This window comes from Lepisosteus oculatus, chromosome 25, assembly GCF_040954835.1.
Source record: "Lepisosteus oculatus isolate fLepOcu1 chromosome 25, fLepOcu1.hap2, whole genome shotgun sequence".
NCBI classification, from domain to species: domain Eukaryota; kingdom Metazoa; phylum Chordata; class Actinopteri; order Semionotiformes; family Lepisosteidae; genus Lepisosteus; species Lepisosteus oculatus.
The window spans coordinates 8,049,761-8,338,118 of NC_090720.1; the positions used below are offsets into that span (position 1 = coordinate 8,049,761).

General features: G+C 37.1%; 1 protein-coding gene and 1 long non-coding RNA gene across 2 annotated transcripts; both read right to left on the reverse strand.

The window, feature by feature from the left end:
- Positions 1 to 10,258: 10,258 nt before the first annotated feature.
- On the reverse strand, positions 10,259 to 230,419 carry igsf21a (immunoglobin superfamily, member 21a). The gene is made up of 10 exons (XM_006641924.3): positions 229,882 to 230,419; positions 137,514 to 137,626; positions 83,187 to 83,308; positions 76,731 to 76,849; positions 36,558 to 36,673; positions 28,072 to 28,558; positions 17,560 to 17,645; positions 14,134 to 14,326; positions 12,487 to 12,525; positions 10,259 to 10,645 (listed from the first exon to the last, which is right to left on the reverse strand). The coding sequence occupies exons 1-10, from the start codon at positions 230,018 to 230,020 to the stop codon at positions 10,569 to 10,571; spliced, it is 1,491 nt and encodes a 496-aa protein (XP_006641987.1). The 5' UTR covers positions 230,021 to 230,419; the 3' UTR covers positions 10,259 to 10,568.
- LOC107075515 (uncharacterized) lies at positions 132,892 to 135,272 on the reverse strand. Its single transcript, XR_001477031.1, has 3 exons — positions 135,182 to 135,272; positions 133,853 to 133,901; positions 132,892 to 132,979 (listed from the first exon to the last, which is right to left on the reverse strand). It is a non-coding gene; the product is annotated as an uncharacterized lncRNA (long non-coding RNA).
- Positions 230,420 to 288,358: the final 57,939 nt, after the last annotated feature.

A 288,358-nucleotide genomic window follows, 5' to 3' on the forward strand; every position in this document is an offset into this window, starting at 1 on the left:
CATTTTGCTGTCTTATTTCCACCACTGGAGTCTCTTTTCATGAAGTGACATTAACATTTTAGATTCTATCCTTTTTTTTAATCTCTGACCTGATCTTCATGTGTCAGACTGTATCTGGATGGAGAGGCCGATACCAAGCCGAGAAAAGATCAGGAAGGAAGAGGTATGGTTTTCTATTTCAATTTCTTTGTGGTGATGTTGCTGAGCTGTCCCACTTCTGTGCATCCTTTTTTTAAATAAAATTTCTTGAATTTCCATACAGTCATATAAATTTGAATCCCTTAGGGAATATCACAACTTCTCTTATATAAATGTGGAGAAAGAGGATGTTTCCATGCTAGGCAACTCTACAAGTGAACAATTACAGCTCTTTAGTTTGAGTTTGCCAGCCCAATAATGTGGTTTGTCATTAACCAGCTGGGACCAGAATTCCTTAAATGACCGCACACAATATTCTGAATCCTGCCAACGCTGTGTGGGCTTGAATTGGCTGAAGTATCCACAGCTCACCACACAAGACTGAACCCTTGACGTATTGACCACCTACAGCGTTTCAGGTTTGTAGGGAAGAGCTGTGACACTTTTGTACTTGGTGCTAAAATAAGTTCATGTTTTCAGAAAACCATGCCCCTGCCTCCATTCCTCAAGTGCTGGTCCAAAGGTTGTAGCAGGAAAGCTGATGATTCCTAATTGATAAAACTGTATAAAAAGAAACAAGTGGTTTTAAAAAAGAGGCTTTCGGCTATGGGGTGAGGGGGCTGTAATCCAACTGTGACTGTGATTCCCCAAGTAGTAGTTTTCAAGCAAATACACCCCTGTGACTTGCAGGGTAGTAGGGTGTCATGGAGAGACTCTTACTGTCCTGTAAGGCTCTGTGGAGCTTGGAGCTTGCAGTGCATCAAAAGACAAATAGTGTTGATAGTTGTGTATGTTGGGTCATGTCTGCTTGTACTCATTCTTCCAAGGGTATCAGGAGTTATAGCTAAAAGCCTAGTCTTTAACTCAGTAGTGAATTCCAAATTGTATTAATTTACAATTATTTTTACCCAGTGACCTCAATCATGAAGCAGACTTACAGTATATCTTGGTTATATCTTGAGTTGGTTCCTGCTGTAATAGTTAGAGAGACACATTTACAGTAGCCTAGGGTTTGTGTGCATGTGTTTTCTTGCAGTTTAATATCCAATTAATTGCGTACTCTTTGCCTTTGGTCAGTGTCGACACACACAGCTGGTATATGAGCAGAAACAGAATCCTCAGAAAACAAGACAGAGATAAATATTTGAGGGGTGTCATTTCTAAAGCAGTCACTGTTTCGTCACTTGATACCAGTCTTTTAATTTAGTAACAGGAGCCCAGGTCAGTAGGTGCAATGGGTTTTGAATAATTGAAGCACTGGGCACAAAGGAGCTTCTGTGTTTCTTCTGCTCCTTATTTTGGAAATGTAGTTTGGATGACAATAGAATACTTCAATTCCTCTGGATGCTTCTCGCTTCTTAATTGTAATGTTCAGGTCTAGTTATCAAAAACATTTAATAGTAGGTGGTGGGACAATAGTCAAATACATTTAATATTTTTTTTAATGGAAATGATTGTGAAAAAAGAAAAACAGAAAGCTATCATTTTCACTGTTTCCATTATTTTGACAAAGTAATCAAAAGTAAATTGCCTTTATATTGTATCATGTGAACAGGTGTTTCCTTTTAGATGCTGGTTACTAAATAATATTAACACTATGACCCATTGTATTTTGTTTTATCTGCGACTGCACAGTCGTTACATTTTAAATTTTTGTCTGTCAGACAAAGCATTTTGTCTTGCCCCAGTACTATTGATTTTGTTGTGACTGTTATACTTAGTGGCAGCTGTGTTTTTGAAATACGGTATGCATTTACTGATTCATAAACTGTGCAACACCGTCAGTGGATCATTAAATCTACAAAGAAGGATGATGTACAAATCAAAAATGGTCTGTCTTGAAACCCATATGTAAGAAAGACCAGACACCCCTCTGTGGTCTTGTGGAGTTACAAAGTCTTGTGGTTTCTCTTGGGAAAAAGCTGTCAGGAAATTAATGTATCAATTCCTAGAGAGATCACCAGATAAAGCTGTTGTGTTGCCAATTGTCTTAAGGAATAAGTATGGACAATAATGATAAATGCTTGATACTAACTAGAGGTAATTTCACACTGTGGTAGATATCTTAGATTTGTTTGAGTTCTGTTTCATGCCGAAAATCAGACATGGAACAGACAAGTGCTTTTTCTGTAGCTACTTACATTTTCTGTAGCTGCTTAACTGCTTTTGTACAACATATGCATAATGCTTGTGCACTTATGCAAATATACGTGTGCAAGTGTATAGGAATAATTAGTTTAATTAGACAATTCTGCCTTATACCTTTGTGAAAATCTGAGCTAATATTTCTTCCCATAACCCTTTGCAACAACTTGCTCTTGAAAACACCATAACCCTGAAACGTGTTTTTTGTAAGATGTATAAATACATATGCATAAATAGCTGCAACTCTGCAAGATCCTGAGCTATGGTAGATAACTTATGTATTCCCAGTATGAAACTCAATTACTTTTACATCAACGCAGGTTGAATGTATTCTAAAAGGTTCATAAACTAAAATTTTTAACTTGTAAATGCATATAGCATTGAACTGATGAAATGTAGCTGATTGTTTGTAGAGCTGCCATCGTTTTTGTTTTTGCTGGATCATCCAGGTTTTGAGTTACTGTTCCAAGATCTAATTATGTCTAGGGAATTGTACACGATTCAATAGATCGATTCAAAAGCAAACTTTTTGCAGCTGACATGAAATTTCTTTGAGCCATGTATGCAAGTCCTGTTAAATGTCACTTTACTAGATGAGCTGAGGCATGATAAATGTTATATTTTACATTTTCATTTGTATCACAATGATTCTACTTAATTAGTATAATACAGTATTACACTTTGCTCTGGCAGTCCATAGTTTTGGGGATGGTACTTACTACTGTAAACAGAATATCCATGCATTATTCTCAAATAATATTACAGGCATAATATTACAAGCATTACAAGCATAAATAAGAACACAAGAAAGCTGATAAACTTTCATTCAGCCATGAGGATTCAGCTCAACTAGCTTGTTTGGGTGACCGTAGTTAAAAGATATGAGAATCTTATCCAAACATTTCTAGAATGAAGCCACGTCAACACCTTCAGCAACATGCATTTGAACCGTGACAGGTTTGCAAATTTAAAAATATATTATCAAAACGCAAGCCTCTCTTTGAAATGCTATTAGACGGGGAAATTGGTCATGCTAATTTTTTCTTTAGATAAGTCTATGCTTCTTTAATTTGTGATACTGTAGTAACGCTGCTAAAAAACTCCCAGCTCATCAGTGTGACGTCATCTGTTAAAATAAGACAGTGAGCCTTAATAAGCAATCAGCATGTTTCTTTACACAGTAAATAGCATAGAATGTGACATTTGAAAGTTGACATTTTAATTAGCAGGCATTTGTGCGTGCAATTTTGTCAACAGGAGTTCACAGCGTAAGAGGCATACCTTTGCTCATCAGCCAGTTTTCCATAGGATGAACACAGAAAACTTTTCCTGGGTTGTTCAGTTGTCATGCTACAAGGCTGGGCCCAAGCAGGTTGAGCTATGCACTGTCAACGTCCACATTGAAATATATATTTTAATGTTAATGGTAATTTATTTTTTCTGAAGCATATTTAAATTGTACTATTTATTATTTCTGCACCTGTCTGTAACCTGTGTAAGTGAACTTGGATAAAATAATCTGCTAGACAAAGCAGTACTAAGAAAAAACAAAAATACAAGAGAAATAGTAATTTAATGAAGATTTTTATTTGCCTGTGAATAAGCTCTTTAGGATGGCACAGACTATAGGCATAGGTGGCATTCATCATTGGAGCAAAAAGGATAATTGGACAAAATTTCAAAGACATTTTTAGATATTTGAAAGTTTAATCAGTTAAATCTAGTGGCTGGAAATATTCAGCTAAATTCACGGCCTTTGCCTTAATGCATCTGCAATTTCATCTATAAGATGAAAGGCCATTAGCTTATGTGATGTGTTTTGTAAGGACAAGCTTAATACAAAAAAGTTATCTTTTGCTTTCTCTGTCTTGCTAATATTTACTAACTTTGTAGCTTTTTTAAGATAAGATGATATCATGACCAATAATGTAGGTTATTGTATTGAGCACTGGCTGTGTTTTCTATTTTTAGTGTCTGAAGCAACATCTGAAATTACCACGCTCATTTGTTCTATGAACATTTACCCTGTCACTGTTATCCTACTTTCTTAAATAAGTTAACTTGATTTCTTGAAGGTTTAGTGAAAATTGTTTCCCCACAGTTTACATTGCACATCTCTTTGGTTTAAGGAATAAAATGATTTTCAAATTTGAGCTCCTGAAAGATTTGTGCACATCCATGGCACAAAAACGTACTGATCTGAATTCATAGCAGCTAACGGAAGTACTGCAGGGTTTTCTTGATTAGCAGTGTGTAATGTTACATTTCTGAAAATGTATTTATGTCATTAATATTACAAAGCTGCCACAGAATCAGCCTGGGAGGATGATTAGCAAAGTGAACCACTAATTTAAGAATGTAACAGGTTGCAAATGAGAAGAGGCCATTTGACCCATCTTGTTAATTTAATAATTGTTGTGACTTATGTCCTCTATAGGATGGTTACAAAATTGGGTTTCTGAATTAAACCATAGCTTTATGGCTCTGAAACACCCAAAACTTTAGGATGTTGCATTTGGTAGTTGAGTCACAAACTAAATTTATCTAAGGATCCCAGATTTCGGGTCTCAGCTACTTGGTTTGGAAACCTGTTCCAAGGTTTGCAAGGTGTGATGAAGTTTCATTTTCTCTGTAGTAGTTTCCTATTGTGGTTCAATGCATCATTGCTGAGTAGCCTCCCAGACTGATCTTATTTAAATCCTTTAAGACATAGATGTATTTTATATATTTGGGTCAAATCTCATTCTCATTCCCTCAATCTCAGACCTAGACAAATGAAAACAGCCTGCATCTAACAATCCCTTGTGGAATTATTGTTGTTGCTCTTCTTTGAACTCTGAAATTCTTCTTTGAAGATGTAATACCCTTCTGTTGTATGGTGAGCCCCTGTACAGTATGAACACAATAATCTGTGTGGAATCTCCCCATGTATGTGCGGGTTTCCTCCCACAGTTCAAAGACATGCTAGTAGGTTATTGACTTCTGTAAGAGACTTGTCCTGGTGTGTGAGTGTGTGTGAGTGTAGGACTGACATCCATGTCTACAGTGAGTCCGTCTTTGTGTCTGTTACCTACTGGATCAGTTTCAGGCATCCCCTGCAATTTTGTATTGGATAAAGCAGTTTCTAAATTGGTGAGTTGAAGTAGTGTGTAAAGGTTCATATATCTTCCCTTGATTTAAATTCAGTACCTTTTCTGTTGTATACCCACGTATTCTATATGCTACTTGTGTTTTCCACATTGTCTTGATGAGAACATGGAAGAAAGTACAGAAACACTGAGATCCCTTTTATGTGTAGTTTCCTTCTGCTTAGAATCAAGCATGGGGATACAAAAGTGATAGCCACACAACCCTGGTGATTGATAGAGTGTGCTATAGCAGCAGAAATAAAATAAAAAATGAAGCAGGTGGGCTTTAGTAATTAATGCTTTTGAAAATACAGGTTAAAAGTCAAATAAAACTGACAGAAAATAATAGATTACATCACACAACAGCAGTGCAGGGCAGGAATGATTTCAGGCCATATAAAATGTCTCACTCCTTGGGCATGTTTTTATTTGTGGCAGAAGGGGAATGAAGGGCCATGCAATTTCTAATCTGATGATTACAGAGACCGAAGCTGGAAAAAGCTCAAGGTGGGGTCATATTTTGCGACACACATGCTCCCAGATGCACAAAAGGTTGTAAAGTAGATTACCTTAGGCTGTCCATTGCTGTTACATCATTCCAGGTCCATTTATGGAGGATTATTACAGTCAGGTTTGATTGCTCTTCTGTCTACGTGCTGTAGCCAAAGTGTGGGGATTCCGTTTAACCACTTGTTCAGAAAAAAGGTTCATCTTTATTTTCCAATTGTGTGCCTTGCATTCTAGCATTAATCTCTCAGATTAATCTTTCTGCAGATGAAACAAAGCAATTTGGTCAGATTTCAGATTGCTGTAAATGATGCTGCCTGTTTTTTCTTTTTTTGTGAAAAATAAACTGGAACATTGAATGTTGTTCAAACCTTACATTTGAACAGTTCCCTAAAGTTCCATTCCCTTATACCTAATCATCCTATTTAAGTGAATCCTGGTGGCTAGCAGTTTTCAAGAATTAGAACTTTATAGTAAAATATCCAAAGAACATTTATATTAATGCCTTATGACGTTAAAACATTCTTTTGAGCAGTGCAGTGTGCTTTTAATTAACACCCCTTTAATCAGTCTCAATGTGTTATATTTTAATTGTCACTGTAAAGCAACTGTCTTCAAACACAGCTAAAGGCTTTTGTAAAGAAAAAGCAGAGGTCAATTCCATGCTGAAAAGTAAAAAAGGACAAAATATGTTTTGGCTGTGGATTGTTCACAGTTCACTTTTTTCATTGTGTCCTCAATCTGTTCTTTTTGCAGCTCTCATCAGCTATAGTTCCCACATTAACCTCTAAGAGTTTGTTTTTTTCTTTTTGCATTTGCATTTTTATAAATGTATGTTAAGGCAAATTCCCCTATGCTTTTATCAACACTCTAGGAAGCTGCAAAAACATCTGCTGAAGCAAAAATGCATTGACCTAGTGAAAAATGATTTTTCCCCCCATGCAGTGGTTCATAACTTGGTTACACATGTTTCTCTGCTTTTCCCAGTGAATGAACAACAAAGCAGGGAGTCGGACAACTTAATGTGCTTGTACTTCAATGTTTTGGGGCTGTGGAATATTTTTCCATACACCATACATCAACAAAAAATGCTTTATGAATTTAAGGAAGGCAAAAGGTAATGTTTGATGTAAAAATAACGGCATGAATGAACACATGGGTTTAGAATCATACAGTATAATGCATTTCTCTAGTGATCCACTGCTTTTCTTGTTTCAGATTTGCAATAACTTGTCATGTTGTAGTCTTCTTTCAGCAAGTACTCCTGAATTACTTTTCACTTTGGAATGTTCTTTTAGCACCCTTTCCACTGAGGCTGTAGTCTTAAAACTGAAGTTCTCTGAGTGACCTCTGAGTCCTTAAGGACGAAATCCTAACAGTATTTGTCTTCAAGGATGTAGTCAGGGGTACTTTTCTGCTTCCTGGGCCGAGGGCTCTTCATCTTTTCAATTTATGGTGAGGCTGTAGCCTTCTGCTTCTTATCTTCCTGGGATGAGGTGAAAATGTTTACTGAGGTATGTTCAGCTATCATGATGTTTACCTTGGACAGGGCAATGTGGGTTTTTTGCAGTGTTATTTCAGGCTCTGTAAAGAACCATTACTGTACCTCATGAAAAAGAGAAGGACACTCATAGGTGGAATTCTTGGCATGAGGGAAAAACTGGATTCAACACCAAAGAATGCAATGTGTTACATAAAAGAGTTCTACTGTTCATTAGTGCTTCGAGGCCCCAGCCAGACAGACCTCCAGCACATTCACCAAAATCAGAGGGATTTAGGGGGAGGTAAGGCAATTTTTAATGCCTGGGTCCCTCTTTGAGATTTTTGTTAAGCTTGGAGATCTCTCTTGCTACCTGTGGTTTTAGCAGTAATCCTTTAATACGCGGTGTGTCTAGAAAGGCTTAAATCACAATTCTTCTAAATAAATAAGAGAGGATTATTCTGCTTTAAGCCATTGGGCAGGAGCAGGGACATAGTCTTTAGGACAAGCTTGTTTTATAGTGGAACAGGATTATAGGAAGGAATGAATGACTGGAGTTAGTAGAAAGCATTGTTTGGAACCCTACCTTGTAATAATGTTGCACTCATCTCAATAACTCGAGAACTAAGACCAAGTTTTCTTTATAGGAATGGCATAAGTAAGCAGCCAATCCTTCAAAAGGAGAAAAGCCTCAATATAGAATTCTTTCTTTTGGAGATCACCTTAAAAACATAATTTACACCATCCTGTGCATCCATTCAATCTAGATACTGTATTTCAAATTCACACACACAAAGAAATAACTTCACTAGTTCCTTTCTATCACAGGAGAAATATACCCCTTTGCAGAACCATTTTCTTCATCACTTGTAAGTACATTATTTTGTCAACAATCTGGATCACTTCTTAAGTGTCCTTATACAGTAATTGGTAGGAATTGGCTTTATAAACGTATTCAAGCATTAATTTAACGTGAATGAATTCATGTGTTTTGTTTTAGGTGAGTCAGATGCCATTTCCTTGTATTCTATAAAATGTTAAAATTATTTTATTTTCTTTTATTAACAAAAACTCAACAGGGCTTGGTTGATCAAGTGTGGTATCTGATGGCTAACAAAACAGAAAAAAATATTTTGACAGTATATTGAAATTTGATAGGCACAGACTCAAATTACATGATAAATTATAAGGACAGTTTGTATCTTAATTATTAATCCCATGTTCAATTTTCTCATTATACTCCAGTAATGTTTTGAATATTTTTCCTCAACTCTCTCTTACAAATATTGCAATGCATTACTCTGATAGAAGCAAGGTTCAGCAGGGATACAAACCTCAGTAACAAAAGCAAATAGCACAGGAAACACTCCCTTAACCACATGCTGAAACACAATAGTTGTTTATACTAGAGTTCTATTTTAATAGTAGCAGACTCTGAACACAACAGGTCTTTTTCTTATCAAACTTCCTTAAATAATTTTTAAAAATAATGCATTGGAGATATTTCAGATGAAACTGCTATTATTATGGAAATGAGAAAAAAAAGCAGGTACATGTATCATTGAATGTGATAAAAGGAAAAGCAGCTTTGTTGTGATCAAATACTCAAACCATCCACTTCTTCATTTTGTGAAATAAAAGGAATTTATTTTAGGGAGAGTCATAGAAAAGGAATAAATGGATCTTGGGATCTTTTGTATTTCTCTGTCTGTATTTATGGCCTACTACATATTCTATTTATTATGGCTCTGTATCTTAAGATCTTCTTATTTACAAGTACATTAATACTCCAGTATACCTGAAAGTGCTCTTCCAAGGTTGGAAGCATATAAAGGAAACAGTTAAGTGTTGGAAAGCAAGTGAGATGTGTCAGAAAGGCTAGGTTCCCCAAATGTTGTACCAAACTACCACGGGTGAATGAAAAACCTCCGACAGTTTTCCCTCCCCACCTCACATGATGTATTGGTTGCCATGAACCTAGCACCCAGGCTCTCTTAAACAGCTGAAATATCCATTTTACCACATGTCTAGGATTGGAGTTAATTACTTCAAATGTTAATCCCAATGCATCTCCCCACCAAATTGCTCCCTGCTTCGAGAAGGCTTTCTTTAATAGCATAGCTCTTTGTCATGGGAAGGGACAGTCACTCACAGATTCATTATCCTCCAAAAACAAACCAAACAAAACATAAAAAATGACAGACCAATGCAGTGCCAGTGACATATGCTATTACTTAAACATTTAAACATTGAAAATTAAGACAAACTTCCTTGGGCATAAAAACCAGTATCGATAGACATATATGTCAACCTCTGGAGGTGGATAAGCTTTCAGTTTTATGATTTCTTTCCTTCTATAAACCTGCTCTACAGGTAGGAGTGCAAAACACATGGTATTAGAATAATAGTGTATTGTCTGGTGTGTTTTGAACTGCATACCTTTCTTCAAAACTTCCCTGGAAAAGCTGCGAGATGAGATGATTCAGATTAATCCATCCTCCCCAATTTCAAAACTTGAATTATACACCTATCCTACCCCACTGACGCGAATGTTCACACAACATCTAACTGTAGTACTGACACTGTTAATCTAAAACAGTGTTTGCTATCGTTTTGGAACATGAGCTTGGAAAGTTCCAAGAAACTCATAGCAAGGATCTTATTTTGATTTTCAGAAACAGTCTTGAAAATATGTTCAACCACAGACATTGCATAATGACTCCTGAAGACTGTACAATAAGTATACAATTGTCAAGAAATACACTGTCCACTCCTCATAATGAGATGCAATGCATCAATTATGGAACCAACAGTTTTGCAGATTTCAGAATTATAAAAAACATAACCCCAAGTCAAGTAGTTGTTTTTTTGTCCATGTTTTTTTTTTTAAACAGATTTGATGTTTATTGATTGACAGATAGAGGCGAAACAAGTCGACAGATAAACAAGGAAAGACCTGACGGAAGGTGGCCTGTTCGTTTCTCATTCTTTTTAAAAGTTTTTACAAAAAAAAGAAGTCGGGAGGGAGGGGTAGGAGGGGGGTCCGGCTTCATGGTGGTGCTGCGGCCTGGCAGATGGACGGACGGACAGACTTGAGGACAAATGGACAGGTGGGCATCTGGGAAAGACTTGGGGGGGGGGGGGGGGAGGTGTGCCACAGGGTCTTAGGCTCACGTCAGTTCGAGAGTCACTGTAAGGATGAGCACTGCCGTCGTCAGTCCCAGTGTTTCCATACAGGGGGCTGCATCTGGAAGGAGAATAGCACCATGACTAAGTCTGAAACTGTGCTCTTCTGCCATCCTGTTCAATAACACTATGCCCGACATGGCAAAACTTCCTTAGAACAACAGAGTTAATAATTCTCAATACAAACTGCTACTTTAACCTTGACATGGAAGTGAAGATTAGATGACTCAAATGGGAATATAATTCTTGCGCAATCAGGATTGTGGGAGCTTTTAAACAGAGGTGGATCTGAATGCACAAAACTGTGAACCTGTATTGTGGAAGCCAGTTTAGTAATGTCCTTTAAGAAAGGCCACTGGGATGGAGCAATCACACTAGAAATAGCTCTCATTTGTCTCTACAGCATATTAACCACACACATATAAACTGTACTAGACTGAATTCCATGCTGGAGTGTATTTTTAGAGACCTGCAAGCTAGTAAAGTACTGTCATTTATTTTTAATTGGACTCCATTAAAGGGTCTGCCCTAGTTTCCTGGCATTTTCTGTTCATTAATGTGTGCATTTATCTGTGTGGTACATGGCATGTAGTGGGATGCAGTTTTGCGAGCCCTTTTGTGTGTGGCACAGTACAAAACTGGTCAGTCAGACACAAAACTGAAAAAACAAAATGTTAATCGGCACACTTTGTTCCAAACTGCAAAAGCATGTCCCAAATGTTTGAAAAGAGGGACATCATAAAGGAAACAATGGAACGCTTTACTATCTAATGGAAAAAAGACAATAACGAGGAGAGCATTTTCATGTTCTGCATCCTGAGGGATTAGGACAACGAAGGCTGGATACAAGTAAACAAGCTACAATGCAGAAACTCCTCATTAGATATTACAATTTCTATAAGCACATACATAAGCCGCCTGACTATATCCTTCTAAACAGCCTAAAGTGATTGAAAGGGAAGATGCATTCAGGAAAATACAGGGCCTGTCTCTCTCTTGAGAGGATGTGGGCAAGGGGAACTCAGTAGAGTTGTTTTACAAGTGTTTTGACTTGCAAAAAAACAGTCCGCTTGAGATCTTAGACTTATGCTGACCTAATTCTGTCCTTACAGCTTTCCACCTGTTTTGAAGCACGACTGCGTTTTTGCATATTCAAATACTCAAACAGACAGACAAAAAGAGAGAGAGAGAGAGACGCACGGTTCTTGCACTATTATTTTCAAAATAATAGTAAATAAATTCTGTGGCCATCAAAAGAAATCAAGGGAATAATAATGTGTTTTTGTCTCATATTTCATGATGTGATTTATAAGGATATGTGATCTGCAAAACTCTGTTGGGCTTCTGAGCGTTGTGCCAATCTTAAAGGTAGATGCAGGAAGTGTCCTAAAGTACAGTTCCTCTATGTGACCTGTAGATAGTTATCATTCTGACACCCCAAAGAATCTTTCTATTCACAAGTTATATCAAATACATTCACTTCCTTAACTTTATACTGGAGGCAGGAATCTCAGGAATAAAACTAAAGAGACGGATACTGTGGATTCCATCCCACTGTTATACCACAATGTTGTAGTCTGATGCACAATCACATCAGACTGTCTTTACCTTGTGATGTTTTACATTCAGTGTGCAGGCACATTTTAAATGGGACAGGTTAAAATGCTACAGTATGTGCATTTAATTAATCCCTCATTATCATCCTACATCTACAGTAGTTGCTTTCACTGTAATTGTAAGCATGATGTTCATAGCAGCAGAGTACACTGATTTTGTACACATAACTTACTGTACTATTTTGTTTTGCTAACTGAATGTCGATACATCTGTAATGCTCTGGATTTACCTATAACACTCAAGAAATATCTTGGAATAGGTGAAGGAGAAATAATGAAAACTCACTGTTTAATTTCTGTGTGCCTTTCATCATGCTTGGGTTTTCTGTAAAGACAAACAGAGAAAAGGCTGAGCTTTGGAATTTGCAGGATTCAAGAGGTTAGAGTGTTGCATACACAGTTGTTAAGTATTCATTGTTGGGCTGAGCCAAAGATTCTGAGTAGCTTAGGCCTGGTCTTCCCTGTCAATGTCCTCAGAAATCTTCTGAAACCCACCTGTTTCAAAGCAAAACAATTTTGAATTTCTTATTAAGTAAATTAAAAAATTAAACTCACAATGATGACTACAAGACTAAAGGTCCCCAGGATCAGAATGTTAAGATGTTGGAGTACAGAGTTTAGGTAGATAACAATTGCTTACAAAGTAAGGGGAACAGTATTATTCTGGAGTGCTAGTTTCCAGAGTTAGAAACTGTTCTTTTCACAAATAAACCCAATTAGATGAAAATAGATTTATGTTCAGATACTTATTTTACAAATAGGGGCACAATAAAAAGATTAATTGCACTACAGTACTTGGAAAAGGAACTCCACAATTAGAGGAAAAACATTTGATTTATTATTTTTTAGCATGTAATGAATGACCCAGGATTAACAATGAATGCAGCACAAATCTGAGGGGAATAATTACTTGACAGAGGTACTATGCTGAGGTTTTTTTAATCATAGATGTTTGCCTCATACTAAATAGAAACATTTGTAAAGCAGTTTCAATCAAATGACCTACATTCCATCACACACAAAAGGTAGAGAACATTGAGGTGACATTTATATTGTAGGCAACTCTAATTGGCTGTGTAAACAGAAGCTGCATTATTTTTCCCCAAAGCTCCACCATTTCAGTAGCTATTTTTACTGAATTCACTGAACAGACAACAGATCCAACCATTTTACTGGGCCTCTTCCTGGGTAGAGAGAATTAAGGCTTTAAAGCTTTGTTCCATGGTCTTGGGTACACTTTTGTAACATTTACAGCTCAATAGCTGCCTGAACTCAATTTGCTTTTCTTAAAAAAAAATGTTGCAATGGAAAAGGTCACATTTGTAGAATGAACTATGTCAGCACTTTTCTGAGGGTGTCTCTGGACCACAGCGTTGGCCCACATAGCTGGATACTTCTGTGATAAAATGTAAGGAAATTGGTAAGAGGGACTGCTCTAAATTTGTTTTAAGAACAAAGAGCACCTTGTTTTGCCTTTTATCAGACTGTGTACTTTGTAACCTCTTCACTTCTCTAGAGAATATTTTCTTTAAGTTTGAAGTTTTTGTGACAGGGTAGGTTTCTTGTAAACCTATCATGCAAGCAACATATCAAGTGCAAAAGTACAAAGCGTGAAAGCAGTAGATGGGATTTTATCCAGCTCAGCCAATTAGAAGAGAATAGCATGCAAGCAGTAGAATAACACACAACTTACAAAACAGAAATTAGTATAAATGTCTCAGTTTAGCAGGCACAGTCCCATTGTCCTTATGACACCTCTGTAGGTTCTTTCTGAGACTACTCTTAAAACTGAGCTTCTTTTTCTGAAAAGACATTTTCAGAACAGGTGGCCAGTGATGTAAATGCCAAGGACCAACCAATACTATCTTTCACGGTGTGTTGTCTCTAAAGGGAGGTTGTAGTATGTTATTCGCTGCCAGTCCCACCTACTCACCAAAGACAATGAGCCGAGTGTGGGTGTCCGTGGATCCCAGGGGATTCTGGGCTGTGCAGCGATACATGGAGCCGTTCAGCTCTGCCGGCACTCGTTCCAACACCAGCTCCTTCCCATCATGCTCCAAGCTGCCGTCCAATAGACGACCTCCGACTCGTGTCCAGGTGAAAAGAGGCTCAGGGAAAACCTCATTCTGTGAGAAATGGTGGGGTGTCACACTAGTGAAAGACTAGCCTACAACACCATAGTTGTGAGGAACAAATACTGTAAGAATAATCAAGTTTAAGAAGACTTTTGGCTGAATAGGTTCAACTTGAATATCTTGTAATATCAAGTAATATCAAGTGTGACAGCACAAAGTTCAGCTGGTCCTTGAAACATCACAGTAAATTGGATTCACCAGTTTGCCACACTCCTTTGTTGAAAAACACAAGAGTTTCCTCTCCTCTACTCCAAATCTGATGATGTCAAAGATATTTTCAGATAACTTTAGTTTGCATAGACAATATGACCCTTAACAAAGGTAAAGAATGTTAAATTGTTCTTCTGGACCATTCAAATTATAGCCTTATAATGTCCTCTTTAAACATACTGATTAAGAGCCTGATCCAATTTTATCTCTGCCATTTTAAGAATAGCAGAGTGCCATAAACTGAGGAGTTTTCAAGATGGATGGTTCAGAAAATCTCAGCATAGGTTAAATATTATTGCACAATTGAGGATCCATTTTCTTTAACAAAACACCTGTAATGATGTCTGTGAGCTGATTGAGATTGGAGTGATCCCCATGCATTTTTTTCCAAAATAAAAGATTGCTTCTTTCCCTCCTGTTTTTACAGTCATGGATTTGAATGGCGGAACATGAAAATTACTCAATTTTATCAAATCACACTTTCTGTCTTAATTCCAATCCCAATTTTGCACAGTAAATTCACCCACACACCCTGTAAGCATGAATTAGTCTATTGTGTCTTACAAGAAAATATATAAAACAAATAAACAACACAACACCAAAAAAAATACACATTTAAAACAAACAATAGTCCTAGACATGCAACAATACATAGACACACATCTTACTCTGCCCATATAACACTACCATTACGTATAATCTTATAGTTACATGCAGGAAACAGTCACTTAGCTGCTTTGAATATACTGATTGCACAGGGAACAAAAGATTTTTTTAATACATTTTTCAGGCATCGTAAAAAAAGGGCTACCATACCATACCCTGATAGCAAAAGTAGGGATGCTTTCTACTAACATTCTATAAACCTTCTCTAAAATGTTGTGACTCACCGCAAAACCTTTCAGCTTTCTGATCAAAAATATATGCTGATATGTCAAAACATGTTTTTAGAATCACCAGGTTGTAGTGCTCTCATGTTGCTAGTTTTTTTGGATTCAGTATTAATAATAAACCTACAGTATTGATTTGATTTTTTTTGTATAAATACAGCATTAATAATTTAACATGAAAATAACAATGAAATGTATACATTCTATATTTAAATCTTGACTTTACTGTTTAATTGTCACATCTGAAAAAAGTATTTAAACAGAACAAATGACACACTCCTTCAAATTATACTTCACTCAGCAAAAGTTGTCAAAATAAGGAATTCATATTTTCTCAGACAAAATAGTGACACCCTGTGTCAAACATCTCAACTACATGCTTGAGAAGACAAATGGTGAAGCGAATGATGACTTTAAAGCACTATTTTCACCTACATTTTAGTTTTTCAAGGTAGACTTAAGTACTTAAAAAGTATCCCCCTCAGTCTAACATTTTTAAATTTCTTTTCAATGAAAGGTCATCCTAAAATTCACTCTGTTGCTATTTTTGTGAAGGTATGAGAGTATCCCAGTGATCGAAGCAGCAGTCACAGTGTTTCCAAGCACTCAGTATTGACACTTGATACCTGTCCTATACTGCACAACAAGATACTCAGCCATCAGTGTGGCATAAACGCCATTTAACTACTTGAGACTAATTTTTTGTCACTTTGTTAAATTTTGACACACAGTTGTACAGTGCACTTAATGTGATGGTATTTCACCCGTAGTCCTACAGGGCCTATGGAAAGTGTGTTTTGTGTCATTAGATATAAAAATGGTCTTGAGTCTTGTCAGTCATTAGTCTCACTCCACTGTGACATCCTACAGAATAAACTCTTCTTTGTCTGTCTGACATAGAGAACTTTCCCCCTCTTGGATGGATATTAAGTTATATCTTATGTATCAAAAGAGGACTTCAAATTCAGATTATGCAGGAATATTCACCCAAAGATTTGTCAGGTTGTTGGGAATACAGCCATTTGGTGGAGGACAAGGGCTTTTAGCATACACAAGGATATGCCTCCCTCACAAGGATACTAGCAACTCAGTCAACCCCTGAGGCACAGGATGCAACTCAGGACAAGGTACCTGGACTTGGTAAGCCAGTCCATTGAAGGGCATACTAACACAAATTCATGCAGACACCAATTATCCTGGAGCAAACATAGGGAGAACAAAAACTTCATATACTGTAGATGGCACCCCAGTATAGAATCAAACCCAGCACCCAAGAGCAGTGAGACAGCAACACTAACTGCAATAAAATATAACAGGATATAGTATATACATGTATAAAAGGACAACAATTTCACCATCCCTCAGGTCATCTTCCCACCTGAATGGCATTATTGTGAAAATTGTCAAGCTGTTTCACCTAGGATTCACGGCGCTCATTTTAATGTCGCCTTTCTATGTAGTATGTTTGTTTAGAAGTGGTAGTGATAACTAAAAACACTGTTACTCTTGTATCACTTTAGGATAACAGAAAACATGTTCCTGCATGTGTGACTCCAGCCTAGATGACAGAAAATAACCTAGGGCTAACGACACAGCATATAAATATACTGCGTGTATGCCTGCAAACAAAAGATAAAGGGGTCAGCACAATATCTGCTATGAGAAGGTGTGAACTAAATATAAATATGTATAGCTTTTTTAAATAAAAGAAGAATTAAGGGATTTAAAAACAATACATGGTCATTAACTTAGAATCACAATACATACTGCAAAATAGCAATGGAAGACAGAAAAATTAAATTTGGGCTTTAGGGATTTGGTAAGCAGCCCTAGGCACCTTGGGAAAACTGCTATAATTAAGGCTGATGGTTTTGTATGGTATATTCCCATGTCCATCGAAATGTGGTTCATCGGTCATCACTTTTGACTAAGATCAAGGTCATAGGAATATACCATAAGAATGGACACTAAAGTCTTATGGTTACCCTTACAGGCGTAATTTCACTCCTCCTTCTGAGTTTATGGTTACCCTTACAGGCCTAACTTTACTCCTCCTTCTGAGTTTATCTCTAAGTGAGCACAGCCCTACGCTACGGGACATTCCCAATTCCCAGCTGATCCTACCTGGAATCCTTGGACAGTGATACGGACTGTGTCCCCCACCTTTGCACGGGTGGGGCTCATTAGGAGTTTTGGACCCTTGGGCGCAGCTGAAGAAAGCATGGAGAAGAGAGAAGAGGACAGAAGAGTTACCGAGAATGCAGAGTGAGACATGAATAGTAATCTTGTTCTTTTTTGTACTAGACAATAACAGGCAGCTTGATTAAACTGAAATCTTTAATGCTGAGACCGTATTAGCCAACTAAAGGCATAATAACATCCACAGACAAAGTATCGCTAGAGGAAGAGCTTTCATGGTGCTAAGTTCTGAATAGCGAGCACTGGATAATGAAGCTTTAAATTTCCTGCCTGTAAAAATTTATACGGTACACTGAAACTGCACTGTAGCCTTATGGTTTTCCTATGTTCAAAAGGATTGAGCTCCTTCAATTTAGCATACCTCACAATCCCAACATGAAGTTATTATACAAAGCTATGTCTAAGCTTTTGCACATTAATTGGCTATATACATTTGTATTAGGAAGACATTTATAACATTGTTATATCTTGCTACTGGGCAGAAGAAAGAATTCCAACATTTCGAGGATTTATTTCTGTGCCTGTGTAAACCTACAGTGTTTGGGGCACTTTAACAGAGTAAAACAACAACAACCAAATAACATTGAACAGAAATAAAGATGTAAATATTAAATGTGGACAAAGGAGAAAAGGCATACACTGATGAAGATCTTGACTTAAACAGGTAAGCCTTTAGGCTAGACTTAAACTGTGAATGAGTTTAAATTTCTCAGATTGACAGGCTGTGAATTGAAGAGTTGTTTAGCAAGGTGGTTGAAAGCATGCAGTCTGAGATGTTCGTACTGTACCTTATAAAAGGTACAACTGCCAGATGTGCCTCAGCAGAGTTTAAAGTACTGCCTGGTGCATACTGTAGGTAGTAGTGAGGGTTGGTAAGTATTGTCAGGATTTATTGTGTAGGGCCTTAAAAGTTAATAGTAAAATTTTGAAATGGATATACTGGAGGTTAGTGTTACTCCCAACATTTTTTCTGTAATTAATGGGCTGTAAAATATAGCCAAGCCTCCTGACGGTCTGAATTCAGGATTAATAGTTAAACTAGGATTATGGGAGAAGTGCTGCAGATAGAAGAATGAGATCAGGAGAATTCATGCTATGATCTTGCCAACTATAGATAGCAGTGTGATCCCCATCTAATTTCCACAGTGAGATTTTTTAAAATCATTACATCTATGGAATCAGCATGACAACCATTCATAAGCAAAAGATTTGGAGGTAAAAGTGAGAAACCACATCATTTGAAGTAAGGGAGAAATTCAAATTCAGGTAGGCCAGATGTGGAATTTAGCCAGGATAATGTGGTTAACACCCATACTCTTTCAAAAAGTATCATGGAGATCTTTAATGACAAAATAGTCAGGACCTGAATATCTCATCCAAAGGAAAGCTCCTACTACAGTGCAGTTTCAATGCAGTCACTGTACAGGGACATCAGTCTGAGAATTCTGGTCAACAGGGAAGAGTGCTACCTAGTGGTCGATCAACATAACATACAAATAACAAACTGATCTTTTTGTACGTTTTTCCTAAACAGTACTGACCAGTATTAACAACAACAAATTGTCCCTGGTTTCACACATAAGACTCAAAACTATTTCAAAGCTGTTTCAGTCACATGTGGAAAAGATTCAAGACGCTCTAGCAGGATGCGAATAAACAGGGTGGCAACATCGTTGTCTTGTGCCAAAAAATGCAGAAGTTAATAAATTAACTGTCAGCTAAAGGTGAAAGGCTCTCACCCGTAAATGCCATTTATCTCAAAGGGCAGCATTAACTATATCACACCAGAGAGATGAGAAGCTAAATTGGTTAGATACTAATTATAGGAGAAGATACATAGCACCATCTGAAAAGAGTGGGAACTCTGTGATAAGAAAAGAATATTAATTTCTTATCTTTTGTGAAATGAAGCTTGGCAATGAAATTGTTTGGCAGGGTTAAATGATCATCTCCTGACGTACCAAAAATGTCAGGGTTTCTTTTGCTGCATGCTGTGCAATATACAGTAGTACTTATTGCTCTTCCTCTTCTGTCTGAAAAGTTGAACATCCCCAGCCACTACCCTCACTTGCATTTTGTTAGTAAAATCACTTCATACAAAACAAGCTACTGGAACAGTTCACTTCACTGACTTTCTGGTACCACACTGTTTGTGACAATGAGCATTTTTCCCTTTTAATGGCCTTGAGAATTACAGGACACGGTAAACAAATCCTCTTACAAAACATGCCTGACTATGCAAATGTTTTATTATGTACCTCCTTCCATTTTACTGGAAGGAAAAGCAGGAGTGGGACAGTGGGGCAGTTCTGCCTCAGAAAGAAAGGCCCCAACATGAATAAAACATATCAAATGTTTATTTAAGCTTGGCTGGACAAAGAGAGGCTTGTGCCAATCGGAGTGTGCCTGCATGGTAAAATATAGGTCAGTGCATGGTATTGTTTTATAATTATATTATCGGTGTATTTTCGATGAACCAAGGCTGACAGCATCTACACAAAGGGATAGCGAGTAAAAGGTGGGAGGGAGATTGCAGAATTGGCACCAAGGAGAAGAAAAAGCAGCTAAAATGAAAAACAAAAAACAGGCATGGATGCTCCAAAGAGTTGTGCCCCTGTTTTCCAGATGGCATTTTCTATATTTTAGAAAGTTCCAAGTAAAAAAAAACAGCTTTCTGGACAAGCTTACGTTAAAGAAAAATATTACTTATAACAGAAAGGATAGATTGGCAGAACAATGGATATATGGATGAACAGATAGACACCAAACTCTAGTTTAAATGTCAGGGTCTGTAAATTATGTAAAGCATCCAACTTGTGGAAATGTGCTAAGGCAAATTTATGTACAGACCACATCTGAGAAATTCACTGATTTTATAAAGTACAATACATTTTTAACTTAGTTAATTAATTGTCAATGATACATATGCAATATTTGTTGAATGCTAATTTATCCTAGCAAGAGGTAGTTAAGATGTTCTGGCAAATTAATTTGAATTAGAGAGAGTCAATTCTTATGAGGATAATTGTGGATACAGAAAGTGAGGTAACAGACCAGAGGAAAGATGGGCATTTAATTACTTAACACACACAAAATGCATGCATGTAGTTTTCAAAGTGTCTGTGTATCAAGATGAAATTTTCCCCATTCCCTAAATGAATAAAATATAACCCTGGAGTATAAAAATGAGAACTGTGAAGGTGAAGTTTAATTATTCAAAAATTCACTGTTTATAAATTCCGAAAAGTACAGAAGATATACATAGTTTAAATGAAGTGCATTCCATCTTGAGTGGAGAACACATTTAAATTCCCGAATATTAAACGCTTGAGGTATTGTCAAAGTATAACTGTTTGTCATATCAAGAAATATAAAATCAATTAAAGATTGATTTCATAATCCAGTGCTGAGATCTATTTAATTGCTTAATAAGATGTATATTTATGTACCACTGTATATAAAATTCTTAGGTTTAAAACAGACTCCAGGCACAAATAAGCATGGAAAATCCTACACTGGATTGATCTGGAATAAAAGAATGACTGCTGATGATTTTTAGTGGATCAGAAATGACCCAACTGTAATGTGATATAATTAATTAATCTTTATAAAAATGTCATTATAAAAACCCAATCAAAGAAAAAAAAAAGGATATGTGTTAAAAGGATATGTTATAAGATTTAATTTTACACTGAAGTACTTGAATTTGTACAGCTCTTACCTCAAGTATTTGAAAGAGTGAAAGAAAGAAATAATATTACGGAGAACATTTTATTCATCCTAATTATACCTCCTGAGAAAACTAGTGAAATTTTGCACAAAAACATTTTTTTGACAAATTCTTCTTAAAATTTAAAACATGCTTTCAGAGAACAATAATAGTCTATAGCAAAGTTGAGCAGATCGATCTCCCTTAAACCTTTTTGTCTTTTTAAAATTTGAATTTATTAGCCCATCAAACCAATATAGTAATATTCACAGAAACTTTATCATTTCCTTTTGCAAAATGTTTTTCAAAATATTTGGAATAAGACATTACCACCTGATTGACCTATTTCATATAGTTTCCATTGTATTTTCTTCATATTTGCATATTTTCAGCTTTCAACTAGATATCCTGATATAATGTGAAGCTAGGAAGCTTTACAGGAGAGTGTAATTTTAAACATGGGTGTGTAGAAACTGCATGTTGTCCTTTGTGTTTTAGGTAATTCTAAATGTCCTCCATCCTTTACCCACTGCCCAGAAACATGCAGGTGTGGTTGGGTACTTCAAACTGAATGAGATTTTGAAACGATTTCCATGAAGATGAGACTTAGGAACCGCTGTTCATTAACCTTTCCTCTCTGCCTTTGAATGCATTGATTGCTCAGAAATGGACAAATACATCAAGATAATGCTCTTATAAATCTATGACAGTTTATCTAGATATACAGTGATTGATAAAGGTTGTGAGATAGATGTAAGAACTGTCTCTCATGAAAGTTTGAAGTGGTAAATATATCTTAATTTGATTATAGTGTGATAATTTCCCTTTCACACTGATTCAACTACATTTTATCCTTATTTAACATGTTATGCTACATTAAAATATAATGATTTACTCATGTCTCTTAGTAAATCATGGTATAATCTAAGTCTAGTCAATAGAATCCAATTAGATATGCTATGAACAGCTATGTTGTTGTTATGGCAACATACAGTATACACACACCAAAAAAAACAATATAGTATTATTTTTGCCTCTTGAAATTAAGACTCATTGAAGCACTACTCTTTGCAAACGAAATGACTTTTAAGCGAGTTCCAGTTAAAAAGAGGATATGCATATTTTCCAAATTCAACAACTAATTACACTGTATTATAGTAACAAGGTAGAAAACAATAAAGCTGAATTCTGCAGTATTTATATGAGCACGGTAAGAAGAAATTAGTGCTTTGGGTCATTTGAAAAAAAAAACTTTTAAAACAGAAGAGCTCTCAGCATACTATTAGGCAGCTTCATTTAAAGTTATGCTTATCAGCCTTCATTTCAGTAGCATATTACCAACAGGTGGTGTTATAAAAGTAAAGGGGTAATTTAAAACGTGATAACTACAAATACACATTTTCCACCAATATAAGCACATAACAATTTTATTCCTTCCGCAGAATATTCAATGAAACCCCCATTAAAGAAAGCAATTCTGTAGTCATACCACCCTGTGTAAGTTTAATCTATTCAACTTTCCAAAGCTATGTGAATGGTTTCTTAAAATGTTAATGTTTAAGGGAAACATGGCAGCTAAGCTCTTGGGTGTTTTGTTTTATTAATACCTACTTTGTGAAAATAAGAGCCAGTGCATACAAATGAAAGCTATGGATCTTCAATCATCACAGTTCTGTGCTCCCATGAAAACAAAAACAAGAACCAGCTGGGTTTTCCTACCCAGCTGTTTCTAGGCCAACCAATCAGATCCAAGTTTAAGATCTAATTTTAATCTCCCATCACTTGGAACCAGCAAACCCATGGATGTGTTGTTCAGTGGCATCTTTCTACTTATTATGATTTTCAATCCTTCAAGAAATAAAGCCAAACAGTAAATGAGATCAAACTGAGCCAGTCTGTGTTCTTTCTCTTTTTTTCTGTTGTGCACTGGCTGTGAGAGGTGTGAAGAATGCCACTTAACAAGTGAGAAGTAGTGTTTCTTAACTATAAAGCCTTTGTCTGACAAAGAGCTCTGCTTGGTGTGACACTGGTATGAATATAGTGGTAACACTTTACCTGAATGAGGCTAAACACTCCATTCTGATACATTCATAATACTGTATAATAATGATAAAAGACACATAGCAAAATACAAATTTCAAATACATGTACTAAGTCCACTATTACTGCACTGCATCTGCGTAAATTCCTTGTCAGCTCTCAGATCCCAAATGGCATCTTCTATCATACATCTATTTTCTAACCTCTTCTCCAATTTAGGGCTGTGAGGGAGCCAGAGCCTAATCCAGCCAACAATAAGAGTGTACCACACAGACACATTCACACCAGGGACAGGTTTTCCAGAAGCCAATTAATCTACCATTATATCCGTGGGACTGTAGGGGGAAACCCATGCAAACAGGGGGAGAACTCCAGATCCAGAATTGGATCCAGGGCCCCAATGTTGTGAAGCCACAATCCTAACCACTGTGCCATCGTGCTGCCTATCTTCCATCATTTTCACCTTAATTCTCGCTATCTGGAGGTCTGCTCTTAGCTTTCAGTAGAAATGGTCTCATTATGAACCATTACAATTAATTGTATGGCTGTGAATGTTATTTGCACATTTCATAATGTTATTTGGTGTTTTAGTTGTATTCAAGGGAATCATAACTAATAAAACATCTTCTAAATCATCTCATTTTTTGCAAAACATTTTACCTTTTGATTTACCTTGCTGCTTTTGCTTTTAACTTCTTTGGACAATAAAAGTGTTCAGTTTGAGCACTAGTGTTTTGATTAAAAATATTTACTTAAACACGTGTGTGCATCATGAGTAATTGAACAAAACAGCACATCACTGGAAGGGGGTGTATGCTGTTGTAATGCAATGTAAGTACACATGTGGTTAAACATTTTCAAAAGGCCAACACTTACTGTAAGAGTATATGAACCTGCTCACATGTCTGTGTTTATTTTCATAGCAAACTATAATTTTGTAGAAAACCACGTTTATTTTTGTGTAGCAAAATCAGAATATGCTGCCTTGTTATTCCTCAGGCATCTCCTGTATCAGTGACAGCTGAATGGATAAATAGTCCATCACTGTTCAAAACCTGGGCCTCGAGGAAAGAAAGGGCTGTCCGAAAGAGTCTCTTTCCTCCAGTGTGGGCCAAATGCCCAGAAAGAGGTCCCCTGGCTGGCACAGTGTATAAAGCAGCCATTCCTGGAGGCTAACAGACCAACAAGAGGCCAGGCTACAGGCAGCTAATCCCTGTTTTTGGGTTGTTCTGTAAACTAGTTTCTTTTTTTTAAGTCTCCTGCCTTGAAGCAGATTACCCTAAGAAGGTGTTGTTCAGGAATCAAAGGATGATGTCATTGTTTGGCAGACACATATCAAATCTTTGTAATTGAAGATACTCTGATGCTGAATTCAGAAGCACACAGCTTGTCACTCCAAAACTCTGAAGGGTACAGCACAGAGATGCTAAAGTACTTGTTAAATGTGTGAAGAACTGAATGGATGACTGATTATATGTTTTGCGGCAGCACTTTTGTTTATACTGTGATCAAGATTTCATTTTGATTCTCATCATACGAAACCACTGATGGTCTCCACTAACTGGAATATATACAGATATCGAAACGGAGAGGACAGTTTTTTACTCATCAGTGCTTTTCTCCATGCGACTACTGTACAACTCCGTGCCTATAAAAGATTTGTGATATACGTATCGTTAAACGTATATTTTATAATTAAAAAGTGATAAGATCTTAATGCAAGTCTTAATAAAAGATTAAAATAACCTGATTAACACATCTAATCCAGAGTGAAAGGGAACCCAGTATGTCTTGTTCCTGAGAGAGGAAACTGGAGCACCCATTTGAGGGCTGCCTTTCATGAACAGCTTACTCTTGGTCCTAGCATAACATTTCAATGGGGTTTAGGTCAGGACTTTGACTTTGTCCCGAGTGGTCAATCCAAAATGCTAATTTCTTCATCTTCAGCCACTGTGTTGTAGAGATGTTTGTGTGTTTAGGTTCACTGACGTGCTTCTATCAATAGTGACAAGCCATCTAGATCCATAGACAGCAAAACTGCCCCAACATAATACCCCCATAATGATGGTTGAGATGAGGTTCTCCTGTTGGAAGGTAGTGTTTAGTTTTCACCAATCAAAATGTTTTGTGTCTCATCTTGACTTGTCTGTGCAGAGAGCATTCTTCATTTAGTCATGTACTGGAAGTTATTCTACAGCCTGTGCTCATTGGTACACATGAGATTGGTGGCAATGTTCTTTTGAAAGAGAAATGATTTATTCCTGGCTATCTTCCCATGAAAACCACTCCAATTTAGTCCTTTCCTGGAGGATGAGGCATGAACACTGCAGTGAGAGAGGCCTGCAGAGAGGCCTTAGATGTCACTCTGGGGCTCTTTGTGAATTCCCGGGTGATTTTCGAGTTGCTCTTAGGAACATTTTGCCAGAATGACCAGTTCTGCATAGATTCACCTTAGCCTTGAATATTAGACTATCTGTCTAATGGTGGATGGGTGGAATTTAAATGTTTAGAAATGGATTTGTAACCTCTCATGTGCTTTCTGAGCATTATACTGTACATGGCAAAACTGCCCACACTCTATTCTTGTTAACTTGTTACCTAATTATCTCGATAACTGATTACTCTCCTAATTGTGGCAAGTACACTAGTTGGTTCCCTTATTTCACATTCTATGATTCTTATTATTTTGTTTCTACTTCATACACGATTGCATCATTGTATGGGTAAATATAAACCCTTATATGTATATAAAACACTGATTTTGATTAAAATGGTTTGATTTTGATATAAAAAAAGTTTCAGAACAATTATAATGGAGGTTCCAAAACCATTTCTTTGCAGAGCTAGTATTCTATTCTCCATCTTCATACACAACATTCTTGAACCATAAGAATCCTAGACAAAACTTACTTAATATGTGCTCCATGAATGACAAAAGTGGCTCTTTAATCAATCTCTGGCAATTCCCAGTCACACACCTTTATTGGCTGGTGTACGTTTCAAGTTGAGGTGATAATGAAATGTCCCCGGAGGGTTTCCTTGTTTCAAGATTAAATTGATTCCATTCTTTTGACACGTCTTCTTATCCCTCAGCTTGGGAGTTTGTCGGCTTATTTTGCTGCACTGTCTGTTTTGCAGAGGGGAATCTTAGAGACTAGTTACAATGAACCTTGTGCAGCCTCAGCAAAATTTCCCCAGATATTAACAATAAAACGGGCTTTGTAACAACAGGTTAAGAAAGATTTGCAATCAAACGGTCATTCGCTTGGATTCTTTGAAATGTGTGAAAGACAAAAAAGACTAATCATTTAATTCCGAGACATGTTATAAGCATGTTACCATTGCAAAGTGCAAATTGTGCCAAAGTGATCAAGTGTGTGTCTTGACCTACCAAAGAGCATTTTGATTTTTGCAATAGAACTTTCTCATCCTCTCTGCTCTGGAAGGAGTTTTATAGACATGCTGAACTAGCAACCCAGAGACTATAATACGTTTTATTTAGAAATTCTGAAACATGGCTACCATGTTTCCATTAATCCAATTCATGCAAATTCCTCCTAAGTGCTGAAAATTGACAAGTACATTTTCCCCACCTTTATGGGAAAAAGGCTGCCGTGCACTTCTTATGGACAGGTCCTAATTGTTCAGCAGTGTGACAGCTCGCTGAAATGAAGGATTATGTTGTGTTAAGCCCCAATCTGAATTTTTATTTTATTTAAATTCAAAAGAGATTTGCTGGTTATTAAATTAAAAAGGTATTTTATTTTCTATTCTTAGCAATCCATCTATCTACCTATTTATACTGCATACAGTACATACACGCATACAGTACTTACTCTGTTAATTGTACGCTTGGCCTGCCATTAGATTTCAACTGAAAACTGTGGTTATTAGATGGGAATTTTAAAACAATTTCTGCTGATCAAGAAAGCAACTTCTGCATGTCTAGGAGTCTGAACAAATACAAGCCAGAAGATGGAGACAGTAGGATATATTCTCTACTACCGTTTTCTATCCCTGGTGAAATTCAAGACCTTTTTTTGCCTTGAGACAAAGTAATCAAGTAGCTGTTTTTGGAATATACATTTCTTTTCGTATTAAGTTTAATTTTATGAATGTTTTAGAACTGCCAGAAATTTAATTTTGTATGAATCAATCTTATTCTTTGCTATTAAATGTAAATCTCCCACCTCAAGACAAAGAAAATCTGTCGTGATTTTTAACGTTTGGAGGAGAAGGAGAAAGGGATACAGGAAAAATGAAGAAAGGAAGAAAATGAAAAATGAACAAATTAAAGAGGTTTGCTGCACTTGTTCCTATTATCTATCCTATCTGGCATGTATTTACTGGTCCACACTGCCACAACATCACTTTGCAGTGCATACCGAGCTCGATTTCTATTATTCTTCCCTCACTTGTTCCTCCGATCGTATTATGCAAAATCCACAACTTTGCTGTTTATCGCATTCATCTCCGTTTACTTACTTTGGATAAAAGCACCAGCCACATAAATTAAATCAATCAATCAAATCAGTCAAAAAGATAAGTTCAGTGAATCACATTGACCAAATGTGAATTCAATAAATACATCAATAAAATCCTTGCCTATGCACAGATATAAATGGAGGATGTAGAAAGGAACAGATGAGTGAAGGTCACAGGGAGGAAGAGGATCAGAGCAGACTCACCTAGTGTGATCTCAGCCTGCATGGGCATGGAGAGGGCAGGGTGCTTGACCTCACAGCTGAACAGGGCGTCGTTGTCCAGCTGGGGGTTGAGAGTCCACGTGATCATTGCCCGCACCTCCACAGTCCCATCGTTGAGAGGGATGTGCACGTGACGGAAGTAGTAGAGCGGATCTGAGCTCTGAACCCAGCGCGGGAACTCGCGGCTCACCACGGTCTCCGGTATGATCTCGGTGGCGGGGCTGGGCTCGAATCCGGGGGCGCCCTGGGTATGCCCCCGCAGAGGGTTCTCTGTGAAGAGCCGGGCTGACCTGCCGTCCAGATCCAGGAGGGAGAGGGACTTCTGCATTTTGGTGTCGTCCAGCTCCCGGCTGATCAGGGGCCTGGGGGGTCGGGAGTCCTTCAGCCCTGCTGCGCCCCCCTCTCCCCCAGCTGTAGGCTGGATGTAGGGAATCACTTCGATCAGCTCCCCATCCCTCTTGAAGTACACCTGGAGAGGGAGAGAGCAGAGGGGCAGGAATCCATTTCAGAAACTGAGCTTAGGAGATAATATGATTACATTGTTTCATCCACGTCTCTAACTTCCAGCCTAAAATGACAGATTTTGTTAAATGAGTGAGTCCCAAGCTAACATTGAGATATTTGGTAATATTTCTCAGAAATTAAGCAATTAAAGGTGAGAATTTGAATTTAGCCATATCAGAATTTCTTATAATCACCCCACACACACACCTTTCACAATTAATAGTACCATTTATAATATTAATAATAAACTTTATTTTATATAGCACCTTTAAAGGTGGTTTCTCAAAGCGCTTTACAGAACGAGAACAACAATAAAAAGAAAAACACAAGATAAAACAATATATAGAGGAGACCGTGGATGGTGGTACTAGGAAAAGCAGAGGGGTGAAGAATGGAACAAGTTAAGTAAAGGCTCTTCTAAAGAAGAAGGTTTTGAGTCTGGATTTGAAGGACTTTAGAGAAGGTGACTCTCTGATATCCTTGGGCGGAGAGTTCCAGAGCTTTGGGGCATAACAGGAGAAGGCCCTGTCACCCATACAATGTAGATGGGCTTGGGGGACAGTAAGGAGTCCAGACTTAAAAGAGCGAAGGTTGCGAGGTGGGGAGTAAGGCAATAATAGTTCAGACAGGTATTGAGGTGCTAAGCCATGCAGAGCCTTATAGGTGAACATGAGAATTTTAAAGCCCACACAGAATTTGACAGGAAGCCAGTGCAAGGACTCCAGGATAGGAGTAATGTGATCACTTGCACTAGACCTGGTCAGGATCCATTAGATGACCCTCTCAGTTGAAGCATTTAAGTTTTTATTGAAGGTACAATATGAACTTGAAAATAATTTAACTACAATACATTACTTTGAACCTATCACATTAAAAAAAAACATGTCCTTAGACCATAATCATGACAATCATTGAATTGACACTGGCTTTGCGACGTGTTTGCTAAATAAAATTGTTGTAGTTTGCTTGGAAATAAGACTCCTAAAAATGACTACAGTTGAGATTGCAACTTTGAGCCAGTTGGGAGCCCAGGGTTTGCAATAATAAGTTAAAGCAAAAAGACACTCTGATTCTATGTCTAAAACCAGAGAACTAAAAATAAATGGTTAAGTTATTCTAAGCAGGTTTTTCAATTATTTACTTAAAGCTGAATCTGTAAATATATAAAAATATGTATTCAGCTCTGTGAGTTGTTTAGAGTCTTCATACAAAAGCAGCGGTCTGGTTTCCATCAATAGTGAATTTGCTGTGTTATTATTCTAACCACACGTATTCTATAAAGCATATCAGCTATGTCTGACTGCACAGAGAAGTGAAAAAAATGATGTTCTTATCGTGTACATTGTGTCATTTAATTCTTCCAGTTTTAGAGGCAGCCAAATTCACATAAACTATTTTTGTGGGAATGACAATTTTTAAAGGGCATTTGAACTTTTCAGTCAGATTTTCAAGAACACAGGGATGTGATTGAAAAAGAACAAGTTTCAAACCCATCCTGTATAAGCAGTACAGCAGACACAGAGGTAAGCAGAACAAAAAAAATACATTCTTTCTTTTTCTTCATTCCCCTAACCAAAGATTTCAAACGACACACTTCTTGGTAGGTCCCAAAGCTGTTCAGTTTTTATGTAAGAACACTGGTGTTAATGTCTGCCTCAACCAAATGAGACTTCTGCTACATTCTTGTGTTTTTATCTATTCTGCTTTAAACAGTACCGCCAATTAATGTGCATGTCTTAGCTGTGGAGGCATGCTGTGAACACTTCTCTCTCACTGAAGGGATGAAAACCACTATACAAATGGAACCATTTATTATTAACCTAGAGGTGTTTGACGGAGATGAGCTCTGCCCAGAGTAGAGTCAGCACAAGGTCAGGGATGTTATCTTCCAATATTCACTGATAGTGATCCTTTCCAATCTCATATCCCAATTTATCTCTGACCTGCAAGTAACATTTCCTAAGCAGCAAACAGTCCCTCCTGGCATCTTTAAAACAAATCGTGTCATTTCCCCAGTTTTCCCCAGTGAGATATCGAAAGATCTTCAGTTTGGAAAATCAAAACACCACCTCTTTTAAGAACACGTCTGCTCATCATTAATACATGCACGCTAAAGGTTTAATGTGAGGATGGAGGCAACATGCCAGAAACTGACATTTCTTTGACATTTATTCCAAAAGAATACAACATGAACCCCTAGATTCATTTATATTTTCTTTCTTGTCTGTCATGAGAAATGACTTCCAAGTGGCTATAGGCTACTTTTTTAAAGAAAACAAGGAAGAACAGAAAAATGAATAAATTCTGGGATGAATCTAAAAGCTTAGGGGAATTCTGGTTTTAGCTTTATTACAGAAATATTTCCACTGAGGCAGAAATAACATCGTTGTTCCTGTTTTCAAACTGCAGCCTGACTGGATTAATTTGCAGATTCAATGTCCTGTATTAATGACTACAGACCAGCAGGTGGAGCGGTATTTCCTTTATTACCTCTTCTCTGCCACAGCCTTCAACATTTTCAAGGCCAGAGGCACTTGATGCTGTTCATTCTAGAAAGCAACTTTAAACAAAGGAAACATTCAAACAGAAAAGGGTTGTTTTTTTACACGCAGTCTACCACAGAAAACCTATAGAAAGGGTTAACAAGGTTTTGTTTGTGGTCTGGGGACATCGATTTGAAGAAATCACTATGTGTTACTACCATTTATTTATAGGGCTGACACTTTTATCCAAATAAACTTACATAAGTCCACACTTATACAGCAAGTGATTTTATTCCAACAGTTTGGGTGAATTACCTTGCTCAAGAATATAACAGCCTTTTACTTAGGATTTTAACCCACAACCTTCTAGTTATGAGTTCAGAAGCATATTAACAATTACATTAAAGCAGAATTGCAGATTAACTGATCCTCTATAAATGGTGTCGATGAGAGAATCACTGTGTGAGAGTATCGATCTTACATACTGTTTAAAATAGGAACCAAAAATATTAGACCCTCAAGGGTCTAAATTACCTGGCTGAGAACCACTGTACTGCAGTTCCATATTTATTTGCTGTTTTAACATTGAAAGGTCTCCTCTAAATCTGCCAAATAATAACTTAATAAAAACGATATATACAATATCGTTAAACAACAAAAGGATACTATGATACATAGAATACTGTACTACAGTAATCAGGAATTATATTTTTTGTCAAAAATAATGTAATTTTGAGCAACAAAAATTGCTGAAAATGATAGTTGCTGGCTAATATTTTAGGTTAGCTGGGGAAAATATTATTTATAAATACTTTACAAATCAAATATATTCATGAACTATTAACAAAATGACTTGAAACCGCTGATATCCAACCTCTACGGTACATGAGCAGGATATCAGTAACAATCCCTATTCTTGATTATAGTCTGAGCATCACATCATATGTTTATAATATCATTAATAAAATGTTAATATATCTTTTCAATGTTATAGAATGATGGCATAAAGTTAATAGTTTATAGATCATTATAAATACGACCCAAACAAAAGTATGACTGAGTAATTAATTTAATGCAACTACTACAGGTGAACAGAAGTTAAATGAAAAGGCACTGTAGCATTTTTGTGCAATTTTATAAGCTACCCAAACGTCATGTTTATTGCACCCTAGATATGGGATTAAACCCACATTCTCAGTGCTGCAAGGCAGCAATCCCAACCTCTGTACCGCTGTGATGCTCTATTAAATATTAACATATCCCAGCTTTTGTTCATGGAAATAAAAGAAGAGTGTTAGAAAAAGAAGGATTTCATTGGGTCTGTTATAAACATTAAAGTCTGATCATTTATCAGTCTTGATGATACTTGTCTGCCTACAATTTTGTTTTAATGAAACGTAGAGCATGAAACCAGCCATATTGTATGGATATTCATAATAAAGCAAAAATTCCTATTGCATGGATATTCAGTCAAATTCTTAAACAGCATAATGTAAGAAAGTGCACAGCCTTTCTCTATTCTTTTTAATGTCCCCTCTGCTTACTATTGCAGCAAATACAAAAATAACTTCATTTTTTCACAAATGCTTTAAAATTCAAATAACATACCTACATAACCCTCTGCCAGAATACTGCAGTATAACTGGCAGATTCAACCTCTCTACCCAAAGTATCCTTTCCTAGTCACAAGGGATTTAATCAAAAAGTGATTCAGAACTTCTTGGTGCTGCTCTTCAGAAATGTTCCTTGCTTGTTTGGTTTTCTTTGGTAAAGAAAACGTCTAATTATGTGTAAGTTAGCCTTCACTGTGGAGTGTGACAGGCTGAAATTACTAAACTCAGGTCTGGTTGGAGGGAAACCTTCGTTTGCATTCAAAGAGCATTGCCTTATGTATCCCCTGCTCTTAGTTTATCCTGGGCTTGAATATTTCGTTTCTCATTTATAGAAAGACACTGCTTTTGCCTTAACCACTGTGCACTTGCTACAGGAAGCATTGCTACAGAATGTCAAAAATGGAAATTTTCTTAGTGCTTTTTTTAACTTACTCCCTTTTGCAGTACTTAATTTCTAACCAGCTGCACATTAAAATCACGCACACTTTAAACTGGAGTAAACTGCTCCATTTTAAAGGGACAGCGAGGCATTTTAAGCTTGTGTTTTCCCTGCTTTTTCTTTGGGAAGGTAACCTAAAATACCCCCAAGAAAAATAAAAAAGAAAACATGAAAAAAGGTTAATGAATAGGCATGCATGCAAGTGGACTTATCCTGACTGCTTGTTTGCTATTAGCTTTCATATCTGAAAGCCTCCACATGTGGTCTTTAGAAGGAATTAAAAACTGGATCTGTTTTCATAGTATTGCTGTGTAGTTTCTGTGACAAAACCAAATCTCTTTGTGCCAGTAAGCTTCTGCAAGTGTTCAGACAGAAAGTTTTTGCACTTTCATTTCCATTTCCGTCATCTGATCTGCCCTCTTTTCCATGTCGATGTTCAAAACCTTGCTTCATGTTTACTTTGCCAATATATTTTCCAAGCTAAATGTAAGAATCATATTAAATTCAGGAATCTGTACCAATTGAGCATGGGGAGAATATATAAACTCCATGTGGATGGCATCCTGATCTGGGGCTGAACTCAGGTCCCAGAGCTGTAAGGCAGCAATCCTTACCATTGTAAGCATAAATATTTTGTCCTTGCAAATGCCTTCTTAATTACTCTCCAGAAAAGAGATACTTTTATTCTTTCATCTGTGTTCAATGTACTGCATCCCAATTAGTCAGTGTTAAAGCTCTAAAAATCAGAATAAATCATTAGCTTCTCTCAGTGAGGGGCAATAGTGCTGTATCTTGAGTGAGATGGCATGCATTAACATTAGCACTGAAACTTGGGCTAATTAAATCAGACTAGCTGCTCTGTGTTACGGGCTTCAAGCTGCACAAATCACTCACACTTTCACATTTACTTTTTACACCCAACCATTCACTTGAAATTACACCTGAGAAAAAAAAAACACTAACAGGATTAGAAAATGAATTGACGTTGGTATTGAAGCAGACAATAGAGACTGTCAGGCATTTGTTTTGCTTATTTGTATTTCTGCCCTAGTTCTGCATTCTGCAGGATAATTCTAGCAGTGTGATGAATTCTCAGAGGAAGAGTCATTAGTTGTGAGAAACACAAATGGGTGACAAATTTGTTTATTGGAGCACTGGTGGGCATTTTCAGAGGGCCTTTTCACAAAATGCAGTACAGCTGTATGATATTTCCCATCCTTTCCATAATATTTAGTATTTCTTCATGGGAATTTCTTCATGCTTGGCCTTAAAATGTTATGTGTTGTATCCTTGAATGTTTTGTTAGCTATAAATGTCAAACGGTTTGTAAGCCTGGTGAGAACTTGGCTTTGCTTTCTATATAAATCATAGCTTCCATCTGCCCTTACTGTACCCTATTGTTATGTTGTTGTAAAGGTGCTACAGAGACGGCACTCACTATGAAAAGGTTTTCTATAACATAAAAATTGAGTTCCTGATATCTGTTTGAGCGAGAAAGAGGTGTGCTTAGTTTCTGGACTGAATTCCAAAGAGACAAATTTCATGCGTTCTGTCAAATGTAACAATGTGTCAAACTATATGCAGGTCTTTGGACATGAACTAATAGGATATTTGATGTGAGTTTTATTGAACAATTGTAACACTGGATACATAAATACATGCACTGTGTGGGATAGAGAACAAGGTGAGACATTTGCAAGGATAGAGACAAGTGATGTCGGAAGACAGATTTAATTAAAAAGCTTTCAGATACAAAAACTAATCAGAATGCATGACAGTAAATCATGGCTCAGTAAAGCCCAGCCAAAGCAAGGTGAAGCTCATTTAGCTCCGATAAAATATGGTAAGATGAGGAAATCCTCCTGATGTTTATTGAACTGGTTTGTAAAAGTAAAAGTGGTAAATCTGAAAATGTACCATGTGTTTAGAGTTTTCACAAGGATGGAACTCAAAAAGAGGTGTCTGTAGTCTCATAGACACCTCTGTATCAAATCACAACCCAGTTCCTATACAGCAATCACCTAATGCTTAAATTAAGCCCTGCATTCTCAGGGTGATGACAGTGCCTGGATGCTTTTTCTTCCATTAAAGCTAATAATAATAATAATAATAATAATAATAATAATAATAATAATAATAATAATAATTTCTAACACTTATGTAGTGCTTTTCTGGATACTCAACTCAAAGCACTTTACACGTAATGGGGATCCCCTCCACCCCCACCAATGTGCAGCCCCACCTGGATGTTGCGACGGCAGCCATAGTGCGCCAGAACGCTCCCCACACATCAGCTATCAGTGGGGAGGAGAGCAGAGTAATGAAGCCAGTTCATAGATGGAGATTATTAGGAGGCCATGATTTGTAAGGGCCAATGGGAAATTTTGGCCAGGACACGGGGGCTACACCCATACTCTTTTCTAGAAACGCCCTGGGATTTTTAATGACCACAGAGAGTCAGGACCTTGGTTTTACGTCTCATCCGAAGCACAGCACCTGTTTACAGTATAGGGTCCCCGTCACTATACTGGGGCAGTAGGACCCACATGGACTGCAGGGTGAGCACCCCCTGCTGGCCCCACTGACACCTCTTCCAGCAGCAAGTTTAGTTTTTCACAGTAGGTCTCTCATGCAGGTACTGACCAGGCTCACACCTGCTGAGCTTCAGTGGGTTGCCAGTTGTGAGTTGCAGAGTTGATATGGCTGCTGGCCACAAAGTACTAAATTAAGCACTCAAGTACTCAAAAGAAAGGCAGCGATAGAAATGTCATCTCTGTGACCATTTTTAGGACTGCGATTGTGACTGCACTGCCAATCATGATATGGGTCCTCCTTGAGGGTCGATGGACTCTGCCACAGGCAGGAAGGTCACAGTTGGCTTCACTTTCCAGTGGGCTCCACCTGAGCTCTCAATTGCTTGAGTAATGCAGGAGAGATTGATTCTAAACACACTGCATTACTTCAGCAGCTAATAAATAGTGACTTTGAGCTGGTGAGAAACAGCAATGAAATTTTACAATGAAGGCCATCGAGTGTCATCCTCCCCTCTCCCGCTGCCCTAAAAAATTACTGATAAATTCAGAGGTTAAAATATTGGCACTCTCTTGGTTATTATACAGTTATCATTATATGCTAGGGTGAACTGGGTTCAAAAAGCATGAAAAAAAGCTGACAAATGAATATGCATTTATAGCTATTGCTCATTAAATAAAATGGACAAAATTAAGGAGAGTGCCAAACAATAATCTGTTCATTAAGAAATAATTAAGATTCTAGCTGCAACTTTCTCTGAAAATGGACTACATGTGCAATAGTTAGAAGACTGAAGTCTCTTTGGTGCCAGTGAATAGATCACAATCAATAAAATCCTACATAAAACTGCTTAGGAATAATAAGTGATGCTGTTCTCTTGTTGAGAAGAGCACTTACAGTAGGTGCAGGCTTTCCTCCAGACACGATGCAGACCAGAGTGAAGTTCTGGGCCTGATATCGACTGAAAGGTGCCGGAGTGTCTGCTGCCACCACCGAGATTGAGAGAGGGGGTGCTGCAGGGGGAGACAGAAGCATTAGTACAACACACAGATAACTTCAGTGCATCTCAACAAGAAAAAACAGCACTTTACCTTCATGCACTCGGTCACTGAACTAGTTTTCTGTTTAACTTTGCATTACATTGCCGAGAAATCATGGTGTGTGTTCACATGACATGCTTGTAAAATTATCTGGCCTGCTCAAATAACTGTGCATTGGGTTGCAATACAACTTACAGCAAACATAAATGGTATCATTTCACGCACATGTGGGCAAAGATAGTATATGCCTCAGGGAACGTCCATCTCTTGTATCTGCACAAGCCATTATAGATCAAAGTGGTTGGTCACCACTCTGACCCAGTGTGTCCTGTCATTGTCTATGGTCCAATTTAGAAGTGCAGATCTCATTGCTGCAGAGTGCACTTTTCAAAATACTTTTGTTTTAGTAGAGCAATCAACTTTATATGAACCTTACATACTGTATGCATTTGTATTTTTAAAGAAGAAAACCAGATGACACAAACCAAAATCAAGTCATTCTATTTGCTGTTTTTTATTTCCAAAGCATAGATTCCAAAACATTGTATTTTTGTTCTAAAGCAATATAAATGATTATAAATTATCTCTACATTCATTAGCACAAATACCTACAAAGCACACATGAAAAATGTATAAAGTAGTAATCTAATGCCCTTCCTGCACTACTGATGTAAAGCCTGACCTGCAGTGTGTGAGGGTGCGGTAGTGAATTTAGAGGAAAGCTGTACTTCTAAAGTGTGACAACCAAGGATTATTTCGTCAGTGTGAAGCAGGCTTTAGCAGAGGCCTGTTTGCGGGCAGGATACTATGTGTGGAGCTCATGCGAAAACAGAATGAGGTTAAGAGAAAGTGGATATTCAGCCACCTGCCAGTGCATTGTGAATGACTGTCAATGTCTGAAGCAGCTGACATCAAAACAGAGGCCTACCTTTTGAAACACATATGTATTGATAGTATTACTCTATTCCCTTGTGATGGCTTCTATGTTCTTTAGTATTTTAAGTTTCACATGGCTTTTTTTATTGGAAAGCAAGACTTGTTGACAGTGTGCTGTATTTATAATACTCAGGGAAAGGTTTTACATAAAGCCTGCCCTCCCTTTCCCTCTTCCTTTCCCACCACTAAATGTACTGCCCACTGCCATACTCTGAGAAACAAACAAGAACGCTTCTGTTCCTACTCACAACAGGAACCCATGAGAGTGCTCTAGGCTTTAGGCAGCACTGTCAAGCAGAGTTGGAACTATGAAGGAGGGAAAAAAAAAAGAGGGGAACAGCCTCTTTCTCAGCGTAAGCAGCTGCTTTCACATCAGCCTAGTGCAACACATCAAAAAAGACATTCATCTGCATAATCCCGCTGTTTCATTTTTTAATAATAATTAGTCATTTAGGAGAGCCTTTTATCCAAAGTGACTTGCAGAGATGAGGATGTGAATTGAGCATTGACAGCTACAGCTGCAGAGTCTTATAACAGGCCTGTCTCATCCAAAGGAAGGGGCACAGGGAGGTTAAGTAACTTGTTCAGGATTAACACACAATGAAGTGGAAGATCTTGTGTTATTGTATATGTCAGCTTCTGGCCTTTTACCCAAGCCACCGGACCAGCGGGCTTTTACGATTTAACCAATTGTGCTTCTTCTTGTGTATCGCCATTGCTGTGTCTCCTTAGTTTGTTGTTTAGCATACTAACATTACAACGAAAAAGAAAACAGCTTAGTAACTGGGGAAAGTTATTTCAAGTTTTACAGTGGCACAATGCTCAGAAGCCAGGCAGTCTTAAACCTCTTAAATACTTCCCCCACTGATTTGGATTCAACCTTTCCTCAAATGTTGAAGTAACAGTAAAGCAGAACAGATTCTGTATATGGTGTTAGGGATAAATTCAGTTAAATATATATAATAAAACAGAAAAAATAAGGAAAACTGGACCACGATTTTCCTTTTGCAGCTAAACCTATTAGATATCTACAAAAACATGCATGGACATCCCAAAATAATGAAATAACTGCAGTGTTTTGTTTGCCAACTTGTTAATTGCTTATTGATGCTGCGTGTACAGTTGAAATGAATGGCGAGTAATGTCAAAATAAACTTCACGGCAGTTGATTATCTGTCATTGTGGTTGGCATTAATATGAGCATGAATGCTGAATCTTTTTAAGCAAGGTTTGAATAAATATTATTTTTATAACGGATCAGCTTTTTCACAAGCCCATTGACTGAAACATTACTTATCGTTTGCTGTGATGAATGGGAGTATTGATGGATTTTTACAGCGGTAGTAGTTGGTGTGGCCTCATTAATTGCCTGCTTGAATTGCACAGCTATAATGTGCTGTTTCAACATTCCATTATGTTTTTAATCCACAGTAATATGACTCAAAAAGCCACGTTACAAATTAACAGGAAGCGTTTCATAATGCTACTACTCATAACCCTGCGAACTACCTTACGTCTGGTTAGAGTTAAAGTATTAGAAAAATACTTATTATTCTTCGTAATGAGAATGACATAATTTTTGTACATCAAGCACAGGTAGTTTTCCAGCGCCCATTCATACTTCTACATCTTTTAGTGACAGAACTACAGCAAAAAAGCTTTAGTGTAATGGGGGGTATGGCCTATTGTTATGTCCATATTCTGCACACCGAAAAGTAAACTGCTGGATTTTATAAGTAGTTTTACAAATCATGCACTTAATTTGAAATAAAATCATCTATGTCAATTAAATGTCAGAAACACAATGACTTCATGATGAATTAACACTTCACTGTCCTCAACTGGTTGCTTCAAGTGGTTGTTGAATTGCCTATAGTTTAAGTGCTTTGAGAAGCCTCCTTTAAAGGCACTATATAAAATACAGTTTATTATTATTAAATTTTAAAGAAAAGGAGTAAACATCAGACAAAGAATCTGAAATGTACTTCCATTGTATTGGTACATTTTGTTGTAAAAGTGAAGAATTTGCTGTTTCAGAAACATGGCAGTCCTTGGACTTCAGTCCCATGTTTTTCTGTCTGTAGGTTGAAATTATCATGAAAAAAGTATTGCTTAAATTGGTTCACATATTTTCGGTCATCAGGCCTTGATAAAAACAAGAACTGCAGTTTCCAATTACATTCTGTCTTCCTGTTTAAACTACCATTTTGAAACCACTGTGGATGAAGAAGTTAAATTCATCTATGTTTCAGAGGTCCAGAAGCTATGTGTTTTTAATCTGTTTAATTCTCACACCCCTATTGATTTAAGATTCTTTCTTAGCTTAGATGTGTTTGAGGCTGTCACGTTGAGAATTAGAAAGAATCAGAAATATAGAAATGATGATTAAATATTTAAAATGGTTAAAACCTACATTTAACCATGGAAAACAGAGATATATTTTGCTTTCATTATGGATTAAATTGTTTCTATTTTTTGCATTTTTAACCTGCACATTTTGGATTTAGATTTTTGACATTTCTGACCATCTGTCAGAAGAAATAAATTCTCCTTCCAAATAGTGTTTAGTCCATAGTGTTTAGCTCACCACTAATGATCTAACTCAGTTAACTGTTTAATTTAGGTGACCATTAATATTTACACTGTCTGAAAAGCACCTTATAATGTTTAATTAATCAAAACATATGTCTCTGAAGTTCATTAAAATGTTTGCAGCCCCTCACCAATATACGCAATCTTAAACATTTACTTGACATTTTTAAGCAATTTAGGGTTTTTGTGGGTGATTATTCAGTCAGTTGGAGAAAAAATAAGTACCTGAAGACGGTTTTATGTTATAGTTTTTAAAACTGTGTTTCAGCATAAATGCCTCAAGGCCAGTACTTATTAAAATTTTAAATCTAGAAGTAAAAAAAAATATCAGCCAATGTTCTTCTTTGGAGGGTGTGCCTAACATGGAGTTTCCAATATTACAATATTATGATTAGCTGGTTCCAAATTATGAACTGACTCATTCAGCATAAAGACAAGTTTGGAGAATCCCCCTGTTATTCTTTGAGAAATCCAAGTCCCACATGGTTTCTGCTGATTAGGTCTGGCCCTTTAAGTATTACCTAAGGATTACCTGCTTAAGACTTAAGAATTATCAATTCATCATGCATTATCCATTTGCTTTCCATGTCTTTCTCCTCATTTTCAACCACATTCTCCACTTTCATGTATGAAAAGAATCACAAAATATAACCACATACAGTATTAGTACTGTCAAGTAAAATGAAACCCCAAATCCATGAGATTCTCTTCCCTATTCATGCAGCAAAAACTCAGAGTTAAAGTGCCCAGCAGCAAAAAGTGACTGAAAACAGATTAATTATGTAGACTATGAAGCTTTGTTTTTGTTTAACTTCCTCCAGTACTGCCCCCACACACAATTCACACATACTCAGAAGATCAATTGACACTGTAGATATCAATGGAAGTATATCATGATAGTGTGAAAGTTCAATTTTATTCTTATTTGCAAATGTCAATTAACATGGATGTGATTTGTTCCATTATGATTATCGCTATCTCTGAGCTCTCGCAGTTGCAAAATCAAAGCTCCAATAATGGCTTCCAGAGGGAGACCAGCAGATCTGCTTCCGAAGATTTGATGGGAGCGAGCCTCTTGTTTCATGTTTCTAAATTAAGTATTAAAGGAAGGTGAGAAGATGGAGAAAAATAGATTAGGTTGTCTGGTGGTTTATTACCATCTGTATAGTGTCTTCTATTTATTTAAAGTAAATACACACCTTGTTTGCTTTCTGTTCCTTTTTTTCTTTTTAACCATAAAACAGCTTCATGCCCTAGTCACACTTAGAACTATGTAGTAATTCCTCCAAAAACAAAGAAAAATATTTTAGTGAACTCAGCATTTTCTGTCTTTGAATTTGGATAGTTAGTCAAACTGTGGAGGCTGAAAAACAAATTACAGTACAAAAAGAAAAATAAGTCCCAGAACCCTAGCTTTTGTTTTTTGTGTTTGCATCGTTAATGTTGAATCTTGAAAGACATATTTGAATTTGTGGAAATGATTTCAGAAGGTATTTGTTTAGCTTCTTCAGTAGCATTATTAACTTTCACTAATTACATGATGAATGTGCGAGCAAAAGCAGAAACACTTGGCCTTATATGATGCTGCACATCCCTCAGTTGCAGTGTGAAGTACATACTGTATATGGCTAACATAGCTGTTTGTGTCCCCTATTTCAAAGTCTAACCCTCTCAAAGCTAATTCACAGTCTGTCTGAGCCTGTCTGCTGTAGAGTAGCAGCAAGTGACTCATCTTGTTAAAAAGCCGAGATGCTGCTCACTGGACACCCTGATAATGGACACTCAGGTGGGGTGGAGAAACTGGGAAAGGATGTCTTGTTTGATCTCTGAACCCCTGTCAGTCTGAGATCAGGGGTTGGCTGAAAGGTGGATGATTGTCTGTCTTGAAAAATGCCTGCATCATTGGGTCTGTCCATTTAAACATAGCAAGTTAAATGAATGCTTTCTGCCTACACTATACTTTTCATCAATGTACTGAAGCACTTCACACCTATAACTACCTCAAAATCACCAGTGCTACAACCTCATGCATCAATGAGCTGCCCTATTTAAAAATAAACCACAAATGGGGTTTTCAGAGTCTGAAGAGCAGTGGACATTTAACATGTCACCCAAAAAACAGGTCTCCTAAATATGGTAATAAAAAAGGGTAGGATGATATTTTTTTCTGAAATGAGTGGCTGATAAAACCAGATAAACTCCAAAAAAGCCTCAATTTATTTTCCTTCTTGCTGTCCTGAGACCGGCTAAAGTGTTATTGGGATCTCCAGGGATAGAAGACAGATAAGGTTATGGTGGTTGGTCCTAAATTCTCTATTCTAGGAAGTATTTTACTGATAATTTTCTTATTATTATTTTTCCTTTAAATTCTGACAGTTTTTTTCCCTTTATACTGTGTGCCTAGTTAAATACAAATTAAATTGAATTTATGTTGGTCCTTCCGAATGTCTCCACATCTTAAAAGACATTTCTAAAACAATGTGGGGTAAAAGGTCCATGCATTTTCCGAAAGTACATAGGACATGAAAGGCTCAATGGATGAAAAAAGCTACTTCATAGATCACAAATGTTACACTGTTAACTAGTACTAATTAAACTGGTATACAGTAGGTTTACAGTATGCCATAATAAGTCCAGGCAGCATTTGTCCTATTACATTCTTCTGTTCTGCATTTCTACTCCAAATCAGGTAGTAACATCAGTGCTTAAAGGGAGCAAATCTCAGGGACCCCATGCATGGTGTGTCACCAGCAGGAATTAAGCACACAAAAGGGAAAACAACTATAGAACCAGCTGTGTGACCCATTGGTTTTGCAAGAGGTAACAGTAACAGTGTCTGACCTCAGGGACCCTTTCAGTTTACAAATAATTGAAGCTTATTGTCTTGTTTCTCATTAACAAAACTGCAAGCTCATTGGTGTCTAAAACGTTTCAAGGGATAAGTGAACATACTTCAGACAGCTTTAGCCCACTCCATACTGCAATGCATTTCAAAGCATTTAGCCAGATATGCACCTACACTGGGGGAATTCTGGTCACAAGTGGTTTTAATGACGAAACAATAACAATAACTGTCTTCACTGGCTGTGCCGCAAGCAGTTTTGTGGAAGATTACTGCAAAATTTATAAGCATATAAACTTGCCAATGTAAATGACGCCTTACTTAAAACTGTAGGAGCACATGTTGATTTATATCCTTTATTGTAAGGACTAATAATAGAGTGTCAGAGTTTTTAGTATACATAATATTACTTGATTCTATATTAAAAAGTGAAGTTAAAAAGGCAGATGAAAAATTCTCTTTCCTACATCTACAACTTAATTTACAAACCTAGACAGCTCCCACTGTGTACAGTAGGTATGGGGACAGATTGGTTCCTAGCAGGCTTTCTCAAACATTCTTAGAAACATCAACCTTGAATATCAATGCAGAAGCATGTAAACAAAGTCCTCGGAACCATGATTTGCAAAACAAAATCAAATCTTCATGCAAGAACCAAACAAAAAAATTGAAATCTAATCCAAGTACATAATCTAGAACACCAAAAGACAACTTTTAATACAACAGAACACACTTTTTTTTTTGTTTAAAACACTAATCTCAAATAGAGAACTCAGAACAAATTCTCCCCAGGGTGATGTAGGTTTTGTTTTGCTATTGTTCTGTACAAACAGGGTTAAGAACACTAACCAGAAGTTTCCTGAAAGTATAAAAGCCAGTTGGTTGGCCCTGTTTACTGCTGTTTCAAAGGAATGCATTCATATGAGGAATGAAAAAGGTCCCTGAGGATTATTTCAATAGATTCTCATAGTTAGGAAGCTATGGCAGACCTTCATTTCTAACCTTCACTGCGGCGTTGACATTGCATGTCAATACCACACACATACTAACATGCTTTAATCAGAAGGGTTCATATGAAAAATAAATCAAATTCAGATCACAGCCCCCCCCTTTCCTTTCATCTAAACAAGTGAGGAATACAAATCCTTGAATGTTCTGGTTACAAACTTATCGCCCCCTCCAACGTCAGTGAAATGTGTTACTGTAAGGGAAACATTTTTAGCATTAGTTTTTCCTTTTTCTTTGGAGTGAGCAAATTTGGAAAACAGACGACAGATCTCAACTAGGCTGTAAAAGCAAGAAAGCAGGGATGGGACTGTAAAGCCTAGCTCTCTATGCCGAGGGGCCAAGGATCAGGTCGTGAAGGAAACGCAGGCAGTAGGAAAAGCCAATCAACAGGAACGAGTCTCTCCTCCCACTGCTGGCAAAATGCTTGCAGCCCTAATTCGCCCTTTGAAATCCCGTTTCCAGTATGAGCCAGGCTGAGAGATAAAACAGACTGAAGTGCGTTTAATCACTTCGCCATTGTGCTTTAACATTTGCATCCCACCCCACCCTCACCCCACTCCTCATTTGCATACGTTATTACTGAGCTGTCAGCTCTTATCTGGCTCCCCAGGGAGTCCTGCCTGCAAAAAGAGGAGGGAATTTGAGAGCCAGCCAGGTCCCTGGTTGTCAGGAAGAGAAAGGGCAGACACAGGAATACAAAAATTAGTGTCACGTTTTACAGCTTCCCCAGTTACGGAACCCATTAATCATGTGGGGCCTTTATGGTCTAAGTGTGAGGCCTTTATATGTGTGTTTAGAGGAGGGAAGAGTTTACTGTGACACAACTTTGAGGAAAAATATCCAGCAACCGTCAGCTAAATTCCTACCTTGGCAGTGCTGTATTATCCTGTATAATCCAAAGGCACGCCAGTTAGCCGAGTCCCTGGCAAGACTGCAAGACTGCATTGACAACACTCCTGAAAGCTTTCTCAGTACCATTCAGGGTTGTCTCACATAGCCTTTTAAATGTATCAAATCCAGCTAGGGGTTCAGCCCTTTCACAGTTGGGCTTTTATTCTACCATTAACCTCTGCGGTCTGATCCCTTCTTTATTCTGTCAATGTCTTATCTCAAAAGACATTAAAAAGCCAAATATTTAATAGCTGACAGGAGAATGAAGAGTTCCATTTATTACAAAAAACAGCTTTCATTCTAAACCTAGGCCTGCTCAGACAGCTAACCGGTTCAGTCTTTTCACGCTAGATTCTAGAAATACATCACATCTAGAAGTTAAAAAAATAAATGATAACAGTCACAGACAGAACCAGATTTTCAGAATAGTTATGACATCCAAAGGAAAACCCATTTAGTGATATGTAGACACTGAAAAAAGGGTTGAGATTACAGATATCTAGCTTTACACTAGGCTACTCCAATAGATCACACATCCCATCATGCACTTAATTTAAACAAAATGACAATAGCAATATATATATATAACATACTGTATATGTATAAAATACATACTGTACAACTACTTTCTTCTGTAACGTAAAGAACCTGGCTGTGGACTCTGCTATGTTGGAGTAAAATAAGATAAGATAAGACAAGACAAACATACATTTTGAATGCTGTGGCTTTAAGGTGACAAACAAAAAGAAATTTCATTCTGTAAAAGTGACAGATGGATGCCCAGTGCGGTCTGAGTATCAGTATCTCTGTGACTGCTACCCTCACCCTGAAAGCAGCTCTTATTTGACACGGGGGGCTAGGCACAATCTGCCATAACTTGGCCTCTTCCCTATTCATAGTCCACCTGGTAATTTACAGGAGGTCTCTTAAGGTCTCCCTGCATACAGACTCTCAAAGGCAAATCGGTTGATCAATGCAGGCGTAGGGCCTGTAACATATGTATGCTTTACGGCACTTAATTTATTGACCAAGAGGAAATGGGGCCATAAAATTATATTAGGCCAAAGAGATACTGGTGGTGCCACATAAGATCCATCTTTGGAGTCTCAGATCTGCCTTGGAATAGACGAGTAATCCCCACTGTGCTCTTAAACTGAACTCATTTCATTTGACTGGAGACAGGTGGTCATTAGTGCTCTACTGGCAGTAAACTCCCCTTCCCTAGCTACACCAGAGGTGGCTTCAAGGTACAGCATGCCATTTTAGAAACAGCAGGCTTGCAACACAAAATTCCAAGTTATTGCGCAACTGTAAAGTGTTTGACTAATGTGCCATAATCAGGCAGCATTCAGCACTTCACTTTCAAGCTCCACTTCACTTCCTGCTTTGGGTTGTTTTGTGGTCTTAAATTAGAGCTCATGCAAATATCTCAAATCTTGTAATGTTTAATCTCAAGGTTGTTTGTAAAACACATTTTCAGAGAATTTGGATGGTTGGACCCTTTTTGATTAGGAGGTTTCTTGGGGCGGAGTGTTTTGACATGGATTTTTATTCATTGGCAGTTTAAGAGATAATTATCATGGTGAGGGGCTAAACATTTAACCTTCGACACTATATGACAAGAGTTCAGGGATCTTGCTTCGTTTATGAATTACAATCTATTATACACATATATTCATCCACTCGTCATTCTTCTGTATTTTTAATTTTTCATGTTTACAACAAACATTTGGGAGGGATAACAGCTGCCAACTTCAACTGCTCTGAGCTGGCCTAAATCATAATCACTTTTGATGGGATTTTCTCAATTAAAAAAAAAAGATCAAATCAATATATAAGCCACTTCTCCATCACATTTGTCTTTTGTATAACTCCCCCCCCCCCTATCTCCACCTTTGCAGGTACCCCTTGGTCACTCCTCACCCTGCAAGTGTATTCAAGTTCCAAGCCTCCTCATACTATGACCAGCAGGGAGCCAAACAGGTAAAGCCAAGTTTACTGACAAAAAACAATTCAAACATATGCACTTAATTCTGGGGTGATATTTTTCCTTGTGAATAAGTGTTTTTAATCAGTGGACAATATATGCTGAGCATCAAAAGAAACGTATTACTCTTTGCATGTAAGTGTGTAGAAAATAGGGTGTTCATATTCTGGATAATGATCAAATGCTTTTGTGGGCTTATCCATATTTTTTACACCATTCCGGCATGACAATCCACATCTTTGTCCTACTTCTTGTGAGTAGAGAATGTGAGAGTAATATTGTGGATGCAGTACTTACCAGACCTAAGTCCCACTGGACATTTTTAGAATAGAACGGGACCAGGCTGTGACATCTGGGGCTTAAAGATCAGTGAAGAAACATGTGCTTTTGCAGTCTCTACAAGAAGAATGGGATAGTATCCCACAAGACAGCATCTGCAACCTGGTGCAAGACATGCGTCACAGATGAACAGCTTGTATTGCTGCCAGGGATTGCTACACACTCACTAGCCTGTGGTTTTCTTACTGTAGAACATCTTGTGGACCAACCACATTGATGACAAATGTTACTCAACATAATGAATTTATCTACAGGTATGTCATGAGTTTTCAATAAAATATTATTGCATCTGGTCCAGAATTTCTTTTTGTCATATATGCGTTTCCTTTGAAGCTCAGAATATTACGTTATGCCTCTGTATCTTTTCACAGTACATCTATTATTTAGGAGAATCACGTGATGACATACAGTATGAAAAACATATACTTGACTTTCTATTTAATTTGTAATTGTTTATTATACTGTAGAATTTTACCACAGAACAGATTAAAAGATTTAGCTTGCCAAAAGCTAACTTTATAACATGAAAAACTGATTTAAAATATAAATTTGTTCAGTTTTAGGAAGAAGTCAGTATGAATTTAGTGTTGCTTTTGCAAGAAATAACTTAGTAATATACCGTACCTGAAAATTTCCAATGTGTAAATAAATTAAAAAAAACCTGAAGAATCCATTGAAGATGAAAATTGTAATATAAATCATTACATTATGTTCTACCGCCCACTAGGACTTGAGAGAAATGTATTGCAGCGACATTAATATATTGTTCAGTTGGTCCTAATAAAAATGCAAAAACATTTGTCACCCAAGTATAAATGTTTGTTCCACTGCCTTTATGTTTTGCGGAAAGAAAAGTTATGAAAAACAAAATAAAAGTTTATTTTCATCTTTAGTGCATTTGAACCTTCTTGTAATGAAGGAGATTTTGCTACGTCACTATTTTTCTACCCTTTGTACAAAATCTTTGCGGTTTAGTCTGGAAAGACAATTCTGAGAGAAAGTGTGGCTGGATATTCTTGGTACCTACAGTATATTCTGAAGTTCTGCCAATAAGCCTGCTCTGTTGCTACTTGCAGTACTGGCAAGACTTTACAAACTGATAGAGCAGTAAAAAAAACAACAACATATTTTGACACACTTTCAAACATCAACAAATTGGATATAACAATCCACTGATGGATTTCTTTCTCTGGACATCTGATATACTTTGCTAGGGGGTCTGAGATCTGTGACGACAGCTCTCCTGTTTTACATGGGACTTTCTGTGTAATATTTTGACTAACAAATAAGAACACAAATGAAATGGAACAAATGAATATGAATAATAAATGCACATAGATATCCTGCTAAATAAATGAAGGAAAGGTTTTGTATTCCCTTGCATTTCTGTTACTCCTACAAGCTGCAAATTCCAAACTGGTATGTTAGAAATTTGTCCTCAAGTGAGCCTAACTGTATTCACAATGGGAGCTCTAAGCTGTTTTCCTTGTTCCTTTTTACACATAAACTCTCATAGAGCAGGACAAGCTACTGTAGCAAAGTTCTTAATAATGCATTCTAGAAGACTGCAGTGTTAATTGACACAACCCATCCACATCAATTATTTCTGAGATATATGCATAATATATACACTATTTTCCAGACAAAGGCCTCTTTTTATTTCTTATACATAAGTGTGTGTGTATAAGCATTTATTTCAATGATGTACTGTACTTCACTATCCTGTTTCTCAGGTGTAGAAACTACCCTGTTTCTACTCCTGTTCACAAAATCTTTAACTCCTGAAGAACCAAATACTAAAATATTCTTAAGCCTCAGGTCATAAAACCCTGACAAAGATATTTTTTTTAATGTTATATACAAATATAAAAATGAATATTTATAACATCATTGTATTTATGTTAATATTTCTTTTTTTACAATGTTAATTTTATTAAGCAGTCTGGGGTAATAGTTACTCTTAAACCACAATTACCTTGTGAAATAACAAACTATTACTCAGAAGCCCAACCATAAAATATTCAGTTACATTTGCACTTGAAACAGCATAGCTTGACAAAAACACCCTAAATGGCTGCATATTGTAACTGTAGTTTGACCATGGAGAAAGGATATACAAAAGTTAAAACATTTTCACAAGAAGTAAAAGTCCCATACACAGTTCACAGGACCTGAATCACAAGGCAAATATTTCATTGTGAAGTGTATGAACTGTTTATCATTGTTTTAACTCTTAACTTTATCTGTCTCTTATACGTTAAATGTTCACCATCTACTAAAATCAAGGTTGAAGTCAGATTTGAGGAGGTTACTCTGCTGATGCATGCCAAAGTCAGTCAGGCACTGAATTTGATACCACTATGTGAAGGATAGATGAGGCAAAAACCTATTTCCTCTGATGTCACAGTCATCATCTGTCCATCTGTTTTTACGATCACTGTGAAAACATAACTACTGCACACCTACATCACATGACCTCTTACAGACTTGTAGGTTTGTTGTTTACTTACAAGTTATTTCTGTCATCATGAGACAAAAATAACCTTGGTATTATCTACTGCATACTTCTGTATTTCTATTGTAGTTTTTGTAAGTATGCATTGTTAATATAATTCATGCCTTACCTGTGGTGGATTCACACTGCTGCCTTAATTTGTTTGTTCCACCATTTTGTGTCAAGATACAGATCTCATCTCGAGTTTAAATGGAGGCTCACCTGTCAATCAAGAGGATTTGGGGGTGGAGTTTAGTGTATTTAACCTGGCACTTATGGTGTGTAGACTCTAGTTTTGTTTTAGTCTCTGTGGATTATCCTTGTGTGTGTTGTTACACAGTTTGGGTAATGGAAATTAGGAAAACTGTATTTTAGTTAACACTTTTTGCACTATTCTTTTGGTTGGCCTATATTTTCTATGAGTTAAGTGATCCCATCAGGACTTGCTGTCGGGCATCTTAGTGACAAACATAAAAATGACAGATCATTTGAGCCACCATATCCATTTGATTGCTTTTTGCCTGTTGGTCTGGGGATCTCATTCAGCTGTACCGTGATGTTTCCAAGAGTAAACATTTTCAGTTCTTTGGCTTGTTGCAGACACCTACCACTGTATGTGTAAAAACATGTCTCCTTTACTAACCAAGCAGCGAGGTGGAATACAAGCCTGTAGGTTCACTGCTGGGGCACTGCTCATATACCCTTGAGCAATTAAATCCTTTTAGTTTGCTTCAGTAAAATGCCCAGCAGCTGTGTAACTGGGTTACAAATGTAAATTGCATTGGTAAGCATCAGCCAAATAATAAATGAACTACACAACATTCATTCATGTCCTTGTGTTCTTGTTTCTTTGTTGAACTTCACTCTTTTGATAGGTGAGGTCTAGCCTTATTATAAATGCATGTTTACTTAATGTAATACATTGATCGATGCCTTGCACAGTTTGAAAAGCTGTAAAATGGTGATATTACCAGTCTTGATATTTATTCCAAACCTATATATTGGATCCAATTCAGATTTTGATTTGACTTTATTAGCATTATATCAAAAACAAAGTCTCATACATTCCAGATTATGAATACAGATACACATTTACTGAATGTGTTTTGCTGAAAATGTGCTACCAAGTTGTGCTGTAGAAAGGCAACCAGGGAAATTACTCACTAGGTGCTACTTTACTGTGTGAAATCCCGGTTGATTGCAAGAAATTACAAATGCTTATTGACCTCTTACTGTTTCACTACAGAATATGTTTACTATAATAATAATCTGAACACAAAAAATACAGAGAAAGTAACATTTATATTACTTACTTATTTTACTTAAGTTTTCTTAACATTGCACTTCATATTTTGCATTTCTACGGTATGCTGTATTTAAACAATCGATAAATTACAAATTACAATTTGATACACTTGCAAGCATCCAATTCGACACTTAAGTTTCAGAAACAATTATACTGAGTTAAAGCCTCCCTCCAATGAGCTAATATTTCAAAGCTATTTTAACGTAAAAAAAAAATGTGGTCTCCAAACACCTGCATGAACTTTATTTGCTTACAATGTACGATTGACACGATCGATCAATTATTACAAAGAAACATAATCTCGGTAAGGGTGGCAATAACCTAGAAGTTATCCTTTAAGTATAGCGCACAAGCTGAGAGGGCAGCTTGGAAGTTATATTTATATTACATTATATATTCATATGTGGAAAAACAAGCAAGTATTTTGCACAATTCTGCCTATGCGTATATAATTTTTGCAAATGGTTTTCAGAGCTGATAATGTGGTACTTATGCTCATCATTGTCATCAGTGCATCCTTAATGAGACTTCAGTACTATGTGAGGCTAATTGTATCCCCCCCACACTTCCTGATTGTCACTGTTCATTTTCTGAAGCTGCTTTTGCCAGGACAGTCAGGTCGCATGGCAGAAAAAAACAACACACTTGCTCCAAAACAACAGCAGAGAAATCACTTTTAAGACGCATTAGAAAATATGCAAGGAGCTGACAGAGAGGAAAAGAGCAGATGGTATAAACTTCTCCCTTTTTGTGCCTAAGATAAAGAAGTGTTTTTTTTTTCATTCTACGGCAGTGTGGCTGGTGATAATTTTCCTCCTGTTTTCTGCTGGCTCTCCAGGCCTTGATGACTCTAGGCTGGAGCTCTCTGTGGAGTGTAGAGATAGAGAAGCCGGCTGGGACTGATAACCCTCCTGAAGGAAGGCCCCCAGCTGTGCCTTGTGGAATATTGACTTATTTATGCATTCATTTATGCGATTTAGAAATTAAATGTATGTAGCGATATATGATTTTGTTTTTTGAAAATAGAGGGAAAAACATCCACTGCCTAAAATACTATTTCAGAAGCTTTCTCTGTTGGTTAGCTGTAAATAATTCTGAAACTTTGTTAAACAGAAAAGAGCCCACAAACACATACCTATTACTGTGCACCACTACCAATGCAGTACACAATGACAACATTCCTTTGTTACAGTACATTCTCAAAGGGTTAGAATGACAGCTGAAATGTGCTAGTATGTGAACCATGTGCAGGTACTATTTTTTATCAAAAGAGAGACTTTGTTAATCTTTCTAAACGAGACCTTTATCTCCAAATAGAGAGCTGCCAACTGAACTCAATCAATGGATGTTGCCAATTATTAATTGTGGTTTTCATTACAGGATGAACAACCGAGAGTTTAATGATTTTCCTATGGCTTTTCCAACCCCATCTAACATGATGCATATGACAAAGAATGTGCTGATTCTGCATGTATGCATGAATCCACAAACTGATTTTTAATTACAGTAAAGAACAAAAAAGAGTATCAAGAAGCTGTGTAAAGAGAATGATTGTGAAGTGGAATTCAAGTGATCTTCTATGGGCATTAACAGTTTGTCTGTACTTTTCTAATAGTTTTTACTGTACCCACTGGACAGAAATCTATGTAGCCAGCTTGGAATGTTAAATGTAAAATATTTTTTTATGATGAGTAAATTGTTTTCTGAAACTTAAAGAGAATCATGCTGGGAGAGGTGGGATAATATACATAAACAAATTAAGTCTAATAGTCTAGAGTAGCACCAGAAAAGCAATACTGAGTCTGGCAAGAGTATTAAATACTGTAACATACCATAATGTTATGTACTGTCTCATAAGGTGCAAAGAGTTTATTCACAGCAGGGTCTTGCTTCATCATTGTGGCAGGATTGAAGCCTCTCAACTCTAGAGCCTTTAAATCACATCCAAATCAGGCTGTCTAATCCTTACCTCCAGTTGAAATTAGTCCTCATCATTAAATGCCATCCTCTTTCAAGAGCACTGCTGCCTGAATTGGAGTTAGAATGTGTTGTCATAATGTACCCAAAACTGAGAACTATACTCTGTGTTTAAAATGGCTGAGAGCAATTCATGACATTTCATCAGCTGGCATCCTAACATCTGGCATAGGACTCAGTGCCAAGTGTTGTGCCAGCATCTGTTTTAATTGCTAAGGTGTAAACATTCAATTTGGCATGGGTTTCATTATCACAGACGGCTCAGGTCAGGGCCTAATTAAAAAAGCCAAAAACGATGGGAATTTGAAGGGATACAATAAAAAGAACTCAATCTATTAAGGAACTAGAGGCTGGATTTTCCTTTTGTCAGTACTGTTACATAAAGTCTGCTTCATTTATGCATGTTTATGAGTTTATGGAATGTAGCATTTGACAAAAAGTAAGTGGCAATATGGCCATAAGCATACATTTAACAGCTGGGTCAAGTTTTGACCTCAGTAAGTGAATTACATCATATCTCATCCTTCCAGCAGAGCACAAAAGTGGAGCCAGTGTTTCTGAAAGGATCAAAGCAGAAGACAAGCAATGGAGAAATAAGTGAATCAGAAATAGATCATGTTTCATTTTCTATGTTCATGCAGTTCCAGTAATTGTATCACACTGGAGATTTTCCAAAGATTGCAAATCTATACTACAGCAATTAAGAGCGAGAACTTGTGTGGAAGACCTAATAATTCTTTCCCTTGGGTGTTCCCCTGACATATCAAGGCATCCTGTAGTGCATGGATGTTTTTAGAAAAATGTGAGAATTGCGTTGCTTTTACAACTCAAGGACAACTATGCATTGAGTAATTACTAATGTTACAAAACACACTTCATTGAAGTTGCTTTAACCCCTCAGATCCTACATATCTTCACCTTATTCAGTTCAAATAACAGTGGTAGTTGGGGCCGTGCACATTCATGCAGGAGTCACAACTATATCAATGATGTTTTCTCACCCTACAGCCCCCTAAATTTCAGGTCTGTTTGGCTTATCTTTACAGTTCAATCATTCTGATTAAGGATGGGAGCTTTAGCGCTAACACTGAGGTATCTCTGTTAAGACTGTGCTTCTTTCGTCTGTGTGATATTTTAGTTTGCAGGTCCAACACCTCTTTTTCGTTCTCCAGTCCATTTTCCACTTCAGATGTTTTGCTCTGAGCAGTACACTAGCTTTCCATGCAACCCCCTAAATTGAATCTGAAAAGGTCGTCTCCAGACTCAATGAATCAACTTATCAAGGACTTGTTTCATTACTGCACTTCTGTGAAAGATTTAACAATCTTTCGGAGTGGTCAACAGTTGGCTTCATAAGGCAGTAATCAGAGTCAGGTGTTCTTAATTTCATTTTTGCTAATGTTGAGATGATGACTATCCATGATGAACAGTAAGCACCCTTAGTGGCGAAGAATTCAGTTGATATTATCAGTTTTGTTCCATATATTTTTATTTATCAGTTGCAAAGCTCAGTGTTTGCGTGTTGTGTAGCTTTTCTGTGATAAAATCCTGTTTGCCATGCTGACAAACTATTCTGGCAGAAATAAAACAGCTTCTGAAATGTCATTTCAAGACTCAGACGGAGGAACTGTGATGGGTTGGTATATCAGTCTGTCACAGAATACTTTCTCAATGGGGTTTGAAGCATGGTGCGGCATTAATTTGTTTCCCCTTCACACTTCCTTCTGAGAATTCCCACAGCACCTATTTTTGGCAAGAATGGGCAGCTAGTGTGGCAAATGGAAATTAAAGAAGAAACCACAACTGAGATTTACTACCATCTCTTATCACAGTATCCACAAACAAAATAAGAATCCTATGGCTAACACATTGAGTAAGGAGGTAGGACTATACTTGTGTACATACAGAGAGTGAATTTCTTTTTACAATAAATAAGTCAATTAATAAGTTATAAATAAGAAAGGAAAGCAAGTCAGGAGATAATTGTATAAGCCTACAGATTCATATAAATCTGGCACTGTGATTTACACGAACATGAAAAGAAGAAAGGAACCTCAGCTATGACCATTTAAAAAAGATTTCTTTGAGCACATGCAGAACAAGACACAGTATTAGTACAACTGGATGACAGTGACTAAGTATCACACTGCCTTAAGTGTTTACGTATGCAGTAGACTGATGTCCCTGCAGATTTTGTGGTGTGCTCACCTTCCCTTTCATAATGTATTGTACCCCCCACACCCTGACTATGTCCTCTTTTTAGGTTTTATTTTGTTATAATTGATAATTGTTTGTTTAAAGTCTCATCTCACAGTGATGATCTATGTAATGCATGTGAAGAATGAAGATGGGCTGACAAGATCCTCCTACTAACCAACCTATCATGCCATTTATCTTTAACATACTGTAAGCTCTACTGTGCTGAATGCAGGAGTGGTCTGACTTTCACTTAAGCCACTAGAGTTTAAAGGGACCTGGGAAGCTGCAGAAGTTACTGTTTTATTAAGGATGTCCTGAGTAATACCAGCCCTACTCCCAGATGTGTTCTGCCAATTGTTTATTGAGGAATCCCATTCCACTTGCAACAGTTGTATTGTTGCAAATGGAAGTTTCAAACCTGAGACATCTTGGACATACAGCTTGAATTGGGCTTGAAGTGAGTATCATTTAATTTCTGAGCCCTTCAGGAGCCTTATGAGAACATTTACTTTTAAATCTACTGTGCCCATTTAATGCATTTTGAAATGAGGAAGATATTAGGATATTATACACATGATAGCATGAATACAATCCATGCATTATACAAGGAAATGAATGTTGATTAGATTGAAATATTGATTAACAGTCTGTGCCATATGGATACGGAATGGCAAATTCGTTAGCTACCCCAACGGTTTTGGTGATTGCTTACTGAAGCACAGTTCTTTTTATTTCCTGCAGTTCTTTTGATTTTTTATGGATGGTTAAAATGAAGCGAGGAGAAATCAAACATTAAATACTAGGCTATAAGGTTTTCTAAGGCCCATTTCTACTGAAGCTTGTTCCGCATCAGTACTAAATTTAATCGCTGTGTTTCAGCTGGATAAATCAGAAGCAGGGTATATGCAGAGGAACTTAATCTCCATCAAACCCAACTACTGCAAAGGTCTTGCAGACAATTCATTACAGTTTTAAGTTTCTTTTCCTACCTAGATATATCAAAAACAGATGGTAGCAATAAAGGTATTAATAAAACGTTTGCCATCATGCTTAGTTAATCCATGATTTTCCTTATGGTAACACAACACAAGAAAGTTGGTATTTGGCACAAATCCTTCAGGCCAATGATTAAAGCAATACTGAAAGACGTTTACTGTGCTGTATATGTTCTTTACTTTTACTTTGTAACTTTCATAGTTTAAAGTCATGTTGTTATTTTGACATTTGCTCCAAAGTTAGTATTAATATTTAAGAAGACCAGAAGCTTAATGGATAAAGACGTTGTTACTTCAAAATGTATTTTTTTGTCTTTAAATCAGATTGGCAGGAAACAAATGGTGGGAAAAAGCCTCCAGCAATATTCTTCTTGAAGGATGAGTCACAGATACTTCAGGGGATAGAAGCAAGAAGACAGTTAAGGTGTTGATTAATTCTTTGCTTCCTGCAGAATTTCCATGTTAATGTTCACAGTGAGATACAACCTACAGCCTTTTTTTTTGCAAGCACGTTTACATCATTGAAAAAAAAAACAACTAAATTCTGAGATAAGTAGATGTTAGGTAACACCTTCTGCTATTGTAAATTCTGTGATGGCCCGAAGAAAAAAGGATCACACAATATTTTGATTTATTTATGATAAAACTCATTTGCGGTAAAAGAAGACATTTCTGCTGTGACTGTACTGCCACAGAAATTCCACATTAAAAGGTGAGACAGAAGATATAAAATATCAAAAGTAGCACATTACATTTTAAAATTAACAAGGGCATGTAAGCTTTAACAATGATGCAGCTGTTGGGAGTGCAGGGCCAATGGACCTATTAGCTTTATTTTTTAAGTCTAGACCTCACAATGGCTCAGTTCAAATTTACTTCCATAGTCCCTAGTCAGCTTTACATCTCAGCCCAGAAAAAGACACGAAAAACTTCAGGGGAGAAGTCTCAGAACGTTCTTATCGGCACCATTTTTGTAAATACATTTTCTGTAAAATTAGATGCCTGAGAGGAAATGAGAGTGCATGAATGGAATACTTTATTTCTTTTTTTTCAGCCTTTTCTCCCTCTTTTAGAATATGGACTAAAAATAAAAAATCTGAAAAAAAAAAGATCTTAGGAGTCTTTGGCTCTTTCTGTTGTCTCAAGGCCACAGGCAGAAATGTGTTCAAACTTACAGAAACCAAGCATAAAATAATCCTCCTATACACAAACATCTTGAGAAAGGATAGAACCTTTCAAAGGTCTTTACACATTATCAGCTTAAAATGTGCAATTCAAAACTTAAATCCAATTGTAAAAAAAAGCAATTTTGCACTATTGAAATACTGAAACAAACCTGTATCATTTCCATTAGAATAAATATATGCACTGGAGTAGGGCAACCAAGCTCAGTACACGGGAAATCTCTAACCAAAATCCAGCAGTACACAAACTTACAGTATTTGAGCATGTTTACATACAGGTTCAGTGCCAACACATTAACTCCACCCAACCTGCTATAAATAGCATTTAGAAGTTGTACAGTAAGTTGTTATGCTTACTCATTATTGAGTCTGTTGTTCTGTGGTGATTCACTCACAACAGATTGGAAAATGTGTGAATAAGCTCTCGAGCAAAGCAAACTCTGCCATGCACAACAAAACACGAGAAGTTTAATAGTGCGAGACAAGGCATCATTTACAGAACCTAATTGTCTTATGCTCTGGCTCAAATGTTGCCGTTGAGACAATAAAGACTGCAGAGGCACTAGTTATTATTGATGCAAACACATGAACTGTCTTCCACTGATAAGCATATAAGATGCCAAATAATCTAACAAATTAAAGGTACTTAAAATCAGACCTTAAATTGGCATTCTCATATTCAAACCTCTCTCATATTCAAAAACTGTCCTATGTAAAATTATACTAAAACACTAATTCTTCCGAGCAGAAAGGGAATACTTAGTTATTAAACTACAAATAAGAGCCTCAAAGGAAACATTGGATAATAATACATTTTGTTTTTAATGCTTTTCAAGCAACATCTCAAGGTACCATAAAACAACAGCAATTCAAGAGCTTTAGACTAACCCTGGTGTTGATTGAGTGGTTTCATGTGTTTGCAGTTGGAGATAGAGATTTGGCTGGAAGGTAGCCTGGCCATAAGGACAAGGACATCTGGGATCCTCCCAGGTGCAGTCTGTCAAGATGCTGCATGGAATGGGGTGTAGGATGGAATGCAAATTCTTTATACTAGGAGGAGGCCTGTTACTCATATTTTACTTACTTGGGTTTGTTGGGCTAGCACTTGACAGAAAAATACCTTTATAAACCCCAATATTAGTTCACTGGAAGTAAATATATGCAAATCCTAAAATGTAATATTTCCGAATCACATATATATATATAGATTGGGCAAGGTTGTAGAGCGATTTCTTTCTTATACCATTGCAGCTAAAGTCCATTATAAATGAAAGAGCACAGACCTGAAGATGCACACACCTGAAGAAGACTTCACAGTAGAAACGTTGTGTTTTCTATCTTCACTTTTCAGCAGGGAATAAACCCATTACCTGTTCCTATATTTAATTATATATATATTACACTTCACTAAAAGTCCATTTACTATTAGAATCATGTTAAACTGTTTTCTCTTATAGTTGATCAGAAACATGCACACAGACAGACACTGACAAGCATTTTTGCGTTTGCAACTTTGTTCCTGCCTGCCAGTGGTGGTTTGAGGTGAGGAGTGATCTGCAAAATAACTACATGGTTATCAGAGTGATTTAAACAGAATTTATGAGGGAGTTGCCTGCTTATTTGTATTTATGCCAAAAGCTAATCGTTGACAGCATAGCTCATCCCAGAGATAATAAGATGACTTTATTGGCCATATACAATTTCTTGTATTAGGAATTTGTCTTTTTGCATACCTCATCTTGCTCTCCATGAGACACACAGAGAGATAGAGATAGAGAAGTTGGGGGTCAGAGCACAGGGTCAGCCATCTATACAGCACCCCTAGAGCAGTTGGTGTTAAGGGCCTTGCTTAGGGCCCAACAGAGTAGCATTCCTCTGGTGGCCGCAGGATACGAACCAGCAACCTTCCAGCCACAGGCACATATCCTTAGCCACAGAGCCATCACACCGCTCCTAATTGCAACCATAATTGCCATAATTGGTTTTGTGTTTTCAGTGAACCATGATCATTGCCATGTTTTCTGTGGTTCTTTCATTTGTAATGGACTTTAGCTGCAATAGTATAAGAAAGAAATCACTCTACAACCTTGCCCATGCTTCTCATGAAAACTAAGGGACAGACTAACAGGGACTGACAGATGCATGTTAGGACAGGGTTTAATCAATTTGAATTATATATTATTTCAAATCCCAAATATTTGCAAGGTATTGATCAGAACAGAAAACAGATGACCACCTTAAAGTCTGAGAAAGTATCCTATGATATTAATTTTCTGAACTTTGTATATAGTTACTTTTTTCTCACCACTATCTAATTATTTCAACCTCATAAATGATTTATTATGAAGTGATTGTCCTTCCCGGTTGTTTTATTAAGGCTCCAATGCTGTAGGCCAAGTGTGGGCTGCTGTCTGTAAACAGACTGCTTTTGTATAGATTAATAAATAAGTGCACAGGAATATACATGAGAGATTGTCTCAGAATGTTTAAAGATGTTGCCAGCATTTCTCCAAATGTATGGCTCAGGCTGTATTGGAAAAACACCTGAAGCAATTCATTTCTGCATCAATTCTTAATCTTTGGTAGTAAATGTGAAGAGACATTGATAGCAAAGGTCTTAATACAGTCTTCCTCTTTGGTTCTACTGATTTGAACTGTGGTGCCACACTGACATTGATGCTTCATCTAGAACCAGTCCATTCGTAAAGTACCAAATCTAAAAAAAAGCAAATATTAGGTGTAACACACAGAAGCATGAATGAAAAAGAAGTCTTTATTCATAGTGATAGCTACAGTATGTTGAAGGTATTCTGTGTTCTGTGCTGGTTTTGATAAAATATTGTAACGGCCAAGAGACACTATGTAACAGCCGGCTTACCTGAGCAGTGACGTCACCGCCCTTTCCCTGTAATAGCAGGACCACAGCCGCTAGGCTGGGGAGAGATCTCTCTTTAGCTCACCAAGCTGGGTCCCTGTTGAGTGACGCCAGAGGCCTGGTTTTGCATCCCCAATGGTGCAGGGCCGACCTGTGTAGGCGGCAGGCGAGGGCGCCCGCCAGAACCCCGAAGCGTTACAATATACTCCACAATTAGAAGTATGCAAGACCAAATTAGATTGCTGACTTAAAGACTTATGAAGTTAAAATATGAATGTTGTGCTTTGGAAGAATAATATTGCAGAAATATATGCAGGAGGTGTGCAGATTGGCCATACTGTAGCTGTGACTTATGGAAACAGTAACTAGTTTTTCAATTACCATTCTCAAGTACCCGAGGTCTACTGGTGTTCAATCCCAACTTTCAACTACATCATTCAAATAATAAATTTTCTGACTATACATTCAAATTATTTTCTAATTGGATGATACCTGATAAAAATGTATACACTGCTTGAAATCAGCACCTTTAAGAGTAGAAATAGATGAAGGTCTAATTTATCATTTTATTAGATTAATTTAGGTTTCATGTCAGTAAGCAAGAGATCAAATGGAACAAAAACTAACAGGCATAGGAGCATTTCAACATCCAAACTGAAAGATAACTTTTTACTGAATAATTATTAAGTTAGAGACGTGAAATAACTCAACAGAAAGGAACATATTTCTGAAGGCTGGAGCTGTGCAGCTGAGCAACCCATATAAATAATTATTCTACCTTTCTTGGGGAGACTTTCCACAACAGAAAATCTCAAGGATGAGAAAAGGCAATACCAATAAGATTCTTCAAACACCCAGGGAACACACCGACTGGAAGAAGAAGCCAAAAAAGAAGAGAAAATCCACATCCACTCATGAATTTTAAACACTGAAAAAACTTTTGTTTGTGTAGAGGGCGGGATATTGAACCAGTTACCTTTAAAAAGAGATAACTTCAGTTTTCTCCACTGGTGTCATTTATTTTCCCATGAAAGGAAGAGCCTAAGCCATCACTCTAACTTGGAGGGTCAGAGGAAGACAGACAGACAGGACCGAGTGTTCTGCAAAATTATCACTACTGCACCCCTTTTCATAGGCTCACGGTACCTCATTGAGATGTAAAGCAAAGTGTACACCTGCTCACAGAAAGGCTGAGAGTCTCAAAATGCTTTAACACTGTGCCACACGAGACTCGCTAAAAAAACAACAGCGACTGCCTGAGTGTTATTCACAAAAAGCAGAAATATAGTCATTATTGTGAGGCAATGACCTTTTGGGTTCATTAAGCAGAAAATGAGTAAATGTCATTAACAGAAGACAGTTTATTTTAACTCTGATTGCCAGAAGGCATATCGAGGCCTTTCTCTGCCTACGAGCCTGAAGCTAGTGTGATGGGTTTTTGGATGGTTTTGTGGAGAGATTCTAGGACATAAAAATGTGGAGAAAATCCCAAAGAAAAATACAAAAAAGGATAAAATCAGATAAACAAAACATGATTAGCAAAAGAGAGGGAAAGCATTTTATTTCAACAATTCTGTTGTTAGGTTTTGGGAAAGTATATGTACAACTGGTTAAATGAAATGAACAAATTCTTTTTTTGCTCCTAGACAGCTGCCATTTTCCCATATTTAAATGATGATGACTGAAAAAAACACTGACGTGAAACAAATTATTGGTGGGATATAAGTATAATAAGTAAAATAATGTTTACCTTAAACACAATTAGAGCGAATATGAATTAAAGGTAATTAACGGACACTTAATTGTTTAGAATCAGTAATTCTTGGAAAGCAATCAAGGAGATTAAAGCAATTTGAAACGGTGCAGTTGACTATGATTTAGTCTTTTCTGCTTAAAATAAGTAAGCTGTGCATATCTAATGTAATTCCCAGTGATTTCATGTAATTTAGAAAATAATTAGTTATCAATAATTGCCAGCACTGAAATCGTACTTTAGTTTTGGATACAACTTCATTATTTGAGAAGCTTATGTAACGTGTCTTCATATATCACAGAGCTAAAAGTGATAAGGTAATAATTCCATTACTTCCTCTATTTATATGCACAGAGCATAGTATTTAGATATATAGCTAGTCAGAATCTAAGCCCTAATGATAGATAATTTGGCCTGACAGACAGAAATAAAATAAATACATTAAAAATTACTTGGTAATTCCTAAAGGAGGAGAATAGATTATCCGCAATTTTCTGATTTTTCACTTCTTACTTATTTAGGCCCTTGCACAAATTTCATTTCACTCTGCAGATGAGAAGCCTGCTATCAAGAACTGGGTGTATACATTTTACAGCATGGGTCTGTGCTTTGTCTGTAGAAAACCTCAAAGCCATATTATAATACACCTACCTTGCAGTTATCCCCACAAATGTCTGGACCACCTGTTGCAAAGCATTTTTATTTGCATCATTTGGTATACAAATATAGAATCCACGGCCTGCCCTAACTGTGTATTGAGACAGGACGGAACTCCATTCTCCAGTGAGCTCAACTCAGCTCAACCCAAGTTAGTCCTAGCTAGGGATAGCTAATCCCCTTTGTTCAAATCCACTTACAGCTTCCAGACAGAACTGACAGACAGACCACCACTTTATCAATTTCCTACCGAGGCACAATGTGTGATAATGCCTCCCGATCCAGCCTTTGGCACAGATATCCAAACATTTGTGGGCATCAGACTCAAACCAACGAGGGAATGGGATTCCCAGAATTGTTCCTCCTATTATACCCCAGGGTCTGGCCAAACACCATTTACTTATTTCCTTGAAAAACAATTTCCTCAAAGCGAGCTCACAGGCCAAAAGGAGGTTTACATTTTAGTGTCATACAGGCCCATAGGTGCTGACAAGGTCTTTATGTAATGTCAATTATAATTGTAATTGGTAATTCAAGCTGTATGCAGCCATGTGAATACAGAATACTAAGGGCTTAGTCCTAGTAACAGTGTCACATTTTAGATCTAGGGAGAGTATTTATCATTTATTTTCACAGTAATACTGTAGATGATCCATGCATAGTTTGCTTACAATAAAATGCAGCAGTAAATTTAATGCTGTTGCCATAGTTCTTAATACAATGTCTTTTTCTTGGACATTTTGAGAGCCAGGAAACAAGAGCATATTATCTGCAACACTCAGAATACTGAAAGATACAGACCTCCCTCTTTGTGCTCTGTTTCTGGTATTCCTGATGTCACTGAAACAATACCATGAAAGAACTGTAGCAACAATATGGCATCTGGATACTTTACATAATAGGAGCAGTGCAAACAGGTGGCCTGGAAGAGGTCAGTGCTTTCATCCTTAATCTGTGCTGGGATTTAGTCTAATTGAGTGGGCAATAGTATTTTTGTCGCTTCAATAAGCTTTAACTTCTCTGAAACTTGAAAATAGTACCCCTTATGTAAAAGCAGGATCTCCAACCAAACAGCTGTTTCCCGAGGATTCACTGAAATTACATTACTGAAGCCTCCAATATTCCCTTAAGACCCCTTGACATGCTGTAATAGCCAGAAGGTTCCCTTGCTTAGTACCTCAAATCCTTGTTATTGCTGAAAATTATACTCTGAGACTTTGAAAGTGAATAAGTAAATAAATAACCATAAAAAGGCACTATGCCTTATATTTCCATAAGGCGCCGATGTAAAACATTTCTTCTTTTTTAAATTACAGGTTATCTGTCTTGCTATGTGGGCACATGGTTATGATTTTAATACAGAAAGCCATACATTGGTTTTCCATTTAGACAATTAAAGCCGTGGCCTGCCACGTTCCCCTTGATGGATCTGCTGACACAGTCCATAAGAAGTGTCTCAAATCGACCGCAAATTCTTCTTTTGGATTTCCTCCGCTTGCCTCAGCTAATTTGTATTCAGCTTTACAAAACCGGTGAACGGAGGACGAATCCATTTGTTACATGCCTATGGGCTGCATTCAGTGGGTTTAGAGCCTATATGTTTTCATCCCTGCAATTTATTGCTTGCCTGCATCTCTCTGGGTCTATCAGAGAGCCTGTTGTAGCAGTCAGGGACGACAGAACTCTTATGCTACAGCGCAGTGGCCATGCAAAACAGCAGATAGCTAATTCAGCTATTAATATGTTAACACATTCAACATATGTACCTCAGGTTTCCCAGGTTTATGGAAGATGGATGACACTGGATGACAGTCCAGTTTTCGAATTTGGAAAGGACACTCATCTGGTTTAAGATGACCATAAGTGATATGTAAGTCCTCTGCTGGCTCATGTAGCACACCACTTGTATTTAAAAAGAGACTTTGGAGAACCCAGAGAATTTTGTAGCTCATGATTACCAAGAATTCACTCGCTGATATTTTGTTGGCTTTTCCACTACAAGCCCCGAGACTACATGCAGTCAGGTGTCTTCACTTCCTAGCAGTGGAATTGACAGTAGCAGATCACAGCTCATGCTAACATTCAAATGCTACGTGGACCGTTTCCCACAAGGGATGCCCTGCTAATTAACATCTTTTTCAGCAGGTTCAAAGAATCTCCTCTCTCTGCTAGGGCCTTTCTTTTTATCAACTGCACCCACCCAGCGGAGAAACCAATTCTATGCCCAAAAGAGGTAAAGACAGAGAGAAAAGGGAAGGTAGAGAGGGAGAGGAGAAAAGAACTCAAAGAGAATAAAGCAAATAGCTACATGCAACAGAGAGAGTGAGTGGAAATGAGACATCAGTGGGATACAACCTGATGTATTAAAACTGAAGTTGAAGATTAATGGCAGTGAGGGTGGTTGAAAGTTAGAGAGTTCTGAAACATTCAGGGAGTGAGGAACGGAAAATCAAGGGCATACCACCTTGTAAGACAGACCAAGGTCACCCTCTCAGGCAGCAGCTCTGAGGAAGATGGTATTTTTTAAGAATAACTTGAGATGCACATTTTAAAAAAGAGAAGAACCTTTAGTGAAGGTCACTCACAGGTGGTGTTTTTCACTATACTGGCACAGAAGCACAAAAAGTAAGAGAAGCAGCATATATCCTTTAGATGATATCTTCAATGCCCCAATTTGAACCGAAGGTGTTGAGATGATGACTATCTGGGCTTCTGTCTCCCATTAAGAATAAGCAAGGTTATGACAGGTATAAAGAGATAGCACAGTGAGTAAAAGGGCACTGGACCCCTTATTGGCTATGGATGTAAATCTGGGAATTCACACTTCTGCTTACCCCTTAATTAAGATATCTTACCCAGATTACTCCCACAGCAAACACAACTATATAAGGGAAGTTCTGTATTTTTCTAGGTAATTTTTAATATATTAGTTTATTAATATATTAGTGATTTAATGTGCCTCGATATTATTGCTTTTTCCTATGAGAACTGCAAAAGCAAAGGAAAATAGACAATTCTTCAGTCAACCAATTTTGATGCTGAATGTGTGTCAACACTTGTTTTTTTGCATTTTTTTTAAACTGAGTTTTTTAAATGCCCTTTTTTCTGCTTGGACAACATAAGGAAGATTAGAAGTCAAATTCATCCAGGATTTCATTTTAGACATATACAACAAATATATGTATTTGCCTGTAAATTGGTTAGCCAATGGACTGGAATAGTAAATAAGAACCTTAGTGTACATGTTAAAATGGGACATTGAAAAAGACAATGAATGCATAACTTAAATAAATTTGCTAAGAAACAACCGGCAATAGGTAACAGGCACATCTTTGCCTTAATAATACAATTTCTAGCATGCAAGATATGGATGCAAGACATTGAGTAACTAATAGAAATATGTCAGGTCTGAAAACTAATTATTGCATCCTCCGCTGAGAGAAAACTATGCCAAAAAGGCTGTGCTTGAGATCAACACTCAGACCACATGGACACTTTTAGATAAACAATAGCCAGTTTAAGGATGCAGTGTCCTACAGATCTTAATAAACAAGCCTAGTATCCTGCAGAGAAAATAATATCAGACGTACAGGCCTGGTGTGTCTAAAAAAAAATCACGTTAGCAATAGTTTAGATTATAAAGAGAAAACAAAGACCTTTCATTTAACTGGGCTCACCTTTGCTAACTCTGGGTTTTTATTGTAACCTTAATTCCAAAGCACAAACTGTTTAAAGTAATAGCATCAAGAAATGTTTGGATTAAAATCAAGTCAAGTTCAAGTTCATGTTTATTTGTCATTCGAGCCAAAAGTATACAGTGGAACGAAATATCGTTCCTCCTGGTCCATGGTGCAAATACAGACAGGACAGACAGGACGCTGCATAGACATTGCAGACAGGATACACATAGTGCAATGTGCCAATAGTGCAAATTACAAAATACATAATACAATATACACACCACACTGGGGGGATTTAAAGCCTGTTTCTGCAATTGGGGTGGGTGCAAGTAGATTCCAGGGTGTTGAGGAGCCTGTGGGAAGAAGCTGTAACAGAGTCTGGTGGAGCTGGCCTGTACACGGCGATATCTTTTTCCAGATGGTAGGAGGACAAAGAGGTTATGGGAGGGGTGGGGGGGGTCATCTACTATACTGGAGGCCCTGTGTAAGCAGCGTTTGTGATAGGTGACAGAAATGGAAGGGAGGGAGGTTCCAATTATCTTTTCAGCTGTTTCCACAATTCGTCACAGGGTCTTGCGGTCTGAAGCATTGCAATTCCCAAAGGAAACAGTGATACAGCTGGTCAAGGTGCTCTCAATGGCGCTTCTGTAGAAAGAAGTAAGAATGGGCAGGGGTAAGGTTTGCCCTCCTCAGTGGCCGCAGGAAATAGACGCTGCTGTGCCTTTTTGGCTAGGGAGGTGGTATTGAGGGACCAAGTGAAGTTTATTTAAAATATTCTTTTTTGTTTTGTTTACATTGAGCGATAGGTTGTTGTTTGTGCACCAGTCCACTAGTTGCTCCCCCTCCTCTCTGTATGGTAATTCACTATTGTTGCTAATGATGACCACCACTGTTGTATCGTCAGGCAGCAATTTTGCCATTGTCATTCAAGCTGAGTATATAGTTTTGTTCAATAATTTCTTACATCTGCAACAGACCACATCTAGACAGTTATAAAGTAACATAATCCCCCAAGAACTGGACAGCCCTGAATCTTGCCATGGTGGAGATCCAGCCTTTTGGCATAGCTAAAAGCTTCCGCTGTCTGAGGAGGCGATGTGAAAATCCGAGGTGGGTGGTTCCTGAGAAACTGTGACTGAATCTTGGCCAGGGTAGAGCTCAACACATCATACATGCAAAGACACTAGTGATTCTAGATTCCGTGTATTATAATGATTCTATATGAGTCTTGAGTGATTGATGGACCTAGCCGCTTTTTAAAAATGTTTATGGCTATGAATCCCAGTTATATATTGATGAAATAACTCCACTCCTTGATCAGGGGAGTGACAATGGTGGGGTACAAGCAACAAGCACATCTAGAGGCTGGCTTTCTTCGTCAATAGACAAACTCAGCCAAAAGCTCATTTAAAGGTTTTAGACTAATCCTCTGAATTTTTATATGAACTGCTGCATATAAAAATTGACAAGAAATCACCTAAATGAGAGCCTTGCTTTAGTGCTGCTTAGATGGCAGATGCAATATTTAAGAACAGTAAAATGTTCTTAAATAAAAGGGAAAAAGATCCAAAGGTAAACTACTTTAATGACTTTATTTAAATACTTTAGTGACTCTCATCATTTTAAACAGAATAAAGATACAGGTGCTCACTATTTCTCCAATTGCAAACATACATCATTTAACAGCAAGCAGAAACTAACTTACAATGTAGCTGCCAGAAACATTCTCACAGAAACAGGGTGAAGAAAATAATTCTTTGGCAGGAAGTAGGTTTTAAAAACTTAAGGTCATATGCAAGACACCGGAGAATTATGTTTCATGCAGAATGAGAAGTGAACAATGCAGATTAGTGATGCAACTGGTATTTTCGAATTGCAACATGTAAAAATGCCTTCGCACACGCTGTGGCCTCACAAGGAACTTTACAAAGCAAAGTGAATGACAGCCATTATACGCTCAACAGCATTGCACATGGTGAACAACGAAAAAAAGAGTGCAATTTCCATGGCACATTAAAATCTGTAGTCACGGTGGTAGCAGATTCTACAAGGCAAATCCCTGTCCACTTCTATTCAAAGAGAATGGTGATTTAAACTGAGCTGACTGGTAATGGGAAAATGGAAGGCTACTGAGTTAGCCTGATAGAGACCCTAGATGCCAAAGTCAATATAGATCACTAGTTTTAAGAATGATTTGTTACTTTTGTTTCATAGGAAAAGTGATATTGATCTCCTTCCCTGCCTTTAAAAGCATGGCAAACAGAGTAATGGGTGCTTGTTCAGCAGTAAAAAAACTTACTGTTCTATACAGTACTTGCAGGGCTGCTGCTGACATACTGGCTGTGCGGATGGATGTTAAGAAAAGTATGGACTGATGTTTAAACTGGCGTTGTAGTATTTGTCTAAAAAAAATAACGAGTTCGCACAAACTTTCAGCTGTACAGTATGAAAAACAGAAATTATTCAAGATTGAAATCAGCTTGAGTGCACATTTTACAGTGGTCTTTATTTCAGAACAAATTGAAGGTGATGTGTGTATGGTTCTGCTCTCTCCGTTGCCTTGGCTGCTAGCTGCTGTTTACGTAAATGAAATGAATATAATTTTCACTCTACAGACAAAAACGAACAGAGGCTGGACTTCAAAACTGAGGAGAAAGAAAAGGGAATCTAAACTTGGTGCCTCAGAGAGCGATCCCCCATTGTTGTTTCCTAATGCAGCAGGATTCTGAAACTTTTTCCAAGGAGTACCACTGCCTTAAAACTCCTGGTAATCTGCAATTTCCTCAGAAGAAGAATGGCCACAGGAAGAGTGCAGATGTACAGTACGTGGAACAATTTGTGAAAGTAGGTGATACACAAGTGGGAATTCCAATCTTTTAACCCATTTCAATAAACATGGGGCCTAGCGTCCTTACAATAACAGTTTAGTCAGACACGTGGGTAAGGATAGGAGGGTGAAGGTGAAGTAGACAGTGATGGTTGGGGCAGTTTACAGTAACAGCAGACATTAATAAAGGAATGGCTAAATATATAACACTTAATTAAATTTGGGCTAATTAAAACGATTCCTTGTTTTATGGGATATAAGAATAATTACTCCCCAATCACCTTACAGCTCATTTCCCTGTCTGTGTACATAAATACTAATCTGGCTGTCTTGCGAATGGTATGCTCTCAATTACCTCACTGTTCTCCATAAAGGTTAAGAGAATGGATTTAGGGCAAAAGATCTGGAGAGTGTGCTGCAGCTTTTAATGTGCTGCAAAGTCAAACTTTGAAAGAAGTGCAGAGTGTCTAACAACTAGCTGCGGTTTTGAAATGTCAGAAAGCAAACCTACTGAATTGACTGTTCTTAATATCAGTGTTTCTGAAGAAAGAATGTCGATTTTTATGTAAGAGACGGACAGTCCGGGACTTAAACAAGCTAAGCATGAGAATGCTCTAGGACTTTATGTTGGCACTTCTCTTTCCTCATTAGGCTGAGTGGGGAATAAAATGATTGGATTTCATTAAATGTATCATTTAAATTAGGGAAAAAATGTTTACTGCGATATATTAAAAGTTTTTAAATTTAAAACTTGAAAAAAGAAAATGGTAGGTGTACACAAACTCCATTTGGAATATTATGCAAGAGAGATCTTTCTGTTTCAGTTTCAGAACAAAAGAGGGCAACAAGAGTTATTTGTGGTCATCAAGAAATGTCACACTCAGATTAAGAGATCTGGATGCTTTTTGCTTGAAATAGAGATTGTGTGTGGACTTGACTGAAGTATTAAAAAGTCCTGAAAGATAATGACATCTTCACGGTACAAGGAACAGGGAACAAAAACAGAATTAATCTTAGGGGCATTCAGACATTCAGAGGAGATAACAGAAGTCACATCTTTACAGAGCAAGGGGTATGAAAATATCTCCTGAGAAAATAATTTCACGGAGTAAGCTAAATGAATGTATTTAGCTTACTCCTTGGGATGCTTTCATGGGGCTCTTGGGTCATTACACCGCCAGCAAACAACTGTGCAAAGTGGGATGATTTGGTCTGCTCTCATCTGTAGCTTTCATTATGGTCTTCTTACAATCCCTCAACACTGCAACACTGCAAACTGTAATTTGCAATTATAGTTGGTTTCTCCCTTCCATCAAAAATCTAACCTTCCTAATTTTTCTATTTTCTATTTTTGTGTGTGTGTTCAATTTACTAAGATAAAAAACAGTCTCTGGGAATCTCATTTATACGTCAAGCCCTACCTACAGTATGTCTAAAACTGGACAATACTCCATCAGTAATTGGATCAACAGCAGGCAGATAGGTCCCATTTTCAAGCCATAAAGGCCAATGGTGAATGGGGGGCAAGGGCCACCATTTATCTCAACCATCCGACACTGGAAGTTGAGGTGACATGGTCGGCATCACAATCTGGCCAGCCTATTACCCCCGGAAGGATTAACCCCCAGTACTCATTTGGAAAGCAGGCTGAATGGATCTGGGAGCTGACTAGAAGGAATTAGAGCAAGCTACATTGATTGTAGCCAGGATTGAACCCAGGACCTTCCAGTCACGAGCTAGACACCCTTGCTGACTAAGCTACAATGGCTCCAGTAGTTGGGTTGCATTAGAGATATTCTTGTGTATGTTTTTAAATTCTGCGATGTATATTGTAATATTGAGTGTATTTCAACACACTGCACATAATTAAACTTAATTTAAATAGCAAGGCAAAGCCTAATGTAAAACAGATAAATGAAAATGGATATAGCTGTAAAGCACTGGGATATGTATGTGTTAATATATTTCAAGAAAAGTTTCCACGTAACTGTAATGTTTTATATATAGTAGTTATATATATGTCACCTTTGAGGCAAGAGAGGAAATTGTTGTGGACAATACATTTTGAAAGTATTATAATTCTTCTGCAAGATCAGCACAGAATACACATTTTAGACTGATGACCAGTTAAGTTCCAGACCTGCTTTGAAAATCTTACATGAAAAGTCCCTAAGGATCTCAGTTCCACGTTATCTCTGCATTAGTCACAGAATGTGTACCCACATGTCAGGTGAAATGCTCATATGTCAGCTTCAAAGCTAGTTTCTTATTGTATCATCCTTTGCTTCAGGCATTCTATCACAATGCTAGTGGTAAACTAAAAGAAAATGATACCCAGGTTGAAAGCCAACATTTTGACATTCTCCTTTTGTGCTTGACTGCTGTCAGCAACTGAATTTCTAAGGTCTCAAGTCCTAGGAGTTGTTATAATCATTTTCAACAGCCTTATGATGCCTTACAATGGTGAAAACAGCATGAAAGATTTCTTAAAAAGTTAATGAGTACCATGAGATAAACAGCCATCAACATTATCCTTTGCATTTCTTGATTTGCATTATTATCCTGCTCCATTTATTTGTTTCATTGCTTTAAAGAGCACAGTTCTTATCTCTCATGAAATAAAGATATCCCAAGCCTTTTAAAACCTCTTTCAAATTGCATAAGCAGCAAAGAAACAGGAGAAGACGGAGAAATTATTATTCATTATTGTTCTTATTATTAATATGTGTAATTATTACTACTATTATAATAATTAATTAATTTTGGGTTTCTCACTGCTTTCTAAAATGACATAGTATCATGAATGGTAAGGAATTTCTTTAAGACTCTGAGACCAGGCTCTTAGTTGGGGGTGTTCCCGATGATAACTTCAGTATTCATTTTGCGATCTGACCTCTACTGTCATCCTTCACAGTCAGAGACTTAACAATTCACTTGAACAGTGGCTTCACGTTCAACATGAGCATTTAATCTATTCTGAAATCACCCTTTCTTTTCTGAAGCATTGTAAACATACACCCACAGACCCATATTTGTCTTGTAGATGCCTAGATTCTCCATCAGGCAAGTAAGGCAGATTCTCTAATCCTCCAAGCAGAGAAGTAGATAACAGTTCTTATGAACTGCACATAGCAAGAGAGAGATGTTTCTAGGGGGTGATGACAAAGCAGTAACCTGAGGATGGGGCCAAGTTCCTGCCAAGCAAATAAACTGGTATCATGTGTATTTCTTTATTGCTTAAAACTGAGCTCCAAAACAACAAATACAAGGGAATAATGGAGTGGTGAGACTTAACATTTAAAGCTTCATGATACAGCAGACAGAACAAATTTTAAGTCTGGACAGCCTGTTCTGAATTATAACCATTAAACCCAGAGAGATATGCTGGGCTCATCCAAATTAATCAAATAATTAGAGGTATTGAGTTACTGAAAGAATCGTTTGGAAGTCAAAGGTGCACTGCTGCCTTCTAGGAAGAAAGTCTGACAACATCAGCTGAAGTAGGAAAACTGCAGGCTGTGCATACTGGCAATCTCAGTGTGCCCAGTACTGCTCCAGATAATTATTATTAATGAACTCACATGTGCTCAATATGTAGTTCTGGGCTATAAATGAAAGCTTATGTTTTAAATCCTCGTTTTTATATAGGTGGTTTCTGCTGACAGCAATTCAGAAATCACAGGGTTATTCCTTGAAATTCACTTGAATAAAACAAAAAAGCACAGTGCCTTTGCAAACTGTTATGAGTGTATATTACAGTAGCTGACATTGTAGCTGATATTGCTACAAATTCTAAATTTTTTTTTCATTATTTCCAATCATTCTGTGAAACTGCTCATAACTGTATAAAATATATATTTGAAATAACTGGAAAAGTGGCCAGCAGATGCTAATATCCAAAATCCACAGGAAAGCTGCCAATGCAGAAAACAAAATCCCTTTGGACTGAAAAACGTAAATTTAACACACTTCTAGATTTAGATGTGCATCTAAAAGAACTGTTTTACCAGCCTTTGATTTTATAGCCTGGTTTCAAGCCTTAAAAATACATGAATCCTCCTCGACTTCAGGAAAATAATTATTATTTTAATGGGCAAGGAAAAAAAGTCCAACTTTAAGAAAGAGAGATGGACAGAGTGAGAGAGTTCAAGCCTTTGGAAACAGAATGATAGAATTCCTTGGCAGGGGAATTACAACAGCCCATTAAAATGATAATTCCTATTTATGAGGTCCTTTAAAAAATTAAAATTGTCTTCTCTTACAGCTTCTCATTAATTAACTTTTCTTTCATTCTTTTTCTTTCTCGAAGAACTCAGCATACTAATAGGTTATGAATAATTCTGTTTCAGCTTAGCCGGCAATTAGCCACAATGCTATGGGCCATTATTCTGTGCCTTTGAAAGTGGAGATGTCCAAACTGAATAAAGAGACAAATCGTGCACGCTCTCCTCCCTCCATCATTCAGTAATGTCCTGTAAGTCCTCACCAATTAGGGGTTAACTCATTTAAATCCTGGCTATTAGATTGAGTGATGCAATTTTGCTTTATCTCAGAAAGTCTTTTCCCTTGTACAGTCCTTGGAGCTGCATTTCAGACATGATAGTTAAAGCCCCAGAAAACATAGACCTACCCTGATGCTGTTACAGTCCGTTACAAGAATCAATATCACAAAATAAACTGAATCTCTTTAGTCTTGAACAGGGTGGTTTGCTGGTGCTGGTTAGTTTTGCTGATTTGCACCACTGCGGCCTGTCACAGTCATCATCTCTTTTCCCTATTTAAGCTCAGCGTCTCCGTAGTTCTGGGCTCAGCTCTGGAAGACAGACGTCCGGGGCTCGGAGCTATTTGTCCCGTCAAGGTTTGAACTATTCATATTCCTAGTTCCCTGTTCCCTGTGTTCGTTTCGGATGGATCTCCCGGCACCTGGACCTTGGACTGTTCCTGATTTCCCCCATTGGACTTCCTTTCGGACTTGTGCGCCTGAACTTCCCCCCTGCACCAGATCACCGCTGTCATCACCCCCTGTGTTTCTACCCGACCTGATCCTGCTTTGTCTTCCCTGATGTCCTACTCCACTCACTTCCGGATTATACTCTCTTGCATAGGGTCTTTAACAGCGCATTTCACGGAAGTCTGAACCGGCTCCCATGACGGGGCCCTGTGTCCAATTCTATTTGTGATCTTGCCCATGCTACCATTATTTGTGTGGGTTTCCTCCCACTGTCCAAAGACATGCTGGCATGTTAATTGGCTTCCAGATTCCACTTCCTGGTGCTGTTGTAAGGGTGTACATGTTTGTGTCTGTGTGTGCCCTGTGATGGACTGCTGTTCCATCCAGGGTGTAACCTTCCTTGTGCCCATTGTGTAATGTAATGTGTAATGTGTGTAATGTTTCTTTATTAGCCCTATACAATTTCTTGCATTAGGAATTCGTCTTTTCGCATACCCTAGCTTTTCTCCAAGGAGACACACACACAGACAGGGAGAGAAGCTTGGGGTCAGAGCGCAGGGTCTGCCATTGTACGGCGCCCCTGGAGCAGTTAGGGTTAAGGGCCTTGCTCAGGGTAGGATTCCTCTGCCGGCCGCGGGATTTGAACCGGCAACCTTCCAGTCTCAGACGCAGATCCTTAGCCACAGAGCCACCACTCCGCCCCATTGCCACCATGAACCTGAATTGCTTAAGTGGTTATTGAAAGTAGTACGATGTGATGATGACAATTCCAAGATTAAAAAAGGAAACCAATGGACTACTCCAGGACCAATAGTGAAACAATAACCCAGGCTGCTCATGGAAATTAAGATAATATGCATCCAACATTAAAAACAAGACAATGAATACTGTAGCAATGGAACAAACCACACAATCACAATGTTGAAGATGATTTAGTAGCCAACTTCAAGAAAACACTGAATGAGACCTTAAGATTAATATGCTGCTACCGACCAAATGAGAAAGATGACTGCAGTGTCTTCCCTCTAATATATAAAGTTACATATGTCCTCATGAAAACAAATCAGTGTTTTTCCACATTAGCTAAAATGGGTTTCCGTGCCACAGTTGGACAACTTTGCTTGAAACAACAAGCGTAAACAAAGTAAAGGAACACTAAAGGGAATTCAATGTGCTATTGGATTTCTGGAAATCCAATTTAATGCATTGTTTTTGTTTTGGGTGTGGACTGCAGAAATCAATGATTGTTTAAAGGATGCAGGAGACAATCAGTAAGGTGTACATTCACACTCTCTAGGCAGAGAAGTTCAGAAATATAGGAAAACACAAACTCCAAGAGGTTTGAGAGAGGAAAAAATGTCAGGACAGCTACTTAATTTAGAAAATGTTTCTATGGTTGGCAACAAACCAATCCCGTTTTTCATTATCTTAAAACTCAGTGTGGATTATCCATGCCAAAATGAAAAACTGGAGACTTAACCTTTAAAAAAACAAAATTATTTTTTAAACATTTGGCAGATGCATTCTCATAAGAGTATCCTGATGAGCCCTCTGTGTTTTCATGGCACTGCTAGTAGGTGTTCTTATTATAATGCTACCGTCAAAAGTAAAGGAGACAAAACTTTAATATTTGCTCGACGATAAGAATACATGTCAAATATTATAATTTCTTGTTGAGACTAAAAAGCTCAAATTACAGTGAAGCCCTGCAGCATTTGAAAGTAAACTCTTTGTGTGAGAATTATAGAGATATGGTGATCCTACACAAGAGGAACAAAGTCACATCCGTATCTGTCACAGTATGGATTCTCAAAAGCCTCTGATCTTTGGCTTCATTTCAATGTGTGTTTTACTCTCATATTAGCACAGGCTAAACAAAGATTTACCCTCTTCTTTTTAGCATTTCCAAGCAAAGTCTTTGATTCCTTCAACAATGCCCCCTTTCCCCATAACTTCCTGAAAGGTGAGGGCTCATATTTAAATTAGCCACACATACGGCCAGGATTATTTTTTTGTATACAGAATATACACAGTAAAACTCCAAAGTGTGCTTTCTACACACAGCAAACACAAATATGAGAGAATTCCACAAGGAAACCAATTGCATGGCTGTCGGGTGACATTTTGTTTGATGTGTATTGATAAAAAAGGATAAAAACGAGGCTGATCAATTATAGAGAAGATGTACAGTCACTATGCTACACTTTTAGGGTTGTTGCTCAAATGTTTTAAATTACAAAGGGAACACAGAATAATATTATTTTGTCCTTATTCCAATTACAAGAAATGTTTTGTGAATTTTAGTCTTTATGCATGGTATGTGGAAATCAACCCCCCATTCCCACCACCCCTAAAAAGTATTTTTTTTAAATGTAAATATGACTCAGCAAAGACGAATACAGTTCAATGCCATAATAGCAAACGCACTCCAAAAAGAGTAAATCGGATTGTGAAAAATATGTATTTTGGTATAGCTCCCCTGTCTGGAATGAAGTTTCTAATCTGAAAACTGGTGAAAGCTGAATTACTGTACTTACACATAACCGTGAGAAAGACATTCCCTGAAGCCAACACCACTTTCTCTCTTGTTGCCCGATCATAAATCCCCACATGGCATTCATATGGGCCGTTATCTGAGATCCGAACTTCAGGGAGCCTGGAGAGAGAAGATCAAAGACCCACTGAAATCATGACATATTTACATATACAGTATAAGCAATTATTTTTTCTCATAAACATTTTTTTTACTTTCTTAGGTCTATTTAGGTACTTTCAGCCCCCAAGTGATGACAAAACGTTAGGACTACACTCAAAAACAACAATGTAAATGAACTACCAGAATATGCTTTGGCATCACTTCTGAACATTTAACATCATACATTTGTATGTTTTTTTTTTTACCATGCTTGTAGGTTAAAAGAAATATGTGGTAAAAACCGTTAGCATTCTCATACATACTCCACAGCTAGCATGAAAAAAAATGTTTAAGCAGTCGTTATGGCTTGCTGAGCTTCGTTTAGTCTTATTTTAGTATATTTTAGAAAATAGGCAGTGTATCGCAGCACATTACACACAATGTAATACCACAGTCTAAGGAAAATTGTGCATCTGTAATGATGTTAGTACTTGAATAGTCAGTTTTTATAATGCGTTACTCTATTGCTGATTTTTTTTCAAAATGTATTGAAATGTGGTCGAGCTTTTTCTGTTGCTAGCTTGATTACAGATGAAAAGCAGATAGGTCTGGCAAATTTGTGGTAATTTAGTGTTCTTAAAGCCTGATTGTATTATTTTAACTTAGCATGCACAGTGCTAGGAAAAAAAAAGATAGCACAGTCAGGAATCATTTATTTTTTGATTAAAAAAAGAAATCTTACTATTTTTTTGGCTATGATGTATTGAAGTCAAGTCCATCAATAGTCTGATTTGCTTGTGTTGTACAAATCCGCTTAATTTAAAAGAAACAATTACTTTTGAGTTAAAAATACAAACATATGTGCATGGAGCCTGTAGCTCACTGAGTATTCTCTGAGAGGCTAATGTGTCAGAAACCATAATCTACCACAGTCACAACCAGACGTGGTTTTGCGTGCTATGATTTATTCTAAATGAGAACAATTGTCCTTGCTATCTGAATATTTCAACAGTCCCCCTCTGAATCCCAGTTGGGCATTAAAAGCATTTGTACTTATGAATCCAGCAACAAGGAAAGACAAAAGCAGTGGAAATTCAGGATAAAAAGAAAATCCAACTTCTCTTTGAAGACCTGTGAACTGTAGTAAGGTAAGAGGTATGGCAATGATGAAGAGAGACAGCACTATGGGTGAAATGCAAAAATACTTCACAAACTGAATCCTGTAATCTTTCTGTTTGCATTTAACACACTTTCCTTCTGTTTTTCTGAGTAATTTACAATGATCTGGAGGACTGTCTGGTTCTCTGATTTTAGGTTACGCTAATAGCCGATCTAGATCATGAGACATATTCTCATTGTGTCAAACTTAGTGTAAAACTAAGTTCTAAGCTTGAAGGCTCTCCCAAGGTGTCACGATTTTAATCCCTCCCCCTTAAGGGCGCTCTGGCTGGTTCACATTTTAGTTGATTTAGTGCACCTGCTCCCTGTTTCAGCCTCCCTACAAAAGCCAGACGCTCACTCTGTTCCGGGCTCTGCACTGGAACACGGAGGCCTGGAGGCCCGCCTACCACCTTGTTGCCCTATGTCCGTGGCTCGAGGGCATTAGCCTCCTATCGGCGTCCAGAACCAGCCGAGTCTGGGACTTGGAGCGCCTGGTCCCGTTCCCCCTTTTTCTCCCCGACCCTTTGCCGGATCCCACTCCTGCTTTTAACGCTGTCTTGTTCGTCTTGGATTGATCACCCGGCTCTGGATTTTTGCCTGTACTGGATTTCCCTCTGGATTCCCTTTAGACTGTTTGCCTTGGACCACGCCCCCCGAGCACCTTTATCACGCCCCCCTGTTCGTCTAGCCCAGCCCAGTTCCTCGTTTCCTCCCCATGTCAGCTCACTCCCTTCGGGATTGTGCTGTCTGCATAGGGCCCTGGAAGATGCTTTGTAACAAGGTCCTCTGAGAACTTTGAAAGTAAGTGAAGATCAGAGTCATTTTCTAGGTTAATACAGCTCTCCTTCCTTTTGCCTCATACCTATACAACAATAGATTTCAAATGCCCATTCATCAATACATAAAATAATATACGATAAAAAAAATAAGACTAGCAATAAATCATACAGATGAAAGCTGATAGTTGACCTGTAGGGAACAAAGTGTCCTGTTATTCACTCTGTCCCAAAGGACTGAAATGTCTACCACTTCTTCTTAAAAAATGACCTGACTCATATGACCATAAAGTAAAAAAAAAATATGGATAGGACTTGAAACAGATTGGTCCAACCTGGCCCTTACTAGTTAGTTACAAAGATGTACAGGCTACAATTTCTGGTCTTCAGAACTAGAAAAGTCTGGACAGGTCCATCCAAGCCATTCTTCCTCCTGTCTACATAGATCTGGCAAGATCGATTTGCTTAGCTCTGGAGGAGCTCAAAACAGGCAATAGCAGCCAGCAATCAATAAACCATTTACACCTCCCTTCAAGAGTTTAACTCCTGCTTTTCCCAGCATCTGTGGATCTAGGAAACACATTGCTTGCGTCTTCAAGCATTGCCTGGCCTAGCTGTTGTGATGCATGTGGAATACACACCCCCCCGACAGTTTAGTGCAGAGAGCAAGCTCTATTAGCTCAGTCAGACAACATCTGCATCCAAATAAGATAAAATACAGTATTTCTGGAATGTGGCTCTGCAGTAGGTACTAGGCAATCACACTATTTATCTTGGCACAATGAACCTGGGTGCTCATATTATTGTGATATTTGCAGAGCACTGCAAGGAGCTAAATAAGAAGGATGTGTTCTTTGGATACTGGTAGATCCTTTGCAAAACTCGTGCTTGTGGTTGAACTTGTGCAGACATTTGTAGAATGCCTTAATACTAATAGGTCTCTGAAGGCATGACACAGGACACCAGCATGGGCTCCAGTGGACTTTAGTTACCTAGTGGGCATGACAGAAGCCAAAGCCTTCAGCACATTGCATTAAGTGTTCCATTATCATGCTCACTCATTCTTCTTCTTTCATTTTACTATAAAAGCTACTGTTTGGTCATTCTAATAAAAACACAAATACCACTTAAAAGTCAATTCCAACTCCTCATTCTTCTGAGCCAACAGGGGCATTTTTGGGTACTTCAGAATGCATATAATATATTTAGGGCCAGACTAACAAAATGTTTCAGTCACTATGTGCATTACACATTTTTTGGGAAAAAAATCTATGGAAAGGTAATAATCTTCTGTACAGGAAATAAAATCCTAATGTGACATTTCAACAAACATTGTGTTGTTTTGGACTATAAAAGTAAATGCTAAATATATTAAAATATTTTTATGCGTTAGGTTTGTTGTAATGGAAGATTTATATAATTTATAACTTTTAATGGCTCAATTTTTCATGAATTGCTAACATTTTACATTTTAATAATAATAATAATTGCTTACACATATATAGCGCTTTTCTCGACACTCCACTCAAAGCGCTTTACAGGTAATGGGAACTCCCTTCCACCGCCACCAATGTGCAGCCCCACCTGGATGATGCGACGGCAGCCATAGTGCGCCAGAACGCTCACCCCACATCAGCGAGCAGTGGGGAGGAGAGCAGAGTAATGAAACCAATTTATAGAAACCAATTTAACACATTTGTTCTGTGTTTAATCTTCTCATAGAATTAATTTTTATGTTTGTGTTTTCTAAATCAAAACATATACTTGTTTTTCCATTTTGTAGATATACAGCATGTTCTTTGTACAATTGATTGGCAGCACATTCTCAGGGGAAGCAGAATTAATTCTTTGTTTCCCCTTGGAGGATTTATAACTGTTAATTTGTTCTTAGTTTTTTTTTACCTGTTGATGATTCATAACTGAAATTTTTTCCTAGGCAAATGTGGACAAGTTTAAAAACAAAAGTAAATCGTTTAATGTTAAAAAAGGTTAAAAATGAAATATTTAATATGAATGTGTGTTTTGAGAGTAATTAATACTAATTATGATGAATCTAGCAATCTTAAAAAAATACTTTTATCTGGTGTTCCTCAGGGTTTGGTATTGTGGCTGATTTTGTTTAATATGTTATCAATAGCTCAGTTTAGCAGGTAGCTTTCATTGTTATGGGGATGATACACGATTACACAATACATTTATCTGTGCACACCACCAGACAATACCTTCTTTATCACTCTGGCTGGTGATAAGAATTGGAGGCACAAGAGTTTTCCATACCTCAATCCTGATAAGACTGAAGTAACGCTGATTAGTTCTTTATATAATTTTGATAATACATAAAAACTTATGTTATCCATTGATGTAAATAGGATCCAGCCTGCTCAGATACAAAAAAATATTTGTGCTATTTTAAAATAAAAAATTGTTGGTTCCGGTGTCTTTTTGTCACCTGTGTAACATTGCTCATACTGTTTCCAGTTACCTGTACTGTATACCTTTTTTCCACACAAATGCAGAAATTACATGCTTTTATATTCCCACAAATAGACAACTGCAATGCTTTTCTTGCAGATATTTTTAAAATGTGTTCATGTGTGTATGTTAATGTTATAATAAGAGAATTCTGTGGCACAATTTATACCCTAAAAGTATATCCTATAAACACATCACTCCAGGCCTAGTACCTCTGTATTAGTTTCCATTACATTCCATTGGCTTTCAAAGTCAAATTCCAAGTCTACTTCTGACTCTTAAAGCTCAGAGTGGCTCAGGTCTAAATTTATTATTGACTTTCTGTTACCATACACACCATCATGCAATCTTTGTTTTTTAAACAATGCTCTCTATCTTTTAAAAGACAAAAAAGAGGTGTTTGACATTGTTTGCTCCTATAAAACTAAAAACTTTTCACCCTTGTATATGTTACACCCTGTGTATTGTGTTTTTCTGTATATTCCCTGATTTACCTTCTTATTATTACAGTATGTCATCAGTACACTAGGTCCTGAGTGCCAGATCATTTGTGTCAAAATGAAGTGTCCCTCTTCTACATTTCTACATAATAAAAATAATAAATACAGCTTACATTTCAGAACCTAATGAACCCCAAGAAATCTGATGCATGTCCAAAGAGCCTATCTCATAGCCATTACTATAAGAGGAATGGATGTGATCAAAAGCAATGTTAAGGCTTCATATAGCCATTCATGCTTATGAGACAAAGAAGGCAAATAAGAGCATCAGATAGGACTGCAAACTTTAGAAGGTCACCTTGGAACACTTTGAAATTACAGATGTTTCTTTTTCCCCTTTAAAGTTTGAACATCAATCACTATGTGTTTTTTCCCCGGAGTTAACTAAAACACGATACCTAAACGGAAATTTAAATTCTTCAGCACGTATGCACGGTGGCAGATGACACGCTCGGTGTAAAAAAAAAAATCCAAGCCGAGACAGAGAACACAGAAGAGTAGAAAGCAGAGAGACCTGTATAAGTAAAGAGAGAAATTAGAAAGGAGGGAATCTGAAGAGAGAAGCTTTTCCCAGGTGACAGGGGAGTGCTGAAGATCCTCATTGAGTATTATTACAAGCACATAGATGGAGCAGAACTCCACCGCTGGAGACAGCTTTGCCTTTGGACACAAAAGGTTTGTATTCATAACAACCTGGCCGGTATTAAAAATTTAAACTGATCAAATTAATTTTTCAAACACTTTCCCTTAGCTACCTCTCACATAGCGAGATGGAACGTCAGACACCAGAGTTCTCTTGATCAGGGTTCAGGGAGGGTAGCGCTGAGGCATCACCCTGTGACCGGGGTTCAAGCTTGGGGGAAGCGTGGAAGACAAACAGGCACGCCTGCTTGCTCTCTTTATTGTTTCTTCTTACTGCTCCCTGGGTGCCTGTGTGCCTTCCAGCTCTTCCAGCTCTTCTTACTGTCAGAACCGCGGGGGCTGTGAAGCAATCTTTTTCAATGAAGGTTACTTATCTTTAAGCGAGTGTCGATTTGTCTAAATGGATCAGACTCACTCAAACAAGCTAAAATGCACGGGGAAAAGATGGAGATGTAGAAGAGGAACATGTGGCAAGAGCCCTCTAGTGCAGAAGCTGTTGTGATGAGAGCTAATTCCATACCCCCTCCCCCGTGGCTTGCAATCTATTCTCCCTGGAACAGATGACATCCTTTCTCAATTAACCAACTGCCATGTGTACACAAAACAGTTGCGCATTTCCCGCCTGTGCAGGAGGAAGAACTGAGGAGGTCTGCTCACCTCCGGTATGCCCTAAGCAATTTTTATGGAGTGCCATTGAGCTGGCAAGCAGCCCAGGTTAAACAGTGACACTTTAGCAACACTGAAGCAAGCTGTCAGGATTTCGGAATTGGCTGGAAGCGCTTAGAGGGTGGGCCTAGCAAAGCTTACCGGACTGTTGATTGGTACACAAGGTCTTCACGTCGGCGGTAGTCCTCCATGTGAGAGTAATTGGTATTGAACATGGCATCATAAGTGAAGATCTTCTGTTTGATGGTGCCCCCATCTGTAACCTGTAAAACAGAAGAAGAATGCAAAATGGGCAGTTTTATTAAAGACATAGTGAAGGACTAAGCTCAGTGGTGTCAAGAGTCAAAGCTCCAGAATTCAAGGATGAAAGAGTTTTGTGGTTTTCATGACATCTTAAGTAATAATAATAATAATAATAATAATAATAATAATAATAATAATAATAATAATAATAATAATAATAATAATAATAATAATGCTTACACTTATATAGTGCTTTCTGGACACTACACTCAAAGAGCTTTACAGGTAATGGGGACTCCCCTCCACCTGGATGATGCGACTGCAGCCATAGTGCACCAGAACGCTCACCACACATCAGTGGGGAGGAAAGCAGAGTAATGAAGCCAATTCATAGATGGGGATTAATTTGTAAGGGACAATGGGAAATGTGGCCAGGATGCCGGGGTTACACCCCTACTCTTTTCGAGAAACACCCTGGGATTTTTAATGACCGAAGAGAGTCAGGATCTCGGTTTTACGTCTCATCTGAAGGACGGCGCCTGTTTACAGTATAAGTACTACTTATTTAATTGATCTAAATGTTGAACTGTAAAATTACAATCTAAAAAGAATCACATGACGTACAGTACAATACCTACAAATGAATTTTGCAATAATTGTCCCTCAATCAAATATTTAATCTAAAACACTTCTGAGATCTGGGAACAGAAAGCTGTGACGTATTGTAGTGATGTTGATCTATTTTAGATGATATAACGTTTTTTTTCCTAGTATAGAGAAGCCTTTTGCTGCATACTTTAAGCTGTTTTGCTTCGGATGAGGAATAATAATCCAATTTTTACTCGTGAGTCCTGTTCAAGAAACACATAGAGCTCACACAAAGAAAAAGAGAAAACAATAGTGCTTAAAATATAAAACAGAAGCAAAAGGAAAGTGAAAAATACATAGCAAAATGAAGCTAAACCTAAAAGTAAATTGTGCATTAGGAGTTTTAGTGAAAAGGTTGGTCTATAAGCAAAGTTTTGAAAGGGTCAACAGTCACAGAGTCTCTAATGGATTCTGGCAGTGACTTCCAAGTTGCAGTGCTACATACAGTAGGAAAGGACTTTATCTCCTACTGTGTGGTTTCTGGTCTTCAGCAGAGAAAGAAGGCCTGAACCAGCAGATCTTAGATTAAGTGCTAGACTATACTCTTACAATAAATCCATAAGGTAATTTTTAGTTACGCCATTCAGAGCCTTCTACGTGAGTAAGAAAACCTTAAAAGTCTCCTCTAAATTTCATTGGAAGACAATGCAATTTACAGAGGATGGGAATTAACTGCTGACAGAGAGAACTTTAGAAACTTTAGATAGCAAAATTCTGGACTTGCTAAAGCTTGATTTCAGCATCAGATAGGCAGAGCAAGTCTTAGCCAATAAACTTTGTACAGGTGGAAGAAAGATACCCTTATGACATTCCTAACATGAGCTTTAAATGAACAGGATCAAATGGAATAAGATCTCACTAACTTCCATGAAAAGGTTGAATTCAATACCGTCATCAACAACACTGATATTATCAACTTTGCAAAGCTGGTGTTAGGAAGGTATGCAAGTAACCTCAGTCCTATCATAATTGCTTAAGAATCCAAGAGTGCTTCCATATATGAATGTCAGACTGACACCTGCAAACAGCACAAACTGCAGCGATTTGGTCTGCAAACACATCTAAGTGGTCATCACCCAGAGTAAGAAGGACAAACATGAGATTCAACAAAGCTTAGATGTACTGCATTAGTTGGCTCCTGGTACCCAAAAAAGAGCCCCCAATGATCCCTCAATAGTTTTCTATGCAATCAAGTAGAATTGCTGTGAATAACAGTATCTGAATCAAGCCTTAGTCTTGTACTTGATTCAGACAACCATTTGAGCCGTCACTTTTCCATTGACATTCCCCTGTACAGGATTTTTCAATGATTAACAAGAGGTAATTCAGATCAACTTACAAAAATGATTAACAGCTGCAGAACAACTTATTGTTGCCTAAATCCCAAATCTACCTCTTTACTGCACGTTTGTCTGCCAGACATCTGCCCAGTAATTGTCAACATCATCAGCAGTTCCCTATCCATAGGTATGGTCCCTACTGCTTTAAAAAGTGCATCACTCTTATTCTAAAAAAAAAAAAAACTGTCTTGAATTCTGATAAAATGATGAACTACAGACAAAATTCTAATTAACCATTCATATCTGGTAGGTCCTGGAGTGTGTTTGTGTCTGAGTGCCCTGCACTCTGTGTCCTGTCTAGGGTGTCCCTGCCTTGTGACTGTTGCTTGCCAGGATAGGCTTGGGCTACCCCATGACGCTGTATTGGATGAAGTGGTTAGAAAATAAATGGATTATTATTGCCACAGTAAGTGATGAACTCTGATGTATGGCTATGCTTGTGATGGTATGATGACATGCTGAGTAAAGCTGAAACAATCTGTAATATCTAGGAAATTTCTTACCGTTAAATATTACTCAGTTACTCACACTTAATTCATTCAGTAAAGTAGCTGAGGAGTGAGAATGAAACATACCTAAGAACCTAAAGTCTATCATGTTTTTGATTTGGACGCCTGTTTTGAGCTATTGCTTAATATGCACATGCGTTTTTCAGGATGTAGGAGAGCATGTACTTAATGAAATATTGTAATGTAACAAAGCAAATGAATCATTGCCTCTAACACCAAAAAATAAAGGCGGAACATATAAGCTTCTGTTCCTGTTAGTAAGTAGACATGGCTTTTGTTGAAGCCTAATACTTAAAGGAGTGCCAGGACTTCAGACTATGAACTGAAAACGATGGCAAGGTTTTCTGGGTCTAAAGACTTTTTAAAACATTGCTCCTTCCAGAAGCAGGGGAGCTCTATTTGGAAAACAGCTTACACAGCTTGTAATTTGCCTACTGCAAACTGACACATGGCTTCCGGCTAACTCAAATCGGTATATTTCCCCACTGCATAAAAGTCAGTTATTCTTTAAAACGATATCATCGGTGTTATTATTTGAAAGTACTCTGGGGATGATCTAAGTGATTTATTACAAATATTTTCATTACCTAGTAAATGCCTCACATTACACAAATCATGGAATAAGCAGTGAAGCTGGCGGCAATTGGGAGTGTCTCTATAAAGGAAAGGAGGACTGTAGAAGGCAGGTAAAATATTCTATATGATAATACTATAAAATAATATTATAAAGGCTTGAGTGTGAAAATGTGTCACACTTTACAGTTTTTTGTTAATGGGGTCACAGTTATTTTTGTCTCACTGAAACATTGAGATATATTGGGTTTTGTCTTTGTCATGTTCTGCTAACAATTCCACACTCAAGATACTGTGTGTCTCCACAAAAAAGCATTTCAGAGAAGTTTACGGGAAGAAAGATTCACTGGAAATTAAATAAAAACTCACCCAGAATCCTCAACCCATATAGGTCACACTTGTAGAACTTTTTGTTAACAGCGTCACAATTGCAGTATTTTTATCTCACTAAAACGCAGCCTATAGATTGAGCCCTTTCTTTGTCATGCTCTACTAAGATTTCCACACTCCAGATACTGTGTAGGAAAGGAAAGGATCAGAGAAAGGTTTGTAGGAGCAAACTTCTCAATTGAGTTCACTGGACATTAAATAAAAACGATACCAAAATCAAATATTATCTTTTTTTTTCTGGACAAAAAATCTAAGCATTTCAGGTTCTGTCTCAAAAGGATTACTAGCCAAGGATAGAAGCATGGATGTAGAGGAGCTGCTCTGATCCTTAACAGCTGATTAGCTGGGGGTTTCCATTTCTTCATTCGTCCTGGGCACGGGAAGGTGATTGAAGCTTGAACTTGGTAGCGTTTGTACCACACTCAAGCCATCATCTAGTCCCATTACTGAAAAAAAAATGGAAATTCCCCAAATATTCACACGACCAGAAAAAAAAAAAAACACACTTTCAGTGTAGGTTATTCAATAAAAAAAAACAACATTTGTTTTTGAATAGAAAAAGATAGTCATCAAGGTTAACTGATTCGAAATTTGGTACTCATACAAACCGGACCATGTGGACAAAATTCCCTTGGACAATGACAGTGGACACTTATCAGCTACATGCAGCTGTGATCCTAGTCTTCCCATGCATGCAAGTAATCATGGCAACATTTGGAGGTATTACTGAGCCAATGTATCATTCTTTGATGTGTTCAGCCCCATGGAATCTTTTGCATATATACTAGATTCAACCTACTGCATATTTATATTAAAAGGCAACTCATACCACAGTTTATGTTTTGAAACAAAAAAAATGGCATTTATTTTTAACATACTATGGTGTGTTTTGATTACAGGAGAAAGCAAATCAAAGTAGTTTTCATTACCATAACCGAATCATAGACTGATTTTCTAGTGTAAGTGAAGCTTATGGTAAGACATACTGTTCTGCTGTATCACGCTGTATTTATAAGGCTTGTCCATTAAAAGAATAGCTCAGGACACTTCAGTAGCTGATGTAAAAGCCAGCACAGTGGAAGTGCCATTTTAAAATAATTGTATATTATTCTTTACAAAATGACATTTGTGAAGCAAAAATGGCCCATCACCAGCTAACAGACTTTTACAGCAAAAAGTCATCAGGTGAATGGCAGTAAAAAAAATAGAACAATTGAAAACAGTATAGAGTACTGTACACTTCATATCACAATAAAATAAAAACAGATAAAGCTTTCAAAAGACTGACAGTAATATAAATCTATAACAAACAACTTATAATTGTGAAAAAGTGGCTAATTTACAAACAGCCTCCAGCCATTAAAAGTGACAAAATGGATCGAAATTCAGCAACAGAATTCAGTACCAAGGAATTCAGGCAAACTTACATCACTTTTAAAATTGTGTATACATAGCTTACAAGAGAAGAACCACAAACTTAAAATGTGACCAGACTTCACATCCAATATAAATACTTTTAGTGGCTAGGCTTTATTTTTTGTAAACTTGCTGATTTCTCGATTCATCATATTTCTGTCATAGATCTTAAAATATATTACTTCACATGAAAATTAGCATGAAAAGTAATCAGATCTCATATCATTACACTGACGTCCTTTACAGATGACATAAGGAGGGGTTTTTATAATTCTGTCCACAGGTTAGACTCAGTGGTGTATGAAACCTGAAAAGAAATGATGGATTGTGGCCATTTAGTTTCTGTTTTTGTTACATCATAAGTATTTATATTTTTGGGGAAACGAGGGACTCTGCGGCTTGTGCATTTCGTAGCACAGTTCAGGGACTCAATAAATTGGAAACCTAAATATTTATTACAGTGGGTGGGCTCCAAGGCCATTCCACCCAAGGTAATAATGCAGGGAGTTTCATTTACAGGGAGCTTTCAGTCTGCCTATGTTTCCATATAGAGGCTCATAAATCAGACACCATCATCCTCCTACCATTTTTAAGGAGAAGTTTTTATAACTTAATCAGATAGATTCTGCTTTTACTCTTACTATGGTGGATAACAAAAAAAATGAAAGAAGGGAAAACATTAGCTTGAATCTTATCAAGTAGATATATATCCAACACTCTGATTTCCTTAAAGCATCCACAATGTGCTTCTTCCATGGGTTCCTGGATGCTGCAAAATCACAATTCCACAAAGGAAAGTTCCAAAATGATACACTGGCTAATTTATTCTGAACCCCCACCAAATAATGTGGTGGGCTTCTGCAACTAGCAACAACATCTTCAACCTGGCGCGGCAAGTATTTCACAAGGTTTATTATATTGCAGATTCATGATCATAAAACCAATCACTCATTTCCCACCACTAAATACCTTGACTGAGAGTACCTAAGGTTATAGCCAGTGAGAACACAAACCTGCTAGGTATAAGGGGAAATTAAGTACAACAACGGTCAAGGTTAAAAGCAGGAAGAATATCAGCTCATAATTTGTTTGTGTGTTAGTTTAAAAGAGTCAACAGCAGAAATCTTGAAGGAGGGCCTGAAAGATGGAGATATGAAGACGTAAATAATCCTATTAGGCCAAATGACTTTCTTCTTATAAGTTTTTTTTTTAATTCTGTGTTTAATGTTCTTTTTAAATGCAATTCTAAAACATCCCCTTCTTAAAGCCAATACAACAAAATTGCTTCTGAGAATGGGAATAGTATCTAAAAACTTAATAAAGATGTTTAAATCTACTGTGGGCACAAAGTCAGGAATTCATTTCCTGCCTATCTGCCCTGCTACTTCAGTATATTGCCTTTCTTAATTAATTCACCTCTTATTAAAAACATTCACCACCCTGAGAGTAGTGATATCCATTCTCGAAGATATACCTTTGGGGCATCAAGGGACAACACAACATAGTAGTGAGCAACAGACATGTACAGTAGTGGGATAGTGAGGACATTACAGGACAAAGAACAATCAGTCTTAAAGAAATTATTTGCTATTTGAAGTCGGGGTATACATTACAGAAAAGGAAGAAAAAAATAAGACTCCTAGTACAAGCCATTAAAAAAAGTTAGAACAAAGCAAATTCTGGAGAGGTAACCCTAAGCACTAGCACAGGTGATCTCTGTACACAGGATATAGGATTTGTCCATTGTAATAATTCTGGGAGCCAAGGAAGCTTTATGGTACAATGCATTACCAACAAGTTACAAAAAGGCCGCATGGCACTAATTTGCATCCTGATAGGAAGTTTAAGAAATGACTTCAAAAGCTGGATTAGTTCATTATTGGCCTTGGAAATGGTGAACATTTTACAAGCAAACAACAAAGAACTAGGACGTGCAGGCCAGTTTAAAAAGTTCTATGACTCATATTAAAGAAAGAATCAAATCAAGTTGTTACAACAAGCTGTGATAAATGTACCCTTCTGCAAGCAGGCCACAATGGATCCTGAGAACTGAATCTAACCTTCCTTGGGTTTAGAATTCTCCAAGTTCCAATATTTTATGAAGTGTAATGTTTGATTTTTCCTTTTTCAACAGTCCATGAAAATCATTAACAGTTACACTTTTGTAATTTTTTTGAATTAGTGTTTATTTGGATAGCACTGTGGCACCACGGTTAGCATGGCTGTTTCACAGTGTTGGGGTCCTGGGTTCAATTCTGGATCTAGAGTGCTATCTGCAAGGAGTTTGTTTGTTCTCCCTGTCTTGACCTGGGTGTCCCCTGGGTGCTCCAGTTTCCTCTCACAGTCCAAAAATATACTCTTAGATTAAATGGCTTCTAGGAAAAGTGACTCTATGTGTGAGTGGGTGTCTGTGTCTGCTCTGTGATGGACTGGCATCACATCCAAGTTGTCCACAAGGTTCCACCGCAGCTCTGAATTAGAAGAAATGGTTAGAAAATGGATGGCTTTTGCTTGGTGGAACTTACTGGGACCAGAGGCAAAGCAAAAATATGGTTTTAATTTTTTTTTCTTGTATCCCCTAAAACATGTCAATCTCTTTAGCTAAACATTCAGGTTACCTACTGTAACCAACTTAGAGTGTATTTCATCGAGTTGAAACAGAGCCCTTTTTCTGGGAAACTGTTTAACAGATTTCATGCTCCAAATGATGGTCTTTTTTCCTTTCCTCTCTCTGTCACAGTTCACAGCGTGGATAAGATGTAAATTCTTTCTGAGGTCTGATAAATGACACAACCAGAGCACCATATGCAAACATATGTAGTCTTTCCCAGCCTATCATGTCGCTTGAAGTTACTGTGCGCGCTCACTGACAAACTAGATGTGGAGGATCTTGTGGCTGAAGTATGTCAGGCATAAAGGAAGCTTAGCAGTTTTTGAACTGTTACCCATATCAGTTTCCCATTAATTTGATTTGACCAGAACCCCAATGGTTTTGACAAAGTATCAAGACATGATACTTGCACTTAAAAACTCTGTAGTAAAAGGCAACATGTAATAATAACAATTCTGATTCATTTAACAACTAGATACCACGTGATCTGTGTACACATGACCGGGGGATGAAACTGTTTTGAAAAATAACCTATTTGAACATGAGTAGTGGTTACAATAGTAGACCTGATGACAGATTGCACCATCTAGTTTCCTAGTAAAGCTGTTATTTCACAGGAGTGCAGTAATTCTATTGCCTTTTGATTTACCCATAAACTATGCATGATGCTCAGACTGTGATATATTGTGCCTGTTTTATACATTATGGTCTATACAGCCCCTGATAATGATAGGATATAGGTAATGATTCTGAGACCTTGTGAAAAGCTGTGCTGTAACAATGAGAGGAACTTGCTGCGAAGACAACAGCGATTTCCTACCCTCCTCCACTACCACCACAGACAGTCTCCTTTCTTTTTATCTAGGGTCCAGCGCATATAGGACTGACTCAATGGAGAAATGAGACTGTCAGCTATTGATTTCAGGAGGTCAAATAGGCTCAGGTGCAATTTATAGCCTTTCTGACAAGACTGTGCTCAGAAATAGTTATTATGATTGTCAATCACAGAGCCAGAAAGGCTACAGCGAATTACTTTGTCCGACAAGAGCTGGCAATGAAATCAAACCAAAAGAGACTTAAAGAAGAATTTACTTTACTGCTGTGGCACAGTTCACGTCTGTGTTGCGATGATTCATTGCATGACCTTGTTAAAAATTGTCATTTTTAAATATATTTGTTTAAAGAAGAACTTCTCCATTACCAACTAATATTAAGTAATATATTGTATTAAGATGCTGAGTCTAATAGCCCTATAACTTTAATGCACACTCAAAATCATCAGTATAAAACTGAATCAGTGGTAATCTCTATTCGTACTAATAGCAGATGTGTATGAACACACAAAATGTTTTGCATAGGAAAAAAATGTTGCTTTCCAAGAACCCTGGGAGTTAGTCTAAAACAGCATGCTATCTCTTCTTCAAGGATACTTATTTATCACTGTTGGGTACCATTCTGAGCCTCCCACCCATTTGCTTTTGTACAATTTCAAAAGTAGAGTGGAATAACTTTACTGAATTTTATTTTGTAAAACAAGAAAGACCCCTAGAGTTTCATTTATGATCAGTTCTAATTGAGAAATAGAACCTGTGGTGCACTGTGGTTAATGTTTTGAAAATACAGGATCCTGATGGGGCTTTTATAAAGCAAAAAGAGCCTTTTATAGATATAAGGATTTCAACAGAGCTGCAACTGTCCAGGATGATTTTGTACCACTTAGAACATTGCACTGTGACAATGAATCAGTCCAATGACAATAAAATCTCTGTATGTAACTGCCAGAGCATTGTGAAATATTTTTTATTTTAATTTGCTGTGCATAGAAAAATTATTATTTTTTAACTCTAAGGCATAATCTCGAACTCCAGCTTGTTCAAACAAATATACAAGATGACTAAGGCTCTGCACATTTCAAAAAGAAACAAATTGAAAAAAATAATAATTCATGGAATTGTGATTATATTAATCTCAAGCACGATTTGCCTGGAAAATAATTATTGCTTTAAAACGTTTCTAAAGAATTGTCAGGCTTTATGTAGAGACCTCACTATATATTTTTGCTTGTATTTTTCAACTTTCTAAACCATCTGATGGAGAAGATGTTTTTGTATTTTCCTAAATGATACAAAATACAAAATAATTATTGCTTTAAAACGTTTCTAAAGAATTCTCAGGCTTTATGTAGAGACCTCACTATATATCTTTGCTTGTAGTTTTCAACTTTCTAAACCATCTGATGGAGAAGATGTCACTTAAAATTATAACTATCATTCAAATTCAAATTATATGCAATTTATAAGGCAAATTATTAAACTTACAAAGCAAGCCAGTTTATTGGATGCTAGTAATTAATCCAAAAGATCTCATCCAGTTGTTGCTTGAAAGAAGACAGTCATCCTCCAAAAATATTACATTCCTTCTTATTGTCTCTGGTCAATCCCTGGCCATGTTTTTTTGCCAAAGGATTACAGCATGAGAGATATTATATACTACGTTTTAAGCAAAGCATGAATAAAAAAAAAATCCTAATCATAATAACAAGATGTTTCCCACTAAGAGTTGCGTGTATGGTCTTTGAAATCTAGATGAGTATTTTATTCTTAATAAAAGTACAGATCTTAAGTTAATGAAGCGCTCTCATTCCAAATACTTGTTGGTAAGTCACCTAGTGACTCAGCTTTATCTCCAGTGTCTTTGTCACCCATTTACAAAATTCGGTGTTAAGGAGCAATTTAGGTAAAGCACTTTGTTCAAGGGTTCATTAGCAGTGTCCGCCAGCTCTGGCAAATGTGAATTTAATTTGAATTTGAATGTTGTCTTATTTTATTTAAGAAATGCTTCTGTATAGGGCAGCTGATCACAGGTACTGTACAGTAGATTGCATCACAGTAGGTAAATCCAGTAAAATCAAAGGATGTTCTAAAAGGCAAATGGTAACCATAAACCAAATGTAAGCTACTTACAAACCTTTTGCAATTAATACTCCTCCATTCCGCTCTAAATATGTAGTGTACATAACCTGTCAGGAGCTAATCAGAAGCTGCAAAGAAAAAGCAGCCATAGTAATTTTAATAACTTTAAAAATGCAGGCATTTGCAAAAAAGTGATATGTAAGCAGTAGGAGCAATTTTCAACTTTACCATGAGCTTCATTTGTTGCAGCCAGTTCTAGATTACACCTATTTAAAGACTGCATTTCCTTTGCAATGGAAAGCTTATCTGTAATCCAGAGGAAGGATTTTGCTTTTATTATTTGGTGATGAGGTGTCAGGCAGGTTACTAGGGATTAACATACAGATTTGAACCAATCCTCTTTTGCATTTTCATGCAAACACCAATATATATATTTATTCTGCATCCTGTAAAATATTCATCAATCTCTGATAAAATTCTGCATACCCACATTCACAACCTCATTTTATGCTTAACTACATCAGCTTTCTAATCCAAACACACCATGGGTACTTTTAGAAATAATAATGGCAGGCTTGCTTTCAACTGCTTAATAAGTTGGTTGCCATAATCGGTTACCATAATCATTTCCTGTTACTGCAGTTTTCAATCAAGAAATGTGATTCCTTTTCCAGCTGAATTCACTTTCATTTAGGAAAATACAAAATAGTATCATTAGAATATTCAAACTGACTTCGCCTGTCTTTGCTTTTCACTGTTCTTTATTGTTTTCTATTTAGCTCCCTTAATCTGACAATCCTAAACATCTATTTTTTCTTTGAGGCACATTGGCAGGACAGATTTGGCAATATTATAATGTCTGGTGGCAGCTACATCCTTCAGAGGACTGTGCTGTAAATAATATTATAGAGCAATCTGAGAGGGAGGTAAAATACAAAAAAAATAGTTGTATTTATTTATGCCTGATTAACAGTAAATATTTACAAAGGAATGTCTAACTGAGAACAAAGTGCCTATTTTAGAGGGTGGTCTATGAAACCTCCAACAGAGCAACACAGTTCTGAACTGACATCAAAGGGATCACATATTCACATGGATACACAAGAAGGTACTGTAGATTGAGAACTTCAGTTCTTATCACACCTGTACACTTTACCTTGCCTTCTGCTGAGCCTCCTTACTGCCCATAGGGACCTTAGACAGCCGAGGTTTTTAAACATGTCCTTTAATTACAAATAACAGTGCTGTTATAACTGTTACAAAACATATGTAGTGAATGACTCACTAACATTAGCTACCTCCGAATCGAAAACCTGGTTCTACCAGTTAGTCAGACCTGGCCATACACAGGTAACTGCTGAACATTTGCAGAACTCTGTTAAGCTAATTAGTGAACTAAATTGTTAATTCCTAAGAAAAAGCTAATAAAGGGAATTACAATACGGGGATAAGGCAAAGAGATATGAGAAAAGGATATTTTCATCTAACATTTTCTAACACGTTCAACTTGTTTGCGATAGCTTGGATCTCCAAGCTTTCTGAAATGGAAACATGTAAGTGAAGAGCTTAGCACACACTGTGCTGGCCAGTTATTATTAGTATCCATACTTCAGTGGCACGTTAAGAGAAATGTGAGCAGCTCATCCAGGAAGCTGCACAAGCCCTTCAGCCTAAAGCTCACGGTCTATGAAGCTGTGAAGAGCTGTGCCATTAGCAGATGGGGGACTGAGAGGCAGCATAAAAATTAACTGATGAATGTCACAACTATGCAAGAAGATACAACATTTACAAACAAGTGGAAACTACAGTACTTGGCATATCTACGTGTTTGGACCATCCCAGAATGTCTTCCTCTGTTTCCTGCTCCTTCTTGATTCCTTCTGTCGTAACAGCACAAGGATTGTTCATCCACTGGACGAAACTGCTGTTTTACCTGCTGTATCTTCGCCAGGTCCACAGAACTGGACGAGAGTCCTCTAATTGGGGAAGTATGTATGTTTGTGTGTCTTTGATTCTTTAATAGTATAGAAGGGGCTGCAGGATACAACCTTGTCTCCAGGAATTTGCCAGACATTCTTAGATATCTGGATTACACAACATGGCTGGTTAATAAATCCTCCTGAGGGTTTTAAGGTAAATCATTTACAAAAGTATTAAATATAACAATATCACATATAACATAAATTCTACACAAGTTGCACAAAATTGAAATAAGTAAAACACATTTTTAAATATGCTCTCTGTGTGAACTCTCTATGTGAACAAACCCAGCTGATTTGGTGGCAAGGGACAGTTCTGAATTGGCTATTATTTGCATAATTAGTCAAGAATGGTTCAATAAGAAGGGGGGGGGAGGTAGGTTTAAGTAGTGAAAAGGGGGTAACTTTTTCAAAATTGACTGAATCAGCCATCCTCCATAATTTGCTCTCAATTGACTAACATCACTTGTTGTCAACCTAGAGCTCAATGCTCTTGGTTAATTTGGCTGGACAAGGGAGTCTGTATGCTGTTTGATCTTTGGCCTTGTCTAAGCTCCAGCCTCCAGGGGCCCCTTTACTACAGTGAAATGTCTGGTAGTTTAATGATGTGGAGTAGCAGGGGCTGCAGGCCACCTTCACTCTGTCTGGCCATGCCTGCTTCATTTAAACATCGTCAGATACAAATTTCACAAGGCAATTGCTAAATAATTAAATAAGAAATAAACATGTGATGGTATTTGCAGCCACCTAGAAACAATGTGGCCTAATGACTTGTTCTTCAAGGAAACAGGAGAAAAAGACTCTTTGATGGTTTGTGGGAACTCCTGGTGTGGACCTCCAAAGAAAAAGCCATGTGGCAGGAGGGCTGGATTGAAGGTGGCAGATTGGTTCAAGTGAGATACCAAAAGGCACAATGATACAGTCAATTAACACACGCCTTGAGGATTGAAGGACTTTGTGATAAGACCCAAGGGAGTGGGAAGCAATGGTTTCAGTAGGAAGAATGGGACAGAGGATTTTCTGCTGTACAGGGCTCAGAGATTAGGAAGCTGTGTGTCCATGCAGTTAGAGCTGAGGGTCTGTGGGAGATGTACGGTATAACCCTCAGGGGAATGGGGGGGACAACAGCACGTATCAAGCAGTAGGGAGTAGAGAGAACATTCTTGCACTCTCTGCCACAAAGCTGTTCTTATTAGTTTATGTCCTAGTGTAGTGTACATCATTTAAAGGCTGCTGCAAGCCAAGTCTGTCAGATGAAAGGATAAAAAAAACACACTGTTTCCCCACTGAGGGAAGCCTAGGGAATACAATTCTGTGCATATTGGAATCATATATGGCTATAATACAACTCACACAAAACTCTGAAGCCTTTTATTAAACACAAAAAATGTCACCATTTCTTTTAAGGTACAGAAAATGTGTTGAGATAAGATCGTCCTAGTTTCATTTAGTATTTCTTGTCACTATAAAGACAAAACATTCAGATGCCACATAAGGTTCACATGAAATGTCTCTAAAAAAGTCTTAAAAGAGTTTGGTGCAGGACTCCTGAGTGTCTCCGACAGCAAAATTGCCCGCTTTGAGCAGAGGCTAGGCAGAATATTCCAGACATCACTACTGTATACTGTATGTGGGCTATGTCAGTACTCTGTGACTAGGATTCTCCAAACAGTGCTGTACAGTTTCCAAAGCACCACGCTGGGTTGGCAGGTGACTTGCAGAGCAATCCCTGTGACATGCCAGGTGCCCCTGAACTGCCATCGATATTAGAGACAGCTGCATCTATCCTTCTTTGAACGCCTGAGCTCTGTGGTTGGTACATAAGACATACGAAAGGTTACAAACAAGAGGAGGCCATCTGGCCCATCTGGGCTGTTTGGATGTTCATAGTTGATTGATCTGAGGATCTCATCCAGTCATTTTTTGAAAGAAGCCAAAGTATCGGCTTCAACCACATGCCTGGGCAGCTTGTTCCCCACTCATACAGTGTTATACTTGCTCTTTTCTGCGTAAAAGAGTTGTCAATGGCATGTTTTAGAGGATGCGTAAAGCATCTCTCCTGAGCAAATATATTCTCTGTGTTAGTACAGTACATTAGCTTTACTGTACATGTAAATTGGGCTGTCCATAAACAGGATTACAATTTCTCACTTCATGAATATATTAATATAGGATTGAAGTGCATATAGAGCAAATGTCGTAATACTTGTATGCTACATTTACCCCCTCTTATTTTTTGAGTCATTCATGAGTCGTAAAAGTGAAGTATTATGACTATTTCTAAGACGAATGATATCTGGCACAAACTGATGCAGCTCCTTAGGAAGAAATTTAAGAGCAAGGACACTGAATTACACTCTCGTCCCTTAGATGGGTTGATTTTTCAAAGAAGGGTTAAGGTACATTACAAAGATAATAGCTGGTGTGTATATTACCTTCTCTATGGGGAGGAGAATACTTCAATGTCCTGGGCTGCTTCTTTGGTTCCATTTCACAATTACAAAAATAACTCCCAAATTCCCTCAATAAAATTAATTTAAAAGAAGATCAATGATCTTCTCTGTGACAGTGCAGACAGAGAACCAGAGAAGATAAATTAAGGCAATTGTATAGGCCACAGTGGAATCAACAGAAATAGTGTGGAATCAAAAGACTACTGAAAGCACTGCAGCAGGCCAGACTTACATCACGGAGACAGATAGTAAAAGTTTGAGTCTAGAATGAAAAACACAGGGCAGAGAAGATGGCATCCAAGAAAGACCTTAAGGAAATCCCCAAACATGGAACTCAATAGAGCAAAGGTGGTAATAACAGTAATGAAAAGCATTCCTGTGTTGAGTGCAGGCACTAAATAAATCACTTTCACACAGAGGCGGCACTCTTCTGGCCCAGAGGAAATGGCCATGCATTATTTACCAACCGAAACTGCAAGATCAACTTTTTAGACAGGATAGGACAGCTTTTTTTTCCTGAGAAATTTGGCACAAGATGGGGTAGGAGAAGAAAAAGCAAGAAAATATAAGAAAATAAAATCCTTCACCTCCAGTACATCATGTATTCTTCAGCACAACGGTGCCCTGTGATTTCTAGATCATTGCATGATCCAGAGCAATGATATTGTCATCATAAACTTTGTATTTTAAATTCAATAAATCACTCATAAAATGATCTGCAAACGATGGTCCCCTTGTGGAATGGACTGCCTTGTAAACCTGATAAAACTGTCCAAGCATGACTTACACTCCTTTATTTTCCCTTTCCTGTTCTTTATTTATGATCCTTTGGTTGTTAGACATTTAGAAGGGTATAATCTGCATTACCACTGCCATATAGCTGTGGGAAGAGCAGCACTGATCTAAAACTCTCTTTGATCTTTTATCACAGTTGTCTAAAGTTTCAGAGCCTCTAAGGAGCTTTAATGCTCACTCAAATCCTGTTATTGATCAGCATACACATACAGGACCTGTGGTTGCAAAGCTTGTAGTGGTTAAGATTGGATCTTGGATACCATGGATACACGTTCATTTAAAAAGTCTATCTATCCATTATCAGTAAGGCACTAATCCTGGTGAGCTACCTGGTGAGTAGCTGCATAGTTTGCAGGTGAGGACCGAGAGAAACCATTGCTCTTCCTCAGGGACAATTTATAGCCATTCTTGTCTTTGAGAAGTTAAAGGAAAACAGACAACCAGGGGGAAGCCCGCACAACCTTAGGGAGATTATGCAAACTTCACATGGGACAGACAGTTAAGGCCAGAATTGAACTCGAGCTCCTGGGGATACAAATCCCCCCCCCCCACTTCAATTAAAATGTTTCAAGTTATGCACTATCATCACCAGTGACACTGCAAAGATGGCTGTTTGCAGGTTGGAGCACAATAAATGAGGAATTGAGCACCATAAGTCGGTCAGTTTCAGGGCTCATATTTTAATTCCCAAAGTGTCCTCCATTAGCTGAATGTCTGAGGTTCTGTCAGAACTCTTGCAAGGACTGCTGAGGGGTTGTTAGCAATTTGATTTTGCAAAGATGTAAAACAGCAGAAAAAGATGCTTCAAGGCTTGCCTCATTTCTTCCTAAAGAGGTGTCTCTTCCTTGTGGGCTGTAAATTCCATTGTTTTGAAGCTCAATTATTTAAGAAATGTAATAAATCAGCTCCAGTTCAAACTTAGAGGTGCACTGAGGCAGCAAGAATTTCACTTTGGCAACACTGAGTCAGAAAACTGTCAAATGAATGTTCACTTCAAATTTCAGAATAAGCAAAATAAAACAACCAGAGTAGATGCATAGTATAATGTGCCCCCCAGCCTCTACAACCCCCACCAATCTCCTCATCTACTCTGGAGGCGGACTTGGCTAACATTTCAACACAGTCAGCTCTGTCATGCAAAAAGGCAAGCTTGAAGGTTCTTATTAGCCTAGACTGTGGAAATAAACAATTTAGTGTCCCTTGGCTGGAGTTTTCATCACTGCACAGGGACAGAATAAGAAGAATGGCCTGTCTTTTTTCATTACTGCCTGAAATATGGACACATATGAAAAGATTAAAAGGTGCACAAAAAGTTACTAGAAATACATGAAAGGCAACCAGAATGTCTGAGGAAAGATGGCTCCTAACTGTCCTTTTAGACTGATAATGGACAAATAATTGGCCATATCGTGTATGAACAGCCCCAGTGGATGATTCAGCCTGTGTGGAGATGCGGCCGGCTGCCATAGTGATATTCAAGGGGGCATTACAACAGGGAAAAAGATATACAACTAAAAAAGTTTGTGCGTTGTTTTGAAATGAGTGCATGGATTTTACATGATGTGTAGTCTTGCAATGGAATCGGTAAACAACTATTTTTTTTCTCTCATTGGAGAACCTAAATTAATGAAAAATATCTGAGCAATTGTTGAATTACGAATTTGTTTGTTATATTAAACAATGAGTGCAACAACTGTCCTTCTGGAATTTGTTGGTGAAGTCAATACGAGGGACACGGTGGCATGGCCACGAGTACTACCTTCTCAGAAATCCTGGAGAACCTTCTTATTAGGGTGCAAGTTATCTCTTCATTTACATTGGTTTTCTCCAGATGCTCCAGTCTTCCCACCTTCCAAAGAAATGTTAGGCTTGGATGCAAACCAATACTGGTAATGTGTCTGTAGTCTGGGATGGACTGGCATCCGTGCTTGTAGTTCAGCTTTGAGCCTTAGGCTTATGGTTACAAAATACCTTTTTATTTATATATCATATCTACACAATGTACAGAATATTTACATACTGAATTAGGATTTATTTGTATGTCAATATCAGAAAGAGAATATCTAAAAAGACTTCTAATAATGCATGTGGACACCCTAGCTCTGAATCATATACTGTATATACTGTACACAGCAGAGCATACAAACAGCAATCAACCCCTGAGAAGTTTTTCTCAGTTTTCTTTGATTTTGTAAATCAAAAGAAATCCAAACCAAAAGATAAACACAAAAATGAAGGTGTGTTCATTAGAAAGATAAAAAACAACACTGAAGGAAACTGCAGCTGACAAAATGAACTCCAGACCTAGAACACCAAAGATACTAGTAACAATTTTGGAATCATCCAAAATTGATGATGAGAAAACTGAAGATTCCCAGATAATTCTTCCAATGAATGGTACAAATCTGTCAACATCTTTGGAGAATGCCAGTCCTTTAATTGTTAATGATGTTAACCATGCACAAGTTGCTGCGTATTTTCATATTATTCATATTGTGACATAGACTCCTACAGTATTCTAGATGCATTATCATATCCAACCTTGTATCAGTAAGAAAGAATGTTTTCCTCTGTCCTTGCAAGGACAGGGTACTGAAGACAAAAAATGTGTTTTCTAAACAAACAACACACTTTCTTGGCAATGTACAGTTGATTTAAGTAACAAAATGTAGTTATCCAGCATTTTGATACTATATGTAGACTGTATATGATATACAGTACACGTGCACAAATAATGAATATGACCTGATTGTCCTGCAAAGTTCTGGTTTATTTTTCTTCCTCAGATTATTTTACCTCAAAGGTATGTAGCTAAAAAACAGCTGCTGACAGGAGTTCTCAAATCTGATCATCAGCACCTGAGCTAGGGGAATTAATTAGTGGTGCATGCAGCTGAGAAAGAGCAACAGTAACACTTGAGAGACATACTGTACCTAAGATCAGAAAGAGAACATGCAAAGTGGAGTTAAGGGACAGTGTTGGAAACTTCTCACTCTTGTTTAGTGCCTTTCGCAACAGTGTCCACTCTAATCTTTCTTAGTTTTGGTAAAATATAGAGGTCTGGCTCTCTCTATGGGAAAATAACATACATACAGCATATGGCCACCAACTGGACCACGTGAAACTGGCAGTCAATTTTAATGTCACTTCAACAAAATAAAACAAAAGCTGCAGATATTAAAATGTGCACAAGGAATGTTCACAACCATTAATCCTATATCAGGAAACATCTGCACAGAATCATGTGGAATGCAAACAGGTGTCTGCTTACCCGATATATAATATCTTTCAAAAACAACAATAATAATAAGGTGACATGGAGATGCTCTTTCAAGCCTTGCAACCTCACAGAGTTGGAAATTACGTTCTCTCTGTGTTCGTGTGGGTGTCCTCTGTGCTATCCTGATTACTCCCACATTAGAGACATACAGGTAATTTAATTGGCTTCTGTGATAACTGGCCCTGGTGTGAGTGTGGACGTGTCTATGTCTGTCTGTCCTGCAACAGACTGACATCCTATTCAGGGTGTGTCCTGCCAGTTGCTTGCTGGGATAGGTTCCAGCTCCCCTGCAACCCTGAATTGAATGAGGCAGTTACACAAATTGATTGAATAATAATTAATAATAATAATAATAATAATAATAATAATAATAATAATAATAATCTTTCTATCCATTTTATTATTCAAGGCCTCTGGTAATATTTTACTTTGCAAAATATGGCAACTTCTCCAGTTCTCTAGAGATTAATTTCAAATCTCTTCCAAAACTTCAGCTCCACGTCCGTGTCCTGCTCTTGAATTTTCATTTCTTGCTGGGCTCATCTCCATTCATACTCCCACTTACTTTCCTGGTAGGCATTTGTACACTTGCCATAGCTTATGGCACTTACAACAGCACCAAGGCAAGGTGTGAGATTCTCCGGATGTGACTGAAACCACCCTTCTTACACATGCCTTGGAGCTTTGCTGGATTTCTGTAAAAACTGAATCTGAGCACGGTATAAAGATTTGGAAGTATTATGTAATAAGTGGATTGTTCTATTTTTTTTAAATAAAAAATATGAATTTGACATTATTTGCAATGCATATTTGAAAGTTTTGCATAGTTTATGTAGGAGGGTATGAAATTGCGTCTTTGGCTGTATAACAGAGGGCTTTCTCTGTAAAAACATACTCTCCTTAAAGAAAAGAAAGCATTATGAATCATTGATGCTGCTCTTTCACTACTGAAGTGTTTTTCTGTTGTTTTAACATCGGGTTCCCTAGAAACTAAAAGTCTAGAAGATCATTTAGATAAAGCAGAAGTCTTGTTAATTAGTTGAGTTTTGTCATGTCAACGTGTCAACATTAAAACTGACCAGTTTAAACAAGTTACTTTGAGTAATAATATTACTGGTGATGACCAGCTGATCAAAGGAAGCCTTAAATGTATTCATATATCATAATAATATCTCTTAAGAACAGTTATTTCCATTTTATTTAATGAAAAGCAGAATAAGGCAAAATTCTTCCTTGAGATTTGCAGGGTCAGCATTTTTCCCCATCAGAAATAACTTAAAAAACAAATACCAAATAAGTCCCCAATGGACAATACTTCAAATACAATTAGGGTGGACAATGGAATACTTTGAAATGAAAGAAGAACATCACTAATGAAATGGAAAGTGTATTTTCCTGTGCATAGACCTGGGTGAAATTAAGATGAAATTCAGTCAAGTTAATTTCTATTACTGTCTTTTAGTATGTCTCTGCTTCATAATTTGTGGCTAAACTGAATTCAAAATGAGGCACTTATTATGATTTCAGAAAAGGGCTTCAGGTTATTTTAAATTCACCTAAAAGGTTAGTCTTTGGAATGAACGTATTTCTAAAAAATCCACATTCACAAAAAAAATGCAGAGAAAAAATAATCTACAAAATACAGGGAAATTATGGAAAATCTGACAGAATTGTTTTTATATTACAATAATGCCAGAATGAAATACAATGCAAAATGTTGTGGAGTTCACAATTTCAAGCATTAAACAGACTTCAGAGACACTGAGGGCCATTTTGTTGTAATGAAGCTGTGAGATTAAAATTTTACAAGTTTAAAAGCAATTACACAATTCTTTGGGGGTACTTCTGAATAATACTGTGGACTTCTGCAAGTTGCAGCTTGACAGAGATATTGTCAAGCTATTTTTAGATAGTCCTGCCAACAACACAAAATAAAAAATAATTAAAAGGGAAACATTTCCAGAACTGCATACAGTGTGAAATACTTGGAATTCATTTTTTAACTGCAGTGACATAGGAGGCTTTTTACAAATATTTTACTTTATGGTTGTCCCAAAACATACTTTCCTTATCAAATGAATTTTAAATGAATAAGTGCTTTAGGACACTGCTGAGTCTTCAGCAGCTTTTCAAGATACATTTACAGTATGAAAAGTAAATAATTTAACCATCTGCAATACACCTTACACCATGCCTCATATGACCAATTATCCTGGAAAGATATCGCCTGGTATATTTGTGTCTAAGACAAAACAAAAATCAAATTTTTAATTATACAGCATGGTGGCAAAAAAGTTAATTACTTAATTCAAAAGGGAATACTATCTAAATAATTTAAACAAAGGCATTTCCTCTAAAGAATATTACTTAAGATTTCAAAATGATCATTTTAATTTATTGTTCACCTCAATAAACTCCAATATTACCATTAAAGTACAATAGGAATTGGCTTAACATATATTTGAGGTGTGAGGTAATATAGAAATAAAAGTTATTGCACGTAGACATATAAAAAGCAGTATCATGTAGCTAAAGGTAAATTGAAATAATCCAATCTGTAGCAGCAGCCACTACTACAACAAATCATAATAGTAATACAGTGAAATTAAACCATGTTTATATTTCTCTGTATTTTGCTGTTAATAGCCAAGGCTTTGACAAAGTAATGTTCCTAATAACCAGAATATTTGGGAATGAAAAAAAGATGGATTTTATTTACTCATATAGCATTTGGGTCTTACAACTTCAATCATTAGCTTCCAGAGTTAAAGGGTTTATCCACAGTGCAGATAATCCCTGCTGGAATACATGCCTCCGAAAGGACTTCCAATCAGAGCTTTTCAATAATTATGATGAAGACCATGGATGAAAGTGAACTGAGCTGTTCTGAATGAGTCCAAGGGCCATACTTTTTAAAATAAAAGGAGCTGGAGATGAAAGCTTTGTTGCCCCTCCCTCATGTCATATCCCCCCCTATTATATCTGAGTTGGCTATAAATAACCCCTTAAAATATGCTTATTGACTAAAATTGGACCATAGAAGCTTTCATTTTTGTCCAATGTTTCATTAACATTTTTCTTATATAAAACACTAAGGTAAAAACAATGATTAATTATGCACAACAGTCAATTTGATTCACAGTTAATGCACGTAAAGATCACAACCATTTTTCCATATGTTAGGCACTGATTTTGAATAACCCAGTCTATCTTCATTAAGCCCGACTCTATCTCCGACACAAAGAGCCAGGCTGCATGCATACATTACAAACATCAAACGTTTGGTCAGATAAGCACTGGTTTTGATAGCTGGTCACTCACTGTGTGGAATGGGCAAAGCCTGTAGATGATTGCTTATTACAAAGCTGCTGATACAAAAACACTCTTATTTCCATTAAAGTAAGTTAGCTTCATCAGCTTTCTGCACGCAGTAGGCTACTTTTAATTTCCAGGCCTACTAAGCTCCGTCAGTGGTTCAAAGCCACAATTAAAAAGATATTACATCAAATGACAATATTAAAAGTCTCTGCCAAAAACAAAGCCTTGGCATTGAATGCACTGTGCCTTACTTAAAGACATTGGATTTCACAGTTGATCAGCTTCGTGAATTAGTCTGCATTAAAAATAAATGTCCAGATAGACGTTTTACTCAAAGCTGTGAATGCTCAGAGACCTTAAGCAATTATTTTGCTAATAAACTTAGGAAGGCTGAGTCATATTCTACATACTGTATAATCCCAGATAACCAGTCCAAGACCTCATTACCAGACCCTTGTCTTTATCCCAAATGTCTTCTTTTAAGGCTTCTGTTATGTCAGTAGGTTTAATTTCCATTCTTGACATTCTATGCAGACAGTCATTCCTGAAAAGGCCTGGCCTTGGAAAATCATTGCTTCCTCTCCTTATTGAGTGGAATGCCTTTTTTTCAAGCTCATTATCTTCATGGTTCATGGGCATGAGGGTGACTATGGATGTATGGATCCGAAAATAAGCTTAAATTAAAACATCAATGTATCCCTCATAAGAAACTAAGCAGGAGTAATCTGAATTCCACTAGTAAAGTCTACTCTTCGGTTTTTGAAATAACTGTCAGATGTTACAGTAGCTTCACAACTTCAGTTCATAACCATCAACATCCTGCAAATTTGTCACGTATCTTTCTATTTTAATTGCTTACTAAAAATGTGTGTAATGGAAATTATTAGTTTAATATCAAGGGAACTAAATGCACACAAAATCCAAACCTATGTTGTTCTCAAGGAACAATGTCCAAAAAGCTCAAACGTGAGTTGGATGCAATCTGCAGATACAGGGGATTGAACAAGCACATCTGATATCTTATAACCAGTGTGGGATATACTGTATGACTTTCTTCTCTAATTCACTTCAATCTGAGAATTTGCGAAGAAAAACCCAATCCTGATACCCCCAAGTAAATCAATTCTAAATGTTTGATATTGTTTTGGATGAAACGGACATCCTGGAGGATCTTAATTTTCTTCAATATTTGCATCCAAGAAGCAAGACATGCATTGACATACAGTAATGCATTTAAATTACTTTTAAAAAGCTGTGTGCACTTTCATGTTAGGGACATTGCATGAGGTTAAATTTTTCATGTTCAGTAAAAACAAACAAACACATTGTATCACGTTGATACCTGTAGACGATTAATTCTGTACTGCTGCCTGACTCATGCAGGCACTGCCTTGAATGGTCACAAAGATCAATGGATCCAGTCAGGAAAAGAGCAGGTACGCATTAACTTAGAAAGTACTATCCATAAAGAATGCAGTGTGCTTCTATATATTCCCCTCTATATATAATGTTTCACATGTTGCACGTGTATTGCATGTGTCTATTTACAGTCAGCATGCATCATAGTTTCCACCAGTTTCCCCCCACAGTCCATAGACATATTGGTACTGTAGGGTAATCAGCTTCTGGGAAAATTGCCCCTACTGTGAGTGTGTGTATGCCTGTGTGTCTGCACTGCTATGGACTGTTGTCCCCTCAGGGGTGTAGTTCACCTTACACGGTTTGTTACCAAGACAGGGTCGGGCTCCCCTGCGACCCTGAATTGGACCAGGGGGTCAGAAAATGGAAGGATGGATGGATAATGCCAACATGCAAAGTTAATCCTTAAGAAAAAAAAACAGCAAAATTCTTAATCTCCTTCATAACTACTCTGTGCACTGTGCAGCACTTTGTGGGCTTATTGGAGGGATGCTGTCGATGAACTTTTGTAATGCTATGGGGTTTTGGTGCCATTCCCTTTTAAAGAGAACCGCTGTTTCATTTAGCTGAGATTTACTGAGCAAATATCTCTTTCCCATCACCAAACACTACCTTAGAAAAAACAGATAAAGAAAAAGCATTTGTCCAGGAGGAACTATCTCGACTAAATTCTGCTGAAACACAGTATAGCAGCAAAATCTCGGGGGAGATTTGGTGGGCTTATCAATAAACGGCTTTCCACCGCTGATCGATAGCATGTCACTCGGAAAGCTTTCATTGACTCTCGCTACCCTTCTTTACTTGAAGAGCGGTTTTAAAATATAAAGTTATTTTTTATACAAAAGGTGAAAAAGAGAGGCTGGGGAAGCTGCATGTCAATACCTGCAATTGTAATGGGAGCTCTAATGCAGCTCTTTGTCTCTCTGGCTGATCGATTGGGACAAGACTAACATAATAAACACAAGCAGGCCTGGGACACTCACGGTGCAGTCAAGAAGCACATTTCTTTCTCTGCTGTAAAATGGTATTATTATATTCTTTCGGCTGGGAAAAGACAAGGAACCATGCAGAGTTCTTAGCATGTGCTATGTGATTATATTATGGTTTCACATGTGTTGTGCTTTTGTTTTATACATATGTAAAGTCTAGTTACCTCTGTGGTGGGAGAAAACTCAAAGCAAACATGGTGTTGATATTAATAAAATAGCAAAAGACTAAGTAATATTAATAAAGCAGCACAACACTGACAGCCCCCTTTGGAGTTTAGTCCAGATGGTATCAGAACAAGACCCCATAACTTAGCAATTTTGCCATACTTCACTTTTTTAGTTTAACATTGTAATCAGTGAATTTGTGGATTTGCTATGAACAATTACAAATTGTAGTTACTTACTATGGTACTTATGCAGCTGCATATAACTTATATATGCATTTCATCCATCCATCTTCTAAACACTTCATCCAATTCAGGGTCAGGGGGAGCATTTCATGTGGATATTAAGTCATTTTTCTTGCTGCTGTGCACATAAATATTGAAATTGTATAGATTCCCCAGGTGAGTTATCGTACTTATAGGCTTCAAACATCAACATTTGCTGCTGCAATCCAATGACTGCTTTCGGTGTGCAGCCAGCATGTCCCAGAATCACTCAGTTCATAAATAAGTTACTGCTGAATGTAGACTGTCACAAAATATAACTTCATGCCTATAATTCTACACCTGAGATAATGTACTATAAGAGGCTGGAACTGAAACATAGTAATGGGGCTATCTCACTCTGCATTCCGTCATACTGTATTTGTTGGGTAATTTGTAAATCAATCAGAATTCAGCAGGAGGGAGTATTATATTAACAGATATCACTAACAGTTTAAGTTACAGTCATTTGGGTGTCCTTTTTTCAATTCACCGTCTCTTAGACAGCTGCCAGAATCCACACACATACAGCTAACACATGCAGCAATAAGCCCTCTGTGCCACAAACCTCTTCCTGTAGGATGTCAGAGAACCTGCAGAAGTTCTGAGAATAATGTGACTGTAAGTCTGTTTACAGCTGATGTGCTTCAGAAGTCACTGTTGAGAGCACTTCTCTAGGCATTGATGTGGCATTGTCTCTTCGCAACTCTCCACTTCTGCCGGATCCTGACCAAGGAATGAACAAAGCTAGTGTTTTGTTCCCGATAAGATCCAGGTTTAAAAGGCAACTGTCAATGCTGGGTACCTCCTCATTTTCCCAAGCCACCCTATTTTTTAAACATTAGCATTGGTTATCTGTATATCTACAGTACATTGCTACAGTTATGGAGTGAAGTTGAAAAAATGCTGAAAAAAACGGAACACCAACAAATATGATGTTCTTTCATTTCGTTTGCAGTTTCCCCAGAACTGCATTTCTTATGATTGCATTAGGATGTAAAGGAAGAACTAAGGCCCCATATCAAGACACAACATTACCACTGTTACATTACTGCCTTCTGCACTGAGATTCTGTTCCACATGGACCGGGCAGCCAATAAGCAGTTGCATTGTCAGATCCTATGCTTCAAATTCATCAATCAGATAAAGCAACCCTAAGGTTCTCTAAAACATTGCTGTTTCCCTATCTAAACTTTCCCTGGTAATTGATGTTGGTTTAAGCCAGAGAATGGATCAGTTTGACCCTTGCAATATTGCTTTAGTCTGTCCCAGTTCATGTGGGAAAGGAAGATGTTTATCTCTTGCCATTTATCACACTGAAATATACCATAAGCCCAGAGACAGAATGGAAAGATTTCAATTCACCCTGAAGAGAAGTTTTGCAATTGCTGTAGCATTTGTCATTACATTGGACTAACATAAAGGTTGTGTCTGTGAGCTATTTAGTTCAGTCTGTAATTCATTTCTTAAGAAGCAACAATTTATATGATTGGACACAGCAGAACAGCCATTAGGTTAAAATCTCTTCAATTGCCTTTAGGGTTATTTCTAAATCAAATTGTGCTATTATGGACTTTTCAATACTTACAAAATAGCAATAAATTACACAATAAAGCAAAAATATAGTTATTTTTCAAGTACCCAAGAGTATATAAAAACCGCTTTTCATTAACATTATTCAACTATATTCAAATCACTGCTTTCGATGTATCCAGTGAGATATTAGAAAACCTTGACCTCTGGAAAATATTCTAGATTTTGTAACAGTTCAATACATCTTTTATTATAGATGCTTATTAACTTAAATATAAAATGTTCTCCAGCATCACAGAAATGTGTTGATTCCATCACAAAATGAGCATCAACAATGAAATACTGACATTTCAGACATTCATTTACAACTGTAGGATTGCTAATATTTTGTACTTAGGACCTAGTACTTTCAAATCTGTTTTTGTTTTCCGCTGAGTGTGGGACCCTTTTATGTTACAGGCATTGGGGTTTTACTCGAAAGGGATCTTTTTGTAGTATTTTTCAAGGTGTTTTATAGCTGTATAAGTGCATCAGCATTTCAACAAATTGGAGAAACCTGTAAAAAGACACTATTTAAAGTTCTTTCTGCTTTTGTTGGGCTCATGGTGGCATTCCATAGCTTACCCATAACTCTGACATGCAAATATACATGACACTTGTGTACGGACTATATTAGCATGGCCATACTAGCATTTGAGTGACAGGCTGTCAGACTGTCAGTTTCTCAGCATTAACAGTTAGTACACACCTGCTCCACCCTATCTGCAGACAGTTGTCTCTTAACTGGGAAAATATGGCTGGTTTGAGCCCAGGCTTATGAAGCAGGAAAAGAAAACAGAATAAACTAATCATCAGGAAGGCTGAAACGTGGGGATAAGAGGATCGGATTAGTTCTGGGCTCTGCTCCTCATTGCTACCAAAGACACGGGGTCGAGGAAGGGCACAGGAAGGTTGGCAACAGATTGGAATGGAAATGAACAATCTGGAAGTGAAAGCAAAAACTTATAAAGCAAATTCTCTAGTGAATCTATGGGGGAGGGTTTGACTCGTCTTTGCTTCCAAATTTAAGTGTGAAGGGAGAGTGCACAAAGCAGCAAGCCTGAAGACCAGAAGGATGGTGACAGGCAAAAGTGAAGCTCGGGCATTCTCCAATTTTCCTGGAGAGTCCGAGGATAAGAGGATATGGGATGGTCTTTATACTGTATAACCACATCACCTCACATCATGCAACTGTGCCAAACGTCATGTAGACAGGGGAATTTGAACCTATGGTCTAAGAACAGCTGTGTAACGAACAGTTCTATCTGGACCCTATGCGGAAAGACACAATCCAGAATAGTGAGGAAGGAATACACTAGGGAAAAGTCATGCAGGAACAGGGATGAACAGGGGGGGGCATGTCCAAATGGTGCTGGTGATCCGGGGAGGTGTGGCCGAGGTGAACAGTCCAGAATAAATCCAAAAGGGGGAATCCAAAAACGAAAGCAAAAGGTCCAAGGCGGGGAAATCCGTCCAAACAGGAGATTAAAATCAGGTGCTGGGTCGGGACCGGCGGGGGGAACAAGGACAGGAGCAGGAAGTTAAAAACATAACAGAGCCAGGCGCAACCAGATCCCGGGCTCGCACGATGTGGGGATCAGATTCAGAGCGCCGGGTGAAGTAAGCGCCTGGCTTTTAAAGGCGAACAGAAACAGGGAAGAAACAAGGAACAGGTGGCAGGAATGATACAAACGAGGAAGGGCTGGAGCGCCCTTAAGAGGAGGGGTTACGATCGTGACAAGCTGGGGGAGGAGCCTCTAGAGACTGTTTAGCAGGTCCCCGAAGACTGTACAGGGTGTTCCAGAAACAAAGGGAGACTTTTCGTCCCACATCTTGTAATGTGTAAAATCAGCACTCAGACACTGGAAATACTGTGTCAATATGCAGATATTCATCCATCCTCTAACCCCTTTATTTCATTCAGGATTGCAGGGGAGATGGAACCTATCCTGGCAAGCAACGGGTGCAAGGCAGGATACACCCTGGATGGGATACCAGTCCATCGCATGGGCAGACACAGACACAGGCACAGATACACACATACTCACACCAGAGGCAATCTTCCCAGAAGCCAATTAACCTACCTGTCTTTTTCTGGATTGTGGGAGGAAACTGGAGCACCCAGAAAAAATCCAACTGAACAAGGGGAGAACATACAAACTCCACACAGAGACCATCCAGGGTCCAGGACTTAACCTAGGGTTAAGCAGCAATGTGAACCACTGCAGTACCATGTCACCCATATGCAGTTTTTTTTAAACATAAAATAACATCATTATTTATTAAATTAGGGGTGTTTTTTAAGGTTAATACTTTGAATGATGTAGATAGAATTTACAACTTTCAAAAGATTTTGAAAACAGTGTGACTTGATATATGAAGTCAAAGCCTCATCCCCATTTTGATTAAATAGTGTAGTAATTTGCTGACTATGTGAATAATTTCACATACAGTAGCATAGCAGAACACTGTCCTTTAGTTCAGCAAGGGTGTATTTGTCTGTGGGGTGTATGTGTTTTCTCTCTCTCACACAAAGTCTAATTTGCTGAGAAGCAAATTCAATTCAAAAAGTGTTTTTGTGTGGGCTTAAGTGTTATTGCCAGTGTAGCACAAGGGGGTTTGTTTAATTGTCTCTCTTAAATTACAAAGAAACCCTGTTATCAGCACTCTAGATTCACATTGGTAGGGTGAACAATAAGAGGTAACCACTAATATTAATCCTAGAGGGAATTAGCCAAGACAGAGATTATGGTTTATTCTGGCAGTAATGAGCCCGTACTTAATATCTTTGATAATTCCCTGGTGTGAAAAGTCTGTTACTGCAATTATATGTCAATGACAGAATGGAAATTTCTATCAGTCTTTATGGCTCATCTATTTCCAGCTTTACGTTTTGTATTCTTTATTAGAGCAGCTCTAATCTGCATAGACAAAACATTCTATTTTTGCCAATCCTAAAACTCATACAGTAAAGCATACCATGTTTATCACAAAATCATGAAAAGTGCAGTTTGGCATATGACTACTCGACGTTATTTAATTTGAGGCTCTCTAAACGGGACTAAGCATTTCTGCTTTGTACTGTACTCTTTCCATAAGATTTATTTAACAGCAGCTCTTTCAAACATCTCGGCCCCCCACTACAAACTCAAAGCACCAAGGACCAAACTACATACTAATCTATCACAAAAAAGAAATCCTGAAAATTGAGCTGTCTGTATCGACAAAGTGCCTGTGGTGTTCATTTTCACTCCAAATAAGGGGTCATATCATCGACGTCTCATAGAGACTCAGACTCACACTTCACTATACACTTAGCAGTCTCTGAGCACATTTAACTGTTTTTCGGCAAAGATATGTCAGTCCTACTTCACAGCAGACACATTAAATTCTGGTTAACTTTTGAATAAAGATATCACATGTATTATAGCTTGGCTTTTTCACATAAAAGCACATGAGGCGTGGAGATCAGATTTATAACATTGAGAACATTAAAAAATATCATAAATGAACATGTTGAGCCCTGCTTTCTTCCTATAGTTGTTGCATTTTTTACTGCTCACATTAAATACAGAAGGATGCTCATGAATCTCCAAGTTGGATGTGTGAGGAAACACCCTATCATAAAATTGTGAATCCCTTTGACGATGGAACTATGCACATTCAATATGCTTATTGTTTAATACTCAACGTCTATTTTATGTTGGACCGTTCTGTGTCATCTCCATTTAAACTTTAGTAACAGTCAGTCATTTATGTCTATTGGTACTGTTTCAGTAGTTACTGTAAAGTAGCTCTGCCCATTTTAGCTAATATCTTATACATACTATTTAACTCAAAATATAGTATAGCCAGGTTTACAACATCCCCATAAACCAAGAAGGGAATTGCTTTTTTTAGTATTTTTATAAGAATTTTGTATTGTCTGTTGTTTTTAAAGTAACTGCAAATGAAGCACAGATCCATTCAATCTTCCTCATCAAGAGAGAAAAGTAGTCAAACAGAAGAGGTCAGGTTGCATTAGAAAAGTTATTTTCTTTCTTTTAAGCTGATGCTATTAGGTTGCAATTGTTGTAATAATACACATTATTAAATAGTGAAATCAGCGGAGAGGGTCCCTGGATGGTCTCAGAAAAATTGGTGCAGTAAATAACTAGAAGCAATTTTACACAATAGGTCTCTCTTTCAAACTCATGATGGATATGCATTGATGAACAATGGCACTGAACTGCAATACTCTTAAAACTGAAATACTCCATTCATTTACCCGAGGGAACTTTTATACAGTACATACAAATCGCAAGTCCACTTACAACTATGAGTTCAGTACATCAGCTCACAGTACTGTGCTTTTCAAGCCCAACGAACCACAACACTTTTTACTACATAGTTGCAAAAAAATGAAACTACAGGGAATGATTAGAAAGGTGCTTTGGGGATTTAGCTACATCTTTAAAGCCAAGTTAGTAGCAAACCATGTTGCCAAAAAGGACTCAGGTGAGCTGACCCAGTCTCATGCTGCTGAAACTGTTGGCATTCCTCTCAGAAGGTCATGCCCTCCTTTACGTTGGGCCTATTCTGATGTTATTAAACAGTTGGCAAGGATGTCCTGCACATTTTTTCAGGAGCACAGAGCATACAGCATTTCCCTATCACTCAGATATGATAAACCCACGATTTGTTGGTGTGTTTTTTAGCCTCAGGCCATGCTCCAGTGGAATTTCAAAGTCACTTGAAAGCAGAACTTTAAGTGTTCCAGTATTGTCCAACAGTGGTCCATTAGATTGCAAAAAAGTGGGCAGAGAACAATAAACAACAGAAATTTCTAAAAATTCAGTTGTTTTACAAAGAACAGGAAACAAAAGATATATAAAATAAGGATCTCAGCCACCTACTGTATTTCTGTGCAAAACCATTTTTTCTCAAAAACAGAGCAGAGGCAGCACATTAGAGTCCTTTCCGGCGTTACCCTATACAGCTTAGTGTCCTTCAGTTTGTTTGCAGGGGAGGTAATGAATTGCTTTCAATTACTTTGAGTACTGATGATCAAACTGGCACAGTAGAAGAAGGACCGGTGACAACTTGAGCTGAGCAAAAAATGGAAAAGCTCTGTATAGTTCTTCTTGTGAAAATCAAAGACTGCAAACAGCTCAAGCAACAGTTGGAAGGTTGTAAAGATTTTTTTGTGTAAGGCCCCAGACATGAATGTCTGGCAAGTTTATTCATCCTTGCAGTGTCTCACCTATCTTTCTTAGTGAGCGATTCAACAAAGGTCAGTGTATAAGCGATCCATGACACTTATCTCTAGTTTCCTTTCCTGCACATTTAGAAAGCATACACAATGGATGAGAAGGAGAACAAGGAGCTGTCTATTAGTGCTAAAAGAGTGATGTATGAAACTATGACCAAATGATCAAATTAAATCAGATTCATTTTTTTTTCCATAACAATCTTTAATCAATGGCACCGAGAGGCAGACCTGTCCTTGACCCCTTTTAATCATGTCAAATAACTACTATGCGAGTTGCTTTTGATTTGGCAGGGTGCACATTTGTGTGTGATCAAAGAGAAAAAGGCATTTAAAGGCCCAGTACGTACTTGAAAGTAATACCTTACAACCCATTTTGCAATTTCAACTCATACGGGTCATGCTACCTTAAGCATTTCAACATTAAAATATATTTATGGGGCCATTAATGAACAACATTCTTAGTTTACTTTATCTTGAAATTACTATGTACTTTGTGCCTAGTAAATGATATGACAAGACTATACTTTATTAGTAGCATCAATAAAAGAGTTCCCAAGGGAAATTAAAACTGCTATCTTTCCAGTGTTTACCCCACATATCTCCAATCCTACGACTTCTTCTGTCTCATGTGCCAAAGTCTGTTAACTCCACTAAACCTCATTAAACAGTAACATCACATTTAAAGTGCCATTACTTGTGTGCGTTACATAATCAGTTAGGAGGAAATTGGTTGTAGCTGCAGATGGTTGTCAAAAATTAAAGGAGAGTGTGACCTTATTGTTTTACTAATAGGTCAACACTAGAGCTAAGAGAACATACCTCATTATGGAAGTGCGTAATTATGTGCATTCAAAATATATCAAACAATTATTTGGATCATTAATTGCAAGTTTCCTAATTCTTTGAGCGTGTCAATATGTACTGTATGTTACTCAACGGCTGGACTGGTTAAGCATATGTATGTGCCAAACAATGTCAACAGAATTCAATGAGAAGCCATCACTGCTAGCATGTAAGAAGACTGTGATCTGTTATACTGTCCTGTTGAACTGAAATCGGTTAACTATAATAACTATAAATTTAATTCACCACATCCAGGACTACAATGAAAGCCGGAAAAAAGTAACAAATTACCATTTCAATTACCGTGAATGTCTTTTTTTATCGTATCTCTTAAAAACGAAAAGACAGAGAAAGGGTATGTTTAAAATCTAGTCATAACAATCGCCTGGTTAGTCGATCGGTTACCATCATAACGAGATCGGGATTTTTTCCTGGCTTCTTCACTTTGTTTCTTGGATTTGCCCTTAATTTCTGCTTTGCCTCTCCGTGCTTGCATGACTACATTTTTTGGACTGCGTTTTGTACTGAACTTGACTTGTTTCTCGGACAACTCTTTTGTAGTCCCCTTTGTATAATTTATCCGTGATTCACCAGCTTCAACCTTCGCTTGCTCAACCCTGCTTATGGACAGTAAATTTTTACTTGTCATTTCCTTTGCCTGATAGGAATCAGCTTCAGTCAGTGCTCTTCCACACTTGGATCCAATCTCCAGTCTCCTGACCATTGCACTTCATCTGATCTAAAACCAGGTCACCGTCATGCAACACGCTACACAGTAATGTGCAGAAGGTTCAGCAATAATTGTAGGAGATATGCATCCTTCACTGACATCACTGTGAGCCTGCCTAAGAAGTTGGTTTACTAATCCCAATCCCAATCCCAACAAGCTGTCACAGCTTGAACTCCCAACATCTGGTTATCATAGAACTCAGCCTGTACTCAATGTATCCACCTTTACTAGTTGAGCCTTGCAAAATATTGTGACAAATTATTCTTAGAATTAATGCTTTTAACCCATTGAATTTAGCATTTTATCTAATACATTCCTATTGTATCCAGAGTTGGTAAAACGTATTACAGTTAACATAATATAACTCATTACACAGAAGATCACTAATACATCGTTGTATGCTCTTGTGTTAAAATAAAGCTACTGTTGCATTTATAGTCTCAGGTTCTGTAAAAGGACAGCAAAGGTGTTATATGAGGATACGGTATCATAAAGAGCTTGGGGGATGGCTCTCAAAACTTTTCACCAACTTCCAATTAGAATAATCTAGTATGACATTAAACCTGCATGCTGTGCCTCAGCATTGGCCATTGCCAAAGGGCTCTAGAGAGCGCAGTGTTTTTTCTGCACATTACCTTTTTATAGGATGCACTTTCTGTGGTAGACTCCTTAGACTCTACAGAGCCAGAGACTCTACCAAAGTGACAGCTTAAAGCAGACAAGCAGTCTTAGGCAGCCTCTGGATCACGCGTTACATAGCCACATACCTAATGCTTATTTTTGAAAAATATGACTAAAACAACAAATAAAGGATTTGCATCCATCTGGCATTTTCTATACTAAATCAATGAAATAGACCTTGGCACTCTGGAAGTGACTGGAATATTCTAACATAACAGGTGGCTATCTGAACTCATGACAGAGCAACCTGTTTGTTCGCTGCACCTATGCATAATTCGTCAGAATAGATGCAACAGAGTCTCTTTGGAAATTGCATATCTTTAATTCAAATAAAAATTCAGTTCCACTAAAACAATTAAATGATGATAAAAAACAGAGGTTAACCCATGACTGTATAGCAATGCCTCATGGTTAGATACTTTCTAAGGAGCTACAGAACTCCGTCTTGTGGAAAACTGGGCAAACTAGTCATTGACAGTGGATATGAGCCTGCAAGAGATCATGGACTTCTTGGTCATCTTAATGACTCACTAATAGATTTGCGCATTAAAACACAAGTAATTGTTTTTTTTTTCCTGCATCAATTACTATTTTTCACAGTTGTGTCATAGATGGCATATATTTGGCATTTTTTTGGTTAAAGATTGGAATTGGTAGAGAATCCAACAGGCAACTCTGTCATCCATGGGTCATCCTAGAATAATAATAGAGTAATATTTTGCCATTGTTCTGCAGGGAGGTCTTCTAAACCGTTATTGAAATACCATGGATTGAGCCTGCTGAAGTCTTAGAGTCACTTTTCTTCATTATATTTCATTATGTTTGGATGCTGGTGGGGCTGCACAATGGTGGTGGTGGAGGGGAGTCCCCATTACCTGCAAAGCGCTTTCAGTGTAGTGTCCAGAAAAGCGCTATATACTTTAAGTGTTAGCAATTATTTTTGTCACCTGAAGCCAACAGATGAGAGAGAGAAAGAGCCCAGTTTCCATTTGCTGGTCTATTTTACTGCTTACTTAAGTTAAAATAATTTTATTTTATTGAGTTGGAATGTGATGGGGCCCAGCCCACTTCCACTTTACTGACACAGCCTGAATACAGCTTTGGGAAAGAAGGGGCAAATCTTTTTTTTTTTCTTTTCCTTATTCCAGATGACCTTAACAGTCAGATATACCCAGATATTTGATATTTACGCTAGAGGTATGGTGTGATCTGATCCAGTCCCCGGAGTGACTCCATGAATAAGAGTAAGGCTCACTGAAGCACAGTTTTTAAAAACCTGTCAGTTTTGGCCCTCAGCCAAGCTTTTCCTATACAATTATTTTATGATCAAAACTCCCTAAACTAAATAATGCCAGACTGTTTTCTACAATGATCCAATTATTAAACCCTGTTCTCTTCCTTTGTCCTTCAGGTGGCACAAAATATATTTTCTTACACAAGAGTAAGAATATACAGGACTGGTAAGGCTATTAGCTGATTCTAATAAGTTGGATTCTTACAGAACTGGATTTAAATACTTTCCTAGGATCAATTGTTCTCCAGCACCCCCATGGGCACTGATGAGCTGTTTCACTTTCTTATTTCTTTTTAAAAAGTCTATAATTTTTGTTGTTATGGCTTATCCTTTATTCTATGTGCCATGAATACACAGCACAATTAGCTAAATGTACTGGAAGGAATCATAGCTTTTAAAAAATAAATATATTCTTTCCCTTGCTACAGTATGCTGCAATAATATTTTTTTCACTTTTTTCTAGTCTTACTCATTTTGCTCATGAGTGTAATATTTATAGTAGGTATGGTATGGTATGTGGGCAGACCTCTGAGGCTTAAAGGTTTCAGATGTGCTTCTTCTTACAGCTAGTAATTTTTTGATAGATCTAAAAGAAAGCAAAACAGGAAATAAACTGCAAAATGGTGCTTTTCCCCAAGATTTTAGGAAGAGTGGGAAATGAGACAGGCAACCCAATAGGAACATGCTGTGTAGATAGTTTATAGAGTCCAGTGTTCACTACGACTTTCGTTACCAAGACAACAGAGTTTTCAACCTCAGAGTGTTGCTTCTCTTCCAGAAGTCAGCCAAAAGAAATACCCCAGGAATGAACCACTCCTTGTCAAGTACCCTTTACCATCCTGCAGTTCCTTGGGAATTTTATATAATCTGACACAGATACTGTATTATTAATATTGAAACCGCAGGCTAGGAAGATAGTAACTTCCATAATCTTTGTGTAGTCTTCCACTTCTTCTTATAGTATTATCTCACCAGGACACAAACAATTTGCATACTCAGATTGCCTATTTCAAGGCTGATAGCTTAAATAGGATTTGCTGTATGTAGCACAAAAGTTAAACTAGCTGTATAACCATAGTATTGTAACTACATGAGGTATTAGCATGGGGAGAGCCCTCGTATTTTAAGAGGAGATACAAGCTTTGGAGTTGTTTTTTTACAGAATAGAAAGTTCACTTGCACTTGTAGATGTGAGGCAGATATCCAGATGTCTCTGCATCAGTTTAATCATGAATGTAATGACTTCCCCAATGAAGGAAATCTGATTAGAACCCACTGTATTGGCATTAAGATCTATTTTTTTCACTTGGCAAATTTCAGATTGACTGTCAGAGTGGTGGCTTTTTCAGTACATTTCTAAACTGCTGAATGCAATAAAAAAAATATTTTTCTGCTTTGTAAGATTGTACCTCGGAAAAAAAACTTGAAATGGAGCAGACTGCCATAGCTTTTGAGTCTTACCACAGTCCTCTATAATAATTTAATAGATCAGCCATTTCTACCCATGTGGCACAAATGTTACAGGAAATTAGTAAACAGCATTCACCACCTTGGTTTTTGTGTGAAAAGGAATTCTTGCCGCATCCCTCTAATAGCAAATCAACCAAAAATACACATTTAAATAGCCAGAAGTTTATCTTTAACAAAACATGCCTGAGGATAAGGGGTGACAAATTGAGCCACAAGGTGTATTCAAGTTGAATTTCAGCCTTTCATCTCTTAGGACCTGGGTTCATGTCCCGACTTTGGCCTTAGGCTGTTATCTTCTATCTCTATATCCCTCCAGGCAGCATCATTTTTCCAATATGTAGCTGTGCTCGAGACAATATTTGTAACTATCAAAAGAACACTGATAGGTCCACAAATCACCAGTGAAACTGCCCTTGAGATCGATCAATTATTATGTCTTTGTGGGTCAATATTGTGACACAGGACACCTGACTGAAAAATTAATTTAAACAGAAACAAGAAAAAAAAGTTATAGAGAAAACTTTCCACAAATCAGTCAAAATCAGGGCTCTTTCACTTTAAACTGTGGCAGAAATGCACACTGAAAGAAAATGGAATAGCGAGTACACTGCTGACGAGTTAAGAGTACTGGTGCCAAAAAATGATAAAGGGAATCAAGGAGACTCAGATAGGAGTAAAAAAGAAAGAAAGAAGGGTAAGAAAGACAATATTTAATAGTGTTTTTAGGACTCACCTGTTAAGCTTCTGTTCAAAAGACAGACATACAAATTAAAGTTTTTGCTCAAAAGGCTGAGCAAAGACATTTTGCACTGTTAATGAGATCAACCTATGATCATCAGACAAAGAACAGTAATGACAAATGAATGTGCTCCTGGAGCTTTTCCTGGGAAATAGAAAGCATGAATAAGCCTACTGCTACCTTTAATTTAGATCGTTTCTCATAAATAGCCACCACACCTTCCAGCAAGAGACAAGAAGTGCCCTGTGTATTTCATTTATATTTCAAATGCATTGTGAGTAGAGCATCTGACAGATGGGATAAAAAAATCTTAATACCTCCTCCACAGGGTAGAATTCAGGATTTCACTCTGCATGTTAGGTTTTCTAGTCTTGAGACAATTATTGTCCATGACAGATCTGAATTCATGAAACAGAGACATTAGTTGGTGCACTTGGGACACTGTAGCATGATTCTGGGCACGCTGTCAATATTTCAAAGTTATCTGTAAACCCAATCTGTGATAACCAAAGTTACAGTACACACAGACACCCATTAAATTGCATACAGGTTCCCTTTGGTACTGTAAGTAACTTCAGCTCAGTTCCCCGGTGGCTGTGCTTTTCAATTGGCTCCACAGCCGAAACGTTGTGTTTCTTTCTTCTGTTTTCAGTTCGGAATAAACTTTTACCTGTTCCTTATTTTAAATATATTGTTATAATACCTTGGTTTGTGAAAAAAGCAGCAACAAATACAGAGGTTCACTGGATATTGTGTTCATTTAGAAATAAATGAATATAGTGGTGGTGAAGTGAAGTCATTATGTGGGATAATATTAAGACTGTTTTAATAACCAACTGCTTAAGATGTGAAAATCAGAGCAGGTACTGTACAGTGAAGAAACATTGTTCTGTGCCTTGTTTAATCAGCCTGGCTTTCGTCAGAAGGCCCTTTGTCAGCACACTTTGAAACTACTGTTGGAGGTCCACAAGGACAAAGTCATCACCTGGGGTGATTGGTGTACCTGATGAACTCGTTCATCACTAACAGTTTTAAGCAGATTGCTGGTCAGCAGTGTTGTGTGGTGCCCAACTTGGTAATTTCCCTAGGGTTTCGGACTGACATGTGGGTCACGTTGCCCAGAAACCTGGCTACATGTATGCTGCATCTGAGGATGTTAATGCTGCAGTCAAGGATGTAAGATTTCTTTCATCTCCAAAGAATCTGACAAAATTTCAGTGTCAAATAAAAGTACTTTAATAAAAAGCAAAAAACACTAAATGGGAAGACGATTATATGTTCTCATTACACAGGTATGTCTTATTTAACAGAAGAAAATGAATGTGAATACTAGATGTAAGAAAATGTACAGTAAAAAATTAATAAACAGATTAAAACAATCTATTATGTTGTATCCATTTAAAACAGATTTCTGTACTTGAATTTAAAAGCTTCTGAAGTATCTTCAGCACTGCTTCAAGCTACTGTATTAGTCAAAAGTGAAAGCATATTAACAGCATAGCCAGGAAGCTCACTTTGTTCCTTCATGTGGAAACAACATGTGTCACAATGAATGCTCTAACAGGCCAAGAATTGAGGTTTGGGGTAAGAAGAGGCCAGCATAGCCAAAGCACACGCAGTGACACATTGTACGGCACATGCAATGAATTCATGTGTCTGGTTCTCTTTGACACACTCACAGTGCAGAGCATTCAGGCCACAAACTGCTCTTGCACTTTTAACCTTATGGTTTCTTGATGTATCATACACCTTCTTCAGAACAAATCATTCCTTACCACTGATCTCCACAAACAAATGAGACACTGCTATGAAGCTGGCAAGAGAGCAAGGTCAGACATAGTCCCTTGTATGACAATGAGCATATCTGACAGGTTACAGATATTTCTTTAAATATTTATACACAGGAGAGGAGGCTCCATATGAAAGGACTGTATACATGCAGTATGCATACTAAAAAATGCATAATATAATTCTCCAAAGCATGCATCTGTTAAGAGCAGTGGGATACTTCTGATATCTGAACCATATCAGCTGAACATCAATACTGAACTCTTTTAAAGAACAGAAATGCAGCTGCTCTGCAAGGGAATGATAAAACACCAGAATAGTTACAGATTATTGACAATGGAATAAACTGAACAGAATAATTAAAAGTGTATGGAAATAATTTCTAATGAATTTGGTAAATTACATTTTGCTTACTTTAGGGGAAAAACTGTGAAAAAAAAGAGATTCAAAACTAAATCTGGTGTGTAATATTTTTTTTTCAAAACAAAAGCAATAACTCCTATTTTACTGCAAAGCACAGCTTTGTCAAACAAAAGCATTTTTATGAGTCCACACAGAAAGATGGGACTTTAAAAACTGAAGCACCTCTTATTTTGGACAGGGGCAAATGTGATCTCACTCAGCATTAAACTGTTAAATGCTAGAGATACTCTGAGTTGTTTTTAGTGTTCAATTCTGTTTTGATATCTATGGATCAATATAAAAAAATGATTGACATGCATGTTTAATACAGCATGAGACTAAAGCTTTCATGATTACAGGTCATAAGAATATACCTGCAAGATACATATACAAAAATCAGTGCAAGGTCAATAGTTTATATTCTCTTGTATTTTTAGAAATGTTACCTGGAATGGGTTGATGCCAGATCTAGGGAAAAGGGACATCACACTAATCGAATCAAACCTCTATCAACACAAGAGACATTAATGAGCAGCAGGGCCCACCTGTCAACCTGAAAGGTAATGAGAAATGACATGCGACAAGCACTCAGTCAGAAATGCACAGCTTATAGATATCAACAGGAATCCCCTGGTGGAAAAGCAGAGAAGGTCTCTTCATTAAGGTGACATATTCAGAACAGCCCATAGCACGATTCAACCAAACAGGAGAACGAAACAGTAAGAAGTTTACATTGATTTGTGACTCCCTTATCCACTGTCCCATAAATAAGCACACTGGTATTATTCAGAAGACATTCCGAAGCTTTTGTTTTCTTTGCTACAGCCCAGTTCACACATCACAAAACCGCAACATTACTGCTGTCTTGATACTACTGTAAGCCTTCCAAGAAGCCTAATGCCACTCCGAGATGACTCCAGGGGATCACATAACTAACTGCAAACAGGAAACATCATGCAAAGACTCCTACAGTACACACTCAATATGTTTGTCACATCCATGGCATTATGGTGATAAGGCTTAGGGTGGTTGGACTGTAGATCACAGATGCTGTTCTGACAGAGCCAATGGAAATCCAAAAAAAAAACATGTCACTGTGATGTTTTTTTCTGTTTATATTTTTGTATTTTAATGCATTTTAGATATTCATTCTGAATATTGTTTTAGTAGAACTGCTTATAAAGGTTGCTCACCTATATAATTAATTTAGAAAAAAAAACTAATAGGATCATTTTTATACAGGATTACAAACAGTGAGTGTGTTCTGATTAGTTTGTGTCCTGAAATGTAATATGCCACCTACAGCAAGATTTGCTTTGCTGTTTCACCAAGGACCAACTGGAGCCTGTTGCTCTGTGCCTCTTAGTTGTGGTTCTGAATCTTAACAAGAAAAAGTAATACTTAAGTGGCAGAGGCTAGTCCACCAACAGAACATCCACAAGGATGTTTACAGAGGAAGTTAAAACTTAAAAGTCAGATGCTCACAGAGAAAAAAAGTGTCACTTGGACATAGACTTTAAAGACATATTCTTGATATGTGCAAACAAAACAAAGCTCTTCTGGATTTTGGCTTCAAATTCAAAAAGGAAATCAAGAATTGGACTGGATAACAGACTCATGTGATGACTCTTTAAAGCATTCTGAAGCAGAATGAATAGTAGACCATACAGTACCTATGAAAGGGGAATATAACTGTGGGTGACACATTGCATTTTCTGTTACAAAGCTTAGAACAACTGACTTGGGCAGATCATTTCACATCCATATTTGTCTGCCTTATTCAGTATGGGACATGAAAAATGTCAGCTTGCTTTTTAATTAAAAAATTATTGGTACATGAGGTCTTGTGTGGTTTATTTAGCAAAAGAAAGAAAAACAATTATATTTTTTTCCCAAACTTTACCTTTACAATATAACAAAACAATTCAGTACATTTGTAACATTCCAAAAGGAAAAATAAGGATTAAGGTTCTATATTTTTGCATTTTAAAAGTTTCAAAACATGGGACAAAGATGTTCCTAGATATCAGGATAACAGGTTTTGATGACAATTTAAAATGGACACAGATACTGTATATGGCTAGGATGTTCTGTTGGTTTTAATAAGAATGACCAAAGTCCTTTTAATAATTGCTGGAATATGCCAGGTTTCATATTTGGTGTGAGTTTGTGAAGAGCACAACAAATTGTCATGGAACATACTCCTGCACTCCTGTAACCTGCACATATATTTAGAGTAAATTATACTACTGTATATATACAGTAGTGTTTAGATTCAGAAAAAGTTTTTTCTTAAACTGCAAGATTTAAAGGGGAACTGCTGTTTCAGTTTCTCAGTACAGTTATTAAATCTCAATAACAAACTAAATTGATGGTATCAGGAAATTTGACAAATTCCAACTTAAGCACAAAACCATGAACTTTGTGAAAGTATTGTATAGTCACATTGTTGTTGAGAGGTCAGGAGAATTGTGCCGTGACGCGACCCTTCCTGCTCACTAGTCACTGTAATGACTAATGTAGAGTGATGTGCAAGTGAATAAATACAGGTTATGCAGATGCCATGTCACTGCAGACATGTTCCAATGTGATCTACCTGCAGAGTTAACTAGTAAGTTGCATTTGTTGGCAAAAACGCAAAGTCGACAGCAATATTTCTATTGGATTAAAACAGATGTATTCACAAGCCTGCTTGTTTACAATGTCATAGGACTACTACACCTCGCCGGAAGTCGGTTGCCTCGTTGTGAATCACAGAATATGGTGCCGCACATACCTGGAAATTTCAAATTAGAGGTTTTACATGTTACTGTGTACGTTTTACTTTCTTTGTAGTTTGAAATACACTCATCAAAGCCTATTCTTTCTAACCCCAAAATATAAAAATAGAGTTGCAGTTCAACTTTAATTCACCTTTGCCAAGTGCTTTTTATTTTTTCACAACTACATTAACTGAAACAACAACTCACAGCTCTTTGCCTCCCACTTTATTTCTTAAGACTGTTCATCCCTGCTTAGATGTTTAGCCTGACAGAACAATATAGCAGGTCATGCTGGGCCGGATCAGGGAGGCTGGGGAGGGCTTTGGCTGTTCCATGACTTCCATTGCCCCAACAGCATGAAGCTGAACCCAGACGGTGGTTTTCACACAAACCCTGAAAGAAGAAAAACTACTAGAGCCCTGTTCTGTTACAGAGAATAAAGATGGATGCCTTACAGAAAATAAAACTGAATTTTTAATAACCAAAAGTAACCTCAAGACAGAGAATATTTTAATAATTTCAAGTAAACTGTATAGCTGTGCAAATAGATAAAGAAAAGCTTTTCACTCATGTCTGGCTGGACAACCTGTAGAAAACATCAAATGGAACAAAATCTCTACAGTTGGTCCTTGTTTCTGTGCTTGCACAAACATGTCTTCAAAAGACAGCCTGAACTTCAGACTTTCTTCAGAGGCATTGCTGCCTTGTAGTGCTGGGAGTCTGGCATCAGTTCTGGTCCTGGGGTGCTATCTGTGTGGAGTTTTCCATAGCTATTCCAGTGGAAAAGTAGATTTTGGTCGTGTCATTTCTACAGGATTGAACTGCCTGCCAAAAACACAATGTATCAGTATAAATCCCACGGACCACCTGGACAATTAGTTATGATGAATAACTATGAAACACCTGAAAAGAAAATAAATATCTTCTTTTGCATTGTCATTAAAGAGCACCCAACTGTCCACCTTCAAAAAACTAAAACACTACGATTCAAAGTCCCACTAATCTACTAGACAGTTTTCTGTACTGAAAAAAGGTGCAATATTGAATGGTGCTAGTTCCAATTTTGGGTGCCTGAGATCAGGGCATTTATATCATGCAGCCATGTGGCCTACCGGGAAGTGTCATATTGACTGACAGGACATTAACAAAGGTGTCAAGACTCAAAACTCAATTTCTAATCTGACTGCTTCCATGTGAAACTGCACCTTGAAACACAACTAAATGGATTTATCTCATATATAATAATAGAATTATTGCAAATTGGAATTATAAAGAAAAAAGGGTTTGAACATAAGGTGTTAAAAGTACAGTATGTATTACCTACTCTACCTGTAGTAATATAATATAATAACAATAACATCTAAGGCAGTTACAGCAAATATAATGTATCACTTTTTCAATAATGAACCAACAACTATCAATAGACAGGACCACATAAAAAACCCCCAATATTTTTGGTTTTTTTTTCTAGTTAAGATCATGTTCTATGACATGGTTTAATGTTTTCAGGAAGAGCTATTGTGTTTTCCTCCTAATTCACAGAAGCACATTTATAAATTGACTAGAATTATCCTCGAGAAGAGTATTTCTGATAAACCCACTGAATCATATTCAATCATCAGGATATCCTGACATGTAAGTAAAGGTATTGGATATCATAACAATAGGGCAATGCAGCATGAACCCTTTAAACTTTAGACATCCAGCAGCAAAAACTGCATGAAGGGGTGGTATCTGCATGAAGTTTTTATGAGTTTGCTCAGGTTTTTTCCCACCATCAAAGACATACTGTACTGGCAAATTAGTTGACGTCTGGGAACATTTGGTCCTGGTGTGAGTGTGTCTGCCCCGTGATGGACTGGTGTCCTGTCCAGGCTGTATCTTGCCTTGTGCCTGTTGCTTGCTGGGATAGGCTCTTGCTCTCCCTCAACCCTAAATTGGATGAAGCGGTTAGAAAATGGAAGGATGGGTTCAAAAAAGACTTGCTGTTTAGAAAAGCATTATGTGGGAGCATTTTCTCTGGGACACTGCAGAATGAAGTTGTACCTGTAGTACATCTGCTACAAGCTGACCAAGTTCCAAAATCTACAGTAGGTATGTCTGCTCAGAGTGGTATAACTTGCAGTTTGATTTTTCTTGCATGCAATCAGATGAGAAACAGCCTCCTGAAATATTTCTTATAGGACTCATTTCTTCCACATTAGAACTAGTATATCATAAAAACAGTGGAGACGTGTCATATTGTGCACATGTACTGTATATACAGTATAAACAGTGACAGTACACACTAGAAGATACTGCAGCATTGATTCATAGTGATCACCATCACCATTTTCACCCATGATAGTTTGCATGCTTCAGTTGATGAATGCTGGTCATGACAATACCTTCGGGTATGTCCCATCATTGTCCCTGGCAACATGTTCCCCATGGACCTATTTACAATACATATGCACCAAATGTCCCTGTCATTTTCACAACGTGGTATTCTAAATAGCTTATATAAATCTCCATCAGCTTATATAATATATAGTTACCCATGGATCAGGATGCCTGCTTGGGTGGGTATGTCTCTTTTTTTACTTTAAAACTGGTTTATGTACACTAGTTGACTTTTTAATGATGAATAATGCTGCAAAATTCATGGAAAATATCCCCTGGCCAAATATTGTATGTCACTTCCGCTGAAGAACAAATCCGATTTAAACTGCTTAAACTGCTCACAGGAAACAAATGAATCGCATGGCAAGATAAAAGCTTCATTTTCATACTCTAAAAATACAATCATATAAGTACAATGTGACAAAACCATACTACTATTACTCACATTTAAAAGACTGGTTGGAGAAACAAAGTAAAAGAAGGGGATGAAAACAGTGAGAAACAACTCTGTACCCTACCCTTGCACCTCTACAGGACTGACTTGAGACTTTATGAGGAAAAAGTGATTCCACTCTCCTGGAGAGGTCAGACTATGGCAGAGAGACCTTGGTTTGATCAGTTAAATCAGCCTAGTAGGGTTTCCTTCTCTTACGTTCTTTCTAAGCCATCATGGGTGCCACTTGACAACAGCATGCCCCAATTAACTCACTGCGCTGTGCCAGTGAGCTGAGAGCATGGCACAGTGGCAACGCCCCTTCACTCATTCAATCACAGCATGCACACAGAGGAACTAGCTACAAAACGTCCCGGGTGATCATTACAGTAACATTTGCTTGCATCGTATCTCAGTTGCAAAACACTGATCAATCATCTTGTAATGAGATCTTTGCCTTTTATAATAATTATTATCAGCATGTAAAGAATATGTTTCCTGTGGAATATTTCAGAAGTGGTTTGTTCTTCAGCAGTAGTGACGTAGAGGATTGGTCACAGAGGATTTCAGTGTAGGCAAGTTGCCAGAGGACAGGTTACATGGACAGCTTTTCAGAATTACTCATTATTAAAAACTGAACTACAGAAAGCAATTTTCTAATTAAAAAATGAGAATATTACAACCAACATACATTCTGATCAGTAGGTAACGATATTTTGTACAAGCAGATGGGGGTTATATAAGCTCTGTAAATAGGCCAACTAACTTTATAAGCAGGCTGTTAATTTCTCAAGGTGATGGACAACATCCATCCATTTTCTAACAGCTTCTTGCAACTGTAGCCCGCGGAGTAGCCAGAGCCTATTCCATCAAGCAAATGGCTCAAGACAGGATACACCCTGGATAGGACGCCAGTCCATCGTAGGGCAGACAGACAAAAACAGATCCAATTTTTCCTAGAAGCCATTTAACCTATCAGTATGTCTTTGGACTGTAGGAGGAAAACCAGAGCACCTGGAGCACCCATGCAAACATGGAGAGAACATACAAAATCCATGCTGATAGCACCCCAGGTCTGAGACTGAACTCAGGGCCCCAGTGCTGCAAGGCAGAAATTCAAACCCCAGTACTTTCCTGACAGACAACATAACATGAACTCTTTTTTGACCATTTGTGAATTACATCACCCTCACACATCACCCATCACACAAACACCCTCTATATTATACTTGTAGATTGTTTCAGACTCCCACAGCCCTCTGTGTATAAAAGCTCCGCCTGTTCTCTGTCCTAAATGTGCTCCCAATTACTTTTCATTTGTGTCCTCTAGTCTGAACTCAGCTCTTCACCCTAAACAATTTTGTTGACTTTGCCAGTACTTTGAGGATTTTGAATGCCTGAATCAAGTCCCTTTAGGGTCCCAAAATTTATTCTCTGTCCAAAATTAAAGAGATTCAGGTCTTTTAAGTCTTTGAGTATAAAACATTCCTTCAAGCCTTGGAAATGTCATTCTACCCTTTTCCATGGCTATTTTGTGCAAGAACGTCACACCAATGAAGGAAAAGCTATGAAAAAAATGGGCTTAAGAACTGACATTAGATGCACATTTTCAAAACTGTTTTGATCATTTTCAAGGTAGGAATTTGCTTAAGTTTGATGGCTTCCTCTGAATGACTAGCTGTACAGTCCCATGTGGTTGCCCATGGAGCTTGGTATATAACCAGCAGAGTTGTGAGGGCACTCAGGCTTCTGGTTCACATTAAAGTAGACCACAAACAGAATCCACAAAGATAATGCTTCTTCAATAATGAAGAAAGTAGGAAATGTTTAATTCACACTCTTTTGCTCTTTTATCTGGTTCCAATTGGAAGCATCAATTCCCTAGGTGAGTATCAGCCAAAATTACAAATCCTACATTTGGAGGAAAAAAAAGTAGATAGTTTAGTCAAATAAAAGGGAAAGATTAAAGAAACTTCAGCTGTGAACCTTGGATAATTGATTTATAATGTATTAGCACTTGCAATAAGAAGTATTCACTAGGGATGTCAAGCAGTTCCTTATAACCTCCTCTCTGTTCTTTGTAGTAACCAAATCCCAAAGATGACAGGCTTATTCCCAGAAGGCTCTGTTAAACCCAGGACTGTCAATACACAAATTAGCCCTTTCCTCTTCAATAAAGAAATGAGACTTTTCTTTTTTTTCCCCTGTGCTGCCTCATTATTCAACCATTTCCCTTTAAAACAGGTTTGTTTTTTGCAGAAATCTGATTAAAAGCTTCATGTGGCGAGGAGCCAGCATTTCATAAAATTCTGTATTTCAAGTGTATAACAATTTATTTTTATCATTTTTAAACACCAATTTTAAACATTTGTTTATACAATCAACATCTGAAAATGATGGAACAGAGGCTCCTACGTGCTTCCACACACAATATAATAATCTTTTCTACTATTTTGTCCTGTGCAATGTATACATACTGTATTACCAATTTTTTTTTACGTTTTGCAATATGTAACCAACTGAGGTATGTTTAGCTAAAAGTCAGAAAATGCACCATTAGAAAACAAAAATCATTATTCATAAGATGCTTGGATATTATACATTGAGTAAAAAATAACAGAAGCTCTAGTTTTGCAGAACGATGAATATATCCCCTTTTAGTTTTGTCGGATCTACTGATCGGGCACTGTCGTGTTTTTTTTTTTGGTTCTTTTATATATAACTTAAACACAGTTGAACATAACACAAGGAAATGCTTTTTAACTGGTACTAAAACCGTTATAACTTGTCCGTTTACAGGTCAGCCACATTCTAACATTACTCTAGGGAGTGTCTCACAATTACTAGACTAACTGAAACATGAGGGAGTGTGTTAAAACTACCTACCATGTCAGGTACTTTACCTTCACTTAAATTCTTAACCTAAGAACGTGCAAAGATATTAAATGCTAGCTGTTTCATAACAATATGAGAGGTGTGAGGCATGCTTGAAAACAGAGTTTTATGAAACCTGATGACAAAACAGCTAATGAGTTCTAAAGCCTTGTTTATGTTGTGAAAACCAACTGGTTTTAACCTGATTGTCTTGCCTGATTGCGGTGCTTGGCGTATGATAAGAATTTTAATGGAGTAAAACACTGTGTCTAATTAGAACAGAAGAACGTTTTCTCACACTCTGATATCTTGCTGATTTACCCCACAGATCTGATTATGCTACGATATTAATAATCATGGGATAACAATTTTCAGCTGGTAGGGTTTGCTGCCAGCATGCTGTTTAGAGCCTCCCAGTACTCAGTTAGAGTTACAATTAGTTGAAGACCATTATGCACAGCAATGGTAAACTAGAGTTATTTCACCATATATATCAAACAAAACCATGGTACCTTTTCATTTACCTGTTGATCGAGTCCATATAATTAGAGCTCATGCTCAGGTATAACAGTAACATATCATTTTACATTTTAAGTTTCTGCATAAAGGTTAAGGCTATATCTAAGCTTTTAGCAGGAAAGTAGAAATTAGTTTTTGAGTAACCCTCAATAACCTTGAGTAAGCACTGCACTGGGCAATGTAGACACAATCAGCATAGTTCTCATTACAGTTCCCAGCTCTTCAGTGTTACAAGACATGATATGTGTAACTACTGTATATCATAACACTAATTTAAAAATGGTTAATTACACTTAAGATTGTCATAGCTTTTATTAAATGGAATAAATAGTTATGCATTCAAAAGAGGAGTATGAACTTTTACCTTAATGGAAGTGTAATGTATGTAGAATTAATTGTAATATGTACCCTATTAAGCAGTGGTCAGTACAGTTTAACTCTCATATTCAATGTTTTGAAAATTAGAAAAATAAAATAGTTTCAATAAAAGTTTTAACTGTTGCCAAATGATCTATTATACATCAAATATAATGTAATTGTACCCAGAAAAGCTGAAGTACAATTAATCTTTTTCTGTCTGTCATGAAGACTGGCAATTGTATAGATGAGCCTTCAAGACAAGATGACGTTAGAAAGCAGGTGAAATTGCATTTTCAAGATAACTGCTCGCATTTTAGTTTGATATTATATACTTTAAATTAGCTGAGTTGCATTCTATTATCATTTGTCTCACATTCGTATGTGTATAAATTTAATCAAGTCAGACCTATAAACTAATTTGACTTTTTTTTTGTCTTTTACCTGAAGTCACCTTTTTTGAGATTTGGCTTTATCTCCATTCCCATTACAGGTCTACAAAGACCTGACGTACCTGCAACTGCAAGAATTTTACTGCAAAATAAAAGCACAACGGCATTTTTTCTGCTAAATGAGTCAATGCTTGAAGTTCACTATTAAAGTTTAATCAGCTTAAAGGTTAAAATGGACGAAATATGTTTTATGTATGTGTTATTAGCATCCAAAGTTAAGACACAAAACCTTGAGATAATGACATTAATATTCAGCACTCCTAGCAATTGCTAAACATGTGGTGGACTGGGGAGTTGCAGATGGTTTACTGATATTTAACTCAAAGAGCATTTGCATCTGACCTGTTTTAGATTGCCCTTTTTCATGAACAAACAGGGTTTCTGAGCACAAATTAGGTGGATGATGTTAATGCCAAAGCAGCCATCTCAATTTACATGCCTTTGTTTAATCAAGGGCAAAATTTTCATCTTAATCATCTGCAACAGACATTGTGAGGAGACAAGTCATGAAAGTCATGAAACTGTATAAGCGTATGCTTAAGAATGACAGGAGGAAGAATTTCATATACAAAAAACTGTAGGTATCATTAGTAGAACAAACGATTGCATTATACCGATGAAACCGATTCCCTAAGATTCATCAGAAAAAGTGTGGGGATTTAATTGTTCACTAAACCCGGAACAATTGTTCACGGAACAATTAATTTAAATGCTAGATTGGTACAAAATATGTGGCTTTTTCTGTTTCTTTTTATAGACTATTGTATCATCAACAGGCCTATGACTCTTTAAGATCAGTTTACAAGGCAGATGAACAGTAGGTGTTGTGTTAGAGTACAGGGCAATGGAAATCTTTGACAAGCCAAAGAGTCTGTTGTAATTCTGAACCACTTAGGTTGTTATAATGGTGACGTTCATCTTCAGGAGAGCTCATCTTCCCAGCTACACTACTCACCCAAGATGTTTTTTCTTACTTTACACCATCAACGTTTCTTTGTCCTCATCTGCTTTGTGAAAGGAAAAGGGCGGATCAAAGCAATAAACCAGCTACGCAGAGCGACATCTAATGTTTTTTCTGCCACAAGCAAAAAGTCAGCACTTGGAAAATATAAGCTAATTTTAAATGGAAATTAAAAATTCATAACAACATTAGTGCATCCCCTGAGACACCATTTTACTGAAAGGAAAATAATTTAAAATAATGTAAATTATCTACTTAAATCAAAAAATGATTTACAAGTAAGATGTAAAAGAAACTGTGTTAAACAGCGGTGGTGTTGGAATGTAGAGTTACCTTATAATGCTTTTTGTTTATTATCAAAATTGTTCATTTACTGCGAGGCAGGTTACAGCCGAGTGGTTGTTTCTAATGATAGCTTTACAACCAGAAATGAATACTGAATTTGTGATGCCATGAGGAAACACTATCTTAAATGGTTACATCAGCATTGGCTCTTAAATTTGTTCCGGATTGTAAGTACATTTTCCTTAGCATGAGATGTAAATGAGGGGCAGCCTCTACGATAAACATGGAAAGCTTTGGCTGTGATTTGCATTAGGACATTGGAACCTAACATTCCATAACATGGAAGATGTGTTCAAGGCACGTTAATGTCACGGAGATCAGAGGAGATACTTTTATACGAAACGTTCCATACTATATTGTTTAATCCCCCCCCCATACACACACACACTTTTAAAGAGACTCTGACATATTCAAAATGTGCATTCCTGCATTTCCCCACATGAGCTTATGCCTTTTCTTTCCTGCAGTTTTGCAATAACATTTAATCTACAATTTCCCTTACCTGGTACAGCAATAAATCACCCTATATTTGTAATTTCCGATTTCCAGCACAAACGAGTTAAAAAGAGAGTGATAATAGCAAATTGGATTGAAATTGTTTATCACTGAATGGCTTTTTTCCTCTTCCCCACCTCAGGCAAAGCCCCACATGTTGGATAACGTTTCTACCTACCTTTGCACAGTGGGTGACTGTAAGAATGATCACTACACTGTTAGCTTTTCATTGATCACAACTTCACAGAATCATTGTTCTCTATGTACCTGGGTCCACACCAAGTCAAGATGTGCTATAATTAACAAGCTTTATGCTAAAGCTTTGCAAATTAGCACATGATATTCAATGGCACATTCTATAATAGAATGTGACATCGTACCATCCTCAGGGTTAAATGTTTACGTTTTCCATTATTTAAAGGTCAAAATGGTGTATGAAAAACATCCTCCAATGATTTAATTTTTCTATTGTTTGTTTCATACCTCAAGATCCTGTAATCGTTCATGTTGTGAAGTGACATTTTTAGGCTTTACTGATATGCAAATAATATACAACAGCTGCCTCAAGGGAGCACATCTCCAGCAGTAGACATAGCAGCAAATAACATTGTTCTCACATGGAGCTGACTGCACACGAAAGGTCAAGGTGACATCACAATTGCTATGTGCCTCTCATTAAAACCGATATCTACCTTCAGTTGCTTTGATTCTGACAAAACCATATTGTCTGTCTGTATGTCCATCTACTTTTATATTTGAAGTTGTTCAGGTGAGTCGCCATGCGTAGGCTGCAAAGGAACAAGTCATAGGTTTACTCCTTGCTGAAAAGAGAAGAACAAAAACACAATGTTTCAGCCGTGGAGCCTTCTTCAGGTGTGAGGGTTCAGGTTGACACACCTGAAGAAGGCTCCACGGCTGAAATGTTGTGTTTTCTTTCTTCTCTTTTTAGCATGGAATAAACCTATTACTTGCTACTTTTATATTTTCTCTTTACAACAAAATAACCATTCAATTTGCAGAATAAGCAATAAATATGTTGTACTGCATTAATTTGCCATTAATTATAATTAGGAATTTGTTTAACCGATGCCTTTATCCATGGTGATATACAATCAAATTAATGAACTGTAAAATTCTAATATTGCAGAATTTAGAAAGTTCTAAATTTCTAAATACTGTTATACAGTAATTAGGTTTCAATGTATGATAGAATAAGAAAAATGAAAAATAAGACACTCCATTTCCTGAGCTGGATTATCGGGATGTACATTACAAAAAGGAACCTGCACCTCATCTTTACTCATCTTACTCTTTTTTAAAAGAATTTTAGGCAGACATCAGGTCTGCTCTTTCTTCGCTCACCAGAATCCCTGTGGTTCCAGCTACAAAGCTGATTTATTAGCACTGCATTTTGTGATATATTCTATGGCAACATTACTATGTTTTTATAATTAATTCTTAAACAAAGATTGAATTGAATTGTTCTGTTTGTTCTTGTTGCTTAAACATATTATCTTGCTCTGCATCTGCTGTATGACTTATTCCCTGCCTTGCATTCTGCATACTGTATGTCTTTTTTAATAGATTCATGTTGTAAGATGATAAAGGGAGCAAACAGCACAGTCAACTGCACTCACATTCATTAAAAATAATACATTAAGTGTGCGTGTGATTAACTATTGGACTGCTGAATTTATAATGGGTAGAAAGAAATTAAAATCGGAAGTTTAATTGAAGTTATGGCTGTGTTCTTGTGAACCTTCATCTTTCTACCTTTGTTTAGGTGTCTTTGATTTATAAGATATTAGATGACCTCATTAGTTCCATTGTGTAATGTCACTTGGTGCATCTAATGACTTATTTGGACTCTTTCTCATTCCTTTTTTGGGGAATGGTGAATCATCAATGTGAATCATCATGTGCAAAGGGTCGGCTAAATAAATGAATAACAGGTGCATTCTGACAAGGTGCTATAAGGAAGTGAGAGGCAGGGCTGTCATGATGCACCTACTTACCAGGTTTCACTGGAGGGGTGTAATGTGATGTCACAAATGGACACCCGCTTGGACAGTCCTTGCAAGCATGTGACCCTTTACGTTCAGCAAATCATGTGTGAAAATAACATAATTCGCTTCTTTCATTTTGTTTTAAGACTCGTGCAGTCTGATGTCAAGATGCCACATAGTAGCTATTCTTTGCCAGCAGCCCCACCCCACAGCAGAGCAGGTGGAGACAGAGCAAATATTCAATATTACCAAGCAGAGGCGAAGTGATAAGGGATTTGTACCAGAGTGTACAAAACCCAGGAGGAACACTGCTGTTGTTCCCTTGAGGAAGTTACTTTTCATTTCAAACTGCTCCAGTAAATGTCCTGATGTGTATATGAGACTTTCCAGGGTATCACTGCCAATGTGAATTTGTTGTCAATTGTTGTAAATGGTTAAATAAATGATTCAAATAAAAAGATACACAGGGCACAGGTTTTTGATTCAGCTGAGCTAATATTTTTTTTAGAATTGTGCACCTGTTCAGTTTTCTGAGTTCTTTTCAGCTCTTAAACTGCAAAATATTTCAAGGTGTTACCTCTTTTAGTTTACATGCAACCTAAAACTGGACTTTGTGTAATTGAAAAGGATTACAGATGAACCAAATTAGACGTTAAAGAAAGGGTTTAAAAGAACTTGTAAGGCTGTACTGATACCCAAGAAAACCAATTGCTTCCCAGTCCGCAGTTCCATAGTTTAGGCTGATTAGCTGAATGGCCCCAGGTGTCTGTCATACACCTGCCTATCACTGACACAGCTCCTGGACTTACCCGATACCAGACGATCTCTCGCAACCTGCCGTCAGTCTTGAAGTTGCATTTCAGCGTCACGGTATCTCCCACGACTACAGGAGGAAGGGACTCGATAGTGACTGTCAGGTATCCTGTGAGGGCAAAGAGGAAAATTCCACATGTTAGTTTATCTACATTTGTTTAGATCGTGCTTAAAACATTTTCAATTCAAAATTAGTATTCTTTCAGTAGGCAAAACAGAGATGATTGTTCTGAAACTAAAAAAAAACACAAAAATGATTTTTTAATGGGATGAGCTGATGATTAGCCCCCATATGAACAGTCTATTGTGTTGCATTATAACATGTATAATATATTGTACTGAGCACCATCTGTTCTCATTTTGTCCCAGAACATTCTTGTTAATATGATGCTTTTAAACATAATAAATCTCAGTGGCATGTTAAAATAGCAGATGTTCTATTAGTGCTTTAAAATTATATATATATATTTTATAATAGCTGTGGCCTTTTACAAGCCAAAAATGCCATTATTGATTTTTTAAATGACATTCCATTGTGTGTAACGACAATGTAAAGTTATTAATATAAAGAGAAAATGCTACAGCATTCTCAAAAGAGCTGCTTGTCGCACCAAAGTGTAATATTGTCAGCACACAGTTTTCACAGGATTTCTTTAAAATGCTATTTGCTGCTTATCTAGTAATCATACATAAATTTGACTGATGAATACAAGCAAAAATATGGTAAATGTCTCCCCTCCACGTGTTGTACCAGTGTCTTCAAGATTGCCTACGGCCATGTACAGTATAATTTGAAAAAACAATCATGGCGTAACTGTATAATTATGAGAGCATTACTAATGCACATGTCTGTATGACATAATATGTTTTTTTTGTTTTTATTTATTTTGAAAGCTCAATTACAGAAAGCTTCAGAGTTAGCATTCTGTTTTGGCAAGGAATGTGTGTAACACGGACGTCACAGTTTCCCATAACTCAGCAAAGGCTGGGAGCCTAATTTACATAAATACTGAACAAAGCTAAAGCAAGGAAGCCCAGGAGTTCAGCAAATTCAACATTATTAAATGTTTTTCATCAAAGCCAACAAGTTAAAATCAGCTAATTAGCCCAATGTGCTTGTTTGGGTTTTAAGATGATCCTGGGATTTTGAATGTCTATTCTCTTTCTCTAACTTAATGTCCCTTCGTCTCTTCCTTTATTCAATTTGGAATGGAATTTATATATGTATTTATTTTTTTCTGTTGAATGAGTATGTTTACTGAACCTACTGTACATCTCAGCAGTTTCTAACTATAAGGCTTCTGTAGAGCTTTGTCTTTGGACTACTGCAATATCAACATTAAAGAGTAGAGAGCTGTTTTAGGGGATGATCCATGTGCCTTGTGATTGCTGAGCGATATAATACTGTGGCATACTGCATTATTAAGCAGTCTTCAGTGCTGCTTGCGATAATCCCACTTGAAAAGAAAACCATTGGAATTATTTATTAACCCCCTCCTTCAAAAAAGGGAACCCGCTGAGACTAAAAACAGCAATAATAACACCACTGGGAACATAATTTAAAACAAAAGCTTTAGGGCAAATACTACTTTTTTCTTAAATTTGCTAAAAGCACAGAGCAATGCCAGATTGCTCGTCAGTGGCATTCCTGTGATGTGCTCAGCTACAGAAGGCTGTTGTGAAACTGTAGGCTTCTGTGGCTCAATATTCCTCTATGGGGTGAGAGCTGGGTGAGGAAGAGGAATGCTTCTAGAATGGTGCCGTGCAAGACACATCAGAGGTCCTTGCAGGTTGCTGAGGCATCAACAGTGCAACAGAAGGACCGGCAAAGGATAGCGACTGAAATTCAGGCAAGAACACAGGACAGGGTCTTGATCTGGAGTTTTAAATCCAGATGTGGATCCATAAATTGCCAAAAACCCAATGTGAGCGAATTAAATTGAATTATTCTATTGTAAATCCTGTTGTGTTCTTTTGTTATTTTGTATTACTAAGCGCTACGGTTCATTCATATATTGTAGTGAGGACCACACTAAGAAGCTTCGTGCCAGCCTGATATCGGCACTATTTTTACAAAGTATAATGCTTTGTTGGATATACGTAGCAATTACATCTTATCTATATTTTTCTGCTTGCTTTACACACAGAACTGTCTAAGTATATCATATACTGTATATGTTCTCTCCTGCTCATTTATCATGCAGCGTAAGAGGTTACTAAAAATAAAACAATCCTTTCAGGGGCTTTATTGGTTATGATAAGTGGAGGGGAACGTAATTTCTCAGAAGAGCTGCCCATGGAGCTGATGCGCTTAATGGAGTTTATAACTGAAGTTCTGGAGGAGGCTTAGATCCTAATCTCGCACACTTCTGCTTGCCTACTCAGTACCGCACCAAGGACTTTGTGCATCTATCTCTCATCCCCCTGCCGCCCCATCTACAGTACACCCTTACAGAACCTCCCTGGCTCAGACCTCACAATAGTGGGGTAGTGGGATGACTGGTACCAGTCATCCAGGTTTCTCCCCCCTTCCCTCTGGTGAGCGTTATAGGAGCGTAAAACCACGTACGTCCAGATTACTGGATTCTACCCTTACGACTGGCTCACACTGATGTGTTTTTTGTATGGTATTAATAAATGTACAGTTTGTTATTTAACTTGGTGTTGCTGTCGCTGTTCTGTTTTGGTGTTTCCTTAATGTCCCTGTATTGGAGCATACATGCAAAAAAACATTTCACTGCACTTGTGCGCATGACAATAAACTGAACTGATGTGGGCTGGGCAGCCTACTCAGCCTCAGATAGGCTGCCAGTCCCTCATCTAGGAGAGTCACATCTGATATCTTATATACTGTATATATTTGTCTCGCATTCATTGGGTAAAAATCTCAGTCAAGGGTCACATCGCACTTGTGTCTGGTATTGGGTCAACAATTCACAATTCTCAAAAAGCTGAGACTCATCTTTTATATCCCAGGTCCAGGTCTTTGTCTGAGTAACAGATTTCACTTTGGAGGAAATTACCCACCACTGCAATAAACACAGATCTACGTTTGACCACTAAAAAACTGGGTTTGAAAGTCCCAGGCAGAGGAATTATTTATTTCGTGGAAAGCTGGGATAGTTTTGCCACCTGTTTGTGGTTACCCTGAATTACCCAGCTTAAGAGGACAATGTCCCAGAATTCCTCTAAGCCTTCTAGGGACACTTTATCCTCATGATTAGATCAAGCAAAATGCAATCTTTTTTACAAGAGATGAACAACCTCATTGGATTATGAAAAGTAATATGATTTTAAAACCCGGAATTAATCTGCTGGGGATATTTTATGCAGTTTTACCTGTGATAACCCTCACTACCACAGAAAATCTTTGTTTCAAGTGAAAGAGAGAGTATACCTTATTTATCTTACGGAGCAACACCCCTTGTCATAGTTTACAGTTCTTGCACTATATACAATCAGCAATCAAAACTAAAACCATGTGATTTCCACTAATATTATGACTAAGGATGTAGTTTTGCCAAGAGAACAGTGTCTGATCTGAGAGCTTTTGTTAACCAGACAGGTAGGCAGTACTCCTGACTCACTGTGGGTGGAATTGCAATTATGTTGCCTGGTCTAAATTCCGGTAACAGACAGAGAACTGCCATGACCGCAAACATTGTGAAAGAAAAAAAAACTGTTGAAAATGAATGATCTGCTTATACATTTTTAATTAAGGTTTCAGTCTTACATAGGCTATGTGAATTTTTTTCCATTTGAGTCCCCACTATTCAACATTCACAGGCACCTGCAAAGTCTACTTGTGGTAGCTACAGTATTATGCACCACATATGCAAAGACTGGTTTAGGATGGCTAGCAACATATATAGGAATGCACTACAGGAATAAACTGGAAAGAAACAGGAATGAAACCAAAAATAAGTCCACGGAAATTTTATTTTTATAAAGTCAACTTCAAAATCAGATAGTCTCTGTTGAAGTCAGTCTCTCAGGTAATTGTATTTGGGGGGTGAGAGGGTGTGGGTTTTCAGGTATTTCTCCATCTTTCTTGATAATTAATATCTTAGCCTCTCACTTAAAGGAAAATTAGTTTCCCATTAACAGGGAAAAATGGCGGTATGAAGACAGTTACTGACATATACTGTATAGAGACATTACATTATGTTATAGCCTTTCTAGGCAACAGCAGTCTCCATTATCTCCCACATTTTAAAGTTTAGTTATCCCTGAACTGCACAACTGATCCTACTAACATTTCCATTTTCCTGGATTTGTACAAAAGGGTTCTATTTATGTGGCTTCATAACAGTTGAAGGAAGCTAAACATTGGTCATCTTGGGTCTCATATTAGTTCCACTCTGGTCTGGGAACTTGATACCTTCAACTCAGAAACAGTCGTTTAAATCATCTGACATCTTTGGATTAAGAACTAGGTCCTTGTTAGACTGTAAGTCTTGTAGAGGGTATTTATACACAGACACTTATGGTACAGAGTTTCTGTCCAGCAGTGGTCTATAGTAGAAGTGGTAGTTTTAAATCGGTATGCCAGTATGCAATAGAAGTCACATTCTGAGATGGTGGTGTACTCTTATGTGGAAAAAAAAGCCTTAAAAATCAATAGAGTACTGTATATACAGCCAATGACTTTGAAACCCATCTACTTCAGTCCAAATCTAGTTCCATTTTTGCTGAATTATAGTTAATAATTTCCCCCAAACCATGTTTAATTACCATGTTAATGTTTAAAAAAAATCTATATTATTCTGTGGAAGAATAAGAATATTATTCTTCCACTGTTAGTGGATTCTCTTTTTACATCTACATCTTTAAAAGTTTACAATAACTTTCATAAAACAGGAAGCAAACTCTGCTTCAGATCACACAGCTTTAAAGATTAACAGTCACTTTGTAATCTTGTGGTGAATCCTGCTTTATATTACTATCAAAACTAAGGGAATTGATTTATGCATCAAATAAAAATGTGATTAAAACTAGGTTGTTTGAAAGGCCATGTTCGCATTATAAGAATATGAGAAACACTTTAACAACTCCAAGAAAAACAGCTTCTCAGAAGCTACAAAGCATTTCCTGTTCTTTTTTTCCTGTTGTTGCTTTTCCAAAGACAGCTCATGTGAAGAAGGTGTAATTAGTCACATTAATGAAGCAAAACAAATAATATCAACAGATGCTTGTCAGGCTGACATCTCTGTCATGCGTACGCATCTACATCTAAACAATAATCCCTGAAACAAATCCGTTGTCAGCCCCCACCCATCTGTCCGCTCACCTTGAGATTTTAATTTGCCTTTGATTGAAAGATTTTTAATTACAGTCTGCAGACATCACGTCAAGCAGTAAAAGACATGCTTGATCATTATTGTCAGAAAAAACACTTTTATTATTTTATCTGCCATTTCATTTGAAGCGAGCTCTAACTAAAATCAATGCAAGGATATTACTTCCACCTGTTACATGAATATTGGATTGACAGGGGTTATCAAAAAAAGAGTCTATTGCAGAGATTAGGGTCTTAGTGAGGGAGGGATGGAATTTTGATTGGAAATTCCAGAACTATAGAGACATCTGACCTAATATGTCTCAAGAATTGCTTAGAAACTGTCATTGTTCAGTGCATCCACACTGAGCTAATAAATGTAACTCCAATTATTACGATGTCTGGAAAAAGTTGTTTTGTTCTTTTTTTCCTTCTAAGAGTTCTTGAGCGTTCATTGAGACAGTCTTCCTCTATAGGTCCCAGTCGAATCCTAAGATGATTTTAACACCTGTCGATAAGCACTACTGTGCATGATGTCCCACTGCAGGTTTGTTTACACCAATCAAGCTGAACATCCATCACAGTGCACACACAGACATGTGGTTTAAATACTCCCTTTGGAAACAGACACTTAAAGCAATGCAATCTGTCAAATTTCCCCTAAGACATGCTTTTCTTCATTTTAAAAGGCTAATAGAAGTCAACAAATTTTTCGAAGAAAGTATGGTATTCTACCATTAGCTAAGGGAATTGCGATTCATTCATTTCATTCATTTATACATCAGCAAGCAACAGGAAGCCAGTTTTGTGTTTTTCATTGACAAGCATGTGGAAGTATTGTTTGGAGCACGACCAAATTGGGATACAATTCAGAACACAATGTATTAATCTAATTAAAAAAAACTTTGTGAATTAAGAAAATGTTATTTTCTTGGTTATTTAAATTTCAATTTTGCTGAAACAAAATTAAACTCAATTGGAGTTTAGATTAGTTGATTCTTGTCCAACCCCTTACTCATTTTCGTTTGGATGTGTTCTATTCAAAATGTAACCTACTGTATTCTGCTTCAAAGATTAATGTGTGAGAAAATCAGTATCTCTTTTAGAAGCTTTATTTTTTGTCCTTTAAATACACTGCACTCCAATACAACTGCAATGATTGGGCTAATAATTAATTAAACAAATTAAAATCTGGAGTAAAAACATCCTGAAAAGGGTGTATTGGAAGGGTCATCCTGTTTAAAAAGATCTGCACATCACAAACCCGTTCATAAGGCAGAATTCAAACTTCTGCCATACACAGTGCCCCCTTCCAGTTATTTCTCCTTCATCATATAAAACAGAGCAAGATAACTTCTGAAGTGAATGGCTTTCACATGGATAGTGTGTAAACTGATTAAATACAACTTTTGACTCCCAGACCAGCTGCACAACTGTCAGCATTTCAACAGCTAATGAGTACATCCTGCAAGGTAAGATATCTTGTATTGACTCTTCAGCAGTAAGTTAGATAAATTCCTTAGCTAACATCCTTTTGGAATGTACACAGCATAGAACTAGAGGGAACATTGAGGCCTGCTGTTGTTCTAAAAAAAAAAGCTTTCACATTCAATATCAGCTATGAATCAGATGTTAATGTTATAGTTCAGCGACCCTGTCTTTTGATAATCACACGTTAGGAGGCAAGCAGATGAAATATGTTTTTATTTATTCATTTTTAAAAAGGTTTATTAAATGTGTTTACTGAAGATAAAATTACTAAACAAGCCAAACTGACATCTGTTTCTGGCAATGAGACTTAAAGTGAGAATATTTGTCCAGAAATGGAGATAAATGATTGGTGAAAATGTATTGAACCTCTATGTATTATTGTCTATCCTTTACATTACTTAAATGAATTAGCATCCTTCTTTAAAGTAAAAGACAATATTGTTCTGACTCATAATAGACACCTAAAAAGCTGGTCCACAACAGAAAATGATTTTTGTCTTTTCACTTTTGAGTTAACATCTACTACTAGCACTGTTACAGCTCCCCAATTTAGAATAATAGCAGCTTTTACACTTTTGAAGTCCAAGGTCTAGAAATTAGGTTTATGACCTCATCCTTTAATTCATTTATTTGTAACTGATGTGCAGATTGAGATGAAAGAAACCAGCTTGCGCCAACTGCAGGATGCCCATGTGTAGGAAGTTCATTAGACACATGTGCCTAATAAGTCAAGTATTTCCAAAATGTCTTTATTAAAAGAAAGACACCATGAGAAAATTAAAAGTGTTATGACAAAGGTTGTATGTTATTTGTCCTGTTTTCCTTGACTTTAGTAGTTCAGTCTGAAGGACCGTATCAAGTCCTTCTATGAAATATCGCAGTGAAGGGGCACTCGAGCACAGCTATTCAATGACCCTTACAACCCAGTCCACTGCAGAACATTGCTCTAACCAAGTCTTCAGTTATTGAAATGGCTATCAACAGGATCAATACAACAATTTATAGTTTGTATTTATACATTTGGTTGGTTTGTAATTTCTAAACTTATGAAATGGAATGGAAAGACTGCAGATTGACTAGCACTGATCAACATTTTAGAACATTTTAGGAATTTTGTCCAAAGTATCTAGGGCTGTTTGGGAAGATGTGTCTCCCACAGCCCATCTAGAATTTGCTGTACCAAGTATGCCAGGTTCTCAATTAAGACATTGAAGTCAAGGTTGGACCTGATTTTGTCAATCGCTTTGAGACTTTGGAAACCTTAGCCTAATTATCCTTATTGTGTTGTAGGTTAAGAAATCTTCAATTGTTTCAAACCAGATTGAATACTCTACCCTGGTAGCATTGTGCCCATTTCTATGGGCATTTGCAATTGTATTACTGAGTTCATCATTTCCCCTGTAGTCTAGACAGAAATAGAAAAATATTATCTCAGTGTGAGATTTGTGGAAGGAACAATTCTTTCTTATGCTGGGATATGAAACCGAAAGAGTGAATAATAGCACCTTCAAAGTAATATGGATTTTCTTTAATAACTCAAACTCCTGATAATGACCTACAGTATTCACTGAGTCTTATCACTTCAGATCTTGTCCTGCGAAAACATTACTTGTGCTGGTGATGAAATGAATCTTCTTAAATGAGGGCATTTACACATCCTGGTCCTGAATGGCACAGGCTCTTGAAATGAAGCATACACTATATTGTGGCAAAAATCAAGATAAGATGACAACTGATGAACTGTCAGAGAGCCTTTCTGAGTTCCAAGGGCTGTTATTACACTTTTTATTGTTGGTTTGTCTGACACTTTTGTGCAAGGACTAAATCAAAACTTCAAACTACCTGCCAGTCTAACATTGTAAACTAAGCTGCTTGCTGTTGTCTATGTGGTCAAGTGGAGGTCCCTTCACTCTATTTAATGAAAACCCGCCATCGAGGATTCAGTTTGTGATTCATGATTGGCCGGTAGGTCAGTGTGTTGATTTAGTCTAGGTCATAATATTAGAACATTCAAATGTGAACTGTTCATACAGAAAGAATGTTGCACAGCAGGAAAATAATACACTTGGCATCAGTCGATGTGCCACATGGTGCAATAAAATGTGAAGCACATCAATAAAAAGATGCACAATGGGATTGAAACAGTGCATACGATACCAGTACTGCAGCATGTACAGTAGGTAACAGCAGAGAAGACTGCAAGACAACTGCAGACAAATGGCTTCATCATCAATGCTACTATTTGACAATTGGCACCAAGAAATCCATTAAAGTTTTATTGAAAGATACTACAGATGGCAACGTAAGCACAGATGATCAGGAAATCACACAAAGCATATAATAATATAGCAACATACAAGAAATAAACTGGACAAACATAGCAAACATAGCAATACAAAACAAACAAAATGGAGCAATCCACAATTGGGAAACACTTACAGTTTAAAGTGTTAGAGTGTGGGATCTTAAAAGAGCAGATTATATGGATACTGCAGAAGTGCCTAAGACCTTAATAACCTATGTCTGGCAATGATAGGTGAGGATACTAGAGTCTTGTTAACACATCCACTCTTCGAGACAGAATTTCTCCATGCTCTGTTGAGTACAAGATGAAATTCCCCCTCCTTCAACAAATAAATACATTACACAGATTACACAAAAAAGAACATAAAACCAGCACTTAAAAATTTGAAAATACTGTCATTTAATCTACTGTATATCAGATCATGGATGAAACACCATCAAAACACGTCATGCTTTTGAGAACAGGACTTTAAATGAACTTTTGCTAGTTTGTCGTAAAATAGCCAAGAATATGAAGCTACAGTACATACTGTACATTATATTTCGAACCACTTCCTTTTCTAATTTTTCTGTATACTTGAGATGTGTATCAGTCTTTTTTAATTGGATCACCATTACACAAGCTTCACTAAGCCATTAATATTGTAGCTTCAGTGTGAGTTGTGTTTTTATCTTACCAATAACTACTTTGAAAAACTGTACAGCTCATCAAAAAACCTTAGTTTACACTGTCCTCAGTTGTTTCTGACTTCTTTGTCTCTTGTCTTTGTCTCTTGCTTGTTATATAATGTTGGATATCATTTTCCTAAACCAAGCATGGTCTATAAACACAGTAGTGAAAAAGATCGCACATCTTATGCTGTAGGTAACTACTGCTGTGATTACTTTGGACAGGTTGTTTGCAGGAGTTTCACTGATGTCTTATAAAATTAAAAGTTAAGAAAGGGTTGCCCAAAGGTAAGCATGTTGTTTATGCCCTGGAAAATGTAAAGGAAAGCACACTCCTAACACCATTGATTGGACAAGGAATATGAGACCAAATTAAGAATGTATGCACTGCAACAATAGCTGTTGTAATAGCTTTACGGAAAGGGTGAGAAATGGCATTGAGATCACAACCTCGGCTTTAAAATTCCAGTAGCGATTGGCTTCAGGTTCAGATTTACAGAGACTTTAATGCTCTGGAAATACTGCAGGTTTGGCATCATTAATCATGTCTAATTTCCATATGACTTGTGCCATGAATTGAAAGAGACAAATTAGAAACTGACTTTTGAATTCAAGGTAACTCAGCAGAGATGTGAACTGTGGAATAGCGCTGTGTATTGGACTGTGTTGTTTTTCTTACTGCTCACCTTTTTATTATCTGAAATTAATGGGAATTTAATTCTTTTCAGTCTTTCAATGAATTATCCACAGACCCACAAGCTTTTCAAGAGAAAATAGCATTGAACTAATGACGCGATTTGAAGTTTCACCATTATAACATTAAACGCGATCCATCATAATGATACATTCCACGCCACGCTTCCCCTTATGGTAAAAGAACTTCAAACAAATTTTTAAAAATCAGGAAGGAGCGCACAGTATTTTTCAGGAGTGTATTGGGTGGAGGATGGGACATCCTGATGAGGGTTAAGAAAGAGATAAAGTGATAAAGGGCATCTCTGAGACTTAAACTCAACTTGTTACAGTGCTTTTGCGGTTTCAGAAATGACCATAATCATTATTGGAATGTGAGATCATCAATGCAAAACACTCACCCCCCTCTGTACATTGTAATTGTCTCAACACCATCTGTTCTCTTCACCTTCTTAACATATCAGGCAGGATTTTCGACAGAACAAAAATTAACGTCAGAGGACTGCCAGACTACTCTTAAGGATGACAGTCACATTTGCAGACAAGGACGTACGTTTCTAGTAACTAAGCTAAACCTTGGCTGACATCAAAGGCAGATCATGTGGGCGCAATAGAGATGTGTTCTAAGTACTCTATCTCCTGTTAAGCCTCTCTAATTCTCAGTGGCATTCCTACGCAAGGCTATCATTTTAGAATACATAAACCGTGAAAATCTGAAATTGTGTACAGCTCTAATTAGCTTACATTAACTGGTTGCAGGGTACTTTGAGCCTCTTGGCGTGTCTGATTCCATCACAGGAGTGATTAAAATAACACCTAAAGGGAACTTAAAAAAAGAATCCTTCTTCTATCTCTATTATCTATTTGCTAAATCATTGACAAGCAAATATTGCATATACTGCATATAGAGGGCTTCTCAACAGGAGGCACCTTTGTGATGCAGTTTAATGGAATACTATTGACAACTTCATGGTCTACCTGCATTTTAATGTTTAAATTACTGCATCTTAACTTTGCTGAGCTTCAATTAATAGATCCTTAAAAAAAGCACTAGGAAAGACTACACAGCTACTCTAAGATCAATTACTAAACACAGGCCAGCGATGTGCTGAACTGAAGCAGGAACTGCAGATAGAGATATTTCGATTTTGTGTTGTTGGTGTGGTGGTGGAAACATGTAATCAAGAAAGTAAAACCAGTCATCAGCCAGAACTGACAAGTTCATGTTCTGTTGTACTTCAACAACCGTTGATCACCAGCCATATGACTTACACCAGTTTAATGGAAAATTGTCAGTAGAATGCTTTTGACAAATAAAAACAGATTACTTGTATTTTTCTAGCTTCATAGAACTTTCAAATGAAAGCAAAATATAATATAATTTTATTTAATTTTATTTAAGACAGTTGTTTGAGAAGGTTTGAGAAGGAAAGAAATGTATTCATTTTGCATCTGAGATTTGCTGTATTCTCACTGCCAGAATTTTACTGTTCACTTTATCACCCATGATGCCCCATATTCCCAGTCAGCACTGGTGGTTACCAGCAAAACCACAGTTTCTTGTCACTACCTTCTACCCTACCTGGGCACAGGACAGATCACAACTTGACCTGATGTGATTTCATAAATAAAAACAGCAGGGTTGGCTCGTAATGGATCAGGGAAAAGTGGAGCACTGCTTTCAAAAGGGCTTATTTTCTCTCTTCCCCCAGGGAAACAGAAGTAAGATAGAAACAAAACAAAAACAAGCCGCACGTATACGGTACATGCCCAGTGGGAACAAAGGCACAAAGGATACTGAAGGCGTTCTGTTGCGACACCTGTACTTTGAAACTTGCTAATTGAGGCTGCTGTAAACATCTCCAACATTTAAAGACTCGAATCGCTTCATGGGATGCAAATAATAGGCTTGATACTGAATCCCTTTGTCTGTGCTGACTCACAGGGTGGCAGCTGCTTAATTATCCACTTGCCTCTACTTTTATTTACCAAGCGTATTAAATCCTTAAGCTGCAACTTTTTTTTTCTCTGAATACCAGCCTACTGGAAGTGATATACTGGTTCTGCTGAGAGATTTCACAGCCTCTGGATTAGTGAGTCCTAGTTCAAAAGGGCCCCTAGCAAAAAAGATCTGGAGTAGGATTTCCATAGAGCTACTGCATAAGAGTTCATCCTTCATAGTCAACAGGAAGATCACTGAGCCTTAAGACCACAGTCAATATCTTAATTATAAACTCTAGGAATCTTACAAAACATGGGTAAAAGTAATTTGCCTTCCTCTGTAAATATAATCCTTTAACATGACTTCTGCATATGTTTTCAGGCATACTGATGAGTATGAATACTGTGGAAATGGTTAAGTAGGCATATAACAGTCAAGGCAAGGGAGATCATGTCAATTTAAACCCCTGATGTGCAGACACCTAGTAGAGAAATTTACTTTGCACCAGGCATTCAAGGTACATGAATTAATTCAGCTCTGGAGCACTAAACCCCAGGCAGCAAGATGTACATGCAGAGAGAGTGCTTGCAAAATTCATGACTTGTATCTTACAATGGAAGATAAGCTATTCATATTACCTACTCTTTCTCTTCATTTCATTGCTTACATGATTCAGAACTTGTTCTGTTTGCCCTTTGAAGTTTCCCAATGTTCTTTGTGTTTAGATTGCTAAGATATGATGGATTCTAATGATATTTTATAGATTCTACTGCAGATTCTCCACTGCACCTCTGCTCAGTTGTATGAGAAGTGTAATTTCAGTGGGTAAAGCTCATTGGTTACCAAAAGGGAAAGAAATACTATCTATTGTGAGCAGGAACAGCAATCAAAAATGTAAAAATAATGCAAAAAAGAATTGAAATACAAAGTTATGTAAAACAGTGTTTTCTTTTAAGACTGCATATGAAGTTCTGACACAAATATAGGAGGGTAATGGCATTTAACAAATGTCAGCATACTGTAGCCTACCTTTTGTTTTTGCATATTTTTCAAGATATCCAAAGAGATATACAGTACATAAATAAAGGCTTCTGTGAAACTAGGCTGCTGTTTGTTGGAACAGAAACAGGGATCAATCAGATTTGAGTTTTTTTGTATCTTTAAGTAGCAATTAGCATTAATGTCACCTTCTAAAAGAGCGAGAGCACCAAAATAATGCAGAGAGAATGCACCCAATAACATTACAGAACTACCATAAAAGTTCAGTGCTGGAAACGTTTGAAGAGTTGAAGAGTTCTTTAGATTGGTGCACACATGCAGTTGTCAGTTTTTCAAGAAATGATTGATGATTTATCTGACTGTATTATATTTCTCCAGTTCTCAGACAGTCCACTGCCTGTGCTATTTGCACCACTGGACTTGAAATGTGTTCTTGGCACACTTTTTGATTCGAATTTCTGTTGAGCTGCACTTGCATGCATTGTTTCGCCTTGCACTTCAAATTAATTCACAGATTTCATGATACTGGGTTGTGCACTTTTACCCACTGTTGTACATATGATGATGTCTTTCACTCAGAGTTTCATAGTGACACCAGCTTTGACACTGTTGCTCATGAAACACCAGTAAGTTGAGCATTCTTGGCCATTGAAGCACCTGCTAAGCATCCCCAAAAATCATCCCTTTTTCAAAGACAGGGGGGTCTCCTTTTGTACCCAAGCTAGCATTAATTATAGACAACCAGGCTTGTTCAGGATTTATATATGTCCCTATGCTCTCTGGGGTGTTATTTGCTTTATTAATGCATGAGCCACACCTATGAAGAAGACCTTCTTTTACTTCTTGGTGAAAATAATTTATCTGTTTATCCAGGTGTTTGCATTTTTTTCCCACTATGTGTAGTGATATTTAAAATTCTAAATGCCAGGACTCCAGGTTAGAGCTGATACATTAACACAAAAAAATTACAAGTTTCAGTTCTTTTAGGGGGATCCCCTGAATACTCAAAGATGATACCAATGATAAACAATCATTCTAAAGTTATCAAATACTGTATAATTTTCAAAAGCCGTTTCACTACGCAGCTATGCATCATACGAACATACAGTATGACACAGGAAAGGTTTCAAAGAGGAAGAGGTTTTTTAGTCTTTGTTTAACCATGTGTGCATAGCAGATCCAAGAGCTACAGTAACCCATTCAAGCATGAGATGTGTAGAAACGAGGGATACAAATCCCATCCCCAAGCAACAACCAGCCAGCAGCAGAGACTTAAACAACTGTAAATCTTCTTAAGCATCACGAAGAAATGTCAGAGCATAAAAAATAATTCACACGCTATCCAGCATCAATCCATCTAGTGCAAGCCAATGTCAATTAACGTATTAGACAGAATTAGCTATCAAAATAGTGTGCTGAAGTTGGAACCACAACCACACAGTTCTTCTCAAAGGTTATGTGTTTTTCTCTGCAGTAAGATGGCACATATGAGTGGACTCCCACATACTGTATTTTTATTTACGCATGCATACATTTGTACAGTACATGCCTAAAAGGGATGACATTTATAGCACAGCATGAAAATGGAGTATGAGGCAATTTAAAGGAAGCCAAAAAACACTGCCAACATACAGTACAGTATATGACTTTTGAAAGATGTCAAAACTACTATCTAAACTTGAGGGAAAATTGAAGTATTTGATCTGTGCTATTGTCCTTATTTTCTGCAGCTTGAACCCAAGGTTTAGATTATACATTAAATTGATAATTATTTTCAAGCATCTATGGGTATGTACAGAGACAACTCCCTCTAATACACTCTCATACATAAATACAAGAGCTTACACTGAAGTGGGAACTACTATCTTAGAAGGTAATATACTGTATCAGAATTAGTTTTCTATACTAAAGCAGGGGGCAATTTTGGAAAGCGTTCAATGGCAATTTCTTATCTTTCTAAGGTTCACATGCTACATAAATCACTTGATTACATTCTTCTGTATGTTCTGCAAAGCTGAAAATAATAGTTGCTCATTCTCTTTGGTAAAATATGCAGTTCCTTTGACAATCTGCTTTTTGGTGCATGTTGGCTAAACTATCTAAAATCGTATCTGCTCCTATTATTACAACATTTCCTACTATTTGAAACTAATTTCTATCATCAGACCTAATGCCAACACATTGAATAATACTGACACACAAAATATAACAATGATATAAAAATCAAATAATTATACTGTCCAGTTTCAGCAATTAACATAGAAATGTGATTGGAATTTCTCAAGATTTTTGTTCTTCAAATCCAGTTATTGACAACTAGTTAGAACAATAACTGTACTATACTACTAACTATAGTAATATAATTATATTTAAAGTACCATAAGTAGTATTATTAAGAGTCAGAAGGTGTAACAGCATTTCACATTTATCATACTAAAGTGACAAAAGGTTTCCCTGCGTGAAGTAATTTTATACAAATAATTATGAATATGGTGAATATCTCACCTTATATAGTTTTAGTTTTGTCTTTTTTTCTGAAAGCAGTTAAACCCCCTTTTCTAGAGCAACATGAACTAGTTATGCAGCTATCCAGGTGCAATATTTACAGAATGGAAAAATGACTTGATTGGGACATATTTGGTGTGCCATGCAGAAAATAGCTATTTCGGTCCTGATTTATGTATTCAGGGAACAATAAACCTGCTTCTAATAGGTACACATTTGTCCAGAGAACCTCCTTAAGTGTTTTATTTTTTGTTTTTTGTTCAATTAAGCTATTTTTAATGAGAAGCACTTCAGATTTGCAATCGGTAGAACAGGCTGTGCAGCATTATTTTAATCTGCCTCAATCAATGTAGACAATCTGCACAAGTACAAGAGGCATCAACACAGAGGTAATCGGAAGTAATTCTATCAGCTGCTCTTTATCTGAAGGATCTAAATTGCCACCAAAGTTGCCTGAAATATCAATTGCTGATGCGAAGGGAGGCTGAAACAAAGAAAAAAAAAACAGAGGAGCCAGGATAGCTGCAAGTGATAAGCAATTGGCCAAGCTTTCCAAGCCACAGCTGCCTGCCATGGCAAGTCCCACTCGCTGGATAGCAGATCAAGGATGACCTCAAGCCACCCTGTCAATCTGGTTACTCCAAGCAATGGATGAAGGGACGTGGGTTAGTGCACATACACCTGCCCTTCAGCATCTCTAGGGGCTACCAGCAGTAGTCAGCTCATCTTTAATACATGTGGAAAGCTCTACTGTTAGGACTTTAGCATTAACTCTTTGCTTTCCGTCCCCTTGACGTAATTGTGGTATTGTAGAAAAGCTTGCCCTATACATTTTCTTTGCTGTCACACACAGTGTGGACTGTTCGACGAGAGACAACAGGCTATGATTGGAAAATAACTACCATCACTCTAGTTGTCAATCAGAAACACTGATATTGTAATGGGTCGCTATGATCTTACAGGCCTTGCTGGAAAACGTTTCTTTTTGATTTTGTAACATAAGGCTTTTTTTTTTGTTTTAAAAAAAAAATGATGAAAAATTAGCAGGGCAAAAAAAAGCTTTGGATAAATAGTTCAGCCCAAGGAACAGCTGGCAGTGACTTTTTAGAGTTCTCAGTGCAGAATTATTTGAGCAATTGCAGCCTCTTCTTGGTTAGAACTTACATAAGACGACAGATCATTTTGGACTTGCATACTGTACTTCCATATTAATTTATACAGGCAACAGTAGTAAATTAAGTAGAGGCTTGAAAAGAATGTGGCATATTAAACTTGTGTTTTTAAAGTGCATCTTCTGCTTATTTGCAGTCTTCACATGTCACTGCTGCTAATCGGCAAGGAATTGTGCGTTTGCACAGAAAAATGGAAAATGAGACCCAATTTGGTACCTCTTTAGGGTAAGTTTCAAGAATGAAGATTGATTTGTATAATGAAACAACACAGTTGAGTCTGGGGAGGCTGTAGCAGTAGCAGATTGTAATTTGCATGAATTAAGTAATAATTAAAGTTGGAGTTTACATGAATCATTATTATTCCCCAGTATAAATTTGATTTATATACTTTTGCTAGTTTAACATGCAAAAATTTAGAATGAGATCATGTCCACTGAGTACATGTTACTGTCAAAGCCTTATACTAAATCTTGGAGCATGGTTACTTTGGACAGGGTACCTCAGATGTCTCCTCATAGGATTGATTTTCTATCCTTAATGGGAGCTGTTTGGCTCTGGTGCTTATAAACTCTAACATACATTTAGCAACAGTTTCATTGCTGCCAGTGAACTGAGAATATCGAACTGAGAATTTTGTGTGTACAGACTCTAAATGTATAGATGTGATCAATAAAATAAAAGTGTTTCTTTTTATAAAGGCCCAAAAGGCACTACAAAGAAGAAACTGCTTTCAGTCTTTTCTTTTTCAGCTTCTGTTACACAAAGATTTTCTGAATTGGAGAATGTGCACTTCACTCTGAAAGAAATCTCCAAAGGCTAACATCTTCTGCCCTGTTTATTCTCTCTGATCACTTACCCTGTTATAAAGAAAGGGTCTGTTCCAAAGGGTCAGTTCCAAATGTGTATATGGACAGAACAGATGGAGAAAGAGGACAGGGGAATGAAAGGAGAAAGAAGCAAGAGGACATAAGAAATACATAGTAGTAAGAATAACACCTCAGAGTTGTGCTCAAATGCTTACTTATAGTTGCTACAGTATAATGTACCTCAGGTGCCCCATTGTACATTTAAGAAACTTTAAGAGTTAAGATACACATTGGGCATTTCCAAGAGTGGCTATAAAGCTGAATGTGTATGACATACCTATTGGGGGCCCCATAGTGTTGCTGAACTGATGTTCAAAGTTATAGCTGTCAGAGTCCCTGTTTGTTAGGAATAATCCCTATTTCCCTCAGGTATATGGGATATCAATACGAAGACTACTAGCAGTGTCAGGTTTAGCTAACAAACATTTCAGAAAGAAGCCTTAAAAAGATGGTTTAATATTTCTGGGAAATGCCTGGGAGGGTTTTAGGAGTGAGGAAAGGATTCCAAGAGAGCCTATGGACCACATGATCCCCATCACTGATTGAAGTGCATCTGGACGGTAATCATGATTGCTCATTATTCTCGCTTTTGCTCTTATAACTCTCAGAAAAATATTATTAGGCTTGTGGTAATTTCCCATCAAAACAGAAGCCTGTGTTATGCCGCTATGGTACATTAACTTTGGAATACTTTTTATATAAGACCAGCCTTTTCTTTTTATACTGTACTGTATATACTGTATACTGATGACTTTTCAAGCAAAAGCTAACAGGAAGTCCCGAAGTCCCCACAGTAGAGGAAGACACTAGAAACAAAGCAATTAAGAGAGACCTCAGTATTTTTTATGCCATAAAAACGAACAAAAAAAAATAAGGGAGAAAGTAAGAAATTAATCCTGTAATAAATTGCTCTTGACTTCTGCAGACCCCTGAGGGGCCCCATGTTCGGTGAAAGACAGAGACTTGCCCCGCAGTCACAATCCACAATTTTCTATTTCATTTGTTTTAGACAAAACCCAGGAAATAAATCCACTTCAAACAGGTAACAAAATGGGAACTGAAGAAGATTAAATACCACGGGCCGGGGAAAATAGATGTTTCAATCTGTTTTAATAAGGTAAACACAGCCCCGCTTCAGGCTAAATCCAGCTCTCCTTCTGCAGGTTACCCGATGTGTGCTTGGAGACTGTGTCCCCATGGTAGCCGAAGACTGAAAGCTTCTGTTAAGATCAGTCACCATTAGTGGCTCCAGTCCCAGACTGCTGCATTACACCAGATTGTGAGGAATTAGGGAAAAGGAAATGTTTAAGATGACAGGGATGTGGAGTGCAGAAATGACAAAGTTTGTTTTGAAATGGCCTGTATGAATAATTTGGAGCTCAATTATGAAATAGAAAAATGGCAGAAAGAGAGGATATACCAAAAAGAAAAAGGAATAGGGAGTGGCACACATGAAATGGCCACACTTTTCTTTTCAAGCTTTTTCGAAAAGAGTCTGATTCTGCCTAGGCAGTGTCTGCTGAGTTCGGATTAAAGAAGGATATACTGTAGATAACTGTGCTTCAGTGGATGCAGGGCACTTTCCTCTTGTGTGCATATGAAATCTTTATCACAAGGAAACAGCATCCTTGACATAAGCAGAAACAATACCTTCACAAATACTGGGCTTCCAAGACACCATTCTTCACCAACATAATTTTACATACTGTATGTTACACAGGTTATAAAACCCATGTGTGTGACTGGAAATTATTTCAATATAGTTTTCTAATACCCTGACACAGAAATGATTGTCATTATTGTACCACAGCTCCTAATATCTACTCTTATTTTACAGTAGGTCATTCAAAATCTATTTTTCAACTTCTTAAAGGTATCATGTAACACTGTTAAGACCAGAAAAGCTTATTAAATAACTTTCCTTCCTGAAGTTCATGTTCACCGCAAATGTGGGCTTTTTTAAAAGGCAAAAAGAGTGAAACAACAGCCTAGGGGACTGGCCTCAGTTCTTGGTCAAGAACTCAAGCAGAGAAACAGACACAAAGGTTCTCAACTAAGGCACAGCAGTGTCAGTGCTAGATTCCCTCATGCTTTTCACTGAGTGTAATGTAGCAATGTCCAGGAGTAACCTGAAAAACTATACGTTAAGTATTTCATGAGCCCTATAACAAAACAGTGATTTGTCTGATTCCACCACGGCGAAGCATAAAACTTGCCCACAGTGGAAAAGGGTTGTGCCACTAGTGTAGTTCAGGTACTGTTAGTGAAACAGTCTACTCCACAGCAGCAGGGAGGTAGGACCACAAGGAAAGAAGTGCCCCAGGGAGAGAAGCATTGTCACTGCTGCAGAAAGCAGATTAAGCTGAATATCCCCATATTGGAACAAAGCTGGCACCCACCAGCAATGAACCACCCCTTGCCGATTTCAATCTGTTCCTCCTGGTATCTAGATATAACAGGCACACTGGGCTGTGAGCAGGTGCATGAATGGGGGCACAGTGGATGTCTGCTAACCTTTCAAAGCTCCTACTTGCAATCTGCTACCAAGAAGGTAAAGGCCAGAACAGGTAATAATCCTGGGCCTGATATTCTCTGTCACACAGGGTAGAAAGGTGTTGCTGGTTGTTTATTGTTTTTTGGGCATAAAGCTCGTGAGGTGGATAATAGATGAAAGTCATAGGTTTCTCAGCTGAGCCACAAGGATTAAAAGATTTGAAAGCCTCCTCCTTACTTCATAAACCTACTACATTTTGCATTGCTGTTGTTTTTTAACCCCCACAATAAATAAAAATGTGTTTCTCTGCAGAGAATCGACCAGTCTTATATTTGAACTGAAAATAAGGCAAAAAAAAGGAAATTCACTGTACCTAGGTATCATATTTTTTTCTGACTGGTGTTTCTGCTGACAAAGTTCAATAATATCTCTATGCACTCAAATTGATCACTCTCAAGAAGTAGCTGAGGAAAAAACAAATCTTGAATTCCAACCAGAAGTAAAGAAACAAATCAAACTCGTTGCCTGCTAACGCATATTGAAACTTTCCTCCTTAGAGCAATATGTAAACAAGACACGTTTGAAACCTGGTGCAGTTTCACTCTCAGATTTCACCAATCCTGTTTTACTTTTTGGGAATTGGCTTTGTCAGGATTGATGTTTGATTCTGAGCTGAGACTCTTAATACAATTACACTCAATCAGAATAATTTATCACAAGTGAAGCTTGCCATGGGGGTAGCAGCGGCAATTAGTTTAACCCCTGACAAAAAAAAAGAATCAGAATGAAAGATAGCTGTCTCATCCTACAGTTTTAGCATTCTCTAATTAGAGAAACAAAGTGTTGATATTTCCAAGGCTGGATCTGAAAATGAATTAAAGACGATTACAGTTTGCCAATTGGACTCCAGTTACAGGGAAAGATGGTCTGCATTGTGGCCAGGAAACTGACCTTTATCCTTTGACACGATTGTGAGTATTTGGAAATACCTTGCGTTCAAATCTTTCATCATTTCAGCCAGGGGGGTTTTAAAAAACGAAACCAAGAAATACTATTAGTGCATAAACATTTAAAGATTCATTGACATAGTAATAGTCTGCTGATGCCGTAGTAGGGGGTTGAAACTCATGCACCTGTGGTTTGCACATAAAAAGAAAATTAAAAACAACACGAGGCAGCTTGTCACATTTATTTACAGAGACAAGGCTAGGTACTGACACGCTATCTTAAATTAGTTCTCTAGAACTTCTTAACTACCACTGCTAGCATGAAAGAGATGGATCATTTGCAAATACAGTACATAAAGTTTAACAACTAGAATTAATACGTTAATAAATAAAAACGACCCAGGACATCAATGTCTGTCTGTAACATGTTGAAGAATCTTAACCGTGAAAGCTTATTTTCAAAGGCTCTCATCGTATGGTACAGTATTGAGGACAGTATTAACAGGTCACGAACAGAGTAAGGCTACACAATGTTGCTAAAAAAGTGTGCAAGTTGATCTGGTGAATTGGAGACGCTAGCCATGCCACCTGTTTCTTTTGAATCACTTGATCATGTCATAATCTTTATCCCAGGCCACCATACAGTACAAATTAAAACTAGTGAATAGAGGAGAAATCAAGCAGGAGTAATATAAGGCCTAAAAAAAATAAAGCTCAGAGACAGAACAATAAACAATACACAATGGAAATGTGTAGTATATTTCTATTTAACAAGGTTTTTTCAATACATACTGTATTACGTTCCACCCATTCCATCACTGCAAACCTCTGATTAACATGTCCACATGAGACCACAATCTAACCAAATCCACTAAAAAAACTATTTCCATCTCGTGACAACATGTTGCCTCTGTTTGCCCAAGGAAATATAGAAAATAATATAAAAAAAAATTTCATCTTCATCATTTTTTTAAATAATTTTGATTTGAAATTGGGAATCGGATCCTTATAAATCTCTACTTTCTCAGCGTTTAAAAACGGGGCCTGAGGGGCTCTCTTATACAGTATTTTACAAGTAATGAACAGAAGTGATAAGTGCTACCAGATCCCTAATTAAATTAAATAAGACATTGCATTAAAAATAAATTATAGGACACAGAAGAGAAGAATATATTGTACATTTTTGTTATGTCCAGTACATCCTTTAGAATTTAGAAAATTGAAAACACTGTAGCCTCTGCACTGTTTCTTAGCTAAAGAGTTTGTTGGATTTTTCTGTTTTTTTTCCTATTCATTTAATAATATTGCTGTAAATATGAAGACATTCTGTTTGACAAACTATCATTATGGTAAATGGAAATTGGGTATTTGCAAAATGTTTGACGAACATGAATTTCTCCAGATATACAGTAAGTGTGGTGATTTGAAATGATATTTTCTGTAATTATTACAGTGCATTTGATGATTATGTAAAACTCTTTTGCCTTTCTCTGAACATGGTAAGCTTGAAAATTACCCAAGAAGGGTATCACAAAAACTTTTCCAAAAAGTTATTTTTTTATTTTAGAGCAATTGTGTAATTTTCTGTTGGGAATATACGGTATGTTGTTTTTTTTTTTGCTCTATTAAACAGATCAAAAACATAGAGAAGACAAAAGCTATGAAAGTGTGATTGCACATGCTTGCATGGATGGTATATGGCTTTGGATCAAAGTGCAAAAGTTTTCACTGGGCAGTGAACAATCTGACAATAGCTACATAAGATTACCATTGTATCATCATATTACCCTATGTGTATTTCATTAAGATATAGAGGGAAAAAACTTAGCAGTTGACAGTTCTATTTATTGTTCCGCCTGATAGCACTCAGAGCAGAACTGCTGTCTTTTTTATTTTGTCAGTTCCATTTTCCTAATCTTTTGTTCGTCACTTCAATTATTTCTCTCCCATCACTACTCCCCTGTACCTCCTTGCAGAGTTTTGTGCAGGTTTCTGGAGCTCAGCTCATTCAAACATTAAAAGGCTGTCTGAAAGAACTCCGGCTTCCTGAATGGATCGCAACTTAGCTAAAGTTAAGCTATCACATTGTGCAGATATTATTTTAATTCTGTTGGTACACTGTGTGCATAAAATGAATATCTGGCACTCATAAAAAGTTCTGAATTGGCAGGAACTGCTATTTGTCCTAAGTGGCAGGAAAGAATCAGCATTAGTATTCATACAAAGATTCTCCACATTGCTCCAGACTGGACACATATTGAATACTTTGAGCCTGTCACTAAAATTAACCTGTTATACTTGGGGTGAACTACAAAAGAAGAAAGATGTCATTTATGTACATTTTATTTTATGTCTATTTAATGTCACTTTTCAGTGTGGAATGAACTTGGGCTTAGCCCTTAGTTTTTACAGTTGTGAACTTAATTGCCTTCTGGTCCATTTCAACTGACATCAAATTTACAGTACCTGTACAAATAACTTTGCATTTTTTTACAGGAATTAAACATCAAAACAGCATCTGCCACCACATTTGCAGATATTTGCAATTATTCTCAGAAATAACACATCAGTGAGGCAGTATCAAAAGCAAGTGTGTTAGATAATGCAAAAACACTGGTAAGCAGTTATAAATCAACTGCTCGTAATGCAGTACTTGTTAATTACATTTCACAATATTGAATTTCTATGTGATATCCTGGGCAAACACAACTCGTTGCTGGTTTCTTCATTTGCTCTCTTATTTTCGTTGTTTGATTTTTCCAAATGCGCACACAAGAGTCTCTGCACTCACTAATTCATTTTCTTTTTTTCCCATTACAAGGCTTCTACCCTAGAGAAAACAGGTTACGATTTTATATTATTTTCCTTTTTGTGAAAGAAATGGGTGTGATAACAAAGTACACAATCAATGAAAGCAACACCCAAAAGTACTGTAGATGTGAAATGTAGCATTCAGGGAAAAGACTGGTAGAAAACTAAAGTAGAAAGGCTTCTAAAGAGAAAAAAACAGCTAATTATACCTATCAGTTTCCTGGTACAAGGGCACCCTCCTGAACTGAAAGTGAATTCAGCAGTGCAATGTAGGGTATGCAGTTTGAAACTGACTTGCATTCATGCTTTCGAGCTCCATGACTATCCTACTCAATTAGATTGCTCTGTACTGTAGTTGAAGGCCAGGGAGCTTGATGCGATATTTTGTTTTGTTTAATTTCTCAGCTGGAGTCATTGTGTAGTGCAAATGTGTTGGGGACCAGAAAGAGCTCAGAGAAAAGCTCTTAAAAGAATTGAGGGCTCCTTTTGTCCACACATCACGCAATTAAGCAAATGCAGGAGTTCCTGCTGTTTGTTTTCCTCAATTGGTTCCCTCAGTAAAAGCCTGATTCTGAAGTACAGCAGGAGTCAGGGGTTCAAATCATGACCGTACAACTCCACCGGTTCTGGGAATTCATCTGTCATAGGAGGAACTGAACATTCCCTAGGTGCTGCCAAGAAAAGGGAAACCTTTGTCATACATTTATAAATACATCAAGGTTCGCAAATTAATTTCTGTTTTAGCAGTTATATATCTTGACAGGCAATAAATCTTTCACAAGCAAAATACTAGAACGTTGTTTTTCATGACAATAAAGTTTAAAAACCAAATTTTTAAAAATTATGGCATTATAAAAGGGAGAAGTATTATTTTCTGGATTGCAGCAGCAATGACTTTGCCAGTTCTTAACATGAGCATGTACAAAAACAGCTATCAAGATTGTCTACACTGTAGGCTATGCCAGAGGAGCAGACTGAAAAACAAAATGAGACTCTTAACCCGGCAACACACTGTCGGTGTGTTGTCAAAGTGTTGCTAGTGTTGACCAGGTTTGTCACACAAGGTGACAACCTGGGCAAAGCTGTTGCTGGTTCTGTTTCCCTTGGATCTATACTTTAAGACTGCTTAGACATCAATGAAAAAAACTGCAACGTATTGGAAAAGCCTGTTGGATACTAATGAACACTTTTTAGCTGTTCATCATAATGCGAGCACACTCTGGTTCGACAGCACAGTAAAACCATGGTACTGTAAAACCATTAAAGCTCAGTGAAAGCTAAAAAAGAAGTTAATTAAAAACAAGGTGAATTTCCTTAGAACCAGCTCACTGTAGAACTGGAATGGATTACAGGAAGCTGCACTAACAGAGTACATTGAACCCTTCTTGTACTTACCCCAAACCAAATACTTCATCTCAAGTGAAGAATACTCCCATTTACAAAACATACACCATTTACCACTTACTGTATATTCATTACAAACACTTCAACCTTTACAGCAACAGTGTAACTCTCTATTGTCATTGGCTAATTATTCAGGGTGTGATTTGCATTCAGAGATTCCCCAGGGTTAAATTCAAATAGCTTTTCTTTCAAGATTTATTTTCATTTCAAGATTCAATTCTCTTGTGAATGCTCGATACAGAAGGTTAATTCCACTGCTTTTTGGAGCTCACCACCTCAGGCCAACCTGAGTTCAAATCAGCTTTTGTCCTTCATGCAATGAGCAACACCAATAATACTTTTTCTGCTGAACTGCCTACTCTTTTCACTCAGCTTTCATTCTGTATAGCTGTACAGCATGGTGTCCTCAACTTCTTCCTTTGTCACTGACATGGCTCTCTAAAGTAGGTTTTATATGATGGCATCGAGGTTTGTTTTCGAATTGTAACGAACAGTTCTTTCCGAACCCTATGCGGACGACACAGTCCGATGGAGTGGGGAAACACTAGGGAAACGTCATGCAGGAAAACGGGGCTGAAGACAGGGGGGCGTGTCCAAGGTGCGCTGGTGCACGGGGGAGGTGTGGCCGAGGCGAACAATCCGAGAGTAGTCCTTAGGGAAAATCCAAAACGCAACGGTAAGTCCAAAACCAGGAGATCCATCAGAACTCGGAATTAAAACCACGAAGGCCGGGTCGGAACCGGCGGACGGGGAACGGGAAAGGGAACGGAGATTAAAACCTTAACGGGACCAGGCGCTTCCAGGTCCCGGACTCGCACGATATGGAAATCAGATGCAGAGTCCAGATGAGCGTCAGCGCCTGGCTTTTAAGGTGGGCTGGGAATGGGAAACAGGTGCAGAGAATAAAGTCTAGAGTGAAAGGGCTGGAGCACCCTTAAGGAGGGGGAACTAATATTGTGACACTACTGTAGATGGAAATGTAATTATTAATAATTCAGAATACTTTGCACACAGTACACTCTGAACCATCAGTTGAGAAGCCTAAATATTGATTTTTCTTGTACATATTGTATCATGCTCCATGCCCATGAAACCAAGAATCAGACAAAATAAGGCTTACTGGTGAAAATGGTTAATTCTCTTGTTGAAAAACCACAATCAATTATGCCAGAGCCTGAAATGAAGTCAGGATAGATGCCTCCTTCAGGTTCCAAACACTACCTTCCAAACGTTACTCTTCCAACACAATCCTTGCTGCTTTAGAAGAGGCTCGATGAGCAGTTGATGTACAGGATGTAGAGGCAAGCTACTGTAATTATTATTGGGACTTGCTTTATAGGCAATATGCATTTTAACCTGTGCAATACTGATGAAGTCCCATTAAAACTGCTCAATACTATGCTAGTACAATACTAATCCTCTGCACTATGTGAGTAGCAATGTCAAGCAGCAACCTAAGCAGATAATCTATAAAAATGTGCAACACATATGGATATGCAGACCTTTCACAACAGGAAAATGCCAGTTGATATCTTACTCTCTAATTGCTCACAATATTTCGATAGTTTGATTCTTCTAATAGAGGCTTGACTTGTGATAAGGGTATTGCCATAGGAAGGGCAGCTCAGAAATGTCTTTCTCCCTCTTTTGTGTTCTGTTAGGCTTAGTTAGTATTGGTAAGCAAAAAAACTTCAAACTTTTCTGAATTGAATGTCAAACATGATTTTGTATTTGACAGCTTTTTTCACGCTTTCTGGAAGGCAATAATTGTGTGTAGTGAGTGCTGCAAAGGATTGTGCTTATTTCAGTTCTGAAGGACAGGTAAATGTGTTACTATGACAGAAACTCCTAAATGCTTGGTTTGTTGTCCTTGTTCATATTGTATTTTGTTTAGTTTACTTTCCAAAACATAAGTCAACCTGACAAGTCTAACAATGCACTTCAATCACAAAACTGCCTTGTATAAAAGAAATTAGTATTAAATGAAATTTGAAATTCCAGAACTTTTTAATTGCTGTCTAGGGTCTAACTGGCAGCTGCCTTGGGCAAAATCTTCATGGCTTTAATCTTTGAGTTCCATGAATTACTTGCCTGTTGTATTCAAGGACAGACACCCTCTCCTGCTTTTAGAATGTGACCCAATTCTCCTTCTCCTAATTTGTTCTCAAACCTCACTCTGATTCTCCTGAGATGTGAAGTTATTAATCATTATTTCCTCATCAGAGTGAGAACTAGAAAACTCCAGAAACAACAGCAATACAGCTACAATTATGCATTTGAAAATACTGACCTCGAGCACATGCATAATTAGGAAGTGTTCACCAGCACACTGATAATGGAAAAACAAAATGATAGTGTTTACGTTATGAAATTAAAAAAAAAAACATTTAAACTGGCAGCACGGACTTTCAAATTAACACCCTTCATCATTTGATGTTTTTCGAATTAAAAGTACTTTCAAGCAGCATCTTCTGCCATAATTCTAGCACAGTGGAAATTAGTTTGCAAAAGTGCTCCAAAAGCTGCAGTATGAGATTGTGTTACTTGCCTGGGCATGTACCCCAAGTGTTGATAATGTGGAACCATCCTTCTATTAACCCAAGGTAGGTGCTATCACATAAATATTCCTTTAGTGGCATGGCAACCCAGTGATTAGCATTGTTGCCCCAAAGAGCTGGAGCCCTGAGTTCAATTCTGGACTTGGGATGCTGTCTGCATGGTGTTTGTATTGTCCTCCCTATCTGTGTGGGTTTTCACCAGGTGCTCTGGTTTCCTCCTACAGTCCAAAGCCATACTGGTAGGTTAATTGGCTCCTGGAAAAAAACTGGTCCAAGTGTGAGTGTGTGTGTTATTGTGTCAGTGCATGGCTAGTGTTGGACTGGCGTCCCATCCTGTCTAACCTGCCTTGGACCCATCATTTGCCAGGATAGGCTCCGGCTCCCCTGTATGTTTTGGAAAAAGCAGTGACAAAATGAATGGATGGATAAATGTTGCTCCACATGTATACAAGAGCTTATACACTTATGTTTACTGCAAGAGCATAAAGTTAACCCTGAACTTATGTCCTTGAAGTAGAAAGTGTAATTGAAAAAGGCACCTTGCTTCTTCGGGGCACAGTACGACCCTGCTGCATAAATATAGACTCCTCATTTGTCTCTTTTTGTTAGGCTTCCTGTTTAAATAAGTACGACAGTCATCTGTGGTGGAACTTTATGCTTTTCTGCAAGGTCAGTCAGCCCAAGGGGTCCTGAGCTATTGTCAAAATGTCTGCAGCAATCAGGTGTGAACATCTGCTTGGAGGCTGGTATCTTCTAGAGCTGAGAGGGGGGTGGGGGGTGGGGCAGGTAGGGAGCCAAGCTTGCAATGGATCGGAAAGTGAGCAGGGAATTTCACTATCCCTAGATTATCATGACAACTTTACCCTCTAAATCCCTGTCTCTTTACCCTGCCCTTCACCACCTCAGTGTGGCCTATTACAGAATTACACATTGCAAGTCACCCATGCTCATACCGCTTGATAAGGCTTTGCTTGATAAGGCTTCATGATCACCTGTTCTTCAATACATTTTGCCGTTAATGCAACTAAATTATTAAAAAAAACATGTTTGAAATGTGTCTCCTATCTGCACACTGCAGTATACCAGAGTACATAGTGACACTATGTAAAGTACATAGTACACTGTAAATCTAGATAACTTCTGTGGCTCAGTGGAGGTGATGTAACTAATGTGCAAGTGGCTTCATACATTTCTGATAAGACAGGCTTAGTGTTTTGCATGTGAATTTCCATTTGCAGTCCTCAGAAGTTCAAGGTCTTTTAAGAGAAACAAGGAACAGACAAATGTAGAGATGTTCAATGGTTCCGTTACAGCAAAAAGTTCTATAACAGATATTTCTGCAGTGTATTCCAGGCATGAACTTCCCCTTCCTGAGGAATTAAGACATTATCATATTGTAAATTACAATGTCACTTACTGCAGTAGCCTGTTATTTGTATTTTTCATTTCAAGCTTTCTTTTTGTTCAAAATGTCTACAATGTCAAGACATACAATAGATGGAGATACAACAGCAAAAAACAAATCATGGTGCAATACACCTATAACTTATTTATTTTATTTTTTGTCACACAAGAGACAATGAAGTTCCTAATCTCTGAAAGACAATCTCCCAGGACTCAAATATTTATTTTAATCTTGTGCAGAACACAGGAAAGTGAGTCACCGCTTTTGATAAATTATTTGTGAGCTGTCAGATCTAAGCCTGTAATAACTGAACGATGCCTCATTGACTTTTAATAGGACGCAATGTGAGCTTAGAGTTTAGAGGGGTACAATAGCAAAGGGAAAGGAATTGTGTGTGCTGGTCTGAGAGTCAGCACTAACTCCTTCCAGGTTTTCAAATATTTAGCAAAGGGAAATTCAATAGGCACCAATCACTTGAGGTAAGCATGTAGATTAAAGCATAACAAAAGATATATTTATTCCTTTAGGGGCTGAGAAAGATCAGTGTCACTCAATGTCTTTTAGACAGATGCAATAAACATTAGCAGAAGAAAGCACAGGCTGTGGATTCTTCAGGGCAGATCTGCTGTGAATTGCTGAATTCATAATCATACAAGGTGAGCCGAACACAGCTGGTCAAAAGCTTTTAATGAGGATGCTGAAGAAGAAAAGAAATGAAAACGGTGCTTTTCTGGTTGAATCATAAAGTGAACTGAAAAATAAAAACAATAGAAAAAGCAATAAAACACAGCTTTGTGGTGGTGTCTCTTCACACATTGAAATTAAGCACAATTGCAAACGACTTCAACCAAGCCTTTATAACGAGCATTGATTCCAGAATAACTAGCATTGTCTCCTTTATCATATGCTCTGAGAAAAAAAAATCCATTCTCAGCTCTTAATAATCCTGTTTCAATAAAAACAACAACTTAATCTCCTCTTTCTCAGCTCTCTGATAATGTTTAGTTAATAACAACAGGGTTTCATTATTTGACTCAAATGCACATGCACGATCATACAAAAAAGAGCCTCAAAACACTGCAAATTTCCAGCACTGGTTCTGAAACTTTCAAAAACAAATACTGAAACATTCTATGATCTGTTTTGTTTTCTAAGATCCTATCAGCCTTCTTTTCCTTTATTAGCCAGATAGAACCCTAATGAAATGCAAAATGCAATAATCCTTCCATATGAACAGTGGAGTGAAAAAGCAAACGTCTATCTGCTCATCACCACTATTGCAATGCAGAACATCCATGTCTTTCAATTTTTCACACCTCTGCAAGGGAACACAAACCAAAACTCTTGCCTTTTGTCAAACCCTAAATCTTCCCACAAGCACTAGAAAACACCAGCACAGGCGCTGAGGGGACAGAACTGCATTGTCAGCTTTTAATAAGTCAATTTGATGTTTCCTGCGGTGGTGGAAGGTCTTTTTGTTGCAGCTTGTAGGCGGATATGATGACAGGAATAATTAGTTGACGTTGACCTTGTTCCCAAATTTAGCTAAACTGCAGTATTCAAGGGATTCTCAGCAGTAAATTAATTACAAACATTAATTATGCAGGGTTTTTTAGCCAGACAGGCCATTGCAGTGTGATGCCACATCAGGTCATACGGTGTTTAAGCAACACTCAAAGAGTACAGTATGTCAAGCTGTTCCTCAGACAAGGAGGGGAACAATCAGTAGGACAGCTTATCCCTGGTTTCCTTTTTCAAGAGGTATCTGGATATACAAATATAGTGTTGGTAGTTTTTTGCATGGCCTCCAAATGACTTTAGTGAGGAATCCTGCTATTTATTTTAGGTGATTATTTTAATATTCTGAGAAGCCTGCCTCCATCATGTTCTAGTTTCTGTTTGCAAGAGTCCATTCAGCTCTACAGCGGGACTGCCTCTTTCCTTTAATGCCTATTTTTTGCTTTCATCATGCCCCACTGAGCATTCGGTCGCAATTTAGAAGAACGCATGAGTCACTGTGGAATGAGAAGTTCCTTCCACAGTGAAAAGAGAAAGAAACCAAATAGCTGAAAAAGAGCTGAGTGAGCAGAAACTCTTGCTTGGTCTCTTCACTGTTTGTCTGAATAAGCAAGTGGTTTTCTGCCAGCTCCAAAGTATAACTTAATGGATAGAAAGGAAAATTTAATATTAAGGTATACAAAGGTATCGCCTCTGGTTTGAAGAGGATGAGTGAGGAGGTATTCCTGTCTTTTCAATGTCTGAGATGAAAGTTAAATGACAGCATATCGGCTGGCAAGATGGATGTTTAGCCTACCATATATTCTGCGATTAAAGAGTTTTATGTTTAAGACCCAAACAGATTTTTCAATTTCAACTTTCATATGCTACTTGCTTCACTTTAATTCCTGTAGCTTTTCATAGTGTTATTTATTGTTAATAGGGTAATTAGTGGCTGCTACACTGTGAACTAATCAAGATAGACTGCAGGAGAGAGAGAAGCTCAAAATAACGCAAACAATACTGCTTGGTTTCTCACTGTTTGAGTGTTGCCTAAATAATCCCTGGAATTTCTTAAATGACCATTATGAAAATGTTACTTGTTATAAAAGACTTACAATAAAACTAGATAATAAATCCTGATAAGCTGAATTATGTAATGAAGCTGTTAGTAAATTGATTATTATATATATATAGTAATAATAAGCCTATACTGAAAAGATGGAACAGCACTACTAGGAATGCTGATGTATTACAGAATTTGAGATTAATCAAGAGTCCAATGAGAATTTTACATACTTATTGGCAGCAAACCATCATCAAGAATTATAGTGGCTTCAAAAGACAGTTACAGGACATAATAAAAAAAATCAGAGAGCTCTAGATCTACTCCTTTCTGTGATACGTAGCACTGGCTCACGGTGGCTGCCAAATTCAGTTTGAAAAAAGACATGACATTAAAAAAATAACCTTGGCATACAAGCCATGACTGTGCTAATGGTAAGAGAGGTCAATAAGTCTGCTGTGGAACTACTACAGCTTAAAAGTCTATTATGCATTTCAGGCCTAGTGGCTAAAATGATGTAGCAGTATGCTCTTACGGCAATATTTATTTCTCTACATTACAAAGTTTCGAAAGTGGCTGGATTATCATGATCTACTTTTAAAATTCAAAGAACTGACAGCAGAGAAATGAACAGAAGCCAAGTGAAGTTCGTAGACTTAACAGAACAAAGGACTTCTCTAAAGTTAAAATGTATGGTTTTTTTCACACCAATTTAACAGGTCTGTTATAAACCTCTGTACAAATTTCCCACTGTGGCTAAATAATTCAATTACAAAACATTTAGGATTATGTTCAACCATTAACTGACAATATTACACTTAAGGGGCATTTTGAGATCATCACATTTAAACTTTTCTTCTTCTTCTTCATGTTATAGGGCACATGAAGTGCATCAACATCAGTACAGATACTGAAGTTGTAAGTTACTCACTTGTTTCTCCTCAGGAAGGACCTTTTCGTATACAAGCCTGTCTCTGTGTTTTGTGCTGAGCTGTCAAATATAAATTCTGTGCCTCTATTACTTTTAATGAGTTATCATTATTTTCTTTTCGCAGCCTGTAGTATTAGTTTTAAACAAGGATTACTCAAAGCCAACAATGCCCAATAGCTGGAGATCTGAAATGCCTTCCAGCTACCACACTGGTAACAGTGGGAAAGCAAACATGAGCACAGAGAAGCTTTGATTAAAGGTACAAGACAGCAAAAAGCCTGGTGCTGGCCCTTACGTACCATAGTTTCTATCAAGGGTGAAGGACTTTGAGACTGAGGAGTCTTTTTCCCTATGCCTTGGTGTTGCTGCATTTACAATGTAATAAATCAGGCTTAGCCCACTCCAATTACTCAGACACAGGTTTTACAAGGAGCCCACTTCTTTTACAAGAAAGCGGGCGTTTTTTTACATTCAAATAAAGCATAAAGGCCTTTGTTAAATATAAGACAGGAAGATCTTATTTACTCTTACTTTACCTGAAAACAAAATGGCACGTCACCCTATAATTGGGACTCTTTTTAATTACCCCATGATAACTGACCTTGATGCATTATTCATTGCGCTTAGTATACTTCCCTCGAAACGCAACTGAGGTAAGAATTTGTAATATGTTTTGCTTGTCATGTATTTTGGTTAATCTCCCAGTCAAGGCATTTGTCTGAAGTTTAAATGGTGCAGGCCACATGAATAATGCAACCATGACTGTACTGTTGAGTGGTTAAAGGAACAGTTATATTACACAAGGTTAGGTCAAGTGTTTTTTCCTGTTTTCATGTAATTAAGTTCTGGCGTGCTGTTCGTACAGTATAGGGGTTTTATGATATGAGTGATTCTCTGCTGTTGTTCCCACTTTCAGCAGCTTTCTTTATTTAGAATTAAAATTATGGACACAAAGTCACTAAGGTCTCCGACATAATACAACACGAATAACTGGTTCAATTTCTGTAATATTGGAAGACATTCTTCCAGGAAATGATACGGTTCAGAATATCACTAACAGCCCAAAATGTATAATGAATGGTTAACAGAATTTTTAATTACTATAAAGAGAATTTGAAACATTCTTTAATTTTTACAACAATAAAAATTATAGTATATTTAAGGAACACATCTATGCACAAGTAAGGATTTAAGCTTTGAAAAAAATATTTTCAGACACTATAGGTATGTCTTGTTCTTAAGGAGTCCCAAATAACAACATAAGCAGAATATGGAAATATAATAAATAATAAATTTAATATATTAAATATATGATAACACAACACAAATCTATTTTAAACATGTTTAATGCCTGTATCCTAAAATGTATAATGACTTTTTCACAAGATGCCCAGTTATTGAAAAGACTGCCACTATGTCTCCAAACATAACTGGTTAAATTTCTTGATTAATAAATAAACACCATTAATTCGCATGTACATTGTGTTTCTGAAGAAACAGTAGGAATTTGGGTGAGGTAAACAACACTTGAAGTGAAGAGATTTTTCTTCTAATATTCTTCTTTAATATTTTAGCAGTTCTTCAGGCACAGAAAAAAACATTATTTATTTAAAATGTATAGTGCAATGTCTGCAAAGTTAGCTTAAATTAATCACTGTGGTTAAAAATATTGGCAGTTGCCTGTACGAAAGTGGGAACAGTAGTATATTACCAACTTTATATAGTAAACTGTTCACTGAATAGTAACATCTTCTGAAAAAAGGAAAAATAGAACTGTTTCTAGACAGGGCTGTGCAAAAAGACAGCTTGTGTTCAATAGATTAATTGTTCCACTTTACAAGAGTAAACATTGAATAGGTAGGCAACAAAATTCAATGGCTCACCTCCCTCCATCAAAGGAAAAGCTTTTGAAGTGCACAAATGACATCTGCAATGCTTAGAATTCTGAAAGAATTCCAGGCTTGCAAAAAAGCACAAAAACAGATTATAGGGTTTGTAAAATACCACAGAACAGCTGTAATTTGGTGTGGGAATCTTTTGAGTTAAATGTACTCCTGCCAACACAATTTCTGCTCTAGGGAACTTATAACTGATCTGGGGTATTTAGTGTGGATTGTTGGGAAGCTTATGACAATGCAAAACACATAAAATATCCACCTATCCGTCTAGACTTACCTTCCCATTTACACATTCACCCATCCAACCCCAATCTAAACTACACATTTTCAGGAAAACTAAGAAGCCATTTAATATGTTGTCTAGACCAGACAAATTCCCGTACTTGACACACAGAAGGCAGAAGAGATCGGATTATTTTCAAGGCCACAACTGGCACTCCTATTTTTGTGACACTTTGAATGGATGACACACCGTGAACAGAGAGTGCAGACAAGAGCAATCACTGTTACAGCGCTTAAAATCTACATGCCTGGTTTAACCCTGACAGACAGGTCATTTCTGCAGTTTATTGACAAATTCTGAAAAAAGGCCCTGGAACCACTTGATTCTTAAATGAGAAAAGCAGGCCTTAAAAATGAATTTCTTTTATGGTCTCTTCTTCTTTGTAATTTATATTTCCACAGTGGTGTTTGGATATTTTTGGGATTATCTGCAATACATTTTAACTGAATAGGAATAACCATTAAAAATGAATGTACTGTATGCAGTAATAGTGTTTGGATTCAGTGTGGTGGCACAAAGCACTCATGAAGGGTTCAAATGGATCAAAATTAAATTTGAGCTGCACTGACTTACCTCTTTTATTGGGAATATTATGCCTACTCTCTGTATAATGTGACATCACTGCTGTTTTTAACCTCAACATGTGCCTTTAGTGCTCCCAGCAAAGAGAAATAATACAACTGACGCTAACACAAAGTATGATGAAAAACAATTGCAGGCTATAATTAAAAGGCACAGTAAATGAGATATGCATACAACAGATTAAACAAAACAATTCACTATTTTATTTTCTGTGTACTTCTGTAAACAGTCTTTTTTCATAGTTTAACACAGACATTTAATAAACAGTAGTGGTGTGTGGGACTTCCTATACAGAGATTTGTTGGGAACTCAGAAAAACAAAACCTCCTACCACTTGTTAAGAAAACTGCCTTTTAGAAAAAAATATATTTAAAATTATGAAATTGTAGGACTAATAGTTTGTTATAAAAAAACATCATGTACAGTGTTTTGTCTGTGTTTTGTGAAGAACCATGAATACATACTAATATAAAAAAGTTATATAAGATATACTTTATAAGTATATGTAAGAACCATCATAAAAGTTCATAAAAGTCAGGCAGTTTTTTTTCCAATGTTTCACATGCCTCTATCAGATAGGTTTACATGCATCCTGAGACAGGTATTGATCAATGGCAGTGAAAATTTCAATTATACAGTAAAACCTTTGCTATAAAAAATAAATGTCATGCATTTAGTGTATGAGAAAATCGAAATGAATAAACAGTAATTTCCTGAAGGAAAGACAGAAGAAGAAAGGAGTTTTTACAATATACATAATACATACTGCATTGAGCTTTGAAAGGCCTACTCTGTTTACTCTTTTTCAAAGGCTCCTTGTTTTAAAAAAAAGATATTAAAGAGACGGCAAAGATAGAACGGCTATTTTATTAAACATTTAATCAATTCATTTTGGACCCATCTGTGGAAAGAAAATCTGTACAGAGAAAAAAAGGCATTTTTTTCATTTAAACATTTAGAGGTTATGAATTTATTTCCCCTGAATGACAGTGTCAGTGACTATAGATAAGCATGCTACCTGAAGGCTCAGCAAATGCTGCAAGGATACTCTGAATACAATGCATTTGTCCTTGGAAAGATAACGAATATTTTGCTTAGTGTTCTAAAAGGCCACTTATAGCTAACACAAAGGCATCAAAGCAGATAATACTATGGATTCTAAACCACTAATAAACATACTTGTAACATACAGTACTTGTCTAGTATAGTACACCACCAGCTGATAAACCTCAAAAACTGAGGGCATTGTTAAACACTACCAGAGAATCATCAGAAAATGAAAAGTTTTCAGAAGAGAAAATTACCCTAGCTGAATGCTCAATCATTCAACTGGTCAGCACTGTTCTGTTGTTTCTGAAAACAATTCATTTTCCTTTTAAGGCATTTCCTAAGTAAATTGAGATACTGTTTCAAAATCACCTGTTGTTCAACTGGCTTCAAGGAAATACTGTAAACAGATTTGTTTTTAAATGAACCAATTGCTCCTTTTTACACAGAAACTGGCTTGTGTTTTTCACTTTTCTATAAGGTGGTGATACCTCTTACAAATCACAATATAGATTTATTTCTGATGCAAAATATGTGCTGTATATAGCTCTGCAAAAAAGAATCGCCTTGCTCTTACTGAAAAGTTTTGGTAAAAAACCTTGGTTGTTTGTGAAATAATGCTCCGTCCTTGCAAAGATAATCTTCCACATAAACATTGATAATGTAAATCCACAATAACTAAATGTTACTTCTGGACTACCCAGGCAAATACTAAAGAGAGCATTAATTTGTGCCATGTGTGAACAGAATATCTCTTGACTTTATAGGAACAATATACCAGCCAGCTATGTAACATAACATCTCTATACACTAGACATTCCATTTATATGCAGCACAACAGGCGCACTCATCATTTTTACAAGGGATGTTCCCAACAACCTTTTTTGAAGCAAAAAAAAACAAAACAAAGGTGGCTGGAGGTACTGTATAAGTTTGAGTAACAAACAAAAAAAGGTCACACAGCGCAAATGCCGCATAACTGAAATACCACATTTATCACACATTTATTACTCACTGGTTGCTAATCTGTGGTGCTGAAACAAAATCCAATTAGCCCTGGGAAGACTACTTAAATTCCCCTTTTCCCCATTAACACAGCGAACACATTAGATATTCTAGCAGGTTGTTAAGATGACTTAGAAAATGTGTTTATTGAATTTTTACTTCAACCATGACAATTATTCACAGTTACGGCTGCAGGGGCTTCCTATTAGAATGCATGCATATGGTTTTACTTTTTGCATTTTTTGGAAACTCTGTTTTAACAGCCTACCAGCAGGCCCTCAGGGGAAAAGGGAACCGCAGTGTTGATCCCCATCTGAAAAACCTTTAAATGCCCCCAATTTCTCATCTTGTATCTAGGCTAGACTAACATTCAAGATTAGTTAATGGAAACCTATAAATACTGTTTCAGGGTTTTTATTAAAAAATGAATTTCGTGTCATTACTTACCACTAATAGTTATATTTCTCAGCTATAGCCCTGAGCTTTGAGTAAAGGAGCTGTTTTAATTATTTTACATCCACACAAAGAGAAAAACACATTACACATTCTTAACCCTTAACCCTACCAAATGCCACTTAGGAAATCAAATTAAAATCTTTTCAGCTACAAAGGTCAACACATTTTTAATTCACATTCCTGTGTTCCATTCATATTTAAGATCCCTTGAGTTCCTCCTTTCAGTTGACTGTACAGTGGTAACTTTGTACTGGACAATAATCACACGCATATAATGTCACACTAAGGCAATAATCACTGCTGTTGACACTATTATTGCTTTATATACTGTATTAGAGCACTATTCAGAAGTAGCAATACCACTGAAGGAGGATGTGAAGAGTACTCACTTGGAATTCAGGTAGAGTAGTTGGAAATTAACCAATGGGACCTCTGTAGCTTGATACATCCTTATTCACACCTCTGTATGTTTGTCAAATTGAGCTCTTAACTTCATTAACAGCTGTTAAGACTATGTAAGCTATGTAAAGGCTGCATATTCTCTAAGTTGAAGTAGTTAGAAAATATGCATGAAGTATTTTTTAAATCAATGTGTAATTGCAGAAACAGGTAAACAAATGCTTAAGATTGTAAGCAGATTAATTAAAGGCATTAATTAGCTGCTCAAGATAAGTTCCAATTTGTTTTTTAGAAAGAAATGACTTAATTTACATAGAGCAATGATTGATTAATTCCAGCAATTTTATTAAAAATCATTAATAGTAAAACATCATATCCCACAACAACATCTGTCTTTGACAATGATATGTATTGCACAGAATGATTTGCTTTAACAGAGCTGGCCTTCCCTTTTCTGACTTCAACCAGCGGTCAAACAGACCACAGTCTGAAGACATCACACATACAGTACCTCTCTCTCAGTCTTCCAACTCCCTAACATTAAGAGCTGTATGGCTCTAGAAGAAATGGGCAGAATGGATGGTTTTAAGGGTCAGTCAATTCTTACACGAGCATCTCAGAATATGAATTCACTTCTTCGGAAAACAAAAACACATCTAAAATCTCAAATTTTAAGATGCAATACAGGACGGAAAATTAAACCTGAAGAAACACAATGGTAAGATTAAGAAGAATTCGGAAGAAGATCCGTTATCACTGAAAGAGCGAGCACACTATAACAACAGAATGAAATATGAGTGTACAGAGTACTACATTCTTTCTGTTGCCCTTTTAAGTTTTTGTGGCATTTAAAGAGATGACATTGCACCATGCTTTAAAACCTCAGTTCTCTTTTCACCTGGCACCTTATTTAGTTTTTAACAACCCTTTTCAGAAACAAGACTGATAATTGTGCCAACAACTTGAGCAATCAGAAACTCACTCAATCTGCTTTGGAGCTGTTCGGACTTAATATAGGAGTCATCCAACTGGTAATAAGTCTTAACTGAGTCTTTAGCTCTTTAATTGATTACCTGCTGGAAAGCATCCAGACTATCATGCAGATTTTGCAGTGGCCTGATTTGCTGGCATTTGATCAGCTTAAGCACAATGAACAACACAGCAACCCGAAGCAGAAGTGTGAGGAAAAAATCAACAAGAGACTTGGCTCCAGACCCCCCTGTACACCAGTCGAGCATTCAACACTGTGGGCTAAAGAGGCATCAATCCTCACAAGACAACACAAGTTGAAACAATATTCAATCCTGTGCTCTAAGTAAGTACAGAACTTGCCTTGAGAAAACCATCAGAACTCTTAAATGGGTTCAGACCTTCTTTTGAACAATTCTTCATTTGTATTTATGTAAACACCAACCCCACCGAGTAGGAAATACAATCAATTACAGAACAAAGCAGACCATAAACACATCTTCCTGAGATACACAATTTACATGACCATATTTAGTCAAACAACAAAGAAAAGGGAAAAAAGGGGAGAAATGTATTTAGACAAGAAACGCGAAACATCCCATCATCTGAGCTGCTTTATCAAAAACAGTGTCCCAGGCCATTAATGTAGTGAAAGAAGTTGAGTGCAGATGAATCTCGTACTTTCTAGTAGCAAAATGTCATGCAAATATCCTGCCCAGTCAGAAGAAAAAGAAACAGGAGGCTCTGTCCAACTATTCAGAAGAGTCTTCTTTACTGCAGTCACCCCTGTTTGAAAACTTGCTTGTCGAGTACAGACAGTGTTAACAGAGATATGTAAGAGAGTAACCGATCCTGTGGGAACTGGGGAGAATATAACATTACTTTATTAACCCTTTACAATTTCTTGCATTAGGAATTATCTTTTCACATACCCCAGCTTGCTCTCCATGAGATACACAGACACACAGACAGGGAGAGAGCCTGGGGTCAGAGCGCAGGGTCTGCCATAGTACAGCGCCCCTGGAGCAGCTGTGGTTAAGGGCCTTGCTCAGGAGCCCAACGGAGTAGGATTCCTCTGCCGGCTGCAGGATTTGAAGCGGCAACCTTCTAGCCACAGGCGCAGATCCTTAGCCACAGAGCCACCGATAGTACTGAATATAGTGAATAGTACTGAATATAGAGCCCAACATATTTCCATAAGAGATCTCACATATTTCTAAAATACATTAAATCTGGGGCACAGTGTTCATTACCTCAGAAGAACAGATCTTACAGGGAGGATCTGTTGATAATCTTATCTGAAATATACTAAGCAGAGTAATGCAGGACCTGTAAATAAACTCAGGTTTATTGAATATATATCATTTTTGAATGATGCAACATTATTACTCCAGATCACCATCCATTCCAAATTGATAACACAGAGATGGGCTTAGTATTGTATTGTAAACTAAATGCATTGTGCTGTATATTCCTAAAACCATTTTAATTGACATATTATTAAATAGATCTAAGAGTGAGGAAAAGAGTAGAGTTGAATCCCATGGGACACCAAAAGCATTAAGGAAAAAAAAATTAAGACCATAACATTGACCTTTTAATTCTTGGAATGAACAAGACTTAATCATCAATTATGTCCCTCCAGAATAAACAAGGCAAAGGTCGACAAAGGAGAATAGACAAATGAATGAAAATCAGTCAATAAACTGTGATGACTACAGAATTTAACATAAACAGACAAGACTCTCTTAGGCTCCTTTTTTTACAGTTTAATTTTCTAAAAGGCAGTTCAATACTCTCAATGAAACCCAGAGCTAATAATTGGAAAGCAGGCTTTACAATGTTTATGATAAACGCGACATGTTTTTACAGGGTTTGCATTAAAAAATACCAACCAGACACAATATCTGTGAAATGTTTTTAACGAAATGAAAGAAATTAAGGTGTACATCAAACATAAGACTAAACTTTATGTTATGAACTGGGGATATTGCTTTGCTGCTGTGCAGCACAATGAAAATACTAGTTTTCCATTAAAGAAATAAAATGCAACACAGTTTGTTGTTTCCATTATTTCATTCATCTTTGTTTTTTTTCTTTCAGAAATAGATATATTTAAATTTCTATTTATTATCTTTCGGTAATATACTGCTTTAATAACCCTGGACAATGCCTAATTAAGAAATATCAATCAGGTCTTCATGCTGATTGGTGAAAAAAAATACTGAACACAAGAGCAGTCTTACTAATGTGATTAGAAAAACAGGTACCAATTACGGTGTAACTCATTAACAAGACGGACACCTTTGGCAGCACATTGACTTGCTGGTTAGTGATGCTGCTTCACAGACGTAGAGTTCTGGGTTCAACAACAGATACAAGTGTACCTATGTAGAGCTTTCATGTTCTGTGTCCTTATTTATGGATTTTGCTGGGCTCCCTGAGTTTCTCCAAAGGACTTGCAGGTAAAGTTTAACTGGCTATTCTTAACTGTTATTAAGAAGTACTGTGGTCCTGTCTGTGATGAAAGCATGTGTGTGCTCTTAGTTTCTCCTTGCTTCCATTAATCCTGGGATAGGCTCTGACTTGTTGGATGAGTGAATAACTTGAAAATACTGGGAATTACCGAACAATAATGAATGATTACCAAAAAATCAAGATGCATTTTATATAAATTCGCAGAAGCACACTGATATTCCCTTAGAGTAATTAAGCAAGAACATCAATTTATGAAAGATTTAATGCTCAATTTACATGTTAATGTAATGTGTAATTTAATTGAGCCTTGTCCTCCCTCAAAGTGTCCTGAGGATTATGAGACCCCTGTCAGCTTTCTTTTCATAATATGCTGTGCCCTAAGGTTTCTGCCCTACTGCTTCTCCTTAATCCAAGATGACTGAGTTATTCCATTAAAAAAATGCAAACACACAGCAGTGCTGTATTGGCTGTATTGGCTAATTGCAGTCACACCTTTAGTTGCAACTTGCCTCTCTTAGTGATCACACAGTGCGATGAACAGTATTTGTACTGCAGGTACATAGTATACTGTACTTCAAGGGAAGGGGCATGTTTTAATTTCTGTTTAGCAGCAGATACAAATGCCCTGCATTTTTCCCTTACATAGATAGAGGGGGCTCCAAACAGCCTAATTCTTTAAAGATTTCTGAAATAAAATGCTGTAATACCACACACTCCACCCCTTTCACATTATTACCCCAGTAATAACTCCCACTCCCACAGTATAACACTCTTTAACACCCACAAACAGACAAGATGAACATAATGCAGGTTCATTTCTACCCCCCAAAACAGTTCAAACATTGTGCAAAAGAAAAGTAGCAATGTTTATCAGTGTCCACCAGTACATCCCCTGTATATGTAACTTCATTATTCAGTTTGCACAAATTCAGTTATATGTGTGCTCCTGTCACACCTATACCAAGCCAAAACCACAAAAAATGTAAAAAAAAAATAACTGTTTAAAGTTATTTAATAATTCTATACTTTCAGACTTATAAGTTTGTTTTGGGCAAATTCACATTTTCTCTTGTTCTCAATTCAACGTGAGCATTTTACACTTGCAGGTTTACACTAGTATTCTAATAGTGAGTAACCTATTCTTTGGCAAATATTTTTTGGAAGGAGTGTCACTGTTTGGGTTAAGTTTTTAAGGATTATTATCAAATATCCATCCATCTTCTAAGAGCTTCATCCAATACAAGGTCACAGGGGAACCAGAGCTAAGAGCTTCATCCAATACAAGGTCACAGGGGAACCAGAGCCTATCCTAGCAAGAAATATGAGCACAGTGGAATACACCTTGAACAAGACAGCACAGCAGGCTATCACTAGGCACACAGACATAAACAAGCAAAGACTCACACCAGGGCCAATTTTCCCACAAGCCACTTAACCTACTAGCATATCTTTGGACTGCGGGAGAAAACCGGAACACCCACAGAAAATCCACACAATACTTTACTGTACAAATTCCATGCAGATAGCACCCAAGGTATGGCACTTAGCCCATGGCCACAATGCTAACCAGTGCACCACCATGACACCTTATTATCAGATATAATTGCAGCATATATGTATAAACCAAATTCAGTTTTGTAATGAATTTCTGTAGTGAGGACAATTTATTTTCACAGTATTAGGAGAGACGAGCAGGACGTGGTATGCGCAGTATACCAGGACTAGAGAGATTCTCCCCTGATTCTGTTTGTCTCAAGTTACTATAAAGACAAATGAAACCTGTAGTCATCACACAGTTTAGTATGTGGTAGCTTTGTACTTGGATAAAGCATGCTTTCTTTGTGTTACACCATTTGGAAAGTAAGACATGCTTTTGGAAACTTGCCGGGGAACAGTAACTCCAGCTAAATACCAGATTTATAATCACTTCAAAAGCCACATTTTTACACATCAGAAGATATCTAGGCTCATGATGGTGAAGACTCTGAATAAAAAAAGCAAAGAATCAAGTTCATAATTCATATTAAAATGAGCACTTTAGAAGGAATATTCACTGAGAGACTAGTCTAAGGATTGCGATGTGAAACTTGGAGGGACTTTCAAGTAATGTGAACAGTACCTAACATTTAGAGTTATTAATAATAATAATAATTGCTTACACTTATATAGTGCTTTTCTGGACACTCCACTCAAAGCGCTTTACAGGTAATGAGGACTCCCCTCCACTACCACCAATGTGCAGCATCCACCTGGATGATTATTGAACATTCTGTGATTACAAGGTTGAACTGCAACATTTCATTTAGTTTTAGGTCTGCTGGAAAGGCTTATTTCAAGGATTACTGTGATATCCACTGAATTCTGTAACACATACAATCCCTTCTTAGGGCATTGACATTTGAAATGAACAACTCAAGTAAGGTTTTACAGCACAGAAAGATATTTCTGATATTCTGAAGATATTTTTTATTGTATTATTTTCTGTTGCTGGGACGTGTGGCACATGTCCGAAAAGTTTACTGGATCATTTAATGATTTCCATACCTTTAGAGGGATGTGTAAATGAATTCTTAACTTATCTTCCATAATCTCTAGTGTGATAAGCTTAAAATATTGCATTTACATTCCTTTCACTTGTGGGAGCTGCAATTTAAGATGATTTCAGTGTTTTTAGACAGGCACTCAGATTACAACAAAGGTTCAGCCACTGGAATAAATATAAAATCACACTGACTGAATGATAGATCTTCAGCCTTATGCCACGATTTTAAGAATGTTTGAGATTATGGGTAAAGCCATTTTCAACTTGTAACCGCAATAATGAGTGATTCACTGTTATCATATACTGTATGTGAGTTCATCATCTTTTTCCAAGAAAACTGAAGTTTGAATAATTCGTGTATCACTCCTAAAAAGGAACTAAATCCCAGGGAGAACATAGTTTTTTAAATATTTTTAGTATAACAAAGGAATACTTAAGAAAAATATGAAAAAACAACTTCATGTCATCACATCCTTAAATTTTTCACTTTATGCACTTTGCACAGTCTTTCTTTGAAAAATATTATTAAGCTTTATAGCATTTGAGATGAAGGGTTGGTGCACATCCTCACCATGACCTCTGCTGAAGTCTAACATAATTCTTTTCACTTGTTTAATTCTTGCCCTTATCCTGGAACAAGGTCATTTTCTTTGTGCTTTCACACGGGGTTTATGATTATAAATACATTAATCCATGTATTGGTTTTTGTGCATGTGTCTTACCTGTTGTGCATCCACAGTTTTGCCCTTATCTGTTTATTCCACTATGTTGTATAAGGATTACAGAGCCTGTGTCTCCTCTGTCTTAAATGGAGGCTCACCTGTCCATCAATTGGAGTTGGGGGTGGAGTTTAGGTTATTTGACCTGGCACTCATAGTTTAGTCTGAGTGGTATTACCCTCTCTGTGTGACTGAAACACAGCATGGAGTTTTTGTAAGCTGTTGGGAACTTGTAGTAGGAATTTTCTTGAAAGCCTGCACTTTACTATTTAGTTGAAAGTTTCTCTTTTCGTAATTTTTTTTTTTCTGCACAGGAGTATCTCAGTAAACATATGTCTTTTTATGACATCTTTTTATTGGGCCTGTGTTTTTACAACTTCTGTGATCCCCCTCCATTTACTGTCAGATGTTTTTATCACAATATTTCATGAAAGAAAGTTATACTTTCAGAGCAGAGCTGAAAGTCAGAGCTGTTAAGGAATAGAAGTCTGCACAACAAATGAGAGGACCTTATTTTGTCTTAATATGGACACACATCTTAACAGAAAATCCACAAAATGTCTGCCTTTATAACAGAATGCAGGAATAACAAAATAGTTTTTAATTTCCTTGCTTTCTTAGAATTTACTTGAGCTCCTTATTGATAACCTGACAAAAAAGTGAGAAAAAAGCTGTAGGTGATGTGGGGTTTTAATTTATTATAACAATAAAAAATCATAACAGTAAATTTCAAGACAACTTGATGACTTTTAAGAACCAAACATTAATTTACAATCTCCACACACAGATTCTAAATATACAATTTATTGATATAAAATCCCAAAACGCAAATGTAACAACAAACAACAAATGTAATACAGTCATATAATGTACAATGTGTTACCGTTTGGCTCGTAGATTCTATCAAGGTCTCATATAATTAAATCACACTTACATTCTCAAACACAAGTAAATAAGTTCAAATGGGTAGCTGCATCAGCATGCATAGACTGCAAAGGAATTAATTTATTAAAAATGAAGAAAGGAAACACAATGTTTCAGCTGTGGACATTGTGTTTCTTTTCTTTTACTTTCAGCATGGAATAAACTTTTACTTGCTCCTTCACAAATAAACATGCATTTACTTTTGTGGACTAAACATCAAATGTGTTTGAAATAATAATTTATAATATTCTCTTGAGAATAATAAAGTGAATAAAGAAATTTATACTAAAAAATCCCTTGGCCACATGTCCTCGGTGAGTTAAACATTGCACTGGTAAGACAGTTTTGGGTTGGTCCGTAGTCCAACTTGCAGCTGTTCTGTGCTGGGAATTCTCCAATTGCAGAGAGGAGAGAGAGCTTTTCCAGGCATTACTTACCAGCTAGCATCAGACATCTCTGCCAAAGCTAGCATCTTCCGGACTTTGGTCTTGAAAAAAGTCTGGGCACAATTTGTCTTCTTGGTGTCAGGCCACAAGGTAGACAAAGGGGAATTTGGTTTGCTGTAGCTATAGCTTTATTAAAAATTGCTTGGATATCTTGATGCCAAACAAAATAAAAAGAGCCCATCTGTTTTATTTAACTGATCAGGCGAAAATAGCAATGGTTTTGCAATCACAAGACTTCTTCCATTTCAGAAAGAGTATTTTGGACAGAACTCTGTACTTTACTGACTTCCTCTCTTGGCCTGGCGTCTTGGAGAAAAGTGTGGTTGGAAAAGTCTGATTGCCAGTTTAGTTGAAGAGATATGTGGAGTCGGTGAAATAACCACCGAGTTGGGTGATAGTTTTTAACGGCACAACATCACAAGCTGGCGATTGACTGAGATGCTATCAGGTTTAGTTCTGGTACCCACCTTTCTTAATTGGTAGATCAATTTGTATGATGGATAGTGAACTTGTACCTGTGGCTTTGAGAAGAAAACAAAATATAGACCTGATGGAGTCTATCTGCACTACAGAATATATCATTACACTGTTCACTTTTGTGTCCTCAGAGAGAGGCGCAAGGCTGTTTGATCAAGGCAGCACAAAGATTATTAGAAATCTTTAATAACATTTAATTCTAAGTGGAATAATAGGCCTTGTACTTATAGGCTTTAACAGCAGAACTCCCATAAAAGTACTGTATGCTTCTTTGAAAATGTCTTTCCTTGACCTGTGCACCTAAATCACAACAGCTGAATATACTTGAATGCTCTGCATTTTTAAGAAAAAATATCAAATTATTTTTTTTAAGATTCAAGAAGCATAAAGAGAAGGCCTAACATGTTCTTTAAAGTTTTCATTTTAAATATCTTTAAGAACCAAGGAAAATGTGTCTTTTGTTAGCTTCAGATAAACTGTCCTTTAATAATTAAAGTTATCGATCCCATGGGATTTGGCATTTTGTAACCCTTTGCAAATTAAAGATTGATCAAGACCAATAATTAGTTGTTATTCGATTAGGTGTTTGAAAGGTGTTTCAAAGGTGGAACTTCCATCCATTTTCTAATCCATATATCCAGTACAATGTTGCAAAAAAGGGGAACCAAAGCAAGCAATCCAGTGATCAATGGGCACAAAGTGAGATTTACCCTAGGTGGGACATCAGTCCATCACAGAACCAATCTTCCCAGAAGCCATTTAACCTACCACTATGTCTTGGGACTATGGAAGGAAAACTGAACACCTGGAGGTCCCCTGCACTGTGATGCAGCAATGTTAATCATACCACCCATAATAAGGCTATGGGCTATCATACCACCCATAATAAGATTTTTCTAATAAAACAACTATTTCATTTTTGAAATTATGGCTAAAACACGTATCCAAGTATTAATTATCCATATAATTCTTGTGACAGAGGGATCTCTGTCGCTGTCTGCAGAAAGTACAGTACACGACACTCATTATCCATCTTGTTATACCTATATTTTATAGGTATTCTAAATAATTACTTTCATTAAACCAATATACATTTTCTTGTTTTCAAAAATATTTTTAAATTATTATCTTTTGCATATGCCTTTGGTATTTAGCTTTCATGACATTGTGCTGAAACACAATTTATACATTTTTTTTCCCTTTATTAAGGGTTTTTTTTCTGTAGTACATAAACAATTTTCTGTGAGAGACTGGGTTAGGACTTAATACAAAATTCCCAAGAGCTACTCAGAGCCATCTCAATCTATTCCAGGACCCTTCAGATAAAACGATCATCTACAGGGTTTAAATTGTTTGCTACACTGGGAAAGTGCTTAAGAGGTTTTTCTCAGACATAGGTGATCAGACACCAAGAGCAAGAGGGTCAAACTGCAATTCTCAATGGCTACAAAGTCTTTTGGGTCTCACTGTACTGGAACACTCAATATCTGTCAAGACGCTATTATTTCACTAACTGTCCATCCTTTAAAAACTTCTTGGCATGATAAAAACTGCTAAAAGCTACAGTCCAACCTATGTTAAAGGTACTGTTTCAGCTGAAAAAAATGTTAACTATGCCCAGGTAAGGAAACATTCAGAGAGCAAAAACCTACAGTCTCTGGGGAGTGCTGTTTATAAGCCTGAATCTCCAGGATTCTGTTGGCAGCACTGCTGCTGTCATTAAGGATTCTCTTTTCTTAAACATTAATGAATAATGATAATATCACTTAAAAGCATGCACAATAGTACACTTGTTGCAAACCCATATCTTAGTGTTTCTGAAATAGCAAGAAACAAATTATATTTTCTAAATGTAATATAAGCATGTATAATAAAATACTTTATACAGTATGTTGGGGTGTTTTTTATTTTAGTAAAGAGGCATCTTTTTAAAAGTTCACTGAGTTATATTTGGACCCAATTTTCTGTTGGATCATTACAATTTTGAATCCATATAAGACTAGAAGCACAGTGTCTTGGAATTAGCTACAAACAATGAGCCTTAACATCAAATGAAATAATAGAAGAGCTTAAATAAATCTATTTAAAACATAAAAAAATGACAATTGTAATATTTATGGTTTGGATCTTATTGTTATCAGATGTTTTTTAGATTTAATAGGAAAGTGATGTGCATAATGTATTGACTTCAAAAACAAAAAGAAAGTCTTGTCATTTTCTGTGCATTGATCTGTCATTTAAACCTTTCGGCTTCTTGAATGTCAGCTTCATTAATTGTCTGATGATCGAATATTCTTTTTATTTTTCAAATAATGTTGATATCATCAGCGTTTTCTTTCGCTGACAACTGTTAATCACTGGCTCCAAACATAACTCCTCCTTGTCCAAACACGTACAGTAGCTAGAGGTGGGATAGAGGGCACTGTTGCACAATAACTAACTCAAACACACACATCTGGATCTCCAAGTATCCTCTGTACTACTGGACACCACTTACAACCTGAGTAAGTGCTTTTACTGGTCAGGCAGTGGAAAGAGTAAATACTGCCTATAGTACTTTAAGATGTGTTGACATTTAAAACGTGCTTTTACATATACATTCCTAGAATGTTTTTTATGCTTGGCTGCAGACAACTGATATGCTAGATACTGTACATGCTATTGGCTCACTCCATGTCATTAACTGAATTATGCTCCTAATTACCAACCCATTGCCCATTTTTCCTTTTCTTCTCATTGTTTTACAAACCAAAGTAGTTTTTGCTAAGTGAATACGTACGGACAATATAAACATTTTTGAACTGGCAAATTTTCACCAAGTGTTAGGATACAATTTTGCAGACTAAAATGTGCTTTTTAAAGACTGTCCTATAAATGACATGATCTTCAAGAGATCCTCCTTATGCTTTGTATTTTTGCAGTACAAATAGATATATTTTTGCACAGATTACATAGAGAAAGGAAGTAAAAATAGATTACAGAATCATTGATTATGTGATTTTATTCATGACTTTAACATTCAACACATACAGTTCATTACAACTACTAAGAGTTAGAGAAAAGAACTGCACAGCTACAGATGATGAAATTATTGGAATCTGCTGTACTGTATGTGCTGTGTTGGTCAGCTTTGCAAAAACAGATGGAAGCATGAATCAGTGAATATCCTCCAATAATTTGTCCACCAAGTTACTGAGTCAGGTTTCACTGACAAAAGAGCAACTGATTTCTTTAAATTAATTAACTATTTTTTGTGCAAAATAATGAAATGTGCATTCCATCATCTTTTCTCACTTGTGTATTTGCATAAGGCACAGTCACCTAGGATTATGTACTGCCAAGAATTTTAATCAATATAAATCACTATTAAGACATATTTATCATAGTGAATCTTAGCCAACTGAAAACAATCCCTTGTTAAAGCACTATGTCATGTATATATCTTCCATCAGTAATTTATAACAAATATTCTAATGAAAATATAGGCATTTCTCATTTAACTTCAAAACTAAATTATAGCTGAGTGCCTTTTCCATTTATTTTTGTAAAAAGTCAATTACATAGAAAAATGGAGCCACTAAGTGGTATTTCATTTTGATGCATCCCATTAGTTTGTAAATCATTGTCTGAACACTTTGGCCATGAACAATGTCCTCTATCATGCCATATGCTTGTTTTATGTGCATTTAGAGAAGCATTTGCTTTTAAGAACTCTAGTAACAATAAAAATACGATGATTAGTGCATCACATATTAAATTATATATCTCTGCATTCAAAAGCAGAAAAGGATAGGGAGGTTCATTAGAATAAAGGATTCTAACATTAACAGATTCTAATATTCTAACAGTCTCACATTAGGCATTAGAAGTGGCAGCAGAATGAGACATCATTGCTTACAAATTTGACAATAGAGATAAAAAAAATATTTTTGTTCCATTGGCAATGAAGTGTGACCTAAGTGGGAAGTTTAACTCCATCTAGAGATGAAACCATGGAGGCAATGAGCGTAACCTGACTGAGTTAACCCTTCCACTTTCCAACGTTGTGCTTTGAGGGTTGTTATAAACTCCAGCATAAGTTTTTCAGCACTTTCAGAAATGCCATGTCAACCAAGGTAAGTTGGCTCAACAATTCATTAGAAATGTGTATCAGGAGTGTACATTTTGTACTATATGGGACCGGCAATGGAGAAAATAGGAGCATATATTATCATTGTGGACCAATTTACAAGGGGTAAAATTCGTGTTTTTTGTATATATCCAGTTTTTTTTTTCTCACATATAATAAATAGGGCTAACAGGCAAACACAACATCAAATGACAGGATTTGTTTTACATTTTATTTGATTTGCTTTTAATTTAATCTTAAAGCATAACTCATCAGCTTTACATAATGTTAAACACAAAGCCTAAACACTGAATTTCAAAAGTCATCACCATACCCCTGATGATTTTTCATGGCACCCAGGCTATCTGTTTATACTAACATCTAAATGTCTGAATGCATCTAATTCAGGTCATGAGCCAAAAAGTCGAGAAGGAAATGAAATCTAACTTTTTTTTAACTACACGTATTTGCATTTCCTTAGTTACAGCACATTCCACGAAAAAGGCTTAAGGATACTGTCTAATTTCAATAAGAGACCATGCTCACCCAAGTGAACACTCACTGCCATCTCCAACTCCCCTTAACGCATTTACTCTACCAGGTTCTCTTTGGGCCTAATCATTTCTTATGTCTAGTTACGGTCCAATAAATTTGCAAGCATGCATTTTTAATCTTTCTCTAGCATTAAAGTATCAAGTTAACAAGTGCAAAGCTTGATCATTCTCAAGAGGGACAACATATTGCATACATTTAAATACGCAAGGTTTTTCATTCTAAATTACTCTTTGTGCACACAGCAATTTCAAAATAATTTCACGTTTTCTTGTTTCTAACACGTCCATTATGATGGTACCACTGTTTTTTTCCCCACAGCCTTGTTTCTACTAAAACATGAGGTTGTTTATTCTACATCCTGAAGCCAGATGTATTTAAGGTTGTTTAGTGGAACAACTAAGGGTCACTTCAATTTTTTGTGACCCTTAGTTGTTCCACTAAAAAAAAACAGAAAAGAAAAACAAAACTTTCTGGCTGTTGAGCTTTCTTCAGGTGCAGGTTCCACTCACACCTCTACATGTTTCGTCAACATTCGAAATGTTGCATTTCTCCTTTCTGTTTTTCAGCACCAAATCCCCCTTTACTTCCATTACTTGTTACTTTGCAGCCAACATACAGTATGCTGACCCAGCTCCGCACTCGAACATAATGGTTCCAATGTTTTATTCTCAGATCAGTTAAGCAAGAACAGCATTTCAAACAGTGCAGAGAGTAAAGAACAATACATACAGTAGTAAGCTTAAACATGAAAAATGACATTCAGTTGTACCAAGTGTAATCATTTCAGTAACTTTAGTAACAATTGATTATGAGGTTTCAGGTTAATATTTTTAGTTGGTTTATACATTAAAAAAAAACATCTTGCCAATTTATTAAAATAAATTATTTTTTTACTTGTTTCCAAATCTGGATGTTTTAATATTGGATTGTGCAACCAATCATATGAACTTTTGAAACTATACATTTCATACGTTACCAACTAACACACTACTCTTGACAGAAATCTGAGATCTGATGACTGATTAGGTGAATATCCAGTGATTTCTTTTTGTATGTATTTTTCTCAATACATGAATGCAGATAAAAATACAGCCCTCCATGCAAGAGCACTGACACCTACATCACACAATCAATGGGCTTTTATGATGGAAATTGACCTAAAAATGGAGTACTTGTTATTTAGAAAAATACTGTATGGGATGAGAATCACAGCTGTCATGTCTCTATGATGAGAGACATTTTTCTTCCATGACTGCTGCCAAATGCCAAGAGCTAGGTCCAATGACCCTTGAAATAGCTTGGTCCCAAAGCTGGAACTCAAGTTTAGAAGTCTGGTGAGATGGCGTACTTGATTGGGCAGCTTGATACTTTATGAATAAACCAAGCAAGAAAGGGTGTTCCCACCCTGTAGCAATAACATTTATGGTAAGAATGTGGCATATTGCTATCAATTAATTTAATTAAAGTAAATACCAGAAATAAATGGGAGGAAGAATAGAGGTACTTTTAATCATTAGTTTATACTAAAGTCCTTTGTTCACAAAAATCCCTTTGTTTTCCATTTGAATTTTCCTCCAATTTAAAGGGGAAGAGGCACATACCAAAGATAAGGGATCAATAACATATTTTGTATGTAAAGTCCTCAGGTTCATAGAGTGTTTTTCGTAATCGTGGCTTAATTTTAAGATGAGACCCTCTCAAACATACACAAATGAAAAAAGGGGAAAAGCACTAGGAATCAAAAGGAGCTCTAGAGAGTTTTCAGTTAGTTATCAGTTTTAAAATAAAACATTATGTTTTTATTTATGAGGAGTATTTGAGATCACATTGGTAGTGGTCAGCACTGATGCCTCACAGGACGAGGGACCTGAGTTCAATTCTTGGGGTGCTACCTGCATGGAGTTTACATGTTTTCCCTATGTTCACATGGGTTTCCTTCCACAGTACAAACATGTGGTAGTACATTAATTGGCTTCTGCAAAAATTGGCTCTGATTCAAGTTTGAGTGTGAATGTGTGTGTGTGTATTGTGATGGACTGGTGTCTCATTCAGGGGGCACACCGCCTTGTGCCTAATGCTCCCTGAGATAGGCTCTGGTTCTTCATGGTCCTGAAATGGATTAGCAGTTATTGAAAGTGATGTGATGAGTATATGATATGAAAGGTTTGTTTTTCCAGGACTGGAAGACAGTAGGGTGATCTTGTCTGGATAGATGTCAAGTCTCCGCCTTCCAATCAAAAGCCATACCAATAAAAAGCCAATAGAAATACAATCCAGGACCTGTGTTGACTTATTCCTTTGAATTCAATGACATAACTTTTGTATACACCTCATGGAGTCTACGTTATGCTATTAACAAGTATTCTAAGCAATGTCTTATTCAACAATGGCTACAGTAGCAAAATGAGAGCAAACTCCTTCTGTACAGCTTCTGCCTTGTTTAATATTTTTGAATTGTGTGCAAAGGATTATTTTCAGCTTCTGTGAAAATCCATTGAAATCAAACACTTCCACTACCCTGGGAATATCGCTAACTGATCGCATGTACAGTATAAAAGCAAATTGGGAAGGTGACATTTTTCTCTCAAGGCTTTTTCTGAAAGATGTGGAAGAGGAGACCTTTACAATAGTCACTGTAAGGTCAGCAGAGGACAACTGTGAGCTGATAAGATTATATGATTTCTTCGGGGACAAAAGTCACATTTGAGCTGTTCAGTTATTTATTTCCTGATCTGAAAAAGCTCTGCCATTTGGACATACACTAAACAACCAAGTGGGTTCAGCAATGTAGTTTCAATGAAATATACACTTCATAAAACCAATGACATCTAAGTAGACAGTAAATCTTTATCTACAGTACCAACAACAACTAAGGATATCATATCTCACATTGCCTAGAAGCCAGATGTTCTGCATATAATTATGTCAAGCTGGAAAGTTACACATAAACACTTTTGACTTTCCACCAGTTTCCCTGGTCTTTTTGTTGAACAAAAATATGGAAATAAACAGAAATAATATAATCAGTTCATCAATGTTCTTTTTATCCAAGTGCTCCCATTCCCTCTCATCTCCCAAACGCATGAAGATTAGATTAACTCTTGTCTCTGTCATGTCATGTCTTGTGAATGACTGAGGTCCTACAGTGTGTGTAGCCTCATCTGGGACAGAAATTCATACCAGGAATAAGCAAGTTTACGATGATGGATGGATGGAAGGACAGATTATCAATTGAATTTATTTTTATGTTTTCCAGAGTTTTAATTGTTTTATTACTTTAGTCATCTGCACAAATACAAACATATGCATTCACAGATCATTTACAAGCACATACTGTATACACAAAAATAAATATAAACTAGAAAGTTTCCTTTCATCAGTGTGGAATTAACTTTTAATTGAACCTTTTCAGAGTGATACATCTCTCCAATCTTACATTTACAACTACAGTACATAAGCCAATATACTGTATACATACAGTACAGTACTTGAATATAGTCTAGGACTTTTCTCCGAAGCACACAAGAGACAGAATAAAAGATTAAAATAAAAAAAAAAATATTTAAAAGTCCCCAGTAACACCAACCCACAGTTCCTTGGGACAATAAAGGTGTATGTGCCATTACAATTTGTTTCTTTTGTTTATGTATCATTGCCAGACATTCTTTTTGACATCTTTTTGTGCGCGTCTCTTAGCAACCTGATGGCAGGCTGGTACGTCAAAGTGTAGGTGTGGTAAGGTGATGATTTTACAAGCTTGCCAACAAATAGATTGCTGTTGGAGGTCAGGAAAAACTGCAGTGACAAATAGGATTGAAAGAAACTGGTGTTGGTCTACTGACTTTTCAATCATCCTTCAAGGAGAAAAAATCAAACTGCAGTTCAAAGCATCCTGTATGTCATTCGATGATAATTGTATACTCTAGAACTTACTCAGACTTATTGTATAATGATATAACATGCCACTGTTGTAATCTCAGAATTCAGTCTTCTTAGTGTAGCCCCCTGAGCCACAAAAGATGCTTTCTGATACTGTATATGATTATATTTGTGAGCCCCTAACAATAATCACAACGTACAATGTTTAGTCTAAATTACCTACTAATCTTATACTGTACTTATTATAATGCCTATATTTATAAACGCCTGCTTCCACGTTAGAGGTAGCTGTGGGGTATTTAACAATCAAAAAGGTGATGCTAAGGCTAAATTTACAATTGTGGAATACTGTCATCTACTAACTTATAATCTTTCTTGAATTTTCTTCATGTGAATACTGTTAGAAAGACATGCAGCAATAAAGATGCTCCAATCTCTTGGTTCACAGTAATATGAACTTTAAATGAAACTTCAAAAGAATTAGAATTAGGGTTAGGGCAATCTAGGGCAGACTTAACAGTCTAGAGTGTAACTTTTAAAAGAAAGAATTGTCTGTGGGAAGCTCTATGGATGCAACTTTGACTATCCATGCTAATGATTAGTCCTTACCAACATAGCCTCCTGAGTCTCTACAGTAATAAAAGACACAGAAAGGAAGTACACAGCAAGATTATTTAAAATTACATTGAGAAGGTATACTAATCAGCTTTTCTCCTCAGATGCCAGCTATATTTCCCAAGTAGTTTGTATAGACATGCAACTTGCTACAGTCAGCTTTTCTCCCAGAAATTGTGTAATTGCCATTTGAATCTGAACAGTACACTCTCCTTGTGGATACGCAATGCACTTCATTGACGTTTGGTTTTCTCCACCTGCATGTGAAACAAATGAGGACACAACCAGAGAAAGCATATCAGAAACGCATTTCCCATCCTCTCATTTTATCTACTTGCTTTAAGCAAGGGAAACCCACTGTGCATTGAAAACGTTTAATAAGCCTTGTGTTCTCAGCTACAGAAAATCAATTGTGTGTGTACTTATTTGACTGAATTCTTCAGCATCACACATATGTTGAACACAACAACTTCTGAGCAAGCAATCACCCAGAGAAGAATGGCTGGGAACTTCAAAATGAAAGGCAACATAGGAAAGAATTAATTAATGCAACAGTCTTTTGCGCTTGTTGAGGCTGTTGCAGCAAAGCACAAAAATATACAGTAGATGGTAAAGTGAAATATAAGAAAAGGTGGGTGACGTAGGCCATTACCAACTGTCAGCAATTTTCAGCACAGAGAAAATATTCATGCTGATTATCTTGTGCTGAGTGGAATATTTCCTTTACCTTAATATGGCCTACATCTGTGTGAAGTCACGTCCATGGTCTCTTGTTAGGCTGTCTTGTTTGTGCTGAGGAGTTATACAGCCCTTAGAGACCCACTCCAGGTACAGCCTCTTATCCATATATCTTGTGCTCTGGCTAGATTCTGGAGTTGCACATGAGTGAGTAATTAATATTTTGAAGGGCACATCTGTGATTTAACCCACCAAAGGACACACCTTACAAATCTATCATGCCAACTCATGTTTCATGATACCACACGGAACGCTGAAGTTCATCGTTTATGTGGAGTGGCTGCAGGGACTGCAGCAGTTCTCCGAGTTCTCTGAAGCTCAGTAAGTATTGATTGCCCTTTTGCCACAAGTGTGCTGCAGAAGTGTGCAGGTGCCTATTTCCTTCCACAGCTTTTCCAGCAGGAATTTATGTGACAAGAAGGGTGGTTGAACAGCCCAGCTGCTCTGATATTGCAGCACTGATGAGAAACAGAAACCAACCGGAGGGAGCCTTGGCAGTTTCTTATAATCCTGGTATGTTTTTACTCATTAATTCTCCATTTTCTAAAATGCCATCAGGACCGTGTCTCCATACGTGCAGATCAGTAAGTAGAATGTCCAATTAATAGGATTGGGTTTTTAACTCATCAATGGTAAGTAATAGTACCATCAAAGTCAGAAAACATTTGCAGACGTGTTTAAAAGTATCTGACACTGCTATTTCAGGGACAACTCATCCATATATTTTCATTAACATCTTATTTGTGTATACTTCCAGAAGAAATATTGCACTGACAGTTTGTATTGAATATGTACTGTATACTACAATAACAGTTTTAAATGAATGCACATCAAGGTACTGTACTGTATACTGTATGTGGCAATCCAGTTTAACTCATCCAGTTAATGTCCATGCCCATTTACTGTGGCACTGGCAGAAGCCTACTGCAGGTTTTGTTGACCCTTCCTGCTTCTGTCCAATAAGCCATTCCTCTGGTGGCCGCAAAGATATAAAGAGGTGATGGACAGCACTGAAAACCCTGCTGCAATGGTGTATCACTTAATATTTCATGGTTTCTTACTCAATTTGCACAACTTATTTAACAATTATTTTAACTTCATCCACAAAGCTGAACACACCCATTGTAGGCCTTGGGGTGTGACAGAGCTACAGAGCGCAGAACATCATGCCCTTTCATTTTTGTCATCCCTGTGCCCTTTCCCTTTTGTAGCATCATTAATTCATACTCCTGCCAAGGCTGTAAGGCATAAGCTGCATACTTGAAGACTATTCAAATCACTGGACATGCAGGCCGTCTCCTACAAAATCCTCCTTCAGTATCACCAACAGCAAAAACAGCTCAACAGAACCATGTACAGTAGATATCTGTTAGAGCTAGAAAAGCTCAGGAAGGAACTGAAGAAAATACTAGGAAACACTTTTTTATGGAACTGTTCTCTTTGTTAAGGCACAGACAGCTCATCAGGACACCTGCCTGGGAGGGAGAGAAGATAATGTTGTAGATTTTGAGCAGATCCTCCACTTATTTATTCCAATTACTTGCTTTGGCAGTGCAGACTAAATATTAGTCTAGCCCTCATATCTTGGTCTGTAGGTCTTCTGCTTTGCAAGCAAATTAAATCTTTACTGCCTCATTAGATATTATAATGCCAATGGTTTTGAAGATGTGACATTTTGCTTTGGACCATTGACGGCTTATGGCGGACATATTGAGCAAAGAAATAGCAGGAACAGATTATGGTTTAGCTTGTTCAAGATTTCTTTTCTCGTGCCTTATGTCATGTTTATTTCCCCCATTGGCTCCCAAGTGCACCCATCAACCCCAAACAAAATCAAACATTGGTCTCACTTTCTCATAAATGTTTTCCTTTGATACCTTATCCTGTTTTTTTAGAAATCCAGGAGTGCGTGTTTTTTTTCCATCAGTTGTCACAGTTGTTCAGAAATGTTTTTCAAAAGCCCTTTGAGGAAATGGATTTGCAACCTTGAGCACTGTCAAAATTGTAATGTTTACTACTAGGAAAACATATCACCACACACAATGCAATAACACAGACTAAAAAGAAAAGGTCAAGCAGATACAAGAGAAGGAATTATGTCAACGACACTGTCTTTTGCCAAACAATGTATAGAATACATGCAGACCTTTAAGAGGTCTTGCGGAAGCGCGTTTCATATTTTTGAAAAATACTTAGAATTAAATATTTTGAAACAGAATATATATACTGTATATTAAAGAAAAGTTTAAAGAGCATGTTGCATTAATATAAATCTGTGCATCATAATAAAAATATTATGCAAATAAATGTGTGCATCAGAGTGATTAATATCACCAAAAACAACAGATTTTAACAGCAAGTAATTTGTACAACATGGAGATCTGCAAGTTCAAACAATTTAAGTGCAATAGTACCATTAAATATGCAAAAAATATGTAATGTGTAATTTACTGTTTCTGAAGCTTTTGAATGTTTTTGTAAATTCACACTGTATTTATAGAGCATATTTTGTCAAACGAAACTTACTTAATATACATAATTAGACTGTTTAATTATTTTACTTGAAAGCAGTTTGAAAACAGTCATTCTGTCAAATATTCATTGACAGTATGTAGAAGGAATAAAAAGTAGCAGTATTTCCTCTAGCATGCCTGAAAATTGTTCTGTTTCAAAAAAAGAAGAATCGAATTTCCTCTAAGTGTGACCTGGTCATCAGCTGGGGTCACATTTTTCAGATCCTTCACCCTTGCTCTGCCCTTCATGAAACAGCTGGGAATAAGATGTGCTATGGTGTTTTTTTAATTGACAAGACAGAAGTTTATTTTCCTTCTCAAGTGAATTCATCCCTAGCCTGTACTCAACCACCTGAGGCTAGATGGTCTTAAGGAAAAGACTCTCCTAGTTTGAGTCCCCATTTCTACCACTAACTCGGTGTGTGTTACCCTGGACAAGCCACTTAACCTGCTTAGGCTTTGTCCTTCATCAGACATCAGACAGCAGGCCTCTACAACAGGTATTGCTGATGCATAAAACCAACACCTTCACTAATATCTTAGTTACAGCCATGTGCAGTTCAATATTTCATACTGTCCTTATCGCCACCAACAAAACACAAAATCGTGGCCAAAAACAAGATGCAAAAGGGAGAAAAGACAGTGCCATTGTTAGGTTTTCTGTGCCTGTTCCCACAGATCCAACAAGTATTTTTGTGATTTCATTTTGGTTTGTCTTTGCTTAATTCATCTGGCAGCACTTCAGTCCAAAATGCTGCAGACATGTAGCTAACTGTCCAACACTATCATCACAATACACAAAGTCTCGTCTGGTTTTGCAGACTGTTTTGGAGATCTAAGGGACTTCCCTGCATTTAGGCTACAAAAGCAATACACAAGGATTGCATTTAGAACTTCTGTGAAAAATACTAAGCCTCTACAAATGAGGGGGATCATCTTACTAATCAGTAACTTTCATATTAATCTCCAAATCTTGCATGCCTTTATATGTCCCTCAGATATATTAGATCTTGTGTTTCTTGACTTCGCACTTCATCTGGCTATAGTCTGGTTTATACATACAGTGTATTCTCCAAGAAGCACCTAATACTACTGTGGGATACTACTATACTGTACCAAGCATTGCTTTCCATGATGCTTGTTTACAATGTATCTTAATACAATGTCTGTTTGATGAATGATCCCTATGGATCAAAGATAATTATTGTAGTTTGAGTAGTAATTATTAGAAGTAAAATGCTCACTGAAATATTTATTAATATTTTTTGACACAAAAATGGGACTTTATCACAGATTTGATCTTACCTGTCAAACTACATTGAATTATGTCCTTATTTAAAAGTGCGGCAAATTTAATTGATTCATTACCTGTTCTGGAACCTTGTGCATTAATTATCACATGGTCCTTAATACAAGTATAACTGCAACTCCCAGACCCTGTTCTTGGACAATATTTTTGATTGAGACATCACTGATGTTGAAAGGCAGTTTTGTTTTACAAAAAAAAAAGATTGTGCGAGGAAGTTCATGATCATAGCCAGATGGAGCATAGTAATGACTGTTTGTCATGGCTGAATTGTATGAAAGAGATTTCAATAGAAATTCACAATATCTTGTGAAGCAGAACAGTGTGCCAGACGCAGTGTGTCTTAAGCTCATCTTCTCTAATTAGTCTCACAAGTTGTTTGATCCGTGTGATACCATTCTTCTTGTTTTTCTTTTCAGTTTCTCTCTAATCAGTATCTTTTTATAATATCAATATAAAAATCCTTGTATTTGCATAGGACTTTTCAAAGGATTTGGAATAAATAAATTCCAAAGTATTCCAAAGCATTTCACATAGGGAAAAGGACTAAGTTCTGCTAGCACCAAAGTGCAGCATCCACCTGGGTGTTAACCAATTGATTCAAGTGGAGCTTTGGGAAGATCTGATTGCGGAATTTATCCCCTTCACCAGGGTTTATACAGTATGTCTTCTTTGAAATGTCATGTGACCACTTAGTGACCAAGTAGTCAGGAGTTTGGTTTAATGTCTCATCCAGTTGCACTTGAAATTTTAATATTTACATTCTTACCTTTTGTGATAACTAAAGTGCACTGTGAACATTAAAAAAATATATATTTCTCAAAATTCTTCACACACTGCCTGGCAATCAACAATCTTTTATTCTAAATTCAGAACTGCGTTCTTTTAAACATAATGTATAACATTTATCGATATTGTGATTGAAAGTATAGGTCAGCCTACTTTAGAAAATAATTACTAACTTTCCAGTCACATTAGTTTAGTTTCCAAATGGGTCTTGCAATTAACTCACTTGGTATAAATAACAAAAGCATTTCAGCTGAACATCAGCTGAACTGTATATCCCACTTAAACTTCTCATCCTCTTTGAGGTATGCAATAATTAAACACTGTTAAAAAGTAAACTACAGAAAAGAACAACATTTAAATTAAAATATTACATGAACATTATATTAATTTTGAAACAAATTCCAAATACGTTTCGATGTAGAGACAAAATATATAATTAAATCAGAAAAATAAACTTTAAACTTTCAGGCAACTACTTCTATACAGTACCTATCACTGAAGATTTATTGCCATATTATGTACAGATCAGGTAATATTTATGGGAACTGCACAATGGTTCTCTTCTCTGCTGTAAAGCTTTCTCTAAGTTACAATAATGTTGAGGCAGGCATCTTCATCTTCCACAGAGAAAGGCATCATATGGATAGTTCATCCACAATGTGGCACATTTTGTTTTTCCTTATTTTGTATCAAATCTCTAATGGCCACCCACTCATTTTAATATATTAAGACACTGTATGGTGCCGAAGGCAATATGCTGATCTATAGCTTCTACTTAGAATTAATAAGCCACAGTAAAGGGTAGTAAACGTTATAGATACTAGTATGGTGTTGAAGGTAAAAACTATGTTACCAGGAGGTTTCTAGTTCAAACCCAGTCTCTGCAGTTAATTTAAATTACTGGATGTTACACAGAACACTTAACTACTTTATGCACTGTCACTTGAATGATAAGCTAAGCCAAGATCCTGATGTGAGTGAATTTGCAACAGCAGGTGGCATAGTTCAATTCTAGTGTGTATAATATAAAAGCACCTGCTAAATGACAGCTCCCCTTTGTTCTGTTAGAGATAGTTGCATGAAAGATTCTTTTTTTTGTAAAAAAGTTATCAAAATTCTGGAACAAATTATTCAGCTTATTCCTATCAAATATACTATAGTAGCCTACAAATGCATTTACAGCCCCTCCAATGAACTAGAAGTAAAATTTTGAAAAGAAAATACACATGGACACTGAATACTGTGTACTGTGATAACTGAATATACTGTATTAATAGTATGACTATTAAAATGAATTACATATATGTCTATAATGTTCAAAACTCTTGGTTCCATGTACAGTATGCAGTATGTTGAAATTGAATGCTGTGAATGTAGTCCTCTCTAATGCTTTTGAATAAACTGCTAATTTCACAATGCCTCAAAAAGTTTGTACAAGCTTCTGAAAATCTTCTTGTTTGCCACATGATATTAAAACAGGGATAAGAACAGAAGCAATACACATCTTACCATAAACTTGTGGTAAAAGCTGGAGAATTAGCTGAATATTTATGGTCAAATATTATCATCTGCAACATACTGTATGGATGCTAGATACTATTCCAGCAAGCAATGGGGGCAAGGTAGGACAGTTTCTGGATGGGACTTCAATCCATCACAGAGCACACAGACGCAGACGTGAGCACACCTGGTCCAATTTTCTAGTAGCCAATTAACCTTCCATGATGTCTTTGGACTGGGAGGAAACCAGAGCACCCAGAAGAAACCCACACAAACACAGGGCCCCACAACTGCAGGGCAGCAATGCTACCCACTGACTCAGCATGCTTCTACTCAAATATCCCCGATGTTTAGTCTAATACGACATTAAAAGGCTATAGAAGGAATCTTTTCAGGGTTATTAAATCCAAAGGAGGGTTCATAAACTACTGATTTCTGGGGTATGATTAAATTTGAGCATCATGTGTTTAGAATTGTATGCAATTGTTTTTCACAGATTTGTTCAATTTATACTGTATAGTTTTGAATATCATACTGTTTGATTTGTTTCCATCAATAAATGTTCAATGCACACCTGGATTTTCATGCCAAGTAAAACTGTAGTTACAGTTTTTTGAGGGTATGAATTTAAATGGTTTGTGTTTTTGTACTTTACAATTGTACAGTACTTGTCATGTAGCATCTAGCCTCCATAATGAGCCTTTCATTAAAATAAAACAAGGCAGACATTCTTCTTTTTACTGAGACACAGGCATTGCATTTATTTCACGATTTCTAGCTGTGCTCTCAAACGCAAATATAAAGATTCCACAAGCTTTTCAGTCAAAGTCTTCTTTGTATTTGAAGGTTGTATTTGAAGAAGTAGAGAAGTTTGACTAGATCCCTGTTATCAAACGTCAAAAGTTTAAAATAGCATACTATTTCTGAAAAGAGCAAAACATGAATATAGAACCACTATATTCATCTTTAAAATAAATTATGTTCTGGCAATTCCATGAATAATGCACAGAGTATAGGAGAGAATTATGCAACATTAAGATGCAAGTAAAAAAGAGTGACACGATTGCTGTTGACATTTGTTGCTAACATCTTTCTTCAGGGCAGAAACCCTTAAATTGCTCTATTAATGGGGCATTTAAACAAAGACTGTTTCCATTCCTGTGCCCAATACTCGTTCTTCATACTGTACATTAGCCTGGTATATGTGCCATGTTTGCACAAGGGACAGAGCGAGTTACAGCCTCTCAATCATGAAAACTTTCATTTGCGCTTCTGCTCAAGTCATTTCGCATCACAACGTCCCCAGACAGCCTCGGCTCAAAAAATAGACTTTACTTTGACATCTTATCCTATTCCTGCTTGACAAAGGGCTGATTAGAGTTCGCTACAGGGTCACCTCATATCAAAAGGCTTGATTTCATTAAAAAATGCATTAAACTGCAGGGGATATCTTCGAAACAGATCTGTAATTTTTCTAGACATTCAAATATTAAAGACCTTGTATGCCAGGATCTCCATCAAAGCAAATGTCAATAAAAAACAGGACAGATCCTTAAATATAGACATAAAAAAAGCTTAAGATTTTGATGCAGTATCTTGCAAAAGTGTTCACTTCTTCCAATAATGTCTAATTTTTTAAAATTGCAACTGATGTATATACAGTAGATTTTTAAGTATTTTAATCACTGAATGTTCAAATTGGACACTTTTAATGTCTTCCACCCATATAATGTTCAGTTTGAGCATTCAAGTCTTTTTTTTAAAAGGTGCTTCTAGATCATTTGTAATTCACCAAAAAAGGACATTAAAGGTAGAAGTATTCACCCTGTTCAAGGCATAGTATTGCATAGTTATGGTTCTTTAAGTGAGCTTAATGTTCTTATCTGTAGTGTCTAAATCCTAAATAAGCATGAATACCAAAACATTATACCCGTTTTAAACATTTCTAGAAGGAGTGCTTTCCAGGATTGTAAAATCATTTGCTGGTTTTGTTTGGTAACATTTTTGAATGGCGTAAGAAAAAAAAAAGCTTGCATCAAATACAGTATTATGTATTACAGTATCACCAGTGAAGACATGTTCTTCAATTTAAAAGTATATTTGGGAAGAATATACTGTATGAGTTCCCCAAAAAATCTGTGGATCAATGCCATTTTTGTCTGAACACCTGTCACACAGAGCTTATGCCCTCCACTCCATGGAGATCTGAATTATTTAGAATCTCTTCATACTACCTTAAACATGGAGGTCTTTATTTTCACCTCAGAAGACTCAGACAGCATACTAAAAGGATTCACACTGGAATCTTTCCTCCAGTGATGACAGATGTCTTCCTCTGCCCCCAGCCAGCTGCTTCATAACTTTAAATATAAAGTAAAAAACACCACTTTATCATTTGATAAAACCCAGACTGTGATAAAGTATTTAGGTTATTCCAATTTGGGTCAGAATTTGAATAATTTCAAACTACCATACGTACCACAGGTTTCATGTGGAAAATCATTCATTAAAAAAAAATAAGATGTTGTTCTATCAGTAATTGCTTAACCACTTAAATTTAAATTATCTTCACTTATCTCCATGGTTTTGTGTTTATGTTTAAGTGATCTTATCCTGCACATTCTGGTTTCCCACCGGAGAGAATAGGCATTCTTTCTTGGGTAAACCAATGAAAAATAATATTTTCTGAAGCTTTAAGGAAATACTTTAGTCTCTTAAGCCAGACTTTTTCAATGTTAATCCATTTTGGATTTCTGAACAAAATTGTTGGTTTGTATATTGTAGCTTTCCATTTATATTGCGTGTGTTTTTTGGCGAGGGTGGGGAGGACAATTCTCCTTTAGAAGCGAACAGTGAGTCTACTGTGAATTACTCTGGCTGGCTTGCACCAAGAACCTAAATAATTTTGACTCTAATCCTCTGATTTATTCACAAGAGGCTCAGCGCATTCATCTTTCCACTTCTTGCAATGGAAAACTGCTTGTGTTTCCTAATCAAAATAAAAAAAAAACATGCTATTCACCCTGCTAAATAAATGCCAAGGATGCACCTTTTACATTGAGAAATTTCATGTTATGTAGTGTTTTTCTTTACAAATAATTGCTGTGTGTTTTTCAGAGTGATACCACAGATAGCTCAGTAATCAGTTTACACAACAATGGGCTGGCCACTGTTTAAAAAATGCAGGCAATTTCTTAAGACCTAGATGTTATGATACTCCGCTTCATTCTGTATTTATGATCAGAAAGCCTGTTATTCTTTGTTAGTACTGTGGCAACCCAGACATCCAATCTCAAATCTCTGTGTATTCTTTCCTCTGACCTTTTGCATAAAAAGAGTGACAACACGACAAGCAGACCAGAGTGATCTAAAGACTATTCTGAAGAACGTTATTGCTTTTTTTCTTGGAGACTTCTGATATTTGATAGGGTCTGGAGTTTAAATGAGGCAGATCATTTCAACTTTACTAAAAACGCAGTTGTGTCAAACAGAACCAAAAGGCTCCTCTCCGATTGACATTAGCTTTTGCCATGGGATTTTTCACATCCATTTGGCAAAATTATTATATCTGGAAATCCTGGTTTGATCAGAGACAACAGAGCAAGCCCATTGCCTGCTGAATGCATTTACAAAGCATTTGCTGTCTTAAGGTGTCAGGTTTATCACTGCTCCCAATTACATCTCAAAATTCAAATGTTAACAGATTTGCATGCTACCAGGATGTTAATGTTTTAGAAAGCACAGGTTTGATGTCTGAATAAAAAGTAAATCTGTGTTTATGATAGTCTACAAAACTCATAAAAATATAATAGAAAGCACACAGTATATAAGTTCAGTATATTCATGGATCACTCAGAATGACTGTAAACACTGTAGAAATATAAAGGGACAGCAAAATGGAAACTGTAGAATAGCCATTTAGAGCTATTTACTCTTCAGGGGTTGAACGTAGCATAGGCTTCTATCTGAACATATGAAGGGCAATATCAGGCCTTCTCAGTAGATAATCACAGAGGGAAACTTGTCATGGTTTTCTTCAATTTTTCTGTGACACTTCTTTCTGAAAAACCCAGCAGTGACAAAATGACTTAGCAGGAATTGCTTTCAATCTGTCAAAATGCTAGATATTATGAACAGGAGGGGAAGGACATACTATATAGATTATCACAGGATGCTATTCAGTGCTTAAAAATATTCACGGGCCTAGACAATTCTATGGTATCGCCAAATGCTATGGTAATCAGCTTTTTGCTTCTGGAGCCCAGGATTTCCTGCAAGTTTGTAACTAGCTTTCAAACAGAATTGGTTGTAAATTTCATGACATTAGTTGAGTCATATCAACCATACAATATGTTAGGTACTGTATCTGGAGAGCACAGGCACATTTTCAGTACTGCTCTACTGGTAGAAAAAGAGGGTGAGTCTATACACAATGGCAATGAGTCCTCTGGCCAAATGAGTCATTCTTAATTCCATCACATTTGCAGGGTACACAAGATTCTGGAGCTGACAAATAGTGGGATTTCGTTTTAAACATCAGATGTATCTCATTATACAGTAGCATAGAGCTGCTGTTGTAGAGTTATCATATGGATCATGCTACTGGACAATGTTTGAATTTTATCAGCTGCTTATTTGAAGAAGAAGAAGAAAATTTTGGAATAGAGTTTGATCTTTGATTTATTTTCCAGCGAACATGCAAAATATTTCAGTATAATAAAAAAAAAGTATTGCTCCTTACCTCCACTGTCTCTTTGCAAGTGGATCATAGCTGATGCAAAGCAGGCTGTGACATCATACAGGTTTAGCACTAGAGAAGATTTTTCACATGTACAATGGTCTTAAGCGTCCACTCTACCCTTCTGGAAACTATGCAGATCTGATTATATGCAGCATCAGAACTCATCTCTTACACAACAAATCATGTTATCTTGTATAACCTTTCCTAGACTCTTATGTAAAGTATAGTTTTGGATTAGTTTATTTTTTCCCTGAAAGATGATCATGTGACAGTGTATAATAGACCTATGAGTCAGTAATCACTTCAAATGTCAGTTGCATCTCCAAACTTGAACCACACTGGAGGTTAAAAATGACATAAAGAGTATTTTTAGCAAGCACGTTATTTTCATATTAAAGCTCTCAGTTGTGAAGGATTTAACAGCCTTAAATCACAGAAGTTATCTGACACTTTCCTAAACAACTCCCTAGCTAATGAATACAGCACCTGCATGGTCTTCCTGCTTCACAAAGCACACTGGAAATTTTAAACATTTTGAGACAGATTTCTATAAAAAGCACAGCATGCACGACAGTTAAAAACTGGCTACAAACCAAAATACGAGTTAAACTTGTATGGGGAAACAATATGTTTTTCTCTTACTCATTGGATGTTATCACTGAGTAACCAATGAGCAATCACTGAAAAAAGCAGTGTTTCTCTACACCCTTAGAGTTAACTGAAATCAAAAAAGGTAAACATTTCATGACAAAATCCGCGCATTAAACAGAATACTGAATTTTTTCATAACTGCCACAGAACGCTACTATAGTACTGCCATGCGTCCAACATCACAGATACTACTATTTAGAATAATAATAATCACCACTTCAAAAGCTGAAAAGCACTAAACCTCCATGTGGTTTGACTGCAATCCAGTTAAATCACTTGATATGTAAACAAAACAATAAAGTCAGTACAAATTGTGTTTAGAAAGACAGAATGCTTTCCTTCTTGTTGGAATTTCTTGCACATTAAAGGACATCTTATTTCATCATTCTTCTAGATGAAAATACCATTGATCACTTCTTTGGCAACTAATATTGATGTGATGTATAAAAAGAAATAACTTGTTGAAAGTGTACAACCCTACCCAGTCATTAATATGCATTGTCCACATTGCCTTGGGTTAAGTGATGGAAAATAAATAAGTAAACAAATACATACTGATGGCCAACCAAGTGCATGGTCATACTAAGCAGCGCTGAGATACAAAAACCTTTATTTTCATTAGCAATTTAACAGCTAGGTGTCTCATTATTCTCAGATAAAACAGAAGTTTTCTACAAAGATAAGGAGCATCCATTAATCAGAGTATTTTAGAAACAGTGATTATTGATCTCATTTATTACCTTTAATACTGTTGGACAAGTACGTTAGAAACTGGAGCACAATTTTTTTTTTTTTAAAAAAGGCAGCTTGTTGTGCATTTCAATTAGCAACATTCACCAGAAAAGAGGATAAAAAAATCTTAAAGGAAGGAGGGAAATATCTCTTCATTAGTGCCATGGTCATAAACCGTATATTCCATTTATAGCTAACAGGTAACTGCAATAAAGCACATGAAACAGTACAAGAAAATGCGCTTTTTTAATATGGAACTTACACAAACTGTGATGTTTGCATAAAACCTCATAAAACAATTAAATAATGTAGACAATATGCAAAGTTGTTGATGATTAGTTTCCTTGATGATTTGGTGCTCCTTGTGTATCCTCATTTTCTATATCTCTGGCTGACAAATACAGTATATGGGTTGTTTAGAAGGCACAGTCTCCAGGGTTTCAGCTGTTTCCCCATATTTGGAGTAAATGCACAACCACTGGACTACAGACCAGAGGATGAGACCACTGTCTTGTCACAAATTATTTTCAGAATACAATGGCTCAGTGTATAGATACAACTGAGAGATTGGAATACAACCGGGAATGAGGATGGTGGGGAGAATGGAGTACAGGGTGGATAATAATCTTATGTCACCGGAAAGATCCGCCAAAATCTACTGTATGTCTCCCTCCAAGGTCAATGCCAGAGTTCGTTTTTGTTTTCTAATCCCAAAGCAATTCATCCTCCAGTCCAGTAACAGAGGTATTCCGCCTGCAACACTAGTTGGGAGCTTTGCCCCTGCAATGAGAGTCAATCCTCCACATCCACAAATTAATCCTTCCAGCTGAGAGAGCAAGGGCAATACAAAGGCAGAAGGGTCTTTAGTGTGGGGTATGTGAAAGTGTGATCTCAGGCCCCAGCTAAAACATAGCAGGTCATTTCTGTAAGGTGTCTGGGCTGGGACACTAATGATGCAAGGGTCTGAACAAAGAAATAGAGATGAGATTCTCTCCTATTTAAGATGAGGCCAGAATCTGTCCATATCCTGTTCAGACCCATTTACCCACCACCGGCAGACTGAAAAATGAACCACTGACAGCCAGTGAACTAGAGCTCTCAGCCTGGCCCTATGTGCCCAGAAAAGATATACTTAAGTACAAAGATTAATTGAGTGTCTATACACGGCTAAGGGGGTAAAATCAGAGTCTTCAGCCCTTTTGAACCCCTTCCAGGCTAATGCCAGAGAAAGCACGGGCATGTGATGGGTGACACTCCAAAATAAATGGCAGGAATTCAAATGCAATTATTCATTACCCCTGGCAGACCGTTGCACACCAGAGGCTAGGACATCACTAATCACTAATTTGTTGTTTGGTCCATAAGGAAGACGTAGTATACTGTATCTCTATGGTTAAAATATATTGTTCATAATTGCATTTAGAATATGTCACACTTTTCAAGCATTTTATTTTGGTTGATAAAGAAAAACCTTGTGAATTTTCTTTCTTGTATAGTATATGTTTGGAACTGTTCAGCTGTTTTATACATGGCATGACTCTTTGATAGCCAGAATTACAAAGGAAATACATCTGGTCCACCTTGTCATTTTACATCTAATAGAAGGTCAAAGAGGATGGATTGCTAAATGATACGTTTTATGTGCCTATCTATGCTAAAATCAAGGAGCTGGATTTGTCAGCACTCCATTCAAGGGAAAGTGAAAGACTTGACTGTTGATTTTCACACATTGTATCTGGAGTTCAAGACAACATGTGGAAGGGCTTGTTAAAAGGAACTGGGACAGAGACTCCCAGGTTGCTCAGCAAAAAAAGCACAAATGTCAGGTTTTGCCCTATAGTGTAAACAACGACAGTTTGAAGCTGTACTATATTTTTATTAAAAATTCCCACTGGACTTTTTCAGATGGCAGGTCAAAATAACACATAACAGCTGAGTGCCATACGGTGTTGGGTAGCCTCACTCTGCTCTAACATCCTTGAGTTATTGATGGTTACCTCACAGAACTCACAGAATTGTGAGCTCCCCCCAAAAAAAAAATACAAAAAAGGTTTCCAAAAATAATAATAATAAAAACAAAACTAAAAACCCACCTCTGATGAACCCACAGATAAACAAACGCCTGCTTCCCAGTCTGTAACAAGGGGCTAATATAACTCCATGGAGGCAGAAACGCTATTACCCACCCACCACGCTTTAATATGATAAAGAAATCATATAATCCACATAAGACAGAAGGAATGGGGAAACAGCATGAAGCGATTTTAGTGAAAATGCTGATTAAGCCTCTGAAGTAAAGACTGATGGTAATGATCACTAATCCCTGAAGCAGGAGTAGGAGGTCATGGGCAAATGCAGTGGTTCCTTTTGCTTATAGTTATCAGGTGAATTGCATACAGACTCCTTTGCAGACAGAAAAAAATGATACCTCTTCCATACTTTACAATGCTGTCATAATCCTTTTAAATAAATTTGCAAGCATAAAGTGAAAATGCCTTCTAAATAAAACGGGGACTACCATGTGACTTTCTTGCCAAAACTTAATGTTGCAGACTGAACATTTCAACATTTTAAAAGTGCAACCACGTTAAAAAAAGTTTTGTGGTTGACTGCTTTATAAAACACTCCTTTTGGTCTATTTATCATACACATTAAAATATAAAAGATCTAGTACAAGTAAAATAAAAAGAAAATATGTTTATGGTTCATATACTGTACCTACTGTAGATTAAATTAAAGAACAACAAAAATCAAAGAACAACATATACCGTAGCACATAGCAAAATCCACAAATATATCATATTCCCAAGTAATATTTAGAAAATTCTAAAGTATACAATATACTGTAAACTTTGTTCATGCTCAGCACCCATTAAATTACATAAACAAATCCACTTATAGTTTTCTCTACATTCATAGCTTGAAGGGAGCTATGATTTTATTTTCAATTACTTTTTAATGTCTGACACTGAGGCACATCTCATATTCTGAGGCAATCTGTCTTGCTCTCCAGTTGTCACTGGTCACTGTCAGATCGATCCCTTGTCTGACATAAAAGAGTGAAAGAAGAAGCCCTTTTCTCTCCTGTGCACAACCAGCCTGGAGACAATTACTGTAATTCAACTGTTCCTGTCCTTAAAGTGACTTGTTAAAAAAAAAAGAAAATATAACACATTTTGGTCAAAGAACATTGTCTCGAATTCTATTTTGAGTTGACCATAAAAGGCATGATGGGGAATCAACACTTTTAAATAATCAATCTTTGTTATTTATAGGAGGCAATGGCCACATCAATCTGGTCTGGGAGTCCCAACATCAAATCTAAAGAAAACAAAGGTCATCAGTTCTTGAGGGCTATACTGCAAGACATTTCTGCCCATGATGATTTGTAATGCTTTAGAAAATTAGACAATAAAAAGCAGAAGACTAGAGATCCTAGGGGCAAGCTTTAAGCAGCAGCCTGTGGATCTTTCACCACTCCTGTAGCTACCTAAACCTAGCATTTGGATTGATCATTGAGTGGATCATAACCACAAACTTGGGTACTACTGCAATTCAATAGCCACCACGACTAAAGTTAGTGCTCTTGACGGGGAAAATATCAGTAAATGTAACCAATTGAAGAAAAAAATCTCTCTGACTGGAATTGTGCCAGTTTCAGACCTTTCATTTCCAGCTTTAACAGTGATACGATATTTTGTGCCATACAACATGCTTAAGAGGTCCTTACTGTACATTGAGGAAATGCCTTGTTAATTAATAGCAAGTGAGTGTGTAATTGTTGAATATAGGTAAAGAAATTGGGGTTAGCTGGGTGAGCTAGTGGACAATTCATTGCTCTCTGAATGAGTGGACAATGAATTTCATTGCAGAAATAAAACGTCCACAAAAAAAAATGGAAATGCTCACAAATTTATAAAATAATTTTAACAATAAAAATCATACTACAGAAATAGGTAATAAGTAAAAAGTAATAACTAGTAATAAATGATATTTTAAATAATAAGTAGATCTAAAGTTTAATACTTGTTACCCCTGTAACAATTCTTACTGATAGAGAATCTATCAAGAAATTTGTCACTTTCTTTTCAGTAGCAGAACATGTGCAAGTACTGTTTTTTTTTCCAGTTTCATAAGTACACTGAATCCATCTAGAAGTTCCAAAGTATATTTCTCGTCATTTCTGTGGCCCCAGAGACATACCCAAAGGTTACATAATCCAAACCACTGCTACAAGCTACAGTATGTCAGTGAACAACCATCATTTTTCTGTCAATATTAGTGGCAAGAAATATATCTTGTTCCATCAATATTAGAACCTCATGGGATGTTTAATTCAAATCTTGGTTTATCTTTCTTTCAGGAACAAAAATACACAAGAACATTTTAGGGAAAAGTTTTTCTAAGCATCTGGGGCTGTATTTCTGCTATACAATATATAATTAATTGAACTTTTGCCCTGTTGTTCTGAACCATTAGAATGTAAGCTGCCCACTTCAGCAGATCTTAATACCACATGTAGCTAAGGGAACCAGTGTTTTGCAGACCATAGACTCTGGGGCTAAAAATAGCTGGAGCTGTTGGACTACAGACAGATTACTGGAAAATAAGTGGGACCACCAGCTAATTAACCCTGGCCTGAGCTCTTAGTTGCCTGTACAAATGAAGAAAACATCATTATACTGAACACTGCACAGCATGACAGAACATATTGGTCCATTTCACTTATAGTATAACTAATCCAAGTTCATCCGTCATGTCTTCTTTCCATTTATTGAGAAAAAATAAAAGGATCACACAATCTCACTGACAAGCACAGATAGGAAAGCTGGTTTCATTGTTTAACCTTTCATTTGTATGTCTCTCCAGTTTCTTGCTTTCTTCTGGGTACTGTAGTTTTTTAGTACTGCAGAACAGAAATATACAGATTCCATCCTTCATCTTCTATCATCCCTTTATTTCTGCTGGCAGTCAATGTTGGGGGTAGGTGGGTAATGGACAGGAGACAAAATGCCTGAGGACTCCATGTCCTGTAAGCCAAGGACCAAACTGGGCCACTAGTTACATTTGATCTGGAATATCTATGGGTCTCTGTTAATAAAATATATTAACGGAGTTACAGTACATCAAACAGTTACCAACTGTTTTCACTTCAGGCAGTTATGAAATGTACGAATCCTACCATTATCTGTTTATCTGGAATACCAGTAACAATATTTCTAAAAACAAGGAGAGACAGATCAATCCATCTAAAGGGGTAGTTTGTAGAATGATTTGTCTGATATTCAATTCTATATCCCCTCACATGCCGCTGCCATGATCGTAATTAAGTGCTTGATTACACCAAGCCTTGAATCACCCACAAATGCAAATTGCAAACTAATTACTTGTTTAGAAGATCCTTTTGGGTTGATGGAAGAAACTTCCAGCAAACACATAAGGGTCTGGTATTTGATAACTGGAATACGGGTTAAAGCTTTTGAGTTAATCCATCACTGAGTATTCAGATAAAACGCCCCCTGAAAAATCCATCGCACTTGGAGCATAATTCGTAAGATTTGACTAAGAAGTACACCAGTGGGATTAAAGTGCTGCACAATGCAACATGCATTTCTACCACATTTCTTTGGTGGTTGTTCTTGTGAACTTTGTAATAGATAAGCCACAAATTAAGTCAAACGCCTGAATGACATCAAATCTGCACAGAGCCTGATTACATGCCTTCAGAGTTTTAAATCCACCTAAATATAGAGCCAAATATATTGTTTAATCTTTACATTTAGCTGACATCCTAACTGGCTATAACTGTTATTTATAAGTGGAGACAGAAAACTTCAATCTTCCTAGAAGAAACTTTAAAGAAATCTTCCCAATGCTCGTTAGCCATGAGAAAACAAGGCAAGCTTGGAAAATAAGCAATTACATGGGTAAAAGAGTAACTTGATCTAATGAATAACTCTTACAATGCAATTCTGAGAAAACCTGATTAATACAGCCACATGTGTTCCTATACTTATTTTCTGCCTTGGCCTTGACCTTGGAAAGAGCCTTCTAAATACTTCTTGGTGCATTACAAAAGGAAATTGACAGATAAAATCAGTAACTGATAACTTCAAAAGAGAGTTTATTGTATATTCTGGAAGGTTTTTCCCCCCAATCTTTAAAATCCAAAAGTTTCTCTGTTTTAAAGGTCAGTTGCAACACATCCAATGATCTTGGCACAGAACTGTCAAATGAGGACGTTCTCATCTTTTTTCCCAACAATTTTGATAAGCCAAGCCGACCTCGCCTCGTTGAGCTCTTAACAGACAAAAGGTTGGTGGGCTCTTAAATGTCACCGATCATTTTGGACAGAGCTTCCCTGAGCTGAGTGAGCACTGTCAATCACTCCTGATACTGATCTCCAAACAGTTTGGGGGAGTCATCTGAGGGAAAGGCAGTGGCACACGTTTCTCTTAATTTTTTATCGCCTTCTGTGAGAGTAAAGAGCTTCCCAAAACAGCACTGGAGATTTAAAAGCTAGGAAACCTGTCAGTTTTGTCTGTTATTTCTGCCATCAATCTGAGCAAGTCTAAAAGAATCAAACACACACACATATCTAAATACCACACTGTACATCAACATATACAGTATTTGTTTCTTGACATGTACTGAATGTGCGATTCCTCTTTCTTACATGCACTGTTAAACAAAAACAGACTTATGCATGACACTGTTTTGAATCACTTTCCTCACCTGGAGGTGCGTACATGCAACAGTTAGAAGATATTGAAGTAAAACCAAGATATTATTCAAAAAATAAAACCAAAACCTCAATCCATATCGTTTTCAGGCGTTAGCATGATGCCAGAAAGGACAACACCTCTGCGAAAGTTGTGATAAATCATGACTAGTAATGGCTTTAGCAGCAGCTGCGCCATAAAGAGATATATAAAACACATAAAACAGTGTTAAAAAGGTATAAAATAAATTCTCATAAAAGCTTCCTGTCGTAAAACCTCTGTTTATTGCCCCCATCTCCCTTCAAAAAACAAAGACAAAGTTTAAAAAATATATACTGTATCATTCTAACAGAATGAAGGGAAGGAAGCACTGATAACAAAATGGGTGCTGCAGCATGTATCCATTTCAGCCATTGCTGAGTGTGTAATTAATACCTGACCTTTGGGGGGATAAATAATGCTCTTGGGTCTTGCGGAATATATTTTCCTGCTCAGTAATTATAATTCTGCTTAAATTTTCCATTTTTTTTATTAGAGATCTTTGGCAAGGGAATGACAATCCCCATTGAGGCTGAGCATAAATACCGTGAATAGAAGCAAAAACCAAGTAGCACATAAACCATTAACTTTAAATAAGATGTCTTTTTGTTTCACCTTTTTAAGTACCTATATAAATCTCCCACTGAATGAGAGGGTTTTTCAGTTTCTCTTAGAGAAGAATACTCTCCAGGAGAACACTCCAGTTATTACGGAGGTACTAACTTGGTAACCGAATAATAACTGAATTCTATACTTGTTCATGAAATAAAGCCCCACTTATTGCTGAAAAATGAAGAGAGATTATAGTTGTTTAAGAATCTGCCCTGGGACAGCATTGACCTTTAATCAGTTTTTACAACTCGCAGATTCTGGGCCCTCAGAGTCTTAGTAGAAAGCATTAGCTTGCTTAACCTCATTCACTAGGAAAACAACAAAACAGTGAAGCAAACAGGTATCTGCCAGTGATCATTACACCCCCAGGAGTAGGATATACAGCTCAATCAGCATTGAGCAAGAAAGATATCTGTAAGTACAGTAGTGAAAAGGTTTAAGAAAAAAGAATTTCTGAACCAAACTAAACATTTTATCTTAACCATTGAAACTTTAGTCATTTGAAAAGGCACCTTCCCCCTTATCTGTATCTTTAGTATATGTTAAAAAAAATTGATGGTTATTAAAACATATACCAGATTATTAATATCTTAATAGCTGTTGTGTTCATGTATTCGACTTGCAGAAGCTATGGCATGAGTAATGCATCAACAGATGTTGGAGCCCACTTAGCACAACAGTTTTAGATCCTAAGCAAATAAAAGCTACTGTATGTTGAGTCCATGGAAGAGTCATGATGTCATGGTTGATATCAATAAATCCAAGTGCAGAAATGTAAGCCCTCTGCAGTGCATTCTGGCACAACAATTTACAAGTAATGGGTGGTTTCTGCATCTGTACTAGACTTGTAATTAATGGTACTGAGAACCACTCCCACATAACCCCCTTGTGCTGCACATACTGTATGCATGTGAGTAGACAGAATGAGCAGTAAGCTGAAGTGCTTTTTAAAAACTAATGAACAGAAAATTGCTTATCATCCGGGGAGTTGCAGCAGTTGAGCCTGTAGACAATTTCTTTATGACCGAAGGAACATTATACATGCTCTCAGCAAGCTTTGAACAGTGAACCCCACCAATGCAGTGCTTTTTTTATTTTCTCTACAACAGGTAAACAACACAAAAACACAACACTTAATCAGATTTTTAATCCTTAGATAAAAAACGAACCAAAAACACACTACAATAAATATTATAAAAGACAAGAAAAAGAAAGGGCACACTCCGATAAAACAAAAACTAAATAGTACATTGATGATTATTCTTCTATCCAAAATAATTACCAAAAATTACTCATTACTCCCCCATCCCTCATACTGAATCAGCCATTTAATTTGTTTTATTTTTTTGTCTTATTATTACTAATCATAGTCATTTCCAACATACATGTGTAATAAAGTTTTACTGTATGCCTAAAAACATTTAAAGTTAACATACGCAGTGCTTACTTGTACGTTGATTTGAGGAATTCTGAACTGCCTGTGCAATTGCACAACTATAGATCTCTTCTAATCTAGTGCTAAAAACACAAAACTGTGTATGTGGTCTTTGACCAGGGGCACGCATGCTTTTGTCCTCTCACTTTTTCCATGCTCTTTTTTTGCAATTTATTTAATAGTTTTGTTTATGTAATAATTGAAAGTGCACTGGTGAATCATTGGAAAGAGCTGGTCAACCAAAAAGCTTTGCCTTGCAATGTCTTTCACTCAGTCTACTCCTACGTCTTCTGACTAAGTACCAGCTGTCTCTTTGGCAGAAATCAACAGAGAAGCTTGGGTGATCTTGAATTTACAGCTTTTCATCCCCAAACAAAACTTATAGGTGCTATTGCAATCCCCAGCCCACCTACCATCTTGCTTGACGATATTCTGTAGTAATGTTAGACTATCATGCTGAGCCACATTTATATCCTGTCTCATACGCCCCCACACACACGCATGGGAAAGTGAAGTCATGACCCTGGCTGGGATGTGTAGGATAACAAATTCTGTCAAACTCGATCAAAGATCTAACAGGGGGAATGAGGGTTGGGAGGGGAGGAGATTCAAATAGCTTTTCAATGACCTCAAAATGTACAGCAGAACTACTGTATATTTCAGGAAAACGTATGAAGGCACATATTTACAGTTACATGATTTTTGTTCTGCTACAGAATTTTGCGTGTATTGCCTGAGTGATAGCTCCCTTAACCCAGCAAATCAGGCCCATTTAACATATTTCAGCAGATTATGGAAAGTGCTTAAAGGACATTGCCTTGCGTGGGTGGCCTTGTAAACAAGCACTGCTCACCACATTCATTCCTCATGCTGTTGTTTTTATTTAACCTATCAGGATAAAGAATTTTTTAAATAATTCATCAGTCTTTATTCCAACACAAGATGATACAACTTTAGTCAGAGGTGAGGTCCAGTTAATTAAGAATCCACAGAGCCAGCTGGAGCATAATCAGTGAAATGCTTCTAAATTGTATCCAGGTAGACGAAAAACACAGGATTTTACTTATTAAACGCCTCCTCAAAGATTAAATTCAAGGTACTTTGCACTATTTGCACTTTCAAGCTGTATAATTAATCTGGAGGATCATCCCAGTAATTTGATTTAATTAAAAAAAAATCACACAGTAGGTAAAAAAGCATTTAATTCTATCCAAGGGTGACCTTGAAAGGCTGAGCATCTGTACCTGCATTTGTAGAAAAAGACGTGCCATTGGAAAAGCCATGCTGCTGCATATTTATCCAGTGTTTGAAGTGTTTTGGACAACAAAATAAACAGGACTTGTGATTGGGTTGCTATGTGTTAGTGCTATAATAGCGGGTTTTCAGGATCAGGCACCACTTCTACAACAAGATTAAAAATGTTCCGGAATGTTTTTTACAATTAATCCAGAACAATGGGAGAGAATTACCTTTAAAGCAAATATGATTTAAAGAGAAGAACGCACACAGGCATTGTTTCATTTATGATGTTTAGGCAAGGTGGAAAAAATGGATGAAATGTCATAACGTGCTGTCTGGATTTCCAATTGCAGGAAACCGTTGGAATTGATACTGGTACAATCACATTAATGCAAACCTTATTCATCTACAGTACTCATCAATTTCAGAATCATATTTGTGACTCTGGGACGAAATGGTGATGCAGTGGTAAGCCTTGCAGCCTCACAACACTGTGTTCAATTCCAGATCTGGAGCTCTATCTGAGTGGACGTTGTATGCTCTCCCTGTGTTTGTGTAGGTTTCCCCCTGGCTCTCTGATTTTTCCCCACTACCTAGAGACAGGTTGGTAGCTAAATTGGCTTTGGTGTGAGTGTTGTATACCTGAATGTGTACAGTATGTGCCCAGCAATGGACTGGGGTTCCATCTAGGGTGTATTTTGCTTTGTGCCATTGCTTGCCAAGATAGGCTCAGGCTCCTCTGTTACCCTGTATTGCATGAAGCAGTTTAAAATGGGTGGATGAGTCTGACACTCTCCATCTAACTAAGGGACCCCTTAAGAAAACTGAGCTTCAGATTTTCTTATCTGTTAATACTGTAAAACCCTATATACAGGGTGAAGGACTAACTCTAATGTGCTACTTAATGGTGCTGTGTAATGTTGATGGTAATCTCATGCCTTCACAACTGCTGTTTCTGCTCCAAAACTGTCTAGTTCTGGCCAAAACTCTATTTTGTTTATTTGGAGATTAGACACTGAACTTCTCAATCTTTGTAAAATCGTCACTCCACTCTCAGCCACTGAACTCTGTAGTTTCTTTCAAGTTTCTTTTTGATGGTTGCCCTCTCACTGGCTTCCCTCTCAAGTCTCCTTCTTGTTTGGCTGCCAAGTTTTGAGGAATAGCCTTTTCTAGGCAGTGTCTGGTAGTATACAGCTTCCACTTCTTGATTATTGATATTATTTGTACCCTTTTTCTAATCTATTTGTTTTTATCAGTTTCTCTCTTTCTCTTAGAATGCTCTTTATTCATTTTCATACCTTTCCTTCAGATTCACTGCCTGACCAATTTTTTGTCCAGTAAATGTAACAGTCACTTCAATGGTACACAGGCAGAGATCAATGGTAAGGCAATTATATCCTCATTAAACACAGCACTACCAGAGCAGTATATTTCTGGTTTTGACATTCTTTAAGATATCTGCTGACAAATAACTAATTTTGTCTTTAAAAAAATCTGTTTGAGTATATACGTTTACAATAAAAATACTATTTGGAAAAAATGTGTATCAGTTGTAATCCAACAATATTTGAAAACTTTTAGAGGGTTTGAATAGCTATGGCTCCTTAATATCTTTCCAATCTGCCTACTCTCTTCCACATTTATATAAAAATATAAATCAAAGTTTCTTATTACAATAGTTAGGAGAATATAATAATTTTGCCGATCAAATTCTATTCAGTATTTCAAAGGACACCTCTATCAATTTTTTTTCTGTGAGCATAAGGACAGACCTACTGTATGTGAGTTATCAAGTTATTTATTCCATTTCTGGCTGTGGATACAGTATGTCCACTGAGATCTAAAGCCGTTACATACATTATGCACTCAATGACGTCCTTGTGAAACTGTGTGTCAAACTCAAACATGCCACATATCAAGGTTAGGAAAGCACATGCTCCTGGTGTTTGAACAGCAAGAACAGAGAAGTAAAAGTCTTATAGAAACAAACACGTTTGAAGTGGAAAAGAAATGAAAACCACAAGGAAAACGCCCAGAGGATATGACAAACTCAAATCCCATGACAGCTTGCAGTTGAGGAGGTGCTGCAGGCATCTTTGAGCTGTATTAACTACGTGCTTTATGCTATTCCCCTCTGCACACAGAAAACAGCAGGGAGGTAGCCTATTGATTCTTCTGTGAATTGGCTTTATTCTGGGGTTTTCCAGATGAGGACTCTGCCAAGTAGTCAGAACCAAGAGACGGGCGGCAGTGAAGCTCACTGCTTGCTATCAAGGGACTGTATGACAGTGTAGCTCAGATGGGAGACTATAAGAAACTTAATCTTGCTCATTCCTCTGAGTTGAGATCGCTGCACAGACAGAAATAGCTCCTTAGAGGCAATGCATATGGATGAAACTTTGGTCCCGGGACCTTGCGGCACACACAGTCTTCCCTTTTTTACATTTCTCCTCGCTTCTCAGACACTAAATTAAACTAATGATTTGCTTCATTTGTAAAACATTTTATTTCAAGTCTTAAAAAGATCGGAACGGAACCTGCAGGACTCCAGCCCCCAAGGACCAGAGCTGCCCTGTTTCTGTCTGAGACTACAGTGACAGCTGGAGCATGTAGAGAGCTGTGGTGCAGGGATAATGAATGGAGTTTTAGTGAGCTGTAGGGTTTTGCACTATTAATTAAAATACTTTAAAGCAGCCACACTCAAGGCTGGATTGTTCACAGTAAGCTAGCAATTAGGGCCATCTACAGTATACTACATACACACACACCTAAATGCAACAGTTGTAATAGAGATTTGGAGTTTGGTGATGTTTAAGCCTTTGAGCCTCTGTAATGACTTGGAGCAGGATGGCCTAATGATATTCAGTTACCGCAACAATCACATGAGCTTTTGATCCAGGATCATGATTTATATTTCTGCCAGTTTATGATTTATGGAGGCAATTTATGATTAAACCATCACCATATCGACTGCCAGTCTCTTGAACCTACCGCATTAGGAGAGTAGGCATCTGTACAGCTTTGTGTCACACTGTCCCATTTGGTTCTGAGAATTCTGTTTTTCAGAACTGCGCTCAGCAGATTTCCGTCTCTGATGAAGGGAATGGAGCAGCTGTAATATCGGTCAGTTGAAGAAAGCCAAAGGATGGCATCCATGAAGCTTTACAATTGCATCTTCGGAAAATACTCACTCTCGGCATGAGTTCACCACAATAACCAGTTTGCATCACAAGAGTACATTTAAGGTGACCAAAGAGAAATGGGTAGTCAAAGAACTGTTTGATTTCTCTTTCATTTCACAAGAATACCCAATTTTGTCTTATGCATTTTAACATCTCATACATATTCTTCTGTGCAACAGACTGCAATCCTAGAAACCTTTTGGGATTTTACTGCCTTCTGGAAAAGATTGTGCTAATAAAATAATGAGCGAAATGCACACCTTGTTTAGTCAAGCTGTATTTTAAGCAACCCCTGCCCAGGTTGCAGTTTAACATTACCATTTTTCTTCTAGGAAGTGAATGTGTAACATTTTTCTTGCATTTCTTAAAAGGTGTTGGCATTCTCACAAACTACACTGCATTTATCAAGAATAATGTTTGTTTAATCCCCGTAACAACTGCTTCCAAGCAAGACTGCTTTTAGGGTAGCTTCATTTAAATATCATCCACCTAAATTCAGTTTTGATAATATGATTATGAAGCATTTATATCAGGCCATCTCTGTAATAAATTATCTATGTGGATTTTTTTTGTTTACTATGGAATGTTTCAAATCCAATCAAGCAATTCAGTTGATGTATTGTCCAGATAGGTCACAATCACTTGTGCAGCCATAAATCATGTTTTATTTGTGATGTGAAAAAATCAATTAAATCAGTTGATTGATTTTCTATTGTGGTCAATAGATTTTTTTTTATGTGTGAGGATTAAGACTAATATATGAGCTAAGAAAACCCAAGGCCTTAATCGATATTACTCTGCTTTCTTCTTTGAACTGATGACTTATTTGACTTTTTGACATGGCACACTGACACTCACCATTTGTATTGCACATCGATCTTTTTCCAAAATACCATGATCAGACTCTGTGATTGATTAAATAAACCACAGGAGCATGGAAGCAGTACTAGTAAAGAACTGAATACAGTAATTGTGTGACCCATCTTTCTGCCCTTGACCACCCTGTGACATGACTGCATTGTTTAAGACTACAGTCACGGAGATCACAAATGTAGTCCATACCAGAGCTACACAGTCCTTTCCGAGCTCTGTGCACCAGAGCTTCACTCCTTGAACTATTTTTCTAATTCAATGGTCAGATTTTTCGTTATTAAACATCTAACCCAGCTTCCTAACTCCTTCACAGGCAGTTCCCAGCACTTCTTGCAAACCAGTTTGGACACCACTATGAAGAATGCATTATTCATGAATAATAGTCCTTACTACTACATCCAACAGAACTAATTGCCTGATTCTACACTACCATAGAGTATGTCACCTCATTTTTATATACTCATTTATTTTGACAAAGATGAAAGTGCCCATTGGAAATCAACCTACACAAATGTAGTGAAATTAAACAATCAAGCTAGCTGCTAACAAATGATAATATATGGGTGGGGGTAGTCTCTGATGGCCACTGTATCACCAAAAGTGATTTATCTCAAGATTAGCGAAAAGAGCCAAGTTTTGTTTTCCTTTGAGAAGGCATCAATAAAGTTAATTTGTTTTAGCTACCAACAAAGTTGCAGCTCAGGTTCATTTGACTGCTGTAGGACAACTTCTGAGTGACTGATGCACAAACATGAAAACAGATTAATCAGATTTGTTTGTCACAGGAATCTGCGCAACAAGGGAATACACAACCCTGAAGTCAGAGAAGCCTGGTTTCTACACTTAACAGTGCTCAAAGTGCTATAGAGACCAAAAGCAGAACAGTTTAAATCTCTTTCCCTGAATAACATCTCATCAGCCTTCCAGCAACCTAATCATAACAGCTATGAATTGGTTGACTAGAAATGAAATGACATTTTTGCACTTGAGGGTTGTAACATGAGGCACAGACTAATAAATTATTAAATTATAAATTCTATTAATATTTGGGGCTTCCCAACTTATTCCCTTTTAGACATTTTACATGGCATATAATATAAAACCCAGTTAGTGTTATTTGGAAGGTTAGATTCCCTGCATTTTCCTTGGGTTATAAACCCATACATTGGTTCAGTACTAATGATGGGTGAGAGGAAAAGTATCTTAACACTTAAGTAACAGCATATTTTTACAGATTACATTATTTTCTCTTTCTTTTGTGTTTTTATAAATATTTCTATTTATACAGTATACAGAGCTGAAATTCCTGTAGCTGCAGCATGCTTGCACAAAATTAATGTGGTTAATCGGAAACAAATAGTGCTAGCTTTCTAGTTACCATGTATCTGATCCCTGTACTCTCATCAATGACTGCTATTGAAAACAACACACAGATTGCAAATGAATGTAAAGGCAGGCAAACTATTTGTAATTATGTTTTCAGCAGGGTCTTCTCCAATCTTAATTGACATCTTGCAGGTTAAAATCTGTAAGATAATAAATGCCCTTTAAAAACAGTGTCTGTCTCACTGTTTGAGATGTCACTGAATTTTGAAGAAACTTAAACCACCAAATAATAAAAAGACTACTTTCACGGTACTACCGACTTTTATCTTCTAGGTTTCTGAATAACACTTGTCCGTGGAATGGCAATGAAACATAATCCAATATGAGTCACTCACACACAGCCTGTTATGTTTGTAGGCTCTGTCGTTCTTTGAAAGCCTAGAATGGACACCGCAACAAAACTGCAAAAAATGCCCTTTGGTTTCATTATTTTGCCTTCAAACAGCTGCAGAATTAGTAAAATGGCACAATGTCATTTTTCACATTCATGAAGAATGCAGAATGGTTTACTTCTTCAGAGCAATGGAGATCTTCTTAACAAATTGATTATTTATTTAACTGTAATGTAGTATTATTTCTGATATTGGGTCAAGTCATAGTCTAAGAAAGTTGTTGATTACTGATGAATAAAACTGGCCCAGAACAGTAAAATGATTTCCAGTTATCGCTGTATGGGTTGACAGACTATTTTACAAAATTTTTCTTTTAAATTTTTTCGGGCCACATGACTGCGGTGTGCACAGTTATAACAACAACAGCAACAAAAAGAAAATTGAATTCCCTGTTCTGACAGTGTTTAAAAAAACACAAAAACCTTAATAATTCATAATTTCATCTTTGTGATTGAAGTGACTCTAGTGGGTGTCCAACTGCTTGGGAACCTATCAAGAATGGAGGTTTGTTAAACGGTGGGACTTCAAAATTACTTGTCAACTGCAGGGGTCAAAATCACAGGATCCACAGGGATGTAAAGGGTGGGAAAAGCAGAGAACTGATAGATATGTTATGCAGCAGGGATCCAAATCATTACAGGTACCCAGTGGTTACCGGAAAACTAACAAAGGTAATGGAAATGCAACTTAGGCGAAATGAAACATAACAGCTATTTGACTGAAAATGGAGTTGTGCTATACAGTAAGTCATGCACATTCAAATCTCAGGCAGAAACAAGAAGGAGATAACTTGAAGCCCAATTTAACAGAAACCAATTCAGTATTTATTAATAATTTAGAATTGCATTTTTAAAAATGCTACATAATTTGAAAATGGGGTATCAAAATAGCCAAATGAAAGATTTGAACAGCTTGACATTCTAGTGTTAAAACATTTGCAGTCTTGTAAGATTCTGTTGAGGTCATTTACTGTACTTGTCCATCCCTCAGGGCTGTGTGAGATGGGGTGGGGAACCATGTGTAACAACACACTGGGGCTTGCTGGGTACCTGTGAACTATGAGTAAGTATTACACCATTGCTACAATTAATTATAATTATTGTATAGCATCCTGGGCTTCACAGCTGCAAAATGGTAAATGGTTATAATAGCAAGCCAAGTGGACACTTCTCCATCATTTCAGCAGTGTGGAGCAACTTAAATTCTATCAGGAGTATCAGTGCCTGTGGACAGGATAGAGTTAACAAAACACACTGAGCCCTGAGCCCGCTTCCATACTGGGAGAATGACACATTTGAAAACAAGAGATCAGACTAATGTTAAACAATTAGAAAGTGAATTCTTAATTGTTACTATGCTTTTTCTCAATGCTACCAATGCATGTGACAAAATGAGCTTCCCCGTACATCTGCTTTGGTTTATAGATTAACAATACTTTAATATTGAAAACCCAGGTATTGTTAGGAGCTCAAAAGTGATCATGGCATTTCTCCCTTCCCTAATGAAATGACCAGCAGTTACTCCTGAGTGCTACGCAGTGAAGAAACAAACATAAAATTCAGCCAGAAACTCTCGAACACTTAAAATGCATAGAATCTTGTAGAAGTGATTTGACCACAAATCCAAATGTTTTGATTACAAAATATAGTATCTGGGCTATCTCGAACTCAGTCACACATTTTGCAGTGGTTGTAAACATTTTGGAATTTTACAACAAATGATCTCATTGTATGACTGCCTTATTAAACAATCCTGAATATATTTGACATGGGGGGAACATTAAGCATTCAAGGGTACCCAAATTTAATCATCCATGGTTCTAAGCAAAGGTTAAGGCAGTACATATGCCATATTCAAATGCTCATTGTTGCAAGAAAGTAGAAAACATGGTCATGTTTTAGGTTATTCAAGCACAACTTTTATTATGCATGGCATCTAAGTGGGCTAAAGCCTATTATTGTCTCTAACAGTGGGGAAAAATAATTCTTTCCAAATGTACACAGATTCAATCTAATGTAACAAATCTGAGTAAGATTACCTTGCTGTCTGTAAGTGTATAATCATTAAAATCAATTTAATAAGAAATCTACATAATCCAATTACAAGACATTTTAAAATACACTGTCTTTCCAGCTATTTCTGAATATAGGGCTCAGTCTCCACCATATGCAACATCACATCATATTGCTTTCCTGGGGATACTAAAAGAAAATTGACTTCAAGAAATGGACTGGCTATTATAAAAACAAACAATTTAATTGTTATTGGTTTTTATGAGTGTACCATACTTTTTAATGAAACATAGTGCACATGGTAAATAGCATTTAGTGTCATGATTTCCCTTCTGAAATGTATTTATGATAAAGAATTTAAATCAGACCAGATGCTGTAAAGCAATGGATAAAGGCAAGACCATTTTAGCAGGACTACATATCTAGGAAAATACTGTATGAATGCATAGATGTAGCACATACACTTGTGTAAATACTATACCAACTGAACTTGAGAGACTAATGCTAGGATCCAGCAGAATCTATTATAGTACTACATCCATACCAAGGCGTCTCAAATCCATGAGAAATAAATGGTATCTGGTACCTTATAAAGCTTCTAGCATCTTGTGGACATATGTCACAGGCACCATCGAGCTGTTTCAGTTCAGCTGTTTTTCTGGAGGCAATGTACAGTCAAATATGTGAACCATGCACATTACTGTCATTATTAGCAGAGTTTTTATTAACAATGGGTAGAAGTACTGTAGCATCATTATAATTTACAGTTTTCAAAGTGGCAGCTACCATAAACCATGACTGGTACTGTAATGCTGGTTCCAGACTATACAGATGTTCTTCCCAGACTTGGATATCCAATCTGTGTGTGCTTCTGTCTGGGGTGTGTGTTACTCTCCATGTGAAACACTGTTACTCACTAATAAACTTTTTTTAAATTAGTAGATGATTAATATATTTTTTTTTTTGCTATATTTAGTCTAGTTTATTGGATGCTGGTAAATCCTAGAAAACAGAAGAATTTTTCCTATGCTCAGACAGACAGTTGCCAATACTGTACTTATGTCAATGACTCCTTAGATCTAGTTTTGCTGTATGCCCACATTGGTGTTCATAGTGTTCTCTCTGATGGATGAAACACACAGATAACTGTTGATTTGGGCTTTTTTTATCTGATTTTGGCAAGGCACTACAATATAAATTCTCCATCTGGCACATGAAGACTTGCATACAGGAATGGGTTCTGAAATCTCAAGAGAAGGTGGGTATACCTAGCCAACTGCTAATCACATCAAATCTACTCAGCGATGCATCATCAGCCTGCTTGTTGGATATACAGTATCACAAGGCACTATTGGGCTCTTCAGCACAGCAGATAGAATGTGTCTTGGGCCTTCCAATGAACTTACATAACCTGGGACCTGCAGTGACACTGGCATCTTGTCAATTAAACTCAACAGCCTGGGTCTCTCGAGAGCCTTCTAGCTTCAATACGATAAGCTGTCAGCTGCATTATCTGTGCATCACACCTGTTTCTACTTTTAACTACTTGGACAGTAATAATCAAACATTAAGGCTACAGTACATCCTAGAGGTATTGTACACTACAGTAAATACATTATGTCTCTAATACCACTGACTTGCTTTTGCAAACGTGCACAAAGACTGCAACAATTGAATACAAACTGCATGCATTCAGTTCAATAATCACTGCAGAAAAACAGAACTAATGTGTTCATTTTTTCTTAAATTGATACTGTACAGGAGTGATTCAATATTATTGTAATATTTGTAATAGTCTTATGCTATTAAAGTTCTTACAGTTGAAATTCAGGACTTTCATTGGAGTGAATAAAACACATATTTCAAACTTATTGAAGACCATGCACACTGACATAATGTGTAGGAAAGAGTAATGATGAAAACAGCTCCTCAGCAAGCCTTCAGCCAATGTCATTAATGATCAGAATACAAATGATGCAAGCGTATGTGGCACCATATGAAAAGCAAAGTATAATGATAGTAAAATGATAAATTATTTATTCAAATGTCTTTACATAAGAAAGAGGTATAACAGAACACAATATAAGCACAGTAAACCTGCCAGAAAGATGTGCAAATTTATCATGGCAAACTTTCAGGGAAAACTTTCCACTTACCAACAGAAGTAACCAAATAAGATGCAGGATCCAAACTCAAGGTGCCAGTAGTAGAGTTTAGCCACTGATTGCACCAACTAGTTTAAAACACACTCTGAAAGTCTAATCACGTCTAAGGACTAGGTTACATCATATGAACAGTACCTCAAAGAGAATCCACCCAAAGTCATTATTTGGTGCTATTTTTTCCATCTCAGTTCATTAAAAGGTCAGTCTAGTTGCAGTCAATAAAATCCTTAAGACTATATTTCTATATTATTTAAATGGAAAGAAAAGTCTGTAGGCTTTTAATTCCAATTAAATATAATTATACAGTGTTATTGCTCTACGTTGTATAGAGCACACTTTTGATGAATGACAGATGTTGGAACAAATCACATCAACCAACGTTCTCCAGTCTGAGAACGCAGTGCCCTTTCCAATGTTCTTAAAGAAGGCACAGTCATAACGTTGGATATAACTAGGGGAACAAAATCAATATCAATCATAATGACACAAATGAAAAGGATCACCATTATGTGAACAGTGTGACATGGGTGCAACATGTGTTATTATATCACTAGTTTTGTTCTAAATGTCTCAGGATTACCTGTTTGAAAAGATAGGTTAATTGAACAGTAGGGGGAACAATAGCTAAGTGAGACCAGGAGTGGTCCCTTCTATGTATAGTATGCCCGTTCATCATGCTAGCAGCTAGGTACTTAGGAACACTGTAGAAGCAGTACAACCAATGAAAGCTCAGCATCTCTCTGTTCTCTACTCCATGCTGCTTTTTGCTTGGAGGGCTGCAGAACTTTGCGTAAACAGAGACATACAGTAGCTCTTCAGTCTTTCCCCATTGGAAATCAGGACTTGCCCTGAAGGGGCTTAGCTTGTTAAAGTGAATGGGTTTATTTTAAACATAGCTGTAGGAAGAGGGCTTTCAATGGGGGAGGGCTATGGATTATGCTGTGAGCCAGTTGTGTTCATTTCCTGAAGCTCTGAAGCGCTTACACAATTCTCAGAGTTTCATCTGCAAATGTTCTGTAATGGCTTCTCTGTACAAAAGAGTGCATACAGTACCTCAAACACTCCTCTGTCAAACAATCATGGCTTTACCCGCTTTTGAAATGTTGTAGCTCACACCCACATTTGGAGGTCATAAAAAATCTGAATGTGGTACCAAATTAATAATTCAATTTGGTACCGCATTCATATTTCCACTATGAATTATTTAGACCAACAATTAATCATTTCTGTAGTTACACTATATACGGTACATTCATTCCTCAGTGGCACGGATGTGGTCTTCCCTCTCAAGAGTATGGTTGTTAATTGATGTCTACATCTGACAACTTAAAATTCAGATACTGTTTACCATTTTATAGCTCCTGCCATAACCTGCAGTTAATTGCACTTTTTGTAGTATACTGTATATCTAAAATAATTTAACATTTTGCCAGGTCAGGTATTACATTTTCAGAGAAAACATCTGGAATGTGCCTCCAAAACATTCGACAGCACGCACTGACCAGTTACTATTCTTTTCAATGACAGTATATATTCATAATGTTGAGGTTATCACTAGATTTCTAACAGGCCAGAAATTTCACTTAATTTCACATAAGACACCCACTGGCACTACTAAAATTCTGTAACTTTATTATAACCTTCAAGTTAGCTTTGATTTTTTTTTTTACATAACGGGGTTCAAACAACAAGCAACAAAATAAAAAAAACATCATCATAAAATAATAAATCACGCTCATTTAATAATTTTAACGATGCCCTCCTCGCATCGGCCCCCAATCGTACTGTACCTAAACTAACCAAGCCCTTGCAAGAAATCCGTTTATGATCGTTTCCGACAACAGTACATAAATAAGTTTCAAATTCAGTATCTAGCAGTTGGTGTTGCGTCTCATCTGAAAAATCAATTACATCTGAAACACCTGGGCTGTACCTGAGCTATCGGCTGTTGCAGAAAGCTCTCTGATAACCGGATTGGGTCTCTTCATTAGTGCCGTCAAGTCTCATTCCTCTTGAGGGGAGACAGCACCATGCGACAGATAATCATTTTATTTTCAAAAGCGAATGCAGGAACGTGATAGAACGCAAAAGCACAAAGGATCGGGATTGTCTCCTTATACACGGTTACGTGAAATCCTCTTGTCCCTCGTTACATTTTAGGATTGTCTAAACCCCAGTATAAAGGGTGCATTGATAAACTTACTGGGTAAACGTCGCTGCGGGAAAACAGCAAGAGGCAACAATTGTTCGCGCTCTGCAGAGTCCGAAAAAAATCTAAAAGGAAACGGGCTGCTTTTCATAATCAAACTCAAAACTCCCGTTTTCCATTCTAAAATAAAATCACACTAAAGTTGTATTGCTTCAGGGGGGAAATGGTACTCTATGTCATTCACCTGTTCTATAACCCTGTAACTTACTGCTTTGCACGCATCACACGAGAGATCCACGTACCCTGGACAGTTCCCATCATTACAGCTGGCTTTAACTGATTTTTATGTGTCTATACATTTCAACAAACTGTTGAAAATGAAGACAGCTGGGCAGCGATATTTTGCCGGATGAGATCACAAGACGCAACGTCGTTTCCAGCTTGTTTTTTTTTATGGATGTAAAAAGAAAGTTGGCGACAGATGTACAGAATGCAGAAATTACAGATACGAAATATGTATCAACGGTGTAAGAGCGCACCCAACATATTAGTTGTGCCAGGTGGTCAGTCCGCTTTCTGAAAGACACTTTAAAGACCCTGGAACGCAGGCATTCGGATGTAGGCATCTCTCAAATTTCGAAAATAGTCATATATGTTTATCTACTTTTAATTATATAATTTTCGCTGCAAAATATTAACAACTCTACTAAAAACAATTCACGGAGACTCACATAACAGGAATATAAATGCTCAACACCGAAGTGTTCGACTTACCTACAGCTAAATCCAGTAGATCTGCGCACAGAAGGAAACACAAAGAAAAAACGGTCATCTTTCCCTTATTTTGCAATAAATCCCAAACTCCATCTGTTTTTAGAGGCTCTCCATTTCTCGGCTGCGTGTCCCCCACCATTCCAAAGGTATGAGCTCGGGTGGACCCCACAGACTGCTCATGGTGCAAATCAGATTTCGGGGAGGAAAATATGAACAGATCAAAATAATAACACAGAACACAATAAATGAAAAAAAGAAATGCAAACTCCCGCAGAATGAAAAAAAAAACGCGTTTCTTAAAATAAAAACGTGTTTCTGCCACAGCCTCTGCTTTCCGATGCTGCAGCGGCGAAGGATTAAAACCACAGATACAGATTTGGATGAAAATCTACACCGCACTCAATGCTCATCCTCTCTCTCTCCCTCGCTCAGACATAGACACACACACACACATGCTCACTCGCTCTTTATTTTACAGAATTTTCCTTAATCCCACTCTGGCTTCCAAACCATTCCCCTCTATTTCTGTCCACTAAGCCGATTTATTTCTGCTGGTTTTTTCCCACCCCCCGGAGAAAAAGGTTTTTTAGATTATTAACCTCCTGCATGCTGAAGCGCACTGCCCCATGTTAACCATAACCAACTAAACCTGGAGAGTTTCAACGCGGGAGCATTTGGCGGCTGTGAACAGTGTCGCTGTTCTTTCAGCTTTCGGGGCAGACAAAATCCTTAAATAAACAAAGTACACAGAGACATATTAAGTTCTGTCTGCCGTTTATTTGGTGGTTTTAGAATGCGAAACGAGACCAATGCCACCGTAACAGTGCCAGGCTGATGATCAGTGGCGTGCACGTAGCAAACCACAGTCCAGTCTGAGAGCATGTACAGTAATTACTTTAAACCGGCTAATTAACAAGAAACGTCTTGTCCACTCTTATCTTGAAAGTCATATATTTTAAAAACAATGGCATACATTGTATACAGCAATACCAGTGTCCTTACACTGGTCGTGCCATTCTCCACGATTATAAATACAACAAATGTTTTGCTAATCAAGTGTGTTCTCTTTTTTTTTTACTTCACCACCATACAGCACCTTTCACCGATCTTATATCAGATGTTGTATCCTCCAACGTAACGCACGTTCTGTAGAGACTAACCTTAAGACTTTTGTGTAATTCTACTCATGATGTTTCTCTCAGAACATGAACAAAACCTAACGCGTGACGCAACCGTCGTGCGTAACCACATCTGTCCAGCGGAGCAGCACCTGTACAACATGGCTTTTAATTGCATTCCAAACGTGCCCGTGCGTATTGGACACATGATAATAATCCTCCTTTATTACATAAAGAATCATTAAATAATGCTAGATATCACACTAAATCAGGTAAGAACGAAATGTAGTCCCTAAGAAATGTCTGGGTGAAAAGAGTCTAGCTAACATGTTGGTTGTGAAGGAGAAAACAGGCATCAAGAACTGACCTGATTCTCTCGCTGCACATTCCGTGCATTCTCCTACTTTTTGAAAGTACCTGAGCTACGCATGTGATAAACCCAAACTGCTAGGTTTTGAGTACCAGAGACAGGAGTATATTTAGCAGGAGACGCGTTCCGCCACTACATGATATTAAACTTTTACAGGTGTTTAGAATGAGTACACTTAAACTTAAACGATAGATTAAGTGCAATTAAACTGGTAAACTGGAATCTATACATATGAAAAATGTTACCGAGAGCAGAAATTAACTTAAAACGACCCGTCCACATTAATAATAATAATAATAATAATAATAATAATAATAATAATAATAATAATAATAATAAATACAAACGCTCACAACCGTTTCGGTTAAAGGATCCCTGTAGTCTATTACACAGGCGATCAACCCAATACTACAGTCCCTGCAATGAGTTGTATACCTTGTTCTATCTCCGGTTTAAATGATCTTCTTGAGCACATTTTTACAGAACTGATTGGCATTGATTCTCTCACATATTTTAACCACAGAGCAATTAAAAGCACTGTAAAATTAGTGTGACGTCAGTCCTGCAATTTCTGGGTGAATAGTCGTAAGGTGCTACAGTACTGTATATTTTGTAAAAGAGAAAAACAAATTCTACACACTCTTGACCCTGCTTTATGTAGTATTCTGCACGTTTGCACTTTTGATGGACTTTTTAACATGTTTGAAACTGAAAACAATTACCTTAGTAGAACCTCCAAAACACTTGTAGAGCATGACAGTGACTATTTTATGTTCTGGAGGTTCTACTAAGGTAACTGTAAATCTTTGGTAAATCCAGGATTTGTGCTATGGTTCCAAATCATCCCCAGTGTCTTGTAAGTCTTGTTCATTTTTTTCTGTGTATTGGTCTGACACTTTTGCTTCTTGTCATCTACAGCCGCCTTCTTTTTTGTGATTTGTCTCCATTAAGGCCCAGGCTGGCTCTATGAAGGGGCATTCATATGCCATTGCGTTTTCTATAACAGAGGTGCAGGGTTGTACACAATATTGATGTAAACTATTCAGCCATTGGCCATGGACTGTATCGTATGACATTGCAATATAATTGCACTGACAGGATTGTGTTTTATACAGTGTCACAGGTAATTGGATGTTTTTGTTTTTCTGTACTTCCCAAAGGCTTTCAAAATTCCATCAGCTTTATCAATCTGCTTCCTAATTTCTATTTTAGCTTTGCTGGAAATAAATGATACCACTCACCAAGCAAGAAAACAAATATTGTAAACAACATAAAATGTCACTTGAGTTCTAATTGCGTTCCAGGTTAGAAGGTACACGTAGGAAATCAACTACAGTATATTGTGCTCCATTATTTGTCCCTACCCATTGTCACCCTTCTTTAGAAAGGCCATGTTTATTACCTTATTACCCACCACCACCACTTCAAACACACACACCTCATCTTTCATCTTCCCAAAGGCCACAATGGTGGAATAAGAAGCACTCTAAGTACAGAGAGACCAAAAAAGCAACATGACAGGACCCTGCAGTGTTGAACGAGTTAATTCGCTTTGAAAAGCAGCATTTCGCAGAGCTAGGAGGGAGAGAGGAAACGTACTTAAGAAATCCGCCTTTTATTTTCTCTCAGCATTACTGAATAAGGCCCTGCTACTGCAGTTAGCAGCTTTTGTTGTCTCTTTGCAAAGTTATTTTAATCAGGATGTCTGTGAGCTCCACTCTGTTATGAATCCCTAGTGAGGGGGAAAGGGGAGGGGATCGGCGGGGCACTAACTGGATTGAGAACATTTACCGGCTGATTGAGTACACGGAGTGCAACATAAAGGCTGAGAAACATGAAAAAGCACCTTGCAGATACTGCAAACATAAAATTGACATGAAATGTAACATGAAATTGAAAAGCACAGAGAAAATACAAAGCTATATTTAACATCTCCATCTTGATGCTGGTGACAGTAGTTGTTACCATAGCTGCCATTCTGTAGTATTTCTGTTCTCTGCATGGTTATATCATTTTTATGGGAACATTTAGGCTCACTTTTATCACTCTGTGGCTGGTGTATCACGCTGGCACAGTCTGCAGATGTAGAAATGTGAGCAACTGCTCCTTAAGTGTTTTATAGAAAAGTTCATTTACGAATTGGATATGATGTGTGCAAAGATTGGACTTCCTGAGATTTTGAAACAGGTGCTTGGTTTGTCTGCATCTAGTGTTGGAAGTTCAGAGTGATTTCATGATGTTCTGGTGTCTGACTGGGAGATCAGTACTTACAGAGCCGTCAGCTTCTGGCACAGTGACACTGCACCCAAGAGAAAAAATCATTAAGAACAGCATATTCTGCAGGCAAACTGTTCAGAACCATTCTGAATGAATGTTGGTGGAAATTAATCTGGATAGATATTGCATATGTATCAGCAAGCGATATTCAGCATTCTTTAATACATAATGTATCACCGTTCCACACAGTAAGAGTAAATCATGGGCCTTGTTGGAGGTAAAGGAAAAAGAAATACTGTACAGCAGCTTCCCAGATCTTTCCCAGGGGTGAAAAATCTTCAGAATCTTTGGACCATGAGCTCCTTTCCTTCCACAAAACTGGACAATGTTCACATGTTCATTATGTATGTATTCATTTTAAAGAATTACAGCACGCTTATCTGTGATGAATGTGTAATTATGACTTATATATCTAGAGTATAGGTTTATGTAGATATAAATCTGAGTCCTGGGGCCCTATATAACCTCTTCTTTTACTTGAAGGGCCAAAATAGTCTGACTCAGGATAAAATTCCCTTGCCCATATTGTGCATAATATCCTGGGCACAGGGATTTTGTAGTCATACTTGTTTCATTTTTGAGTTTTTGGGTTATGTTTCATTCATCTGATTTGTTTTTTTTTGCATGCACTTCTTACAGCACTGCAAAAACACTTCCTAAAAATTGTCCTAAGCAATTGAAATAAAAGTTTAACCCTTTGGGGAAATGGATTTGATCTGCTTGTGATGTTTTACAGATTTTCACAACATAATACAATGCTAATTTTCTCCTCATTTTTTTAGTATCAGTTTAATTTACATTCAGTTAAATGTTTTAAACTTTACCTTGTAAGAGGTTTGGAAAACTATCAATGTAAAGACTAGTTTGTGACTACCAGTGTTCTGTATTACATTCTTAGAATGCTCATATTACTCCATGTGATCATTAATCTAAAATCACAGTCTTAATACCTATCAGAAATCAATGGGCCCATACACACAGTAATAAATCAAGTGAAATGCACTTTCACTCGGATGACTGGTATTTGTAGCCAAATTCCCAAAAATGTAACTGTAACTACACACGTTACCAAATAAATTTTGGTAAATGGATCTTTATTTCACGCTGCATCTTATTATCACAGAAATATCACTCTCAGACCACTATTATAACATTAATAAGTAACTGTCTGATTTAAAATAATAACCAATGAATATGCTACAGTATAATATTTAATTATTATGATTAAAACCGATAGTTTTAAGAGTACGTAAGCAATGCATTATACAGTATACTACAAAAACTGTAATACACTGACAGACTTTTTTACCAGTTATAAATAATGTGCAATAAACATGAGTGTAATTTTCAAATAAAAGTAAGCACCATGGATTCAAGACCAGTTTATCTAACTGTACCCTGAGACTCAGTTTTGAGAAGGAGCAGATATTATTTTAACCTGTTCTTGTGCTCTGTCTTATATGACTGCAGGTACGTTGTTGGGAAGAAATTTATCAAATACTTTCCTTATCCCATCTCTTCTCGTCTTACTTCTGAACTTCATTTTCTCTTATTCCTGCTTTAACTGCTCTAGGTATTTAGTGATGTGTAGGCAGAGGTTGGCAATGACTCTCTACCAGATGCAATCCTAAAAATATGACCGTGTTTCTGCTGCAGAGATCCAGATACTTATATCACACAAACCTGAATGAGGGAACCTGTGAAACAAAGGAATTGCTTCAATGTTGATGATTACTAACCCCTCTTAATTTTTTTAAAACCTTAAAAAAAGATTTTAGCAATGAACGTGAGATCAATTAGTCAAACAAATCTAGGTTAATCCTAGACTGATCTAGAGTACTGGGGACTTGGTATGAGAGCAACCACATAAACAAGAATTAAGGAATTGTATGTTTTGATTAAGAAAGGACTCTGGGAATGAGTGACCCAAAGTAATCAGTAGTTCATGTCAATTTCATTTCACACTCAATGGACATTTCCCCGTCAAGACATCACAAAAACTATGTAGTGTATAAAAGCATTTCCCATTCAATGTCTCATCCTCCAGCTCCACGAGTGCAACCACTCCCCATTCCCCTCACAAACTTAATCCATTCTTCTTCCTAACCTGTTCTTCTAGTATTTCATATCCATAATTCCCTGTTTAGTAAATGCCAGAGTCAAATATACAGTACATATCACAAAAGCAGGACTTATTTAATTTTGAATTCTGGACTCCACCCTGAAGCTGATCTGATTCATCGAGGAAATAATGCAAAACGCAGCTCTACTATAATTACCACCAGCTATTCTGTGAATACTGTAACAATTTATTTTCATGGCAATCATGGCAAATTAACACATGGAAGCATATGGAGAGAACAGTGCAGCAGTATGAGGCTTTTTACTGTTGACATAGCGTAAACAAGCATGACTTTTTTGACAAGGATGGCCGCAGGAAGATAGTGCAAGCTCTAGGGAGATCCCTATTAAAGTGTGTCAATTGCATACCCCTGACATCAAGCATGAAAGGGAGTCCCTGCACACGAACGTACTGTACTTATGACCCCTTTGCGCTCATCATTGAAAGTACATAGAGCCTCAGACTGCTATTCACTGGCTTGACAGAGCTGCTGTTCCAGATCTTCAATGTTAAGCAGTAAGGGAGACTAGACTTTTATTTTCGCTTATTTGTAATTTGTGAACATTTCTTAAAGACAGAGCTTGTACATGTTTCTGATCACTATATTTCATGAATAACAGGCAAAACGCAAGCTATAGAAACCTACTACTATATGTGCTTTATTGTTATTGCATTTCCTTTTGACGATCTCAGTTAAATTAATCTGAAATCTTAAACTGATTTCCCATTCACTTCTGGCCAGGAGATGTTTTATGTATTTAACTTTCTGTTTCAATTAGAACATAATGCTATGTAGCGGAGAACATAGATTTTGTGAGGTCTGAATAAGGCTGGGTGTGGTCCATGCTGGGGGAACTCCAAGGAAATCCAGCTTGCTGATGTTAGCAGTGTTTGGGAACAAATAGATTACAATATTCCCACTGGACCTGAATTTCCAAACCAATGCCCCAGAATCATGAAGAGGAATAATGTAGCATAGGAGGTGCTGTTCTTCAAATGAGACATTAAACTCAGACCCTACCTAGTCACTAAAGATCCCATGGTACTGTTCATAAGGGTACCATGAGGTGCTTTCATAAGAGCAGAGGTGATTAATCCAGTGTCCTCGATAAATGTGACCCTGGGGTTGTACAATCTGGTTTTCCTAACGTGCCCACTTAATTCAACAGGTAAAGCATTTTTTACTTCACCTGATCTGCTGTGTAGTGGAACGGATTGAGTATAATGGCTGCTGCACTTCAGTTGTGAATGAAGTTTGTCCTCTCCTATACTGTATGTGAAGTAGTTTGAAATCATTTGGCACTGAAATTCCTACAGACAATTATTATTAATCCTGGAGTACCATGGTGTACCTAGGTTTTTTAGGACTCTAAAGCATCAGTGCCTGAAGAGCTGGGAGAAGCTGCTACATTGTTTGAATTAAGCCAATAATTAGTCGATTTAGCCCAATAAGAGCCAAGATGGACAGAAGACAGAAGTAAACAGAAGTAAAGTGTTTATTGTTTTCTGTACAATGTTTCAGTTTTTAGTTCATGTAACCACTTGGCTTTTGGGTTGTTCAATTTATTTTATCTCATTGTACCAGCAGGATTGCTCTTTGTTCTTACACATAATGTAAATCGTATACATTATAAATTGCCCTGAATAAGGACACATGCTAAGCATATAAAAACATCCTTCTGAGCCTCAGTTCACTTTTTTAATCATGAAATGAAGGATTGCCTCTGGTCAGACACCCTGAACTTGAACAAGTCACTCTGAGAACAGACACCTTGAAGGATTTGGATTTAATATACTGTAACTAACTGAACTGAGAATTACATTGAATACTAAATTATGCAACAGCTAAGAAAATGCAGACAGACAACAGGGCTCCGTATTGCAGTGTATTTAGAAAGCTTATATACAGTATATAAAGAGTTCTTATGAAAACTTTTCTTGGATAAGGTATATACTATAGATACTGTATGTAGGACCTGCGTATCTTGCTAAAATTCTGAAAAGGAGGTACAGTACGTAACAACAAAACTAAATTGGTATAATTTAAGCTATAATTTTCTAAAAGGCTGTGTGATTTATTTAGAATTAGCTATAAAAATGGTGCATCATCAACGTAGAATCTGAAATGAAATCTTTCCATTACCTAAAGATTATGGAAACTAACTTTAAAGAAAAAAAAATAGAATAAATGCTCTCAACAGCTATTTCTTTTCAGAGTAAATTGTGTTTCAATGATGGATGTGCTTGAAAAATTGGATCAATCACATCTTAATGTAAGTTACTGGCATTTTCCAACTCTTGCTTCAATTCCAGGCTGTGCCCAGCTAATTTTCTAAATATCATTGATTAGCGTGTGGAAATGTGATAATCAAAGCCGCGATGCACTTAGTACTAGGTATACTTAAAATGAAAATGGATGTAAAATTGAATTTATATTTCTCTTCCATTTACTATTGTTATAGATGTAATTTAGTTTTTTTTTTCATTATAGAGTGAAATTCACATGGCTTTTTTCAATAAAATGCACTTACAGTACTATAGTGTTTGGGCAAGAAAAAAGCCACTATACTGTACCACACAACAAGTAATACACAGCAAGTCCTTGCCCTGATGAATAACCCAGAAGTTTTGAACATTAAAACCATTTCATTTGCATGTTACTTTGGGGTTTGAAAGAGCTCTTTCTGAAGTCTTGACAAAGCTTACCACTTGGGGGTTCAGCAAGGGATCTAATTTTAAGCTATACATCCCTTACTCCTTTCACTTAATTTGGAAAAATCTTTTATGCTGAGATTCTCCAAAATAATACTGAGGTGCCTTAAAGACAAGCTTAAAGAATGTTTGTGTAACCGTTATAAAATACAGGATTAGGCAGAGTCTGGGAGTCTTGCTGTTAATAGTAAATCATACAAATAAAGAGAATATTTGCACTATAATTTATACTTTGTTATTCTTATGAATTCTGGGAACAGTTGTATGGGGCTTTTAAGTGCAGAAAGTATGCTTAAGTTTCTTGTGTTATCTTGCTAACAGCTTGCCTGAAATACTTTGTGTCTCTAGAGGGCAGTATCAACAACAATTTATAAAAGAAAAATGGCCAGACAAGTGTCCATATACAGTACATTCTGTCTCAGGAACAGAAATGTCTATATTCTCCAAGGTTATCAGCCAAAACTTTATATATACTGAAGACAGTTGCTCTGCATTTTGTCCTACCAGTAGGAAAATTAAATTTCAATTTTCCCTTAGTAAAATATCTTAGGACAGTGTAGTTGTGAACTTATGCATAAGTGGACAAAGAAACAAAGGGTACTCAAAACAGTTCCTCTATTCCCAGAATTTGAGTGCTGTTACTGTAAGTGTTGCACTTAATGTTTATTTCTGCTACATCTACAGAATTAGTAACAATTAAATTTTGTATTGTCTGTAGCTGACAGAGCACACAAACAAAATGGAGCTACAGCTATAGAGCAATTTCATTTTACATCTCACTAGGACTTTGGAAACTTTTGTGTGTGTGGCTGTTGGCCTACCTAAGTTCTACTTGTTCTACCATGAGGTTCTACTGCTTCAGCTTTGCTATATACAATCACTAGAAAATTTAGTTATCCAGATATCCAAGTTAATTATAGTACTTCCATTAATATTGCACGTCTTTATTTAATTTGAGAAATGCCTGTTTGAAAAGTAAATGAGAAAAGGGTACATAGCACTGAAGTGTTTGGATTGGTCAGTCTCTCAAAAAAGGAAAAATCATCAACCAATACATTGCCACTCTGTTCTTGAATCTCATGGTTATATTTGCTGGTCATACATTATTTAATATTCCGTGGAGGTAATAATCCCAAATGATTTTAGTATACTTAGGTTTGAAGGAGTTTTACAGAAACATAGTTCTGCTAACTCATGTTAAGTAAAACAACCCCAAAACTTAATATTTGATGAGGTCTGTATAAAACTTTTGTCATGTGCTGTTCAGTTAAAAATAATTTTAGCATTGCCAGTTAAACATTTCAGCAGGTATTCTGGCTTATTTACTCCCTTTTCAGTATTATTTCTGGGTCAATAACATTCTGAGAAGGTCCTTTTCATTTAATTCTAAAAAAGTTTGTGTACCTTTCAGTTACAGGGCTTTATTTTTGGATTTCAGGACCAAGGAGGTCCTTGGTTATCTGCGACCGACAGCTGTTTAAAGACCTTGGCTATTTGTTTAATTAAAAGTAGTCAGGGGAAAACTCATTAAATGGAATCCTGAGACTTATTCAACAGCCATTTTAGATTCTGTAATTTAATAATTTTAGAAATGTATCAGGGGTAATATTAACTTTTTCATTTCCCTCTCTTCCCCCCTGAATACGGTAGAATGTTTATATTTATCAGAGGAGATTAAGAGTGCTTTCGCATTCCATTCTACTTCATTATCTCCTTTACGTTTATTGCTATCATCCCATCAGAAAAAAAAACATACTGTTTTCAAGTGCAATGGTAATACTTTTTAATTTAGCCCACTCATTTATCTAAAGCCGCTTATTTGGGAAAGATTTCAATGAGCAAATTAGGAGTTTAAATCGTGTACAGAGACTGATCGCTGAGATCCCATTGTGTGCCACATAAAAATGTGATCGAGACATTCAAGTCTTGTGGGGCAAGCTGAAACTAAGTCTATTGATTCCAGCAGCCTTCTCCAACTACAGTATAGGTAAAGTTTAATAAACAAAATGGCTTCTCTCATATCAGGACATCCAGTAACAGGGAGATGAGGTCCCCGCAGGAAACCTGACAGTTACTACCGTCCACCCAAGGAGAAGGACGCCTGCTGAACTGGGCCTGAACAGGAGATGTGGAAACCAGAGGCCTCAAATTGAGTGTGACTCATTAGCATGACTCTACCACCGTGCGCTCCCCATCATGTCGAAGTTGCAGCTGGGAGAAAAGCTCTTGTTCGTGGCCGAACGTGTTCCCTGTTAGATTATAACATGTCTTTCAGAAGCAGAACTGCAGGAAGGCAGTGCACAAGAGCTGCCTAGGCTTCCAGCCAACTGGCAGCGTGCGCTGCACTGTTGCAACACCGTCACAGCAGATTAGAAACCGCTTCAGAAAACGGGACATGCCAAGGGCTGCTGGGGCTAAGCAGGTTAAAACACTGGTCAGGTTCTTATTTCCCGATCAGTTTTTTTTTTGTTTTCAAAGTTGTTTCAGCTCAAAGAAGGACTGCAGCATCCATTACAGTCAAAGGCACTTCCTTCACCTTGCTGGAAAAGATGCTCAGTTTTGTATTTTAGTATAAATAATATTAGCTAGAATAGAATGCACGCATGCATACTTTTAAAAATATATGTGTATATTATTATAAATATATGTATGTTTTGGATATGTGTGCTTAATTTGCTCCTTCATGGGCATTATACCTAATGTTCATGCTGTCTGGGGCAACAGCACCCAGCACCCAGGAGGCTGTTACACCCGATATCAAAGTTTTATTTTTAAAAATGCTGAACGTGGTGAGGTAAAACAAGAAGCAAACTGACTAAATAGGGGTAGTTTAGGAACGCATACAGTATAATCATGGTGGACCACAGCATTTCACAAGTTCACAATCACAAACCATTACAGTAAAATGAGTTAGGCTCTTCTACTTAATTATTATTGCCACCATGAACATTGTATTTCGTAATGTTCATTTTCAGTTTTGTGCTTTTGATTTTCAATTAGCAATTAACATTGAATTTTCATTTCTTTGTGTAAGAGAATCTAGCCAAGATTAATACTGAGCTTACATTATACCTCTCTCTCTGGGTATCATAATGCAACCTAACGTGCAAATAGTTACATTAGAAGTGTCTTCCTCATGCACATACAGTAAGTTAGAATATGGGCTAGTATTTGATGCATGAACACATCATATACTAACAGACTTCCTCTAAAGCAACGTTTGAAATCATGTAATTCTTTGTGGCCATTTCTTTGTGGCCATTCATACTTAATATGAAAAATATGACTTGAACAAATTCTGAACAAATCACAGTATTAGAAGACCAGAGAACACTTAGACAGCAAGCATTGTGTCATTCCACTGGATGATCTTACTGTAAATAAATCAACTTGAATGTTAGTGTACTTCTGCTGACCTAGTCGTGTTAAGATGCGGGTCAGAGTATTTCTTTTGTCATTTACATATTGAAATAGTAGGTATTTGTCACTTGGAAAAGAAGCAGTGCTTGTCCCAGTTTATACCACCATGGAAACTTACAACAACTTTCACCTATTAATTTGGATACTGTATGTAAAAGTAAAAAGAACCTGTTGAACCCCAGGAACCAGGTAAACATATTTCCATTAGAGTTCCTGCCAAATGATCATCTTTTCAGTGCAAAAACCCATTACTTCACAAACTGATGTGGACCCCCCATCAACATGGTGCCTTATTCCTTAATCTTTAATCTGGTGGATTTGCACAATTTATGTAAAACAATCGAGTTTTGGAGACTTCACAGAACTATCAATGATGCCAGGCTGTCGTGAATCAAAAACAACTGTTTCCTCTAAATCAAAACACTTCACAGTTGTACAAATTGACAATACCTTTACTCTAATTTTTCAGGACAGCCATCTCTTCCTCTGTTAGCTTTGGAGTATTTTGCTTACAAACACACAGCTGGACCCACTTGGTTGGCTCATCAGGAGCCATTCTGGCTCAATGCATAATCAAGATCTATCTTCGAGCCAACATGGCTGCCATTTACGAGGAGCTGTAACTGTGAGCCTTGCAGTCAGGAATATAGTGTCCATCACACATTGCTTATTCAGTTAAAACACAATTAGTAGACAATTATGAATTTTAAACTACTACTGTATTACAGCACTTTACAAAAACTAAACTACTATCAGATCTTCCTCTTTTTATTTGAAGGAACACATTACTATTGCATTGGCTACATATCAAAAATCCTATTTCAAGCCTACAGAAGGAATAGGGCAAGAGAAGATTTACACTAAGTGTCAAACATAAAAGCCTGGAGATACTTGGATAAGTCAAGGTCCTGGAGAATGTATGAATGACAAATAAATACGTACAGTACCTCTGTTGTGAGATATTTATAAAGTATATATACTGTATATATATATATAAGCTTTCGTTTCACAAACCCGCTAAGTTATCTTACTGAAGCTGTATGTCAACTAACAAGTTGCTTCACGGATAAACTTGCCAGTTCTTCTTTTAGTACTCATAAGCGGGTACTGTATTTTACTCATAAAATGTAGTAGTTTAAAGGCAACAGCCAACATATCGAAGAGCTGACCTATTATTAAGTCAATTAAAGATTGAATTATTTTGCTGAGAACTTGGGAGGAACACAAAAATATGTGTAGACCTTCCAGGTCCAGGATTGGAAACTTCTTTTTGATTAAACGTCTACAACAGAGGTGCACAACTCCCAACCTAAAGTTTTTTAGTGCTCCTTCCATCTGAACCTTGAATTAACTACTAGATCTCATTATTTGCTGCACTGTAAACGTCCAAGCCTCTCCTTGTTGTTAAGAATCAGTAGATTTCAAGAGACCTACTGTATAAAACCTTCTGGACAGCAGCCCTTGTGAACAACAGTTGGGCAGCACTGATCTATACTTATTATTTGCATCTGCTGAATAATACAAAATAATAAAATATAACCCCAGGAGCCAGGCACTGGAGTGTTTTAGCCTTTTTTAAGATCTGTCTAAAAAGTGACAGGAGAAGATGATGTCTGCAGGGTTCCTGTTTTCAAGTATAATGGGATTTCACATTACACTGCACTTAATATGTTTCTTATCATCTCAAAAAAGACAAGGCAAACTTTATTTACCTGCCATGGGTCTAAAGGTATGAAATACTACAGCAATAGCAAAAGCTGACTGTCATTTTGTATTCCACAAACCAGAAAATGAAAAGATATAGTTTAAGTTTCTAAGAATGTGGATTTCTGTTTGTCTTTCTGTCAATTACCAGCTGAGCATGGTCATACTCATGTGCTTTCCATATTTAGACTATTTAAAAACTCAAATGTCATGTTTGAACTGCATTGTTTGTTCAAATGTGACATTATGACACAAATATGACACTGTTCATATACTCACATTGATATCAAACTTCCATAAAAATCCAACAGTAATTTTTTTGTTTTTGGAAATGCTGATATCTGCATTATATGCAAATGCTTCTGCTTCTGCTTCTGCTTCTGCAGAGTGTCTGATTAACACCCATCCATCCATTTTTAAACTACTTCATACAGGGACGTGGGGGAGATGGAGCCTATCCCAGCAACCAGTGGGCACAAGGCAGGGTATACCCTGCATGGGACACTAGTCAATTGTAGGGCACACACAGATACGAACACAAACATGCAAACAACAGGAGCACCAGAGGAAACCCATGAGAACATGGGAGAACATACGGGTTCGTATCCCGCGGCAGGCAGAGGAATCCTACTCCGTTGGGCCCCTGAGCAAGGTTCTTATCCCCAACTGCTCCAGGGGTGCTGTATAAAGGGCTGAACCTGCCCTCTGACCCCAAGCTTCTCTCCCTGCCTATGCGTCTCATGGAGATCAAGTTGGGGTATGCAAAAAGACAAATTCCTAATGCAAGAAATTGTATATGGCCAATAAAGTGATCTTATACTATAAAACTCCATGCAATATTCAAGTCCGACATTGAACCCAGGGACCCAGTGCTGCAAGGCAGCAATGCTAATGACAGCACCACCATTCTGCCCTGTCCAATTAAAAGTTTCATCAAAATAATAAGAAGAATCTCAAGTATCTGTTCTTCGATTCTAGTTGTGATAAACTGATGACTCAATTTTTATACTGGCTCTGTTGAAAAGAAGGAAACTCTGGGGTTTTCAGTGAGCAAAAAAAGATAACTTTTTTCCACTGATCTTCCTTAACTAAAGTTCTCAGGTCTCAGGGTAAAAGAAAATAATAATTTAAAGCAATGCAGTCTTTTAATATTTAAGAGACTGTAGTTGTGGTTCAACCAAGCCATACAGCCTAAATGAGGAGTGACATTCACCAGTAGATAAAAGATTAAAGTATGGATTGTTATCAAGTATTACTTTCATTTGTGTGCAGAAAACAGTGATGCATCTTTCCTCCTTTAAACACGTTTAGTTACATTGTTGCAAGAAATAAAAACAAGAAATTGGTAGTTCAGTAATCTTTAAAGTTAAAGCATGAAATAAATTACTCATACATATTTTATGCTGAGTGAAACTGGTTTGAATGAATGAATGGAATATTAAATTAATGAGAGAAAAGACAGAACATTTTAAGTTTCATGGGTTAGATTTATATGAACATAACATTAGTAGAAATAGTTATAAATTGATTAATATGTCTCAATTACAACATTCTATTAAAGTTATCCTAATACAATTGCACAGGTCAAGGTCATTTGTCATAAATAACTGAATTCCAGAAAGCAGAAGATTTCCAGAAAACAAGTCACATTTATCCACACTTCTAAGTTTTTTGTTAAATAAAATTCTACAAAAACAAATCTACAGTACATTTCTGTTCTTTGAAAGTGCAATGAAAGCCTTTAGAACTACTGTACATACTGTACAGTGGAGGCCTCAGAATGTTTACTGTTTCCCTGGGGTATAAAAGGAGGTAATACACAGGAACATACTCAGAAGTAGCATGAATCATGATGGTTAAGGTCAGAGTGAACTTCAAAGACTGCAGGCAAATGGTCTTTGACCTCCATAAGTTTGAGGAAGGCTGTAAACGAATTCACAAAAAGCTGAATCGCATTTCTACTGTAGTGTCCATCATTAAGAAATTTAAGGCTCCTGTTATATAGTGGCCACCCCGCCAGTAAAAGGACACAAGTGTATCTTGTCCTCTTTCTGACAAAATGGGTTGTGAAACATGTAGATATTGACATTTTCAGGACTGAGTGTAGAAAGTTAACTTTTAATTACTTGAACTTGAACTACAATGGAATTCTTACTGACAGAAAGTCTCTCGATGGTTAAAAAAAGTGTAGAACACAAAGTGCAGACTGCATCAAGACAATATGCAAACAGTAGACAAACGTACAAGTAAACAAGTAAACAGTTCGAATGTAATCAATGCATTTACAAAATATTTACAAAAGGGTGTAAATAAATATGATCCTTGTGTTTTCTGGACTGGATGACAAATATGACTTTGTTCTGGGTAATGTTATTAAGAATATTATTTTTTTTTATAAAAATAGAACTTTTTAAGCAATAAATCATTATCTAATCTTTAAATCTTTCTGTTATTTTATGTTTTTTTCCTATTTTAGAAGGGGTAGGACTTGTGAGGGATACAGTATTTGAACAAATGATGGTCACCATTAAAAAAACAACTATGTGGAATAACAATCGACGGGAAAGATTCTAATATTAGACAATCCCAAATACCCTGGTTTATTCCAAGAAATAGATGAATGATCCTTAATAAGCTACTTAAAACCAACCAAGTTGAATGAGCCAAATGCATTCCTTGAAGTTGCAAACCTTCTTACATTCTTATGTTCTAGTCACAGGTAGAATCCAAATAGAAAATTGATAAGCAAATAAAGAGCACTTTAGTGACTACAGAATCTTACCCCGAAGTGAGAAAGGCTGGGCATTAACTGTAGAACTGTACCATGGACAAGCCATGCACTTCTGAGTTTTTAACTTTGATTCCACTAATTCATGGAAAACCTTCTGTATTTATGAAAAATATTCTTTTTGTATCTGCATATCTTTCCAGGGAGGCAGGTCACAGCATTTTTTAAATGCATTTTACCTCCATTTATACAACAAATGCAACATCTCAAACAAATGAATTCTTAAAACTTCACAAAATACACTTCACATAAAACCTCACCAAACATTGTGTTTTATAGCTTTGTGTCATTATATTAAAACTAGTGTTGTTTCTAAGAGAGTACAGTATAACTTTATACAGTACCTATAGTATACACACACTATGTATTTTTCTGTATCTGATAACCTTCAAAATAATACTTGCCAAACCTGTACATTTTAAAATGTAATCCCTTACACAAGTAACTGTAATGTACTTTTTAAATGATGCTTTCTTTAACACTGATACCAGTAAATTGTAAACCCCGTATCTGAAGGCTGGTTTCCATTGGAATAAAGGAATAAGACATTAACAAAGAGCAAGCCATCACTGAGTGCTGAGTTTGATACAGTATGTAATTAGAGTTTGGGACTCTTACTATGCTATTTATTTTCATGCTACTGTATATTGCTGATCACTGTTATCTACTCCACATTTACTTCAGCTTCTCCATCTGATAGAAGCTACAGATCTATAGAAATAATTACCATATATGAAATAAGTTTGTAGGAATGTGCAATACAGTTGTATGTACTGTACAGTGCAATATAATGTTTGCTCACAAGCACAATTCTGACAGTTGTCTACAGCATTGGAGCAAATTGTGCTGTGTGTAACCTGGTAATAAAGTACTGTAATTATATCTGGTCAAAGTTTCCATTTAACACAAGCACATTTGCAGATAATCTTTGAGTTTGATTCTTCCCTTTGTATTGAAAAAAAATTGAAAAGGGGTAGGAAATTAACTCAATTTGACCTATTATCCTACCTACCATCTGCAAAATAAACCATTCCAAATTCAAGATTATGTCTCATTTTGGCATTAAGACAAATCAAGGCATCACACTTCTTAAAAAAAGGCTAAGGTACCTTAAAATAAATAAGTAAGTGTGCCATTTACTATGTGACATTGAGTATGCTGTTTTAGGAAATGTGGAGTTTTTAATGATGTGAACATCACTCAAAATGTCATTCTGGTACCATGACAATTTTGCTATTCTAAAATTGCTAGGGTTGTACATATTCCTTCCTATCTAAATTATTTCCAGAAGAAAAAAAAAATGAAAATACTGTATATCTTGCTTTTCAAAACCTTGGATTAGTGGGAAGTCAGATACAGCGTATTACAGCTCAGAAACTCAGGGTGCGGTTATATAGTGACTGAACATATAGCCTTTAATCCCATATAGAAGTTTTTTTAGTTCCATAACTTTTAACACAAGGAGTTTAGTAAGATGAATTACTGAGCTCTAGAAATATAACCTGTTTTTCTTTCAGCATGATTTAAAGTATACTCTCATTATACCCCTATTAACCTTCAAATGCATGAATGACATCAGCCTCATAGGAACTGGAGTTTATAGGATTTTCAATGCATGGTCTCAGATTTGATCATGCCCTGAGCCTGCAGTCTGCCATACCCTGACCACTTCATATTTCTTTGGTATAATTTCACAGTTAGATATATTTTTTGGAAATCAACTTTATTTGTTTTTCAGGCTGGGTTACCTTGTCACCTTGTGTCAGGTCTGATAAAAACTGGGTCTTTGCTGATCATCTGGTTCAATATGGCAAACAGTAAACCCAAGTTCAATCAGAATTCCATAACAATGGTTCAGATTCAAAAGAAGAATATTGCCCAGCCCTTTCTTGGTTGTTTTGGGTAGATGTGTAACTTTGGGTCCGCCAACAATTTGGAGCATGTCCCATGATGCTGACTGTCCCTCTGTCAGGCAGTTAACATCCCAATTAACATAATTAGAGAGCTGTCACAGTCAATTACTGTAACATGGCTGGCAGTGAGGGTGAGTATTTACCTAATATAGAATACAGAGCAGATAATCAGGGGATAATGATGGAATAATCCCTCTGACTGAGGCCCTGTTAGAAGGTACACAAGGAATCTAATCAAAGAAAACAGTACCATATTAAGTAATTCTGACTCAAAGAAACCCTTAAGCCATTCGTTAATTTATCAGAATTAAGGCTTGTTAGCTGAGACCTTTGTAGCTTTTTGACTGATTGAATTATCTTGACAATACATGGAAATAGTATGTGCCAAAATTCTCTCTTTTTCCAAATCCCTGGATGGAACATTAAATGTAAATAACAATGCAGAACAAATCCCTGCCTGAAGGCTAACATTTAACACCAATTACCATTCCATACGCTCTAAGGTCAAAATGAATAGATTTCTTTTGATCTGCCAAAATCAAACAGTGCAAGAGAAAGACAGTTCTGACTCATAATGACATATTAAATAACTTGAATTACTCATTAATGCACTAAAGCAAATAAGTCCCTGAATCTTTGAAAGGAGCTACAGTATAACAAAACATCTTCATTTGCTAGTTCAATCTGTTTTAGTGCTCAGTGCAAAACCCATGAACATCACAGCTGGATTGTAACAGAGCTGTTTCTCCACTAAGACTTTCTACAGTCCATCTTGATCTTGCCCCTTTATTGCTCTGACTGTAGACCTAGCAAGTACCTAATTAGTGTCACGTTGTCACAGCTTGTGTAACTCTTTGAGTACAATACGAAACATGCCACATGATTTTAAATCTACATGCTACAAGCAATTGAAACAGAGAATGAACTTCAATGGATATATGATGGATCAGAGCTGATCATAGAAACTAAATTTCACAGTAACATTATTTATTTCACAGTAGTTTTTACACAGTTATTAATGGATGGAATTCTTTACCAGAACAAACAATGAATACAAGAACTTTCAAGTCTGTGCTTGGTGCTGTAATGGATCCACTCAGCTCATATGAAAGTGACAACCAGCAACTGAGTGAAAAGCTTGTTTTCAACAACTTTTTAAAGTTCTTATGAGTCCATAGGATGCGTAAGAAATTCCCAAAGAAGAGATAGTTCCCGTTTCCAAAAAAGGAATAAATATATAACCCATTTCTACAGGTCTTTATCCTTCATAAAGATTTAAAGTAATTTTCAAAGACCCTGGTCTCTTTTGTGGATCTCAGTACTCTGGTGACTTTCATCTCACTTTGCTCTCTGCTGTTGCATCAGTAGTTCTCTCAGTCTCTCTGGTGTATTTTAGCAATCTAACTGCACAGCTGGGAATGAGCCCACTCACTGTACTCCTTCTCTTCTTATATTAACAGTGAGCAATAATCATGCATGGACGTGTGCATTGGCCCAGAGCATTATTAATCCAAATAAAGTAATGACTTTTTCAAATTCAGGGTCCTTCTCTAATTTTCCGCTACTGAGAAACACGGCTGCAACTATTCAGCATTAATGACATCATCTTTTGGCAACTTGTACACTATTTTATTATTATTTATTACGAATATTTGTATTATAGTAGTGGTGGAAAAACTAAGTCAGATGTATGATGGCCAGAGGGGGACAAGATTAGAGAAGGGGTGATTGACCCCTTCCCATTGTTTTAAATTTGCTGCAATATTAACTTACTAGTGTATATTTAAGTATCTGGGTTTTTTTTTACATCAGACAAGTAGAGGAAGACTGAAAGGAGAGAGGGATTGTCTCAATGGACATCATACCTGCGTGAACATGGCCAGAGGAGCTGAAGTGGCTCTGAAAAATCTTTTGGTCCTGACTACAAGAAACTACAGTGCTATTAACTGGCAGAAGAGCACTTCCAGTAAAGTGCACCAGTTAGAATGTACTGTAGATTGGTGGGGTTCGAGGAGCAAAGTTCAGAAGAACGTTTCATGCTTAGAAAGAAAAGCAGAAAGGTAGCGGTGCTGACATGTATTAAGATTTATAGCTCGTATTGATATTGGATAGGGAGTTGATAGTCTGGAATGAGAAAGATCCTACTGTATTCTGAAGTTTGTGGTATATTACAAGAAACGATTCAAGATCCAGGACATTTGCATGTGTCACTTTCCTTTTTCTTCATTGTACAACGGAAGGTCTTTCAGGAGGCTTTATGTAAAATGTTTGAGGGCTTTGTTTAAAAAATATAACACTCATTTAATTGTTTTTGCATAGATAACAAAGCAATTGCTTCATATTTTGACATCACTGTGTGGAATACAGTATGCTTACCATTACAGTGCAGTGAGGAAATGACTTGCTCCAGTGTACTATATTTCTAGTAGCTACTTGCTTAGAACACTGCAGTATAGATTGTCACAGAATGACAGCTCAGTATTGATGGGTCCATTTGTAAAACATGTGGCGTCACATCTGACTTAATGTAACCTAGTTTCTTATATAAAAATCTAACCAATTAACCTATAACAAAATTCATACTCTGACACACTACATATCTGGATACTTATGATACTGATAAGATTATGTAAATTTCTTTAAAATATCCTTATCAAACTCACATCAGATGGAATTCCTCACTTCAGATTTCTTTCCTATACTTTTTTGTAATATTAAATTAAACAAAAAAAAACACAATACAGGTGAAACTAAAAGGTAGTTTTAGACTTAAAAGTAGATGTAACTTAAAAGAGTCGTAACAACATGGTGACATACAGTATTGGCAGCATGCTTTCTAAGGACATTTTCTCAGATTTTATCTCTCCCAGTAATAAGTCCGTACTATAATATTATTTACTGTGATGCACGATCAAGCAAAATTCCTTGCAGGATGACAATACACCCAAAGCAAATATTTATTAAAGACTTCTAAGACGTTCAGTTTTCAAAAGAAGATGCCATGTGGTTTATAAATGCCATCTGTTATATCCACAGGGCAGTAAGAATGCCAGTGCTCCATCACAGGTTTTCACAATAAATGGGGGAAAAAACTATAAATATCGCAGACCACTGTGAAATAAAAAAAAAGTTGAAGGAATCATGACACCATCAAAATTTCACTCTTAAGGCTTCTTATTCTTTTAACGGATCTTTGCTTTTTGTGCTGCAGGCCCCTGGGAACATAACCTTCAGATGTGACCAGCAGTCCAAATGTGCTTCTCACTCCTGGTACAGTAGCTTGAAAGCTCAAGATATCCTAATTTGGGTCCGTTTGCTCTGCAAAGGGGCGGGTGGACACAGCCCCACTAAAGAAGATAGATTGCGCCATTCCTAGGAACTAATTAGCCACTGTCTTTCTGGGGTCATGTTTAAAATGTCAGTGCCAAGCAAACCACATTAGAAAGTCTGCAGAAAAAAAAAGATAAAGTAGGAGGAATTTATTATTCAAACTGGAACACTTATCATGCCATAATCAATTGCATAGTTGCACAGAAGCTGTGACAGAGAGGCTAGCTTTGCAAGATCAACCTGCACCATTTTCAGTCCAATAGCATTCCTGTTCTACATATTTCTCCCCTACTGCAGACTTCCAGCACCCTGCAGAGAAAACCTTTACCACTGCTCCTTATCCTTTGAAAATGTACTGAGTAATCAAAATATGTAATAACACTGGACATGGCTGTTATGTCCAGTAATGTAAAGGCATTAGAATCAATATTGTTTCTCTTTTTCACCCTGTGTTAGCATAGACCCTGCGGTCACATTTTGACTGAACCAAACACACATTTATACTCATATAAACAGAATGACTTGGGGATTCAGCCTATCCTGTCATTCCAAACCATATAAAACAAGAAAGTGGGAAACAGAGAGCACAGATTGCTTTCTTTTTATGGTCACAGAGCAAAGCATAAACAGGAACAGCAAAAAATATCATTATACAAAACCTACCGAAAGGTTAGCTCATTTTCTTTCATATCTTAGCACACTACAATATTCAGTGCAGGAGCTGGCACAGTTGATCAGAGGTGGATTATTCCTTTTTTATTCTGCATCTGTGTCTGACTTCAGTGGTTTACTGACCTTCTCTGGCTCACTGTGGTCTGTATTAAGAGCTATCATGGCAAGAGAGCCCAGTCCTGATTCCCAGCCCATTTTAGAAAGAAAGCATATCTGCTACTGTACATTTCAGCTTGAGTTTAAATGCCTAGTTTATGGTGAATGAGGATTGTCTACTTAGCAGAAGGATCTATACACCATTACAGTTCCTACATTTCAACAGGCTGTTTTTCCTCAGGCTAGCGCTACTCTGGTGTGAATGTAGAAAGAAATGCAACAGGTTCTCTCTTTTACATTTGTTTGCAGTTTTGCTTCACATTTTACCTTCTCCTCTTTTTTTGTCTCTTCATGACATGGCTCAATGTTTCTCTATTTCTCTGTTATTCAGGTTCTGAATCTGTACGCAACATGTCAGAAAAACAAAATAGCAGGTAATTAACAATTCATTTTATACAAAATGCGTGTTCATCGTGAGAATAATACAGGAAACGTGCCTCAATTAGCATATTTATAAAGAAACTTGTAGAAACAAAAACATTTGTTGTAGCTGAAAGAGAGTTTACGTGGTACTTGCCATGTACTGTAAAACCATTAAAAAACATCATGGGAATATTAGGATTGAAGCATAATGTGGAGTGGTATTTCAGTCACATACAGTACAGTTGCTTAGGGTTACCATCCTTGAAGTGGTCATACAGGAACACTGAAAGACAATCACTTAGCCCTAATAAAGTTGGGTCCAACTGGCCATTGCTTGTGTTGCTTGTAAGATGAGCACACCTCACTCCAAACCCAACGATTTTAGTCCCTTTTTTATTGGCAATGAGGTTAGTCACTAGTTTAAGTACAATTAAGCCAGTTTTTCAAGCCATCAGTGAAGCTTCTTTTGATTTAATTCAACATTTGTTTTCCCCTATCAGCATATTGTTGTGAAGCAATACAGATTGCAGCTATGTACAGCTTTAAATATAAATGCTTAATGCTGTGAAAGTACACCTTTACATGGGAGCTGTGGCAGAAATAAAACACAAAACAGATGATGGAGCCCATTGTTTGCAATCTCCCCATGCTCTATTCATGGACCTCTGCTTGGTTTTATATTTCTAGAAATTAACTTCATGCCTTTAAAGATTGTAAACTTGGCTTTAAGTAACTTTCTCCTGCTATTCATCCTGTTTTCAGAGGCAATGGATGAGCTGAGAGTACAGCACAGCAACAATTCATAAATAAATGAATAAAGTGGATATAATGATTCGAGCAACTGGATAAAACTTGTTTCCTTCTGTGAAAAGTGTACAGGTACATAAATGCAGGATCCACATATTTGTTTTTAAAAAAAGCAGGCATAGAAGGTTGTTCTTTGCATGATTAATATCTTTAATTTGCAAGGAACAGCATAACCTTCTGTATATTCTATGCTTTCCTCAGGCTGACAGTCTGCTCTTTCTTCTTGCTATGCAGGATTATTTTTGTGCCTGACTATTCACACAGTGTCTTTTTTTTGCCTCAGCAATTTAGATGCATTTTTCTTCCCTATTTAGTTGTTGTCATGACGTATTAGCTTTTTAACTGAGAAGGTGACTGAGTAAGTGCACCTGCAATTCCTAGATGATTTAAGGTGCTCAGTTCCTACCATTCTGTTGCATGCTGCTTACTCTCTTGAATTCCAGAGTTGAAAATTGAATGTTCTTAAAATACTTATATTAAATTGTTGTGGCCTAGAACTGCTTGACTTATTTTTTTTGTTTATTCATAAGGGTCAATTCATATTTTGTGACTTGCCTGAAAGCTCTGGGCAGTTTGCAGCAAGCACAGACAGAAGCAGGATAAAAATAGGACTTAATGCACCTTCATCTAACACTCACTGAAAATGGGAAACTATTCTATGAATCCTGTCTTTTAAGCAAATCTGCTACATCAATGTAGAATGGAGAGAAATTTGTAGAGCACAAATAATAGAGAAATCTCTCTCCCATGGTTTTGATAAATGCATTGAGTTCTTTAAACTTGACACCTCCTTTATAATATACAGTAAACGAGAGGTCTCTGATTATCTTTTTCAGTGTGCTCTATAAGTTATTTAATTGTGATTACCTTCAGGGAAAAAATATTTTACATTACTCATTAGTTTCCTAAAGTCTCAGAGAAAAAAAATAGATCGTGAATTTTTGGCTTTCTGAAGACTTTTATACTGCAATTCCCTTTAAAAAGCAGCAATTTATGTCCAAGATTTCCTAAGAGCAGTACTTTAGTGCTCTTAAATTCCAGAAGGAACTTACATTCCTAGCATGCTTCAGCTCCTTTGCTGGGAATCAAGCATACTGACCTGGAAGCAAGGTTAATAGTTCTGTTACAAGCCATTTATTGTGTCTGTTTGATAGCACTGCAGCAAGCCATGTCAATTACTAAAGTTGTTTTGGACATGGGCAATCCCCAGCTGTCACTCAGAGAATAACACCGTATTTCACGTTAAACCCCAAAAAGTTCCAAAACTGTCTTTGAAACTGGGCAGGCCATGGCTAGTATACACTGAAAAACAAATAAGCATGAGCACTTTAGAGGTGTGCTTTAATGGCACAATACCGCCATGATGTGAATCTGTTCCTGTTGTTGGTAATGCACATCGTTCCTATAAAAGCAAATGCAACTGCACACAAACTATTCAGGTAATGGTACTCTCACCAGACACAAAAAATCAAATAAAATAAAGTGGATGTTCATGTACATTTGAGATTGACTGTCAGTTATTTTCCTTGATCATTCAAGGCCACAGCCTCTGTGTGGTTTATTGTCTTTTTTTCAATAGTTCTCACTCACCTGCAAACAACCTTCCATCAGAATTTCAGCTTTTCAAAGACTTTCAGTTATATCCAGACTAGCCGTCCCCTCAGAGAACAGGACTGTACCAGAAGAGGAATTATTTCGAAAAACAATAGCAATAGCTCTGTCTAGGCTGCCTCCCAGTAAACAAGACCTTTTCCTTTCTTCCCAGCTTTCTCTGATCTTAACATTTTTTCTTCTATTTTCTTGTCTAGTTCCTGGTCTCTTAACATTTTTTATACACTCCAGAAATGTCATTCCTCGCTGAAGTTTTGAACTTGACATGTACTAAATCATACGTATGTCACAGCTGTATAAAAAAGGAATAATATGCCAACTGACCTCCAAGTATTCCAATAACAGGAATATTGTACATTTTACAGCCACTGCAAAAATGTCAGGGTGGGACAGTCTATCCTCACTATTTCTTTCTACAAAAATGTATTAGCAAAGGTGACAAAGGTACTTTTGTGCAGGGTTACGTTAAGGGTTTTTTTTTCAATTTCCAATCTTCCTAAGCCATAATTTGATTATGGTTTTTCACATAAAGGTCAACATGGATGCAGAACAAATAAAGTAAATGAGTAAAGGCATGAACAAATAAAGGTATAAGTGAAGGAGAAGTGGCAGCATGGTGGAGCAGTGGATATCATTGCAACCTTGTGGTGCTGGGGTCCTGGGTTCACTTTCAGATTTGAAAGTTTCCTGAGTAGAGTTTGTATGTTTGCAATGTATTTGCAAGGGTTTCCTCAGGGTGCTCTAGTTTGCTCCCACTTTCTAAAAATATACTGTTAGGTTCATTTGTTTCCAGGAAAATCGTCCCTGGGAGCTGATGTGCGTGTCTTTGTGTCTGTGAGTCTGCCCTGTGATGAAAGTCCATGTGGGTGTCACGATAAGAAAGAGGTGCATGAACAGGACATTCATTTTAATTAATTCTTAATCAATGACACAAAAAATAACCATCCACAATGGTGATAACTTACTGCTGTGTGATTTATTTTGTTTAGAATTAACCTTTCCTCTTATTGAAACATATCCCTGGCATCACTACAGTGTAACCCGGTGAAACGAAAGGAACTAGACACTCTTCAGGGTCTCTTTTCTTATCTGACTCACTACAACCCTTCGAGATCTCCCAAGAACTCTTTGTAATGGTTCTAATGCATCTTGAATGGCTTTGCAGTTGCAACTGAGTTAAACACATTTCTAGCACCTACTGTATGTGGATATCAGTTCTGCTATCATTTTCATCCACAGCTACAAGTGTGCGGGTACTGGATGTTTCAGGTCATAGGGTGTCTTGCTTTCATATTTTAAAATGTTACACATAGACGTCCGGGTAAATGTGACTGACACAATCATTTAAACATAGGCAAGTAGGGTGATTTAGCAATTTTGGCAATTCAGCAATGCTGCTGGATATACTGTATTTAAAGGTACAGTTCTTAAAGGGGAAAAATGTCCTGCACATGTGAAAAAAACTAATATGTTGCTTATTTCACTCCAGTATCGGTTTGCTGTTTTAGTTGAAGGACAGAATATAACTCAGGGGTAGAAAAAAATGGTTAGATTTTAAAGCAAAAGTGTTAGGAAAACATTGCTCTTATACACAGTATGAGCTATTGTAGGAAGCCCCTCCAATGCTTCTACTGCTACTTTATGTGTTCTTCAGGTCAGAAGGACCTATTATTCTTTCAGATTATCTGGATTTTTATGATGATAACAATGGTGCTGTTTACTCCAAAGACAAAACTAACAAAGGCAAATGGCAAAATGTAAATTGAGTTTTGCCATTCTTCATGAGTTTATTAATTTATCAAAAAATACCATCAAATCGATAACTCATGCAACAGTGGCTCAATCATTGTCTCTCAAGGTATTGTGTTTGATCATTACAGATTTTTCAGGGCTGTCGCCAGAGCTCCTCCAGGATGATAAGGAGACTGAACAGATTGTAAGAGCAAATGTAATTCATTATTTTTTTCCTCTTGTGCAATTAGTAGCCATAATTACAAATATTTCCAAATGGCCCGCAATGTAAATGAATTGCATCTCCAATATAACAGTGCCAGTCCTGTCAGGGGTCATCACACACAGATGTTGCCTGAAGAAAGTTGAAAGGATGATATTAACGCCAATAGATGATAGATTTTTATTTGAAAAGGCTTGTTAAATTATAATACACGTATTACACAGTGGATGCAAAGGATTCTTATTCATGACAAGAGATTTGAAATGTTCATTGTTATACATAAGCTTCAAATCCATAAATAATTATGACAGTATTACAAGCCGTGGCCCCTTCTGTTTGCCAAGCAAGATTTCTATCACTGTCAGAGCTTGTGCAGCAATTACATCTTTTCTGGGTAATTGAATACCTATGCTGTGAGCCTGAACTCCTTTCAGCTTAACATTTAGTGTGTACATCAGAATTCTGGCTCGTGTACTGAAAAGTCTGGGATTGTTTTAAAAAGCGGCATGTTTCTCTACAAAACTGAATACCTGTTGCACATTGAGATTAACAGTAGCAGACAAATTAATTTCTCTCTGTTTTCAATCCCAAAGGAACCCAAAGCTTTTTACATACAGGAAGGGACACTAATCACTCAATCCAAAGTTCAGAGCCCTCCTCAGTGATGGTTTTAAACTACTCTTGGAGATGCCTTGGGGACAAACTCCAGACCCATAATACTCAATACCTCTTCCAACAGTTGTGTCTCCTTCAAGCCCAATGATTTCCCAAAGAGTTCCACTCACCATTTTTACAGGTTTTACAGACTCAGGCTATGTAGTTGGGCTGCTTTTTGTAAACTGTTTCCCCTAAACTTAATGAACCATGTTGCAAAATACTCTCTAAAGTTATAAATGGCAGCAGCAAGAAATAACAAAATATCTCTAGACCAAGCAATTTAAAACAACAGTTCAATAGACACAACAATGTCATTAAAAAAAAATAAATAAATAAAAACACTGAGATAAAATCATGCTTCTTCTCTTCTTTCTTACAATAGCTTCATTGCTCATTTGTTCTCATTTTTGTTTTTAAAGTGCATTCGAGCATGTCATTAAATTGTCAAAAAACCTACATCAGGATTTAGTGATGCCGATGAGCTTATCGCAGAATGTGAGGAAAAAAGGAGTTACAGATCACAGGAGGCTGTTTGGCTTAGCTTTCTCATCCACATGTCAGCATTTTAATCATCGCAAGAACCTAAACGAGGAAGCCAGCAGTGACTCAGCACAACAGTTTGTTCAACACACCCACAACCCTTTGTGTAAATAAAGTACCTTCTGTTCACAGTCCTGGATTTATTCAAACATAATTAACATGTATGGCCTGTGGTTGTGGTGCCCCAGTCAGTCCTGAAGTAAAGGTATAAGCTGGCTGTGAAGTTGTCTTATTTGCTCTTGAGCTATAATTCTCTGTTCTTGTTATCTATGAAGTGCCTTCTAACCTTGATATAATGCCAATATAATCTCTTTGGATTCTGCTGTTTTCTTTTTACTTGTTTTCACAGATTTGGAATAAGCTGCACACACTGTATGTGCATGGAAAAAAATCTAGCTTTTCATTTAAATTGCTCTACATCCCCCATATACTAGCCCAGAACATAGACCATATTCTCAAAAAGATAAATTTTATTTAGATACCTTATTGAGTTTAATGTCAAGGCAATTTGCAAAAAAACAACAACATATTTATCTTGGGCATTTGCAGTATCTAAATTGTAGCAAATCAATTTTGCATCCACTCCCAAATATATGAAGAGAGGAATTGGTAGTTTTGTGGTGAAAAAATAATTTTACTGTTGTTAATTATAAGGTCCATTAAGTTAAGAAAAGGAGTCAATTGGAGGCTCAGGGTTCCTTAATAGAAATTCTCATCAAGAGGCTTTTTGTTTTTATTTGTAGCTATGCATGAACGCTGCCAAGTAATGCAGCCTCCAACTATAAAAGCTTTTCCCTGCATCCCCATCATCAGGGGTAAATCAGCAAGAGTCCAAAAATAAACACAGGGACATCAAGCTCCATAGTAATGGTTTTACACACTCTGGGAAAATAAGAGCTTCAGGATGGGCAAATAAAAAATCACCAGCTTTCACTGAAATCTGCAGTAGCAAACATTCTGCAGCAAGCTTTGATGTTCAGGAGAATCCTAAGTCTTTTCATTTAATGAATATAAAGTTCAGAATAAGAGAAATGAGTTGTTTCTTCGGTGACCTATTTGTAGAGCCCTAATTCCCAATGTTTGCTAAGATTATGAACTCAAAGCTCCCTAAACCTGGAAGGTGGGGGGAGGCGGTTTGCCTCTAATGTTTGTTTGATAATATTAATGCCACCAGTACACTGTTAACAATTCACTTTTGTTGCTGTGGGATCACTAAAAAATAAGACAGAAATAAGTCACTCTTTCTTGTGTATAAAAGTCAGTACATTAATACCAAGGCTTTCAGTTTTGATTCTGGATATTTATTTTTGAAAGCCTCCTGATTTTATTATAAGTATCAGTGCTGCAAGCAATAAAAATGTTGTTTATCAAACCTTTAAGGCTTAATTTTAGTACTGATTAGTAAGATTAATAGCCCAAAATAGAAAATAACTCTCAAAGAGGCTGGTGTTGCTCTAGCAGGTTTGCAATGTCATCCCTCTTGTCTATAAATAAGCAAGGAATGAAGACCATGAGACCACTGCTGACACATGCAACTTATTTTAGCATTGTATATGGAAATAAAATTAATACTAAATTATAGAAATGGTAGATACTGTACTTTATTGAATTCTCTTTTTTGGGAAGGGGATTGTTTTCATGTTGTAAGAGTTCAATTATTCTGGATTCTCTCAGAAAGAGTTTGAATGGAGCCTTATAAGGACCTTAATTTAATTTGAGTTTACATTCACTATTACAGGGAATTTAAAATATCATTTTTCAAATTGTTTTCTCTGGTTTAATAATGTACTGTATGTAAAAAAGTATTACTGGAAAACATCTGATTTTTAAGATATATCCTTTGAAGTTTATTATTATTATTATTATTATTATTATTATTATTATTATTATTATTATTATTATTACATTTTTGTAGTGAGCCATGATTCATTCAAGTACATTGATTATATTGATTACAGTTAACATTTTAAAGAACCCTTAAATTATTCAGGAATAGAAAATGAAGTAGCAAACAAGGTTTTAAAAGGGATTCAGTCAAGGTGGTTAATTTGATTGTGGTAGTTAACTAACGACGTTCTAACCTGATAAATTGAACTTTTATTCAACAGTGGAGTGAAATCTCAGACGACTATGAACCTAATTTAGAAAAGATTTGCTTCAAAGAAACCTTGTCCTTTAATTAAATGCACTGAAAAGCAATTGTCCTGGAAACTTGGAAAAGTGCTGATGTTTGACCTCACTGTTATTTTTCACTCTGTGAAGTTAGTGCCTGAGTGAATTCTGTTTACTCTGCACTGCACAGTTCATTTTCAATTATCAAACTAAACTTCCTACCCAAGAATGATAATATTGGTACAACACTACCATTCATACAGACAGCTCTTATAAACTTTTTCATTTAAGCAACAGCTTCCAAAAGCACACAAAATTAACTTTCTTTTTGAGGAGCTCTATTTTGAACCAGACGTGCACCTAATTGAATGTGAAATGTTATGCTAGTGAAAAATAAAACCCATATAATACTGTAACGCTTCGGAGTTCACGTGGGCGCCCTCACCACTGCCGCATAAGGTCGACCCCCCACCGTCGGGGACTCGAACCCAGGCCTCCGGCGACACTCAACAGGGACCCAGCCTCTCGAGCCAAATAGAAATCTCCCATCAGCCTGGTGGCTGCGGTCCCTGCTATCCACAGGGAAGGGCAGTGACATCGCCACTCTGGTAAGCCAGCTCTCACAAGCAATGGAGGCCATATGCATTACACTCTCCCCCATTTAATTCACCGTCCTCAGCAGAGGGCTATCCCACCCCACTTCTGCCACCAATGTAACACTACAGGGTTCACAAGGGCACCCTCGCCACTGCTGCATTAGGTCAGCCCCCCCACCTTCAGGGACTCGAACCCAGGCCTCCGGCATCACTCAATAGGGACCCAGCCTCTTGAGCCAAAGGGAGATCTCCCATCAGCCCAGTGGCTGTGGTCCGTGCTATCCACAGGGAAGGGCGGTGACGTCACTGCTCTGGTAAGCCAGCTCTTGCAAGCAATGGAGGCAGTTTGCGTTACAATACACATGGCTATACTGTATGTTTTGGCAGAAATGGTTAGAATGTAAGATTCTGTTCACAATAAATCACTGGAGTCACAACGATCATCAGAAATATGCATTAACATGGACCGGAGGATGAAGCACAAGGCATCATTGATATCTGTGGGTGAGGATGAAGATATCGGCTGAGTAAAAATTTGAAGGTTGAAAAATCTAGAATGAACTTATCAGGTGAAAAAAGGTTATTAATCTAAAGTGACCAACATGTTATCATTGAAAACAAATATCAACAATAACAGTAAGTATTTAAAGCAAGCAATTGAGGTATAAAACTACAACAAAAACGTATTATTTCCAAAAAATGGTTCCATATAGATAATACAATAACCAAAAGGCTGTCAATGAGAATGTCTTACATTTACCAATATAAAGTTCAAGGTTGTGCAACTAGTGGTACAAACTGACTTTCAGTTAACATTGACCCTAATGTTGCTCGTTATTTGATTTTGTTTTCCTGAGTGGAAAAGCTTGTGGGAGGGATGTTTAAAGATACAGTATTTGTGCCATATGTTAAGTCATACCGTAGCAGCTCTGCTTTAAATAGTACTGTAAGGCATTTTACTGCAATATTAAATTTGTTGTGTAAAGATCTGTTATCCATGTAAAAAGCCAAATTATTAATTCTAAGGAAAGCTATCATGGAAGCTAATTTCTCCTAGCTATTATAATGTCAGTTCAGCAGCTCACTGAAAAAGAAATCTGCTAAAATCAGAATTATTCTGTGATAGTTATGTGCCCAAGATATTTTATTAATATGCCTTTCACTTGTGTCATCTCCCCTACTCATTACTGAATTAAGAAGACATTTATGGGCGATCATCCACAGGCTTGCAGCAATGTGAAAAGCCTCAAAGCTCATTTGCATGTAACATCACCAGACACATCACTTCAAGGGCAGAACAAGGATGGAACTGGGGATTTATCAGGAATTAATGTCATCCAAGCAGCTTTTTCCTGCATTTTACTCATTTAATAAAGTAAAAGACAAACTCTTCATAAAATGCCATATTCAGACTTATCACTATATCACGTTGTACACATGTACATATTACGTTCACTACTGTTTTCTGGGACAACAAGCACAGAGTTGTCAAATGACACACAAAACTTACAGTATGCTAATTTTGTAGCAATTTGAACCTGGTAGGAACTAAACCTTCTGTAAAATATTCAGATGTTGGTTCTGAAAAGGGGTAGGTCACCTATCTAATTTGAAATTCTGCAACCTGGTTGATTTGAATAATTTCAGAAGTCCTGTATCCTCTTACTGCCATAATATTAAAATATAACAGCCTTAATTCATTGTAAATAATGTATGCAATTTCTTCAGGTAATTGGACCGCAAATTCTATAGGACTCTGAAAAAACAATATGCAGTACAGGAAGAAAAATATGAAATACTGTTTTACAATACCTGCTTTCAATTGCTCACATCCTTTAAGGTGTATTTAAAATTCCCTTATGTGACAGATTGGAAAGTTTGGGTGTTGGACACCATGGATGTGAATCGCCTTGATAGACCACTGACACCTTGGTGCTGATTCAGTTTGATGCCTTTTGCTCCAGGGGTGCCAAATTGGTTTGACTGAGATTAAGGCCTGAACAGCAACTGATCAAACAATGCACCAACACACTTGGCCTTATTTGGACAGCCACTTCCTGGAGGAAACACCAATGGGGGAGGAGACTCCTCTGGGGGAAGAGTAAGGAGCACTTTGTTTCAAAGGGATAAAAAGACCCAGTCAGGACAGAAAAGAGGACCATTTAGAAAAATAGTTTTATGGGATGTATTGTGGCTGTTGGACCCAGGAGAGGACACAGACATCATGGATTCTACAGGGAGCAGCTCTCTCCCCCCCAACCTGGCATTAAACTCAGGTGAAATCAAGGTATGGGAGAGCTTGAAGATACCATCTTGTTTGAGAAGGCCAGGATTAGAGAAGTTGTCTAAGATCCACTAAAGGACTACACTGAGTTTCATCCCTTTCCTTGGTGTGATGGAAGAAGCCACATCTGGTCACCGACCTCAGCTGGTTTCAGAGAACTGCTGCTAGACCTCTCACTGGGGACATATTTGGTAACTGAGTTCTGAGTTTGGTAACTGTTCTGCCAGTAAGTGACTCTGGTGAATGCATTGCACCATGTGTAAATGGTAGAATTATAAAATGCACTAAAGAGGATGTGAAATATAATTGTCTGGTCTATGGATGCACTGGTGATTCTGGGTGGTGAACCTGTGGAAAGTTATTGAGGGGCCTAGCTTCCTTTATAATGGCTAGGTGGCATAGTCATGCACAAAAACAGAATAAGTCTTATTTTTAGGGGTCAGCTACAGTATCTGTAACACTGCCAAAATTGCAGCACTTTCTTTGTTTTTATCTGTCTGTAAAGACTTCCTAACTGAGCAACAACAACATTATTGAAATATCTACTAGTAACTACTGAAGTTCTTTTGACATAAAAAGGAGGAACTTGTTTGCATTGTAGTTCACTTGTGTTTTGCAGGAATTTGAAATGCCTCTGTCACAGGAAAATCGTATGGTTGTTTGCTGGTGTTGATCCGTTTATTATTATTATCTAACGTAAAACAAAACATTTGTTTCAACTTGTTTTTGCATGAAAAGAAAAGCTTGGATAGATCAAGTTGAATTAGTCAGCAAGAGATTGTATTTGGATTGTGAATAATGAAGATCCAGTATTTTGTATATTTCATTCTTTTTCATTCCAAGTCATTTCAAACACCATTAATTAACATTAAAGTAGTAATATCATTTGTTTTTCCTTTGGAAATCCACATAATTTGGTCTTTAACAACCATGTTGCAATCAAAACCTTACTTCTGGGTGTATCCCTGGTGTGTTGTGCTAATTCTGAACCTAACCCAAGTTTGACCATATCCTCAGTAAATCAGTAAATCAGTATCTTTTGAGATGTTTCTATGGTACAGGAGGATAGAAACCTGTTTGACTTTGGAATAAGCCATGTAAATATGCCCTTAAAGAATTTTAAGAAATACTTCAAATTAAAAATACCACGTAAAAAAACAAGTCATTTCTCAGCTAAGAAACTGTCATTGTTTTTTTTAATTTGAAAAATGTTACACGCATACTTCAGCTAATATATGTAATAAAAATCCCATTGCTTCAGATGTACAGATAACAGTTGGTCGTTCCTATATGCAAATTAAATTCAAAACGATCTGGATTAAATTCAAGACTGGGTAAACATCTGGCAGATAATAAGTCAGGGTTTTCCACACTGGTTGTAAAACCAAACTATAAATACAAAATGGGAAACGGCCTAGAAGAGGCTACTTATGAAAAAGACTTGAATGTTTATGTTGACACGTCTTTCAGGCAATGTTGGGAAGCAAACAGAATATTATGCTATATCCAGTAGTCAAAACTGTAGAATTTGAATAAAGGAATGGTATATTAAAATTATATTATGTACTAGCAAGGCATCATTTAGAATACTGTGTACACTTGTGGTCATCCATTCATTTCCTAACCACTTTATCCAATACAGGGTCATGGAGGAACTGGAGCCAATCCCAGAAAGCAATGGGCACAGGTGCACCTTGGAAGGCATGCCAGTCCATTTCAGGGCGCACACAGACACAGACATGCACACACTCACACCAGGGCCAATTTTCCCAGAAGGCATTGAAACTACTAGTATGTCTTTGGACTGTGGGAGGAAACTGTAGAAAACCCATGTGAACACAGGTAGGACATACAAATTCTACACAGATAGCACCCCAAGAATTGAACCCTAGCTCTGTAAAGCGCCAATGCTAACCACTGCACCACTGTGTCACCCAAATTGCGGTCATCAAGTGATAAAAAATTTTTGCTGCTCTCAAATCAGTCCAGATGTGAGTATCCAGATGCATTCTGGGACTAAAGGATGTCATGCACTGAAACATTGAAATCACTCAGCTTTTTTAGCCTTGATCAGAGAAGAAAGAGAGAGGACCTAAAATCCTCAAAGGCATTGGCACTCTTCAGGCTTCTTCAGAATGAACAGTGAAACATGTACCGGAGGACCCAAGTGGACACTACATTATTAGTGTCACATAATCTCAGTAGTCAGTGAATTTTCTTGATTCCAAATGTCAGAAGCACCAATAAACACAGCTCATTCCAAAGACATCTCATATTCTTTGTGCAAATTCACTGCATTGTTGCCCTGCTTTTGGTCTGTCCATCCTATTGGAAATGTTTTCTGGAATAATATATGATTTATATGCACAATACCATACAAGTTAGAAAAAGTGGCATTAATACCAAAGTACTTCCCACCAGCTTTGAGCATTACTTTAGAAATTGCCTGTGCCAGGTCATGCTGCAGTCTCTTCCTGTGCTCTTGCATTGAAGCACAAGGACATATTTCATAGTTGCTATCATCAGATTTCAAGCATGCCTGTTTTGGCCAACACACAGATGGGTTCATTGAATTTTTTTAATAGCAATGTTTTTCAGCAGGCCTTTCAAACCGAATGGCAAAAATCCAAATTACTGTAAATAATTCTGTGGAGCATTCCTTTACAGCTTCTGTTTTAGTCCAACAGAAAGTTGAAGTTACACCAATCCTCTCATAATTATCAGAAAAGGAGCCTGTTACAAAATCAAAGTTCCTTGTAGTAATTTGCGAAGGAAGAGAGAGTATCCTATTGCCTTTTCTACCTGCTTCACGGTACCACTAAGACACTGGTATATGGACACAGCATATATAAGAACATGAGAGGAGGCAATCTGGCCTAATTTGCAAGGGTCTCATCCATTTCTGAAAGAGACTGGGGTATCAGTGTCAAACACATACTGTAGCTGGAAGTGCTGGAAGCTGGAATTTCTTGGGTACAAATGCATTTCCATGTATGTTCCTGGGATTTGGCAAAAGTGCCTATTCATATTTCTATTTGAAATATATATATAATCATGAGTAGGTAAATATTCTAGCATAATTATCAATAAGAAAATCTAAGCATATCATATTTAATGATGCAGTTTAATTATTTTGCAAGAGTGGTGCTTTGTACTGTATGTACATTATTATTTCAGTTTATATACTTAAAAAAATGTTCTAATGTAAATTGTTTCCTATAAATCTATTCAAATGTACCTCACATGCTCAAAATGAATGTAATTTACTGTCAGAGAGTAAAGCAGAAGATTTTTTGTAATAAGAGAGGCATACAAAGGCATAGTCCTGTGGCTCTAGAATGAAAAGTAAGTCATTTTTGCATAAAAGCTGGGTATGAGTACAATTCATTATAACATGATTTAAAATACTGCAATATGTCTTATGAATGGGGTCTCATGATGGCATTGATATAATTCTTGTGCGAGTTAATTCATCTGTGTGGGTTGAGCCTCACATTCAAACTGAGATTAACATCGACATGAGATATAATTCAGGTCTTAAAAAAATCAAGACACGTTGCTTTGACAGAAATAAGGTAATGTGGTACAGTAGGTTTGTATGGCTTCCTGTGGAAGTTAACTGGCAGGGACCACACAGAAACTGAGAGAATCTGGAGCAGGGTTTCCTGGCCAGTGTGATGTATCATAATGCCAAACTGTGGACCTACTGTAGCACTAAAGTCTCTTTTTGCAAAGAAAAAGCCTCAAACTAACTATTGAATTGTTTCAGTCTGAACCTTAACAAGCCACAGTGCCATGCTCAAATGTGCTTACACACTGTACTTGTACCACTTCTAAAACAATTCTTCTAACAGAAGCACAGTTTGTACAATATTATAGAAAAAGTTGTCCAGAAAATAGTTCCTTTACTAACCTAGAAGATCTACAACTGTTGATAAAAAAAGTTAAAAGTTGAATGAAATAAAAGAGTTAAAAATGTTTCTCAGGACTCACACAGTTCTTTGAAAATCCCTGTCCAGAGGGCTCTTCTTCTGAATCGATTGTAGCCTACAGAAGTCCTCATTTGACCCAGTCAGTTTACATTACCTGGACTCTTTATTAGGGACAAGCTGCCCTATCTGATTTGGTATCAGCTGCATATTAAGTTTATCATCTGTTGTGACATTTGGTCCCTGAAGCTATGTTTGTACAACAGCAAACATTCTGGCAGGAATGGGGAGAGACAAAGATCTAATAGCATTTGTAAGAGGCCTGGCAGTGAATACACTACACTGGAGATAGATGCTCCAGCAGCAAGGACAGTCACATTGGTTTACCTGTATTAGGCATGATCCTGTCTTCTGTGTGGTAGGGAGTACTTGCAAAATGCATTACTCATCACAATCTTTTGTTAACACCACTATAGAAATTTGCTTGCAATGTGAATAAAGTGACAGATTAACATGCTTGTGAAATCCAGATCATATTTCATTTTGGGCTAAGAGTGGTTGTTTCAAGTATTTAGTGGAGAACACTCATAAAGGCATCAAGCAAGGTACAGTCTTCGGGTACTGATAAGACTAGCAAATGCTTCATTTTCCTTGGAAAGTGTACATGGTATGTCCTGGTATCCTCACAAATTAGTTATAAACTTTGTTCTGATTTTGGCTTCATATCTTGGTTTTGTCTCATTTTCAGAGGCTTTAGTAAGCATGCTTTGTCTGTGATTACACAAATGATGTGCAAGGCATTAAAAAAAAATAATCTAACCTGTAAATATTCTCCCCAAAGCCCTCTACCCCACGTGAATTACAATAGTATGATCTCCCAGTTGGATTACAAAATAGATACTTAAGCACATGTCCCCTGCTTCTTGCCTGGTTCCCCGTTTCACACTCCAGAAAGTAAAGCAAGTGAGGCATTTATACTGTAAGTCATTATATATTCTATTACTCATGAGAAACATTCAAGGTGGTCCACATTGATTTGTACCAGTCACTGGCAGTCAATGGGATATGAAGACTGCAATTTCGCCATAGAGGTGTATGGTAAGAGTTTGTTAAACCCCCCTAACATTTACAGTACAATGGATTTGCTTGGAACCACATACAGTAGCTCTTTGTGGAAACAGCAACACACGTGGGCTAGGAGAAAAATATTGACATCATATGCTGAGACAGCGACACACATGGTCTAGGAGAAAAAATACTGACATCACGTGCTGAGGCAGCAACACATATTGTCTAAGAGAAGAATACTAGCATAACAGTGGCTTCCAGTGACATTACTTGCTTTACACCAGCATTTTCTCTTATTCCCATACTGCTTATTCAACAAAAAGGTTAATGGGATATGACATTTAACTCCTTTGGTTCCAAAAAAAACCTCGCTGCCTTAAGGCTTGTAGACAGTAGTTTAGCATTGAGCTGATGTACTTTAGGACACAGAGATTTATAATCAAAAAGGTAGTGCTTTTATTAAAGCCCTTAGAACAGTTCAACTGTGACTGTCGCAGACAAATTGAAGCACTACTTACAGTAGATCCCTCATTTAAATGTTATCTTGTATTTAAAATATTTTTCAGAAGAGTAAATGTAGTACTAATTGTTGGTAATATCATTTTAAATCAATACATTTATTTTAGAGCAATTATACAAATGCCCTGTGTTAAGACATGCTAATTATCATCATAAGGTTCATTCTTTGTACCCAAACATACTTGCAAAATAAAATAAATGCTAAACTTGCAAGTAACCGAGGCAAAATATTCTCAAATAGAAATAGTGAGTATGCCAATATTTTGAGCTTAATGTCAGTTTTGAACAGGTGTTTTGACAGGTAGATGTTTATTATTGTATCAAAAAGTAATAATAACAATGAAACATGTCGACTGTGGTGTTTACTTAGTATAGGCCATGGAACGGTGATGATTTCACCGTGCACATTTGTACATTATTTTCATTTAGAATCTCATTTGTGTGGCATTCCTCTAGGTAAGGGACTTATTATGAACTCATTTGCATATGTTTTGCACACTGTTAGAAACAAATGTGTTCGTCAGATTGACAGACCCCAGGGCTTTACATTAGAGAAACAGGAGACACTTTCAATTCCTTTGTTTGTGAAATTAAAACTCTGAATTGCTTCTGTGATGGTTTGAAGGATTAAAGTTCTGATTCCGATACTTGCAGTTTCAAGCTCAGCATTTTAGGACGCACTCTTGATTCATTCTCAAATGGCACTTGAGACCCAAATGATATGTCATCTGTGTTCTTGAGGATTTTCTTTTTTCTCATTGCACATGCCTGTTTTGTTGGCATAAGTCTGTGCTGTTGTCTTTACTCGGGATCTTAAGTGAATGAATTGGGAAAGATTTTTTTTCGCCTGCATAGCGCTCAGAAGCCTCCTGTTGTTATGATGGAAGAGGCAATGACTTTCATTTTTCAATATCCCCATTTTTAAATGCTTTTTAAACTGATAAAAATAATTGATAAGCACTATCCTAGCACAGAACTGCATACATGTTTTCACTTTTTTTAATGATCTCATATGCATCTGTTTGTCTGTTTTTTTTATTTACATCAGCTTATCTCCATGTGGTGACTATAGGATTTTACTCTGATGCAGAACTACTGTATAGCAGTCCATGGCTTCCATTCTTGCAGTTATACTCATATTTGACAGATGTGGGACTGAACGAAACAAATCCTTTAGCCTTCACGCCAATCACAAATTCCAAATACTTTATTCAATGGTAGGTGGCATAGTGCTGTGGTTACCATTGCAGCATTACAGAGCTGAGGCCCAGAGATCAATTCTTACCCTGAGAGGTGCTGCAGTATCTGAGTGGAGTTTACAGTAAATAATTTCCCTGTGTTTAAATAGATTTCCTTTGGGTGCTCTGGTTTCTTCCCACAGTCCAAAGACGTACTGGTAGGTTAATTTAATTGAAAATTGTCCCTGATGTGTCTGTGTCTTGTGTGCCCTGAGTGACTGGAATTCCGTCCGGGGTGTATCCTTATGCCCATTGCTTACCAGTATAGTCTCCAGCCCCCCTGCCACACTGAATTAGACGAATCAGTTAGAAGATGGGTGGGTGGATATTTAATGGCTGCTGTCTATTGGGCAGAAGCCAGAAGACTGAACAGAAGCTTAAATCCATACTGAAAAGTAAACAAGTTAAATATGTCTGAAATCTGCTTTTCTTTTATACTTTTCAATGTGAAATTAGCCTCTTCTTGTTCCTTTCGTGGTCACATGCTGGCAGAAATGAGAAATTAAATCATGTGGAACAATTATTGATATGAATGACTCCATTATGAACATGTAGACACATATTAAAGATAATCTTTGACCCACCTGCTAATTGAAAATTACAAAACCAGTGTCCCCTGGCCTTATTTTATTTTCAAGAAGCCAATTGCTTCTAACTGCTGGAAACTTGTATTTGTATTTTGTGATGGGCAAGTTGACGTTCTGACTAAACTGGGGGCCATAGGCTCTTTTCCACTGGGAGGGTAAGCAGAATAAAATGAAGAACAATTTATGAGCTGAGCTCCAAACTGACACAATTGTGATCTCTGATAATGACAAGAAATATAAACTGTGTAATTTGATCATTATTATTCATTGTCTTGAGGTCTTGATTGGCCCCAGTAATGACCTATTTTTCCAATGCATAGTTTTTTAAATTATAAATGCAGGTACAAGCTGTATAGCAGCAATGGGAAATGAATTGCTTATTATAAGCAGAGTGACAGTCAAAAGACTTTGGATGGGAATTATCTGCCTCACAGCCAAAATGTCTTATAGAAACACTGCCTGGACAAAATTATTTATTAAAGATCTGATGGTCACCTCTTTACAGAAATAAAATAATGTCCTTGTTTATTTTCACATCCTTTGTTAGAGTGTACTCTTTTACATACAGTACCACATGTCCCTTCGTGGACTGAGTGTTCATGAGCTGTTGTATTCACCTTTACTTTTTACAGCCAATGTAAATGAAAATTTGCTCTTAATTGAACAAAGGATCAGACAATTGCCTGGAATAGAGTTATGCAAATTTTTATATCTGCAACACTGCAGAACAACACAACCACACTGGACAGTGTTACAGGAAAGACTTATTGACAGATACCAATGTGTATTTCATTACAGAATTGAGCTATAGTGTGTTACAGGATCTAAAAGCAAATAAAAAAAACATCTTCACATTAATTGCTATTAAATAGATATTGTTAGTTCTAGTAAGCTAAGTTTTTAAAGAACGTCTCACAAAAGTAAGAGGTAGAAGTGTCTACATTTTTGTAATATAACTTTCATAGATTCTTTACTTTTTACCTGATTAGCAAAGGTTAAAAAACTCAAAGGCAAAGCAAACTCTGAGAGCAGTTTACGGCAACACGTTCCAAAACCAAAGTCAAATGTGAAGCGCCCCAAGGTAAAGGTGAAAGAAAACAAAATGAAATACTTAAAAGGATCGATGGCAGTGACTTTCCTCTCTTGCGAAACACACACAGGGCTGGTGGGATTGATACAATTCAGGCCCGTGAGTTACTGTACACCCACACCATTTTATGTCTTGCAGACATCTCAGAGGTAGGCAGAAGAGTAACTTCAACAGAGTGCCAACTACTGCAATCCCTTTGCACTGGTTTAGATAGCAGATTCATTTGAATTATAAATGATACATTAAACATTCATTGGATTTATGTGCTCCACACCCCTCCCAGGCAGTGAAGTAGTGAGGCCTTTCAATTAGTATTTTTTGTATACTGTTTAGTAGTTTAAATGTTATGAATCACCAATAGAATGTTTGGAGTAAGAACTGGTTTATACTGTACATTTAAAGGGAGGTCATTTACCCACTATCTTCGTCCTTAGGACCTCATTTTCAGCTGGTTTTCATTCCAGTTGAGCTGACCTGAACTGAGCTCCAGTTGAATGTGAAGTGGCGATTCTGTTCTTAACTTGAATGAGTTAACTTGAAAGCAAATGAGATCATGTATAACACACATGAGAACCAGGATGGAGGAACTGTAGAGGTTCCATTTTGGTTTCACTGGGGCATAAGCCCAACTATATATATCTTGCAGATTGAACATTGTAAAGGTAATCCCAGGATAATTGAAAAGGGGGGCTTGATTACACTGGAGGGGGAGTCCCCAATTACCTCCTGTAAAATCCAGTTTTGGCATAGAAAAATGTTCTACTGTTATCTTCTTTTACGAACTATTCCATAATAAGGTTTATGGAGCAACTGTGGGAAATTAAAATCTTATTGTCACTTAAAGAGGTAAAGTGGAGAACATCCATCCAGTCCTTTTCTAACAGCTTTATTCAATACAGGGCCATGGGAGAACTGGAGCCTATCCCAGAAACCAATGGGGCAAGCAGCCGAGGGCTCAAACTTGTGAAACAGCAATCCAACCACTGTTCCACCCAAGAGGAGAAAATGTCACAAAGAAATCAATGATCTTGCTATACGCATAATCCTAAAGAAAACACATAAGCCATACAAGGTAACAAAAAAAGCATGCATGGACAATATAGCAAAGCAGCAGAATGACAGAGAGATCTGATTGAAGGATTAAGAGCAAACAATGCTGTCTGAAAAAGAGATAAATGTGTTTCTTACAAAAAAAATGATTGTGGCCTAATTGCTTTTAGCTTCACAGACAATTACAAAACTGCAGGAAGCAGTGTCTTTTAACAATTCAAAGCTAGCTGCCTGCTCACATATCATACATAGCACTGTCACCTAAAATACCTTAAAGATATAGACACTTGTATCATATTGCTATATCAAAGAATGCACACAATGTCTAAGCTCTTATTTGGACTCTTTGTCTCTAATTTGGACAGCATGACATTCAAAACTATGATGCTTTTTTCCGTATCATAAATCATGTCATAAACCTCATTTGTAAACTGCTTTCCCAAACAAAAAGAAGTGTCATCCAATGCTGATTTTTAATACTTGTGAAGTTATGCATGAGCCCTAGTGAGGCTACAGTTGTTTTATGTGTCTTTTGAACATTATGTTGCATTATTCCTTATTTATATACGTGGGTTGGCTTACTGACGAGTTCAGAAAGAACTGGCTGAAAAAACAAAAAAGTGTTGATGCATAAATAAACGCAAAATGCAAGTAGAAAAACAGCATTTGTCTACAAGTTCTATTATGCATATTTTTGCCTGCTCATTACTTGTCATTATTGTACTTTATTTATAAATGGCCACTTTTTTAATGCTGCAAGATTCACAATCTTGGAGAGTTGCATTTATCAATAAAATGCAATTTTGTCAATTGTAAATACTGGATGAATTGAAGATTAAATCACTGTGTCTGATTCATTTTTGCTCAGGACATGCATTGAGAATGGCATACTGTCACTTGAGGCTAACTTTTCATACATCACGGTCAAGTAATGTAATAAAACCTTTTAAAAAAAGAGAATACCGTTGTTTTCTGTTTCTACAATGAAACACAAAGAACTCCTCTAAGATGTGAATTTCTGATGTTTTTTAACGTGGAGGATTTTCCTTCTATATAAATTATGGCTCAAGAATTTTTCAAGCTTGAATGGCATGAATTGCACTATTATTAAGGGGCAAGTTGAGCTATGTTTGTCATTTTCATAGCTTAATGTGCAAATAAGCATGATGGCTAGGGAATATGTTATACCTTCTTCTGTTATTTTACCAAATCAGTCCTACAGAGGTCACAGTTTGAGAATAATATGTTACTGTAAATTAGCAACTGATCAAGACTTGGGGGATTATGCTTAGTTTGATCAATCAAGTACTAAGTTAAGTCAGCTAACTAGAAAACAAGTTAGAATCAAATTGAGAATTTAGTTTGGAACTAGGGTTGATCAAATAGCAGATATCCTGGAATGACGGGACCTGTAGTTCATTTTTTGCAGCATAAGTGCTGCAGACGTTTTTACGGAATGTGTCCTTCTCAAATGTTGAGATTGCAGTCAGGCACAGCCAAAATAGTTTCCAGCGTCAACACCCTGATGATGTATTCAGGAATTATTGGAGAAAATTCCCTGTGGGCTATATACGCCAACCATTGTCACCTCATTGCTGCGCTTCCATAAATCATTTTGGCATTTGAATTCCGAAGAGCAAACACAATTAAGAAAACTCTTTGGACTTGGAGCCGTACCATCAAAATAAATGAAGTAACTTTCGTTTTTTTATGCCAATGTAGCATTGTAATTATTACACTTTGTGGTGGTTATTGATAGGGAATTTCATTTTCATCTTTTGAAAAAAAATGCTCTCTTTTAATACATTTACAGACACACTGTAGGGAGTTATAAAGTAGAAATAGTACATTGTGGATTGCTAAAGAAAACTGCAATCAGTCACCTCCTTTTGCCTGTTACAGACACTTGCTTTTGGACAAAATAGCCTTTTGCGCCAGAAATAAAATCTTTACGTTTTATTAATTAACAATAATAATGTGAAGAGATAAAGTTAATACAAACTGATTAATATTAAATCAGTTCATATTAATTTCAAGTTGTTCCGCATCGTGAGATTTTGACGGGTGCTTTTAATTCACTGACATCTACAAAAGAATGAGAATGAACTACTGTAGCAGACATTTTAGGATCGCTAATTATAGTTACTGCTTTAACATTTAAAAATTGGCAACATTTCATACTGTATTTTCACAAAGTCTTGGTCTACATTTGTAAACACGTACTTTATGTTCTATTGCAGTGATTCCTCTTATGTCTCCTTGAAGATCTTTACTCAGCCAAAGGTCTCTTAGCATTCCAGTGAATAGCAGCTCCTCACACTTCATGTTTGCCTGCAGACTTGCTATATGATATCAACAAGGGAGATATTGCAATCAGGTGCTGTGGAATTTTCAGCATATAAAAATTAATGTCTTCCTTCATCTTACTCCACATTCAGGGTCATTTCTATGAGCTAACACATAAAGGAACAATTGACCATTTCCAAAATGAGTGGGTTCAGAATTTAAAATAAAAAGAAAAATGACAAAGTGTGATGAAGGGCTATGCTAGGCCCTTTGTGGCCATGGACATTTTAGTATAGTTTATACAGTATATTTTTATATAGTTTTTTATGTATTTATTGCTGTGTTGTTTCTGTTTTATACTGAATGTATTATTGTATTTTGCTGTGTGTTACCTGTTGTGGATCTGCGATGTTGTCTTGTGCCTGTCTGTTCCACCATTTTGTCTCAGGTTACAGAGCCTTTTGACCCACCCCTTTAAATTGATTTTCACCTGTCCATCAAGAGGTCTGGGGGCAGGGCTTACAGTATACACTGTAACCTGGCCTAGGTGATGAAGAAGTTGGTGGTTGTTTTGTTCTGTCCTGCTTTTTTTCTTTTTGGACTTTTTGGTTTGGTTTCCCTTATTAAACTTGTGTTTAATTTGTTCCTTTTCTGATCGTATGGTGTTTTCTTTTATTTGGCTGACTACTCATGCTGGATATTAAGTCACACAGAGAACACTATAGGGTAAAAAAACAGTGACTGGAGTGGGGCTGCCACTAATTTAGATTTTTATTGAAAACAACAGAGCATTGATTATTACAAATGCACATACTGACACAGGTCTTTAATATCGTTACTGTGAAATACATCTAAGTGATGTAATTGAAAACAGCAGAGCATTGATTATCAAAAAAAACTAGTGCAGACTAGACTAGAAGACAGTAAAATAGTTGGAAAATATTTTAGGTTGAAAGTGAATAAAGCATCAGAATTGTTCATGATAGAAAGTCACAGTGAGAATATCATGGCATCGACACATTTAGCACGATCAAAACTTACAATTGATATATTTCTTACTAATCTTCCATTTACTACTCAAAACCTAGATATTATTAATTTACTTGGCTGATGCTTCTATCCAACAGTGCTTTTGTGAAATTGATCAATTTGAGTTTGGTTTAGCAAGTGCACATACTGACACAGGTCTTTAATGTCGGTACTGTGAAATACATCTAACTGATGTTATTGACATTATGAATGTTATTACTATTCTTTTGAATGTCAGAAGAAAAAGTCTTCTTTCTTGTCTCCCTAAATGAATTTCCAATGAAAAGTAAATGTTCATGCTGCGAGGACTAATTTCTTTATACTGTTCCTCTCTGACAGCAAACCTGTCTTTTGTATCTACTGTATAAACGGTCTAAAGGTTTCTTGAAATCTGAAACGTGGCATCATTTCAAATATCTCCACGTTAGGTGAAGATAATTTGGGTTGTATTCAGATCTCTACATTTCAGTTACACCTGGTGTACTGTATAATGAAAACTAATGGACACTCTTCTTTCTATGTACATTTTGAAGGTTGATACATCCTTCTTTTATTAATAAAAGCATTTAAAAATATTTTTCTGTCTTAGGTCTCACGTGCTTACATGTCTCCTTCGTTTGAACAAAAAAAGTGAAATTGCATGAGAAAGAAGGGTGAAAGTAAAAATGATGACACTGTGAAAACATATTTTTCCTACAACACCAACCTGTCACTTACTTTGTCATCTGTATGACAATTATCCCTTGTTTGTGTTGAATTCAGACGCTCACATGAATGATTTATACTGACAGGCTAAAATAAACTTTTTATTCTTTAACAGAGATGATTACAAGGGGACTTGATTCGAACTGTTCTCAGAAGCTTTGACAAAGTCAGCACAAAGTTGAACTGCTTCAGAATCAACAGTGAAATGCAAACCGTAGGACATACAGTAGGAAACTATAAAGCACTACAGTTGAAATTGAGAACATGAGGCATAAAGGTAAAGGACATACAGTACTGTATTAACTTGTTGTAACTAAGATCAACCATTAAAATGTACTAAAGGGCAAGAAATAGGATCTGAGGTTCAAGACTACATTGAGTATATCAAGACCACATGCGGCACTGCAGAGTTTTAAATACAGTGTTCAATATAAAAGCAGAAATTGCACTTGTGACATCCAGCAGAGCTGCTGCAGGCTCAGGAGATATATTCCCTGAGGTCACTGGGGGTGGTCAGCTGAACTACCAACTCGTTTTAGCTCCTATCAGGCTTTGAGTGTCAAAACTGTACTTAACACTCAAATAATGCTCCCAGATGTCTTTCACAAATTAATACAGCTTCGCTTTTGAATCCCTGGAGCAGATGGGGTAGGAGGGGGGGATATGGTTCCATACACCTGTCTTTAAGAATATGATTGTCGTGGGAGTCTGTAATATGTTAATCATTAAAACAGAAGCTGGCTGCTAGATGCTGTCCTTATACCCAGATTCCCAAACCATTAGTTGCCCTAGAGGGTCACCAGCTCCCTGCATAATGTAATAATCTTATTAAAAAGCCAGCAGGGTTCCAGGCTGGAAATAAACAGAACATGGGTTTTGCCAGGGAACACAAATTTCTAGAACCTACCTTTAAGAAGATGCTGCTGAGTGTTGCTGATCATTCAACATCCCACAACAATCTCATCTGCAAGATTAGATTTTTATCCTAAAAAATCAGGGTGAATGGGTTGTGTGTCATTGTCAGTAGCTAACTTGGCTCTCTCTTGCCTAAAAAGATGTTGCATTCCAGACTGCAGATAAAGCCTGTGCTATGGGATTTGTGACTAGTGTGAGCCATAAACTGAACAATCTGAAGATGTGTTCTTTATTTTCATTAAGTAGCATGAGTTCAATACAGCACTTGATTACCTTAATGATTATAGTTCTGTCTCCTGGGACATACAGTAAGATGCTACTTTAATCTTGCTAGATCGTGCTGTAAATGTATCAGTTTATATCAGGAGCTTGATTTTAGAAAATATACCTGCCAGTGTTTTGTGCTCGTGCTTGACACCAAAAAAAGTAATTGGAAAAAAGCTGATCGGAATTTTAAAATATTCATCTTAACAGGATGTTGTGTGTAAAAGACATTTTGCATGCAATAGTTCTTTTAAGATTTATATTAATTTTCAAACAATGTTTACAAAATTAACTGTTCATGTCTATGTAGCTAAAAAATAAGGACATTTAAATATATGAATATATATTACTAAACTTGACTTCTAGGAATCGTCTAAGACTCTTCAAGGTGACAGGAATAGATTCCTAGTGTCATACCAACGCTTGCCTGACTTTCTAATCCCTCATGGCCTACTTGTTTAATGACTGTGACAAAGGAATAATGTGGAGGGACACATGACAGCACCCAGGGATCTTTCAGATGACACACACAGCCCTGCATTTAACGTGACATGAGAAATGTGTTATGATCATAGGAGAAAGTGCTTTTAGTTGCACAGTTTGGAGGGATTGATTTAATGCCACCAGAAAAACTGGAAACATGATATAACAATAGGAAGGTATCCTAATAGGATTGCTGTTCTTTTTTTTTGTTTCAGCGTGACCAGTTTTAGTGTTTTTTGATCAATACAAATCACACCTATCTTCGGTCATACACTGACACACTGATGTGTGCACATTTTTCTGGGCAGACCAGAGGTCTCTCACAACTTAGGCTACAGAAACTTGAGCTGACAGCCCTAGATACACAATCCCTGTGTGCTGACCCATTCATGACTTCACTAATGTGGTAATATCAAGGAAGGCCAATGATGTAGTTATTTTTCTGCCTAGCCACAGACTTTCTCAATAATGGCAGATCCCTTGACCCATTTATGGCTCAGTCCCATCACAGCAATAAAGCAAGATAGGAGAAGGGCACCACTGGATATAAGAGCTTGCAACTCAGTGGGACTATCCTGGGGGAGCAATTGTGATAAAGCTGCCTTGATTCTCCAACATGATGCATAGCTGTAAGTGACCATAACTGCAAATCCAATTTATTCTTCTTGCACAAATCTTTTGTGCCCCCTCTGCAACGGAGATTTCTCTGGATTGCCTGGACATACAAACAAGTGCTGCCTTGAAATAATGAGACTATTTTGCTCCCTGTTCCTCATTCAAAATCAACAAAAGACACGAGTGTTCAGCACCAGGAGTGCCCCATTGCTAGGGTTATCTCTACTGCTTTCTTTAATAGTTTGCAGTGCTTTCCATTGAACTTAGGTTCCATGCTCGACTTTTAAAAAGGCTTCTGTAATAAAAATAGAGAAATGGGCAAACCTCCAACCCACTTCCTGCCCATTACCAGAAAAAAAGCACATAAAGTATGGAAAGGTGTATCCTAGTGATTAGGGCAACTCTCCCAAGCACTTTCCTCTGTGGTAAACAAGCATTTTCTATAAAAGACCAATAACTGTGTGTCTGTCACAGTGGTCATTCCTGTTGGTCAAATGCATCATTTTATGCTGAAAACCATTTTAAGGGAAAGGGTAGTTGAAGTGGATTTGAATAAGATAAAAATGCAAGGCTTACCTAAAAGAAGCAAGCACCATAATCTTGTTCCACACTCTACAATTGACTCTGCTTCATTTAGGGCAGCATAAAACGTTCAAAGTGCCGATGATGACTCTGTTCAGAATATTGCACAAAACCTATTCATAACAAAATAGCAGGACAGACACAACTCCTGAATTTTCAGGATGTGAAATTAAAAGTAAAAAAAAAAAGCTTTGATTTTTAAAATAATCTCACCTTTCCCACAAGCTGTAAGGTAGTGTTGCCCATCTTCTGACTTTGTATGACACTATGTATATATTTTCAACATGCTGAAAGACCATAACTTGATTATTCAAAGATGGCTTTGTGCACCATTTCATATCATTTGTGAGTGTGATTAATAAAAACAGTATCCGAAAAGCTATAATGGTGTAACTGATTTTGTGAATCCAGTGTTCTTTTAATCAAATATTTTTTTGCAGTACTTTGATGGCCACTGCAGTCCGTCTTTATTATAACAATCTGTCACGGTACATCAACTACTTCTGGCTTATAAATTACAAACATAATTAATGGAACGCATTCGTTAAAGTGCACCATACCTCCAGGCTTCTTGTTTTCAAATACGGCTATGCTACAGGAAGCCACAGAGGGTGTAAGCAAAATATTTATTCCAATCTAGTTGTAATTGGCTGGCTGGCTCACTTTTTTGTTAAGATTGTTTGGCCCGGGGGTCAAAATATTTAGATCCACACAAAAGCATGTTTCTTGTTGCACTTCCTCAAGATTGTTGGAGTTGCACGCCTGTCTCCCAGAAAATGCATTTTGTCAATCTCATATGCTCTGTAACCTATCTTCCGTTTGTTATTTTATTACAAACTTTTAGAAGAGAGTTGCTCCAAACCTTTCTATAAAGGTCTTTTCAAATATTTTTCTAGGCAATAATTGGGCTTCTTGTTATATATCTGCAGTGAATGGGAACATTCTTATGTACACCTATTAGCTACAGCTGTAGGGTCTATTTATCACTTTTAGATTAATTCAGTGTATTATTTCTTTTAAAATGCCATTATGTTATGTGTTTCTTCCCTTTGTTTGTCCCTTGGACTGAAAGCAAAGTAGGTTCCAGAAAGATTTGGGCATCTTCACATGAATAGCCTTATATTTTGTATGTGGTATATTTCTTTAAATCACATTTCCTAAGTAGCATCATAATGTTATGTTACAGATAAGTGAATTAAATCGGTGATGTATGTCAATTATAGTGTGCAATTCAGAAAAAAAGTACCTATAGAAATGTATTCTATATATGGTCAATTGAAGTAATCCACCTCCTTTGCTTGGCCTCTATGCACAAAACAGAATTTTGCAGACTCTTAAATCACATTTCTGCGGGGATCCAGGCAGGGTGAGATTAATTGTGATGAAAGACTTGAAGAAGGGACAGTGACAGTTTCTGATGTTCAGCCTGTGTTACTGCTCCAGATATGGTAGAGTAAATGTGTTCAGAATATAATGTACTGTATATAAATGTAGTATAAAGAACTATACAGTATAAATAAGTAGGGGAAATACAGTAAGTACATATAAATACTGTATGCAATTCTATATATGTAATGATAGTAAATATAGCAAGGATATAAATAAGTAAATATATTTTACCTGGCTGCAGGTACAGTAAGTGTAAATAGTAATAATAAATAGTACATTCCACTGAAGAGGTACTGTATACTGGGCATGAAAAGATTTCAGGCTGAAGCCAACAATGAAAAAAGCATTTTGCATATCCATGGCAAAGGTATTTGTCATTTTAATGAACTTAGGAAAATGAGAGAAGCAGACAGAACGCTCTTTTAATTAAATCTTTCATCAATCATTAATTACCCATTACAAAAATCAATTACTACTACTACATGGTAACTCAGTGAACTTAATAAATACATTCTATAGGGTTGATTAATAATATGGTTGCTATTTATGAGTAGTCAGGTACAGTATTTCAGGTGTTGAACTGGTCATTTACTGTGTTTTTGCTAAACTGGAAGTTTTCCTCAAGTAGGTTTGGAAACGTTTCACATACGGTAAATATACACACAGTCTGTAGTTCTTACTGGCCACCAGGGGTCTCCATTAAAAATGCATGAACACCTGTTAGTTATGTGAATTTGTGCAACAACAGGGCATAAATATCACTGTGTAATCTTATTTTAATATGTATAATATGCATCATGCATTTTTGTTGGTGTGAAATGCTACCATGAATCAGACAATCATATAAAAAGACTTTGATTTTGGTAGCACGTTTGTCTTCAGCTTTTAATCAGATGCCTTTTACAGCACTACATAAATAGAATGTGGAAATTGGCACAGTCAAGGAAGCCTCTGCAAACCATCCCCCTTCTTTTCTCATCTGAGGAGTCCATGTGATTCTGCAGGTGTAATTATAATAGCACAAACTGAGACAGCAGAGGTTTCCAATATGCCATTATATGTATGTACATTTTTATTGTATCTGTTTTGCTATGAGCCATCTACCAAAAATGTCAACTGACAAATGACTAAGTACTTACAAGTTAGAGAAACCTGGTACATTTTAACAATCCTACTTTTAAGCTTGGGAATACTGCTCCAAAAACGGAGGCACAGGAAATATAGTGATGTCCTATAAATATTGTTTTTTGCACTACATAGCATACATGGAATTGAGAGTGGAATAGACAATACACTGAATGAATATTGACTGTGTTTTATTGTTATCCACAGAGGAGTAGGCTATTATTTACTGGTAAGCATGGGTGCCCAGACTGCACAGTCTTTTGATTTAAGGAACATTTCTGCTTAAATTGCTATTGCAGAGGGATTGCAAGGGAACAGATTTCTAAATATATTTATTATAGTGATCTTGATTTCAACTAATTAGCTTGCTCATTTTAATTTGTGCATTACTGGGTTTTGTAGTTACGGGGTTTCGGGTTTTCTCATGAATCAGGGTGGAGACAATGTCAATGACGAGAGAAGATCAAGACAATGACTGAGGGCATGCTTTATGCCAGCGTCGCACTACATGACTCATCATGACTTCTAGCTGGAGAGCATGTCCAATTTAACGACTGCAGTTGCTGAACCTCCCTGCCTTTTCTGTCTCAGAGGGTATCAAATTATACGACTAGGAATCGCAGAGGGTGACTAATTACACAATTCCCTCACAACATTTCATCACGGTTCCAAATCTTGTATTCCGCCGTAAAAGTACCTAATTTTGGCAGCCAATCAACATGGAGCACACCGGAATAAGGGGAGGGGCACCACACCAAAGTAAACAAACAAGATGGAGAACAAGTAGGTAGTTGCCACCGTTGATGTAGCCTGTCCTCTCCTATGGTAAGAAGAGGATACGTCAAAAAACTTGGAGTAGACCACATTTGTTTGGTTGTGGACAATATGGTTTAACAGCCATTGATCGTCAACATTTGCGGGCATTGTATGCATTGTACTTCCAGCTGAGAGTTCATTGGCTGTTGATTGTTGCAGACACAAGAGCCCACCTTTACAACCTGTGGCTTGCGACTTACGAGAAAATCAAACCAGCCTTATTTTGTCATAGCAAGACGGAGAGAGTCGTAGGGGTTGTCAGGGGCTGGGGGTGACTCGCGGGGGATGTCACACTACACAACTGACGGTATTGGGCAGGCGCTGCGACTCTCTACAACTCGCTGTGATTTTCTTACGGTTACGTTAATGAAGGCTACGACTGAAAATCCTAGGAAAAGTCCTGTAGTGTGATGCCGGCATTATTTGTACTCGCACAGTGTCAATTAGCAGAGGCTCTCTGGCTCTTCCAGATCCATTCTCTGACTTTTCCCACGTCTCACAGAAAGTGCACTGATAAACATCTGTTAAGTGTGATGCTTTTGAAAAGGCTTGCCATGTAATTCACTGTCAAGTGCTCTTGTCTCTGATCAATTCTTTTGACATAATTCAAGGCTATGCCAATGTAAAAGCTAGTTTTCTGTGGGTCTATATTTAAACTACTCATCTCCCTTTGAAAAGTGAAAGAAGTCTTTCTTCTCCTCTCCTCAACTTACTAGTCATTTTTACTGTTTTTCAACATGTGTAATGAGTACAAGCTTGCTTATATCCTGGAGTATACAAAGTTGGATTGCTGATATAACGAACTGTTATACGAGATTTAACTGTTTATACAGCCTGCCTGGTCTGTCTCGCTACCACCTTGTAAGCCTGTTTAGGAAGGAAGTGCATTTCGTTCACCTCACCCTGCCCAGGCGGTACGACTGAAAGGAGTCCTGCTTAGCCTGCCAAGTCCTGGGAAGAATATAAATTCTGTAGCTCTTAATGGTGGAGAAAACACCTGAAAATCATTCACAAACTTAATTACATGGCTTACAAATGCTAAATCAATAGTGACTGTCATTAATAGGCCCAGGCTGTGTCTCAGAAGCACATTGCAAGTGACACCTTGATTAGCGCCTCCTAAAAAAAAAAATCAAAACTGCCTCTTAGCATTTACTAAATTGTTCTTTAAGCTCTCCTTAAGCATATTATGGGACCTGTAATTGGACTTAAAGGCAGTCAGTTATCACCAGGAAGCTTTCATTTTTAATAATAATAAAAGTTATCTTTGATTATTTCACTAAAATTAAGTCTCAGTAGGGAGGCTCAGAGTGTGGCATGATTTAGGTGTGGATTACAATGAAATTTTCATTTTGCCTGTTTTCTTTTTCTCCACAATGATTTCTAAGATTTTCACTTCTGGACTTTAAATATTCTTGAAGATGATAACTCGTGAATGAAGAAGACATTTGCTTGGAGTGTAAGCTGTTAATCTTTTTTTATTCCTGTTTTTTATAGACAACGGCAATGATGTGTTTATTCCATGGAAACTAGATTTCCAGTATAAACGCTTGTTTAATGCAGAGGGTTTGTCCTTGCAGCTGTGTTATTGAAGGTTTTCATGAAATGGACCTGTGAGAAAAAAGCTATTGTGCATCTCTCTTTCTACCCATGAAGGTTTATGTGTTCAGTTTTCAATTATTTTGATACACCTTGACCAGCAGGCTTAACGCCTGCATGATGAAAATTACATCAATCCTTTTCTGTTACATCGACAGATCTTTCTTACTGAACATACTGTAAGATGCCTTAGTAGTTCAGGTAGGGATGTGCTGTGTCAGGATGCATAGACAACAAAGGAACAAATAAAGGTTTATTCCATGCTGAAAAGAGAAGAAAATAAACACAACGTTTTGGCTGCTGAGCCTTCTTCGGGGAGGGTTGATGCAGCTACCTACCTGAACTACTTCAACCCACTCCTGCTGCGACCCGCTATGCCATCCGCTAAATCATTTTCTAAATCTCTTCCTCATTCCTTCCCCCTCCTCCCTGGGCTACTTGCCCCCTTCTCTCACCAAACCGACATTCCGTCTTTTCACAGCGATTTGGCTTTCTAACCACCTCCTATTCCTTTATAGATGTCGTCATTATAATATCATTCCTTTGACTCAGACACCACTCAGAGTAACACTGTTACGTCCCAGTGGGTGGTCAATGTGTAATTTTGTTGTTATGTTCCACACTTCTGACTTTGATCAGAGACTTCTACAACAATTTTCAAGGAAACTAATGCTTTCTACAATTTTCTCACTCAAACAACACTCTTTCTGAGAACAGCATCATAGAAGCTAAGGATTGTTTTACGGTTAACAGTTCCACATCATCTTCCCTTTCTTACTAACCTCATCAGATCCCACACCCGAAGAAGGCTCTACAGCCGAAACATTGTGTTTCTTTTCTTCTCCTGGAAAGTGCCTTAATATAATATTACGTGTAAAGTGCTGTTTTAGTCAAGGCAAACTTCTCATCTTAAGGCTATTCTCAGCCACTCATACCCAAGTTGTAGGGTCATGGAAGAAATAGGGGTTATAAAAGTAGAGAGAGAAGAAAAAACAACATTTTGATAGTTTATGTCCAGTGTTTCTGGTAATGGATGAAACTTGTAATGCATATAAGAATATTGTTGATGGTAGCTCAAACACAAATGGCACTGAGATCTGTGGGATACTAATGATACTAGATAAAGTGCTCCATCAGAGCTCCCCCTTACACTTATGCTCAGTAGCCAGCCATCTTTAGCAGCACATGAGAACCCTACTGCTTCTAAAGAAATCTCATTGCAAGACTGCCAACTAACCTCCCACATGCCAGTGATGTAGCTCTGCTTCTAGCAAATCAATTTTGTGTTGACAGCATTAAAGACATCCATTCTGCCTGGTTTAAAATGCTGAATCTTCAAACTCTTCGGCATTTCTTAGGCTGACTCATTAATCTCTTGTGCACCCTGAGACTGTTCCACTGCGATTAAGATGCAGAGAAAGTTTAAGTCACAGCCACACTGAACTGAAGGGGCACTACTATATACACGATGACTCTTTCAGAAACTCAAGCAGACCTGACTAGGCGTGTCGATTTGTCAAATTTAACACACAGAGCTTTCCAACAGTGCAGGGCTTGCCACCAATAAATCAAGAGTAAGTGTTAAGCATTTAGGCCTCTATTTCTGTTTTATAGACTTCAGTTTCTGAGGCATTAACATGAGCAGGCTGTTGAGTTTTTAATTCTTTCTAATGGGTCACCTTCTATACTTCACTATTTTGGGAATTAAACAAAACATAGTTTTGCCAAAAGCAATGGGCAAGGGCAACCATCAGTAACCTTCCCTTGGTCCTTTTATTAAAAATAAAATATATACTATACTGTAGGTGTTTCACCCATGAGAAAATTAAATGAAATATCAGTCTGTTGACTTTTTCTTTGGCAATTAATTTAACATGCCAACAGCTCTAAACATTACAGCTTTTTTGATATGTTAAAGCAAAAGATAAAAATAATGCAAAAACAGAAAGGTTATATTAATTGAATAATTAGACAAGCGTGTACAGTAATTTACCTTTGACTTTGCAAACTCTTCGTAGAGTGACCAAATTCACAATAATTACATTGCGGGCTTATTAAGGTTAACAAGCATTAAGCTTTTACTGAATACCAATTAAAAATGTAAACACAAAAAACATAAAAAAAAATACAATTGAATTAAACAAGCTTCTTCTGAAAAGATGTTAAAATTCTGGGACTTAATCTCATTTAAGTTTTAGATTAGTCTAATTAAAATATGTCAAATATAAAATAAATCCCATGACATATCAAATCAAAGGAGGTATTTCCCCCCCAACTCAATCAATCCTACATCAACTCACTAGAATTAATATTTGAACAACACTCATTTAACTTTCCAAGACAGAATTAACTTTCAAAATAAATATTTGGGGTTTTAATAACTCTTCACTTTTTTCTAGGCAATTGACTTCTGAGTTTTAGGCTTACACTGCGCTTTCTGTACTCCAATTTTGCCTCAGGCAGTTTCTTGATTTCTAATGCAAAAGCACAAAGAACCTATTTAGAAGACCAGTTTAGAGAAGTAGTTCTTCCTCATAGCAAACAATGAAAACACTTGTTACAGCAAACAAAATATTGTAGCCATCACTTAATAGCTATTAGGAGAGTAAATATTTAATAGAAAGAATAGTTATAGGGACATTTGAATGCTTTGTAATCGTAAACACCAAGAATATACACACAAAACTTTGGCACCTCACTTAATTCATCATAGATTCATAAAGGACAAACACCTTGGGATAGAATAGCCTTTGCTTTTTTCAGGCAGTGTGTTTTTCTTTGCAGTATTTCCATTATCACAATGACATTATCATAATGGGGGTGGAAGCCAGTGGTAAAGTAGTTCTTTTGTCTTTTACAAAAGTGTCATCTTCATAATTATCTCTGTTAAAAGTTGTCAATTTAACACCTACCCAGGAAGTGATAATTTGGTATGTGATGTCTACAGTTTGTGTTGGCTGGATTTGATGCTGTAATAAAGGATCAGTGTCTTGAATTTGTAGAGTTATTGTGCCTACAGGTATGTAGTTCTTGTCCAGTAAAAGAAACACAACATACTGTATGTTCTCTGCCCTAGTTATTCATTGCACATCATTAACTGATTAATCTATTTTGAGTATTGAGTTATTAGAAGTTTAAATAGAAAATATTAGGGCTACAGACTTCTATCATACCTCCTGAACATGGATGACATCAAATACATGCCAGAGAATGTGAGCTTAGGAATTTGCAAGTGCAAAGGTAACATTTGTACACAATATGTGGCACTATGGAGTAAGAGATTTACATATCTCTGTGCTAAAATACAGAGATCAAATTCCCACGATCCTAGTTTACTTGCATAAATTAATACAATTTCCATTTGACACAAGTCACTCTTCTCTTACCAGTGGCTATGACTGAAACAATGTATAGTTTTCAGATGAATGTAAAGATGGGCTGCACAGCAGTGCAGTGGTTAGCATTGATTCCTATCACAGTCCATAGACATACTGGTTGGTTAATATCCTCTGGGAAAATTGGCCCTGTTTGTCAATGTGTATGTGTGTGTGTGTGCCTGTGATGGACTGATGTCCTGTCCAGGTTATATCCTTCCTTGTGCCCATTACTTGCAGCTCCCTTGCATGGATGAAAAAGGAAGGAAACAATCATAATTACCAATCTTCGGCATGGTCCTCTCTAA

Coding starts and splice junctions, on each gene's coding strand:
- igsf21a (XM_006641924.3), bottom strand. CDS start 230,020: ATGGTGGGGGACACGCAGCCGAGAAATGGAGAGCCTCTAAAAACAGAT. Junction 137,627..229,881: donor TCTACTGGATTTAGCTGTAG/GTAAGTCGAACA, acceptor TTGCCCTCACAG/GATACCTGACAGTCACTATC. Junction 14,327..17,559: donor TCACTGTCCAAGGATTCCAG/GTAGGATCAGCT, acceptor CATTTCTCACAG/AATGAGGTTTTCCCTGAGCC.